We start from the raw sequence: 288,358 nt of genomic DNA on the forward strand, positions 1-288,358 counted from the left end.
CTCTGCTGGTGCCGGTATTTGTCACTACAATCACCTGCCCAGCGTACCCAACTCTTGGAACTGCTCGATCGCTTTCGGCTGTCGTTCGATCATGAGCAATCTTCCTTGGGCCGCACATCCTCCATCGTTCACCACATTGACACCGGCACTCATGCACCCCTACGCCAGCGTCCATACCGAGTTTCTCACGCTGAACGTCGTGTCATTGATGAACAGGTCAACGACATGCTTCATCGTGGCGTAATACAACCCTCGCACAGCCCTTGGGCCTCCCCAGTTGTGCTGGTAAAGAAAAAGGACGGTAGCATTCGATTTTGCGTTGATTATAGGCGCCTTAACAAGATCACACGAAAAGATGTTTATCCGCTGCCCCGAATCGACGACGCTCTCGACTGCTTGCAAGGAGCAGAGTTCTTTTCCTCTTTGGACCTTCGATCTGGGTATTGGCAGGTCCCTATGAATGACACTGACCGTCCGAAGACAGCGTTTGTAACCCCAGACGGGTTATACGAGTTTAATTTGATACCATTCGGCCTTTGTAATGCGCCTGCCACCTTCGAACGCCTCATGGATAACATTCTTAGAGGCCTCAAATGGCACACGTGTCTGTGCTACCTGGACGACGTCGTAGTCTTTTCCAAGGACTTTGACTCCCATCTAAAGCGTCTCGCAAGCGTCCTGACTTGCCTTTCCGACGCTGGACTGCAGCTTAACCTGAACAAGTGCCACTTTGCCGCACGCCAGCTTACTATCTTAGGTCATGTTGTCAGCAAGGACGGTGTCCTTCCCGACCCTGCAAAGCTTCGCGCCGTCGCCGAGTTCCCCAGGCCGTCTACGCTGAAGGAGCTCCGTAGCCTTATAGGCCTGTGTTCATACTTTCGCCGATTCGTGCGTAATTTTGCGTCCATAATCGCCCCCTTAACGCAGCTGCTTGCCAACAGCCAAGGCATCTCGGCATGGTCTACAGCTTGCGAAGACGCGTTTGCCACCTTACGCCATCTTTTGATATCCCCACCTATTCTACGCCACTTTGACCCAGACGCTCCAACAGAAATCCACACAGATGCTAGTGGAGTCGGCCTGGGCGCTATTCTAGCCCAGCGTAAGTCTGGCTTCGAAGAGTACGTCGTCTCTTACGCCAGCCGCACTCTCACCAAAGCGGAAATGAACTATTCGGTCACGGAAAAAGAATGTCTTGCTATCGTTTGGGCAATCACCAAATTTAGACCTTACGTATATGGCCGTCCATTTGATGTCGTGACTGATCAATACGCCCTGTGCTGGCTGTCGTCATTAAAGGACCCATCTAGTCGCTTAGCTCGTTGGGCGCTTCGTCTCCAGGACTATGACATCCGTGTTGTCTACCGGTCAGGCCGTAAGCATTCGGATGCCGACGCTCTTTCGCGCTCACCACTGCCTGATGAGTCTGGTGCTGCGTCTGTCTCAAGTTATGATTCTTCCTCTCTTACATTGGCCGACATGCCATCCGAGCAACGCCGGGATCCTTGGATAGCATCTCTTCTAGAGTATTTATCTCAGCCATCACCCCGCACCACCGACCGCTCGCTTCGGCGCACTGCTCGCCACTTTGCCATCCGCGAAGGGCTCCTGTACCGCCGCAACTACCTCTCTCATGGCCGTAAATGGTTGCTAGTGATTCCTCGCCATCTACGTTCTGACATCTGTGCCTCTTTTCATGCGGATCCTCAATGCGCCCATGCCGGTGTCCTAAAGACGTATGCACGCCTACGGCTTCGATACTACTGGCGCGGAATGTACCGCTTCGTTCGGCAGTACGTGCGCTCGTGCTCCAAGTGTCAACGCCGCAAGAGCCCACCTAACCAGATAACAGGGCCGCTTCAACCATTGCCTTGTCCCTCCCGGCCTTTCGACCGTATCGGCATTGACTTGTACGGCCCTCTACCGTACACCCCAGATGGCAACCGCTGGGTTATCGTCGCCGTGGACCACCTCACGCGCTACGCCGAAACTTCAGCGCTTCCGGCGGCCACAGCACGTGAAGTCGGCTCGTTCATCCTTCGCAACCTTGTTCTTCGACATGGTGCGCCTCGCGAGCTACTGAGTGACCGTGGTCGTTCATTCCTCTCCGAGGCTGTAGAAGCCCTGCTCCGCGAATGCAACATTGTCCATAGAACTACGAGCGCCTATCATCCGCAAACCAATGGTATGACTGAACGCTTCAATCGCACTCTCGGCGACATGCTCGTTATGTACGTTTCCGCTGACCACACTAACTGGGACCGCATCCTTCTCTTTGTTACGTATGCCTATATATATATATATATATATATATATATATATATATATGCATGTAGTTCTAATCCACGTGATCAGTCCGTTACTGAAGTCGACGTAACTGATCTTCGATTGTTGAGTTGAAGTATGGCTGTTACGAATAAAGAAGCTGTGAGTCGAGTCGGCCACGCTAGGTATTTTTTGACTAGTTTACATGTGGGACGCATTATTAACGACTCGACTTGAATCTTTGTTAAAGAGGCTTCAAAACGTTTTTCATCTTCCTGAATTTACATCTATAATTGCAACCTGTATAAGTCGGCAAAGTATTCCGGAAAGCTTTTAACACAACAGAGCTGTTTCAGCTCTTGGATAGGCAGCGTAGTGCGAACAAAAACTGTGGGACGATAATGAAGGATGTGCAGAAAGGATTCAAACGCAATGGCACATACCCCTGTGAACAAGTGAAGCTGTTTAAGGTCGAGGATGGTCCGTCAAGTGTACATCGCAAAACCTCCGCCTGGCGTAGACGTCACCATGCGTCGGCTAGCAACGCTTCGCCCCAGCTGCTCCGACCGCGCCGAGCCTCGCCACAGCTGTGTGAGCCGTGACGTCATCGCGAGCCGCATCGCTTCTCTTTAGCATTGCCCAGCCGTGACGTCACCGTATCGTGAGGAGTCGTTGCCGCGGCTGCGCAGACGCGGAGCTAAGCCGTGACGTGACTGCGCCGAAGCACCGCATATAAAGCTCCGCATCGCCTTCGCGGCGACACCAAAGCCCCGGCGTCTCCGCGCCGAGCACATCGCCATGAAGATGGGGTGGCTGAAGAAGAGCGTCACTCCCGAAAAAGAGGAAGCATGGCGTGAAAGCCGCCGCGCCCCTACTCGATAGCGAGTTCGACGACTTCGGTCCGATCCCCAGTATCGCTCCGCCGAAGCGGCGGCGAAACGTCGGTGATTCTCGGAAAATCCGGAGTTACGAGTCCGCGAAACCAAGCAAAAACATTTGAGCGTCCAGAAGCCTCTAGATACTTTAATAACCGCGTATTCGTTACTCCTTGGGCTATCGATGATTCCGGGGTGACATTGCGTAAAACGTACGTGGCCGAGTCTCGAAGCATAACCTCGGAAAAACTTGGCCGAACCGAGATAAACCAAGGTGGGGTTGCCAGCTTCGCTGTTTGCCCAGTCTTCGCACCCCTAGTGTGAAGCTGCCCCTATTTTTTCATTTCATTATACAATTGTAATAAGTAACAGCCTCGAGAACATCGGAGAAGCCAGCCAATCTCCGTGACGAAGAAGGAGTGAACGGGTGCACGAGAACAGGGGCACGAGGCGCAGTCTCGCAGTGTTCGGACCAGGCGGACAATATTTCAAGGCTCCTTGTGGGACAGCTCTGGGCCATCCAGCGAGCCCACGATGCGGCCAGGGAGCTAAAACTCCCGGTCCCAGCGTGGGAGTAGCCCGCTCTATGGGGCCTTGCGCCCCGTAGCCCGCAGGACCTTACAATAAGGTTATCCCACCACCACCTGGGGTGAACAAGGTCCTGCCGGGAGAGACGTGCATGGCAAATGGCTAAGGAACGTGGAGCCGAGCGCAGACGAGGGTGTCCGAGGAGACCAGGGCTCCAGCTCGAGACGCTGGCTCCGCAATGGAGCTGTGCTGAATAGCATTCCAGTATGGCACAGAGATGGCTGTGATAGCCATCTCTGTGCCGGCCATGTCCAGTCGGGCACCGATGCCGTGCTGGACATGGCGTCTGGAGGTTGCGCTGCTGCTCTTGAGCTTGCCGTGCGTCTCGAGAACCGTGCTGGACGGAGCCTGAACTTGTCGTCGAAGCCTACTCAAGCACGTGTGCCGACTCTACAGTGTCTTGACAACGGAAACTTGAGCCTCTCAGCACGGTACTGCTTCAATCAGTTTATTCTCGTGTACTGTGTGTGCACGTACTGACTGCCGTTACGCACCTCATTAACTTTATGCTCTTTTGAAGGTTATCTTGACAACCTTAAATGTCTATCAAACGACTATCTGTCTCTCTTCCGCATGACTGCGCACTAACAAAAGTGCCGAACGGTCCTAAATCTTACAGCAATAAAGAGTACACATGGCCCAACAAATTGAAGGGCAAAATTTGGTTAGGCCAAATCAGCAATCAGCATTTAGTTCCTTCGCAGAATTTGTGACATGCTAATTGAGAATAGTAACAGCTGTCCTAACAATTCCGGCATAATATGGCAGCAAAAGCAAAAAAGAACTTCAGCACAGACACAGCACGGCGAAATAAATTTTTTTATGAAATATTATTTTTAGGTAAATGTAAAGTTTATTGCATAGTACACTGACTGATGTATACACGCTGGAAACCAACTTATTGTAGAACAGGGACGCTGAGGTTGACTACATAGCAATCTTTACCTCCTCCACCATGCGCTTGGCTTGCAATAACCCTTTTCACACTGATCTGGTGAAAGAGAAAGAATTTATTAAGAATATTTCATGAATGCCTTCCAGCTTTAGGTAAATACAATTCAGAGAAAGCTCAATTGTAAATTTAATTCAAGCACGAGCCATGATTATTTGATTGCACCCAACTGCTAAATTAGTTTCTTTGTGCGAACTAGTCCTTTTGCGTGTAACGATATTTCTGTGTGAGTGTGTGCCGCCCTTGAAGAGTCAATATTTTACTCGACTACAGGCCGTCACATCAGTCCACGTTGCCCTGCTGTTGAATTTTACAGATGCTGCGATTATTTCTTTTTCTTGTCGCAGCCTAGGGAAGAGCTTGAATTCAAGTGATACATCCAATGGCTGCTTGACCTACAAATGCAATGTATTGACACATCTCAACTGACAAGATTTTTAAATATTTTTTTGATGAAGTAGACAATAAACTTTTGATCCCAAGTATTATGGATGAGTTGATGCCATTTTAGAAAAAGTATCACATTTGTTTATTATTTTTCGAGCATAGTATTACATCATGGTTTAAATTCGAGGCAAATCATCAATGCGTTTATCAGGAATAAATTACCGTCCTTTAAGAAATAATTTGCGAAGTTAAGAGCTGTCGGTTGAGCCGGGAACAAAACATAATCGGCGTTTATTGACGCTCGTCGAAGGGTTTTGGGGGCTCAATTAATTGCTTTAAATAGGCGTATTTAGAGGTATAAAAGCAACTTTGTAATAAAGTACGTAACTTAGAGAGGACACTGATTAAGTCTTGGGACAATTAAGGCGTTAGAAGAATTCATAAAAAGAGAACAGCCATAAATACAATAACCCTGGTATTCCCATCAATTTTGAAGTTTTTCACTTGATCAAAGCATGCATATCTCGCGCTAAAACATTAGCCATGGGCTGGCGGAACTCTATACTTACTGTATCATGTGTTTAAGGTGTTTTCTCAATACTCGAAACAATAATAAGGTAGCATAGCCAAGGCATATACACAGTATTTCAACAAGCTTTAACCAGCATTAAAAAATATGCGAAAGGAGTCTCGAAAGGCACGATGAAATCCGCGTTTTTGGATATTGTATGAAACAAGTCAGACAATTTTTGTATTATACTCAATTTCATACATATTCAAGATTAATAGAGCAATTGCGCAAGTATTAACTGTATGGAAAAGAATTTAATGATAATGTTGTAGAGTGCTGTGTAAAACATCAAATTGAACAGCTTCCATCTTTCTGCTTGTTCCGTATTCATTTTTGCTACCTCCTTAACAAAGTCGGCGAAATAAGAAAAAAAAAGACCGTGACATGCCCGCTTGCACGCAGTGATTGCGCTTCTCTCAAATGTCGCCGGAATTTTCTGCGACACTGGGCCCTTGATGCTATCGCGTTAAAACCCTTTCATTTGTATTCATGGAACGTGCGCTCTTACTTTCTGCATAGAGACATCGCTGTATGGCGGTGCGCCCTTGCTAGACTGTTTCTCTATAAATATAATATTATGTCCCTTGGATCCTGCTACAGTTTTTAAGACAGGGATCTGCAATCATGTTCATGGTGTTGGAGTAATTATGCACAAGTATAAAAAAAATACGGATCATGCAACGTGAGTAAGCCCATGCGCATGTTTTTCGGAGTTTCCGAAATTTTAGTCCCCGAAATCCAAATATAGAATTGAAAAGCAGTTGGTTAGATTTTATTGTTGCTTTTATTTCCAAGGTCTAAATTAGGCACTTAAAAACAAACGCCAGAATTAAATGTTTCTAGAAGGGTACACAGGACATTTGTTTTTCGATAAGGAGAGTAGTAAAATGAAATATGAAACATCAAGTTATTCAGCACAAGTGTGCACGTCACATCAGCGCCGACAATCATTCTCAGTTTCAAAGCAACGTTGTTACATTACTCGGCCGAGTGGTAACGATAACAGCTCAGTGTTCTTTCTACCATACGCGAATGCCTCCCGGCGATTATTGCGTACATCACGGATATTCTTGCTCAGATGCTTTGCTTCCTATGATTAAGTTAGTTTTTAGCTTTATTTACCTAAGGTTGATGTGAGGTACTGAAAAAATATTATTGACGCTTTGTTAAAAGGAGTCCGAACAACACTCATTTCGCCTTATTTGCGTTGGACTATCGGAGCTTCGGTCGTGGCAGCCGGGACGTTGCACACTTCAACGGCAACAATATTCATGGCGCAGACATTGATTTAAAAAAAGCAGGCTGGTAATCCTGATAAGCTCGACGCGAAAATATATCCCCAGAAATTCCAGTAACAACTCACCTTGGCCTATATTTTCGCCGTATAAAATACAAAATGTAAGCGTGGAAAGAAAGTCATGAAACACACGTTTTCTTGGGGTTTTTTTTTTTGTTTTCTTTTTGTAATGTAGAAACCTAAAACGCAGTTGCCTACAAATACGCAATGTTATTTATGCGGCACATGCCTAATTGAATGGCAAACTTTAAGCACGTTTCTGTATATATTTATTTATTTGCTTATTTATTATTTACATATGCTGCCAGCCTCCACTTTTGAGGCTGTGGCAGGATTTGGAAATCAATACGGAATTAAGTACATGTATTACTCAAGAATATTCACAAAATATATTTCCAATTTTAAATACGTAGGTGTCATAAATACAGGATAATGCGCGCTAGGCCACCCCTGTTAGATTACAATACAAACTTGGAGCACTTTTTTTTCCAAATAATCCAAAAGACATGCATTCTACGATCTCCTATGGCAAAAGGTTCCTGCCTCGGATTGTGCACGAAAAAAAGAGTAAACATAGGTGTTTCTATGGAATCTGCATTAGTGTTGTGGGTTTATAGCTCGTGTTGTGTTTATGTATAGTTAGTCTAGTTTGTGTGAGTGATACATATTTGTCACGGTCAATTTTGACTAGGTTATTGAAAAGTTGAAAGAGAAATGTGAGGCGTAAGAATTTCACACTCTTATTGATCGCTGGGTATCTAGCCTTAGCTACAAGTTTGGATGGAGAAGTGTAATAATCATTTACTATATAGTAAATAAATCTTATTGTCATATAATGTTGTCGGTAGACCAATTTGGATGAATTTTTCAGGCACCCATAGAATCGTCGTTACGTAGAACTGCAGTTTCCCGAAAGGACACGGACACAAAAAGACACAATAAAATGAAATAAGCCTGAAGCACACCCTCACCCTCTCCCAACAAGCAAGGGCAGTGGTCTACGTATTGCCCTCCTTTAACTTGGTCATTGGAGCATTGCTGTCCAGGATAAGAACGTGCCTGGCAGCTGGCTGCGCCATTCCACTTTCTGCAGCACAGGTGACCTTGGCAGTCATTGCTGTCTCGGCAAGGGTGTCCAACGCCACCTCTCTGCATTTCAAACCAGAAAGGTAAGTACATACTGGCCTGGGAACACAAAACCAAAACTGGATAACATAATGAGTTTCTGAGATCCTAATGTCGGACTAAAGTTCACATAATGAGGTAAGGTTGAGGTTAGGCTTTCCCCTCTTGGAAAGTTTGTGAGCGAGATAAAAAATTGCGACCTCAAGTTCATGCGAGAGTTTCAGTTTGAGTGCAGCCAATCTTCGGTTAGGACGAGTTTTCATGTTTGCTATGTCTGCTTTGCAGGTCTGCTTTGCATTTGTTTTCTTTTGTGTGGCTGCTGTTTGTTGGTTTTTTCTTCTGAAAAGCTAGTTATGTGCGTGTCAGTCCCTCCTAGGACGAGAGATAATATTTCAAAATCAAATACAGATATGTGAATTATCACAGCTCTACAGAGTTCAGTTGGCAACTCTAGTGGCAGCTACCATCTCCAGATGTAGTGGCACTCTCAGTGCTCTCACTCCGTTCTCTATTGTCGTTCCATGAGCACTGTCCCCCTCCGTAGCCTACAAACGAGACGCGAGTTTGGTTGACCTCCCAGCTTTAATTGATCTCCTCTCACTGCTTGAAAATGACTGCGCCAAAAGTACTGCGCAAGTGGCTCCATTATTAAAACGTATCACTTCGCGCGTTTAGTATGCTAAAACGTTCACAAATGAATTTATACGCTGCAGGTTCAACCTTACCTCCACAAATATTTCTTTGTTTCTATTTTTGAGAGCCTCAAAAATTTTTTTACAAGTTACCTGGCCTTTCTTTAAGACTGATAAGCCGTATATGTGATATTACGCGTGATACAGCAAAGCAGGTGGCAATGAGACCTCTATGGAAAATCCTTTTCTAAAACGAACAGCATCCCCGCCACTTCGCCTACGTTCGGCAAGCGTTCCTCGTCGCACCGAATTCGTGGAGGTTGTGTTTACAGTGCCTAAAGTATATTCTAGGCACTGTTGTTGTGTTATAGCCGCATTGATACTGCTGACTGTCTGACGTCTATTGTCGCCCATTGAAATAGCACTACAAGTAGTTTGGTGTTTTATAAAATAAATAATCCTAAACAAAAAAATTGGGAGGACGCTTAAGCTTTGCTTTTAAGATTCGGAACGCGATAGCATTCAAAGATCCCTGACTGCTTCTCACGCTTCCCGACAACTGCAGCTTAAGCAACCGTAATGGTTACCGGGAAACACTGGCGGCGAATCTTATGCACGAAGCCGAGCTTTCTGGTAAAAACACGGCCTCTTCCGTGGGGCGATCCCGGAGATATTGCACAGCCGCGCCAAAAAAAACAAATTGCTTAATTTTGAGGTTCCCGTTTTTGTTTCGCTCTTTGAACATTTCAGTCTGAAAAGACTTAACATAAAAGGCATGCGATGTGGGTGTTTTGTTTCATAACATTTGTTTGTGGATTGTCATTCTCAAAATTTCAAGGAATAGCTTTGCCAAGAATGCAAAACAAGGTATGAGCCACATTAATAGTAGAGTCGTGTGGCATACCGAAATATATTTGGAGGGCCTGCGTGGTTCGGGATTATTTCTCGGCCGCGGGCGCCGCCGACACCGACGGCCAGATTTTCAGCGACATGGGGCATTTAACGCTGTCGCGTTAATAAAGCAGGGAAGAAATTTAGGCTGACCGCACTAACTAGCTTGCGCAGTCCGCTCAGAACTTAACACCATTAAGCAGTGCAGAGACGATGATGGCGGAGCAAAATAATCCGATGCGAGGATAACACATTGAGGATGCAGTTCAGAAAGCAACCTGTTTATATATATATATATATATATATATATATATATATATGCCAGCACAATGTATGTATAGATAGTGTGCTAGTAGAGTTACATTCTCGAGAGAGATCGTCGCAACTCCTGCACACCGGCACTATTATTTAACGTAGAGCAGCCGGGTGGCAAGCACGCTTGTACACGTTACAGAACAACAGTTAATGATCACACCTACCATTACTTTGCAGAGGCGATAAGTTACAACTGCCCCGAATGTAACCGAGCAATTACGAAAACGCAATCGATTACCTTAACGTTAGTTTCCGCATTATTGTGACTAATATTGCACAAGTACAGTAAATGGAATGAGTTTCAGTAATCTTTCTTCGTTTTCTTGTGAAGACATCTGGCAGCAGAACTGTAAGCTCCCTCGATGTGCGCGTGGAGATAAGGGCTGTGCTGTAACATACGAAAGCCTTGCTTGCAAGATTATGCAGAGTTACTCATGGCCGTTGTGCTCGGGTCTGGTCTCTATGAAGCACACCGCGTTATTGTTGCTGGAGTCCGTGGAAGTTGTTCCTATGAAAAATTGAAACATTGTCTATAGGTGATTCACTGGCATCAACGTCCGAAGGGGCAACTGCTAACGAGCCACTTGTCCACCAATATCTGGTGGACATCAGCCCGGCGTCGTTCACTCGTTAGACATACCGTAGCATCCGTGACTAATTGCAACGGATGCCAGCAAACGTTCAGGTTTCTTGAAAAGGTGGCCAAATGTTTTTATCTAATTTCATATATAGTTGCTTAACATTCTAGCCTAATAATACGGCTTGTGCGTTACGATTCAGAAAGTAGATGTGTATGAATTACGTACAGTGTTCAGACAGAAACACATGCTTAGTTTAACAGCCAGAAATTGCTGTCCATATCAGAGAAGTCATTGACTACGCTATGCCAAGGAGGATTAGGCCGAAGTAGCAGCTCTTAGTGCGTATGCAGGCCACTTCAAAGGGCTCCCAGCAAATAGAGAAATTTACATTTATTATACGGGGAAAGCTGAAAGTGCGGATTTCCGAGACAGCTATACAAATCTGCAAGATTTTCAGCTGATCGATGCGTAGCTGCGGTATGCCGATTGTTGAAAGACGGTTGTGCGCATACTTGTTTTCCTAACTTTGGGCACTGTGGTGCCCGCCGAATTTAAGTGCGCAATTCTGAATGGCAGGTTATAGCTTGTTTGGTCAAAATTCGACTTGTTACACGTAATTAATTAACTCAAAACGTTACAGAGCATTACTGAATAAACAAAATTTTGGTACAGTAACAAGTTTCCAAGAAGCGTTATTGATTATACATAATTGATTACATGTAATGTGTTACGTAGAAGTCCGGCTACTAGCTTAATCTGCTCGAGGAAGTCACATTACGTTTTTTGAGCTCCCTACGACACGCAAGTGGGCCGCGTGGTCCAAATAGTGCTGTTCACCGCCAGTCAGTGCACGTGGTTGCATATCAAGAGTTCCACCATTCTTTCCGGGGTGCCATGAAAGCATTGTACCTCAGGAGCAAGTGTTCCCCGTCAAACAAGCTAAAGCTTATGATCACCTCAAAGCGCCAATATCCAGGCGATTACCACTACCATGTTTTTTGTTCGTAAAATCCTTCTACAAATGAACCTATGGCAGTCAGCAAGCTCGAAAACTATTTCCTTTGTACATGCTAATAGCGCCGCTGCCAAAACAGCAACGCCTGTTTAGGCGCCCCAGAAACCTACGGCAATCTTCGTGAAACACTGGTTAAAAATAAGGAAGAAATTGAAACAAAGCTAGGTTACATTATTACCTATTAGTCACAACCAATGCTTCAACACGTTAGCGCATGTCTACTGTAAAGCATGGCAATAAAAAATTAAGCAGTTCAACTTTCAACTTCTTAATGTGTTCGCATTCTTAAGATACATGGCACACTTTCTGGGGTTATGTATGTATGTATACGTGTGTGTATGTATGTATGTATGTATGTATGTATGTATGTATGTACGTACGTGTGTATGTATGTATGTATGTATGTATGTATGTATGTATGTATGTATGTATGTATGTATGTATGTATGTATGTATGTGTGTGTGTGTGCTTGTGTGTGTGTATGCATGATATACGTATATCTAACCATATTTCCGCTTACGTGTGTCACTGGGCATTCCGAGGTCGAAATGCTAGCGCCTGAGGCTGTTGTGCTGAGCTAACAGGGTGCGAAACCCACCATCGCATCAACTAGGGTCACTGAGTACGTGCATTGCAATGTATACATGCACGCCTTTCTTTAACGAAGCTATTTCAGGCCGGCATGGGCCACTGCAGATGAAGGACTGGGTAGGCACTGCTGTTCGAAGAAAAAAAAATGCAGATCCCACGCACTGTGGGAATCGATCTAAGCGAAGCTTTCAGGGCTCCTTGCGTTCATTGACGGTATTAGGCGGTGATGTTGACGGAACACGACAGCCATGATGTGATGTTAAATGTTCCCTTGCCTGCACCACTTCTGCTTGCCAACGCAGTATACAGAACACAGAGAGACGTATCATTCATTCATGCATTCCTTCACTGAAGAGAGCCCGAATGTATGCACGTACGTATGTACACCCGTGAGCAAAAGTATACGGACCACAGGGTCACCGAAAAAAAAACGAATTCCTTCGTAATTACCATGCATAAACTAAAATTGACGAGTTTCTTTCTCCAGTGTCATTTTAGGTGAGCAGCCACGAGCGCAGAGGGCTAAAGTAAATCACCCGTTTCCTGACTGCGCAGGTATGGGATGCGGTTGTACCTATTCCCTGCCTCCTCTCTCTCCCTACTCCTTCTCTAACATTCTCCCTACCTCCTCCTTGGGCTGTACAATTGATGCCGGTACAAGTCATGCTGTACAAGTCAGTCGGTACAAGTCATGCCTAATTACGGCGTCCAGAGGGCTTTGTGACGCCCCCAGGGCGTACCACAGCGCATTGTGGCCCCGCTCTACCAAAACGTCGCTGACGTCACCTATCTCGTCTCCCGCACTACTGCCGTCAGCTCTCAACCACCACCGACGTGGCGTGCAAGACAGCAGCACCAGCAGCAGTGGAAACGTGGAAGGAAGAGGCAAAGAAAGCGTGACATTAAAGATGCTTTGACGCCGACTAGATGCACTGGCTATATCCCACTCGGTATTTGCTGGTGCTCTATGAAACTCTTTGATGCCAGCTTGGGTAAATTGGTAAGTACCACTGTGAATGTGCCGATCTACAATGACGAAAAAAAATCCATTCAATTAATCCGATGCTGAGCGGAATCGAACCCAGGTCACAAAGGTTCCTCAAGGACAGCAACCCGATGCATCAGCAAGTTGTGCCACAAATACACTGGGTAGGTGCCTCTTTTCAATGAACGCCTTTCACGCGAACGCTTCAACGTGCTGCGCCATGCATGCACGGTGTATGTGCCGCTCTTCAATGAACATCTCGCCAACTTGAGTCACTGAGTATGTGCCACTGAGTGTGCGGCCAACGAAGGAACAATTCTCAGCGCTCGCAGGCACCGGCGTGCCTCGCGTGGACATCTTGGCAGCGCCACTAGATGCGCAGCGTGTCCAGGAAGAAGCGCGAGAGCGGAGCCCGGTTGCCGCTTGACGCCTTTCTCAGTGTTCGCACGCACCGGTGCGCCATGCATTTCGGATGCCACCCCAGGCTTCTCGGCGGCGGCGCTAGTTGGCACCGAGTTCTCTATGGCGGCGCGAAAGAGTAGTCCCGTTGCGGTACATGCCTCATACATAACTCGTTAGATAAGTGGCATTACGTTGTGTCCCTATGTTGAATAATTTCCAATGCATTACCGTCGACAGTGATCATGTGATGGATTCTGACGCATGTTTTTTATCTCGTATGGGATGTAGTTTTTGTTTGAGCATGTGCGCAGTACATAAAAATATAAAAATGTTCTGTCTTCAACAGCGTTACAATATATGTACAGTCGGGCGCGATATGAAGGTGATCGCGCGAGCGTCGACCAAGAGCGAGAACAACGCCAAGGCCCAGAATTCAGTTTTGAGGAGAGGGAAGTACTAGGCATGTCTCCCTCACTCTTTTTGCTGTTCCTTAAGCAGCGGTCACTCCCGCCCGAGGAAAGTGCTTTTTCAGTGATTTTTTTTTTCTTTACTGGCTTCAAGCAAAGGCGGGGACCATTTTCTTGCGAAATGAGATTCGGGGTCGCATCAGCATCGCAGCAGTTATACTCTTCAGCGTAAACCCTTTACGAAATTTCATTGGTTGTAGAAATCAGTGAAATGACGCAATGCCTATTTTTTGTAAAACATCGCACATCAAATAAATGAAGCGAAGCCAAGGATCGCCTTTAGTAGAACTTTCCCACCAACGTTGTTATCATCCTGAAAGATAAGAGCCCACCAAGTTATGATTGATCGCAACAACTGGGAAGGTAAAAATAGAGAGAAAGAGCGGTGAGTTCGCCATGGGGGTGATTGTCGCAGCATGGAACAGCTAACGAAGGAGAGAAGAGCGTGAAATCTTGATTTTATATTTCCTAAACGTGCCGCTAGGGCCCTGGTACGCTTGGCCGGTCGACGCTCGCGCGATCACCTTCATATCGCGCCCGACTGTACAAAATGAACTACAGTAAGTTTCTTCTACAGAGAATAATATTTTACGTAAGACTTTAGGCTGCTTTACAAAGCACATTTTGCAGCTGAAATCACGAAAGAATCCATTTTTGCTCCGAGAAGTGTGCCGGAAATCCAGCATGCACGTTTTTTGCATAAAACTCACCAACATTTAAGAGTAAATATTGTCACGAGCCTCGAGGAGTAGCCCAGAAGGTTTAATAGACGTAGAGCAGCTGGCTCTTGGAAGACGCGACCGTCGGGGCTGGCTCGAGCAGAGAAGGGGCGCGCGGTCTTCTTTCTTCTCTTGGGCTCGACCCACTCTTGCCCTCGACCCACTACCTACAGGTGGCAATATCCCCCCTTACAAACAAAAGCATCGCCTCGATGCTAAAAAAAGAATAAGTGTAGAAGACAAAGAAGAAGAAGGCAGGCAAAGCGAAAGTACACAAAAAAAAGTAGCCGTCACGCCGGCACAGTCAATGAACGAAGAAGCAATCTCCCAAAGATAAATGAAAAGTAGAAACAAAGAAGGGAATGAGAGAAAAAAAAAACGAAAACAAAAAAAAGTTACGGACGCGCAATGTACGGCTTCATGCGCACAACATGAACTATGTCTGAGGTCGGTTGTCTTTGTGTCCTATTCCGCGTCTGCGATGTTGTGTCCGGAACAACTTCGTAGTTTACATCACTGACGCGGCGGAGCACTTTATACGGACCGAAATACCGGCTCAGCAGCTTTTCACAGAGGCCACGACGGCGAACGGGGGTCCACACCCAAACTTGGTCCCCGGGGTTGTAGGACACGTCCCTGTGGCGGATGTTGTAGCGTCGTGCGTCTGCCTGCTGCTGCTGGCCGATATGCAGCCGCGCGAGCTGCCGAGCTTCCTCAGCACGCTCTGCAAATTCCTCGGCGTCAGTTGTAAATAGGTCAGCGTCTTGACACGGCAGCATAGCGTCCAGCATCGTCTGGACTTCGCGACCGTAGAGAAGGCGAAAGGGCGTGAAGCGCGTCGTCTCTTGCACGGCGGTGTTATACGCGAAGGTCACGTAAGGCAAGATCCGATCCCAAGTTTTATGTTGAACGTCGATGTACATTGCGAGCATGTCTGTTACCGTCTTATTCAGTCGCTCTGTAAGTCCGTTGGTCTGCGGATGGTACGCGGTCGTCTTGCGATGCCTGGTGTTGCTCAATTCAAAAACTTCGTCCATAAGCTGCGCTGTGAATGCTGTCCCTCTGTCTGTTATTACAGTGGAGGGAGCACCGTGACGCAAGACGATGTGGCGCATGAAGAACTGCGCTACCTCTGAGGCCGTGGCTCGTGGGATCGCCTGCGTCTCAGCATAGCGTGTTAAATAATCAGTCGCGACGATCACCCATTTGTTGCCGTCGGCCGAGAGAGGAAACGGTCCGAGAATGTCCATGCCGACTTGGTCGAAAGGCGTGTGAGGTGCTTCAATTGGCTGAAGTAAGCCAGCCGGTTTAACGGATGGTGTCTTGCGGCGCTGGCATTCACGACAGCCTTTAACGTACTGTTTGACGCTTGCCGAAAGCCCGGGCCAATAGTACATTTCGCTTACTCTAGCGAGTGTTCGCGAAAAGCCTAAATGACCAGATGTTGGTTCGTCATGGCAAGCGAAGAGGATGTCGTCGCGCATGTCCCTTGGAACCACCAGGAGGTAAGCACGGCTGGTCGAACGAGCATTCTTCTTATAAAGCACGTTGTCTCGCAGACAGAAGGACGTCAGCGAGCGGGACAGATGGCGTGGTATGGTTGTGTCGCGGCCCTCTAAATGATCAATGATCGGTCTAATCTCAGCGTCGTCACGCTGCCGTCTGCTCAAGTCCGACGAACTAATGGCGCCCAGGAAGCCGTCATCATCCTCTGTTTCCTGACTGGCAGGATCAATGGGTGCGCGGGACAGCGTGTCAGCGTCTTCATGCTTACGGCCAGACTTATAAACGATGGTGATGTCAAATTCCTGTAGCCGCAAGCTCCACCGTGCCAGTCGTCCTGAAGGGTCGCGCATGCTTGCCAGCCAACAGAGGGCATGGTGGTCCGTCACTACTTTGAAGGGACGACCATAGAGATAGGGTCGAAACTTGATGATCGCCCACACGACCGCGAGGCACTCTTTCTCCGTAGTCGAATAATTCGCCTCGGCACGGGACAGGGAGCGGCTGGCATACGCTACAACTCTTTCCACTCCATCTTGAAGCTGAACGAGCACTGCGCCAAGGCCAATGCTGCTAGCATCGGTATGCACCTCAGTATCAGCATCATCGTCAAAATGTGCAAGAACGGGTGCTGACTGCAGGCGCTGTCGTAATTCAGCAAAAACCGCCTGTTGCTCGTTCTGCTGTCTCCACTACTTCTGACGTGAAACAGTTGTTAACGTTTGCTACTGCGTCTGCAAACGCTAATGAAGTGCCGCGGAAGAGGTGTCGGTGCTCGTAGCTAAAGTTGGTGACAAGCAATTGCGAATGACCAGCACGAATCTGTATAACACTTCGAGCCACGCAAACACCTTGCTTCAGTAGGTGTTCCAAGTTGCTTTCGGCCACCGCTTCGCCATCGCGTAAGCCACAGCATGTAACGTCGACGAGGACACTGGCTCGTGGAGGAAGCGTTACACTGTCTGCCGAAACACGGAGTACGTCGTCGCGCCGTTGGCCGTCTTCCACGTCGACTGCTCGTTCGGAAGAGAAAGTGATACGACGCTCTTGCAGATCGATAATCGCGCCGTACTCCTGCAGGAAGTCAACCCCAAGAATAACGTCGCGGGAGCATTCGCGTAAGACAAGGCAGCTCGCTACGAATGTTGATCCTTGAATCTCAACTCTAGTCGTGCAGGCGCCCAGTGGAGTGACGACGTGGCCTCCAGCCGTCCGAATCTGCGAGTTATGCCAGGGCGTGATAACTTTCTTCAGCTGCGTTGCTATTTTCCCGCTTAGAATCGTGTAGTCTGCTCCGGTGTCCACTAAAGCACTAACGGCATAACCGTCAATAGTCACTGGTATATCGAGCGAAAGCCGGTCGTCCCGTTCAGCTGCAGGTGATGTCGGATCGGTAGGTTTCCGTAACTGCGTCCGTCGGAGGTCTTCAGCGCTTCGACCGTCAGCGACCTCGCCCCCAAAGATCGCCTCAGTTAGTTTTCCCGGCGGGGACTGGTCGACCGCTCGGGAGAATACCGCTGGGACGGAGGTGAAAATCGTCTCGGAGACGGCGATCGCGACTGCCGCCTGGCAGGCGGTGGCAAGCGCTGCTGAGAGAGGTAGTCCTCAATGTCCCGGGGTCGCTGGCCGTATCGGGGCGGCGGCGAGTATGCGGAAAAGCCGCGAATCCCAAGGCGCCGGTATGGGCACTGGCGGTACAGGTGGTCAGCTTCACCGCAGTGGAAGCACAGAGGCCGATGATCGGGTGTGCGCCAAACATCCGACTTCCGAGGGGGCGGGCGTCTGTCGTCGACGTGGTGAACCGCTCGCTCCGAATGGTGGGTAAATGGAGCGGCATGAACAACGGGCGGCGTGGTGTACCCAGCGTCGTAGTACGGTATCGGCTGTGCCGACTGAACTGACACCGTAGGAACAGCACGAACGAACAGCGGCGGAGAGGAAGCAGGGCGCTTCAGGGCTTCCGCGTAGGTCGCACGGGGGTATTCAGCAGGTACTGGCGCGGCGTTAGCAGGAGGCAAGGTGTCACGAAGGGCCTGGTGCAGTTCGTCCTTTATAATGCTTGCTATGGAGCTTACCGTAGGTTGCGGTGTTACAGCGGCCTTTTGCAACTCTTCACGCACTACAGAGCGGATGAGTTCTCGCAGAGTCTCACCGTTGCTGCCTATGGCCGCGAAAATGTCAGCAGTAGACATGCTGTTCGCTTGCCGCTCATATAGGTTCGAGCGGTGCAGAAGCATTTTTTCCATGGTCACGGCCTCGGACAAGAACTCCGCGACCGTCTTCGGAGGGCTCCGTACGAGGCCAGCGAAGAGTTGCTCCTTGACCCCGCGCATCAGATGACGTAACTTCTTCTCCTCCGTCATCCTTGGATCCGCTCGTCGGAAGAGGCGCGTCATGTCTTCAACGTACGTGGTCACAGTTTCGTTTGGCAACTGGACGCGGGCTTGAATCGCTCGTTCCGCTCGTTCGTCGCGATCGGCACTGGTGTAAGTCTCCAAGAGCTGCCGACAAAACTCGCGCCACGACGTCAGTTGCTCCTCGCGGTTCTGAAACCACGTACGCGCGCCATCCTCCAGGTAGAAGTAGACGTGTCGGAGTTTTTCCGTTTCGTTCCATTCGTTCACGGAGGCCACGCGCTCGTATTCGACCATCCAGTCTTCGACGTCTTCGAACACTGTGCCATGAAACGTCTTCGGAATCCGTGGGCTCTCAAGTGTGTACCGGTTCGACATCGTGCTTCCCGTACCGGTTGGGGTGGTTTGAAGGGAAGCGCTGGTCATACCGGTTGATGTGGTGGGAACTGTAGCGTTGACGACTTCTGGAGACAGTCCCCTGATCCTGCGGCTGGCCCGATGCACGGGAGTGTCGACAGGCACTGGATTCGTAGCGCGTATCCTTGGAGGGGTCTGCAACATCCGTGAAGACGCTTACCCAGCACCTCCACCAGTTTGTCACGAGCCTCGAGGAGTAGCCCAGAAGGTTTAATAGACGTAGAGCAGCTGGCTCTTGGAAGACGCGACCGTCGGGGCTGGCTCGAGCAGAGAAGGGGCGCGCGGTCTTCTTTCTTCTCTTGGGCTCGACCCACTCTTGCCCTCGACCCACTACCTACAGATGGCAATATAAACTAATGTAATTCACCATTCAAGAGTAGATAGAATAATAAATAAAACTGATGAATAAGAAAATTGTTAGTTTTGTCCCATTTTCCCTTACATGAACTTTCCTTCATCCCCCTTTGCGGGCCTTCTGCAGCTGCCATTCTCAGTTGCAGTTACGATAAGGCACCGTAATCTGTAGGCACGAACAAGGAATAATAAACATCCAGCGCGGTGCGACACTGAAACAACCTTGTCTTTCAAGAACGCTCAGGTTTCTTGATTTTCGGAGGCCAAAGTAAACTCACGATATCTTGACATTGCGATTTCACTGGAAGAACTACATACAACAAGCTTTATAAAGGCGGATCTTTCTTGCGAGGCGTTTAGGAAAGCGAAAAACAATAATGATGTCACGGACAAGTTTAGTACTCGTCAATCAGCATACCGCAGAAACGCTCGGCAGAACCGATGATAGCGACACAGCGAGAGAAAGACATGAAAAGGTATGGCCTTTAACCAGATTGCACTTGGTTTGTTACCCTACAGTGACGGAGGTGAAGCAGGACAGATTTGTAGCGTAGAAAAGTTGGAACTCTCATGTGCTCTTTTGTGGGCTATCTCGTGCTGATAACATCGCTCATGCAGCGTGATAACCTGCTTGCGTACCAACAAAGACTTCGAAACTGAATCAGCGTTTTTTTTTTTTTTTTGCTGAGATTCTTTCCAGGTGGGCGATTTCAAGCATATGTAAAACCGCAATAAAAAAGCAACAAGCTGAAGATTAGAGTGAGGTTCGGTGACTTCATTAGCTGTGACTGCATATAGAAACGTTCATGGCCTAGAGTTTCAGATGGTACTTTTTTCTTGAATTGCCTTTGTTGCAATGGTGCCAAATTCATACTGTCTAGTTTAAGGAGTTAACGTAGCGTTGTGCTGCGTTTCCTACAGATGGCATTTAGCAAACAGGCCTTGTCACAGGTGACGTCCTGTGCCGACCATGAGTCGTGTTCGTATAGAAAAATAAATATTACACATGTATGTTTCCTTAACAGAAGGGCAAGAGAAATCAGTGGGTACGCCTTCTTGATCAACCTCATTTCAGTAGGAGGGATTGGGACACTTGGCTATAGCGCCAACTTTCGGATGTGGCTGAGGCCACTTTTCTTTACTAAGGATTATGTTTCTAATAATGTAATATGCTTTACGCCACTTCTGTTTGAGGCGCTGCACCTTGTTTATGCACATTTTGGCGTCCAGAATACAAACCACTAGGTACATTTGCTATTGGCTACCCAATCGCAAAATCACGAAATGTGATTTAGTCGGGGGATCCGACCTGAACTTCAACATTGTCGCTATGATTAGGTTCAGGTAAGGTCGTTGACAACCGCTGAATATATCGGGTGGGGAGGTGGGTGGAGTAGTGGGGGTCTCTTTAATCTCAGGGGGTTGTGAAAGCTGAGAAGAGGTAGGAGTAAGGTCTTTCTGAGGTCGATTGGCCACCTTTTCCCAAGATTATGTTCACGGTAACCTTCACCTAATTTTCATTGTTTTTACAGTAAAACAAATCAAGCTCATCCCAAGCGTGGTGGAGAATCGGTGAAGACCAAATACCTGCAACGAGTCCTGTCGCACTCTCAATACCGAGCTGCTTATCTCGCAGTGTACTCAAAATTTTATAAGAAATATTGGTATTAAATACAGGTTCTAAATGAAGGTAGTAAATAGAGGTATTTACTACCTGTATTTAAAACGTCGGCTCAATGGCATCTCTATGAACGCATACCTGTTAACAGAAGAGCACATGACAGCAGACTGCTTCCTTCTAAAGATCGAACATCTAAGTTGCTACAACACATTAGGCATTTCCTACGAAACTTGAGAAAACGCGCTGATATACCCAGTAAACTGTTACACGTCTGAAACAAAACTTCCCATCACCAGTAGTGAGACTCGAACTCATTTTCAACAATGTGAGCACAGCAATGGGCTCAAGGGAGCCCCATGTGCTAACAACGGGATTATCGCGCTACATTCGCTGCTAATGTTTTGTGCAAAGTTTTGGGCTAGTAAAATGCAAGCTATCAAATAATTCAATAATTTTTTTTATTTACCTTCTCAGCGGGAACACAAAAAATGTGCGACTTTCTTACAACGAATATGAAAACATCACTGCAAGCCTAACATCATTTTTCATCCCGAAACGTCTGAAATACAATTTTAGTATTTAAATAAACTTCATCATCACCATCAGCCTATAATTATGGCGACTGCAGGACGAAGGCCTCCCCCTGCGATCTCCAATTACCCCTGTCTTGCGCTAGCTGGTTCCAACTTGCGCCTGCGCCATTGTTAAATGACTCCAACAATTTAAATAAACAATCTGACCTCAAAAACTAGGGCACGGGTGTCTAGAACAAGAAAAGTATCGTTCAACTTTTGAAGCAAATAACGTTAAGCGAATCATTGAATATTTTGAATTCGTTTTCTGATCAAATTTTAAAAGTATCGACCAGTTGCTTGGATTCCTCCAGCGCATGGTGGCACGTCATCTCGCGTAAACGATCGGCTGGAAAGTGGGTGAAAATTGATTGCTAAGGAACACAAGGTGTTACGTAGTAAGTTGGATAATATTTGTTGCATATACGGAGGCAGAATACTCATGTCACTCGTAATGTTAATATTGAAATATAAAGCAGACGTAAGCAAAAAAATGCCTAGCCAATACGTATCACTGCGTTCTTCGTTACTTCGCATAATATATAAAGAATAAATATTTCAGAAAGTTTCCATGCTTCAGTAGCCAATAAACATTCTCAACTATGAGCGCTTTGAGGCTGAGAGCCCGACAGCGTAACATATGTTTCGCAAACAACTGATACAATTATTCTATTGGCAATATTAACACTCACATTTTATTTTAATTAATTATATGGTAAGAAGTCTTGTTTGGAGCAGAAAGAAATCGTTGAAAAAGAGCAGCTTTACTTCAAATGCATTTTCTGCCAATTGTGGTCTGCACTCATTTCCAATAAGCATAGAAATAAAGATGAAAATGCCCTTTACACTAACAATAAATATACGCAGAGCACTTAAACATGACGCATCTATTGCCATGATAGGCTAATTAGTCACTATTAAAAGTGAGTTGTTCTGCACTTGTAAGCATTCCACTAACAGCCATCAATACCTCACGTGAATATTGTTCCTTTCAGTTTTATTTGGATCAAACGAATACCGAGTGTAACCTCCTCAGTCCCGAAGCCCGCATAGGGGCATGATAACTTTGAAGCCGGTTCCTATTACCGACTGGCATATTTTGAACCTTAAAACACAATTTGTCGTTTGAATACCCCGGTTAAATGCTGGAGGCTGCATTTCCGTGTAAATGGAGAAAGTGTCCGTCTCCTTATGATTACTGTCATGAAAACCGTTTTGATTGGCCATAAAACACAGATGAAAATCTAACATCGCCTAGAACGTTACCTTATTTATGCCGTATCTTGGTTTTTTTTTTTTGTCAACTCGCAGTAATTGAGAGGTACTTGATGGTTGCCTTTGGTCGTCTGTGAGGACACAATGGCCTAGACCGAATTGGTAGGAATTTTCACAAAAGCTTACATCAATATTGTGCTTAAATCCCATTCATGCAGTTCCACAGGCTTCACATTTTAAATCGGAGTTGGATATACTACCTTATTGTAGCTGCGCTGATTCTGAAAATGAATTAATACAACGTACCCTATTGGGTACTATGGGACCGAGGAGGGTAAGCAACAACCGAAGTCACATAAAAGGAAATTTACATTCCTATCCCTCTGTCTCCATGCGAAGCTTACGATTCACGGACAGTTCAACCCTGCCTTTCAAATACAAGGACAATCGTGGCAAGCACGCTTCCAGTTATCTAGGAAAATTGCAAGGAATGAAGCGCTGGAGAACTTAATGATGTCAAGAGCACGCGCTGATTTTAGATGCAATTTTCCCCTATAGAAAACACAGTGTTCGGAGACCGCTTCGAGGAAACCGATGTCTCACTATTAGAGAGGACTGCTGGACCAATTGAATATGGATTGTATTGAAAAACATTGGTAATAAATGTACAAAATACAATAAGTCATCGACGACACTCTCATTGTGAGATCCTTAATCTAATATTTAGCCGAAACATTTTGCTTTGCGCAAGTAAATAAGCAGATCACTTACATGGGGGCTAGTTGCTGTCCGTCGGATCCGGCCGTTTCGGTTTGAAAACGGTGGCTCCCATTGGACGCGCCTTTGTTGCATGTCATCTTCATCGTTACTTCCACGCGCTAAAATAATGCTCCCAATTAAAACAAAAAATATGAACAGGGTTCGCATTTTCCTATTGCTCGTATTTGTGGATGTTTAGCCAGAAAGCGGTAAAGATGGTCACTGCGTCCCTTAAAAGCTTTCTGCACACGGGCTACGTTCAAGTGTCTTTATATGACATGTCATGACGAACTTTGTTCTGCCATCGCAATGAGCCTTGCTTGAAGTGAACCTTTTGAAATGAAACTGTAATAAGGTTTGTGAACATGTCCATCATGAAGTAAATGTGAAAGGTGTAATGTTAATACTGTTTCTGCTTGTCCCAAATGCCACATTGCTGCAGGCTTCATGAGGTAGCGGGGGCCGCTTGCCTGTAGCCAGTACAACTTGTTTCTTTTGGAAAAAGAACATGGTTCCCTGACCAAATTCCTTTGCCTTTCACAAATAGTCCATCATGTACCACTTTTTATATTGAGACATGTTCCATTATTTGTGTAATTTAGTAAAACGGATAGACAGAGACTCTTTTGTTAATTAGAATAGCCTTCTTGGCCTAAAACAGCCGTTTGGAGCCTATCTATCTATCACCTATCTATCTGTCGATATAGCGTAAGAGGCTCGCAGTGGCCCGCATTGAAGCTGCAGTGTCAGGCCATGGGCCGAGGAAGGCGTCCTCCGACAGTGGTTGCCTGCTAACGTTGGCTAGGGAACCTTCCAACGTCTTTCGCTCTATCCTGTATGCTGGGCATTCAGACAATATGTGTTCCAGCGTTTCAGGCATCTGGCAGTGTTCACAATCAGGGCTGTTGGACTGGCCGATGAGGTGTCCGCAGCGACGAGGGAAAGAAACGCCCAGCCGAATTATGTGTAGCAATGATGCTTTGCTCCGCGTAACCTTCGGCGGCAAACACAATTTACTGTCTGCCTTTTATGGCAGTTTGATTGATACTGTTGGCGCTGCAGGAAAACTTCCCGTGGAAGTGTGCTGTCCGTTGTTATGTTGTTTAAATCTGTGCTGCTCCGTTTAAGTAGTGCGGATGAATGGATGAGCGTCGCCATAAGGCGGCCACAGGGACGTTCGGCAGACGGCCAGCGTAGAACATCGCGAACAAGCAACATTAAGCGGAAGCGCTCCACCGACGTGGTCAAACATGGTCAACTGCGAACTGAGGCGGGGACGACGGAAGAAGTATTTGATGATGATTTGTGCTTCGATGCATAAAACGGCGTTTTGTCAAGAAAATAACTCGAATGTCAATGCACTTGTCCACAAAGTTCGGGAATTAATATCTAGAACCTGGTGTCATCCTGAGAATTCGTTCCAAGTGGATCTGCCTTGCGAACTCCACGGCTAGAATTCGTAAATTGCAATATGGACCATAAGGTAATTAGTTAAAAACATAATTAGTGATTGTTGTTAATCAGTCGATTATGCATTTGAATTTTTTGTGCAAGTAATGTCCTCCTTTTCTAGTAGACCAGGACATGAACTAGAATTGTGCTGTCTGCCACAGGCAACCTTTGAAAAATTTGGAAGTGTTCGCTGAAACACCTTGTAAAACTGTTATGTTAAACTGTTAAATACACAGTTTCAATCAATCGTTATAACTTTCTTTTGAATGCTAAGGCAAACTATGCCCACTACCCCATCGTGTAATGTAGTAGTTGGCAGTTTGAATGCTCCTTATAAAAACTACCTGCATAAGGAAGAAAGAAAAAAATATTCTGCTGATCCCCCGCACTGTGGGAGTCTATCTTATGCGAACCATTTCGCAGGTACCGGGCTATCCAGCATTGTTGGGGGTTCCGTAAAACGATATCAGGTGGATCAACGTGTTCCTGTTTATTCAGCAGTTGTGTGTGTCGATCGTATGACGGCAATGAAATTATTTATACCCCGGCCGTTCAACGCAAGCCTACGCCATGGCATTCGTTGGGTTCTACATAGGCAGTGAACGAGCGTAAGTGACAGAAACACGGATTTTGACGTCTTCAGTCACCCCGCGTTAAAACATCGTATACGTATACGTATGGCGATTTCATATGGTGTATTCTAAAACGACGATGGTATTTGTACTTTGCCGAAGAATTCTTAAATGGGCTGTCTAACCGTTTTTCTAGGACATTCAATCTGGAAACGCAATAGAAAGCCTGCCATTCCATGTGTCTAAACATGCAGTGATTTCTCTGCAAAGCAAGTAGAAATATTTCAAACAGAATGTTTCAATATGCGTAGGCTCTTCTCAACACTACCTACGAATGCCGACAAAACTGATTGCTGGACGCGATGGCCATCTCGGAGCTCATGCGTGAATGCGCCGCTCCATTCACCGTAGTTTCGTTTGCTTGCAGAAGGTGGCGCCACTTCTCAAAGCACCAGCTGGCCACAAAAAATTACCCTCTCACGCAAACAAAAATTAGCAGAAGCACCCAAAATCCGTATTTTCAGCAATATAATATTGTATCCATGGAAAATAACCCCCCTGCACAGCTTTTTCGTTACATGATTCTACACGGATTGCTTGCACTGTTTTACCGACGAGCGATGCCCCATGACATTCTTGAACCGCTTCCAGAGGTAAATTAAATATATAATTGTATCTTTATGGGATACAAGCACTCTCGTTTCCTCACTATCACACACGATCTTCTCATTTCCATCACCATCCAAAAACAAGTTCCGAGCGGTAGACAGTTTCTTTCAAACTAGGGCGATCATGATGTTTTTGCAACGTCGCACAGTTTTTGCGTAGCGTAAGCTACTACGAGGGAAAGTACAGAAAGAAAGTACTGGGAAATGTGGGCCGGTCGCGGAGATTTTGCCGTCTCGAGTAAACAAGACGACAAAGTGTCACAAGGGGCACACTCAAAGATAGTGCAGTCTAATCCTACGCCTCAAAGTGCGAGCTGTCTCAAGGAAAGCAGACGACTAATATTCCTCTCACACGGGTGTCATGTTGAGAAAAAAGGATCTACACCTACATCTGCAAAGGGCACTTGGCCACTATTGTCATTCGCAGTCTCTGTCTAAGGGGAAGGCTTGGTGACACCAGCTGCTGAACGCACTCTGCATCGAGTGTGTTCGGCGAAGTCACTTCGCTGCGTCGAAGTGTGTAGACACGGTAGCAATGCTTTTAAGATACATACACGAATATTGAAAGCATATTTGGTAGTAATATTAAACCACCTTTTTTGTGATTGGAAATGTTATAAGCTCAGAAAATGTGCTATACTGTAAAAAAAACTAATTTACTATTACCCTAGTCGCACGGGCGCATTTATTGTCACTTTGAGCAAGTGCTTCATTGCACTAAGTGTCACTTTGGCGGCGCGCTGCTACACGCAAAAGGAAAATGTCCTGTGGAATTGACGACACTGGCAATGGGTGAATCAGAAGACACAACATATATTGCTTATTTTGATACCATTCTTATTCTATAAGCATGGTTTTCAAAATAACAGTGTGTTAAAGAGCACTTAGAATTAAGTTGATTGCAAATGAAGGAGTGCATGGCAACCGCAGTAATATTATCGATCATCACGAGGCAGGACAAGAGAATGTCGCATCCAAGGTGAGCAGAGGAAAAAAGTCGCAGTTTTCCCTGAAAGGCGAAGCATCAATTTAAATTCTTCGGAGGCTTCCCAAGAAACAGCGTATTGTCTCGAGCAATGCAGCGAATTTTCTTAGCTGCCTCTCTTCCCCTTCATGGGGTGAGCACAGACTGTTATAATAGGAAGGGGGGGGGGGGGACCAATTGCTTCATGATCAATATGGTTGCCAATAATGCTAGAAGCACCAGGCAGGTAGACGAAAATGATGCCGCGTCCTTTTTCACAGCGTTATTATTATGCCTGATGGCATGGAATTGGTTCTCGTAGCACTGGCCGCGAGCAGAACCATCTTTCATTGCGTGTGCATCATATAACAGTAGCATTTATCTGAGTATCGAAAGCTAACAACCCAGGAGTAAGATTTTCTTGCTTTTATTCCATCTATATTAATGCGTAGCATTCTTCGGCTAAGTGCCCGGGTCATTTTATGCTCCGTTCCGTTCGTCCATCCGTTTCGTGTTCCAAAATGCCCCAACCGTCAGTTAGGCTTCAATAGGTGAATTTCTCTGAATACACAAACTTCTGTATGCTTATTTACCGCCACCTACTTGGGGGTGCACAACCCTCAGACGCGTTATTTTGTCAGCCAGCATGGCAGCATGGAAGTGATAGAATGCTAATGCATATATTTGCCTAAACTTCGTCCTGCTGGCTTCAAACGGCTTCGTGACATTGTAAACTCATTAATATAAACAAAGCACTGTTTCATAAATAGTTAAATAAACACCATTAAGATTGTCCGACGGCAGGATTCGAACATACGGCTTCTAGCACAGAAGCCCGATATCGAAACCATCACGCCACGGGCGGATGCATCGACAACTTGTATCGAATACCCTTATTAATTTCTCGCAGGCACGTAATCCAGGGAAAACACGGGGAATACTGGAGATGGACATTCAAGACGATGAGTATCTCGCGAACAAGGTGAGAGCAGGAGCCAACGTTTCGACAAGTGGACTTGTCTTCTTCAAGGCGACAAATTCTCTGCTCGACACACTGTATATAGGTAGGGTTCTTCTAAAGGGGAGAGAAGGTAAGGCGGGTGGGTGAGGTAACGAGTGATAGTGCGTTAGCGGCGAGGGTGTAGAATTGAAAAGAAAGATAGTGTGCTACTGATAGTCGCAGGCAAGTTAGCGCGCTGAGATGCTTGACGCCTTTCCATTTGGCCTTACGGAGGCGCAGTTCACGTCCGATAGCGCAGTATGGACGTGAGCGGCGCGGTAGGGTTCGAAAGCGGCGTTTCAAACCATTGATAAAATGCTAACCATGCCCAATGGGCGCCGTACGGAAAGAGTTAAAAAAAAAGTTGTCGCAGTTGACTTTACGCATCAACGACAGGCCGTCCAGAGGGCCCGCGACGTCGCCGAGAGTCACCAGCTCCCGGTTCCGTCATGGGCGGAGCCACCAACTTGATTGGGGTGCCTTCGGCTCCCCCAATCTTTTTCCTCAGGACCTTTTAATAAAGTTCTTGTCAACGGTCAACTGTCGCAGTTTCACCTGAAAGGTGAAGCATCAATTGCGATAGCGAATTTGAAGAGAGCTATACGGAGTAATGATAGCAGCTTTATCAGCTGTATAAACTTGGACACACAGCAGCAGCGGCAACACGCAGAACTGTTGTCGACGCCGTCGGCGTTTTGCCCGCGTTCGCTCAAAATGCGTGCGGCGTTGGTGACTGTTGCCGGAGCCTCTGATATAAATAGGCACTTGGTGCCGCAGCTAAACGTCGCCTCCCTTCCCTCCCCCTCCCCCCCCCCCCCCCACGGCCTTTCGTCCGTCGGAAGAAGGCACGTTTGCTCTACATATATGGTGATTGTAGAGGAGGAAAGAGACGCCTACTTCTGCAGCCCTTAAGTAGAGTGTACTAGAATCTAGTACACTCTACCTTAAGGGAGCACAGAGCAGAACGCGCGTTTGTTCTCCGCCGTGCGTTCACTCCCCGTGAAAGCGCGCGTCCCTCGCGCCCTTTCACTCGCACTTACAGCGTTCGGCGCGCGGCGACGATTTCATCTCCATTGACGTCATACGGAACCTCACGGCGACGGCGACGCCGACGGCAGAAATCTGCTTTTGAGTGTCCATATAATTGCTATCGCAATAAAAGTGAGCAGCTTGCACTAGTGTTGCAAGGCTGGAGTAAACAGCGGAGCTGGGGATTGACCTAGCTTCTTCCAGGTTTTACTAGCCTTGGCGTGTTTAGCAGCAGCAACTTCGGCGCGATACTCCGGATTAGCACGCAACTGTCGCATTCATTTTCGGCGGGCGGCAGGACGAGCCTCAGCTGAGCGGCTTCTTCGGAAGTCTTGTACTTCTAAATGTACCCAGGTTACATTTACTCAGTGCGAAGTCTACGAGAGTTGGTTGTGTCACCGTCGCGGCGACATGATCAGTGTGACGACATGGCCGAGCTTCACAAGGTGTTGTCATGACTAAGCAAAGCAATAATTGAGGCGCGAAGAAATCGCATGACTGGGAGAAGCTGGGTAAGCGATTGCTAGGCAACCGCATTGACGGGACGGGTCTGCTTGAACGCAGTGTCGGCATTGGAACGTAGTGTCGGCATTGGAACGTGGTGTCGGTGTTGCAAGCTGCGCTATGCAACGCGCAGTGACGCCATCGCTGGCGCGTCGGCGGAGGAGCGTTGCCGGATCTAGGGGAAGCGAGGCGCAGCTTCGACTCTGCGCCGTCGCTTGGCTAAGGCTTCCTCGGCTCTCTGTGTAGGATCCGATCGACGCCGGCGATTGTATTCTTGTTTGGCCAAGCGGCGTGATTCCCGGAAAGCGGCCTCTTCCTCGGGAGTGCGGTGCTTCCTCGGTCTCCCCATGGCTGCTACTACCGCCCGCACACTAGTAAGCCCGCCTTCACGCCTGCTGCACCGAACGTTTATGGCAAGCAGAGCAGACACGCTCCGCGCAGTGTCTATGCGTGGAGTCTTGCGAAGCTATCGCATAGCTGGTGTTAGGCAATGCAGGGACGTCATGGCTCGGTGAGGTATTGCGGCTCGCGGCACAAATTACGGCCGCCTTAAAAAGCTCCGCTGTTAAAATTTGGAGGACTGTTAAGGTTAGCCTGGAACGCGATTGCATTCAAAGATCTCTGGCTGCTTTTCAGGCTTCCCGGCAATTGCAGCTTTTTAAGCGAAGCTTGATAGGCTCACAAGTATCGGCGGTGGTGGTGGTGTCACGCTGAAAAGTGGGCCTATCCTGCTGACAGTGCAGGAAGGGTCCAAGCTAAATGGCACATACCAGGGACAAAAAAGAAAGAGATAAAGAGAAAGAGAGGGAGAGAGAATCAGAAGAGAGAGAACGAGAAAGGAAGAAAGAAAGAAAGAGAACGACAGAGAGAACCAAAGAGAGCGAAAGAGAAAGAGAGAGAGCGAAACAAAGAAAATCACCACGAAGGTCAGATACACACACGACAAGCTTCGCTTACCCCAATTTTCTCGACAGGGGAAGGACTGGTGATTTTTGTCCAACTTGACCTCCGCGTGCGACTGCCGAGGAGGCTTGCGCCATCTGGATGGTATTTTTGCAAGGAAGCACCCGTGGCGCGCCGCTGTATTAATTGCAGAAATGCTGAAAAAGGTTTTGGGTTTGAGTTTCCGCGTAAAAGAATTATGTTTTCTCGTAAATTCGATTTACAATCCGACGCTATCAAGTCTTTAGGTTGTGGTTGCGTCGTACTTTACGATTTTTGGGACACATTTTACATAGAGAAATTCGATTAGTTCACCAGCGCCTCTGCGCCACACGGAGGGCCTGCGTGGTCGGGGTGGTTGAGGATGATTTTCTTGGCCGCGGACGCCGCACGCCGACACTGCCGCGGGATTTTCCGCTGCCGAGGAGGTTTGCGACGCGGGGCCCTTAACGCTCTCGCGTTAAAATACAGAAGTCTTGGTTTCAAAGGTACAGTATAGGCTTCATCAGTAATTATTACAAAGAATGCTATTACAAAGAATTCCCCAGAGAGCCGTTTCTGCCCTAATTTTTTTTTCTTTTTACGAAAGGTCGGGTCGGCCAGTCCACTTCTCGTTTCGCATGACATGGAAGTCCACATACGACATTTACTGTACGGATTACAGCGAAATTTCCCACATCGAAAAAAAGAAAAATAGCAAAAACCCCATCCACGTGACAAAAGAACTGCAATTCGTGCTAGTTGGTCATGGTTCACATACAAAAGACATTTGAAGACGTGCAATTCATACGTGCTTCTCTGTATTCTTTGTCTTCCTTTGCGCTAAAAAAAATATTTGAAAATGATCGAAGTGTTATGTGTATTGTATCAGGAACAGATGCAGTCTGTCATTACTGGCGACGGACCAAAACTCTCACGAGACACGTTGCAAGCCAAATGGCCATCAGACACCCTGGACAACGGCGAAAAAAATGTTCAATGTCCCTTCTAAGCTTCAGCATACACAAAAGACATATTTACGGTCTTGATGCAGTTTTTCGCTGGTTTATCATTCTTTAGGAGAAGTATTACGCTTCAAACAGACTCTCAAGGATGTGGAGTCTACGCACCCATTTTGCAGGCCACAAGGAGCAGTGCATTGCCAAAGCACAGAACTAAATAAAAAGCAAGCGATGGGACATCAAAGAATGGATGACACCACAATTAGTCATCGTAATATAAATCTGCATTTCTGCGGGCAACAGAATATGCTGCGCATGGAAAGGATGATAACTTTTGGATTCTCTTTCTTACCGAAGTGTTCTTTGTGCAAGCAACACTTTCGGTGACATTAAAGCCAGCTTTAAGAGAGAAATTATGTATTTTATTTCTGTAATAATTGCGAGCAACAAAACATTTTCAATGCGTCTCAACTCGATTGTTTAAACATGAGAGATCACACCTAAATTCTTAACGGTCTATGGACCCTGTGAAAGAACAAGGGGTTAATTTTGCATCTTCTTGCACTTCGTTCAATCTTGCACTTCTTCCATTTTCTTAATATTTTTCTCCTTTTTTGGATATCACTGAAACACGCAATTCTTTCCGCCTACTTTGGCGCTAATACCTCGGACTATTTTGTCCAGATAGTGCTTATTATTAAAACCAGATGCGCTAAAGCGAATTAAATGCTGTCAACCGCCTTTTATCTTTTCATTCTGCTTCCTCAGCAACTCTAAAAATATTGGCTGGTTTTGTTTTCTTCCTCGTCAGTTATCGTTTTTTTTTCATTAGTTGTGGCCCTCCGTTTAATTCCTTTTACAGACCTTATGACATCCATCTACCTTCTAAGTTACTACTCGAAATTGAGCGAACGAGCTAATTAAATTGGCTACGTCCTAGCGGGATATGACAGTTTGACGGAGCGCAACCTCTCACAAAAGGTCCTTTAAAAGCATACGAACAGCTATTTCTTAAGCAGCACAGAAGACAACGGGAATCATAGCTAAAGTGATGGACGCTGGACGCATGGACAAAATTATTGCTGACAGGAAGCTCATGAGGGGTGGGTGAATGACTGAATTAAGTAGACGGGGCTAATCAGAAACCGCCACCGCATACACGCAGATCGGGAACGCGGCATGATCTTCAGGAAAGGAAAGATCAGTCCGTGCGTCAGCTTAATACGCAGTAATACGAAGGCCCGCAGTGCATCGCTGACGCCCTGTTCTTGGAAGCTCGAAAGGGGAAAAGTAAAAACTGAAAAACAAGACAAGAAAAGAATAACAGCTCAAATGTTCGTTACCGTGAAGTAAGTTTCTGTGTCTTTTCTACTAAGTACACGTGTTTTGTAAGGACTTTACGGAGAACCGCAGCTCTGATCGAATGGTTATGACGGCTGTTACGACTCTAATCTATCCTGTCTACACCACTAACTACAGTATGCTCATTTAGGGTGACATATTCTTGACGTATATCTTTACAGGAAACTGAAAACTGTATGTGCGCAAACAAAGACCTATCATGGTGACATTAAAGGAAAGTTCATAACTGCACTCAACCAACTCACACGACCCAAAAGGTCAAGGGGATATGACGCCAAAAGACAGACTTACACAGAGTGTCTCCACCGAACTTCACTAACCAAATCATCATTTTCTCTGTAGAGACCCGGATAGACTCCATTTATCAACTAAAACAACTGCACTACTACAGCGCACTAGGTTCCGCCACATTTTCTTATCAGCCTAGAGCAAGAAGATTGTGGCCTATAACAGAGGAGTAAGTGCCAGCAAGATCTCTGTTCTTCGTCAATCATTTTGGCAGTGTCAGATACCGACTCGTCCGACTTTGTAGGTGGGATGAGTATAGAACAAACGGAGACAGAGTGTACCGAACGGTGCCGAATAGTAGAAAATGAGAAAACCAAACAAAACAAGACAAAATGGATGCACGTAAAACACGCGTCATTATTAATACACAATGAGAAATGAAAGTATACCCAGAAGGAGTAACTTCAAATTCGACGAACCGAAAAAAGATCCACATGTGCCACATGCATACGAAAAGAGGGAACAAAATCTGGTGGTTTACGTTGCCTTGCTTGTCTCGTGCTACCCTCACTAGGGGCGTCGGCACCACTCTAGCGGAACAGAGCGTTCCATCACATTCCTATCCCATGCCGGAGAGCTTAAAACATCGTTCCACGTTCCACTCTTTTTAACTCCACTGAATGGTGAGAGCGGGGACGACTACCACTCCTTAAATGGCTCGGCCGGTCCATTCTATTCCTTCAACTCCGGTATATAAAGAGCTTTCTCTCTTATTCTTTACTACTTGCGCGCGCGTCCCTCTCAGCAATAAAATGAACGAATTGTTTAAGCGTTATAACGTAGCAAATATTGTTGCGTACCATTTTTTTCGCTTAACAACATACAAGCTTCGTGGCTTCTCATCTCTTCAGGGCGTTGTTGCCTGTAATAACTCAAATTATCAGCAAACCAGTAAGCCAAAGTACAAAATATTCCCCCGTAATGGGTGAGCGCAAGTATTTCACCAAAATGCTAGCAAGGAATATTAACACGCTGGTCTCCAAGGAGAATGCTGCTGGCGCAGTAAATCAGTTCAGTGTCAGAGAAATCAGTGAAGTCTGCTGCTTCGTCTTTTTAAGCATGAAATGCTTATAGCTCCCATAGTCGGCGTCCTTCAAGTGACCTTGAGCCAAAAGTGAGAGCCGTTATCCGGGCATCGTTGCGAGAAAAAAACTAGGTCATCCGGGCAACCAGTCAAAAGTTTAGAAAATGCAGTCTCTGGCCCACAACTCTTTGTACAGGACCGCATTACGTACGCTAGTTACTGCCCAAACAAGTTGCAAAGAATATTGCTACGAGTTCTTCCTAATGTTTGTCCGCAATGCCCGTTAAACTGTAAATTTTATTACGCTGAGTTTTATTTGTCATTTTCAATAGCGACGCTCAAGAGGCAGGTAAAGGGCACCATACACTTGATTGTCATCTTTCGGCGCTGAGACAGGGTTGCCTGTGCTCTTTTCAACGCCAGCGGTCCGCGAGTTCCTCGGCGCGGGTTTTCGCGCCGCCTCCTCCGAGAGATGGCGCCAAGCTGCGTGATCAGGTCGGCAGCGTCCGGCGTGCCGCGGATGGTTGTGTAGTGTGGTGGGTCGTGCCCATGCGAACATTTTAAGATTCTAGCTAGTATCATCTCCAACCAATCTGTTTTGCCGGTAGCCATTTCATGCTTACATCTACTCCGAATTACGGGAGAGCCAGCATTTTTTTTAACCTTACTGGCCTAATATGGGGAACCATTTTCCAGCAGCCCTGTCTTACCGCCTTCTGGACACTCGACAACACGCGAAAAAACACGGCGCGCTTTTCTAGTCACCGTGGACTTGCGCCCGTGACAGTTTCCGACGTGGCCGTTCTTGGCCTGCAACACTTTGACGCAGGTCCGCATGTTTTTTGCTAAATCTAAAAATTCTTGCAAGCTTAATCTTCTAACTAAAAGTTAAGGAGTTCACTAAAACTAACAAGATAGTTACGTTAAATCCTTAACTAAAATGCATGGAGTAAACTGTCACAAAGACTTGCTTTCTTTAACTACACTTGTACGTTCCGACAAAAAAAATGTTTCCGGTACATTAGAACATGTAGAATATTGGGCCGTTTATAGTTACCGTGGCAAAAGCGGCAGCATCCCTTATGGGTAGATACAGCCGTATTGAGTAAAAAAATAGAAATATTATGTTTCTCAATACTATAATCATAATAATATAACAATATATGAATTTACTTCAGCCTAATTAATAAATTCACCAGTTTTGGAGTCCTCCCGAAGTCACAACCACTTGGCGCTCTCGGACTATGCGCCCATTCCATTCTGACTTCGTTTCGAAATACTGGCTGCCATTCATTTTTCTTTCCCTCTACCACTCTGGTAACCATCATTGCATTTCAGGTGCCTGAAAATGTGGAATGATTCCGGAATCCCTTCCACAATGGTGTTGCCACTGCGCTACGCTGGTCGGCACTAGGTTTCTGGAGAACGTAACTTTGTTGTAACCTATTTAATACAACCACTCTCGTAATCAAAATCTAATCCTAAATTTCTTACTTGGAAGGAACGATATTAACAGCATCGTTCCTTTAGTGTACTTTCTAAAATTGGCATTGACATACTTCTGAGCGTCAAGATCCTCTGTTATGTCAATTTGTTATCGCACTATTATTAGTCCTTGAATGTATTTTTGAATATCACCGGGAGAGCCCTCTGTTCGGTCGTAGACAAAATTAAAGGTGATCATGATGGTAATGATGCAATCTATTAATGCGATTGACACTCCTCGCATAATTTAAACGTTCTGAGCATATATATATATATATATATATATATATATATATATATATATATATATTGCTCTATCTGCCTCTCTAGCATCTCATGCCGACTTAGCGGCCCAAGTTGTTTACCAGCTTGTGCTGTTAGGTTATGTTCTCATGGTCGTGAAGTTACCGTGGTCTTTCGGTCGTCGTTATGCCGGCTTCCTGATTCGACTCTCGTTATGCCGTCGCCGTCATGCTTTCTATGCCGACCCAGTGCCTCAAGTTGTAAAATAGCTTGGGCCATAGGTACGTGCTAGTGGTCGTGACGCCATCGTGGTCATGGCATCGTAGTCATTCAATCTTTGTCATCCGACTTTCGTCATGCCGTCATCGTCCCGAAAGCGTCGTCACGCAGTCATTGCCATATTATTATTATCGTTTTACCATCGTCATCACTTCAGTAATGTCATCCCGTTGCTGTCGTCCCGTTATCGTCATACCGCATTCGTCAATCTATATAGACGTCATTCTTTCTTCGTCTTTCTATTGTAACCATGCTGTCGTCATTCATTTGTCTTAGTGCACAGGGGTCATGCCGTCGTCGTCAGATAGTCCATATTATGCATCCGCTGTCATACCGTCTATGTCATGCCATCTTCATCTTGCCATCACCGTCATTCTAGCTTGGTCATCCGTTTGTCGTCATACCGTCGCCGTCACGCCATAGTCGTCATCCCTTGTGATCGTGTCGTCGTCTCGTCGTCACGCTGCCTTCGTTATACCATTTGTCATCATTGAACAAATGCCATCTGAGTGTCGTCATGGCGTCTTCGTCATACCACCTTTGTCGTTCCATCGACGTCTCTACATCGGCGTCATACAGTCATCATCCCGCCATGCTCTTGCGCGACCTTGGGCAGCTGAGTGCCGTAGCGATGTGGGGTGATTGCGGAATATGTCGCATATATCCGAAGCAACGGAAGTCTCAGTATGACCACTACAGATGTTCAATAAACGTGACTTTATAAATACAGTGACCCGCCGCAGCGGCTTAGCAGGCTATGGTGTTTCGCTGCTAAGCACGAGGTCGCGGGATCAAATCCCTGCCACGGCGGCCATATTTCGATGGAGGAGATATGAAAAACGCCAGTGTACGTGCCTTGTAGTGCGCGTTAAAAAACCATCATCATCATCATCAGCCTATATTTTTATGTCCACTGCAGGACGAAGGCCTCTCCCTGCGATCTCCAATTACCCCTGTCTTGCGCTAGCGTATTCCAACTTGCGCCTGCAAATTTCTTAACTTCTTCATCTCAACTGGTTTTCTGCAGACCTCGACTGCACTTCCCTTCTCTTGGTATCTATTCTGTAACCTTAATGGTCCACCGGTTATCCATCCTACGCATTACATGGCGTGCCCAGCTCCATTTCTTCCGCTTAATGTCTACTACAATATCGGCAATCCCCGTTTATTCTCTGATCCACACCGCTCTCTTCCTGTCTCTAAACGTTACTCCTAAGATTTTTCGTTCCATCGCTCTTTGTGCGGTCCTTAACTTGTTCTCGAGCTTCTTTGTTAACCTCCAAGTTTCTGCACCATATGTTAGCACCGGTAGAATGCAATGATTGTACACTTTTTCTTTTCAAAGACAGTGGTAAGCTCCCAGTCAGGATTTGGCAATGCCTGTCTTATGTACTCCATCCCAATTTTATGCTTCACTGAATTTCTTTCTCATTATCAGGGTGCCCTGTGAGTAATTTAATTAGATGAACATATACTCCTTTACACACTCTACAGGCTTACTGGCAATCCTGAATTCTTGTTTCCTGGCCAGGCTATTGAGCATTATCTTTGTCTTCTGAATATTCGTCTTCAACCCCACTCTTACACTTTCTTGGTTAAGGTTCTCAATCATTTGTTGTAATTCGTTCCTATTGTTACTGAATAGGACAATGTCATCTTCAAGCCTAACGTTGCTGAGATATTCGCTGTTGATCCTCACTCCTAAGCCTTGTTAGTCTAAGAGCTTGAATACTTCTTCTAAGCATGCAGTGAATAGCATTGGAGAGATTGTGTCTCCTTGCCTGACCCCTTTCTTGATAGGTAACTTTCTACTTTTCTTGTGGAGAACCAAGGTATAGCTGTGGAATCCTTGTAGATGTTTGCTAAGATATTCACGTATGCCTCCTGTACCCTTTGATTACGCAATGCCTCTTTGACTGCTGGTATCTCTACTGAATGAAATGCCTTTTCATAATCTATTAAAGCCATATAGAGAGGTTGATTGTACTCCGCAGATTTCTCGATTTCCTGATTGATGACATGGATATGATCCATCGTAGAATATCCGTTCCTGAAGCCAGCCTGTTCTCTTGGTTGGCTGAAGTCAAGTGTTGCCCTGATTCTATTGGAAATTATCTTGGTGAATATTTATACAATACTGAAAGCAAGCTAATGGGTATATAATTCTTCAATTCTTTAACGTCTCCCTTCTTATGGATTAGTATAATGTTGGCGTTCTTCCAGCTCTCTGGTACACTTGAAGTTGTGAGGCATTGCGTATAAAGGGCCGCAAGCTTTTCAAGCATGATATCTCCTCCATCTTTGATTAAATCGACTGTTATGCCATCTTCTCCAGCAGCTTTTCCCCTGGTCATGTCTTTCAAGGCCCTTCTAACTTCATCGCTAGTTATAGAAGGAGCCTCTTTATCCGGTTCGTCACTATTTCGAATGAAAGTAGCTTGGCCGTTTTGGGCACTGTACAGGTCAGTATAGAATTCTTCCGCTGCTTTTACAATGTCATCGAAATCGCTGATGATATTACCATGCTTATCTTTAGGTGCATACATCTTGCCTTGTCCTATGCCAAGCTTTCTTCTTACTGATTTAATGCTGCGTCCATATTTTAGGACTTTCTCAATCTTTCCCACGTTATAATTTCGAATATCCCTTACTTTCTTCTTGTTGATCAGTTTTGAAAGTTCAGAGAATTCTATCTGATCTCTTGAGTTGGACATTTTCATGTTTTTTTCGTTTCTTTATTATGTCCTTTGTTTCTTGCGAGAGCTTACCTACTGGCTGCCATGGTGCCTTACCTCCCACTTCAATTGCTGCTTCTGCGATCAACCTAGTTATGGTTTCATTCATTACCTCTATGTTGTCTTTAAATTCCTGTTCTAAAGCTGCATATTTGTTTGCGAGCACCAGCCTGAATTGGTCTGCTTTTACCCTTGCTGCCTCTAGGCTGGCCTGTTTCCTCTTGACTAATTTCACTCTTTCTCTCTACCATAGGTACTCAAAATTATTCCGGAGCCCTCCACTACGGCATGCCTCATGTAAGAACTGGTTTTGGCACACATCGATATCGTCACTTCTACTGCCCTGCGGAAGCTATTTTATCTTCGACGTCGCTTGCGGTACACACCGTGGCATACCAGATTGTTAGCCTACACCACGTTCGTGCGCCCAATCTAGAATACGCCAACGTTGTCTGGTTTCCGCACACAATATCTAACGTAAATAAACTAGAAAGGGTCCAAAGAAACGCCATCAGATTCATCTACAACAAATACACCCGTAATGACTCGCCCACTAACTTGTTAGCTCGAGCGGGACTTCCAACACTACTTGCTAGAGCAAAACTAGCGCGCTTGAAATTCCTACACCAGGTACTCCACAATCAGCTGAAAATAGACTCTTCTAAGTATTTATCATTTTCCAAATCTCACCTCTCACGCCACAAACACTCGTACACACTTACAGAATACGAAGTGATATTTAAGGAAATAATGTATATAACGAAGCAAGTGAAATTCCCCTTGAAATCCCCTTTGAGATTCATTTATTTAAACCAATGGATATAACGAACTATATTTGTTGCCAAAACCAAGAGAGACCCGACCATTGCGCGCCGAGTGGATCGCTTTCCCGCGGGGTTCGGCACTCGTCCGCCACGGCAGTTCAAAACTCCCGCGTCCTGCCGTCGAATACATCGTCGAGCAACACTTGTCTTCATCAGAGCCATGCGTAGCTGAGCACCGGCGCACAAGCAGCAGCTCACTATTGCAATTCTCCACTGACATCTCTCTCTCTTGCGCGTGCCTGGGTCCCCAAGACGCGAGGCAGTGCAAAAGATGCGCGGTGGTGTGAAAGTTGCGCATTCAGTTCTAATGCGCTGCGCGCCAGCGCAGGGAGGCGCAGCTGGGTGTCGCCTCCGAGATCTCCCCGACGAAATCTCGGGGGCCACGAGGAAGTTCCGCGCAGCTACGCGCGGCGGTGCGAAATATTAGCGCATTAACTCCTCTCTTTCTCTACGGCGCGCCGCGCAGGCAGCCGCAGCTGGTCCTGCTCTCAGAGATCTCCCCGGCACAATCTCGGAGGTAACGGCTCAAACCGTTCATTCTCTCCTCCCTATCCCTGGGCTGCAGAGCCGTCTTCATGTTTACACGTTTACAATTGTGCACCCCACAGGGCAAATATTGCATTAAATGTCAGTATTGAATATAACGAAGTAACGGATATAACGAAGTAATTTCGGCTCCTCCTTCAACTTCGTTATAACGAGGTTAGAGTGACCTTCTATCAAAATTGGATTCCATTGTATGACTGTCGCTCCGGCGAGCGACCTTACAGCTCACCTAATGTATTTGGTCATTGGCGTTTTGAACATCGCTCTACTTCGGTGCCCCCGGCCCTTATAGGCGTAGCGGGTGTAGCCAACATATCTTAGATAGCAGACCTCTGTACTCTGCATTGTGACATCATACTACTTGGACCGAAATTTCCTGTCAAATCCGCTGTGACGAAAGCTGTGTGGTAAAAATCACCGTGGCTTACTAGGGACATCCCTGCTAGATTACTATGGCAGTCGGGCAAGGTATAATGACGTCATGGATCGAAGTGCACAGGCCTTGCGCTATCTAGGTGGCGTTGCTATAGCTGTGTGCATGACGTATTGGCCTAGCTCAAGTAACGTATTTCGACACATCTATCGCGCCTTGATTGGTCAACGAGTGTGACGATGCTTTTGCGAGGAACAGTAATTGCCCACGGAGCGGTCGTCGCAACAGCAGCACTTTCAAATGAAGCGAGAACCGGAAAGCGGGATTTAATTCACTCGCCTGCTCGACTGATGTGACCGAGTGAATATAGACCTTCATGGCGCTGAAATTATCTCTACTTCCGTTCAGATTCATGCCTATGAACTTGGTTTCAGTTTTCAGAACGTTCTTCTTTCCTCTTCAGTCTTCGCTTTAACCAAGGTATTGTCCAGCGTATATCAATTCAATTTTTATTTCAAGAGTCAAGCATCATAGCCACCTCACAGTCATGTGATGCAGAGCAAGAAATTGTCAAAGTGACATACAATCACCGTTACGTACTTCTTATATCGTCATTATGCCTTCTTATATCACTGAGTCACCTTACGGGGAGCAAGACAGACGTCCTAAATCACTTTTTATGGAAGTGGAGAAAGGCATGTGAAGTTAAAATAGGCTATTTCAGAAATGCTTTAGAGCAAAAAGTACTTCAATGAGTTCAGCAGAAGTGCAGTTATTGGCAATGAAACACGGCCTCCGCTGTGCTCCCGTTCCTTCTTCAATGGATTGCACTGCGAAGGTTACGGCGGAGTGGGGCGGGGTCACAACGCTCCGCCGTCTAAATGTCACCGTGAGGTGCCGTTCAAATTTGATTTTGGATGGTAACGTAGACGCCACTACTACGGATTTCAGGCGCCTACGAACGCGCCAAACGTAAGCCAAACGCGGTTGTCCTCAGCCAGCCGCAGTGCGCTTAGCCAGCGGACTCGTCACGGCACCCCGCGGCGGCCGCGGCATCTACGTTACGTAGCAGACTGCAGCTACATGCAACTGTAGTGCGTATGCGCTGGGTTTGCTTCGTGCACGACAGGGTTTGAGTGCGTGCTCGCGCTCATATGCTGCATTCTCACCGTGGAGCGAGTCGGCTTTGTCCTTCACCAGCTTGACCGACGGATAATAGTCAAATCCAAATTGCGCATTTTTGAAGCGCTATCGATAAGTCTGCCAAGGCTTCTCACAATCAACGGACAGGAGTGCGCGGCGGCTGGCAAGCGTGCGCGTGGTGTGACCTTAAGTTTCGCATGGTTCGAGGCTAGCTGAGCGTTCAAAACTACTCGAAATTAGCGAGACCCGACGGTTACGACACCGATAAGCAGGGTGGCCGCAGTTTAACTCCGCCGATGGCGGCGGCCGAGCGTGAGCAGACGATAGTCGGCTTCTACCAGAAGTACGTAGTTATTATCGAAATTCGAAAGAATATTTTTGCTTACTTTCAGCCTGTTTATCAAACTTCGTCAATGAATACACAACGTAACAGTAGGAAGAAGTGCACTGATCGAAACACACTTCTTAGTGACGTCTACTATTGGCCACTATCAGCCGCGTATGCTAATCCGCTTTATTACTAAATAAAGCCTCCAGAAGAGAGTAAGAAGTAGGCTTCTGTTTAAAAGAGAGCGTTTGAGAGCAAGGGGACTTCGCGCTCCGCTTGCGCCCTCTACGCGCCGTGCACGACCGCAAAACTCGGCTGACATGTTCACAGCAGCGTATGCTATCCGTGGTCTATGTTTTCTTCGCCAAGCCCGAGGGGTGGTTCAGAGGCCGTGGTATTCGCGTACTCACGATACCTTTTGTTCGCAACATGCTAAGATTTTTTCTAGCTTGTGAGAATTAGATTGGGCCAATGCTTTCGGCGTCGTTTTCCGATTCCTACTGCAGGTCTTTATAACCCGCCGTGGTTGCTTACAGTGACGCTGTAGTGCTGCTAAGCATGAGGTCCCGGGTTCGAATCACTGCTTCGGCCACCGTATTTCGATGGGAGCAGAATTTAGGAATGTTCGTGTACTTAAATTTACATGCACGTTAAAAAAATTACGCGTCATTCCACTGATGTGAAGGTGGATTAGCAGCGAAGCTGTTTCACACACGACATGGAGGTGACACAAAATTTCGATCAAAGGTATGAGAAAAGTTTATATCTCTTGAGCAGCGACAGCGGTCATCCCGAAGACAAGCACACACACTTTTATTTTGATCGGCGGTCTTGATCAGCGGCATACATTCGCGTGGAAGACTACCGCCACCTCGGAGGAGCCGGCAGAAACTAGACACGTGCGACGGGACCACCACGCCCGGAGAGCGGAAGAAAACTATGCACGCAACCGCTTGGAATGACGACAAAGAGAGTACCGTGCGAGCGTATACACACGGCAGACGCGGGTCGCACAGCGGCAAATATTTGAGGAAGCCTTATTATCTTATCTACCAGAGGATCTACTGGTTTTGAAAATGGTGCCTATTGATGACTAACCTACTGGAAATACATATCCACGTGATGAGACGTATAAGCATTTGCACATAATGAAGGGATTGTCAATCAAATTCCGGAGCTGAGTTTTCGCACACGCAGATCTGTTGACGGACACAAAAAATGCGGAGAAACCTATAGCCATAGACAGCTTCGCTGTAAAACACATCGTTTAAATTATTCCGGAGTCCCCCACAACGTCGTGCATCCTGATTATATGACAGTTTTGCCGGGTAAAATGCCCGAATTAAGTTAAAATATTTAGTCCATCATAGCGCACATACGGTGCGCATGTTGTGTTGACAATAAGAACAGTCATTAGTGCTGGCACGTGTAATGTTTTGTTCGTTACCTCCGACTAATTATTTACTTACAGCTCACATTGTAGCGTGTTTTTTTCTGTCTCTCTCTAATGCTGTCACGTGGTATAAAGGAACACTACACAGCTACACACCGCTTTTCATGTGCTTTCTTCATGGCTCGCGCACGTCCTCATTATTATCAACATTAAACAAAAAACAAGAACATTCTAAATCAATCCTCCTACATTGCGAGCGCCCGACCTGTTGCTTCATAAAAAACAGAGCAGGCGCATCTGGGGTACAAAGCACCTGTCACCCAGCGTCGCCTCGCACTGTATATTTCGCCCAGTGCCGCTCAAAACGGGGTCGTTTCTGCGGACATTACAAATGATACATCCGCTGCCGGTGTCCTTGACACTGATACCACGTGCACTGTGCGTTCAGTGACTGCGGCTTTACGCAGCAGCAAGACAGGAGCTGCCGCAATTAAGGTTGCGAAATGCAAGAGGTACATGACGTAGACTCGATCTTGCGCTCGGCGCTTGTAGGTGGTCATATGACGCCCAATTTTTCACCGCTACGTTGCATCCACCCCATTTGGCCGATACTCACTCGCGGCGCCAAACTGGTGGACGGTGCACTCCTTGCCGGTGGGACAGCAGACTGGGAGGTGAAAGCCGAGATTGCTTTGCCTGCGGCCATCGCGAACAGCTTTCTTCTCGCCTTTCGTTTGCGCGTTTTCTTTAATGGCTGCACTCCGGAGGCGGACAACAGGGGGCGTTACGGTTCATCTCGCTCGCTTCGCGCCATGACCTGTCCCTCTGGCCTCGGCTCTAGTTTCTGAAACAGGAGGGACGCGGTGGCGAGGTCAGCGGGCAAACATAAACCGCTACTGGGAAAAAAGTGGATCGCTCTCTCCATTCTTTTCTTCTTTTTTTTTTCTTTTTGTAAAGACGACTCCCGTGTCTTCTCGGCGCCGACCTGCTGGACTCTGCCTGGAGGCCGCTACCAGGAAGCTTGCACTCTCGTGCGAACAAGAAGTTGTCACAGCACAAACACGTAATAGATGACAAAAAGGAAACAAACAAGAGGGACTGACGAAATTCGCGAAAGTAAAATGCTGCGGACAAATTGAAACTGTAAAAGACGAATTAATTATGCCGAAACAAGTAGACGGAAGCTTACGAAAAAAGGAAGGAGCGAGCAAGCACAAAAGCCGAAATAAGAAAAGTACGAGAGGAAAGAATTAAAGCAGAAAAGAACAAAAGAACGGACGGACGAATGAAGGAAAGAAGTAACGCTTAAACGTCGCACTTAAGGAAGGATGGAAAATTTAATGAAGAAATATTGAAAAGAGCGAAATGCTTATTGGCGCGAAAGACATCAGCGCAATGGTACTTAAATGCCGAAAATATGTAAGCAAGTACCGAAGAGGACTTCTCTCTTGGAGGAGACCGATACGCCGGAGGAGATAAAAGGAAGACAGAGGGGAGAGGCGGCGTAGGCAGGAGTGGCGCCGGTGATAGCCGCATGTTCGCGGCTGCCGACACAGGCGCCACGGCAGCTGTCCCACCCAGATCTCCATTACCGAAAATTACCGGCGGGCGTTCTCAGTAGTCTGTTGGCTTGCTATGACCGCAAGAGCGAAGCGGCAGTCCTGCTACTGCTTTTGCTTTGCCCGCGAGGGGGCGGAACTATTCACAGAAAACAGAGCGAATACCTAACGTCGTTTGCTACGCGTAGTGCAGTAGTTTGGTACGTGAAGGATACTGACACGGGAGGGCATTGAATTTGTCATAAACGTTTTATGGGATCAGTCGGCGGTTGTGCTGATTACAGTTAAATGTGGCAAGGAAGAAATCAAATACGAGCAGATGGCAAAAAAAGTAACGTGGTCCTGAATGGACAATACAGATGGAAGTAGCTGCAGTGACAGCTGTCACTCGTGGTTATGGCATAAGCGTCCGGCAACCTCCTTTTTTCGGCGGTAGTCTATATTTGTACACTATCCCTGTATGAAGACCGTTTGAAATGATACAACCTCCCCTATAACTGCACGCTTATAAATACTTAATTTTCTACACTGGGAAACATTAAGAGCGAGGATCAATGGGGAACATCTCAGCAGGGTTTGGAGATGTTGTCTTTTTGAACAATGCTGCAGATGACATGCGATATATTTATTGAACGCATTAACTGACAACGTATACTAGTAGGTGTCATGATTATTATGCAGAAAACTAGGTAATGTTCCTTAGCCAAACTAAAAGTTATTAATTCGTGATTTGTATTAGGCCTCTGAAATTTCTCTTGGGTCGATTAGTCGCAGGAGAGCCAGATGATGACAAAAAAATGTACAAGAAAATTGGGTTTAAGGACATACGGAAGGCTGGCCACTTACCGCTGTCCTTGAAAATAAAATTGCGCATTGATTGATGACACCGGCGAACATTATGCCGAATGGGTACCAAGTAAATGTAAGCGTAGTCGAAGAAGGCACAGGATCAGGTAGTGTGATCAAATAAAAAAAATTGCAGGTATAGGATGTTGTAAGCTGGCGCGACAGAGGGATAATTGAACATCTATGGCGGAGGCATTTGTCCTGCAGTTGACATGAAATAGGCTGACTGTGTAAGGAATAGCTACACCTTGCCAAATAGTATTGCTCCAACTTTCATCACGTTCAAGCATTGTGTTCGAGGATATAATTTGATTATTATTTTCTTTATTGCAGCTATTTGTGTTTCTGTGTTCTCTTTCAAATGTGTTCGTATATGCCATTCATTGGCGTCATCAGTCCAGTAATTATAACGCTGATAGAACGAGGGACAAAATACCTACACAAGAATATTTGTACAAAATGAACTGCTCATGAAGACTGGTTTGGCGCGTGTGTGGCCATGTGTGCGATGTGAATGTGAAGCTTAGAAGGCTATAATTTCTTTCTTCTATCGTTGCTTAAAGTATATCCATCTTTTTCTGCACATCCCTCAAATAGAACGACTTGCCGGCACCGTCTGCTTGCCCCAATGGATCACTGAACACACATATAACAACAAAGTTTGGCTGACCATGTAATGTGCAGAGTAGGTAATCGGTTGTCTCTTAGGTTAACAGAACAGCTGTAAAAGCAAGGAGACCACCGTTGAGGACGGAACAGCATTACGGTGCCGGAAAAGTTGGAAAACTTACATGCATGAAACATCTAAGGTTCACTTCATTTTGAATTACCAATGCACAAAGCGGTGATAATTGAAGACTTAGGGCAACGGGATGCTCATTACAAACCATATCATCGTCGAATCGAACGCAGTCCTTATATGCGGCCATGCCACAAATGCTGTGGCCATGCTGCAAGCTGTCATACTGATCGCGCCGAGCATGCAATATGCTCTCAACGGCGCATTTTGCCATGTGGCATTCAAAGTTTAGATCCCGCGTCCTTCTTTGATAATAGTGGAAACATGATACACTAAGAACTCCACAAAACGAAGCCATGAATATTTCTAAAGCAATATACGCTCATTTGATTCTATTCGCTGAACACAGTCCCTTTCAATTTCCCAACATAACATGCGATAACTCCTTTAAGTATGTCAACTTCCATGCATTAATCGCTTTTCCTCTTCGGATGTTGTTTTGTACTTAGGACAAAATAAGTTGTGCCGAGGCATCGCTGCGAGCGGGCTTCACCCCATTGGGAACTACTTGTATACCTCATTTAAAAACATCATAGCGTTCTGCTTTTTGTTCGCTATTGCTGAATGATAAACCGAATCATAGCAGTTTTAACTAGCCAACAAGTTGATTGAGATACAGTGAAGATAGTTAATTAATTGTCCTGATTCGATAATGATAGAGTCTGTGCAGTGGGAAGTTCTGACGAGGTGGCAAACGCCTTATCGGCGGTAATGTTTTCAAATGAAATAACATAATTTTCGCGCTCAGATTGTCGCAACTCCTTTGAGGTGCCTCGTCAATGCTAAACTTGTTTTTATTGCGAATTCTTTAAGATGATGTGACAATACACTTGGACATACCGGTCATACGGCAAGCTTTCAACGAATGTATACATTTCGCTAGCGTCGGAAAATAAATAGAACTCCGTTAAAGCGTGTAAACAATGCAGAGTTGCCCTCAGAAAAAGTGTCGATTCCTTGATGAAAATGCGTTTGTTTGTACTCAGGTTTGTGGTGGTTTTCCTTGGTTTACACTAAGCGTGAGTTGTTTAGAAATTAAACGTTAAGACTCACAAGTCCCGTTTCCCCCTACAATGAGCCTATGGCAGTTGTGCATTGTTTTCTGGTTGTCCAAAGCGAACGCTTCATCAGCTTCTGTCTAGTCTAGCACCGCGCTTAACCACATGTTTACCCCAGAAAGCCTGTGGTTTCTGTTGTACCAAAACCCAATTATAGCTTGCGCACCCAACCATCCACCGCACAGGAGCTTTCTTTCCGCTAATCCACCAGGGTAGTCCTCTGGGCGACAGTATCCTCACTGTGCTGGCGGGCTCGCACTGGGGCGTAATACCAGCGCCTTCCTCCAGTGCAAAAGAAGCGAAGGTAAGAAAAAAAAAGAATAACACCGCCGCCGCGGAGGCATCGAGTCATCCGGGCGCCCGTCGGGGCAATCAGGGCCCGCCTAATCATCCAATCAGCCCCAGCGCCGCAACTGGCTACCTCCGCCGGGTCGCTCGGTCGCCGCCGGCTCGTTTTCTGGCGAATCTGTTGCGCCCTCCTCCTCTTCCTCCCCATCGGCTGAGCATGCAGACAAGGAGACGCCGCCGGACCAAGATCCGGCATCAGTGTGTACGCGGTGCTTCTGCCTCTCTTATACACGTGTGCTATAAGGTTGTGAGGTGCGACAGACTCGGAAACACCTGTCCGTGTAGAGTACGATTTAATCAGAGCCACGCAATCGGTAAAATGAAGCGAGAAAAACGACTCGCGACATCAGTAAGGTTAAGCAATGGCTCGGTAAGGATGACACTGTCTGTCAAAAAACTGTTTATAGTTAGCAATTTTTTAATTTTTTTAAATACTTTTTTCTTTATATCTGAAATAGTTGGTTAGATTGGTTTATTGAGGGTTCGAGAGCGAAGGAATCTTTCGAGTGTCGGATGATTGTGATTCCGTGGAAGTTTCGTTATATTGCTATATCCTTCTCCTTTAATTTTTGTTTCATCCATTGTAGGTTTCGATGTTTATTTCCTTTTTTGTGCCTCGTTCGTTCGTCGCGCAAGGCACCATTTCATGAATTTTTCCTAGCGTGACTCGGTGATTGTAAGCGAGATCAACTTGTTTGACATCTGAATAACCTAAGTATCAAATTTGAGCATGCATGAAATGAAAAACACAGGGAAAGTTATTTTTATGTCCCTTTATTCTTGTTGCTCCGGTTCATGCTTCAAGTAGATTCACCGCGGACAGACCGCGACACTGCTGAAACAGGGCGTTTCTTGCGTATACCGTGGCATAACGACTCAAGATCTGCTTGTCATTTTCTGCTTCGCGGAATTCTCTGACAGCTTGAATCTTCGTTGAAAGAAATTTTCGAGCTTCTTACGTGTCAAAATCACAATTTAGTTAGTGATGCACTGCTGTCTATTAAGGGGTTCTGGAATAATTATGACGAACTGTCGTCATTTAATGTGCCCCCAATGCACAGTACGTGAGTGGCCGGTCTTGCATTCTGTCCCCATGAGAATACTGCCACCGCGCATGGGACTCGAACTCGCGACCTCGTGCTCAGCAGCGCTACGCCATAGTCACTCAGCGCTGCGGTTAAACCGAATCCCTCGTCAGTATTACCTATAATGTATAAAGGTGACAAATACCAACATCTGACATTACTGCTGAAAACAGGCTTTGAGTTCCGTGACAGCCAACTACGACGTGACATTTCCAAAGTGAGGACACACGACATCGGGGCTCTTCGCGCCGATGCTGAAAATCGAGTGCTTTAATCCAATGGCAAATGGAAGGCCACTCCGAGTTACATGAGGATACCATGCACTGAACTTGCAATTTCTGTTTGACCTTTCAACCGCACAATCCGGCCGTATAAAGTAGACAGGCTGTGCGTCGTTCGTTAGTCTTATCACACGCCAATTGGCGGCAAAGTCATTCCGCAAGCCCATCGCATTTCGCACAGCATTTAACATAAGGGAATTGTTCCCCTGTCACCTATCTATTCGACTGCACATCCAAAACATTTACTTACTCAAACAGCAGTAAACTAGAATTATCTATATCCACCGCGATGCCATGTGCATTCCATTCCTGCGCATATAAAGGCATTCTATGAATCACCACTTCTGTGTTGCTACTAACGGACATCGCCTTTGAAAAACCTTTACATGGGCATATGTAGTAGGCTGAATATGTGAGATTGTACTGAATAGTTTATTTTTTTATAGGCAGTCAAATAAATAGTACACAGTGTTCATAAGTATTGATAAGTGTGGAGCTTTATGCTGTGCCCTATCCATTTCATTCTCTGTCATGCGAAAAGACATGACCATCCATAGGTTCGAAACCAGGGCATTCAGCACGACTAAGTCACGAAGAAGTGCAACAGTCACAACTTGTACAAATATTAGGGGCAATTCTAAACATTACCCCGTGAAAAGAACAGAAAATTCCTTTATAATGCTTTTCAAAGCTCTAGCAGATAATTAGAGCGTCCCAGCACATTTCCTCACTTGTACAAGATATTTAGGATGATTTGATTTCTGAACCAAAATGCCTACCGCAGAAGCTGCGGCCGCCGAGCGTCATAATTAACACTCTAAGTAGTGGAATGTGTTTTACCTACCGAAACAGAGCACATTTGGAGAGGGTAGATCAGGAGGCAAGAAATTATTTAGGGGCGGCGAAATAGGGAGGCTAGAAATGGCGCAACTACATTCCCCTTTTTTATTATTATTAAATGTACTTAAGGAGAAGTTGGTCCATATGTGTGGCGCCGGCTACTCCTCTTCTCTTGCATGATGGTTGTCGCCGGAAAGTTGTCAACAATCACAAAACTGGACTAATAAACGCATGGACAGACATTCACGTACTAAGTCTTAGCACTGCAATATAAAAAAATGTTCGAGCAACAGAATACTCACTTAAATACTCACAAACACCAAGTGTTCACACGCAACACATGAGTTCACATAGCATAAGTGTTCACAATACCAAGATGTTCACACAGTAGATGTTGGGCACTTGCGAATTAGCTCCCTCTTGCAGGCCGCACTTTAAATAACTGTTATCTAACTTAGTACAACCTGTTAAACCATCACTTGGGCATGTGCGTGTTTGGGTATATGAAAGCTGCGTAGGGAGAAAGCGCGACGCAGATTCACTACCGAGCACAGCATCTAAACCAAGGTAAATACATCCTTGTGGCGACGCTTCCATAGAAGCCCATACGCTCGAAACATGGCGGATCATCAGTAGTTCATGGGGCTTAGCCCCATCTGCGAGATGAGGGAACACTTCCGGCGGAAGAAAAAATGTGTGATTCCATATCCGTTAAAAAAAACAGAAGTGACGTCATTTTGTTCTTAAAGGCGCGAAATTTGTTTTGGTGGCCTGCCATTAGAGCTGTACATTCAAATGCCCCGAGAGGGAAACAGCGCGAAAAAACACGACAAGAAGACAAGAAGGGAGAAATGCCCCGCCATTCGACTTCATGGGCGTTTCGAGATTTCAGATCGGAAAGTGATGCTGCAAAATGTCAGCCGTAAGGGTCTCGAAATCACACCCTTGCAAAGGGCATACTTTCTTTGGAAGCCGCAAAAAGCTTTGGGTGTAGAGTGCTGGTCCCGTCGTCGAACGGGACCAGCCCGTCGGCCAGCGCAGCCGCACGAAAATAGCTGAAGTAAGCAATTATCTGACAGTCGTAACTTTTGACTGAACAGGTTGACAAACGCTAAAACTACCCGCGCCACCAAATTCAGACAAACGCCGGTAAGCAAAACATCACAACTTGTGAGAGGGGCGTATTGTAACTGGTGAACTTTACGAGTGCGCCTTTCTGCCCACTTTAAGAGCTGCATTACATTGCAGTTTATAGCGGCGTCAACACTCCTCTCTTAGGCTGCATGGGCGCTGAAGCAAGGCATTTGTTGATAATGATTAACTAAAATAGAGTTGTCTTTTATTTTCTCGCCACACATATATAAAATTGATTAGGAATTTTATTTTCGTTGAAGGAATCAAACTGTGTCTCATGTTAATTTAAAAAATGATTTTTCGTTCCCAATGTTTGTTCCCTCATCACATAGTCGACCTTCAATCGCTGCTCCCATAACCACCTTTGCTGATGTCGGTGACAATTTGTTCTGAACCGCTTTTCGCCCGAAGCTTCGCGACCTATTTGGATCGACGTTGATCTAAACCCTCGGGTGACATCATGTCTAGTTCAAAGAGCTATAGTTGAGTTTCGGCGCCGAACGCACTCATTCGAGTTCGAAATCTGGCCAACAGAAACTATGCTCTTTAAAATAGCAGAACAGCCAAATTTGATTTAGTAAGGGAGTTATGTGCTTGAAGACCTGAGTATGTTGCATTAAGGATATTTGAAACGTTGTTTCGTTGCCTAGTACCGTATAAAGCGGCAACCGGCGCATCACAGGAGTAGTACAGATGGCTACGCTTATACGCATGCGCCGACTGGATATATGCATGCTTTATGTTGTTGAGCTACTGCGGGCGATAACCTAGCTGAAACGGAATTTTGCGGGAGGCCTCGCCAAAATCCACTTGTACGATATAAATGAAACTGAATGGAAAGAACAAAAGGAGCAACGGTGCTGTCGGAACCACACTTGCCCGAAATTGCTAGCAAAACATTTGAGCAAACCCTTCACCTTGTTTTATTGGACTGTGCTGATCGGAGGTGTAACGAAGGCAAATATATCACCTGGTATAGCTTCCATAGAGACCCATACATTAAAACATAGTGGTTTATCGTTGGTTCATAGGGCTTAGCGGCATCCGCCTGAAGGCAAAATAATGTCACGCCGTATCCGTTAAAAAAGACGTGACGTTATTTTAGTTGTCAACGGGGCGAAATTTATTTTGGTGGCCTGCCATTACGGTAGTATTTCCAAATGTCCCACAATTCGACCCGATGGCCGTTTCGAGCTTCTATAGCGCCCAAAGCCACCCAGTGAAACGATGCAACGTACGCGTGTGGCAATGACACCCATGTACAGAGCATCTTTTTCTTCGCCGGCCGCAGAAACCTGTCGGCTTTTAGGGCTGCAGCATGAACGCCGCAAACTGAAAAATTATCTGGTGGTCATAATTAACAACTTTTAACTGAACGCACTACCCACGATGCAGTAGCCCTCGCAAGCACAATGACATGAAGAACTCGGGCAAACGTTCACCAGCAAATCCACACAGCATGCAAAGGAGGCGTGCAGTATGTGAACTTTTACGAGCGTGCCCTTGCGCATATTACAAGGGCTTCATTGCGCTGCAATAATAAGGGCGTGAACATCATTTTTTTAGCAGGCGCTGAAGAACAGATATTCAATTTCAATTATGAAGCGAAACAATTCTTTTCTTTCCTCGCCACTACTATAAATCAGATCTGAAGCTATATTTTGTTTGAATAAATTTAAGTTGTAACTTGTTTTTAACTAAAAAACGGTTCTAAATAGCAGCGGTTAAGGCATCGCCACTGGAAACTTTTTTTAAATTAAAATGTAAGGTCTTACATGCCAAAACAACAGATATTATTTGAGGCAGGCCGTAGTTAGCGACTAAGGATTAATTTTGACCACGTGGGGTTCCTTAACCGGCCCCTGAACCTAAATGCACACGGCCATTTTTTTTTTTTTTTTTTTTTGCATTTCGCCCTCTTCGGAATGCAACCGCCGCCCGTGTGAATGAAGCCCGTGACACTGTGCATAGCAGCACAGTGCCGAAGCTGCTAAGCCACCGCGGCAGGTAGGCATCGCTACAAAATCGTGGCCACGACAATCTTAGCTCGCCCCTGACAAAAGAACTTCGCAGACGTGTGCAAATCCTAGAAACTTCATTCACCGCTCTTTTTATCCCCCCCCCCCCTTTTCCCCAGTGTGGAGTAGCAGGCCAGAGCGAACTAACGCTCAAGCCGACCTCTCTGCCTTTCTTCAAATAAACCTCTCTCTCTCTCTCTAGAAACTCTAACATCAAATGCAGCGATACTGTATAAGGGAGTTTTAACATACTCAGGAAACTCCTAAGGGTCTCGTTTACCCCTGGCCGAAATCTACTCATGGCTTCCCAAACACTGCAATACATCCGGTGCCATTCTTTAGCTTACCCGTGTCTCTTCAAGCACTTCGGCTAAATCCGACACTTCTATAGTCGCTCTTGTGTTCAACGCATTGCTGAATCACCTCTACTGACGTCGGCCTATATACAGGGTGTCCCAGCTGTCATGCAGCACGATTTCAAAAAAAGAGGAACGGCGTTACGCGAAGCAAACCTAGTGCGTACTGTTTCCAGTACAGTGGAGTAGCCGCTATAGTAATTATTTCGTTGCTGAGATTTAATTAGCTAATTGTAATTAATTATCTAACTCGAGAAGTGCTGTCCTAATTATCAAAGTGTCAATGAGAAAGTTGTAGAGCAACATGAAAAACTCCCGATACAGCTCTCTGTTGCTCAATACGTGCTACATAAATTCGTTTGTCCGAGGGTGAAAGAAGCCCGGGAATACACGCAGAATTGCCGCCCGACTGGCCGCTCGAAGATTTTTGCGTGCATGTGCGGGCTTCCTTCATGCTCGGAAAAACACTTTTATTTAGCATGTAATGAGCAACAGAGAGCTGTATCGGTAGCTTTTCAAGTTGCTCTACAACTTTCTCATTGGCACTTTAAAAATTAGGACAATACTTCTCGAGTTAGATAATTAATTGCTATTAGCTAATTAACTCTCAACAACGAAAAAATGACTGGCGGCTACTCCACTGTACTGGAAACAATACGCACTAGGTTGGCTTACCGTAACGCCGTTCCTCTTTTTTTTTTTTTAAATCGTGCTGCGTGATAGCTGGGACACCCTGTATAAGCGTGCTCTCACCGACACCTTTATCACACGGTCGCTTGGAGGCTCTAACGCTGGCTATGTGACTGGCGATTCTCTGGCTGACGTTCGACACCGACGACGCCGTCACACGCAGTCACCGCCTGCGTCTGAAAGCGGTTGTGGAATTCGCCATATGTACTCGGGAACAACTTTCTGAGGCAATGAAGGGAAAAGCTACCAGGCAAAGCGCGCACAAGCGAGATCGCTTCTGAAAACAGTCCCACCCGCACTTTCATCCTCGTTGGGTCAGTCTAGGGAAGAGAAAACATAACCACCTCATTTAGAACAGTTAAATAACACAAAATACACCACTGATTGTAAAGGCTTACTTCTTTTGCGGCTTTTCCGTTCCGTGTCTGGGCAAACGCAAAACCGACGCAAGTGGAAGTTGCGTCGGTTCAGCGTCCGTTCCGAGAAACCAAACGCGCTAGCTGGCAAACACTGCCGGACTACTTGGCGCAGTAACACAAGTGTTGATGCTACCCCCACCCCGGCGTAGCTTTCCCTTCATGGGAACGGAGAATATTCCACTAACAGCTTTGTTCCATGGCTGCTCTAAACTGCTTCTAAACGAAACGTCCTTCTAAAAGTGGGGGGTGGCTACACCGCCAAAGTTTGTTCCTAACATTTGCACCAATGTTCTCAAACAAATTTAACTAATACAAAGTAAGTCATAAATTTGAATAAAAGGCTATTGCCCGCTTTCAGAAGTCGTTTTAGTTTTGCGAAAGTACCTCATTATGCATTGATTTTAGAAGTTCTATACAGCAGAACGTACTGAAGATAACAAGAACGACTATGCAGGTAATGTAAGTATACATAAAAACATCATCGTCGAGAACGGTTGTCATTTACAAATCACTAGCCTTGAGATATCTGCACAAAGACTCTTTATAGTTGTTTAACGGCAAGTTCGTCGTGGGCGATGTGTAGAATTTGGGAACCGAAGAGAAAGCTGTAAGGGTGGTGCTTGTGTGCCCCAACCCAAGTACTAGTTGAAGTGTGAAAGCGCTTTCGTTTCTTGGAACAGTTGTTGAATGAGCGTAACTTCCACGTGCGAAGGTTCGCCATTTGCCCGAACGCGGAAGACAAGAACAGAAAAAACTAGCAGTTTCACCCTAAGGAAGAATTGCATTGACAGCGGTAGAAAGATTTAGCGTCGCGCTTGTAATTGTCGGACATTGTTCTTAATATACGAGATGCGACATTTTGACGCGACGTTTCCAAATCCTGCTAGGTCGAACAGCGCAGTGGCGTCTCACAGCTTTGGCGTGATGCGAGCTAATATATTCATGCGTTCGCATCAGGAGTGTGTAAGTTGCAAATATATACAGGGTGTCCCACCTATCACACAGCACGATTAAAAAAAAAAGAGGAACGTCGTTACGCGAAGCCAACCTAGTGCGTATTGTTTACAATACAGTGGAGTAGACGCCAGTTATTTTTCGTTGCTGAGATTTAATTAATTAATTGCAATTGCTTATCTAACTCGAGAAGTACTGTCCTAATTATCAAAGTGTCAATGGGAAAGTTGTAGAGCAATATGAAAAACTACCGATACAGCTTTCTGTTGCTCAATACGTGCTACATAAATGTGTTTTTTCGAGCGTGAAAGAAGCCCGCAAATGCACGCAAAGTGCCTCGAGCGGCCAGTCGCGCGGCAATTCTGCGTGCATTTGCGGGATTCTTTCACGCTCGACAAAACGCACTTATGTAGCACGTATTGAGCAACAGAAAGCTGTATCGGTAGTTTTTCATGTTGCTCTACAACTTTCTCATTGACACTTTGATAATTAGGACAGTGCTTCTCGAGCTAGATAATGAATTACAAATAATTAATTAAATCTCAGTAACCAAAAAATTACTGGCGGCTACTCCACTATACTGGAAACAATACGCACTAGGTTTGCTTCGCGTAACGCCAGTCCTCTTTTTTTTTAATCGTGGTGTGAGAAGCTGGGACACCCTGTATATATATATATATATATATATATATATATATATTGTGCATATAGTTGGCAAAGACAAGGTCTATGCACGTTGCCCTAATGCATATATATATATATATATATATATTTATTATTATTATTTATTTATTTATTTATTTATTTATTTATTTATTTATTTAGGAATACTGTAGCCCTCACTTGAGGGGCATTACAGGAGAGGAATTGTCAAAGAAAACATAAATATAAACATCATCACTGACAATACAACAACATAAAGCACTGTGAAACACAAATTACAGGGAAAATGAACTATAGGTATACACGTGTAAGGACTGTAGATATGCAAGAAATAACAGAAGGCATGATCAATTCTTACGTATCCCGTTGCCTGTAATATAATTCTAGTTGTGTATAAAACTCTTTAACATTTTGAGCTGTTACAGTGCAGTCCGGAAGGCCATTCCATATGTCAATACATGAGGGAAAGAACGAGTGTTGGAAACCATCAAGGCGTGTTTTATAAGGTTGTATACTGGCACTGTGGTTTAAACGCGCACTGTGTTTTAGAGGGGGAAGAATGTACGTTTCTTTGTTTATTTTAATTTGATTTCTGGTTATCTGGAAAAACAATTTCATTCGTTGTTTTTCTCGCCGTGTTTCTAGCAGTTCCAGGTCGCAACATTTCAACATGTCTGTAACAGAATCGGTTCTCCGATAACGCGAACAAACAAAACGCACAGCAGTTCTCTGAATTTTTTCAAGTTTATCTCGCAAGTACAGTTGATGAGGGCTCCAAACGGAGGAGGCGTACTCCAAAACCGGGCGAACAAATGTTTTGTACGCAATTAACTTTAAGCTTTTTGGTGCATGCTGCAACTTTTTTCTCAAGAAGCACAATTTTCGGTAAGCCCTAGAGCAGACCTCATCCACCTGGGGGCGCCAGCACAGATCATGATGAATGATCACCCCTAAATATTTAAAGCTACGTACATTGAGCAAAGGGTTGTCACCAATTTTATAGTCAAAGGAAAGCGCGGTTTTCTTTCTTGTTATATGAGCAAACGTCGATTTCGAGTAATTTATTTCCATTTCCCATTTTATGCACCAGTCATATAAACCTTGGAGGCATCGGTTAATTTTCCTTTGATCGGTTTGATCTGCCACAGTGGAATATATTAAGCAATCGTCAGCAAAAAGTTTTGTTTTAACAGGTGATTCAAAAACACTGGGAATATCATTGATGTAAATCAAGAACAATAGCGGCCCCAATACTGATCCTTGTGGAACCCCAGATAAGACTTCTAGTGAATGAGACAAGCAGTTTTGAATGCGGACGGATTGCACACGACCACTCAAATAGGCTGCAATCCAGTTAACAATGTCTGGAGCAATACCTGCATTCTGAATTTTAAAAAGCAATTTACAATGCGGTACCTTATCAAAGGCCTTCGCAGAATCTATGCAGATGACGTCAATTTGTTCTTGCGCATCCAAAGCTAGATAAAAGTCATGAACCATCTCAATGAGTTGAGAAACAGTGGATAAACCGCTTCGGAATCCATAATGTGACGAAGAGAAGAAGTTATTCGCCTCAAGGAAAAGAATGATATGCTTGGCTATTGCGTGTTCTATAAGCTTACAACTCACAGAAGTGAGCAATATTGGACGATAGTTGTTAACTTGACTTCGACTGCCGGATTTAAAAACTGGAATCACAACAGCGCTGCGCCAATCTTGAGGCAGTGAACTGGTTTCCAACGACTTTCTAAAGATTATTGTTAGATAAAATGAAACCCATTCAGCATATCGCTGCAAAAATTCACTTGGGATCCCGTCTGGTCCGCTTGCTTTTTTGGTGTCAAGCGCAAGCAATTGCTGAAATATACCTGCTTGAGTGATTTCTAGTGGGGTCTATTGCGCAAGCTCCCAATTCACTACGCTCATTGTTTCCTTGCTCTGTTCTCGTCTTCGTAAATACTGACTGGAAGAACACATTGAAACAGTCTGCTATCTGATTCTTTTCCGTGATCATTTCAGAACCCTTTTTTATCTGGTCTATCTCTTCCTTTTTATCGCTTAAGTTCCTCCAAAATTTTTGTGGAGAAGACTTCAGGAACCCAGGAAGCGTTTCGTTAAAGTACTTTTTCTTGGATTCCTTTAACGCTAATTTTAGTTGAGCACACAAATCGGATATTTGGGTTGGGTTTTGTTTATTTTTGCGTAACCGTTTTATTCTACGCTTTGTGTGTATAACTTCCCGAGTTATCCATGGGCTATGCTGCTTTGTTTTTTTCATGCGGGTAGGAATAAATTCATCTACGCAATGGTGGACGATTCCCTTGAAACGTTGCCACAGTTCCTCTACTGACCGTGCGTAGTCTTTTATAGGTTTAAAAACAGGTGATCGCCGACTACTTTGTGTACCGACTGGTATATCGACGGATATCATTTTGTGGTCCGATATTCCTGGTTCAACTGACACCCTACTAGCAGCTACTTTGCAAGATAAGAACACAAGGTCTAACAATGACTGAGAACATGAAGTCTCTCGTGTATTTTCTTCAACAATCTGCCTTAAATTGTGATAAAAAATAATTTCCAGGAGTTTTTCAGCACTCGAGACTTCTGTGTGTCCGGGCGAGCGAGTTTTCCAGTTTATGTGCGTTAAATTAAAATCTCCAGTCATTATTAGCCTCGTACTATTATTCAAATGAGCACACAAAAAAGCGTTTAATTCGTCTAGGAACTCAGGCGTGGTAGCAGGGGCCCTGTAAATGCCTCCCACTAAGAACACAACGCCATTTAATGATATTTTGCACCATACTGCTTCTGAAAAGCCACAGTCTATTCTTTCGGCCCTAACTGATGATTTCACAACTATAGCTACGCCCCCACCTCTTGAGCCCCTATCCCATCTGAACATTTTATACCCTGGAGGAACAACACAGTCATTGGGAACTGAACTATTTAACCACGTTTCTGTAATAATAAGTACGTGTGGGCTATGAGAGAGTAGTATATATTCAAGTTCTGCGATTTTATTTGCAACACTCCGTGCATTCAACAAAAGCAGGCGTAGCTATGAGTGCTGCTCAGAATTAGGAGCCCTCTCCTGCTCAGTAGCTACAGAGAAGCCGTGAAAGTTTGGGGCAGTTTTGTCCCTGCTTTGTGGTATCTCCCGACGCTCTCCTCGAGTTTGGTCCCAAATGTAACATTTGTCTTTTATTTTGAGTTTTTCATGGCTCAGGGAAATCTTCACCCCATTAGCTCTTTCCGAAGCAGCACTTTCCCATAACTGCTTTCGAATTTCCACTGTTTCTGGTGCATAGTCATTGCTGACGGAGTAGGAGGATCCCTTGAGTTTATAGCAGTTTTTCATCACGTGCTCCTTTTCCTTATAGTCGTAGAATCGCATAATAACCGGTCTACTTTTCCCTTTTTTAATCCTGCCCAGGAGATGTATTCTTTATAACGTCTTTATATCAACGCCGAGCTTGTCCTGAAATACCTTTTTCATGACTGCTTCTTTCAAGTCAGTGTCTGTTTCAGAGGCACTTTCTTTTATACCAAACACGATAAGATTGTTGCGTCTGCTTCTGTTTTCGTATTCTTCCAGTTTTTTGGCTTGTAACCGCACAGTGGTCTCAAGAGCATCTATTCTGGTTTTCATTTCCTGGATAACATCTAGTGCACTGGATAGCCTATCTGTCTTTGCATTCAGTTCGCAGATCTGAGCCTCAATGTCATTCAAACCACTATCAGCCTTGGCCTGGTTATCTAGTATCATTTGCAACAGTTGGGCGGTCGTAGGCCCAGGGTTTTCTTTAATATCACCTGACATTATGAGCAGTAACACCATTGACCAACAATCAAGAGCAATCTGGCAAAATCTACGAGGGCACGGCAGGACTAACAGAAAACGGTTGTCGCTATGGAAAGACGGAACTTCATATTGAAAACGAACCTGCAAAAGCAGCAGTAGCGGCTTAGGCATGCTGTCCACAGGCCGAGTGCCGTGCCCTCTGAAGTGGCCCGTGTCTCGATGGTCCTTTAGTACTGTTGGCACCGATGACGTCACTCCACGAGGCAGATGATTCATCAACACGTGGGCAATAATTCTGTCGGCGAGATGATGCGGCAAGTGTGGCGGCCGATCGGTGTCTCTTGAAGAAGCCAGGGCGAAAAAACACGGCAAGACCTGCAAAAGCAGCAGTAGCGGCTTAGGCATGCTGTCCACAGGCCGAGTGCCGTGCCCTCTCATATATATATATATATATATATATATATATATATATATATATATATTGTTTTACTGTAAAATAAGGAGCAGTGGGGCTGTGGCTAGACCATATATATATATATATATATATATATATACGTGCATAGACCTTGTCTTTGCCAATTTCAGGCTAGATCCATCGAAGAGCCATTCGCTCCTCCTTTCACGGACCACAAAGCAGTGATAATGAAGGGGAAACGGAATCCAGAACTCAACACGACATACTAGTTATGACAAATAAAACATTGTATATACTGTACACACGCGTTGTAACTCATTTACATGCGCGAGTGGGCAATGTCACGGGTTATTTACGGTAAGAACAATCCCAGTGCTTCACCCACTCGTCACGATTCGCTTCGTGGAGATGCGTGGATTTTTAGGGGCGAAGCTCCTTAGGGTGTGGGTCTGTCCCTCCTCTGTAGTATGTAGTAGTAGTAGGTAGCCACGTCTACTTTTATGAAAAAAAAATTCCGAAAGTTGTGTCCGTAGCGCGGAATCGAACCAGGGACCCCTCGCTTCCGAACGCGCGGCGCTAACCACTACGCCACGAAGCGCACATGGACACACGCACCACGATGACAATAAATATCCAACATTAACGAAAGACTGCGCGTTTCTTACGCGTTTGTGCTAGCGCGTTACGGCCCGTGTAAGAAGCTGGTGTAAGACGCTGTGGCCTCTCCGCCTTACCCCCGTATTCATAAACGCTCCTCGACTTGAACTTGACTTGCCACCGCCTTGGGCAGCGCGTTCGAAACGCGTTGAAGGCGGTGGCAAGTCAAGTTCAAGTCGAGGAGCGTTTATGAATACGGGGGTTATACTCTCTCAGCAGTCATGTGATGGCGTCGGCAAACGCGGTGCACGTTCCGGCATGCGTGAACGGCTGCGTAAGACGCTTTGGCCTCTCCCCCTTACTAGAGAGTACTGCACGTTTCTAACGCGTTTGTGCTAGCGTCCCCTTAAGCGGGAGATGGTGCAATTATAATGAAGGGCGCTGTTATAAAATAGGAATGACGTCACATGGCGCGTGTCATTGGTGGAAGTCAATCGTTCGATTTAGTGCGGAAAGACTGGGCGAATTACACGGAAGATTCACGGTTTACCGATGATTCCCTCCGGAGCTTCGCCCACTCATCATCATTCACCCCGTGGATATGCGGTGATCTTTTTACATATGTTGTCTCCAAAAAGAATGAAGTCATAATTAAGTAAAAAGAAACATGCTTAATGTTGAACGTCTTAAGAATGTTATTTAAACTTAACAATTGTTGCGGGTGCTAAATAAAACTTTCATCAAAATAGAGAGTATTACTTAGAGCAGGTGAGGGAGTTCTTTGTTATGGCATCCCAGCATTGTTGCCCTTGAGAAATCGGCTCCGAAGCAATGAAGTGGACCCGCAAGTATCCGTATATATTGAAGAATGTTTGAACAGCGAAGCTGTTTAAGCAGGCAGTACTTTGTGGTTCGTGGTGCGTATCAAGGAACTACCAAGAAATTAAAGCCAGCAGAACCAACGCCCTGTGGCAATCGATGTTATGCGAAGCAGTGTGTGGGGAGCCTACCAAGTTAACGAAACGACCATGAGAGCACCAAGACGTAGGCGGCTCTTTTATTGCGATAGCAATTATATGGACACTGCAACCGGATTTCTGCCGGCGTCGCCGTCGCCGTGAGGTTCCGTATAGAGAAAATCATCACCGCGCGCCGTATGCCCGAGCGGAAGCGTGCGGGGACGCGCGCTATCACGGAGAGCGAACGCACTCAATCTCCCACGCGCAAGCAACGAAGCGGGAAGCCAGCGCCGGAGGGAGCGGGGGGGGGGGGGGGGGGGGACACTTCTACTTTTCCAACAACCGCGCTCGTCGCTCGACCGCACCGTCTCTTATCTCTCCCACGTGCAAGCAAGGAAGCGGGAAGCCAGCGCCGTAGGGAGCGGGGGGCTCCACACGGCTCTGACCTTTATGCACTGTGCATTCGCCGCTCAGTTTCTGTTGAAGCGATAGACTGCACGTACCTTCGCCCGCTGCAGCGTATGGGCTTGCTGCCAGCGTTTTGACAGTCGTTGTCTGCAGTCATTCAGTGTGATCTATTCATGTTTGTTTGTGCGCGCTCACACCACGCTTGTTCATTCAGTTAGTGATAGTCGGGCCACATTTTCCAACGCACGCTACACATGTAATGCTGCCCGGATCGGCAGTGCAGCGCTACAGGTGTGTCCCTTCGCACGCGCGCTGCCCACTGGAAGCGATTCTCATCAACACCACCGTTTCACACGCGCCTTCTCGTGGTCATCGAGTCTCTCTTCATGTCGGTCTACTTACGCCGCAGCACACCTGCTTACTTAATCAGCTCATGTTTACTACAATTCATATTGCTACAAAAGCCGCTCACCTTACTTCGTATGACATTGCTGTGTTGCTATCGCATTCATTGCTTCGCTCTTAGGGCGAAACTGTGACATTTTCATGATCTACATGACACACATGTCATCATATTTGCATGAAAACGTACTCTGCGTGCCTGGAGATCCCCTAAACCTCCACGCACGAGCCGAGCATAACATTCAGTTGTCTATTTTGTATTTATTTTTGTATTAAATAGGATGTTTATGTTTTCCTTTCCATAGCGAACGCGGGAGTTTTTTTTTTTTTTTCAGGAGCGTTGCTACTTCGACTTTCAGTTTGAGTTTATTCAACCACATGGTTCATGGAAATGTGCATTTCTGGTTGGGTATGACGGGGAAAAAGCCGCACAGAAGCAGCTGGACGGGCCCCATCACCCCTATAATGAAACCCACCCCTTCTCCCGTATGCAAGAACTTCCCTCCACTCAACAGTCCACGACCCCGCCTCGACTCGAGGAAGTTGGTGGCAGCAGCGCCATGCGACATGAGTGGTCACAGTGCTTGCTTGATTAACTCTCTGCGTCAGTTCTGCAGAAGCGCATAGCGTCTTCAGGTGAGGCGTGGCTCTGTGCTTAACACGGTGTAGTGGAGGAAGAACTTCGAATCGAAAATAATTTGAAAATACGTTTTATTTTTTTCCTCCGTAAGTTTTTTTTTCAGTTTCACAGAATGTTGTTCAACAAGTATAGAGTGCGCCTAACAGTGTCTCTCCACTGTGCATACACTGAACGTAAACCACTTCCTTGTGTATAGAGGTTCGCACTCAGGTGCCCCCAAAACACGCGTAAACAAGCCTAGGGCACCAATCGAAGCGACAGCTAGCTCCCGCCTGGCACCGAATACGAAATGTCCATTTCATCTAACGCCTCCCGATCGTTGGGATACCTGCGGCGCAACTTAAGAAACGTGCCTTCAAATGTTCGCAAGCTAGATTATGTAACTCTCGTTCGGTCCCAGCTGGAGTACGCGTGTGGTCCCCTCACCAAAAATACTTAATTGAACTGCTACAACGGATTCAAAATAGGGCAAGCCGTTTCATCTTAAACGATTACAGCTACCAGTCCAGTGTAGCTCAAATAAAACTTAAACTTTCATTACAATCCCTGAACACTCGCCGAGACATTGCCCTGTTAACACTGTTTCACAAATTCATTCATCCCACTCGAGCACCGGCATGCTTGAAACGACCCTACTCCACGTCACACAGGCTTCATAATCATTTCAGGCATGCCCGCATTTACGGTTTTACACAAGCATTCCAATACTCTGCCCTTCCTCATGCCGTCAGGTTTTGGAATTCTCTCCCGGATACCATCGCATGCCTGTCCAACTATGATTCATTCCGTGACGCCTTGACAGACTATATGTCTAATAAAATGTGAAATTTTATTATCGTCGCACCACGCATTCCTGTATTTACACTACGCTCTTGCACCTTATTGTAGCGATGGTATCGTTAATGTCGCCGTGTTTACCGCTATCTCACTATGTCGCGTTAATACACCGGTTGAGGATGCTTTTGAGTTATGTCAATTGCTGCTGTTTTATGTACGTCAAATATTATATGTATTTGCTGTGTGTTTATATGTACTGCCCCACTTACTCAATGCCTCAATTGAGGCCTGCAAGATATTTTAAATAAATAAAATAATAAATAAAATCATTTCTGAGTTCCTCGTAGGGTTCGTGAAAAACAATCGCTGATAAACGCTATCGCTTTCAGTCATCTCACCTAGATGACGAAGATTGAACGATAAATGGCCGCTATTTTCGGGATCGTTAGTCACAGACCTAATGAAGCCGCATATTTTAGGCTGGCTACCCTAAGTTGGAGAGGCCTTCGTCCTGCAGCGGACGTACAAATAGAAGTGGCTGCTGCTGATGATGATGACTTTAAGATCGATAGCCTTGGCCGGTGTCGGCCGCTTCTCTGCGCTGCTTCCGTGACGAAAACAAAGACTGCGTTTGCGGCAAGCGTCCCAAACATAAGTTATTTTGTCAAGCAGAGCGACTTTGGCAGCTGCAACCTGTCATAAAAAAAAATCACAGCATATCCACGAAGTGAATGATGATGAGTAGGGCGAAGCACCGGGGGATCATTCGGGTAAACCACAGCTACGGACGAGAGAGAAAGAGAGCGCGCGTCGGGAACGAGAGAGAAAGAGAGCACGCGTCGGGAACGAATGCCCTTGTACACCGCAGCACACCTAGCTACGGACGAGAGAGAAAAACGCCGTAAGCGTTCTCTGGAAGTCGGAAGCTGGCTTCCGGAACCGGAAGTGGAACCAGAAGTGGAAACGGAAGCGGAAGTCGGCTTTCAGTTATACTATACATATACATATATATGTATATATGCGTATACACACATAGCGGTCTCCATGCCAACCAGAGCTACGGACTTCTAGTGAACACTTCATAAAACTACATGCGGCGTCTCTTTCACGTACGGACACACAATGCCATCTATTGAGCAATTCATAAACTAGAGGTGGCTACATGCTACTACTACTACTACTACTACAGAGGAGGGAACGACCCACACCCTAAGGAGCTTCGCCCCTAAAAAAAGTTGTCGCAGTTTCACGTGAAAGGCGAAGCATCAATTGCGATAGCAAACTTGTAGAGAGCTATACGGAGTAATGATATTAGCTTTATCAGCTGTATAAACTTGGACATGCAGCAGCACCGGCAACACGCAGAACTGTTGTCGACGCCGTCCGCGTTTTGCCCGCGTTCGCTCAAAATGCGTGCGGCGTTGGTGACTGTTGCCGGAGCCTCTGATATAAATAGGCACTTGGTGCCGCAGCTAAACGTCGCCTCCCTTCCCTCCCCCTCCCCCACGGCCTCTCGCGCGTCGGAAGAAGGCGCGTTTGCTCTACATATATGGTGATTGTAAAGGAGGAAAGAGACGCCTACTTCTGCAGCCCTTAAAGGGACACTAAAGAGAAACCGGAAGTTGAGCTTAAATGGTAGATTATCCTTTCACGATCACAGCCATACCATTCTTACTGCAAACAGATGTTTAATAAGCGAGAAAATAGCGAAAAACTGAAGGATAGGTGCTGACGTCCCTTCGAAATTCCCGCACTAACGTTCATGACGTCGGAGATTACAAACGTGGGCCGGTCGCGATTGGTCGAGAGCGATTTATCGCTCTTAATAAAACGCAAAATGAAATACACCTTAAACGTACATAAACAGCATTTGCCAACTTTTTAAACCATTTCAAGCGAGGAAGTACAAGTTTAGCACAAAATTAAATAAATAAGAAAAAATGGCATGGCGATACATGCGGCCGTGATAGTTTCGTAGTTTCGTTTTTGGTCAATGCAGCGTCGCGCGCGCCTGTTCCGCTCTACGGTGTTTGGTTGCGTGTTGCGTGGCTCGAAAAACGTTGACTTCGCGGGAAACAGCCAGGAAATGCCTCGTGTGTGTAGTGTTGAGGGCTGTATAAATGGCCCAAGGCGCTTGATCAGGGGCAGCGGCAGTGTTGACTCGATTGTGTCCTTTCATGTGGCGTCGCGCGGAGAGCCCCGGCTCCCCGGCGTTCGCAATGGCTCAGTGTATGCCGGTGATAAAACGGCAAAAGAGCCAGAGAAACCCATTGAGTGCTCTCTGCATTTCTCGCCCTCGGATTATGTGTATAATCTTCCCCTCGGAAAGTATCTTGGCGTGCCCCATACGCCAGTCCTTTCTCGAGCAGCTGTTCCCTCAATGCGGCCTTCATCAAACCCCCTACCGATGCCCCTGCAGCAGCAAACTGGCGGCTCGGTGAGTGCTGAATGTCATTAAATAAAGTCACGAAATAACCATACCGAGTGCGTGCACAACTTTCTACGCTTGTTCTGTCGGGAACATCGTCGCCTGGCGGACCGGACGCTTCGCCTTCGTCGACGAAAACGAAGCTCTGCATTCCGCCGGCGCGGCCGGCGGCTCACCGCCATCGCACGCGGAAACACCTACCGCTCGAGCACGAAGGATCATTTCGCGCTCCGTTTCACTGAATATCGCTGAAATGCAGTCCTGCTTCCCTGGCGAGCTCTTCGTTGCAAGGTTCAGCGGCAGCAACGGTATCCATCGCGGCGAACGCAAACGCAGCGACCATGCATGCAGCCATGATGCATCCAGCGCCTCGGCCGTTTACGCAAGCGGTGACGTATCATGGCGCATTCTGATTCGCCGAGAGCAATGCAATCTGTGACGACACTGCTTCAGCGCCAAATCTGGGGTGAGAGAAATTGAGGAAGAGATAATTGGTCTTTGTTTACGAATTTCTCCGCTAATAACTCATATTTTTGCACCCAACAAAAACCGCATGCATTCCTGAAGGTCCCTCTTTTATTCTAGCTGAACTTCCCGTTTCTCTTTAGTGTCCCTTTATTAAGCGAGCACGGCGCAGAACGCGCGTTTGTTCTCCGCCGTGCGTTCACTCCCCGTGAAAGCGAGCGCCCCTCGCGCCCTTTCACTCGCACATACAGCGTTCGGCGCGCGGCGACGATTTCATCTCCATTGACGTCATACGGAACCTCACGGCGACGGCGATGGCGACGACGACGGCGACGCCGACGGCAGAAATCAGCTTTGAGTGTCCATATAATTGCTATCGCAACAAAAGGTGTTTCGCCGAAAGGTGGAACATTGAGAGCGATAGCAAGGTATGTGGATCATTCACACTAGGACATTCGGCGTCTGGGGGTGGAAGTAGTTTCCTAGCTCGGTAATTTCACGTCGTTCCCATTTTCCGACCTTCGCGCCGTCGAAGCTGCCGCCAGCTCTCGAAGTACCGCGGAAACGAAAGAAAGTACCCGACATATTACAACAAGCGCGATCTGCCACGTATGCGCTATTTTTCACGGCCGCGCAACGTTTCCCCTCTTGGAGTCCTTGATGTGCTGGAGGCTCACGCGAATCCTCGAGCCATCAAGGCTCGAGGATTCACGGACCGAGTGGCCGCAAACGTGGGCCTAACTCTAGAACCCAATGACGGCCAACATATGACTGCAACAACAATGTCCCACCAGTAAAGACACACTCATCACATTCCATGAAACTTGAACAAATTACAGACACCAACGACTAATGTATCCACCTCTCTCTGTGCCTACCATGCGCCAGAGAGAAATATTGTGGCGTCCATTGCAAACTCGCGCTCTTCTTACCTCACGCCACTTTGCACTTCCCGTCACATACCCGACACCGAAGTGTCGCTTCCGCCCTGTCCAGACAGCAGATCTCTCCCATATCATGTGGCAATGCCCCACCAAATCTCCCCCTCGCATCCTCTCACCATTGATTAGTAGCGAGGAGCTGTGGGAGACAGCCCTGCGCAGCTCCGATCCCACCCTACAGGACAGAGTCCTGAGGTGGGTCGAGGAGGTAGCGGAGGCTTACCCCGACTTGTAGGCGGACGTATAGCCGCCTAAGGTGGTGACGGACGCCTGCTGGGACTGGGGCACATAAACCTCCCTCTCTCCCACCGGCGCCTCGCTTTTCTTAAAACGGGAAATAAAGTTGATTCATTCATTCCCCTCTTTGCATTTTATTTTTGTTTAGTTTTCTTAGCTCGCGTCCAGGTGGCCGTTTTTTTTTTTCAATTTTTCGCGTAAGGTCCTCTTTCACGACAATATACATGTGTTTCACGTGGTGCTTCCCGTATATATAAAGCCTGGTAATTTCCCACAACCTCTGCTAACATATCCGCTGTCACGAAAGTCGTCTGCAAGATGTCGAGCGCAAACGTGGTGGGCCGCAAGTTGCGTTTGTTTTTTAACAGCGAAGCTGTTTAAGCCAGTCGTAATTTGTGGTGCGTATCAAGAAACTACTAAGAAAGAAAGGAAACTTTCTTGCCGAGGCGGGATTCGAGCCCACGTACCCCTGGTCGGCTCTAATCGAGCGTCGTAACCACTAGACTATACAGCCACGCTTGCAGAGCGTGCGTTTATGCGAACCATAGGATTGCGGTCGATCGTCGTCATCTTCGTCCACAGCTGGCGCGTTCGTACGCTCGTGCTCTGCGAGGTGAATAGGTTTTGCGCGCAATGAGAGGCGAGAGAGAGAGACGCATTCACGGAGCGGGTCTCCTGGAACGTGGTGGCGGCATTGGAACGCGGTGTCGGTGTTGCAAGCTGCGCTATGCAATGCGCAGTGACGGCCGTAAGTCCGAGACGCGCGAAAAGAAATTATCATCATCATGAGTAATAAGATGAAAAGTACGCGGGCACTTCCGGAAAATGCTGGGCTACGATCATCCAGCTTCGCAGTTTCAAGCGTTGCGCGGCCGAGTGCAAGGTTAACCGTTTTCTTTCTTTTTTTTTATTTTTTCGTTCAACCAACTCAGATTGGTGTTCCCAGAACCGAGCGAAACAGCCTCCGAGTAACGTGTCTCAATCACTGAGCACTGTACATTACGTACGTTAAACTCGCCAAAAAACGTCCGTTAATATAGCGCACATAAACCCCAGCAACCTAATATTGTACAGAGCATGCGCAGTGAGGACAACGCTATTTTTTGCATACGTATTGTGTTTACGTTTGCTTGCAAACGGCCTTCTAAAACGCTCTAGTAAAAGGCGGCCGCTTTGGTTAACGCGGAAACGCAAAACGGTAGCTAGTTAGGGCTCCCGGGGCGTGGCGCGGCTATTTTCAAACTCCCTATTGTACGCGAGGTGGTTTAACATCTAGCAGAGTATTAAAGGAAACTGGATGCTGTTTCCAGAGCCTGTGGTTATCTAGCTTATTCTGCAAACTTATTACACGCGCGTTTTCACATCATGGCGCCATCGGAATATTGTCGCTACTGCTGAAACCCTGTGTTTTAAATCTCAACTTCGAAAAGCCTGAGGTGAGACTTGACGCGCTGCGAATTCAACGTGGATTTCCAGATAATGGCACAACGCTATTTCCCTGCATGTGACATTCGCTGTTGACAGTTGGCACCGCCCGCTGTATGACCTTTTATCGCGCTTTTGAGGTGCTAGGAAGCCTAAACGCAGGTAGCTTGAGGAGCAAGCATGTGCCGTCGTCGGTGTTCTAACACCGGCGGATAATTTTGTCTATAAATGAGTTCGTATGTTCTCAAACTGGTGGCCCATATTTTCCGTCTCCGTGGGGCCTGCGCTGGCTCGTAGGCTTGCCTGGGAGGCTGCGGCGTCTTGCAACAAAACTCTCTTCCTGCGTCCCATATAGCACGCTTGTACGTTGCTGGTGATATGCCTGCATCATATATGTATAGTGCTTAAAGAAAAAAAAATATTACACCATCATGCCGTAGGGGAACCCTGAGTAGTATGCGAAGAAGCCATGCGGTCTACTCAAGTTCTCATTACGCGAGCCCTCGTTGCATCAGTAGCAGCTTCTCGGCAGCGTTGACGTTTCCTTTCGGCTTCGCGAGCCCGAAGTTCGGGATCGGCCTGTCGCCGCTGCCGTTTCGTGGCAGCGGCTCGAGCCCTCTTCTCAACACCGCATATCCACGAAGTGAATGATGATGAGTGGGCGAAGAACCGGGGGATCATTCAGGCAAAACGCCGGAAGCGTTCTCCTGAAGCTGGCTTCCGGAAGCGGAACTGGAAGTGCAACCGGAACCAGAAGCGGAAGCCGGCTTCTGGTTCCGGCTTCCGGAAGCCGGAGCTTGCGTACATGCGCAGTAGGGGTGTGGACACCGCACGGCGGAGGGAGGGAGGGAGTGACATAGTCCCGACCATAAGCTGCTTCGCATCTAAAAAATGCTGTAACATTTCGGTCCCTCTATCTCTGTTTAAACCACTGAAGTCTCTTTTTAAAGGTATTGGCCAAGCTTGTAATTTTAGATGTTTCTTTTGACGTTGGTGCATCTATGCGAACCTCATCAGGAGGCAGCAACCGTGGCACGGTATGAAATCCACGACTCCATAATCCGCAGCAGAACACCATAGCTCTTGAACCTCCAAGGCCGGTAGCTCCTCAAGATCACCACCTAATTCGAACAAATGATAGAAAGGAAATAGCCGGTTTACTTCGCTAATCAATTATGTTCCCGTTGTTCCATGAAAAAAAAATAATATCTCTGTTGGAACTACACACACACACGTACTTTACAGATAGTACGCGTGCGTGTTTCTGCGGAAACTGTTTTTAGACACGTTATGTTGATCGTCTGCATTTCTGAATGATCGCAAAAAAAAATGCGCTACAGCATCCCATTGATAATGCGCCACTCATATTGCGATTAAAGGTTAACCTCGAAGTTTATTTTGTTTTTTTTCTATTGGTCAAAACCTCGAAGGATAAAAGGAAAGAAAAAGAAAGAAAAGAAGCACGAAGTTTACAAATCTGTAACTGTGCATCAAAAACCGATATCACAGTTTTGTAATCTGAATCTGTCATAACATCTCAAGCGGACAAATTTGATTTATAAAATGACACCTTAAGTGAAATTATTGCGAGGTTCACGAGGGTTTCGCGAAATTCCTATCGCATTAATAGGTATATTTTGGAGCGGTAAATAATAATGCAATTTTCTTCGCTTTAGGAGTATTATTCAGTGCAGTTTACAGAAAGTTTGTATCATTTTTCTTTGCTAACTTGCACAATTTTCAATTTAATAGTTGAGCTATTAAATGTTTCATATTTGAACAATGTTTCTTTCTTTTTTATAAATGGACGGCTTGTACAAAAATTTGGTTTCTACTGGCACTAGATATTTTTTAACGCAACAAACCTCATAAAAATTGGTCCCTGAGAAAAATTATTTTTCCGGTCTTTTGTATTTAGATGGGTGCTTCCGATCTAAAATGTCATTTGAAACAAAGAAAAGCTGTTTTTTAAGGCAAAGGACAAGAGGAGAACATGAACTTTCTTATGAACATGAAAAAGTGTTATTGTCGCCATGTACATGAAGATGCTGCCTTCCTCATCTGACCGTGGTATTTAAACCAACAGTTTGTTTTCGTGTTTTATAACACACCAGTCAGTAATGAAAACTGACTACACATTAGAAAAGTGTAATGATCACTGCCTCTTCCAACAGTGTGATGCGTCTCACTCGCTTGCATGCAGATATATCGCCATCATTGCCCTCATCCCTACAAGTCGCTTCCCGTCGCTCCTTTTCTAAGTCGATACTGAGCTCACTGCTACACTTTCACCACCAGCAACCGCCCTAAACTTTCCCTCAAGAGTTGACGGCCCGCTGTCGTTACGCAGTTCGACTCGGCGAAGGAGAAGGGTAGTAGCAGGAACAATTAACCGGCAGCCGTTTCTCCGGAGTCAGTGGAAGGTGGAGAGTAGTGGCACCGTAGCTTCGTCGTCCCCCTCCCATCCGGGCCACAAGCGGACCAAAACATCGCGACCACTTCCCGCGGCGCGTACACACACACACCCTCACCGACCGGTGCCAGTAGCAGCATCGACGGCGGCAGCAGCGACGTCGAGCCCGAAAGCGACTCCGGAACGCCCGAGGCCAGACACCGCCGCGTCTCCGGCGGTGGCTCTTTCCAAAAGGAGGAAAGAGACGCGCGCCACCGACGACCCGGATCTTGTCCGCGGCGGCGACGACGCCGCGCTCACCGACTAGCTACTGCTTGCCTCGGCAGCAGCAGCATCGACCGACCTCCCCTGCCCAATCCGCCGCTGAGGCCCTACAGCTATACGGCAACACACACACACACACTCAACGTCCTTGACTCCCCGGAACTGCGGCGCCAAAGACGCCCGCCGCCGCCGCCGCCAGCATCGCGCCTCATCGACGTCGTCGTAACCCCCCCTCCAGCCAACCCTCACCGCGGTGTTCCCTCGTCCAAGCCAACCCTCGTACATGGATGCGCGTCTTTCGACAACGAGGGGTCAATAATCGGTTGTTGTAGCCGGCTGGCAAAAGAAGAGGGGGGGGGGGGGGGGGGGGGCGCTTTTTTTCTCGCGAGCACACGGGGAGTTACTAATACAAGCCGCGCATCAGCCCTCCCCCCCCCCCCCCCTCCAAGCTGACGTTCTCACCGTACACTAACGCACAGACGGCCGCGCACTTTCTTCTCTCGTTGCACTTTCATCCTCCTCGCGCATAGGTGCTCCGTCCGCGCTACCTGGCTTTCCAGCTGTGGTTCTCTCGCCGCCTTGTGTGTGTACGCGCCGAGTTGGCTCCCGGCCGTCTCGTTGTCCGGCTCCGGAGCCTGCGATCGGCCGTAGAAGCAGAAGCTCTTTGGCGGTGGTAAGAAGAAGCGGCTACTTCAAGTTGCCCGGTGGCCAACTGCGCCGCTTGGCCGGGCCAGTGCGACTCTCACGCGTTTGCCCCCCTTCGTCACACGGCCGCTGCTGTGGAGCGATGAAGCAGAGCGCCCCGCAACGACTAAACGCCAATTCTTCTTCGGGAGAGGCTAGCGCCGTTTCTTGATTGCGCGTTTACATCTGTGAGCGAGCGAGCCGATGCGTTTCGTTGTCGTCTGTCTGTCTTCGGGGGGGTCCCGCTGCTTTTCCTTTTCCTCAGATCTCTCCCAGCCTTGTGCCCTGTCAAGCGGCGCGCGCATTAATGTGAGCGTTTTGTTAAGCCGAACTCGTGTGTGCGGCATACCCGAGATGATTTGTTGAGAGGATCTCGAAGTGAGCTTGGGAAGAGGACGCGAGTTCGTTCCCCAGCAAGTGATTCTTCTGCAACACAAGGAACAGTACATTCCTTTATTCCGGGAATGTGAGTCATTTGCCGACGACTACCACCCTCTCACATACATGAACTCTTAATGAGACCCTAATTGATGGAGTCTTGTGACAAGTGATGCAACCCTGTCACCTAGCGTCCATTACAATGCACATTTCAATTTTTACAGCGAAGCTGTATGTGGCTAGCCGATTCGTCCGTCTGTCGCCTGTACGCCGAAAACTATCATCATCAGCAAGGTCTGGAGCGTCGTCGTCTTCTTCCACAGCTGGCTGCGTTGCCGCTAATCATTCCAGCGTAGAATTTCACTTCTCTTCTGTCGTCGTAATGGGGAGGCCGCGTTTACAGGGGTATGAGCCATTGCTTAAGGGTGTATGAGCTATTCCTTGTCTTACGTGATGGACAGATGGAATTTTGAAGGAATTTAATTTCGAAGAATCGCAAGCATGCAGCAATGCGACAACGGCGGACTGCGGGACATATATATATATATATATATATATATATATATATATATATATATATATACCGTCAGTGACGTCGTTCTCTCCGTCGCAGCCGAACGTGTGTGTAACCTCATTAATAAACACAAAGACATAACCACTAACTGAGAAATCCTTTATTTAACCGTCGGGATTCACCCACTGATAAACACCGGGGCCGCACGTTTGAGCTTCGCTGGTTAACCATCTGTACGGAGTGCTTGGGCGGTGAATTTTCGAAGCACCTTATGCGCCCGGGCTGTCGGCGTTTCCTGTCGTAATCGTCGTCGTCGTAGGTAAGCAAGCCGCTCGAGCTCGTGCCACTGCTCCCGCTTTCGTCGTCGTCTTCCACAGCTGGCTGCGTTGCCGCTAATGATTCCAGCGTAGAATTTCACTTCTCTTCTGTCGTCGTAATGGGGAGGCCGCGTTATCGAGGGTTGTGACCCATTACTTAAGGTAGTATGAGCTCATTAGCGGTGCATCACTGCATGATTCACACCTCCCCTGAGTTCACGTTAGTGGAGCTGCATTTCGCTCAATGTTTCTCTGGAAAAGTCGCTTGACTACAACGGTTGCAGTGACGACTATATGGCCGCTAACGATTCATCGCCGTTTTAACGCGATGGAGTTTAGGGCCCCGTGTCGCAGAAAATCCGGCGTCGGCAACCGGCGTGTAATCGCGGGTGGGGGAGAAAATCATCCAGCCACATCGACCGCGCAGGCATTCCACGTGGTGCAAGGTTCTGTGAACAAAAATTGAATTTCTCACAGTGAAATCCGTCAGAAAAATGGTAAAGTATGACTTTACCATTCGGCGTCAGATTCGCCGTCGGATTGTTTACCAATCGGCGTCGGATTGTAATTTAAATGTACGAGAAAACCTCATTCTGCTACGAGGAAACTCAAACATTTCTACCAGACCTGCGCGCGTCGCGACAATAGCAAACAATTCATAAAATAATAAAAAAAGGTGCTAGGGCCTTCACATTTTAATATAAGACAACTTATATAGCCCATGAAAAAACGTCTTTCCAGCAAGCATTTCAGTTTAAAAGTGAAGCCGACTTTAAGGGGATCGGTGTAAGCTTGGTCTTTGTAAGCTGGCTTTCCCACGTTCAGGGTTGCAGTGAATGAAGCCTACTTGCCGTATGCGAACGATGCGATGCGAACGGGTCCCGATAACGCTATCGCGTTCTACTCTTAAAGGCGGAGCGGCGTGTGCCTCGCCTCCTCTCCGTGCCGTGCACATGTTGCCTTGACATGGGACGTTAAGGAGAGGGAAGGAGGTCATGCGCGCGGCGCATGGAATGATCGGGAAAGGGAAAGAGAAAATGAGAGCGAGATAGAGAAAGAAATTGTAGCAGCACCAACGAGGCAACGCGCAGAGCTGCGCCGACGCCGCCCGAGTTGCCTAGCCGCGCATGCGCCGAAGCGGTAGCGTTGACGTCACCTCGCGTTGCCTAGTAACCGCCGGCGCAGGTGCGCGCTCGCTTCGCCCGACACAGACACGGCTCCTGCCTGCCTGCCTGCGTTTGTGGCATGCCAGGAACGCTGTCGCTCGTAGGCGCCGATGCGTCCAGCGCTAGTCACGCGAAATATCGCGAAAGGGAAGGTACCTCCGAAAATGTTCGCTCGAGCATACCTTCCCTACATGCGTAGTTAAGTTAAACCAAGTGAAGACCTAGCAGCAACCAAGTTAATACCTAGCAGTAGAAGCCAGTAAGAGATGAGGATTGCCACTTTCGCTGTGCCTAAGCTTTGTACGACCGAGTGCAAACTTGCCCGCTTTTTTTCTAATCATTCCTGTCACTTAACTAGCTCAATTTGTAACTAAACTTATGCTCTGATGTTAAATCTATCATCAACATTAAGTAGAACCATCAATTGTCATTGTGGTGCTCGGCCAGCACACTGTTGGGCTTTGCGTCAGCATAAAGTGCAGCTCGAGCGCCGTCAGAGAAGCGACATCGCCGCCTTTAACTTTCGTTCGTATTATTATACACATACATCTTTGATAGATTGCCTCCTCTCAAATGAAATGAAGCAACGCTGAACGACCACCCTGTATTATTTGAGCGACGGGATCTAACAACACGCCCGTGTTACAAGGATATGCAAACCCATCCATTACGAACGTCTCTTCTAATTGGTCTATCGTAATCGTGTGTTAGTGATGTGACCCTGATGAACATGAACGCATCGGGGCTTCCGTGCGTATCGCGTTTTGCCACTGCTGCATTATTATTTTTTTTTGTCCAGATTGCTCCATTGATGGAGACTGTGACCCCTGACAACTGAGGAACTTGAGCTCCCCGAGTTCACTCGCACTTCTACATGTAGGTATAGTCGCGCTCTTTAACTCGCATTGAACTTTAAATTCGACATATTCTCGATGCATTATTTTACATTCTTCGCAAAAAAAAGAAAGAAATATCTCTCAGATCGCCAAGGCTGTCTTTTCTTTCCATATGTTCTTAATACTGCAGCAGTCGTACCATCGGCAACGTTTGAGTGAGCCAAAATTCAGTGTATATTACCCTTATACAAGTACACTTAAATACCAACGATGCTACAATGAAACCCAACGAGAAGCAATTCGAAGATACTAGCCTTCTCATCTCCTGCCATTATTTACAGTATAGTCCGTTGCCTACTCACAAAATGTGACAATATACACTTTTATAAAAAAATTGAATCGTTTTAGAGTACGACGCGTGTTCCAGAGAACTACATTCTCGGCGTGCGAGCATCTTGTGGGATGCAGGTTTTACCGTGTAAGCTCTTAAGAGCAACTACAGCGAAATCTTCTGTCCGGTCTCTGTTCACCGTTTTGCTGCAACCATTTGTTGCCCTTTTCCGGTGCATGGTACTTCTTCTTTCTTCTTCTTTCTGGGGTTTTACGTGCCAAAACCAGTTCTGATTATGAGGCATGCCGTAGTGGAGGGCTCCGAATTAATTTGGCCACCTGGGGTTCTTTAACGTGCACTACAACGCAAGCACACGGGTGTTTTTGCATTTCGCCTCCATAGAAATGCGGCCGCCGGGACCGGGATTAGATCCCTCGACCTCGTGCTCAGCAGCGCAACGCCTTAGCTGACTGAGCCACCCCGGCGGGTAGGTAGACAATCAGGTTATAATTGGGCTACCTTAGTGGGTAGCTACATGTTGTGTGTTTCGGAGAAAGCATAAACATTCACCCTCTAAAAATGACCGAAGAAGCAAAGTTACATGTTTGGTGCTTTCTTGCTTCGCTAAACCACTTACTCGTTCTGTGAGAGACCGAACGTACGCAGCTTCGACGGCTGGCTACATTAAATCTGCATCTCCAGTGCATGTTACGTTGCGTATACGGTGGCACAGATGGGAGAGATTGAATTTCATTCACTTAATGTCCCTCGATATTGCAAGGAAAGACAAAACAGGAGGAACCGAGAGGCTCGATTTTTTTTTATGGCGCTAGCACTTAGCGACATTAGGTTTCTCAAGGAGCGCACCGGAAGTCGGCCTCACGCAACCGGAAGTTGAGGTGTCTCCAAACCGTGAGAATAATAAAGACCCTTCTAAAAGGAGGTAATGGTTCCAGTTAAGAGTTGTATATGGATAGATATGATATAGGAGCATAAGTTGGTTAAGGAAAGGGCAAATTAACCGTCAGGTCTTTTCCATCATTGTGATGATTAACTATCATCATCAGTGATGGCTCGAGCATCGTCGTCTTCTTCCACAGCTGGCTCCTTGGCGCCCCTCGGAGCAACCGCGCGAACGCGTTCGTGCCACTGCTCACGCCTTCGTCGTCGTCGTCTTCTTCAACGGCTGGGTCCGTTGCCTCTCATCATTCCAGCGTAGAATTTCACTTCTGTCGTCGTAATGGCTAGGCCGCATTTACGGGGGGGGGGGGGGGGGGGGGTATGAGCCATACCTTGTTCGTGTGTCCTAACGCGCACTGCGCCGACGCGTCAGGACACGCCGTCAGTTGTTCCTCTGGGTGTGGCAGGAAAAGGACGTGCGTTAACCTAAGATCTATTGGCTAGCACCGTTACAGACACTTAAAGGGAGCATTAAGGTCACCTACAGTTCTTTTTTTTTTAATCCTAACGATATGAAGCCACGAAAAGCATGGAAGCAATTACTTGAAAAAATGAATTGCCGCCTGTGCGAGGCGAACCAACAATTTAATTTGCTCATCACGCTTGCGAAACCTTATTAATTGATCTACGGCGACGAATGTTCTCCTGATGTCCTGGAGCTGGCCCTCGAGGACTTAGCCAGCTTCACTCACGATCGCAGGGGTGGATGTGGCACATCCTTTTAACTACAGGGATCTCGTAGTATTTGACCTTAGGAGCTGTCAACTGACCAATAAGCCATACCTTATCTTGAAGGCATCAATCTGTCATACTCTAGACCCTCGCTATATTCATGGAATCAACGGAAGGGACAGAAGAAGCTGAGGGGCCCAATTTCTTCTTAGTTAGACATGTTTTCAAGGCGAAACACACAGAATATTGACATTTCAGTGTGACGGAAGTACAAAATATAATGGATTTTTTTATGCAGCCCAATATTCACGTTGCCTGACTGGCTTTAGTCATTCCAGGACTTGATCAATAAAGAAGTTGGCGACAGTACTGCGGTATTTAGAAAATAATAACCAGATTCTAATACGCTGAATTTAATTGCTGCTTTAAAGGGGCCCTAACAGCTTGATAAGGCTCAAGTCAAGTTTGCGACTCGTCACGATTTATTTTCGCCGGATTAGCAAAGGCCAGTGGTGTGAAAAGAATGTCGGAACCATTTTTGATGAAAGTCGCCGGGTCGCGGATGGAAACACTCTACCTAATGAGAAAGATTGCCAAGTGGTCATGATGATGTTCACTTGCTGGTAATATTTTAACAGGTTTTTGTTAATCCATTTGCAAGTATAACCCGTGTTGGTGAGTCAAAGGTAGATATGCAAAAGCAGAAAACACTCCTCGATTTTACCAAACGCTATCAGGTGTGAATGTGTGCATTTCCAATAAAAATGGCTTTGAGACGCGCACATCACACGACGCACTTATAAGCTCTTCTGTATGTATTTATAAGTAGCGACAAATCGAGGTGCGCACATTCTTGTTGAGACAAAATGCGGTAGAGGTATTAAAGTTGGGCAAATTGCTTTGACAAATTCCGCGAGGCCAATTTAATGGCTGTACGTGTCCGTAAAAGTCTCGCGAAGACTCCAAAAAAGGAAAGGTAGCCGTTAAGGTCACAAAGAAAGCTGGAAACTTTAGCGGGTTTCTCGGTTTGTCACCAACACTGTGTATATACTACATTGAAGTATAGGGTACAGACACCGTCGTCCCCGATGGCGATGTCCCCAAAAATAATGTGTACGGCCGGTGGCGCCACGATGATGTAGGAATGCCAAAAGCAACCCGTACGGAAAGTGGCGCCAGGAAGTACGTCGTCGTTACGGACCTCGACGTCCGCTCCGGAAGGGAGAGGGTATAGGCGAGAGCAGGAGAGAAAAAAATTAAGCGCCTGTTCCGCAGGTGCCAATTCCAGCACACACACTCACACGCGGTGTGCAAGAGCCCTCGGCTGATTACATGTTTTGACACCTCTAATAAGCCGCGGTGTGTGTGTGTGTCTCGTTCTCCTTTGTACCGCCGAGTGTAGCCGAGCGAACCCTGCCGCGTAATGCGCGCACTTGCGGGGGCCCCCTGATGACGCGGCCTTCGCACATGGCTGCCGGTCGGGTCGCAGATCGAATGATTTGTGTGGGACCGTTCTGAGGTCTACTCTGGCATAATCAGAGCTGTCCTGGGTCTCTTGCGCAATGGTCTTTTTGAGCGCTACGATTCTCTATCGCAGAAGCTACTGGAAACAACGGCTGCAAAAAAAAAAAAAAAAGAAAAACGCAGTACCCATACAACGCAAAAATCGACGCAAAAGCGCGGCTTCAGATAGATGCTCGCTGAACAATCTGTTCAGCGAGCATTTTCACCTATGAGTATAAAATAGGAAACGTTGTACACCAACGAAATATGGGAGAGCAAATGCAGCTTTAGGACACATGTATCCTAACAATTCCTGCACTGGACATAAATATAGGCTGGTGATGATGATGATGATGATCCTAACACAGGCTAAGGCAGGAGCTTGCATTCCGCGTGCATGCAAGCTAGGAATCTAGTGTGCAACGCCTAGAATGCCACTTCCGTGCTTAAAAAAAAAAATGCTGACCGCAACAGGAAAGAAACATTATCGAAACAACGTATCAGTTTTAAACTATCAGATGGCGTTTCTTTTTTTTTTAGGTTAAACAGATCTTCTGCAAATTTCCCACTGCACATACCACAACTCCATGTCCTTAGGTTGGACTACTCGAAGAGGCCGAAATTACTCGTCAAAAGACAAAAATTCGCTAATGAAGTTTTTCATGAATTAATCTACAGGATATATTGCCATTTAGGAATTATAACGGGTGAGTTCGAGTTTGCTACGCCTAGAACGGTCAGTTAAAGTTTGCAACGCGTTGCAACGTAAGTGGAGTTTGCCACGCCTCGATTGCGACTTCGGTGCTGAAAACAGCGCTGACTGCATCGGCAAAGAGGCAGTACCTTACAACACATGGCAGTTAGAATATTAGTCTGCAACTGGTCCCCACCCACCAACCTAGTCGTCTACACAGGCATCAGTTGCACCATACCACGTGTCTATATAACCCACAAATTGTATGCAGTACTTGAAGAGCTGATGTAGAGCTGACTCTGAATAAAGCTTGAAGATGACTCTCAATATCTTTTATTTTAAGACAGGGATAATTGTAAATCGCTGGAAGAGGCCTTCGTCTTCGAGTGGGCATAAAATGACCACAGAATGAGGATAGCAATGACACAGACACTGCAGGCGAAGTTCCGCCGTCTGCCTTGCTGTGATGTTCTATATATATAGGTACGAGAGAAGGCAAGCTGTGGGGCTTGAGTTTTGGTAATCCTGACCGTATAAAGCTAACAGACCAAGAAGCCAAGGAAATCAGCAGAGAAATTAGCTGTGGTTGACATGGAAATGTAGAAAATAATAAAAAAGTGAAATGAAAGTGGACGATGAGATGGTGGGAGCCAAACCCACAACCGCCAATGCAAGAAACCTTACCAATTGTGCTACGGCGATGGCTATAAATCCGTCCACTAACTTTAGTATTCACGTTTACTAGATCCAGCCCTGGGAGTGTTAGCCAGCGCCTCTGAGAGCGTTGGTGGGCGGATGTGGAACATCTTTTTTTGCCCGATGAGGTCACGTAACACTGTAACTTAGGAGACCATTTCAACCGCACCTAATTGTCCCCGATGGTTTCCTTGGCTTCATTGTCTGTTGCCTTTATATGGTCATGATATATATGTAACGAATTTCTCGCGTGTAAGCGACATTTCGTATCTGTCAGGGCCGCTGTTCCTTCTACACAGCAAAACTTGCCCCGTGTATAGGCGTGGCGCCAATACGTCACATCCGCGTATATGTTGATGAAGATTTAGATTTATCTACGTAGACTCCTAACGAGTAGTCTTCGTTTGTTGTTACTATTATCCATCGAATTTGTGGCTCAGACCTACGATAGTGGATTGGCCAATGAGTGCAATACTGCAAGTTTATAACCACAAATATGTTATCAGGGCAGCTACTGAGTAAGTGCTGTAGAAAGGTGAAATTTCATGTCAAATTGAAATCCATAATAGTCGGAAGAATCAACAGTCATTACCTTGGCAGCAGGAAAAAAGGAAAATATACAAATTTAACAGGCAATTGGTTGGACTCTGCAAGAAATTTGTGGACTACGGAGCAAACATCCCCTTAGCTAAACGCCGGGTAGAGACCCCACTTGAAAGAACCCACGCGCAAAGCTAGAACTTCCTCTCACTGTAAATGTACCACCCTTCGGGCGAAACTCCCACTTTCTTTAATGGCCAACTTGTTCTAAATATTAGTGAGTTATAAACCTGTGAGTCTGAGCGCACAATTTCGTGATTTTGAGTGAGTCCGAGCCCTTGATCCCACGAGTCTGAACGAATCTGTTATACTCATTGAGCCCGAGTGGATACGAGTCCGTGAATCCAAGTGAGTCAATCTGGATTACATTTTAGTGAATCTGAGCCAAGCGCGTCGGGGTAATTGTGCTTTTGGCAAGTTTGAGGCCACGTGACCCTGTGGTATGGTAGAGTATATGCTAGCCGGCTTGCTTCATCGATAAACTTGTTAAAAGTCTGTTCCGGCTGCGTCTCATATTTTCTGTACGTCAGTGATCCTGATGAGTTTGAGTGAGTCTGACTTGGTGAGTCTCGGTCCCTGTGAGCCCTGAGTTAAATATGAGCGCGAAAAATAGTGGGAACCGAAGACTCATTATTTGTTAGGCACAGTCACAGGAAATTATAGACAACGAGACGTGACAAAGCGTAATGTAAAGTAATTGCTATCAACAGTGTGTGAACTTGGGCCGGTTGGTACACGCTTTTGCGAAGGGAAAGCATTCGCTAAAAGGGCAGCTGAAGCACGTTTGAAAAAAAAAGTGAGCTTTCAACGAATTATTATAGTTTTTCGCCCCCTAAATGCGAAAATCATGGTTTAAGAGGCCAGAAGTCACAGCTAGTTGCTTTAGCAAAAACAAGCCGCAGCGTCTGTGGGAGACGCCGCGAGTCTTTGAACGGGCTCTGACGGCCAGGGCGATCGTGACGTCATCTTAGGTATCGGCGAGGAGCGTGATTCGAATAGAGAGCTCACGTCACCCCCTGTATTGACGTCATCCTCGCGCCCGGTCTTTCGCGGCTACGCTCGGCGCACCAAAGGGGTGGAGCTTCAACGCAAATTTAAACCGCGATTGCTGCGCTGCTGCGTGCATAATCGAGAATATAACTGCAGCTGTTTAATTATACTGTATCAGACTTCGAAACCCCCCGTAAATCTTCCAATTCTAAAACCTCTTCCGCTTCCCTTTAAGAAAGAGTCGAGGGAAGCGACAGAGTCGAGCGCTCACTAGCAGCCATACTGTTCGTGTTGTAAAAGGCTACATATATGCGGTCATCACCAAGTGAACGGGCTTATGGCATGTGACCTTTGGCATGTTATCACATGACCGATCTTCCTCGTTCCCTCACTTCTCAGTCGTGCTTTAGCAAGGAGCACCTGTTGGAGCATGCTTTGTATTGCGTGTTTAACGGTGACAGTGTGTGGTCGAAAAGCACGTTGTTATCGTTACCGGTAGTTTATGCTGTTTCAAAAGCAAGGACAGAGTGACGACGTGACGTACTGTAGTGACGCGTACGTCATAGAGAAGTCTGCGGTGGCGGAGATAGTAGCGGTGGCAAGAAACAACCGCTCACCTTCCTACGAGTTCGAAGTGATTGGAGGCTCTTTAAGCTTGCCTTCAGCTTCTCACCACACGATTTCTTTAAACCGGATTCAATTTTCAAGCGCATTTAGTTGACTGGCACTCCCATGATTCGCTCAACTCATAGAAGGTATGCGAGTCTATGTAATTCTGGGTCCACTCCCGCTTCAATGGCCTGCTTCAGCCCTTATCAGGCTCTCACGACTTTCATAGTGCCGCAACCATCATTAACCCTTTATTGAGCAGTGTTGCCTACATGCAACACACCAGAAAAAAGTTAATTTTTCTTGCCGAGATTCAGTATTGAGTACGAAGTTCACGGCTAAATGTCTTCTGCCAACACTGAATGACAGGCAGCAAGCGTCATTTGTTGCTTTAGAGCAGGAACACTGGACGAGTAAGAAGTTTCCTCGTCGAGTCATCTGGACGAGGAAAAAATATTCTTCATCGAGAAGAAGAATATTTTTTGAAAGCAAGGTCAGAGGAGTCACGCTGATGCCAGATATCCCGCTGCAGTGATGTCAGCGATGTTATCTAAAGCTAATGATATATGCATACCTATGGTTCACATATGATGAGAGCTGTCTATACAAAAGAAAAATAAAGCTTTAGGTCACTTGGGGTGAAGCCCACCTCCAGTTTCCTGCTTCGAGTTTTCCCCCTGTTGCTGAAAGCAATTGCGCGAAATATTTTTAAATGTGTCAGCATTTCTACGTTTACCCAACGAGACAACTGTCCGACTGCCTGTCCGTCCTCCGCGTACGACGATCGCTTTCAAGTTCGCCAGCTGTGGAAAGAAGACCACGAACGCACGAGCACTGGCACGAGCGCGTCTCTGTGACCACGGGACGTGTGCAATCAGGCACGCACTAGGCACGCCTTTAGTGTAAGCCAGAACTGTGTAGCAGCCGTGGCTTCAGGATCGGACCGTCGTCAGCGGACCTGGCGCCGCCACCTGCAGTAGTTTGCTTGCCTTATCAGTTCACGGTGCGCCGCCTTCCGGAGCAGTTCGTGCGGCCGCAGCGCTGTCGCATTTAGCGTAATAGCGCCAAAACGACCGCAGGCGCTAATCACTGCTAGAATAACCAGCAGTGTTGAGTGTGAGCGCTCAATACCGCGTCGTTACTACGAAATACGCATCAATCAGATAACTCCCTGAGGAGATTCTACGTATTCTTTTTCTTTTTGTTAATTATGCTTATTCTTGGTGTTGCAGATTAATAGAAAATAAACAGTTTTTCTTGGTTTTTATATGTCTCGTCATTAAAGGGTTCAGGATCTCTTCGTTGCTCAGCCACTGATGATATGCGCATACGCATTGATGTAACTTCGTGCACTTAACGGCTTTGCAGAAAGATCCCACAATACTCGTTATTCTGCCTGTGTTGCGCTATACGGGCTGTTTCGTGCGTCGTTATAGGAAGCCCCGAACACAGGTTACTGTAGCAGATCACACACCGTGCACACATTGCGGACCATTGGGAAGAGTGCAGGATGAAACCGCACACAAGTGGTCGGCCGAACGAAAGATGCTGCTTCGATACGAAACGTGCACATTGATTCATAGTTCGTTTCACTTCTTCGACAAAGTTCACAAGTAATGCGTAAGCGTTCGCAAGCTGCGAATGAACTCCTAAAATTAGAAAAGAGATTTGCCCGTTTCATGGTTCCTGTTTGGTCGTTTTCTCGTTTTCGACCCTTATGGGCTCTGTGTATTCTCGCCCACCTCGTACCCAGTGGCTTCGTACGACTCCTGTGAATTTTCTAACGGCAGCCTGCAGATCATATCGATCCTTCGTTGTCGTCGCACACTAAGTGTTTTTACCCTGTTGAAGATGGAACTCCCTCTGCATACGAACCGAGCGCGCGCTAGCCGCAGCCACTGCTCCCGCGACCGTCCTCTCAGCGCATGCGAACAAAAAAAAAGAGACAGAAAAATGGCTGTCCTTCTCTTCACTCAGCACCTCCGTGTCTTCCGTTTACGAGTTATTATTCATGCGTACGTAAACAGTCATGCATAAATGGGACCGTGAGTCTGAGTGTGGGTGAGTTTCCGTGAGTCCAAGTCGGTGCGAGTGTGAGCTAAATTTAGTGAGTCCGTGATAGTTCTCGGGGATTTGTGTCCGAATGGTTTTACATAACTCGGCGTGACTGTCAATGTCAGAAGACGTTAGTGAGCGCTCGAGTTAGTGTTAATCCGAGCGTCATTGAGCCAATCTAAGCCCTAACAAATGTCACATTGATTCTAGTTATATCACAGTAGTTATCAGTCTGAGTGAGCCCACCTGAGTCTGAGTGAACATTGCCAATCATTGACTGCACAGCTGTGTTCACCACCTTTTAGTTGTGAATGATGTTTAGCCTTTTAAACAACTTCAGAAAGAAACATTCAAGCCACTGTCTACGAGAAATATTGAATCAGAAGGTGTAGGGCTCGAGCGAAACAGCGAAATAACGAAAGCAGTTTCACGTCTCGATTTGATAGTCTAATTGCGTGATTGACAAGTGCGATCATGCGTGCGTGTGGAGGATTGAAAAAGAAAATAGAACAGTGGCTATGTTGGTGAAGTACATTGAGGACTCGCTTATCCATGGCGGCCCAATGGGGTGGCCCTTAAGCGTTTCATCGAAGCCACCTACGCAGCTTAATGACAATATCCGAATACTGCAAATGCGTGTCCTACAGGCAAGAAGCTTTTTCTTATCGCCCTAACGGAAACAGAGGCGGCAAACAATAGTCCTTTTAGAGCGAATGGGTTACTTTACCTTTTCTTTTTGCTTTTTTTTGGCAGGGACAGACTGGATGCTATGATGCTGGTCTGGCAGTATGAAACTGGTTATATATATATATATATATATATATATATATATATATATATATACGTTTCTATATTCATTTATTTATGCAGTGCGATGATTCAGTGCTAGTACAATTGCACGGATATTTATCGTGCGTGTTTCACGACTACTTGGAAAGTTTCCTACTGGACGAGTATAATGCGGTATGGAGAATTGGTCTAATCCGTGCTGAGTGAAAATCGTTCGTGGTACTAGCAATTTTAAAGCCCGGGCGCCCTGCACGAAACCTCAAGTTCTACCGGCCGATATCCCTAACATCAAATATCATCAAGTAATGGGGCGAATGGTCCTGTTTCGTCTAGAAGACAGGCTAGAGAAGCTAAATTTTTTCCCGGGTGTGACGAGCGGTTTTCGTCGCCGCCGTTGAGCTCTGGAGAGCATTTCAGACCTTGTCTCAGCGCTTGAATGTGCTAAAGGAAACAAGCACTCCGCCTACATGCCCTTCCTAGACGTACAGCAAGGTTTCGACTCGGTTCCGCATCAGGAGATTATTTTCGCTCTTGCAACCGCTTGAATTTCGGGTCGTCTGCTCGGCTTTGTGTGCAATTTCCTATCGGAGCACCGGATGAAATTGCATGTCGGAGCAATAACAAGTGAACCTCGCACTGTTAAATGCGAGGGCAGCGTTTTATCGCCGCTTCTGTTTGACACAGTACTTGCCGCATTTCCAAGTCGCTTGCCTCGAGACAGTGACTTCCCTGTGAGCATAGCTATCTATGTAGATGATATTGCTCTGTGGATACGCGGCCCTTCGCACCTTGGCCCGCGGCTTTGTGCAAGCTAGAAAAGAGATCTGAACGCGACTTCGGAGTACTTGGATGAAGTTGGCCTGCAGATATCACCTGCTAAGTCGGCTGCAATAGCATACCACCCTAAACAACACGCTCAATGAGCCGACTGTACCTTGACGAAACGCCGATAAGCTGGGTGCGACAACACCGTTATTTGGGCTTAATTGTGGATGTTCGCATCTCTTGGCGTCCTGCCGTTAAATTAGTACGACACAAATCGCGACCCATATTTAAGTATGTGGCCGCCTTGACTGCTGGAGGTGCTGGTTGTGACCAAAAAACGGCTCTGCAGGTGTACCAATCATCTGTACTCCCAGGCATGATGTATGTGTTACCATTCCTGAACGTCCCACCTAGTTTGATGGCCCAACTGGAACGTGATCACCGCGTTTCCCTTCGACTAATGCTGGGATTTCCTCGCGAGGCGCAATCAGTTCCATTACTCACTGAAGCACATCATTTACCTCTAAGGCTACAAGCAGACTAGAGAGCTTTATATCATATTGAGCGTCTGCACCGCACGTCGAATGGTCAAATACTCCTTGATCGTCGGATTCACCGCCCGTTTTCTCGCATTAGAAAAATGGCCGCATTATTTATGAACATTACTGACATTTCTGAACATGATGCTTCAGTTACGCCTTCGCGTCCGCAAGATATCACCAAACACGTACTGCCCATTTACCTTACAATCCCTGACATACACAAAAAGTCTGATATGCCTGTTTCGGCCATATTTCAATTGGCTTAGTCACACATGTTCGACAGATTTCTAGATTACCTTCAAGTATTTACAGATGCATCTGTACACAGCGACGGTCAAGGCGCCCCTGCAGCTTTTTTCTGCCCTTCGGCTCAAGTACGACGTATATTTCATATACCCCAACCAGCCTCGTCAACAACTGCGTAGCTAGCAGCAATTAATGTTGCACTGAAATACGTGCAAGAGGAGTTAACCACACCGCCGAAGATTGTCATATTTACGGACTCCCGCGCTGCCCTTAGCAGATTACAACGCAGTCAGGTTGATTGCCCAATTGTGCGCAGCATTACTGACTCTGACAACAAAAGTTTACCACGTGGGGTATCTCTCGTTGCTCAATGGATACCTTCGCACGTAGGGATCGCCGGAATTGAAGAGGCTGATCGACTGGCTTCAATTTGCACTCATAACGACTGTGCTTGCCCTGAAATTTTGTGCAAGCTTGATGACGCTCGTCTTCTGCTTCGTCGCCACCTATACTCAAGCAGCATCCAGACCAGCGCGTCCCAAATGGAACGTTCCCGCCGTACGTTCGCGGTCGAGGCTTGCCTCGTCACGCTAGAGCGCAACTACTCAAGCTAAGGGTTGACTGTGTGAACGTGCGCGAATGTTTATACAGACAAGGACGTGTGACCAGTCCATCGTGTACGTCTTCCGGTGGCTGCGAGACCCTTCAGCACCTGGTATTGGAGTGTCCCGCTTTCAGTGCGCAACGCATATCGCTAGTGATGGACTATCATCTCCTTGGCCTGCGGTGTACAACACTAGACGAATGTTTATACAGCAGTGGTTGTGCGTCTCGACGTGATAAAGCTGATCGCGCTCTTCTTACTTTTCTAGAAGCAACGAACTTAGGCGCACGTTTGTAACCCAGCAACTATTTCTTTTATTTTACATTCTTTAGTAGCGTGACCTGCAGGGACGGGCCCTACTGTATGTTGTACTTGTTTCTTTGAGATTTGTCATCTCGCTCTTTCTTTACTCTTTCCTCCCCTCCTTCCGATCTTTCATTTCAATGTTTGTCGCCTCCTTTCTGAAGAGTGGGCAGGCGTTGTGCCCCTTCTGGTGGCAGTTGCCAGTCTTGCTCTCGCTTTCTCATTCCTGTGTATATGTTTACAAATCAAATATAATAATAAGTTTCTTAGATTGATGAATTACCAGTTGAAGCTTTTCTATACTATACTGAGTCTCTTACTTTTACTATCTTGAGCGCGTAATTACTGGACGCCTTGTACAGTTACGGGTGCATTATTCAGTGTTATAAATTGTGAATTTCGTTTGCTTACAAACCTGTTCGTCGTCTTATATGTGTGCTGTAACACTTCACAGCAAGAACCAGGCGGTTCATAGACAGGTAATGGCTGGTAGATCTTCTAACGCAAAAAAAAATAATGACTTCAACTGAAGATGTTCTTTGTATATGAAATACGTTTCTCTCTGTCTTAATTTTGTGTTAGCTTTCGTTTTCGCTTCACAGCATACTCATGCTTCTGGGTCAGATTCGGTGTCGTTGCTATAACTATGGGACATACGTTAAGACTGTGTTGTGCTTCTAAGTGTGTTCTCGAGTACGAAACTCATTTACCACACGTGCCAGGTTGTTGTGGCAGTTACTGTGGTTTCAAGCTCTCGGCTACTGAATGGAAATAAGGGTGGCTGTTAATTTCTTCTTTTGTTGTGGCTTGCAATTGCTCATCCGCTATGAGCTCATGCGACTATGGTTGGAGGGAAGCACTTAGTGTTTCACAATAAATTCCTAAAAGTTATTTGTTTAGAAAAATGCGATAAATGTCCTGTGTAAGACAAAATACTGAAACTAAAGAAGGTCACAGAGGCGAACACGCGCCTACGGACAAGCGCTGTCTTACCCTACATGTTCGCTTTTGGCTTTTTATGAAGTTCCGCTCTTTTAGTTTATATTACAAATGAACCAGCTAGCTCTCTCCCGGCTGACTGAGTTTCCCCGAGAGGTTGAGCGCGTTTCGCTTTAGGTATGTCTTCAATTCGACAAGAGAAGTTCATTTGTGTCGCTAATAACGGCGAATGTGGTAGAACTATACTTCCTGTTTTTCTTCAGAATTCGTTGTCAGTAAAACATTTATGCCCTCAGTATTGCAGCTCTGTGTCCCTCGGCCGTACCAGCTAAATACGCCCTGCTGAACGCCAGCCACTTCACAGTATCGAGGGTATCATCGATGCTGGGCATCCTCCCAGCATCGAGACCAATCACTTATCTTTGCAGCACCTAAATGCCAAATGTTGAAACGTGTGAGTTTCTTCATATTTGTTTCCAGAGCAAGACAGCATACACAAAAATCACGAGGCGTCGCCTGATTGCATTAGATTCATATTTCTGTGTGTCGTCTCAATTGCGTTAAAAAAATATCGGTCCTAAATAGAAAACCCTGGATTTCTTGTTGTGTACGAAGACAGTGTTGTTCACCGACAGGCTTCTTAAAGTAAGTCCTTTGTGTTCTCGCCCCCAATCCCCGAAGAAAGGACGCAATGACAAGCATTTTTTTCTTCTACGAAACAATAACTTCTTTTGTTTCTTTAATTGCATCCATTGCCACATAATAGACATGTCTCTGTACACAGTGATATTGCGCTCGCTCAAGCGCGGTGACGTGACACAGGAAACGCAACGTGACAGTGCTCCAAACAAAGCAAGGACTCGTACACGCGTAATGTCCACACCGCTCGTAAAAGAGAAAAAAAAAACACCAATAAAGGAGACAGAAACGCAAACAGTAAAGCAGAAAGTGGGAATGAACTATTGCAGGCCCAATTAACACACACTTCAGGCCTACAAGACACTGCCGTAGCTTTGTGTCGATTTAGCAAGGAATTCTGATTTTCAGAAAACGCAGCGAAAACAGCCTTTCGGCGTTTGTGATAAGGTTGGTGGAAAAACAATATTTTAGTACCCTCGTTTGCATCCACGCTAGCCCTGCGGGCTTGCAACATGAGTTTTTATATATGCGCCTAAACATCTCGTCAACCTCAATTTAGCATAAATTTTAGGCGAGCATACCAATTTTAATACTGATGGCCAATGACCTTATTCAGAATTCCTCACATGATGCCAAAAATCGTTTCGCAATGCAGTATTTGGATGAATTATTGCAGCCCCCTCGTCGTTAATTCATATACTCATTAGAATAATTCCCTCCGCCCCACTCCCGCCATCAAGAATACTTCTGTTTGTCACGCATTGTTTGGCGATATCCACCTAATAATTTTTACTTTTCGTCAAAACACGTTTCCATGGTTTCAAGAAAGATGGGCAAGCCACCGTTTTGTGTGGCTGCTTATTCAGACTAGTGCGATTTCACCTCCGAGGAATAAGCAGGGCTGTGAATGCGGGAGCAGTCTTAAATTTGGAGGCATGTCTGCCCCAAGCTGGCATACGCAACCGGTCAAAAGTGCAGGCAACTACGCACTCTCAGAGGCAGAGTGTCGTGCGAAACGGTTTGAAATAAATACGTACTGTCTCGAGTACTGTACGTCTTCCACTACGAAAGAAAGAAAGTCACGGGAAAAAGGGAGTGAGGGTAAATAAAATTCACAGGGATTATCCGTAGCGGTGAGATCTGTATAAGCGTACATTCTGCACATTCACAATACAATAAAAAAACACACAAAACACACGCACACCAGTAAGCACATTAAAATTTGTTTCTTCCTACTCTTGTGTTCGGAAGAGAGCGAGAAGGAAACAAACGCTCAATATAAGCCGGTGCTTCGTGGCACAATAGAGCATATTCGAAAGAAGCAAGATGAACATTTGTTGTCACCTATAGCTTGAAGACAGTGCGCACATTTTTTCTTCGTTTATTTACATATACTTTAGTGAAATGTGGTAATTATATCTTTGATCAAGAAGGTCTCGCGACAGGAATAACTATGGTATGAGAACTCACTCGATATTTTAAGGTTGAAGAAACAGAAACCATACACTTGTATTTACAAGGACTAACTTTCCTCAAAGACACATGACATGAAATGACATCATCGTCGGTAAATAAGGCACTGGGGAACAGCGATGATCATGCATCGTAAATACTTTGTGTGTAATAGGTGTGAAGCAGTGCTTTCTAAGCTTTCAAACGTGAGATGCGATCGGTAGACGTAGAACATGACTTTCACAACATCTAACCTTGCTTGCGAAAAAGGGGCCGGAACTTCATTAGGAAGCACCCGCCTTTTATAGGGCGAAGCCTCCGAGCAACTTGATATGTTTTGGTAGGCGCTACTGAGCAACACTATTTACTCTAAAACGGCCTGCATCTTCTGAAATAACAGACCGACTCAATACCTTGAATAAAGAATTATCAAGCTAGAACATATATAGCAAGATCAGTTTGATATCGCTATCCGCGCTTTTTCAGTTGGCATCTTAAGTTAGTTTCAAGAGTTGTTGACGGCCATTCCGAGTGCTCAATACATTAGTTTTGTACAAAAAACAGTGAGCGCGTTTAACGACACCGTCGCATCTATCAGAGGCAATCAGTTGGACGGACAATAGCGTTACATCAGTATATGGTGCCTCGGGTTCTTCTGTGCTAATCAAATTTGCGGGAGCCACCTCGATTGTGCGTGGTGCGAATTCGGCGATAATATATAACATCTTGCCGCCTATGTGGTGCTCAACATCCTGCTGTCCAAAGCAAGTGTAAATATTGCGCATGATTGCAGCAATAACCACGTAAATATTCCTTTAAATGTCATGATGATTACAAAAATACGCTTCAAGGAGAGGCGCCTCGGGTTGAATATACCCGACCTCAACTGAATTTGCGAGTCGTCACTACGTCGTATGAGGCAAAGCAACAGCCGTTCGCTCAGACACTGAGTGGCACAACTGTCCTGTCGCGACCTAGATAAATCCGGGGAAGTAAGCGTTCATTGAGTGAGCTCGAATGGTGGTCGACAAGATACTGGCTCACATTAGCCCCAAAAAGGCACGAAACACTTCGCCTTGCTCATTTCTACAGAAATTTGGCATTACTCGCTTTTGGTGGCAGATAGTCTGCCTTAACTTGACCCAATCCGCGGTAAGTTCGCTCATTTGGCCAAAGAACTCCTGCAGTTATAATCAAAATCAAAACGTAGTTGATGGTTGTCGTGGCTATTAAACTATTAAACATGCATGTACGATGCTCGCAGTGGAGATGGTTGCTGCTTGGCGAAAAATAGCAACGCTTCTTCATAAATACCCGATAACTGCTGTACGTTCAAGCAAGATGATTTTCATGGTGCCAGATAGGCAGGCTACGTTCAATTAGCCGTCAAAGTTGGCAGCTTGCAATTTAACTGATTGCCAGACACCCAGGCAGCTGCGTATAATACACTGAATGCGGGTGGAATGGCGGACTCTGATGTGTTCGATCTTCATGTGGTGGCCATTTGTTCATTAAGGTAGAAGTGTTTTTCAGAGATAAGAAAATTGAGATTGATCACAGCGTAACGCTTACAGTAATGTACCGGAGGGCAAACACTCATGTCTCCTTCGTGTTTCCCGCCGCTCTCTGACGCTGGTTTTGAGACTCTTAGACACTTTACACGATCGAGCTTGATTCAGCAAACTAGACACCTTAACCTTGGCGCACACTACAAACAAAAAGCCATACAACACGCGTTGGTGCACATCAGAAGCAGCACGGCTCCTTCCAGGTTTGCATGTGCACATTAAATAAGTGACTTCGCGTGCTACAGAAAACAAGGCTGTCAAGTCAGTTGCCAGTTTTCCAAGTTCTACCAAATTTTAATATCCGTGACTTATCACAAAGAGCTCCAAATCAACTTGAGAATTAAGACACCTCGTGAAATGAAGTTGTTCCCTCCGTCAGCACTCCTAAATGGTCAGCAACGTGTAATTATCATACAGTTTTCTGCAAGGCTTCCACGGCTCTAGGAATCGTGAATGATTTGCGCAATATAACTCGTTTTCACGACCGTCTCATTTCAACTCAAAAACGAGTACCGTAAGTGTAAGTGACGACAGTTAATTGCATTCTTCGAGCTCACTAAACTTGCTCTTATTAAGGCACGGTTGTCTGTTAATGTTCAACTGCACAGCTCGCTCTTTGTACATACATTCTTTAGAGCAGCACCACAATCATTCTATTTTCTGTCCCAAAACCCGGGTAGTCATATGAACATTCGCAACGATCAACGTCAACTCCACCCATGCAATCACGTCATGGCGTTGCTACGACACTTATGGGCAAAGAGATGTAACCAGGACGTGGTACTTGTCAGTTCTAAAAAACCGTTTCGAATTGAGTCCTGTTTTCCAATCTTTGGTGTTGCGGTCAAGGAGGAGCACCTCTGGTGACTGCTTTTTTTCTCATCGCACATCGGTGCTTGGAAAGGTGGTGCCGGCTTCTCGAGGCATTGCTTGTCAAAATTGCCAGTTCCGGGTGTTGTCATCCGTCGCCGCGATCACCACGGGTCATTAATCGCTATGACGCGCACTCAAGTACATGCACCTTTCCTTACACTGCCCAACCAAATGTTCGAAATAAATAAAGCAAACACAGGCTTCGTCGCAAGCTGCTCTTGGCTCTCCATCGTTTTCGAAGGAAGACGGCGTTCCACAGTTCTTCGCTAAAGCAGGGGTCCATGTAGCTGGTGGGCTGCCGTGCTTGCAAGTGCAGGTGGCTTCACTTTGCCTGTGTGCTGCTAGAGCGTAATAGTACCCAGCTGCTTCATCCAAGCCGGGAATTCGTGCTCTCTGTGTTGGCAATATGCCATACGGTGGCTCTCTCTGCCTCGTGCGTGGAAAGCCGAAGCTGGACGGAGAAGGTCTCGCAGGTGTCACACAACCGTGACCTGGCCGGCACCAAGCACTGCAGTGACAAAGAAAAAGCAAAATAGTTTTGTCTTGACTAGAGCTACTCCATAGTTGACATAAAAATTGTTCCGTTACATGCTCAAGCAAACGTGTTTGCACTATGTAACGCGATAAACACTTCAGTGTTTGCATCCATGGGCTGACAAATAACTGACACCACAGAAATAATATCTACCGCACTGTTTGCTTCGATGACCACCACTTGTTAAACAGGTCGTCATCGTCATCATCCTCATCATAATTCTATATCTGCCTTCTGCGGCATACAGTTAATATAACCAACTCTAGAAGAAAAGCTCCCAATAGCCCCCATGCATTGAAATCGGTAACCGCAAGGGTGCCGCAATCCTGTTATTCTGTGCAGGCGCGCAGGCGCCGACAACGAGATGCGATTCAGACGAGACGTGCAATAAACGCGATCTTGAGCCTTTCTTAGTATGGTGGCGCCATCTACTTCAGGGGCCTACAAACTCATCCTTTAACACCCATAAAGCTTACATCAAAATGTTATAAATAGCCATCGGATCTTTCTGAAATATATACGGAATGAAATGCTCGTTTTCGCATCATATTCTGAATATGTTTAGCGTTACAATAATGAAAGGTAGCAACAGGTCGACGCCTTTGCGGTTGTCACTTGCTCAATATTTCCTCTAGAATTAGTGCACTAATTCTACGCTCTGCGGACGAAGGCCTCTCTGAAGATAACTGAAGCATGGCGCAGGGAACAGAATGCATTATTTGCGTTTATACGTAACGCATACATATACTGGTTCACTTGAGCTCAATGTGGATGGACTTCAATTTTCTATGAACAGCCAAGGGTGCCTCACCCGGTCAGGACTCGACGGAAGCAGGTTCCTCAGGAATTGCCCGGTGTCCCGGCTGGGGTTGCGGAAGGCACGCTCCAGTTGCCGCGTCAATGCCACCGCCGGTGCCACCTAAACCAGGAGGGCCGGCGCCGCCCACCGGCCGGTGCCAGTAGGGATGCGGATGGTGGTGATGAGCCGCGGCCGCAACAGCTGCCGCGTGAGCCGCAGCCGAGGCGTCCAGAGCGGCCGCGGCTTCCTCTTCGCTGCCAGCTCCGCACGGCGCCGGTAACCGTGGTGGGGCGAAGGCGCCTCGGTGGTAGAGGAACCCTTCTCTGAGGTCCGCCGAGCTCTGCGCCGCAGCCGCCGCTGCAGCTGCCGCGGCCGGCCGCTGCGTACGGTTCCTTGCCGTCGGCGAGTTCGAGCGTTAGGCTTAGCTCCAGGTAACGAGGGTAGTAGGCGGGTGGTTCCAGTGGCGTCGGGTACTGCGCCACGCTTCGAGCAGCCTTCGCCACCTCGGGGTCGTCCAGGGACATGTACGTGGGCCGCAGGTAACCGGATCCACCGCCAGAGATCAGTTGGGACACGTCTTCCGTGTTGGTGGGCGTCAATGACTGTTCCACGTCGGCCAGCCTGTCATCAGGTAGCTTGGTGGGGGCACGAAAGGCCGCCGGAACGGGAGCTGTCGCTGCCAGGACCTGTCCGGGACCACCGTAGTAACCGGAAGGAAGCAGCGGAGCGAGTTCCGTGAACGCGCCGTAGCTTGGCCTCGGGGCCTTGGGAAGGGTCGGACTGTTGGTGCTAATATTGCTACTGCCGCTCACGCTTCCGCCACTGCTGACGCTGATGCTGTGACCGGGTGACGCCGGTCTCTTGAGTCCGCCGGAAGACGAGGAAGACGGTGACATCCACTTCCGGTGGTCGGGCGAAGGGATTGGACTGTTGGTGCTTGCACTTGCGGAAGCTGTCGCCGCTGCAGCACTAGTTGCGACGCTGCTGTAAGGAAGGCCACTGTGGTGCGACGGACCACCGTACTGGAGCACACCGGGGTGGTGTTGTGGATGATGGGGCACCGGTGCTCCGTTGAGGTGGTGGGGCAAAGCGTACGGCGAGTGTGGTAACGGTGCTTGCGGCATTTCCCGCGGTGGTGGAGGTGGTGGAGGCGGTGGATAGGGCATCACGGGCGTAGGGTAGTAGGCCGGCAGGCGCGTGGCTTCGTACGCAAGGCCGTAGTGCATCTTCGAGTGCAGGGAGTAGTACTGGTAGAGCCAAGAGTTCGCTCGCATCACGGCTGCTTCCCGTTCACTGCAAAAAATTAAGCAATGCCGTTATTATATTTCACTTGGAACACCTAACAAGAGCGCTTCCTGAATTAGCATATCAATCAAATTTTCTTCCAGTTCTTCCTTTGCAATTCAGCTCGTTCTTCTTGCCAAAAAGATACTATAAGGTATCATGCTTAGTTGCAAGAATTACATTTTGGTAAGTGCGGTGTTTAATTTCAATCACTGCGCGCATTCAGTTTCACCGTGACCTGGTATCGTTAAACATGTGTGTGTGTGGTATTGAATTTACAAATTTTCATTCCAAAAGTCCCAAGAAGGTGTTTTTCATCAAGAGGTGCGGTGATGCCTTCGTTAGACTAAGCTAGTCCGTCTTAGAGGTCGTCGTGTACCGTAAGGTAGAAAGATGCCCTACATCAAGTTCTCTCTTTTTCATCCATGAGTAGGAACCTGAGAACGAACGCTTAAAGTCGCGTTTTATTATTTTTCCGTTGTAGAGTAATGTCATCGCAATTTTGTATACACACGAGCGAGTGAGGGAATATAAGGACTAGTATCTGATAGCTCACCTGAGAACTTGGTTGGTGCACACAATGACGGGCTGTTGGGAGCTGTCGGAGCCATCCTTCACCTGAAGCACGGCGTGCACCCACAACCAGCCCGAACGACTTGTCTGCAGGCGAACCAGCAGGATGCATGATCGTTCTTGCTCCGACTGCGTTACTGCAATTGTCCAAGGTAACACAGTTGTGTTAAGCAAACTAACTTCCGGCGTTCCACGTGGATGGCTGCATGCAAAGCCACTGATATCTACAACACACTCAATACATTATTCAACAGTGTGCGATCTAATATATTGGGTCCGATGTCTACCTCTTAGCCTACAGCGAAAGAATAGGTCTCCTTCATGAGCATACATGTTCCTCACCATTATTATCAAACAATTTGGTGATCTTGGCAATCTACGGCATTAGAAATTTTCTGCTATTACACGGCACCTTATAACGCATGCTTTATTAAAAGCAAAAAGGAGAGCTTTAGGAACTAAACGGTTTTTCGCAAACTCAGGGCTCTTCTACGTGGTTCTGCATTATCTTATGAAGCTTATAAAGGCAGCCTTGTTGGTCACATAATGTCTGTATACACCTTCAAGACAAACATTAAAATGCGTGCCGTCTGTGACGATGCAAGTGTGAGACAAAAAGCTGCAGTGAAGCGTATTCATATTGAATCCGATAAAAGCTTGGACACAAGTGTTCCATTCTACAAATATTATAGGACAATACCTCCTGCCAAATGCTATGTCTGAACAACATTTCATTGCGAGTGGTCGTGTTAAGCTGAAACATCTGGTAGTCTGAGCGACGCAGCGTTCTCAGGTACGTTACGTCCCCTGTGGATTGGATGAACGTTGTCGCATTTTTGCTTCGTTTTTATATCTGGTCATGTACAGCCTACAGGTAAAATATTCGAAATCTGTAAATACACGCAGATTATCGGATAGTGACTATTCAGTTCAAGGACCGAATCGAATCGGTCATTATTTGACTCGTTATTCGACAGTTTCGAACATTCGCCACTCTCAGACACGTATTTGCATTTAACCACTGTACTAATAGCACGGAATTCAGGATCTTTCAACAAAGGCTGTTTTGGAGGATGGCTGGTTATGAAACGTACACGTGGTACCCCCATTCAGGAGAAATGAACTCTTTTGTTTTATTTGCATACTATACGATGAGGGCCAAACGCAAGAACGCTTGTCTACCGAGCCTTTCGTACACAGTAAAGAACCACAGGTCGGAAAAAAATTATCGGGAGTCCAGCTGAACGGCGCACCTTAAAATGAAACTGTGGTGTTCGCACGTAAGACTCAGATTTCTTTTTTTTATTATCATTATTATTTGAGGAGGACACCCGGATGGAGAATGCGCGAATTCAAAATGCACCCCTTCAACGTGACACCTTACCATATTTTCGATACGTCCTTTGGCATTTAGGCTTAGTGAGGGAAGCACGATTGCTAAGCCTAACAAAGGAGCTTCTCGCTTTACGAGCAACCCACGGGCCACATTGATCCAACAAAAAGGTTTAATTTCTACTGTCAATTGTCTTTTTGTCTGTTCTGGGGATTTCAATAGCTCCTACATCAGGCACCTCGCGAGTACGCACTCAAGCCGCGATCCCAAACAGATGCGCCACAACAACTGTATAACCAAATGCCGCATCGCCTTCGCACGTGCAAGCCGCCACACCAGCGGGGTAGCGTTATAGCAGTCCCAGTTACACACGGCTGCTGTTGACCCCGAGCACGCAAACCGTGGGGCGAGGCAGCGACTACTTATGCGCGCATAAGACGCCCCCCATAAGGACCCTCTTGTTTTTTCACTACGCTAAGGCAAGCAGCAGCACGTGCGACCACCCACTCCCTCACCACCTTTCCTCGCGTGTACATTCTTTTTTGCAGGTCTGCTGCTCCTCGCGTGCGCCTTCGTACGCCTACTTCCACACAGCGTCAGCGCCGGCGCGTACGCCGAGTTCCTGCCTCCGAGGCGGCAACCTCTTTTTTTTTTTTTTTTCTTGGTCTCTTTTCGCATCGCGCCGGATTCGTGATACGGCCGTGCATCTAAGAGGCCAGCTCCCTGAGATGAGAAGAGGGAAATCAAACAAAGAAAAGGCTGGGAAGCCTGAATGAGAGAAAGAAGGGAACCGGTTGCTCGTGCATATTGCCGTTTGTCTGTGCTCGCCACCGCTCGCTATATAGTAGAGAGGCAAATGGCTGGCTGTACGGATACATAGCTGGGCCCAAAGATTGCGCGGGGCTCTATGTATACCGTGGAAGGCGGGGAGGAACAGTCGTTCGTTCAGAACCAGAAACGGAGAAAGAGGGAAGCCGAGAAAAGACCGAGGAGAGAGGGAGGGTAAGATTGGGATCGTGCGTATAATTTCTCGCTTAGATCGCGTCACGCCCATGGCTTCTTCTTCTTCTCTTAGCCAACGCGCACCCCCTTCGTGTGTATTCCTGCCATTTTTTTTTCTTAATCTGTACATTTTTGTTTCTCCGGTCCTCTTGTTCCTGCTTTTCCTGCAGTCTCGTTGCATTGGTAGTCGTTTCTTTTATCCTTCCCCCCTCCTGATTTTCCTCGCCTAAATTTGCACGCGGGGTGTTTGCGCGTGCAAGAGAGCGAGCTCTGGTGGACGAGCCCTTCGTTCTCTTCGGGGCCGACCAGCGTGGCCAATAGGAGAGACGTCTGGCTGGCGACTATGGTCACTTAATAAGGAACCCCCCATGCCCTCCTCTTTTTAAGAAGGAGGCGGGCGGATCTCCAGGGCGGATCTTGCGAGATGCGCGGTCCTTGGCACTGTCTTTCTGTTCTTTTCTTTTGCGTATGTCCCTGCTGCTGCCAGAGCCGGATTCGTCTTGGTCGAGTCGGAGTGTTTAATTTACCCCCCATCTCTCTTCTGCCTCCATGGCAATTCGTATCTCGTTGTTGCTGCCCGCCGGACTGCTGCACCTGTTTGCTTTGAGGCTCTTGAGGCATCGTCAAACCTACACATGTACTCGTATATTTGCTTGCTTTCATGAAATTACGTGAGCTTAATTACATCCGCGATGAAACGGGACATGTAAGTCAAATTGTAAACCGGAGGTTCTTGTCGACATGCTGCATCATATCTAGCAGTGACAAGGTTGGGGAACACGGCGACTCCAACCCATTCTCAATTACATCCTTGATTAAACACAAGCACCGCGAGTCGAATTCTAGACCTCAGGTACATACCAGCCTCCTCCGTGTGATCAAGCAGTGGTAGCGTTATGAATCAGCGACCTCAACCCGTTCCCAGCAATGAGCCTCTCGTCGACAACGCATCGATTTCGGTCCACAACTGGTCATTCACAGCATCTAGATTCGATGTTGTAACTAGTTTTCTGCACGATGAAATTGCGAACATCTTCGCAATGGTATGTCAGAATGCGGTATACTCACTGAGGCGGTGCTTGGACTGTGCTTCCCTCAGGTGCTCCCAGTGTACCAGCTCATACCAGGAGATGCTCTGAAGGCTGGACTTTTGGTAACCCAGATGGAACTCGCCGCTGTAAAAAGGACAACGTAAAATATGTTTAAAATACGGTCCCTTGTCATAATGTTGTTGCCCGTTTTGTGAACGCAATTTTCTGAGAGCTTCCGAACACGCAATGACACAACAGTTGATCTACACGAAACCCTTAGCATTTTTCGGCATATCAGAAGTACGTGTCACGAGAAGCTGCCAAGAAAACCGAAATACGTGTCACTGTTCCAATATCTGTACATGTTAAGATCGGACGTGTTACGTTATCAGGTTAAGCAGATGTTCGAATTGATGGCTTTCAGTATCTCAATGGGTCATTTGAATAGCGAGTACCAATCATCCAAGGGCTCCCCTTTTATATGCCCACCTGGGCACCCCACAGGAGGACTAAAATCTCCGGTTAGCATCGTTTCCAATTCCATTCAATCTCCTTCGCGTTGAGCGTGCGATGGTCCGAAGGTGCGCCTTTCGCCCTCATTGTTATAACAATGAGGGATTAAGGTAAGTAGACAAACAGACAAGAAAGAAAAACGACCGAAATGTGATAATACGAATGCTCATTCGCATTCAACGTTGCTTCCCGGTTTTCTCTAGGTTAGGCGACGGTGATTGCTGCTCACAAAGCGCCAGTGAACGAGTACCGACGCACGTGCACGTATGAGCGCGAAATGCAAGAAGACTACAGATAATTCAGTGAGCTGGCTATAGGAGATCCCAGGCAATCATCAATTTTTCTATCTGCCTATTTTTTCCTTAGCACGAGTCCAATCGGCCACCCGGGAGCCATCGAGCAGGAGCAAAGGCTTCCCCGTGAATGGAGGCGTAAAATTTTCACGCGCTGCTACACGCATACGCGCACAAGGCCTGCCACTCACAGACCTCCGACCGACGAGGCCGATCCATTCATATATCGCCGGAAATCTCGGCCGGCGTATCGAAGCCGCCGCCGCGCATATACTCACTACAACGTATAGTGTGTATACGTAAGCGCGCACGTTTCGGCTTTGATCAAGCGTGCATGCGCGCACGAACTCTGCCTGCCCACGCGCCCCCGAGAAGCGCAGAGTGGCAAGGCCAGTGTCTAATGCACGAACTGCGCACGCGCTTTGCCATCCCCGGCGCGCGATCGTGTCGGTCGCTTCATAGCAGCACGGGAGCAACGTGGCCCCGGCGTCAGCGCATTATATAGTACATCGGCAGGGCGAGAAAACGTTGCAGCATCCGCTACAGTGGCGTGCCAGAAGCAGTCGTCTTCGTCGAGCTGCACGTCGTCACGCTGCTTTGCTTAAGGTTACAAAGGCACCGCAAGGTTACCTGTGGCCCCGTTGAGCGCCATCTCAGCACAGCATAGTCAGAGAAGGTGTCAGAGGTCGCTGCGAGTGAGCGAATGTGTGCCTGGCCACATAATGCTGCTTTTCCGGGCAATGTATGTACTTACGTCCGACTAACTTCTGGTTTCTTGCTGTAGCAGGTTCAGCTTGTTCAATAACTTTATCTTTAGCCTAATAGAGTAAGTAGGAAGACGCATGCAATGTTCCACGGGGCACCACTCTACCCGCTATGTCGGCAAAGTAAAATTTACGCAGAAGTAAAGTGACTTTTGTTCAAAACGGTTTGTCCTGTTGGTCATGTGAAGTACATGGACAGTGCATAGACCGGTCTAACTTTTTAGGTGTAATTACCCTCGGCTACTTGCGGACTTCGCATAGACACAGGTCGAGTATAGTCGGAATTTATATAGAAACATTAAAGCACAGGCTACCCACATTTTCAGGCATATCATTTATAAATATTTAAAAAATATTTGTGAGAGTAGAAATGTGTTTTTGGACCTGTACGTACAGCACTATCTTGGAGAGGATTTATGTTTGTTATTTAGGCTTGCATCTGCTATATAAGCCACACGTTAATGATCACCGAAGTCGGGAAAAGCAGCAACTCAATGGATCTGGCAGTACAAGTTCACCCCTGCCGTCACTTATCATGTGTGATCATATAACGGTTCCAAAAAGTTCAACGCGTAAGAAAAAATCGCGCTTCATGAATCAATGCAACGTATTCCTTTAATCATCCGTTTCGCAGTCATGATGGTCTGCTCAAAATTGAAGTCGGTCTGTACACCAGAAGTGCACTATTCGTTCAGCCGCCACTGTGTTGGAAGAAGAGTGGCTGCGCACCGTCCATTTTCAGAACAGGATGTGCGCATTCATTTGTGAACATTCGTACGCGCGGTTCTTCGTCGTTCAAGGCTCAGTGTTGCTTATAAAAATTGTTGTATCTGGCTTGATTGCATTCTCTGGGCCACGTGTGCTTAAACTACCTTTTTTTCTGCACGTTAATTAGCTGCTGCACCGAGTTTATGCCACGCTTTCATCTGCGATGTAGTGTGACCTCGAGTTCCAACCTTAGTCCTAGATTGAAAGGGCCTTGTACATAAATGAATGAATACGTCACTTTTTATTACGTTGTACATCCTGTTTCTCGTTTCCCTTACAAAAGAAAACAATTGGTCATGTTTATGGCAGCGTACTTTGGATTTGAGCCATTCCTTTCAGCAAATGTGATCACCCGAGAACCCTAGCTATGTTTTCTCGCTCACATCTAGTTAATTTTAAGCCCCCCCCCCCCCCCCCCCCCCCCCGCGGTGTCTTTATGTTCAGAAATTATAACCTCGTTTGTAAGCACAGCAAAGCTTCCCTCATACAATATTAATTGCTGCTCTTTGCAGCGGTTTCCCGCCACAAGTAATTAAGTTAGAGGGGTTGAATTGGCAGTTACCCAACCGCGCTCAGTGTCTTGGAACGCGTAACAGATACCTACTTAACTATTTTGCTTCGGACATACAATTACTCCTCAGAGGAATGAGGAGCAACATTTATACGAAAGAAAGACAAAAGCAAGTGGCAATCTTGACCAAATTGCACATCCGGGTGCGACTCATGATTCTTGGACGCGGGCCTCCGTCTCCGCATTAGCTACTCTCTCTGGCATGCATGCGCACTGCATACGTCAACATCATTATACGTGCATAAAAGGCGCAACGAAACTTCTTCATGGACGCTAATCCGCGTGAAGGATGTTTATATATACTTCGTTAGCCCTGATTCATTCTGCCATTCCTTTTTCAGCTGCCGTCTATGTTCCTGCACGAACCAAAAGTGGCAGAGTAAGATAAGTGTGGTAAACATAAGTTTGGAGATATTCTGGTAGATGAAATTGGAAGCAAAGAAAGTAAATAACGTTAGGCGGTTATTGTTAGCATGCCCAAAATGCAATTTGAAGTATAGTGCTTCACTGACACAGCATGACCTTGACTGGCCACAGCATGAGAGAGATAGAATACCATGGAGATGGAGAAGCATGTTCTGCAGCGAAAAGCCATGAACTTACAACGCATCGAAATGCCGGCTTGCATATCTTGCAGAACTTCAAGACATGATAAACATTGGCCTACAGCACACTTGCACTCGGGCCTCTTATCATCCAATAAACGGCGTAACTATAAGCACCGTGTGTGGTCCACTTATACGTGACCCTATATCACTTATACCAAACGATCAACAGTAGTTGGCTCTCCCAGGATTTCGTGATTCAACTGCGCGCTATTCTTAACAATGAGCAATCATACGTGCTCTCCAAGAGATAATATGTGCGAGAAGCATGGTAGAATCCACTACCGTGCTTTTTGTAGCGATTAAATAGATTTAATCCGTTATCTGCTGTTCGAGCCACATTAGAGCGCATCACAACGCTTTATATCAAAGATGACGCAAGCAGCTTCGTACGGGGTTCTGCGGGGCGCATAGCTATGAGGCCATTCCGCGCCGTTAAAAACTCGGCCACGACCACAACGAGGTTCGATTGCCCCTAATCTGGACGTGAGCGCCGCGAAACGCTCCCGATTGTGAACATCGGATGGTTAGGTCGTTACCGTCGTATATATGGCGAACGCGCCACCGCTATAATGTACTACGTGAGCACATTAGCACAGAATACCGTCTTCGTGCTCTCTAAGTCGTCAGCCAAGTACAAAGGAAAAAGAAAAGAATTCGTGCTCATTTTCACGTATGTGCGAGGCTCTTTAAGTTGCTCGTTCCTTCCCGGCACCCTTAATGGAAGTCACGTCCGAGCTCTTCGAAAGACTGACCGCGAACACACACGTCTCTGGGGATGCTACGCAGCCCAACTGTACGCCGACTGTGGCGGCGTTATACGCTGGCCGAAATTCGCGTGAGCCTTTGCAGCCAGCGAAGGTGCATACGCTCGCATCGCTTCAGGGCGGGTCACTATGGTCAAGCGTTCCGTTTGCCGACCGAGTCGGCGGTGTATATACGTATTATACTGCGTACCTTCCGTTCCTTAGCTTTGGTCGCGGGTTTGCAACCCTTCTTTCTCATTCCTGCCCGGGGGCCATGTTTACTGCCAGGTGCATCACTCGCCGGTTGTTACACGTCCCGTTCTTTTATAAAGGAGGCCCCAGCGGCCGTCCAGATGCGTTGCGCTCATTAGCAGGAGGAAGAACTGGAGGAGGTTGAAGTCTTAGGCTTTCAAAAAAAAAAAAAACAAAAAAAACGGCGGGGTGGCGAGGAGCGTGTCGGGCCCCGACGACGAGATGCGAAACTTCCTCCTTCGTGAGCGCCTCAAAGGGCGGCCGAATCATCCGTGACCGGGGCTTGTTCATTTGTCAATGTCCGCCGCCGAGTGGCTATACGTATACGCATAGCACGCTTCAAGATTCTCCGGCATCGAGCTCCCGCTCTTCAAAGCGTCCCCGCCTTCTTTCATTTTTTTTCCTGGTTCGGACGCCTCTCTGGTTTGCCCGGCGTATCGCGTCCACTAAGTGGCCGAAGCGAAATGGGCATCGCTTACACGCGAGGTTTGCTCGGAGCGGTAGAAATGAAGCTTCGACAGCGCCTCCTGGTGTGCAGCTTGGCAGAAGTATCTGCTTTCCGGTTGGGAGTCATAGATATACGTATGTGCACGGTGTGTATGCCTAACGACAGATTGGCGATGAAGACGCATTTAGAGGCCGGCCGACGACTAGAAGCCTGCTAGCTCGTGCTCCAATTTCAGCTCATCTGTGATCCGCGTTCAGCATGTTAACCGCTGACAGTCGCCGTGTCTTATTTGAGCGAGGCCATCTTTAGCGAGCATTTCGAATGCGAGACTGTATTCCCCGGTTGCTCTGCTATGCCGGTCCTCGCAAGTCAGCAAGCTGTCTTGTTGACGCTCCTTTGATGACATGACGGAGATTTAGACTGACGGCAACCTGACGTTTTGCCTTTGTATCTTTGTTCAAAGCGGAGTGTGAATGGGCAGCTTTCAGAATTCCTCGAAAAAATTATTAATGCTGAATTGTGCTGTGAATTGTAAACGGCAGGCATTTCCCCAAAGGAGAAATGTCGTAGTGCGCATTCGGCTGGACAGCACAGACACATTGTAGAATAACTTTATATCAGAAGAGTTTAATTACTTTGTATTTTTAAATGCCAACCTATTTGCCCCTATTAGCCAATACGGACGGCAAAAGCGAATGACTCCAACAAAACTAGCTTGTAAGAACTCATGACAAGCCAGAGCCCGCATATCAAACTTTCAGTGTGACATATCGGCAACTTAAGCAACCACAGCAGGTTACGGATCGTGGGATCCGAGCAACAAAAAAGGGGGCCCCTTCATTGTAGTCAATGCGTGCGTTCTGAAATATAAGTGTTCATTTAACACTCAAACATGGTACTCAGAATGAAGGACCATTGTGCGGCCACGTTGAAGGCCGCGTGGTGAGGTATCGAGGAAAATAAAGTGCTCCCGATAATTTTTTTTTTCGTCGGCCCTGTGTGGTCACGCTGTTCCCGATTCTGTTCGAGCGAGCTTGAAAAGCTAGAATAATTTCATTCCTCGCACGACCAACTCTTTTCTTGCTTCTACGAAAAGGAGGCCATTGATGCCAAAATGTAAAGACACCCTTCAAATGCGTCATGCCATCCTTTAACAGTCTCCCTCAAATTCAGCTCGTCGCTATCGATCGGCGCACGTCAGGGCTCGCGGCGAGCACCGGCTTTCTTGACGAAACAATTACGCATCTCTAGGAGTAACGACATGCTACTGCTGTCCACGCGCAACGCTTCGCGTATACTGCAGCGTCACGCGGGGTAAAGATCGCGCCCGTCCAGAGGCCTCCATCGCCTTGGAGATCCAGGCACCGCCTTCCAGGGTACCACAGCAAACTCCGTGGTTCGCAGAGGATTAACCGGACACGCTCCAAAACAATGGACGTGCGTCTGATGAAAAAGCGATTCTCATCATCGAGACCGAACACGCTGTAAGAGGCGGCTAGATGCGATACCCGTGGAGGGCTACAGAGGAACGAGGACGAGTGAAAATGGAATAAGAAGAAGAAGATGGCGTGGCTAGTTCGTGGCATGCTCCCGGCGCACGTCTTCTCTCATATCCGGGAGCGCGCTTTCTCGCGGCGCACCGCCAACATGGCAGCCGCGCTCCGTCATGCCGCGTCACGAAAGAACGCGGCCGTTGCAGAGTGCAAGGTGGTGTATTGCACGGTAGTATACGCGTGGCTTAGAAGCCCATGTCAGCCGCAACGCTTCTGTTGAGCCGAAATTAAAGCAGGACAAGTGGGGGAGGGGTTGGAAACTGCGGGATCTGCTCCTGCGGCCTGCAGAAGATTATAAATTGTGCATTCTGGGCAGGCAGCCATTCTGGGCTTGTTTATGTGAATACTTGGAAGGTATTAGTTGTGCAGAGCACGGGCTGGTACATGTGGTCTTCTAACAGCGGACGCTACGGCCTCTTTCTGCATCGTCGAAAGCCACGGGATGTCGCGAAATCCTAGCAAGACTGATGTCCACGGGACCATATAAACTTGATGTAACAGTGATCGACGGAGGAAAGTCTCAAACTGCAGCCACGCTTTCGACTGGAGGACTTGATGCTGTCGTCGAGATGTTAGCCCTGACGAAGACATGTTGGGTTTTCGAAGCTTCGGTTCCAGCCTTGGGCATCCCTTATTCGACCACGTAACGTCGCCAAGATTATTCATGTCACAACCTGTATGTCTGAGAGTGAAACTACAACCATGTCTGCACCATGAGGTCGACAACGAAGTACAGCAACCTTTGTTCCGTCTTACCCGTACGAACGAACAATATTGTTACAGCATTTGAGTAAGTTTGTAAGTTTCGGAACCAGGAAAAAGCATAGTGTTCTTAGCGGCAACTCAAAATAGATTTTTCTTTCTTTGTCAAGTCAGCCAGAGAAAAGTGCAGTGAAGTACCGTAATGCACGTTCCGGGACACGTCATATAGAGCAGAGTAGATTTTCAAGCTATTTATAGCTTCTGCACATTAACAGTATAGGCTCGGTACAGCCAAGACGCTAACATTTCCATCGGTGACATTGACCCTTTGTACATATTGAAGGACACCTGTGACATATTTCTTTGGCACGCACCTTTAGAACACTCTTCTTCGCTGCGAGTTCCCTGCACGAAGAGCTCCGTGGGAGCATAAACGCTGCCCCTTCTGAATGGATAATGACTCTTCGCACTTGAGAGGCTGCGCGAACCGATGAGAGGTGAGCCCGAGATTTCTATCGGGTCAATAAAAGTAGTGCGTCGAAGTATTTAGGGCACATATTCATTCCAGTGTTTTTTGGGGAGACATCTGACACCCAAATACAGCAACGTGAGGGCCCTGCAAGTATATGCGTTGACGCTACTGATACATCAGGGGCCCGCACGCTGGCGCCTTTCCCACGCATTTCCATCTGACGCAGGCGTTAATGAGAACGCTTTAAATGCATCCCTCTTTCTATCCTTCACCGTGATCCAAAAAGCGCACTCATCTACGGGCTCCCATTAGCAAGACCGGCACGGGTCATCGGACACAAGTAGTACGCCACATGTTAACGTGCCAAGGAGAAGTCGAAATGAGTCCATCGCCGGCTCATAGACTCGCGTTCTAATTACGTCACGCCAGACCCTAAGAGTTACTCCCGGCTGGCGCTACAGATACGCGTTGTACAAAGAGCGCGCTCGATAACGGTATCGGGGAGCGTGTAGAGCAGTACACGTGCGCGGAGGTGGTCGCGGTATGATTTACAGCGCGAAGCTCCCCGGCGGCGTTTGGAGCCAAATTCGTGAGCACGCGCTTTTTTCCTGGTGCTACGAGCGCATATATTCGCCTGGTTCGGGATCGATCCTGCGTCGAACAAGTTTGTTCACCGCTGAGCAACGCCCCTCCGGGCGAAGCAGGCCAGGACGACGAGAGTATGGAGTTGATCACGATTTGGAAAAGCAATCGTCACGACGAAGCAGTATACGGGTGCACGGTCAAAGAGCGTGCCCGTCATATACCCGTGCGAAGTAGCCAGTTTAGCAACGAGCTTCTCCTATATGGCGTCGCCAATGCCAGTGCTACCGTTAACTACCGCGTACGCACACGAAGTATATATCTGGCCCGAGAAGGGTGCTTTGGCTCGGCAAGTGTAGTATCAGGCAGTACGGACGAAGCAGGTCTATAGAATGAGGAGTTTAGCCACCGAGAATGCTACTAGTTCGTGCAAGAGGAATCGATCATTGGGCGCACTGGCCACTTTTAATGCGTGAGCATTGGAGTGTCAAAGTGGAAAAGGGTATATATATATATATGAGGAGTGAGCTCCTGAACAATACTTTGCAATCAGGTGAGCCCGGTTAAAATCATGAATCGGGGACCTCAACGAGGTGCGCCGTAATGCCGACCCATATCTCCCACGTTTACCGCTAAATCGCCACTGAATTATTGTGCTGCCGCGCTTATGGTGATATGTGCATGATTAGTTTGTCAGACTGCTGAGATATTGTGGAATAAAGCGAGAATCACCTTTATATCGATCCAAACATGGTTTGCCTCCGTGTACTGGTGTGAAGGACTTAGTTTACTTGCGGCAGCACTGGAACTTCAGAAGAGAAGTGTTTGGCCTCCTCCTAAAGCTTCTTAAATATAGCGACCTAATCGGTGAGTGCTAGCGTTTATCATTACTTATTAAACGGCACCAATAGCTTGATGTCGTTGGTATACGCTCCGTTGGTACGGCGTTCGCTTGGTGGAGCAGTGAAATTTCACCTCTCTTTCGACTTGTTTATCTCTCATGGGATAGCGTTATCGACAAGCGTCACGCTAACGCTGCGTTTAATCTATATGGCTTTAATTCCGCGATAGCGTGAAGGGCCCCGTGTCGCAGATAATCCGGTGTCGGCGTCGGCACCGTAGCCGGCGTTGGCGTGCCGTGAGTGAAAATTGCCCTATACATTTCATGCGGCACTAAAGTTCTTCTGCAATCACTACAGTTGCTCAGACCTTGTATTACATTCGTTACAAACTTATTCCTCGGAATTATGAGAATGACAGTCCACAAACAAATGCCATGAAACAAAACACCGACAGCGCATGTCCTTTATGTTAAATCTTCTGCGACTGAAATACTAAAAGTGTGAAACAATAACAGAAGATCGCCACACGCAAGAGGTCGAGTTTCCACCAGAAAGCTCTCCTTCGTGCATTGCGTTCACCGCCAGCGTTTTTCAGTAAACGTTGCTGTTACATCAGCTGCAGTTGCCGGGAAGCATAAGAAGCAGTCAGGGATATTTGAATGCTATCACGTTCCACTCTTAGAGGCAAAGCTTAAGCTTCCTCCATTTTTTTTTAGTCCCACATAAGTAACGAGTAGATGACTGGCCCGAGCCTGCCTTGCCTTTGCAAGGCCAGTATCATCTTGCTTATTCCCCTCCTCTTCCTCAAACACAGTTTAAATACATGCGTTTTGCAATAAAGTACCGCTTTAAAATTTTCCTTAGGCGAATGACAAGTGCGCAGAATTCTCCGTGATAAACTACGCAATATAATCTGTCGCGTACTTCTTTGATGAACATATGTAGGTCGATGGTTAAAAACTTCTGGTGCCGGGCCAGAAATGACGCACGCACAGGCTGCTGTTAGCAAAGAAGGGTTTCGGTGATGACAAACGCTCGCTGCTCTCGTTAACACCAAGCACAAATCTGGAGGTTCGCAGTTCACAAGCAACGTCAGCGTTGGTCTTTACTGAAACCAACAGATTCATAGGATTCAGACTCCGTCTTTCGTCACACAAGGCGAAATAATTCGTGCCGCGCGTATTCGAACATCCATCACAAAAAAAAAGTGTAGCGTGTTCCTGAAAATAACAACAGCAAACGACACGATGTCTCGAGTGACAGACGGCGTAAGAGGCCTTCATCAGCGAGATCCTGATAAGTACCTTCAGCTTGCTGAACTATAACGCAGAAGATCAGGACAAAACACCCAATGCCACGGGACTTTAGCCCGTCACATACGATTCACGTTCTTTTTACAGTCCTGTGGTTGAATTAAAACAGAGCGAAGAGGCTACAAGGCCAACCAAACATTGTCTCGAAAACTGCCAAAGTCATCGAAGGCATAGTGACCCGCTCCCACTGCACGCCGGTCAATGGATTTGTCGCCTGTCTAGCCTTTCAACACGCATTCGTAACTCCGCAAACCATTCGCAGAATTTCTTGCTCGAGGGGTAAATGGTAAATGAGAGACACCTACATTTGGACACTCCTTGTGGGACGTCAACGCGACAAAACGGTATCCTCCGTTTCTCGAAGTGCCGCGCGCTCAAACTAAACTCCCGGCTATACAAATCTTCTTCTAGCGGCGTCAACTTGGTCCGCACGCCGCTAATTACGTCTCGTAACTCACGGCTCACGTTCTGGCGGTAGCGTCGCGGCGCTATAACGCGAAGCGGACGTGGCGCGTAAATCTTGCCGCCAATGGGGTTGCCCCGTCGGCGACCCTCTTCTCAAATGCAAATCACTTCCTCGTACACACGCACACAGCGGGAGCACAATGGCACGCCACCCACCCAGGCTACTTTTTTTTTTCAGGACGTTGCGCCAGTCGCGCTTTAAAAGAAGCCCTCCTCAAATGTCGGCGTACCCGCGCGACACACTGTAACAGAGCGCAGCTGCCGCTACTCCCGCTTTTTATGGGGTTTCTAGGTGCGCTGCCCTGGGCTGTATGTGAGGCAGCAGAGGTACGTCGTATAAGCGCAGTTGCTCGCTTTTGCAGCTTCTCCGCGGCGATGCGCTCGCAGCCATTATTGCGGCTGCGGGCCACAGAATCACGAGTCGGGTTTCTTAGAAAGCGTGCGAGGGGGTGTAGGCGGTCGTACGCTCCATACAGAGTCAGCTAAAGAAGTGAAGAAGTTTAGAACTAAGAACAACGAAGTAAACGAGGAAATTCTAAATAAATAAAAAAAGAAGACGGGGAAATGCGAGGATAAAGAACGTTCTCATGTTTTATGCCATGAAAACGAAAAGCCTCCAATGAAAACAGCACAAGAATTTGAAATCGGGAACATTAGGCCGGAGTGAACGACGAATGGGCAGTCACGAACGTGAAAAACTAGTGATGACACGGACATATTTGTTTACGTTATTTCTGGTATTACCACTTACACGCACTTTCACTTTTGTGCATGTCGCCAATGAGAAATTTGGAAGAATGCACATGAAGCCAAGTATACTATCTTCTGAAGGAAGTTCTTTACGCATTAATGTACGTTTTGAGGGTATGCGTGGAGTACCAGCCTTACAGATAAAAGGAGAAATGGTGGCCGACGAAAGAACGCCATGAACATGAAGACACGAAAAGCAAGACAGCCTTGCGATTCCTGAAACTGCTATGTTAGGACATGCTGGCATAATGTAAGCCCCACTTTGTGCTAATCTTAAAGTTACGTAAGCAGTGGCCCGACTTTCAAACTAGTGTATTTTAAGCGCTTGTCAAAACCTTTTGCGCGAGCTCGTGCCTAAACGCATGTCTCCATGAGTGGCCATCCAACCGTCCTGTTTATTTCACCACATGTCTGCCGACCGAAACCTCAATGCAGTGCTGTCGTATGGTTAGTTTTTTCCTCGAGATTGTATGTATTCCCGTTATTCCGAAACAAGCACTACAAATGCGCTTCTACATGCTGTAGAATCTACGCAGAAATAGGCATGACACTATCAAAAGGCGAAACGGCCGTACTATTATAGTGTGGCAAAAGAAAATTTTGTAAGGAGGAGCACTCGAGAGTACATGCACTTTCTAGAGCAGGGCGAACCAATAGCAGCACAACACACTTGTGCTTGCATGCAAACACAAGTACGGCTTCGAAGAACGTGCAGTCTACAAAGCGGAGCATATAACTTCTTAATGCACTGAGTGCTGCACACTTGATTTGCTGATTGACTAGTGCTCAATCTCGCAATTATTCAGGAGCCTGAAGTAACTCTTAAGCAACGACAAGTATGAAAACGGGACGAGGGCTTTTTGTATCTCTCACACTATTTGATACTTTTTTTACTTGACTACTTCATGGCATCGCATTCATTCCCGTTTAATTTCATGCGCAAAAGCACGACTGCAGAAACGTAACATCTACTGCGTTTTCGGCGCATTAATCGGGTAGATCATTTCCTGGGCACGTTGCGTTGCCGGGCTAAAGTGCCCAAACCTCCACTTGCGTTGCTCTTTCTTCGGGAACCCTTCGCGATGCTTCTGTAAACGAGATCACCTTTCTTCGCGCTTCCGCAGGCTGCTCCTATTCTACGCCGAATTCCTGCTTTCTTCTGCCTCCGCATTCACCGCAAGCGGAAGCACAGACGCGTGTCGAAAAAACGCAGGACGTCTGCGGTAGTCCGGAAGCGAGCAGGCACTTTGATTCGTTGCAGTTGTAATTGTGTTACGTGGTCGCTCTTCGCTCTCTTTCTTTCTTCTCTAGTTTTCACGAGACCACTCTCACAGTTCTCGAGGAAGCACGCTCCTTCTAACACTTCAGTGACAAGATTGCTTTATCCGACTGGAGAAAATGGTTTGCGTGTTTTTTTTTTTACAACCAGTTATTCTTTAAACGGCCGTTCACCCAGGCATGCGGACGACTGAATCCGAGAACTAAGCGATGCTTCCAGGAGCTGCATATGTAACAATTTTCCTCTTCGGGGCAACAGCGACTGCCAATCCACAGTGAAGAGGACAAAGCTGGTCCCTTACTCTTTCTTCGTTCGAGTTCCCAGTTACGCTCCTTTGTATTTACTGAATATGCGCCAACAAGCCCAGCTACAAGTACCATGACGAAGAATTTGTAGTATACGTATACATGAACAGTACGGAAGATTGCTCTAGCAGAGTTGTCGTTATTCTTTCTCGAAGCTTAATTGTGGCATGAAACTTGGTTGTCACAGATAACCTTTTCCTCGGGATGGTTTACATCCCAAGTCTCTCTCCATCGATGACGCGCATGACATCTCGCAGAAGAGCTTCAATAGTTGCTATCGTTATCCATTATTCGGTTTTACAACACTTCCAGTGGACGATGGCGGGTGCAGCTAGGCAATTGCACATACTTTCTTCTCGAGATTCATGTGTACATTTTCAATTTATGTGGCAATGTTTGATGATGATTTGATGAGCCCAATGGCGCCAAACTGGGCAACGGATACCCCCCCGTTGGCGGGAAAAATTGGCTTACCAAGCTCCCTTTTGGGAAGGCTAGCTTTACAATGAAGAAAAAGAACGTTGACCTCTTGAACCACGTGAACAATTAAAAAAAGTCAGCATTGTTCTTTGTCTCGTGGATCCGTGCTAAACTGTACTAAAATAAAGCTACCGCCAATGGTGCTAGAACAATTTCAGCAACCGGTTTCCCTCTGGTATCCCTATGAAAAAAGAAGTAAGCTCCACACGACACGTGGTTTCACGAGGTCAAGCCCTGATATTTGCCCGCTTTACCTAAGGGAGATCAACCTGGGCCACGTGCGCCACGTCTGCCTTGCCATGGCTAACCTGTCCCTTTGACATGCACTAAAGCGATGACAACAATCGGATGTGTGGGTACTCACTTCCTGTCCAGGTGTAGGAACTTCATGTCCATGGAGTGTATGGAAGTGAACACGGACTGTGGATCCCTGGACGACGCACTCTCGCGTCTCGGGCATGGCGACGGGAGTGCACGTGGCCAGGAACACGGGCTCGTTGCGGCTGCACAGCGGCAGGTAGGACACGAAGTGGCCCTGCACCAGAACCACCTGCGGGAACGTGTGAGAGACCGGGCGTTCAACGAACAACCGCGCAAAACAACCCGAAATACAGCCTGCGTAACACACAGGTTCACCTCGTTTACATATGTACGAAAGTGAGCCTGTTAATTATTCACATGATTCAATGCTAGACGCGCGCACGAGTTACATCGACAACGCTGCTTGTCGGCACAATCGCATCCTACTGAAACGTTCGATTTGTCATTCCAATAATTGTGTATGCCTTCCGCGCATTTGTTTTTGCGAAATATAAGTCGATTCTATATACATTCCGTGCAATCTCCATAAGAATAGTACGGAAAGTATATAAAATTATTGAACTGCATGCGCAACGATTCTGTATATGGGCTTATCATTTGCCGAGACACTTGGAAACGATGCATAAATTTAGGAATAAGCAGTTAAACAGTAGCCGATCCATAGGCAGGCAGTATGGACGTTCTCCCATGGGCTCAAATTCCCGTACAACTCGAAAAGCTATGTGAAAGCGAACTCATTAGCAGCTGGTATGCAACCCGCCCCGCGGACTCAACATGCATCAACAAACACTCCTGTACGAAAGAAAGTGATGCTCGTTGCCTCAAGTAAGTAAAAAAAAAACACCCCATGCGAAAAAAACTTGCAATAAAATGGTGTACGCAATCGCAAAGGAAGCAATCATAAGGGGCCAGTCTCCCCAACAGCGTGTTGCTTACAATCGGGCAGTGGCCGCTAGAAACGTATAGAAACAAGCTTATCAGTGGCCGTCATTCAGCGCGTAGCACAAGCTACAGATGCTTCGAGAAACACTGTTCGCCACGCGAGATTGAAACCACGGCAGTTAAGAAGAAGAAGAAGCATGTACGCAGTTCCGGCGACAAGGGTCATTCGGGGCAGCCGAGCGGAACAGAGGACGATACGCGGAACGCCTCTCCATTTCTCCACTCGCTCGTATGCAGAAGCGAAACGAAACGCGGCTGTGAATAAGAGTGGCCGGCGATGGCCGATGCATCTCAGCCGGTGCAGAAGAGCAGCGCTCCTCTTTCTTCCCCTCTCGAGAACGAGAAATCAATGCCGTCTTAGCCGGAGGGGCGGGGATGACGCGAAGAGAAGAGGCATGCAGACGACGAACACAAGAACAGCAGACGACGAGCAGAAGAGCAGCAGACGACGAGCAGTAGAACAGCAGACGACGAGCAGAAGAACAGCAGAAGGAAGATTGTTTCGTTCCCAGGGATGGAAACGGCTAGACTATAAGGGCCAAGAGAGAAATCCTGGCGTGTACAAAAGAGTTTTCTTCCTTTTCTTCTCATTTTTTAGAAAAGCAAATCGCACGCTGCCTTTTGATTGTCTTTTCTTGTTTTGGGGTGGGGGCAGGGTCATCTGTAGGCCGTTCTCACTACCCTAGTCCGCGTAGACGGCATCGCTCGGCCCGCCCTCCCCTTTGGCCCACAGAACAGGCGTGTGCTACAGGCATTGTTGCTTGTCGTCTGCGGAGAGCCACCGCTGATCGTTTCGTTGGAATCACCTGGTGTTTCTCTCTCGCTGGTATTGAACCACCGTACGGACTCATTTCTCGTACGCGGAATGCGCCGTTGACTGCTCTGAAGTCCGGATGTGAACGCTCTGTCTCTGTTGGCGATGCCTGGTTGTTGTGTATATACCACAAGTGCCTGGGAAGGAAACGCGGCGGCTATCACGTCTCGGTTGAATATTCTCGTAGTATTTTGCGTAGCCGCTGAACATCTGTACCGCGGGAGAGCAGAGGATCCTGTTTTTATTCTGGCCTACCATTGCGCATGCGGTTAAGCTAGCGGTTTTGTTTACTTTACTTTCGCAGGTTCGGCATTCCATAAATGCTTTCAGCGTAACTTGTTGCCGAATTCAGAAAAGTAAAGGCGGGATATTTTTTTACACGAACTCCTATGTTAATCTTTCTTCTAGGTTAACATAATTTCTCTTGGATATATGCTCCACTATTTACGTTTATCCCATGCCTCCCATTTTCCAATTATTAAAACGAAAAATACACATCTCGTTGTTTACTAATGTACACAGTGCCAGATAATATCGCAGTCGTCGTGGTGGATTCAACATTGTTACAGAAGCGCGACAGTGGCGCTAAGCCTTCCGCACATTTTGTAAGCCGGAAAGCTGTGACACGAGTTAGCCCGCTACGATCTGTTGTCGACCTAAACCTTTCAATTGCAGTCCTGGCAGTCTTTCAAGCGCACTCATAGATATGAACTACCTCGACCACAAGTTCCCCGAATCCACCCTATGCTACACGTGTTATGCGATGCGACCGCAGGTTTTGTTCCTCCAGAGAAAACAGTCATTCACCACACGCTTACCGCCTCGTAGCACAGAGTGCACGCGTGGAAGCTTCCGCTTTCCATTTCTTCGCATTGCGAAAGCTTTCGCACTTCGCCTCTACAACGAAAACTCGCCGTGTGTGGGTTGTGACTATCGTAACAAACAAAAAAAAAACAAAAAAAAAAACAAAAACAGTGACGTCAGTCCCAGGTACGCGCTCACATGCCTTCCACTTGAAAGAACGATGACGAGAAGAAGACAAGGCGCTTCTTCCATTGTTGATGCTTGGAGATGGCAGAGGTTGTGGTGGGAAAACGAGCTTTCAATCACCCCTGGATCGCAAGGATCGGTTCATGATGTGCCCGTCTTCTATCGCGTTCGTCTGCCTTGTGTTTTTTCTTGTACTTTTTTTATGGGTGTGTATACCATCAGCGTGCGTGCGGGTGCTTGGAGTTGGAACAGCCCGCGTTATAGCGATAATAGCTGGCTAGTTCATAATACAATATCTACCAGCTCTCTAGAGGCCTACATCGTATGTACATATTGCGCATTTAACCGAAATGTCTCATTTCGCCTAAGCATTGTCAGGATATAGAAATATATGAAGCTTCGTTTCTCTTGGTCCTCTAACGATATCTAGTGAGGCCTCGGCCTGTAGTTTTCTATTTATTTATTTTTTCAATTCCCAGAAATCAAGTATACCATTTTTAATACCCCAGGACCAAGGCTTTTTGGGGCTAGATAAATAAAAACCGCATATTTTATTCGATGTATCAGTTTACACCGCCTCCCACCTGTATTGGCATTTTCGAGTTATCGTCGTCAATAAATGACAGTGCCTTATCATGCATCCCTGATAAATCGTGGTTCTTCGGAACCATAAGCTTGTTAACGTTGGTCGCCAGTGTATACAACGCACACAGTATACTGAAATGTACAACTCTGCTATTCTTACGCGAGCCACTCGGCAAGCGCTGTGATTCTTTAATTTCATCGCTATACTATTCCAATTGCATACAAGCAAGGCAGCAATAAACAAAATGACTGACGGTTGCGCAGTTCGTTTTGCGATTCAAAAATGAAAAAAATAGAATGCGTTCTTCTTTCGAAGCAGGAGAACTCCTGGACAACTCCTATCCCTACAGCATCAGGATTGGTTTGAATTTGCTCTGAACAATTCTAACGTAAGAGCTTATTGTGAATTCCGCCCCGGATGTCTAGCACGTTTCGAAACGCCGAATCCTCGCACACGTTGCCACTGCTTCAGGAAAGCGATAATAGCGAAGCGCCGTGTACAAGCGTCCTGCCACGGGAAATCCCGGCTACCGTGGGGCTTCCGTGAACGGACCTCGGCGGATGGCTTCAATGGAGCTGTCAGTGAACTTGGCACTTCCACGCCGGTGGAGCACCACGCATTCTAGTGGATGAGTACGGGCACTTCACACACCCTTCGTGGAGCTTCCTTGTAGTCCAACCGCGTTTACGCGCTTGGAAAGCGAAACCAAGCAATCGAAGTGGCAATGAAGGTAACGGTGCATGCCTTTACATGGTGGCAGCAGAAAGCATTGCCATAAGCCGATGCAACAGCTTGTGAGCGACAGCGTTTGAACTGCGACGACGCGAAACGCGTAGCTATAGCAGCTCTACAGTTGTGACGTTATTCGAGAATCCAGGAAAGTCGCAAGACGCATGACGTCGAATACCGCTGACTAACAGACGCAATTTTATGCGAACGCGAAGCGCATGACTTAAGGAAGGCGACGAGCCCGCAATTGACATCACAATTATGAGTAAACGAAGCGGATATCAGGTATAATGACTAGCATCTTGACTGAGGCTTGACTAGCATTCTTCTTTAAATCGAGGCGATTTACGTTCGAGTATTTGGTGTCACTCACTCCGCAGGGCTATTCAGATAATTCTGACCGGCGGTACGGTCCTGCACGTCTGCGGTAATCATGTGACGCCTTTTTTTTTTCAATACACATTGTCATATTTAACTGCGTGTGGAAGTGTCCTGCTGCTCTGCAACAAGACCTCGCGTGCCAATAGTAACACTTTATTCAGTCGAGGAGTGCATGCCGCCGTATCCCGGCTACTCATCGCCTGTATCGCGAAGCGCATACAGGCGATGAGTATATACGGTATACAATATCATATATACCGATATATACGGCACACAGTATCAAGTATCAACAGGGACGCACCTTCTGGTCACCGAAGCGCATCTGACGGCGCGCGTTGCGCGACACGTTCATGCGGCACAGGAAGAGCCTCGTGTCCGGCTCGTGGTGCAGGACTCCCAGGGGATTCGGGCTTCGCATCAGCTCCGCCTGGATGGCCTGGTGGTCCTGCTTCTCGATGATGTCGTACACGCTATCGCCGTGGATCAGCAGATCCTCCTGCGAAACGGGACGGCAAAAATATATACATACGGACCCAAATCGCAACTCGACATCGTGTATAAAGTCCATTTTGATTCGTAACGAGCGTGGACTGTTCTGGTGCCACGATAGCAGTGTGTCACCCTGTTTTCGATAAGGACTAACGTTAACGACTTCAATATGTAAATTTTATGCATCTCGGGTTACAGTGTACTTGATTGGCGAGATCTAATTCTTCGACGTCCCAAATATGCGGACGGCTTTATGTATCGCGCCAGTAAATGCGCCCTAAATGCTTTTGCTTCCTATTATAAGCAGACCGGTTGTGACGTCATGGGGAAATCTCCAACAGGCTACATTCCAGGCTCATAGGTCGTAATGTGAGGCGGCGCCTTTGCGTCTCGATAACGCGTTCCACGATAAAGGAACTTGAAGAAACGAAACCTTATACACCTCCCTGACACAGTAGGACGCGACGGCCTTTTTATTACCGGAGAGCGTGGAAAGAATTTCAGCTAGGCAAGAGTCTATGCAGCAATAATGACGTCCGATTAAATCTTGGAATTAAGTACAGGTTCGCTTATTTAGCCGTGCAGTAGCAATACATGTTGGAGAAATCTTCAGGAAAAAGATACAGGTCAGCCAGCACGTTCAAGATAGAATGTGTAACAGGCACCAAGATAACGAGTAGTGGCTGTATCCGTATACTTGAATCTCATTCGGAAAATACAATCAAATCAACCACTAGATGCACAGGTCACCCACTATAATTATGAGAACGTTTAATTAGAGACAGTCGTGCCCAATGAAACATTTAAAAAATAACCGTTCCTTATTCACGGCCAACAATTTCATATAAAGCCTGAATTAGGGTATGTAAAAGTGTTTTAGTAATGTCCCACTGCACGAATTTTTTTTAACAGATTGAATGAGGAAGTGATCCCAATAGCATGACGAAAATGTTTGACGATTTCAGGGTTTCCTGCACTTTGGGCAATCTGACGCATTCTTGCACAATGACCTTTACTTAATTTCTTGTTTCTCTCCTTACATTTTCCCACATGACATGCGGTAATATTACAACAGGTTGGCCTTTTTTCGCATTTTTTAAAATCTTTGTGGTACATTTAGTCGTACTTTGACAGTACTTCCTGCCAAACAATGCCGTTCAACATCAATGGTTTATTTATCTCTTTTTCTCCGTTGTGGCAAAGGCTGTTTTCTTTTTTAAGACAATACACAGAGCACAATTCAGCCGTTCCCATGTGTGTCGTTGACTACTGCGAATCACGCGCGAGCCTCGTTAGCCAAATTAATCGCAACGTCCTTGGCTCCTTCGCCTGCTCATAACCTATGACAAATTGCTAGCGAGTAATGCGACTTATCAGCGAGGAACTGCGTTCTCCGAGCTGATCCAATGCGCGTGTATACACCTGTATACAAAGCAATATGTACACGCACTAAAAACGAGGACGCGTTATCTACACTGCTGCCCGCGTTCATTTTTCGCGCAGAGACAACCGCACCGCTTCACTCGGGGTTGGTTTGTTGTATCTCGGCTGCATCTCGAGTGCGCTAACGATCCCGCGGCCAGCCGCCGCAGCAGCCGCGGTATAGGGGGCGTGCGTGAGCGAACAGAGCGACCTCGGCCGGCACTGCCGTTTACCCCTATGCTTTTCGATGACTGCGGGGCGCTAGCAGAGACGCTGTCGTAGGCAGTAGTACGCGGCGTAGGCAATGCGTACACAAAGGCGTGCACCCATTTCTTTGCGCCTAGAAATTTTGCCGGGAGCGAGGCGTCTAGGCGTCCGACTATGCTGTATAGTATGGCAACATCCCCCGATATGTGTCTACGGCGGCGACAAATTTGGCTCTCTATGGACAAACCTTGTCGTTCGTCGTGTGTACTGCTGGGTTAATGGCGAAGTGACATGAGGCGTGAACGCGGACACGCGCAGGCATGGCAGAGAGGAAGGCAAGAAATCAGCAAGAGGCTGTTTGACGCCGCAATTTGGTAATTCACTCATCGCCAGTGTTTGTTTCCGCCATCCACACGAAACCTGATGCAGTCAAGTCAGCTGCTTCAGGTGATTTCAGTGCTCCCTTAAAGTAAAGGCAGTCTATATTTGAAAAAGCCATTTCGCGGAATGCTTTGATCTACTGTGAGCTACTGCATTCCAACTACTTTTCATTACGCGACAAACGAACGACAGCAGGAATGGCAATACGTGCACGTTTTCTCTTCCAATAAAGTTTTCCATCACCAAATTTACGTTTGAAATTTCAAATGCCCGCCATTGAAGTCCAGCAGTTCACTACAAGAACTCCTCAAAGAATAAATTAGGTGCTGTCATTTATATTACTGAAGCAGTACCCCTATCAATATCGATGTTGCGAAAACGTGCGCTTGCAACATTCAATCGCCCTTCCAAGACAAACGCGGACTTTTGTAGACACTCCGCACCTACTCTGGGCGTATGCAACCAGCTCGGCAGGGGTCATAATTCTTTCTCAAGAACGACTGTCGCCCGATGTTCAACACTGGTCCCCGGAGCTCATGTAGTAGGCCGCTTATCTGCTGCTAACTCAATTACCACTCCTGCGCAGCCGCCCGCCAGCGAGGTGCAGCCCGTTGTTCGCGTGTTGCGCCCGGCTTTCGTGCATGTGAGTGTGTGCCCACCACTTGCGCAACCTTGGCACGCAGCCAGCACTACTAATTAACGCCCCTACACTCATTACAGGCTTTCGTCGTATTGTTTCTCTTCGCGCATGGCAATAGAAATATAAAGAAAAAACTAAAGAGACTGCCTAATTGCTAACCGCGTTTATTTCTCCCGGTTTTTTTTTTCTTCTCCTGACCTATGGCCACTGTAGGCGTAGCCGTCGGCGTGGGCGGGGATGCTTGCCTTGTAACGCGCATTGCCAAGTTAGCCAACAGTACGAGCTGCGACGCGGAAAATCGCGTTTGCAGGGGTTGTAAACGAATGACAAGTAAAAGAAAATGTTCGGAAGGTTCGGCGGCATTCAGCCCGTTTCGATATTTTTTTCGTCGCCTTTAATTAATTGCGGAGTAAGGTTTCGTATTAGCTGGCGTTCTGGCTCAATTTCCTTCGCGTGTCTCCCGGCTATTTCGATTGGCGTCGGAGCAAGGTCGAACCTGCTAACGTCCGGATAGGGAAGCACTGACCAAAATGGCTGAGCGTGATTAACGTGCACTGCTTGTCTGGAGAATGCTATTGAGTATTTTGATACGTGAGATAAAGATGAAATGCTGCGAAAAACTAAGTATGCTTTGAAGTAAACGAAAGGCCACCTATGTCAAGCAGCGCTTCTAAGTAGCGGAAGCTCACGTCTATAAATGATGAGAAGGTAAGCGTAAACTGGAAAAAACGTACTCGCATTGAAGCCTTTGGCGCGAACGTGTGTAATGTTTGACTTACAAACTAGAACGCATTTGTGCGGCAAGGGTCTGCGTAGTGCTTGGCGCCCAGATAACTTTTTATGCATGCGGACATGAGCATTTCCTGCCGTGACCTGAGGCAGTCGTTTGCAAAATGTATGTCGAAGATGCCGGACAACACTAAGCGGCGTCAGACATTTACGCTAATGCAAAAGAAACAGAAAAGCGTAAGGTCTTAAAACTATGCAGTGAACTTCTCAGTCAATTCAGATGCCTGAAACGTGGGATCATAAAAGTATACCAATGAAAAGTTGTACAAAAGAACGCCATGTGTTCCGCAGTCACACGCTTGCATGGGAAGGTTCGGCGATGATTCTTCTCAACCCTATAGCGTACAGGTTACTTGTCGTTCCAACGCGCCCTACATGGCCACCGCGAGAATCAATGTGCGCGGTAGTTGCTCGTATAGGACTTGCACGCGCTCGGCAATATATACGGCGATCCTTTTCGGCGATATTCGCATTAGTATAGCTGCGGGACATCACGCTCCACGACGCCGTGATGAATGTTGTCGCTGCTGCCGTTGTTGTCGTTGCTGTTTGTTTGTATATAGAACGTACCTACAGTCACCGACAGCATTGGTCGCTCCGCGCAAGGCGTGATGTCCCCGAGCTACCGATCCACAGATCACGGCCGCCATCGGAGTGCGATTATCGAAAATGAGTCGTGTGCGGTCTCGCCTTCTCAATCTCAGTCTCACTTCCGAGAACTGACACGCGCTCGCATCGAGTGGCCGACGCGAAGGGGCAAGATAAGAAGAGGAAGAAACGACGACCAGCGAGATTAACTCGGTTCCAGGGGAGAAAGGCTGCTCTTGGAGCGTATAAACCGGCGCTTCCTCACTTCTTCATCTCCCGGCAGCGTTGCACAGGCAGTTAATTGCTGGGCCTCTTCGCCCTTATTTATCGATCATGTCTTCTCCTCCCCAACCTCTTCTCCCGGAGCCACGTCGGCAGTGGCCACCGAAGATGACGCTCTCTCTCGCAGCGAATAGGGCAGTCGTCGTCGTGTCCGGTTCGCGACGCGTCGCCCGAAAAACGCTTCGTCGGCCACGCCCCTCCGATGCCGTAATGAGATCAAGTCTTTCGCGTCGCACGGTGTAATGTGGGCGTGGTTGAGATGTGTCAAGGATCAGCTCGAAACCGCAAATTATAAGAGGGACAGTGCAGCACGGCTTACTACAGACACCGCGAAGAGGGCACTGTGTGTATAGAGCGAGAACGCGTTTTGACTGTGACACAGGTTGAAAATGCTGAGTGGTTGCACACTTTGAAAACTTCTTTTTCTTCAGCCCTTTCTTTATGTCACTCGCATTTACGTGCGACCCTGAGTGCTTTACTATTCGTTTTATTTTTTTCTAATCAATATCTCAGTTCTTTTCTTATTTTAAATAATTTTCAATAATTAATAGCGCCTTATTGCCCACATTCGTTGTATCCGCCTAAATCATCGGTTTTCTCGTTCATTGATATTTCAAACGCCGTAGCAAGATGCATGAAATTTCAAACTGTCCACCTGATTTTTCAGTCACTCCCCCTATCGTACACTGTGTTGAAGAGAGTTTAACTAGCAACTAAATCAGTCAGTCAATCAGTTATATTTTCACCTTTCCAAGACAGGCCAGCAAGCTGAGGGACAGCTTGACAACGGTCCTGCTCCATTAGCATGAACGCTCTTTGAATCATTTTACGATCGTCTGTGCCACGTGCCAGAGAGATAACAACATTGCGGAAGTACATCCAGTTATCCGATGTCAGCAGATGGACCACAGCACATGTTATTCCAGCTTCCCGCCCACATTTTGACTGTGGACGCGTATTTGTCAATTTTCTCTTACATTCCTTTCCGGCAACTATTTCTGCCGAGTCCACTGCTCGTTTGGCTCTATCAATTACCGCAGCCTATCCAAATGTCAAGGTTTCAGGGCGTTTAATTTTGTTCCTGCTGAGGTCGGAACTACTGCTTGGCGACAAGACCTCAATAGTGGTGATTTATGTGTACGCCAAGGCCATCACTGTGGTCGACAAGGTTCTTTATTACTCTTTATTAACTGAGAAAGAGATCGCTTGTCGTTGAAGAACAGCACTGAGTTAACTTCGTGCCAGAAGATATTTCCTGATAACAATCAAACATACACATAGAGCCGAACGAGAATTACCTTGGGGTATATTACTCTGCAGTTTTTTTTTTTAGCTTGTTTCTTACTTTTTTTTTCCTTTTCTTTGCGTACTACAGGTGCATTTGAAAAAGTAATTCTTATCGAGACAGGAGGGACTTTCTGCGCAAATGCTATAAATTTAACTGCCAAGCGCTGTTAGCTTAAGTGTTCAACGACTGAATTAACTGTGTCTGTGATTTGTCAGTATAGTACTGTAAAAAGAAAGAACGTAAAAGCTCACCCATCGTATCGCAAAAACATGCAACAAGGTGCGAAAAATGTTTGTGCAATAGGAACCTTTCCAAGTTAGAGTTTTCACCAAGTGCGTGGTTTCACTAATGGACTCACCATAGAATGACCAAGGTATTCGGCAGCGTTGTCCGAGATGTAGAGCAGCTTGCCGTTCTGCGTCATCATCATCAGGAATCCGCTCATTGCCTGCGACGGGGAAAAAGTGGTTAAATGTGAGATCTTCTGTTTTACACGATAATGTGATGACATACAAGAACTGCTCGGGATAATTCAGGATTTATACTCATATATGTGTGCGACCAAGATTTCGTGAAAAAAATTTGTCTGCCTGAACTGTTGTTCATATAGAATAAATGGTATTCACATCAGTTCACGATGTTTGATTTCTCAATGAACGTTCATCATCCAAGCTAATGAATATACTGCATTTGTAGAGAATATGGTCCAAGAGATGGCATATTGGCAACTCGAAACGTTCGAAACTGCTTTGTCGAAAGAAAAAGAAAACAAACAAAAAAACAAAGAACGAATCTTGCGTCATGTTTATACATGGTCTAAGACGGTTTTGTTTCCGGCTTTTTTTTTTTCTGGGGAGGGGGGGGGGGGGGGATAGTTGTGTCGGTTTCCTTCAAAGATGAAGTACGCCTAAGTTGAGGCTGCCAAACTGTCGAAAGTAAAAAAAAAAGGAAATATGCTAAGGTTTTCGAGCGAAAAATGCGCCAACGGCAATCTGGCACCGTTTCTCATCACAAACCTACACCTTCCGATCGCAAAGCCACGATAATACGTGTGGTATGAAAAACAATCTCTCTTTCCATTACAAACACGCGGATACGTCGGATACGGCTCGCGCTCATCGAAAACCGATCGGCCTCAGCCAGCGATCGCTATCGCCCCTCGCGAAAGAATCGAGAAATGGAAAATTGCCTCGCCGATAGAAGGAGAGCAACACCAGCAAAAGCAAGAGCAAACACGTGCAAAAGAGAATATGTGCGGCTCGTTTATAACGAGTATTCATCCATCTCAAACACCTCACTCCCTCCCATCCCCCCCCCCCCTTTCTCTTCTCCCTTCATCACCACGGACAAAAAAAATACAGCGAAAGCTGTGCAGCTCATGCATGAAGTAGCCTGCTCCGGCAGCAGCAGCAGCGGGTCTACATGTGACTACTCAAGCGCGCGCAGTTATTATTCGTTTCTAAATTTGCTGCCGTTCCGGCAGCACCAGCTCGTGTAAGCGGCTCTCACTCTATACGCGCTTCCATCGCCAGTGCGCGAGCCCTTAAATGAGTTCCGGCACAGACAGACGTACACGCGCGTGCTGTGGCTGTTGTTTCGAGAGCTACACAACCGGACTCGGGAGGAGAGGAATTAGTCACCGCGCAAAACGGCTTCCTCAACGCGGGCGCTTTAGCGGCGAGCGGGCGGGTTGCTTAAGGTGCGAGTTATGCGGTGAGCTGCCGCGGCTGACCGTTGTTTGGCCTGCGGTTTCGGGGCGTGGTCCACGCTCTTTTTGTTTGTGTCTGTTTTGTATTTTTTTTAACGCGCATCTATGTGTGTATTGAGTGTATGCGCTTCGAACGAACGGGGGAGCATGCTACGTCCGTGTGAGTGTGTATTCGGCTGGATGAGTGTGAACTCCCCGCACATTTTCTGGGAAGTAGCTAAATGAGGAAACAACGGCCTCTTGTCCGGGTTTCGCTCAGTTTGGGTGTTTCACGCGTATACGCTCGCCGTATAGTGAGCGTGTAGGGCACCGCATTGCCAGGCTGAATGGTTGCGAAACATCCTGGTGTTCTTGTTTGCGAGTGAGCGGAGAAAACGTTGCGAGACAATTAGCTGGTCGAGACCGTCTCTGTTCATTTCTTCTTGCCCCGTATTTATTGTTTATCGTGCTCGGAGAGCGGATCCTCGAGAGAGCACTTGTTCCAGTCATGGGGATTTCCCTGTTATTCGTATAACGAGAAAATATGATGGCGTTTTATGCGCCGCCATATTCGCATCGGGATATGCACCTGAGCAGGATCTGTATATAGTCCTCGACGGATTCTCGACAAACATTCTCGGTAACATTTAGTATAAATCTGCATTCACGTCTTATCTGTAGAGGATTCTTCTGTATGAGGCAGATACAAGGGGCTCTGCAGACCATGGATCGAGGAAGCAACGAAGGCCGTTCTGCTAATTGTCTGTAAATAAATTAATGCTTGCGCAACTGATCTGACGTCATTCATAGCGCATGCGAGCCTATAGTCCGCCAGCGCCTTAACGCCGGTAGTGCGTGCCACTTTTCTAACTGTACGTGGTTTCAACTTTCAACACAAGTTTGAAGAGAGCTCCAATGCTGGCAGTATTTCGGATTTCTCCAGGGAATTGTATCGGAAGGTGTCTCCTCACCCATTTCGCGTTGTATAACCTCTTTCCTTCTTGCCAGCGGGGTCTTTCATCTCAATTTGTAGCCCGGTTGCTCCCGCTTTGGAAGTGAAAAGCAATAATAAAGAAATGCATCTCATCCAACGAATTGAAATCTACGTGCAGCGAAGCTTCATCTGAGTGCATAAGGAATCGAAACACAAGTTTGCGTTTACTGAATGTGCGCACCGAGTGACACGGATCACTTTGTTCAGGCAATGTGGAGAGGCAATAGCAATACCGCTGCCGCGAATGCGCGACGGCGAGCGCCACCTGGTGGTGGTGCAAGGAACTCAGCGGCGCTGCGTCCTCCGCTGTGATTGGTTGTCCTATTCGGCTAGAGAACAGCCAGGCCGCAGCACCCATGGTCCCGAAACCCGGCGAAGTTTGCAAAGAAAAGATTGGCTTCTTAAAACACCCGCTTCAAACTTAAAAACATGCTTGCCCTTAAGCCCGCTAAAGGCTACCCTACCGGTATCATTTGCGGCAGCAGTGGCGAAGGTGAAACCAGTCGAGATATTTGTCTATTGCACGACTTTGTTACCGCAATCGGAGCAGAACAAAACAAACTCTTCGTGGGACCTAAATGGAGGTTTGTAAACAATAAAAACAAGCACAACAACACAAACGTCGAGTATCAACTGTAAGGTAGTGCGATGGCGGAAAAGAATGAAGGCACCGATCCTACCTGCGCATACTCAAGGGAATGCAGCGTCAACGCGTCAATCAAGGACACGTGCTGGCATTCGTGAAAGATAACGGCTTAGGCATCACTGTTCTTTGCGCAATATAATCGAGGCCATTCCACATCCCATGAATCGCTAACAATTTGCCCAGCCCCCTCTCTGCTGTTCTAAAAACATATCACATCATAGTTCAGCGGAAGCCCGCGAGGGTTTCCTTTGTAGCAATTGCTACGATCGGGTGGATGTCTAATTTCTCCCTTTAAAAACATATCGCCGTCATCATCTTATCTAAGAGCCTATGTCCTGTCGTAAACATCGAAACAAACAAAACCGGTGACTCGCTAATTCCGATGGTGGGAAATGACCAAAGCATACGTCTTTTCTTTGAGAACATATCCTTTGGTCGGCAATGACCAGAGGAACGTTCTTTCTATAAGCAGCAGCCCTCAATGAAAGTACGTTCGAAGCCAGTCAACTTTGCTTTGTGTGCGCTTGTGTGCCGTCGTTCGTTCTATATAAGGGTTCTCAAAGCTTGTGACGATGACTCAACTTGAACGACAGTCGATATACTTGTGAAGCACTTTGATATTACTATAGACTTCATTAAAAGTGGCATGCGCTTATATAGAACATGCCTACAAGCCAAGACAACCTTACTATCAATAGAGACTTGCCAAAAGTATATACCCTTCAAGATAAATAAAGGTTGTCGTAGAGTTGCAGACTGCGTGGGAATGCCTACACCTTTTGACCGCTCTACAGTTTTATATGAAAAGAACGATTGATTACTTGATTAGTTCATTGATCGGCTAGTGGCTTGAATAACCTATTGTTTTAATATTTGCTTGATTGCTTGATTGATTGATTGATTGATTGATTGATTGATTGATTGATTGATTGATTGATTGATGGAGTGAGTGAGTGAGTGAGTGTGAGTGAGTGAGTGAGTGAGTGAGTGAGTGAGTGAGTGAGTGAGTGAGTGAGTGAGTGAGTGAGTGAGTGAGTAAACAGCCGCCATTATAGTTGGTGTATGAGTGCGCTTCCGCGGAAATGCCCCCACATGCAAGAAGAAGCGAGCATTCCTTTCCACGGGAGAAATGAACGCGCTCGTGCAGGCATTTCTTCTTTTCCGTGTCGCGTGAGTCACGAAGGAAAACACTCGCCACCGGTCGCGTGCTCGCGCTGCGCGGGCACGACAGCGACGCCTCGAGTTGTCGTCGCGTGCCGCCAGGTCGTCCGTCATAAAAAATAGAGAGAGTGCACCGAGCGGTACGCCGAGAACCGGATCTCGATCGGCACCTGAGATAAGACGCCCCGGCGAAAACGGCCGAAGTGCCGCTGGACCCCTCGGTATGCGGAGATAGCGCATCGCCGCAATGCAGCGCGGGCGTGCGGGGAAGTGTAACTCTGCCCGCATGTGGGAAACTTAAAGGCCCCGACTGGTATGCACCGCATTTTCGCTGCACTGCGACCGCTGGCGAACGCATTACGACTTTATACTGCCGATACAATCACTTTGTATTATCGACCACGCTTAAAGCAGAAAGCACGTGCAATGAACATTTTTGATCACATTGCTTCCGTGTTCACTTTGCCATATGAATTTCAAAAGTGTCACGCATCTCACGAGAATTGTGAACGATGCTGAGAAGAGCCTGAGAAATTAAGAATGGTCTTCTTGTTTTTCATTCTCAACCATTGCTGTAAGGCTTACCTGACCTGTTAAGTGGAACTAAACGGCGAGTGAAGGAAACGAAGCCTACCGTACTTTAAGTCATGCGTCAAATTGGGACGCCAAACGTCCTCAGTTAGTCAACTAGTCAATCTGCCAATTGATAAATCAATCAATGAACATGTAAATCAATGAGGCTTTTCCACGTCCTTCCTTCTTTTATTTTTTTTTATTTTTATAGCAATACCTTCGAACTCTGTACGCATTTGAACCCATTTATTAAACAATAACTCTCGCACAGTCGTCATCCCTGTTTGTATTAAATTTAAATTTAAAAAATATGAAACACGTCTCACACACCTCACTCCGATGCATTACACCACCTTGGGGTATTGAAATTACACCAGTGGTCATTGGCGTGTGTCACATGCTGCAAGAGAAATCGGCAATGGAACACTCCTAAAACTCTCTGTAACCTCGAAAACCGCACTAGCACGGCTTCGTTCACACCCCAACCCGACGATAACGCAAGCGTTGTGTTAGAGTGAAGCTTTCTTCGCCACTTTCTCCAACACGGCGTGTGCTGTCTGCTGTGTCTTGCCCAGTGTACAACAACTTCGGCCGCCAGCCATGTGCCACTCAGTTATGTGCTCTAATAGACTGGATATGTGCAGATGGTTATGTGAACATTCTTCGCCAATTCCATAGAATGAGTATGTTCCACTGGGGAGGTGTGCGAATACACAAGCATGAACAAGGGACAAGAAGTGGAACAGTTGGCAAGTGAGGAATCTGAGTGCGCAGAAAGAAGTGAAGTGGACAGAGCGGTGATCCGAGCGTGCGTTGAACGAGTAGCGTTGAGCTTGGTAGTAGTGGATGCAGGAGAAATGAAGGCATTCCAGACAGCATGAAATTGCATCGATTATTACCAATTTCCGCTTATATGCTTGGGACCCGCTTACTTTAGTTAGTTTTTCTTCTTTTTTTCCTCTTGGTTCGTCTGTAGGGGCTCTTGAGAAAGTTAAGAGACCGGCCAAAGGATTGCGGTCCATTTCATTTCTCTTTTGCACCAACAATTCACGAAGTATAACGAAGGTCAAGAGAGCGATATTATAGTGTCTAGGATGGTGACCAGCAAGAAGACGTCTTCTTCGTGTTATTATTGCTCGATTTTTTTTAGAATCATAACTCGTCCACACTGACCACGAGAGAAGGCAACACGATGCCGCCAAGCGACGGCATGGTTCACCGACGAGGAAGGAAAGTACTTTTTTTTTGCCGTTTTATAAATGCCCGCTATTTTATTCGTTTTTGTGTGTGTGTGTGTGTTTCTTTCTCCAGGCACGAAGAAACAACGCCCGTACGGCCAGTCCCGCCGCTTGCGCCGAAAGGAACACGCGGCCAACCTGTCCTTTCGCTTTTTCTGCAATCCCCGCGCGAGCTCGCATTAAAACTGCGGGGAGGCGACAATGTACTGCGCAACTTACGGAAAGCAAGAGGCTAATGGGAGAGAGGGGTGCTGGAATGGGGGGATGACTGCCGGGGGTGCCATCGACGACTTAAGCACCTTGGCCGGAAAGTAGGCACGCGTGCTGAGGCCCGCAGCTCGGCACGGTCATCATCGGCGTGCTTATGGTATAGGCACTCTATGGTGGCCACACTCTCCCTCCGTTGCTGCGTCGTTGATGTCCGAGCGCCGTTGCCGGACCCAGCGGCGATCGTTGCTGGGTCTCGAGATCTCTCCTTTTTTTTTTATGAGGCGTAAAAGAACAGCGACACCCCAGAGCCGCGATGACCTGTCCAGAGTGTGGGTCGCATTACGGCGGACGCTTTAAAGTGGAGGTTGCGGTCGTTGAGTTCTGGTGGGGACTCGGTGTGCCCCGCCGAAGGTGACCGCAGTGTTTAAAGGCGGCGGCGTCTTTGTGATCTTCTCTGGCGCGCTGTGGTCACGCGACAGACGCCAGACGTGCATGACGTCGTAGGCAGTCTTGGGCGAGCCTGTAGCTGTCGTTGGCTGTATCATCCCGGACGTTCGGATACAAGAGTGCGTTCCGAGCATTCGGGATTTGCATTTCTTTCGTTCCAGGGCCGGTAAATTCTTACTCTTGCTTCCCTGTCTCCTTTTTTTCTGTTCTTTCTTTTGCTTCCACTTTCCTCTCAGAATGGTGTAGATAATTTTCCGTAGTAATAGTTTCTCTTCTTTCAGAGTGTATTTGTCTTTTCGTGTTAAAATATTTGCTGTTGTCCAGTTTCTATATCTCGGTGCCCAATCGGTATAGTACGACTTGGAAACCTACACGGGCCTTGTGATCAAAGCATATTGGCAACGCAGGCTGATGTATTCGCTCATAATGGTACGTGGCAGGCCACAAGGTTGCTACGCGAACTTGCGCAAGATTGAGCTAAACCATCGGGCAAGACGCTGTGGTCAGCCATGCGCAATGGCTAACGTGCGAACGATGTCAACAATCTAAAGGCGTTGCGGCCCGGACTCGCAAAAGCAAACTCTCGATAGCCTCCCCCCAAACCTCCGCTTTCTTTTCTTCTTGTTTTTCTGTCACATTCCAACCTACACGGCCTAACAAAACGGACGGACAGCGGAAAGGCATGGCTGGACAAAACGCACTCCTTTACACGCTTACACACACAACAACAACACGGGTCAGACAGTTAAACCTGACGCCGCCGCGAGCTCTTGAGAGAGAGCTGAGCACAGTGACGGCTGCTATGAGTGCAGAAAGAAGTGTGTGTTTGTGTTTGTTTGTTAGGGGGGGGGGGGGGTGACCATAGGGGGTAGCAGAGAAAAGCAAGGTTTCGCCTGGGCGAAGTAGCGCGGTGGGGGATACAACCCAGATCGTGACGAACTTTTCGCGCGATAAGCGAGCCGACCGCGGCGGCGAAGTGGACTGCCCCCCCGGCCCGGTACACCACCCCTCCCGTGTGCGCGCGCGTGCGTTTGTGTGTGGGGGGCTTGCGTGCGTGTGTTTGTACGTGCATTCGTGAGTGCGTGTGTGTGCGTTCACACGGCACGACCCCCGCACCGCCCTCGTACGCCGCAGCTTTCCCTCCTTCTCACGGGCTTGCGCCGGCAGCCGTTACCGCATGGAATCACGTACAACTGACGTTCACCGCTCCTTAACTGAGTGATGCCACTTCATCCTCAGACATCCTATATGGAAAGGCAACTGAATGTTCACTGTACGTTCGTGTTTTCTCCAGTACGAGGACACTGCCTGACGTTAGGTTGGGCTTTTCGACATTTGTGATTGCGCGAACAGCCCAAGGGAAATTCGTTCATGTTAACTCGTGCTGGCTTCAGGGTATATATTCGATCATTACATATAACTATTTATGGGTCATGTCCAGCCACCAGAAGCCACGTTTTATCAAAGCTATGCTGACAGGACATTCAACAGAAGTAAAGGTATGCTGCCTTCCCACAGCTCTGGCCAAAACCACAGCCAAGGCATTGAAAAAAAAAAACTGTCTTTAGAACAACTCTTTTCGTTCGGCGTACATCATTAGGCGTTAAGGCTTGTTCAAGTTGGCAGCCACGATATCGCGAACAGAAATCTGCTTAGTATAAGTAATCGATCACTATTACGCCGTAATGGCTTTAGGAGAGCATTGGAGAGGCAAATAGGTACGATCGATCATTGGAAAGAAAGATCACGTAGTATAGGAGGTTTATGATATTCTAAGATGCATTCATGTCCATCGTGACAGTTTGATTGCTTTGTCGTTGTCGGGCTTATGACATTTTTTTATAAGTTTCTAATGTTATTTTGATGTTCTACGACACGTACTTTTGTTCTGCTCACATGACAACGGGTAGCCGACGCTATGTCTTGCTGCCGACATCTCATTTGGGCATGTCATTATGAAGATCCGACAAATTTAGTGCGTAGGGGATTTCCGTAGAATGGTTCGTCATGTAAAAGTGGAGTTGACTCTTCGCAGGTGGTATACCGGCATAACTACCCAAAAGGACAGAGCAATAAAGAAATTTCGCATACAGACTTCTCCACGGCATGCATCTGCGTGCTTACCAAGAAATCTCTGCCCATGCCACGCCCGTACCCACAAGACTTCCGTGATTAACCCTATGAACGCCTACCGCGCAATAACCACAATTATAACCGTTTAACCACGCTAACATCTTCTCCCGCAAGCCTATGGTATACTCGCTATCATTCAGACAACTGAGAACCATATACCGTTGCTAGCAGCAGTGTTCGGAGTACAATGCTCCAGTGGGCATCGATCTTCCCCCGCTCAAGCGGCCATCCACATTCCACGCGGCTGCGCGAAATTTCTCAGACGCCAGGGCCTCGAAGCAGCGCATTATTACGATCTTCCTGCGGCGCCGTCCATCGGGTATTCACCGCTGGGTCGTAGAAGGCGTTTCGTACAAACCCGGGGCCTCTGTCCGCGAGGATATGCACCGCGTGTACGCCTGGTGGTGGTCGGGCAAATTTTGTTCTCTTCTAGCCCTGTTTTTTGTTGTTGTTGGCAGGGCATGAACAGCTCGGGGCTGCTGCGCTCGTTGTCTTTGTGCGGGCGCATAGCAGCGTAATGTGTACGCCCGGGGGCCGGCCCCTTATCGCGACCTCTCGCGCGGGGTAGATCGTCGGCGCGCGGCAAACGTGACCAGAAGATCCTGGTACGGTACGGCGATCACGCCGCCGAGCATGCGCAACGTATCCTGGTCTGCTTCTGGGCACGATGGTTGGTCCGTTCCGTGGCTTCGATGCGGTGTGTACTACACCGGCGGGGCGGGGTCTCGAGCCGTGTATGCGAGGCCTGGTTTGATCGACTGAAGTGGTGGGTTTTTTTTTTAGTTGCCAGGGGAACCTCGAGCTCAAGGCGAGCAGTGTTTTGTGTGAGGTATACGATAAATTTGAGCGCTGCGGTGGTATATAGAGGCAGTAACACGAGATAACCCTTTTCAGACTGGAGCACAACATTACTTTCTCGTAATCAGTCAGCAGATCGAACTTGGATATTTCTAACGGCGAAGGCACTCGATCTGGCGCTCTTGTACTGCTAGACAGAGGAAGATGTTCTGGATATTCTCAACTGGCTCGTATTGGTTGGCGCACGCGTGGACATGGGCGAAGGAAGACAACGGAAATTCCTACTTCCTTACAACGAAGCTACATTTGCGCTTATCAATATCATCTTTTTAGAACTTGCCGGTTTCGCGTTACTCTTCTTAGAGGACACTAGCCTTCTGCATGGGCCACGGCTAGGGTAGAGAAAATGCTGGCAATGTATTGGCAATGTTCGAGCCCGTTGTATATTGAAAGAGGAACGTCTATGGTTCCGCGGCACCTATAGCATGCATCGCCCCTGATACAGCACCGCACTTTATTTAGTATTTCATTTTGGAAAAGGAGCGACAACTTTAAAAAATGGTGAGCAGAAGAACCACGAATATATCTCCCGACCACTTCAATAAGTTTAAAAGGCCCTCTCGAACTTGTTTTCTCTCTGTAAGAAGTTGTCTGCAGCTGCACTAGACGGAAACTCAAGTTTACTTGAACTTCTGGAACCAGTCAACTAAAATTGTTTAAATAACCAATAAAAAAGGATTACTGTGCACGGAAAGTGAGTTCATGTACTCACATGTTTATAGGCTTTTGTTTCAAGCGCTTTTTGAGCACTGTTAAACAGTAATTTTGGTGACAGGGCCCGGAAGTACTAAGAAGCTTGCTAATGTTTACTGATATGCTGCTGCATGCGGTTATTTCGATTATCCATGTTGTTGTTGGACCCGGTATCCGTGTTGGCATTGAGCCCCGACAAGGCTCCCAGCATTCTTTGCATTCTCATTGAACGTTATTAACATTACACTGAATTTGATTGGAGGTGATACCACGCTGGCACTCATGGGGACGTTCAGCACGTAAAAGGACATCCGCTCGATTTGGCGAAATGCACATGCGGTATACTGAATGTGTATGTGTGTAACGTGCAGCACAATTCTACGCAGTCAGCAGACGATCAGGACGTTGGACCCATCTTTTCTCTGAAAACTCTACACAGATACCTTACATGAGGCCTCCGTCATAACCCAGGTCCCCTACTTTTAACGAGAACAGCTTGAGCCGCCACTAGAGGGTTCGCTCCTAGAACATGCGCCGAACTGAAGCCGTACCCTATGCCTCCAAGTATAATGCTGCGGGAAGATCAAGGTCCTCCCGTTCAGCCTGTGCGAGTCGTCTGCTATATCCTCCGCTCTGCATGCCAACTCCCTCCCCTTTTAGCTTCTGCGAACAACGATGGTTGGCTGGCGCAGTCTAATGCCATAATGAACAGCTGCATGCGCGACGATTAGCGGAGATCGGTGCAGGGATAATGACGCCGAGGCCGCGAGTGGCCCTTCCCGCTCGGCATATCAAAAATACCGCCGCACTCTCGTTCGCTCTCTTCTCGTGAATTACGCGGTCGTCTGGACAAAGGTATAAAGAAAAGCAACATGGCGGCGTCCACTGGTGCACGCTATTGGTTGGGAGCAGACGATGCGCTTACGCGTGTATACATACGCACGCACACACAAGAGGAACGCCAATCACCACGCCTCGGGACTCGTGCGTGCTGCGTAGCAGACGACGAGAAGGAAGAGATAATGAAAGAAGAAGCAGAAGATGATAAAATACCGACGCCTATATGGCGATATGGCGGGGGCATGTACATCGCGCGACGAAGAAGCAAACAAAAAGAACGGGCTCGACGAAGCAGACGAAAAAGAACATCATAAGAGACGCAGACGAAACCTGCGTGCATGCGTAACGATAGAGCGCTATACACGTAAGTGCCGCGACGAAGCAGACGGCAAAAAAGGAAAAGAACTAAATACAACGACTGCAGCCATAGAGAGCAAAACCGAAACCAATCACAAAGATGGAGAGAGATGCAAGCTGCGACGGATGCCGCGGGGGCCGACGCCATGTTGTGTGCGATGAGGGGGCGACTCTGCTCCGGTGTCAGAGGTTAATGCGAGCAGCGACGCTCGCGGGGTCCCCATCGGAGGTCAGGGGTCGACTCGGCCTTTAGCTCTGTTTTGCCACAGCCCCTCTTCCTTCCTTACACGGAGTTCGGGGTGGCTGATAAGAATTACCTGCCGGAGGGGGTATAGCAGGGGGGGGGGGGGGGGGGGGGGAGGCTTTAGTTGCGGGGAGAACGATGCAAGCGGAGCAGGAGCTACGGGACGAACCCCGCAAAGATTCAAACAAAGAAAACAGCGCGGAAAAGTGTGTGCAAGCGGCTGCCGAGCTATCCGGGTACGGAGCTCAGAGACCTAACTGTGGGAGAACCCGTGTATCGATGCTCGAGAGAAACTTTTTGTTGAGCCGAGCTTCTTTTCTTTTCTTTTTTTTTCTCTGTTACTGAGGTGCGGTTTAGATATGACGGAGGGTGCTGGACGGCCTTCGCATGATAAAGCCTACGCTGACGCAGTAATTTAGCCACAATTTGGCACCGAGAGTTCCAGGCACCGAGAGCCGATTATGGTCGCGGGTCGAGGCCTACCCTGTTTGTGGTCAAGCGGTTGCCCTGAGCACGGCCCCCTTTCGGACCCTCCTCACACGATATTTCTACATCTTTAAAAAGGAAGAATAGATTGGACTCTACAGTAGTGCGACTTCAGATCTTACAGCCGATAGCAAGCACGAACACGCATGCAGATGTGGCTATGCAGCAACAGTGTTATCTTAGTACGCTCGCTGTTGTGGAAGTTTACGGCTTCTCTCTGAAGTTGCCAAATTGAAGGGAACGCGCAAGCATGCCTGCGGTGGCGCCACTGTTCGTTGTTTCCCATTTTTCACACAGATGCGCCGATTGTGGTCATCCTTGCGGAAGACAAACGAGCTTTCGCGTTGGTGTGATGCAATCCGTGGCGAAGTGATAAGGCCTAATGATCTGAGCGAAGACATGAAGTCCTCGAAGATGAACCTGGAAGAGTGCAGTGCCCTCACAGTTTACGGAACCCCCGCATGCTGGAAAAAGAATCTGCATGCTGCAACGGTACTCGACCACAACCTATTGGAGCTATTTGACACTGCTACTCTTGTTTCGAGCCTATGGTTCATAAGCAGGGATTGCAGTATGAACTATAAATTTTGTACCTTTATGGTGGCATGCTTACACACGTAGAAAGCACAAGTGTGACGGCGGCCATGGGGGGTTGACCGATGGTCACAACTGCTAGTATGTTGCAAGGGTTTTCTTGAGAGGATCATGTTATAGCAAGCGCTCATCTTAAAACCCTCCGTCTAAATTTTCGCCACGTTATATGCGAAAATCTGCAGTTTAGCTTCACCGCACATCTCGTATGACGTCACCCGCGAAGAGGAAATAATGCAGGATCGCACAAGCTGGTGCCCCTATGTATTTGCCACCATACCTTCCGTATTACGTCGTCGCTCCATTCGAGTTTACACCCTAGGCTCAAGAGCGCCGTGAGCGGGGGGGGGGGGGGGGGGGGCATCTTGTGTAGGGCGTCGTAATAGCGTGGCGTTTAAAAAGCGTAATTCCAGTATTTCTCGTATCTCTTACTCTAAGACCCAGAGTGCGGCGCCACGAATACGAGTGTTTCTGGGACATCTCAGTGCAGTCAGGGACAAGACTATATATGTACATATAACGCATCTGGCGAACATCTGTGTTTGCTTCCGCGGAACACATGTTGAATTAATAACACAGCTGTTTCACATTTCAACGGATGCATAAAGGTCGACGGCAGTGTTTAGTGAGCTTCGAGCTCATAAGCTCCTTATACCTATATCAATCATTCCTTCGAAATCGTATACTGCATGATGCATACACCTACAAGAGGCACTTTTAAATATCAGTACGGAACGGGGGGCGTTCAACTTACTTTGGAGAAGCCGAAGTGTATCAGCGGTACCTCCGGCAGAACGTCGTGTTTCCGGAATACTGCAACAATAGAAAACGAAAGAAAGCATGAGTAAGGCACGCCATGTGAAACGTACAGTTATATACAGCGGCCTGGCGAATGCTCCATGTGCAAATGGCTGATTGTCCAGCCTTTGACTAAAAAGTCAAGAAAATAATCACACAATCACACACTCTGAAAAATAGGACATTTGCCGTGCCACACGGTAAGTTTAAGTTCGCAAGTGCTTCCACGGATGGTGGCAACCTTAAGAATAGAAATCGTAGCAGATACGAGTTGTACTTCCAGCGGGCATTTAGAAAGAATGCATATCGCAAAGGAAGCGTCCACATGCTCTGAAGACTGAAAGCAACAACTGTCAATGAATCGTCTTATGACCAATAAAAGAAAATGATTAGGACAAACATTCCTCTTTCAACATTCTATGCACGCTTGCTTGCTATATAGTCACTGCCACGTGGCCTGTCAGACAAGCTGTGAGGGAAATCCCCAATCAAAGTGACACGATGAGTCATGTTTGCAAACTCCGCACTCTGAATTTTCCAGTACAGCAGTGGATACCCCACACCAGGAACAAGCCGAGTTAGCCATATCTACTTTACTGTTGAATGAAATTGCCTACCTATTTAGGATTACTATCAAGCGAACTAATATACAATGCTCAAACTGATCCATAAACGCGTTCATTTATGAACCCTACTCGCCACCGCGACACTTAACAAGTTTTCTCAAATAAAGTTGCTATGCGTCAGCGGGTTACATATTTTCAGTTCCTCTCTATACCGTTTTCTGCCCGACATCCAGCATTTCCATTGTCTGTTTCCAAATTCACCCAAGCGGAAGGAATTGCGTGTGAGCTATATCTGGTTAAAAAGAAAAAAGGGAAAAGTAAAACTCGGGCATGTAAAAGGGGAACCACACCGCCACCGGGTCAACCGCAAGGAAACGCCCACATTCAGAAACGTCGAGTGGGCGGTTCCGGGCTGGGATGGGCGGGGCCACGCTCTTCGATCGAGAGGTCCGAAGCAAAAACAGCGAAACGCATGTTCGAAGGCAACAGGAGAATCTGCATTCAGCGTTCTGCAAGGAAGAGACGCGGGGTTCTGCTCTCAGCAGGCTGCGACCGTGCCGTTTTTTCCTCCGTACAAGCGTCGCCGTGAAGTGTCCGTCGAAGTTGGAGTAGGCAATCTTTCCCTTGGGTTATGTCGCACCCTTTTGTATTGCGGTATATGAGGGCTTGTCTGTGCAACTCCGTGTCACTTGCTCCTTAAAACTCCTGTACTTGAGTGTCTCAACGTTATATTTGCACAGCTCGTATCTTGTGATGTCTGCTTTTGGGCCTGTCATTTAGCACAACAAGATGCATGCAGTCTCACCACCTCCTATCCCACTCGCCGCCTATTTGCTTGCCTGGATCGCATGTGTCGTCCTGTTTTTGTTGCAAAAGGATCCTTGCCGGATTCAGCCGGATCAATTTCACATTAATTCATGCAACGCTACATTCTCAACACTATTCAGCTCAACACCGTCAACTGGTAGAAATGTAGAACGTGCGCATTACAAGCCGGCTGAGTTACTCTCAGCCCGCTACTACTCAAATCGTTTAATAGACACTAGACTTGCGAAAAAAAATCTTAATTCCGGGGAACCTATAACCCACAGACACAAATTTATCCAAAGATTTCAGCGCGCACAAGCCTTTGCGACCTGTACACAGTGTTGATCAAAATTCGAACCACCATGCCTTAATAGAGCTGTCACTTTTTTGTCGTCCGACTCACGTTCCACAAACATTCGTGGCCAGCTGTAGTCTTTCTCAGGCCGCCCCTAAGTCTGCCCAACGGAGCGCTCACAAAGCTCCACGGAATTCCGCGGTGTCCGGTCTCAGTGCGCCGTCCTAATCATTCTCATGCTCGCGAATTTCCGACATGTGTATACATAACGCTACCCGTATACAAGAAACACACCACGGATAGGAACTTGCGTGCAGCCTGTTCTCATGGTACCTGCGGATCACACACACACACACACACGCCAAGCGCGGGCAGTGATTGTGGTTCAATGTGGCCCTCGGGCCGGGTCAGCCCTCCGAAGGGAGGTCAACCCAGCCGGAACTCCACACCGCAGTCCATGCGCCTCTCTCTCTCTTCTCACATCACCGCCCTCTCTCTTCTCCCATCGGCGACTATCGTTCTCATCTCCGCCATTTCTTCTTCTTTCTTCGCCCCCGGCACTGCAAGTAGGCGCCCGCATGTGCCCCGTGGCGCTCGTCGCGTAATTAAATAAGCCGCCGCGCTGACGCCCGACGCGAATATCGACTCCCTCGTATACCGCCACCTCGCCGTCGCCTCGCGCGTCGCCTTGCACTGCCTCCTCTCGCACGTTCTCGCTCTCTATACGCACACACTCGCCCTTTCCCCCCTCTAGATCGTATAAGAAACGCTACTATAGGCTGCAGGACTCGAGACAAATTGACATGGCGCCGAGTGCCAGCCACGACAGGGGCTCAATTTACAAAGCTATATAGCTAAGTTAGAACAATACCAGCCAACACACTATTGACAGCGAACACATGATTAGCGGAGGCTAATGATATAATCAGAAAAAAGTGTTTACGAATAAACAAAGAAAGTTATGCGAAATCGTCCCCTCGTTCGTAGGTGATCTATAGGCCGTCGACAAGCTATATAGCTTCACAAATATTGTCATCATCATCATTATCACCATAATCATCAGCCTATTTTTACGTCCACTGCAGGACCCATGGCCTCTCCCTGCGATCTCGAGTTACTCCTGTCTTGCGCTAGCTCATTTTAATTTCCACCTGCGAATTTCCCAACTTCATCACCCCACCTAATATTCTGCCGTCCTCGACCGCGCTTGCCATCTCTCGGGCACCCATTCTGTAAATCTAATGGTCCACCGGTTATCCTTCCTACGCATCACATGGTCTGCCCAGCTCGATTTCTTTCTCTTAACGTAAACAAATAGTCTACGCCCGCATAAAGATTGGCGAGAATTTCCTCTTACGAGCAATCCCTGCGTCAGAGCTCTTTGTGAATGCGGGCTTTAGACGTTTAATTAGGTGCTCGGAGCTCACGCAATCGTTTGCCGATGTTTGCTTCGCTCTTTTCTGAAGGTAAACCTTTCGATTGCTGATTTCTAAACACCAAGGGAGGCGGCTTTGTTCATCTGTGTTTCGCGACGGCACGCCATACATTCATCGTGCCAAAGCACAGCATCGCCTGCATGCAGAAAGTTCAACGGACCAAGATAAATAACACCAGCGGTGGCAGCGTCAGGCGGATGGCACTCGAAGCGAGAAGAATACTTTGTGATAGCGTTAATTAATCTCGTATAGACCGGGGATTAGATCCGCGAATGACCTGCTGCTAGCGCACCATTATAGGACCTGCCGTGTGATCGCTTTCATTCTTTCTGTCAGCGCTCGAAAGCTTCACCTTCTGCCCAGTCGCAGGCTTTTGGTTTACAAATCAAATAGCGCGAATGTCTTTTTATACAGGGTGGCCCAACTATACGCCACGTAGCTGGACAGAACCAAGGTAATGTTGTTTGCGGTCGCTTGGAGATACTCGGGTTATTTATGGCATTCCGCCTAATTAGATGTCTTAAATATTCAACTTCTCAGATATTATAATTAGATGAAAATTGCCAATGAAAAAATTGTAGAGCCACATCGTGAAAAAACTCCCGATTCAGCTTTCTCTTGCTCAGCACGTGCTATATAAACGTGTTTTTTTCGGAGCGTGACAGAAGCCCGCGAATGCACGCAAAATGCCTCGAGCGGCCAGTCGCGCGGTAATTTTGCGCGTATTCGCGGGCTTCTTTCACGCTCCGAAAAAAAAAAACACGTTTATGTAGCACGTGCTGAGCAAGATAAAGCTGAATCGGGAGTTTTTTCATGATGTGGCTGTACAATTTTTTCATTGGCAATTTTCATCTAATTATAATATTTGAGAAGTTGAATAATTAAGACGTCTAATTAGGCGGAATGCAATAAATAATCTGAGTGTCTCCAAGCGACCGCAAACGACATTACATTGGTTCTGTCCAGCTGGGTCACATTTGCACGTTCTTAACGTTTGGCTTAAGTTACGTGAAACGCCCTGTATACTGGCGAGCGGAGAGGTATGGTGTCGTTGACGTTTCTAAAACTGTACACATGGTTATGAGGACACGGTGGGCGAGCATTTCCGCATTGGGCTACACACTCGAAATGCGCAGGCGTCTGGAATCATAATATATGCAAATCAACCACAGAGAAGATTTATTATATACAAGGTATTTCCTATTATAACGCTGCGAAAGACAACACGTTTTGGAAATGGACGCTAACTACGCTTCAGGGAGCGAATATTGTGCGAAATCGGTACACGTCTTGTAGCGCAGCAAAGCCTTTACATTATCTTTCGTGCCGTAGAAATACCTCTGGCTTTGTCCGCGGCATCTGGCTGACCATCTTCTTCAAGACTTGTGCTGTGCGGAGCGCGCAAATTGATTTTCAGGATTTTCCTCGAGGCGAGATACCTTTTAATATAACGCTTCAAACAAACAGAGGATAAGATGAGGAAATGCGATCATGGGTCGTATTTTATACGCCGATGTCGCTCGGTCGTGTCTGCCATGCGTCCCAAAGAGAAGGTACTCACGACGCAAGACCACGATGGCGTTTCCTCACAAACGTCGTTATTCAACATACGTAGTGGTTCCGTTGACCTTTGTCGCCTTCAGCCCAGTTTCGACTGAAGCTCATTTGAATAAAGCGAATAGTTCTTGCGCGTGCTGGCGTCCTGATATGGGCATGTCGCTGGTAAGTTCATCACGGCGGTTACCTGATAATACCGATAATGAGAAGCAATATTCTCGCTAAATGCAGGTTTAGCACCACTAATGTAAAACACTATAAACACATGACCGTTGAAGTGCCGGTTTGTTTTTACAGTGTACCCGACATTGGACATCTGCTCGTTATCGAATGCGGTGATGACGACGATCTTCAAATCGCACAAACGGCATAAACAAGCATCGCTCACATCAACAAGCGTACAGTAAATCAGTGCCTTCAAAGTCGAAAGCCATAGCGTGCGTTGCACGGTGTTTCTCTTTCTTTTTTTACGTTGGTGATTTCTACATTTGCGCCCTTAAGTTCCGTAACACGCTTCCATGCAAGAGTGACGGACTGTGACTATGTGTGTGCTGTGTTATGTGCTCTCTCTCTCTCCTCCCCATCTTTCATTCCCCATCATCCCGATCCCATGTGTAGGGTAGCAAACCGGTTGTGCTGAACTGGTTAACCTCCCTGCCTTTCCTTCTCCACTCTTTACTTCCTTCCTTCCATGCAATGCAGCCCCATGGAGGATACGTCGGGGCGTTTTCACGAGCCGAGAGACTAACTACATGATTCATCAAAACGTTGCTGGGCGTGATAGCTGGAGTAATCGATAGATATAGATTAGAAGGAAATTTAAAGGCAAGACACGGTTTCACGACGGATCCTCACTTGAAGCATGCATCTGCATCCGATTTTAAGTTTTTCTGTTTGTACGCTTCTTTCTGCCACCTGGTGTACCGGCGCAAACCATTGCACTTGTAAATGCACCCTGCTTAAACCATATAAGTCAGCCTACAAGTTGCCGATGGCCTAAGAAATCGGATAATTACATAAAAGTTAACTTATTTAATCGTGTAAGGCGTAGCAGCGACTTCGACTCTCCAATTCAGTTTAATATAAAGTTCAATTCCTGCTCCGTTCCAGCAAATCTAACAGAGCACGCTAATGCTGCATGGAGAATGTAATAATATAGCCTCGCGAACTTACGATCATTAAGCTCTGCTCTTTCCGTGTTGAATCTTGTGGTCCCTAAGACTCACTTAATGATATTTAGCCTTGGAAACATGGAAAGGTAAGAAGGGAAGCTCATAAGATAATAAACGCGGAGTTGGCTTCTGTCTTCACAGCAGCGCGCATTAGAAGACGTGGGCGCTCAGACTTGGATACAGTATACATATACAGACGCGCGAGCTCTGGCAGACGTGTCCGTAATGCGCGTAAACCTGTAACAAAATTGCGCCGCTCAAGCGCTGTAATTGGTCATAAATAAGAACCGTCGCGTCCTCTCCACCACTTTTTTTCCTTGTAGGGGAATTATGGAAGAATATGTAGCCGCGCTTCTGGCTGTTTTTATTTTCGTGCGTGTTTAGTTGTTCGTCCGCTATAACTTTGTCGCGCCTTTCATGCATGCCCACACCTATAACGCGTGCATATATAATTTTTTTCTCCTTCTCGTATACGCTAACTCTAAACTCCATTCGTCCAGAGAAAAATCACACCTCCGTTTAGGCCTAACCACGATAGCAACGTGGTCAGAAAACAACCGACACACAATATAAACAGCTGTCGTCTGCTAACCGCCTTCTGCAGTCGTTCGTCTGTTCGTCGTGTTTGCTCACGTTTTACCGGTAGCAGGGTCCTTTAACACACAGTGAAGATGGAGTGCCAATGAGCGTAAGTAAAAGGACCGCGAGCACGTCACCGACGTGCACGCAAGGATCTCGTCAACTACACCACGGTTTTAGAGTGGCGCTTGCAAGACTGAAAACAAGCACGCGCCGTAAGCATGTGCTCCGTCTCGTGCCACGTGTTTTAGTGTAGCTATACCGGCGTCGTCTGCTCGCGTGTCCGAGTGAGCAGACGTTGACAGGTATTGATTCAGAAAAACAGATTATCCACGCTCCACAGGCAACGGTTTCTCTCTCCGTGCCACCGTGTCGAATAGAGAAAAACACTTAGCAAAAGAGAGCAAGCGGTACGCACGGTTCTAAACGAGAAACAGGATGTAAGACAAAATGCATTATATAGCCGAGTCCCGTGCCTTCAAGGGGGACGACGCACTATTTGCTATAACGGGCGATCGTTGTTTTTGTTTTTCGTCTGCTACCACACTAAGCAAAAAAGCCCGAATCGTGCAGAAGAAAGACAAAACAACTATGCGACCGCCGCAGCGACTCTGGCTTTTAAAGATCACCTTCGCGTGGCATGGCCACCCTATTCATCTTTTTACCATTCCGCCGCTTCGACCGAACGCACCGACTGCACGCACTCGCGTACAAACAGACGCGCTGATTGAAGGTTACGAAACAGCGGCGGCAGCGTTTTGTTGTCGGCCGCAGGACGTCACCGACAGCGCGAAATGCTGGCAGACAAGAGCAGACGACGCCGGGCTTGTTCGTAGCAGACGCGTTCTTTTCGAGCAGACGGCGCCGCGGAATAGTCCGCGTCGTCTGTTCACGCGCGGCGTCGCGCCAGTGCGATCTCGCGAGACTCGGCACCAATGCCCGTCGTTTTCGAAGTCGCGACGGGGAGACGTATTACAACGACCGGACTCGGAGCCGGATTCCGGGTCGCCCTTCCCTTTCCCTTCGCTCGATCCTCCCCCCCCCCCCCCTCTTTATATACAGGAGGCACATGGACGCCATTTTGTACGTCTCGCGAGCACATTGGCAATAAAGTAAACAGCAGTGGAAAGTGAAAAGCGCCAGCCGTGGATATATGTGCGTATGCATGTCCCAGACGCACGTACGGCGTCTTCTGTTATACAACCTGTCTTTAGCGCTGCCTGGTGGCGTACGCGCCTGCTTCATTTCTGCTTCCCTCCAGGTTCGTTGTTTTTCGTATTTGTTCCCTCGGCTGCGAATGTAACACGTTATATGGAGTCTCTTCGCTTTGTCGAAGACAGACCGGTGCACATAAAAGGAGACGGACCACGGGAGCGCGTGCGAGATGCGTAATGTCGGGTATGGAAAAAGACACCGCTGCCGGCAGTACTGTCCTCTGCCAGCCTTGGCCCGTGGCCACCACCGCTTGCTGGATTAGAGGCCACTAACGCGGCGCCAGCCCACCTCCTTTCTTTTCACTCTTGCTTTTCTTCATCTCAGCTCTTCCCATAACGTACTGTACCCCCCCCCCCCTCTTTTCTTTTCCGAGGTCCGCACCGGTTCCTGTCGCCAAGATGTTATACTACGGAGGGAAAAGCGGCAATTCGGTGAAAACTTGATGACTGGTATTGGGCACTGCAAAGGGGGAGGGGCAGAACGCGGATGTGTGCCTTGTCCCCTGTGGTCAGAGCGCATGCGCCCCCCGGTTCTGCCTTTGGTGGAAGGCTGCGGTTACGTGCCGTACAAACGAAGGGGGCTGTTCTTCTTTTTCGAGAAAACACTTGTCGTCTGGTTCTTTTCTCCGTGTCCTTTCATCCTGTGCGCCTTCCATGCAGGGCTATTGCCATATACGTGCCACGTCAGCGGACCGGTATGGTTCTTCGCTGTGTGGTTACAGGTGATAAAAGGGGAAAGCGAAACGTGGTTTGGTCTGCGGTTAGAGTGTTCGTTCCATTTGTGCACGTCCGGAAACTGCAAGCGCCGCCTTTCGGGGACTCCGAGTAAGGTGTACGATGGCACGTGTTTAAACACGCCTTTGACCACGCTGGTGTTATTAGAACGTGAGGCTAATTTAATCGGAAGGAAACTACGAAAACATGCCGCTAGATGCGCTATTCTCTGATAACGGTAAATCTTAGGCTGTTATACTGCAGTCATATCTATCAGTATCTGGGAGGAATAAGCATATAAATTAAAGTGCGTTGGTGGCAACGTCAGCTATTACCACACCTTCTTTCCTTGGCTTTTTTTTTTTTTTTTTCAAGAGCGCATCTCCACATTGCACAGTGGCACAAATGATGGAGGCACCGGCCTTGATTTCCTTCCTCAGCAATCCCTGCACATTCGTATAGTTTCATCTCGAGACCAACGTCTACATTTTCCATTGAATGGGACAAGCAAAAAAATGTGCTGACACAGTCGGAGATTGCATAATTAAATAACTACGCCGCCGTAACTTTGGCAACAGCTTCGCGAGAGAGCTAAGTTTACAATTACGAAGGGAGTCTTGTTATCTAAAGTCAATTTATTTGAAATACCACGTAGCTGTTTGTATTTGAGGAACCGTGCTTCAAAACGCTGCACTCCCCGAGTTAGTTGGCGGTCCAAAATGTTTTATTCGAATTGAGATTCCAAAAGAATATTCAAGTTTATTTCTTTAATTTATTTCCATAGTTGCCCACTTGAGCTTAGCGCCACTTTATAGTTTTCATTTTCTCAGCTGTACAGAGTGATTCGAGCTGAACTGAAGTGAATGTTGACGCCAAATGCATGCTGGCCAAGCTAAATTTGACTCGGCACCACGTTGAGCTGAACTGATTTAAATATGAGAGCGTCGGTAATCTATGTGTCCCGCGACTGAGAAGGCTACTGCGGTGTAAGCGCTCTGACCTTCTCGCATTTTTCTTCTTTCCTCGACGTGGATAACCGTACATGCGGTAGCCGCGTGAGAACGGCGCCGCAGCTCACGACTCGACGTCACGAAGTGACCGACTGCGCGAGCCAAGGGGGAAGGCGCAGCAAAAGCAGACTACAGGGAGAGAGAGAGAGAGACAGAGCGCCTACAGAACGGGAAAACCAGTCAGAAACAGCAGGTCTTCAGAAACGCTACTCAGAGGAGCTGTAACCGCACATCTAACGAAACGCAGTACCTCCACCGACTTCAGTCCTTTTTGTATTACTTTTTTTTACATATTTTTTTTTTTTGCACTGTGGTTCACTGCTTACGACGACCACCAGCACAGCGCGATTAACATTTCCTGCTTGTCTTAACTTGTACCATTTTTTTTTCAACCTGCGTATACTCATGAATGAAATGGGTCTGGAGTTGTGTCTGTGGCGTGAAAGGGCAGAGAAGTCGGTCACCGGGTATTAGTCTTAATGCGTCCGAAATTTGAGCTGCAGAATTGGCACGTTGGTTAGGGGGCAGGTCCATTTTGGGCAGCGCCTGCAGAGCTAAGCATGCATGCGTGGTATGTCTGGTCTGTACACTCCGTACCTGACGTGGGTGCGTGCACTATTCAAGCCACTGCTTGTGTACACAAACCACCTTTTTGTGTACCCGATTCGATCCATGTGGTCGCACTGAACTTTCTGTGGTGGTCACGTGAACGGCGTTATGGTATATATATATATATATATATATATATATATATATATAGTTTAAAACGCCAAGCACCGCAAACAGCACCGAGCGCTTCGCACGTATATTTATAAGCCAAAAGAAATATAGACACAACGCAGAAGCAACAGGAACATTCTGCCAACTGACGTTCGTCTTTTTCCCGATGACCTCACAGTTTTTACAGGGGTTCTAAGAATGTTTTGCAAGTATTTCAAGGTTCTTGTTTTGTTTTTTTTACCTAGAGATAACACGTATGTTCTCGCCAAATGTGGGACGTCCTCGGAAGGTCCTCTCCCGAGACGCATGACGGGGCATTTCTCTTTTGCACGGGTCGAGCGGGACGCATTTTGTTTTTTCCAACGTTTCGGCTGCAAGTGTGTCTACAAACAGTTGGTCAGGGTCCACCCCCCCCCCCCCCCCCCCCCCCCCGTTTCGCGCACCTTAGCGCCCGCCGGCAAGCCTCACAACGCGCAACGTCCTTGCGGGGTGGCGCAAGCCGTGGCCAGAAGCCTCTATAAGGGTCAACGCGAGCCAACTCGTCGTTTTTTCCAACTCCTCGTAACTCTTGAATGCGCCGAGCGAGGAATGCGCCTTGCGCGAAACTCCGTTGCGGGAAGCCGTTTCAGCGGTTCACTTACGCAAACGCTACGCCATGTAGCGCACCGTTCGCAATGCGAAAGCTTTTCCGCAACACTTCTGCCCACACCACGGTGTGTAATGTAAATCTCACGCATTTCTGCTCGTCATGTAGATGAGGTGCACATCTTTAATCAACCAGACAAAGTGGAGGCAATACCATCGGAGGATTAGGGTTTTGACGCTTTGTCTCCGCTGTCATAAACAATAAGGCCAAAGAGCTTTGTGAATGTCGGCAAAACATATTCTTCTTGGCCCCAGAGAAAAAAGCCTCACCGTTTGATGCCTCAAAATATTTCCAGCCCGCAGAGCATGAAACTGCAGCGCCGCCGCGTCTTCCTAAATACTGAGAATGAAATCTTTCGTGTCACTGGCGGCGAGACGCGCATCTTTCCCAACAAAACATTGGTTTGCTTCGCTGCACATGCAGGGTGAAGTGTATGTGTGCGTGTTCTCGTCCTGTGCCTTTCTCTCACACTGATGTCATCACAGTGACGTCATTCTTTTTAATAAAGGAAATCACTAAAATGCAGAAAAAAAGGCCTTCGCGTGTATAACGCTATATTATAGACCTCCTTGATGACAGGGTCAGCCCAAACAATGGCAACGGAGCCCCAGACGTTCTGTTCTCACTCTGGTCGTTTACAAATGACACGGGCATCCATCGTCGTATGATCCACTTCCCCTCTCCTTTTAGGCCGAAGAGCCTACCCGTTTGTAATAAAGACGTTTCATTCATTCATTTATGATACTTTCTAACGTGGCGCTAATCAGACTCTTCAACTGCTCTAAAAGCTTTGCCGTATTTCCAGTGGCTTCGATGTGCGTGGACAAAGGGGTACAAGTACCACTTTGGCATTTCTCAACAATCTCTTTTGCCTAAGTTCTCGTGAGCATTGCCAGGAAGAGCACGAAGAGGTATAAACCCAAAGCATTAAACTGTTTTGAAAATCTTTTAAGGCAGTTGCCTCCAAGCCTTGCATAACCCCTCAAAAAAAAAAAAACATTCAAAAGAAATTGCCTCCAATATAAGCTTATCGTTAGACCTGGATTGGCCGATAGCTTAAAGCCCCTGAGACAGGATGTATCGATTGGTATAAGGAACATTCGTAAAAAAAATGAGCAACCATTACAGTGTACCAGCTTATGAAGTATACTCCAAACGGTCGCATTGTGTAATCTGTCTACAACATTTCCAACGTTTCTTCTTTGTCTGCTCTTATTGCACCAGCCTACGGTTTGCAGCATGTAATAAATTGAACACCGCATAGGCAACGTGCGTATACTGAATGCCAGATCATTTGTAATCAACAACGACGAAAGTACGTGATAAAGAAACCACGCTTGAGCTCGCTGCTTGAGCGCTAGATTAGAGCGCAAAGTGCAGTCTGAAGTATAGCGGAGGAAGGCTATTTTCTTTTTTTTTTCTTTCAACACCGGTAGAATAATTATGCAATATCTGCGCGTATACACACCAACGGTGAGCGCGAACTCGTCCACATACACGCTTAAACACATATTCCACGGCGAGTCACGTTTTCGCCTTGAACTGGGACTCACTCTTAGTCAGGGCCTTGCGTACACACGCAACACGGCACACCTGTCTTGCGCGTACCCTCCGCGGATTTATATACGGAGGCAACAATGACGACAACTTAAACGCCCAGAGTGAGGCGAGGCATTGCAGTCTAAAACGCAGATACTGGAAACGCAAGAAGCAGCACGACTTTACTCTGCAAAAGCTGGTGCGAGGGAGAGAAGAAATAAATAACGTGAGACAAACACAGTGCATTGTGTTTGTCTCATGCTGCGGAGCCTTCCTGTGTGTATTCGTGCTAGAATATCTGCGTATGTAGTATGTGTGTGTACACAATACGTCATACGTCGAACCCACTGATGGGCAGAAGGCCACATCGCATGTGCATATACGGTATACACGGGGCACAATCTCGAGAGACCATGACGAAGACGGCAGCAGGTGCTGCCGGCGATGCAAGCTGCGGCTGCAGTGAAACGCTGGCAACTGTCGAACAACTCTCTTCCTGGTTCGAGAAAGAAGGCGTACAGGTTAAACAGAGGAGGCTGGGCGAAGACGATGAATCGCGTACAATCGCCTGCCTCCCTCCCTCCTTCGATCGAGGGCCTGTACGGATCGCGGCCTCGAAGCGCCAGGTGTTTAGGCCTAGCTCGTCAGCGAGGTATATAGTACACTGTGTGTACATAGAGTGTACGCGCTGGTGTACACACACACAGACACACACACACACACAACGCCTGCTGCTACACGTGTGTGGTATACGCGGCGACGGGGCCATATCCTCTCGGTTCCGCCGTAATAGAGCGTCACGCGCGCGCTCTATACCGCTTCTTGCGGCGGCGAGCTCGGTATAGGGGTAGGCAACGTTGTGCGAGAACGCTTCAGCAAAAAGCCAAGTTGGCAACGTGTAAACGATACAGGAATAACCGCGGCGTTCGTGTAACTATCGTCAGTGTAGCGAGTTGCCTGGCTGGCCATATAGTGTACACACACGACGCATGCGCTGCAAAGAAAAAGCCAGCCGCTGATTTTTTGGCAGCGGGTGTTTGTGTTTTGGCGAAGGGGAAAAAAAATAAAACGCCGAAGCACAAAGCCAGCCGTCAGACTATAGTTTGCTTTCTTGTTCGTCTGTGCGCTCGCATGCAGCTCGCTTCGCGCGTATACCTTCTGCCTCGAGCGCCCTCTGCCTCACCGAGCGCCCTCTATACTCTCCGCCTCGTAGCTTTTAACCGCGCCCGAGGGGCAGCGTATTACAGCGCTTGCGGGAGGACTTACGAAATCGTGATCTGAAGGAATCGGCGCAATGCAATTACCCGACCGTCTGCGCGGCTGGTGGGGGTATAACGCAGCAGAGCCCGCCCCGTCGCGGTCGCTATGGGTCGCGCGCCTTTTGCTTTTTGCAGATGATTCGGGGCTGCTTTTGCCGCGTGGGGCCCAATGGCGGACGAGAGCGTGCGCGGCATATGGCAGCTGCAACGTCTCGATCACCGCGCGTGCGCAGAGAACGGGATGGGGGGAGGCATAGCTACAGTATTATAAGCGTACAGAGTCCACCCCCCCCCCCCTCCACCCTGCAGCCACACAGCCGGCGCAATTTGCCGCCGGGGATCGTGTTTGAACGGCGCTGATTCTGTTTGCCGAGTGGGGAGGGATCGAGGCTCCAGACGGTGCGTGGCGTTCACGTCTGTTATGCCGCAGTATCGTTCGCTACGTTCTGTAGGGCAGCCGATCGAAGCCAATTGGACGGGAATCTTCGCGTTTCGTATTGGCGCAATTGGTTATCCGCTTTTTTTTTCGTTCAAATGTTATTCGTTGTTTAGCTGATCTGCACCTGCAGTCTTCTTTTTTATTTCTTCTCTTCTCTTTCTCTGCGTATAATCCTCGTAATTTCTTTTATTGATGACCATGGGCGTCGAAGAGTGCTCACGAATTAGATCACGCGGAAATGTTTTAGGTGCGCTTAAACTTCGAGTCTGTACGTGATGCTATTTCGAGTCTGTGTGGCACTCGCAAAAGGTCTCATACGCCGCCTCCTTTCGGCAAGCACGTTTGAAACCGAGGATAAAATGACACTCGGGAAAACAGCTGGCCAGAAGGCGCCGGATGCTTCAGAGCCTACACGCATTTCGTTTTGATTGTTCTTGCAACATTCAAGTTTCGAAACTTCTCGGAGCATTACATGCTTTTGTTGAGATCTGAAAAGCAATTGACATAGCAAAGCCACGTCATTACCTGGAGGCTGTCTCATACTGTAACTGCCAACGCGTGCATATCTGCGAGTTTTTTAAGCCTGCTAAAAACACGGCAGAATATTGAGTAATAAAGAAAAAAAAAGACACCTACGGCTGCATTTATACATGGTATACATTCTACACGTTGCGCAAACGAAGTAGCGAGGTACATTCTACCTCTTTTGAAAGTAATGAGCTCAACTCCTAAGGCACTGAGTCGTGCTCTCCTTAAAGGGTTGCAGAAAATAGCGCCACTTCCTCTTCACAATCGCTCTCTCTTTTTCTCTCAACTCCTACCTGTGCGCACTAGACACACCAATTATTGAACAGGTATCACGAGCGTTTTCCTTCACCGACACAATCAGACGCCACCTATCGTAAGCTTGAAGATGTTAGATCACTGTTGCATCATTTCTGTTTCCCCAATAGTAACGTATATATACAGCCTACAGTGGCAATCACAGCTGTTATAATGGAACAAATGATGCCGATCTCAACGGTGGAGTGCAGTTAGCTCCCAAGGCTTAATTCCAAACATTCCTGCGAAAGTCCGGCAACATTGCTGCCAGCTGAAGGCTTAATTACTCCAGGTGCGTGCCCATCGTGCACATAGCTATAACGCAAATGCGATAGTCAATCGGCAGGTGCAGCTTCGACGAGTACACCCACGCAGAAGCCAACGTTGTGGATCCGCTGCCAGACAACGTGCCTTACTCTCTTTGCCGAACAAGCCTGCTTCGCAAAAGAAAAAAAGGACAGACGATCACGACCGCAGTCCCCTTCGTCGTCTGCTGGCAGACTTCCGCTCACTAGCAGACGGCAGCATATATACGCAGCAGACGATCGAGCGTTTGCCTAAGCCGCGCGCTGCTGATTGAAGACAGGTCGATTTGTGGTGCCTCGAACACAAGCACGCCTGAGCGTTTTGGTCCCGAGCCCGGTGCGTAAGCGCGCTGGGTATAGGGACAGCCTGTACACAACGAGTCGTGCCTTACGCGACCGCAGGTGTTCGACGCCGAAGAATCGAATCCCGCCCTCGTACGCACACACACACACACGTTCCGACGGGTGACGCACGCAAACACACTCGCGTGGGAGCCCTCACTCTCCAGCTCGGGTTAAACGTGACGAGTACACGCGGCCTGTTGTTGCCTGCCTTTCTTGTATTTCTTTACTTGACTCCCGTGAGTGCGTTCGTTCGTTCCGACTTGAGCGCTCGCTGGAACAACGCGATTGAGGGTTTTCGCGGGCTGGCCGGTAGGCGTCGCCGTAGTCGTCGTCGTCGACTACGACGACGTCTAGCGGAGCATGCGTCGGTGGGGCCGCGTGATTGCCAGCTGCGTGAGAAACGCTCGGCGTCGATCTATCCTGCAACTTGAGGGGGGGGGGGGGGGGGGGCTGCTGCCGCAATTTATCCCGACCGGACTGTACGCGTAGTCTTACGCAAAAAGCCGTTAGCGATACACGCGCGCACAGTCCAGCAGGTGCAGCGTCGGAAACGATCTGTCCTTGGAGTGGTTTGCGCATGTGCGAGCGGGGCGACCCACGTGACGCAATATGGGACACTCCCAGTGAAAGTGGTTATCGAACACCCCCCCAATCGCTGTATCTCAGGCGGCCAGAGTATGCGGGCGTATTCGCTGTGAGATCCCTGGAGTGCATCGTATAGAGTTGGTGCCCGCTCGTCCCTGCGCGTGCCTGTAATTTGGCGGGAAATTGCGGAGCACTTTGTCGTCTGCTCGTTTCGCCAGCATTTGTTCGCGCAGCCGTTATTTTCCTTCTTTGCATCGTCCTATTTTATTTTTTTATGTTTTTGCGTAAAGTGACCTTCGGAATGTTTAATAGAGCTAGTTAATCTCTAGACAAACATTCGCCTTATCGCTATAGAGCCAGGCTGCCAACTTCTCGGTTGTGCAGCTTCCGAGACGCAATCAGCCGTCGATATCAACCGGGACGTTATACTATGTTATCCGCACCCTGTAACGGGTTTCTGAGCTCCCATTTTTCACGCATGCGCTCGTTTTCCTTGGTTCGTTTCCTGCACCAATTCAAGCGCGCGTATATGGTTGTCTCGGGTAGGGTGTCTCGGTTACCGTGCAAAGATTACACATCTGCATAAGCTTTTATAAATGGTCTTTATATTTTTTTAGCGTGTGACTTAACACGCGACGTGTGTGATAAACTTCGGAAGGATTTGCGACTTCCAGAATATTTCCACTATTCGTATACTGTATCCGCGAAAACACAGTGTCCGCTATACTACGAAAGAAATGCCTTATCCATGGTGAAGTCACATTACAGGGCATCAGCGTGAAAACCTCCCTTCAGTGACAACACAATACCAATAAGCTATTTTTAATTCAACTGCCGCCATAATTTTTCTTTCTAAAGAGCACTTTCGTGACATCATAATGCATACAGAGTGATACAAAGGAATGTGATGGACGACCAAGCTCCGCTCATGATAACATCGCATGCTTTTCTCTTTGTGACTATCACGACGTTGTCGGCACACACAAACTTATCAAGATGCACCTACACATAAAAGTGGTCCATCCCCTTCGTTTTCTGTTTCGACTATTATGACCTTAAGGCATAAGATATTGTGGTGCCAGAACTGAAAAATCACAAAAGGAGCAAAGGTTTCTCGTGAGAATTGGGCAAACCACAACATTGCAACATTCTAAAAGCCGAACCATCTATTCCATGATAAGTTCAAGCATTAGTGCTAAATCTTTGCAGTAGGTTGAATTGGGGTTGAAGCACATGCAACCGGGACGTACTCTCATCACTGACCTTGTTTTCAGTTGACGGTAAGTTGTTAATATTGCTTCACAACTTCCCGACTCTTAAGACTCAAACATTCGTATGTGGTAAGTTGCAGGTGGTTACATACCAAAGACCAAGAAAAAACACCTTTCCCTAGAAAGTTGTATCATGACATGCAATTTTGTGTATGTCTCTGCATTATCACGTACGGACGGACGGACACACAAACAGACGGATGGACAGACAGACAGACAGACAGACAGACAGACAGACAGACAGACAGACAGACAGACAGACAGACAGACAGACAGACAGACAGACAGACAGACAGACAGACACAGAATTGCTCCATATAACGCATACGCGAACTGCACTCAACTACAAATGGAAAAGCGACGGTAATCGACAACCGCGAATACACGTCCATGTGAAGCCGCGTCGAACGCTGGGCATATGCGGGCCCCAGAAAGCCCCCCCCTCCCCCTCCCCCCCTCCACTTCTGCCCCAAAAGCTTGGCTCGAACTCTCACCTCCCACTGACCACCACCCACAGTATGCCGCAGTGTCGTCCCAAGGTCACTCAGCCGGGGTCAGGTATGGAGAGGCAGCGGCCCCCCTGCGGCCATTAGGACAGGACCATGCGAAGGGGCCAGGGGGCGCGACCTGCGCTGACCCCAGTGGCGACCCCTTGTGGCGGAGAGGAAAAGCAACAAGACCGGCATCCGCTGCTCTTTTTTTTTTTTTTTTTTTGCTATTCCTCGTCGGGTGGGGGCGTATTGGTCTCGCAGAAGGTTTGAAGAAGGCCCGGCGGGAGGGCAAGGCGGAACAGGACCTTCTTCTCCCATAAGCTACGCACCAGAGCTGTTTTGGATCGCGGCATGCCAAGACCTGGCTGCGCATGTGTGGCTGTCGAGATCGCCTTGTTTTCCCCTGTTTGTTTGTTTTTCTGTGGCTTCTTTTTTCCTCTGTGCGCGGAGTCTTTGATCGCGCCTCTTTGAGTATTGCGCAATGACGCGCTTTTTATGATTTCTTTCTTCTTCGTTTTCCTGTAACGCCCGCATGGTATAGACGTAAACATTCGCGTCCTCTATACCTCGCCCGAACGGTTTCGTGGCTAAGCGTGGGAGCTTTGTCGTTATAAGTGCACCGCGATTCGGCCCTCTTCTTTTGAGTCGTGCTAAATGGTGGAATTTTCGCTCGCCGATCGTTTTTTGCGTGGGTGGTTGCATTGAAGTGGTTATTTTTCGGTGTCGTGAACCTGAGTTCTCGGCGTAGGAGGAAGGCAGGCAGCTGTACTTAAAGCGCACCGCCTAGGAAATTGTTTTTGCGTGCATCTCGGATTAGCTTCACTCTTGTACCACGGAGGGACGAGGATGTTGGAAATACATCAGCCTCGGTTCTCTGGCGAGGCAGAGGTAGATGGGGGAGCAGGCTTTGTCGACATGCGCTTGAATTGTTCCGCCCCCGTCAGACTTAGAATGAACAGTATAGATTAGAATTCAAGCGATATGTACTGATGGTTTTCAGCTGCATTGTTGCACAAGAAGAGGTCGGTATTACGCATCCGGCAGTTGCCAATAAGAAAAAAGCAAAATTGCAGGCCCGTATATAATATAGAGCTATATGGTAATGGTATATGGTACTGTTATGCCAACTAAAACACTGATTAGGTGTTGCCTCTAATTTCGACCCGCCAGTCATATTACACGTAGCTCGTGTGTGTGTGTGCGTGTGTCTGTGTGTGTCTAACGCATCAATTCGCATTCAAAGAAAGCGATTTATTGACTGATCCGCACTTTGTTAATTCGTTTGCTCATTAAATGTGCGGGGAAGGGTCTGTAGCAGAAGGAACAGCTTGTTGGTGGTATATTGTTACATGCCTTCCATAAAGAGGTAATCCATGCCTTCCATACGGGTAATCACCGTTCGTAGGCAATTTAGCTAAATAAGTTAATAACAAATTATACATCCTCATGTCACCCTTCAAGTGTGTTATCTTGGTCGTTCGTACTGATACAGTGCAGCCCACACTTAAAGATCCGCTCCTCACTTAATTCTCCAGGAGGCAACGTGAAAACTGCGTCAGTACCAAACAGCACGTTGACGCTCTTTTTTGGGAACACCATTAACTACCGCTTATCAGGACCACTTATCGCGCTTTTCGGCCTAAACGCGGTTGCCGCCGCACTGGCAGTGGAAAGCCTACTGCACGTGGTAAAATTAGTTGATTGTGCACGCCAGACAAGCGAGACGATGAGGTGGAGTTGGCATGCGACTTCATGGCAAATGTGTTAGCAGACGGATTGGAAATTATAACGCCAGTTGTAAATGGACCAACCGACATGGACGATGGATGGATGGATGGATGGATGCTATTAGCGTCCCCTTTGAAACGGGGTGGTGCGTTGCGCCACTAAGCTCTTATTCTACACTGGTGGCGACACCTGCAGGGCCCTGTTGGCCTCACGACGTGTTAAGAAGGAACCAGAGATGTCCCATGATAAGCATCCCGATTTTTCCTTTTATGTTTTTTTTTAATGTGAAGCTTCCCGAGGCTGGTTGCGCTACAGTGTTCACGAAAGATGATCGTCGCGGCATTCTGTACACGGTGCACGCGTTTCCGTAAAATATATAATAAAATGGCAGAAGTGGCGCATGCGCCCTTTAGGTTATCGAATGAAGCGGCAGCTATTATGGTGCACGACAACACTTCATCCACTTCTTGCGCTTCCCCACAATGCACGTAAGGAAGCTCCTGAGTGATGCTTGAATTTTTTATGATCCCTTCATCGCGGTGAAGCGTGGTAAATGCGCTAACCCACCACTTCGACCTTTCCTGAACCACTGGCATTTCACTCTCACCCGTTCATACATTGCGTAAGTTCTCGAAGTTCGTATAAACGATTAGAGAGTCGGCTCATTTATTTTACATTTTAGAACGGCTACCTTTAGGGTCTGTTTATTTTCTATAAATTTTTTTTTCTTCTGCGACAGCCAGAAGTATTTTCTCTCCTCCTTTTAGGCACTGCATGTGGGCGGCGGTGTGCTGTCAGAGGCGTCTCTCACATCCGCGTGCCAGCCGGATTCAGGGCGGGAAGGCGAAAATCTTTTCCCACGGGGTTCGTGGCATGGAAGGCGCGCGTATGTGGCGCAGTTGTTTGCCTCGAGGTATCACGTGATCTTCCAGCTCGTCCATCGCACACCTTAGCCCCATTCCTTGGTGATTGTTGTATACACGCAGTTGTATGCGCGCAGATAAAGCGCATTAAAATACAGCATACCCTAGTTGGAAGATACTTTCTTTTGCTTTGTAAACTACAGTATCAGAGCCGCCCGAATGAAGATGCGCGTAAAGAATTCGAACAATGTCCGTAAAGCAAGAATCCTTACGTGCGCGCTGACAGGCACAGTTGCATAAATAGACTACTTTCGCTGCGATACAGCCGCGCAAGTAGTCTGTTTAGAAAGCATTCTTCAGTCGATGTGTACATCAGCGGAAGGCGCTATCTGCGAGCCTATATTATTCTGATAACAACAACGTAGAGAGGAACGTTCCATGCTCAAAAACCATGCTTAGTAAGCTGTCTATCTGTGTCGATCTCCATCTCTATCTCTGTGCCTGATTCGTGGCATGCTCTTGAGCGGTTCAAACGCTGGCCAAGTTTCACACCTGAAGGTAAGTTGCTGTGAGATTTGACTTCTGCATCGAAACCACTCATGTGACATCTGTGAAATGTTCAACAGTACACACTACAGGCAAACTGCCTGAGCCATCGCTTTCTCGTTTACGATTGGTCGCTATACCTGTCCACCTTCCTGCGAACCTCTGTTTGATTCGGCTTGTGAAATAACGCCGTTGCTTGCTGACTTTCACTTATATACGGCTGTCGCCATCTGGAAGCTCCAATCGGTATTCAAACATTGAACGTACGCTTTGTGTCAAGACGGGTTGGCAAAGGTGGTCGGATACACCCAGCTGGTGACCTATCGCGCACATTCCCAAGAACCTAACTGCCGCTTAAGACGTCTTCTCCTCCATCGGCAACTTTTACGCGCCTATCCGACAAACTTGGATAGGAGTGCAAAAACTCTATAGAACATTACGGGTGAACACGTGCGCATACCACGCACGTGCGTCGACGTTCCTTCCGCCAACCGCGAGAATATTTTCCCACGTATCGCACCTCTCAAGATTTACAACCATGTAACACTTGTTCGCCCCGAGGCTGTCCACAGGCCTATGTAGAGGAATAGAAAAATCAAGAAAAGGGAGAGCCAGGTTCTCCAGTAGCGGATATTCCACCTCCCACAACATCATCTGCGCGCCGCCGCACAAACTCTGGACGACACGGCTCTGATGAAACTTCACGTAGGGAGCGTTGATCCCGCGAGAGGGCGGTGCGCCGAAGGGGGCGGCTGTACGCGCGCATCTTCTCAGGGCGGGACGAACGGACGTCCTCGGATATCGAATTTCACGGAAGCGGCCGCAACTCTCTGCAACCACCCATCCACCCCCCGAGAAAACACAAAAGCTTTCCGCGCTGCTCCTGTATCGCATACTTTGTTTCGCCGTTCTTAATTTTGCCCGTCTTCTTTTTCGGTTAGATTTTTACTTCTTTTCATCATTGTTGCCCCTTACTGTTTCCGATGGTCGAGACAGCTTTCAGCTACGCTAGAATCTGCGGCGGCCGCGCACGGGGCAACAGCTGTGGACAAATTACCGGCGGCGACCCACTGTGCACCCTCCAGGCCTGTGCTCGATTGCCTAATTTCTCTCGTCACAGGGCCTCCTGTCTTATCTTCCCGCAGACTGGCTCGCTTACGAGGCGCTTCTGGGGCTAATAGGCTCTAATGCAATTTCGGCGGGACAGTTATTACGTATCGAGTTACACGCAGAGCGAAGGTTTACTGACCGGGCGCCAGTGAAGCTGCAGCATGCGTAGTCACAGTAGAGTCGAGCTTGTTGCGAAGGAAGACGGGAAGAGTACTTTTTTCCAGCGGAGTAGCTTAAAAAAAAAAAGTCGGGTATGACCAAGCTGTCATGTAACTACAGCTACCGTAAACGAGAGGCACGACTCGGGAGCATCGATATTTCACGTTTCTTAGCACCTTTGTGTAAACATTGCGAGCCTTTCTCGTGATGTACGCTTTGAGACATGGAAGGATATGGAGCGAGTGTAACGTTACGCATGCTCCAATTGCCAATTCTTCCAGGAGCAATCTATTTGTTCTGAACCCTAAGGTATTCGCGAGCTTAAACATGATAATTTCGTTTGGAGTATTTGAGAAGTGCGTATGCCAGTTCCTTTCAATCAGTTTTCGTCCTCGAAGTTGTGCGCGTCAAGGCCATTCTAAAAAACGTTCTTAAGCCTTTCTTGAACTGATCTAACTAGAAAGGTTGGAGGTCTGAGAAAACGTGTGGCAATGATATCCACGGAATGTCAAACAGAAAATCTGGGTAATAGACTGGAAGGCGTAAAAGGTGCAAAAAGAAGCGTGAGACAGAAACACCACGTACATGCGCATGTACGTGGTATATTCTGTTGTGCAGCATATATTTTTTTTTTCTTCACTTGCGTTGGAAACTTCTTTTATATTTTGCAATTTACTCTGTTGTGTTGCGTTTTGATGTTCACTTGCATTGTAACCCTGTTCTATACTAGTTTGCGTGTGCTTTCATTGTATGAAGTAACCCCCCCCCCCCTTACTCAATGCCCTTTGGGCCTGTAAGGTATATTTAAATAAATAAATAAATAAATAAATAAATAAATAAATAAATAAATAAATAAATAAATAACATCCATCGACCCAAGTTAACACTATTGACCACAAGTGTCGTCTATATAAATCAGTTGCTTTTTACAAATTGTAACATTGATGACTTCTATAAAGTGCTTCGCAAGGGTCGCAGACGTCCGAAGTGGAGTGTAACGAACGTTGAATGGGGCCGTAACATTAAGAACTTCAAAATCTTACCCCGCACACAAGGCTGAGTGTGATGGCGCGACCAAAGTTTCTCTAATCATCCTTTACATTGATGTATTTGTTTCAGCTAATGGCGCGCAACATAATCTACTTTTTTTTCGGTAGCCGTTATTAGCCGGCCTCTTCTGTCAGGGCGATGACTTCTAACGATAACGCCCCGAAAGATATCAGGTTTTACCGAGAAAGACTTGGAAAAGAGGGCGTAACCACCAAAAATACGCTTAAGTGCAAAAAGAAGTAGTAACAAATTGCTTGTGCAGTTACGTGATGGCCTAACTGTTCTCACGGTGTAAAACACAAGAACATTAAGTTAGAAAATAGGAAAACCAGGTTTCTCAATTCTTAAATTGAGGAGGTCGTACCCCTACTAAACAAACTAGCTGCAGAGCTTGCACAACAAAGAGGCAAATGAAAAAAAAAAAAAAGCAGAAAGACAATCTAGCCAGGGGTTGGGAAGATGAAGCCTAAGGTGCTGTAGTTTAGCCGAAAACGAAGGTGTTCGAGGAGACGCGGAGCGGAGGGGAGGCTGTAAAATTAATTAATTTCCGAACACCCGCGGGCGGTCGCACAGCTTTCCAGAAAGGCAAGCAAATGTTCTCGAAGGGCACAGCAAGTTGCTTCGGGGTGGATCCACCGCGATTCGGGCGAGGTTCCCTGGTATATATATATATATATATATATATATATATATATATATATATATATAGGAGGACGCGCACACGTGTATGTACAAACTTGTTCGCTTTTTATTATTATTCTTACGTGCTGTTACCGTCGCGTACAGTCTTGGAGCCTCGGTGCTTGGGAAGAGTACTCAATCGCGAAAGTCGTTTATCCACGTCGCAGCCTGTCTGGATGGGAGGGAAGGTCGCGTCGACCACCGGTGAGGAGGCGGTATGTACGGCATGCGTGCAATGGGGGGCGCTCGAACGGCTTCGTTTGGCCCCGTAAGGTTTTCAAACAGACGGGCGCACTAACAGGGAATGTAAATTTAGATACACCGTAGTACCTATCGAACAGGGTTATGGATATGACGTGGTGCAACCGAGAGCTGAGCATCCGGTAAGGTTTCCGCTTCTCAACGTGACTTCGAAACACATCGAATATCCGAACCGCTTTTGAGGTTACAGTCTCGGCAATTACATTTTACCTCCTTGACTGGCATCTTCTTCTCCTGTCGCTTTTGATAAAGTGTGTCGGGAACAATTAATAGATTCTCCAGCTAGAGCCATTTGCGGAAGGCGTTCAAAGGTGTAAAGAGAGCACGCGTGAGCCGATCAAAAATAGGATATCCTGACCGCGAGGAAAGGTCACAGTTATCTGCGCGAGAAAGAACCATCCGCGGCCAAATAGATCGTGTACGACAAGAAAAGGCCGAAAGGAACCGTTTCCTGAGACCTTTGACCCCCACAAATGAGCGCCTCCTGTGAAATGGATGAGGTGCTGCGTGCCGAATGAAGGAAGCGAGGGTGTGCGATAAGGTTGAATCGTTTGCGGGGTTCGAGTCTGTTCGACGAGGGTATATATACTCGTGAGCTACAGAACACCGCCTGAATTTTAGCACTACAACGTCTTTGTTCATTGTACGCGTGTTATCATTTCTGTAATTTCCGACATGCAGGAGGTTCAGAAGTAATGCTCCTGGTGACATCCTGTAATGCTGTGTTGAAGCAAAGCTCGATAAAGAATTACTGTAAAGAGCCCGGTGCTACACTAATCTACAGCATGAAGCCAGCGCAATCTACCGCAACACCATCTCCAATTATTTTAGGTTTTCTTTTACTTTCGACTACAAGAGCTTGTTTAATAAATTCAAACAAATGGGAAGATAGGCAATACATTAGAGCCAGCTATATACCAAGCAGTTGTGCAATACGTCAAACTTTCTATCAGGTTATGGTTGAACACTGTGGCAAAAGATGCCGCCACATACGCTGCCATTCTCGGCTTAAGAGTCGGCATGCCGGTAATCTGTAATCGGTAACACGTATCAGGCCACCTAGAACCCCGCTAACGATAGCAACACCACCCTTCCTGCTCACTATCTTTAATCTCAGCGTGATAGTTAGTGCTACCAGATAATTTCATATACACCCGAGGATATATTTTCATTTCCGACTTTCTAAACGAAAGCAGCCCTTCAGAAAGAAAGAAAACCGAGAATTCGCGTTCGCTCCGCTACAATCTCTCTAGTTTGTAGCACCACTCTGAAACATAAATCCTCACATCCCAGATTGATCGAGATTAGGAAAAAGCGCAACTTTCACGCATGGCTGGCTTTTCAGGACCCCCCAACCGCGCGTGGGAAACTATTGAAAACCGAAATGCTATCTAGGACACATGCACACTTATTTCTCGCCAATGTCCTGCACCTACTTCTCGCCTCGCACGCAGTACGCACACAATGATTTTTTTTTTTGTCATGACACTATCGCTAAAGCAACAGGTGTACACAACACGTCTCCGCTGTGCGGCCCGCCGAGATATCAGAAAACGAGACCGACACGATAGAACGCAGGTTGAATTACGCTCATGATCTCTCGAGTTTCAACATTCGTGCCACCGCCTCGAAAATTGTTCGACGCGGCATCAGAGCGAGCCGGTTTCTTTGTGCGCGCTGGCTCATCGACACTTATCCGATCGACGATCGAACAGGAACCATCGCCCCAGAAAGAAGAAAAAAAAAAAGAAAGAACGGCCAGTGCGCGAAACCAATCGCGCCAGAGGAAAAACGCTTAACAAAATAACATCAACTAGAAAAGAAAGTAGTGTATATAACTATGTACAACTGGAACGAAGCCAGTGCTAGAAAACGCCAGAAAAAGATTCCAATTGACTGTATATGCGTGGCAGAGCCATGAGAAAGCGCGAGTGGAACCACGCCTGTAATTAGAATCCGGTTCGGACTCGATTTGTTGGCGCAGTGAAAATCGTCAGCACCAACCATCATCACTGTAGCAGGCAACATGAAACAGGCAGAACACGGATGGTATAACAAACGGGAGTTCGCGGAAATTGCAGGAAAACGGACCAATTACAACGAATTGAGGCTCAGCAACAACATCTACACACACACTCACGCGCTCAAACGCGGACCTCCCCCTGCAGTTCGAACTGCATTCGAAACGGAACACGTTGCAGTCGGGAAAAAGAATCGCAAGCGAAAGCAGCGCTCATACAACGCATGGCGGAGGGAGGCCACGACACGCCCCCAATTAGACCTGCAGACCCAGCATTTGGAAACACTTCTGGCGGCTTGGCGTTCGCGGAAAGCGAAATGGCACGGAGATCGACTGTTCCGGAGCAGTCATTGAGCAGGCGATTTATATGTATGAGACTGAAGCAGCGCCAAGCAGAAGACGGGCGCTGCTGATTAAAGATGGCGGCGTCGGCCGGTGCGGGAGCAGACGACGGCGAGGCTTCGCAGCTGGGTTGGAGACGGCGTGTCAAACAAAACGCAATGCAGTATCGACAAACACCGGGGCCTTATTTAGCTTTGGTGGAGCCGAGAAAGAAGAAAATGATTGCGTCAGTAACTCGGTAATGCCGCGTTCTGAGAGAATGAAGAGAGGGGAGGCAAGTGGGCAGACCAACTATGGCAGACGATCTGTACGCGTGTGAGTGCGGACGAAAAGTGACCTCTTCGATCTAATGAAAAGACAGTAGGGTCTGTTCCCCTTACGGTGAGCCGGGGCGGGAGTGCCCGACTGTTTATTAGAGGTAAAGACTAAAAGGGGTCAAGCAGGGGTCACAATCGCCCAAAGCAGTTCCCTCTGTTTCGCAGACAAGCCTGCACATACACACGTACATGCACTGCAAACGAAACTTAGGCTGGTCAAGCACTCGGCGTCTTTTTCGGCTGCTTTCTTTGAAGCGTAATGGTGCCTTCGCGCTATGTCATACGCACTATAAGCTGTTGCGAGTATACGCACTGCTATGGAAAAGTGGGCGTTTCTCCGAAACAAAAAAAAAATAACTAAAGACAAGACAGCAGCGCGAGACAAGGGGGGATAAACACCGACACGGCAAAAAAAAAAAAAACGCGGTAAACTGGAGTAGCCTCTGGAAGTTGGCCGAAGAATAAATGGGGGGAGTTACCGAGGTGGCAGCTCATCTCGGTAGTCAAAAGAAAAAAAAAGAATAGTAAGAGCGCTGATCAGCTTAGAGGGAGTCCTGTGGGCTGCTGCTGCTGCTGTTTTCATTAAATAAAAGAAAAGTACGGCGAAAGCTACCAAGTTGGCAACAAGGTGAACACGGGGATGGGACGTACCATACAGCGATCGTTTCGAAAGGCTGCAATTTACCGGGAGTTGGGCGCTTCTGCGCTCACGGCAGCGGGCCCTCCCCCACTTTCGGCCCCTGACAAAAACTTTGCCCTTAGGGTAAGAGTCTTTCTTGCTGCTATCTGTAGAATGAAACGGCAGTTTAGATGGCAACTTCAGGAGGCTATACAGGTGATAACTACATGGCGGCTTTACTTGTTTTCCTCGGTACGGTTGCCCGCCGCGGCAGCCTAATTTTGATGGGGCCGGAATGCAAAAATGCGCTTAGATTGTATACGTAAGCGTTAGGGAAACTTCCAGAGCCCAGTTCTTGTTTCCAGGGCTACGAAACCAATCAATACTATTACTCCACACTGTTTTCTTCAAGGCTTTTCATTACCTTGAGGTTTGTGTAGACGTCTTGTTTTCTATGCCTTCTGTTCATGCATTGTATAGTATGATTTCGTAAATAAGTATACAAGCACAGCTCCGAATCCCGGTGATCGTGATGGCGTATAGATGGGGGAGGGGGGGGGGGGGTGGAACCTTGTGTTACCATGTTCAGGAGTCCGACAGTGGTCGAAATTTATTCACGCCACTCTCCAATAATACGCAAATGCAAAACCGCAGTGCAGGTGTTGCTTTGATACCACGAAGATCCGGAAAAGAAGACAGTATGTCAGATAAGCGGCCTCTAAGTTAAACTACATAGGTGTCATTGAGGACCTAATGCTTAGCACAGTTAAAGCACGTCTTTCACAGAGATGATTACAAAGTCACGATTACTTGATTGACAGACTGGTACATATTTTTGTATACCGTCAATTGTGGGAAATTTATAATGTTATGGTGAAGTGAAGAAGAAAAATAGCGTCGACTGCTCCGTATAGATGACCAAAACTCACGACACTCTGACTGGGCTCGCTCCCGTCTTCGTCAACGTTTTCTCCCTCTCTGTTTAAATATAGATCCTGTAAATAGATTTATGCGCGGAACAATATCCTGCCTGCTTAGTAAAAAAAAATCTTAAAAGTGAAATAAATCGCATACTGCAAAAACACAAGCGCCAAGGAAATCTCGATAAAAAAAAAACACAACTCCAATCAATTGAACAAGCAACTTTTATGCAGTTTTTCATGTTGCTTTGTGTATAATGCGACGATGAGCAGAAACGAAGCGCACGCAATTGAACCACAGGAGTTGGAGAATTTTCCGTCGTTCGCCTTAATTTACCCCGACATGCTCAATCGCGCCAATGACCCGAATTTTCGCGCTGCCTTATACGCGTGCTTAGCGTTCCCACAACAAAAAGCGCGACGGTGCTGCCTCCACAAAAGATGGTCCTTCAAGCTGCGTAGTATGTCAGCTCACTATAGAACATCCGTATTCTGCATATTATAAAGTAAAATGTTAAGCGAACGTAACGTGGCCAGCATGCCGAGAAAGTGGCGTGAGCTCAGATAATGTGCGCTCTTTCAAGGGAAAGTGAAACGAAATGAGTTGAGAGAAGTAAGGAAAGGGGAGGGGGAGGTGTAAATAGACGGGAGGTGGTATCAAGCAGCCCGATCGTTCTGGGGCCGAGACGTGTTTACGTGCCAAAACGGCTTCGCTACACAACTCGCGAGGTTTCGGGTACATACTTTTGTTAATTCTCTCCCCGCGCTATTCGCCAAGGAAAGCCCTCAGCTCCCTTTCCGAGCTAAGAACACCGATGCCGTGTACGAACACGTTGACGAGAGAGAACGGGATAATTGCCCGTGTCCGCTCCTCCCCCCGTTTATTTTTTCCGAGCAGCCAGGCGGCAGTTCGCTTTCCGGGTGGAAAACGACATGCTTTACCGACTCGGCCCGCTGAGCAGCAGCAACAGATGCTTTCGCGTTCGGTCCTGTCGGGCTATAATCTATATAGACCGTCTGGCGTTAGGTTGTGTCATGTAGAACATCGGCTATCCCGTAGTTCCGACGCACCTCAGCACTTTAGGCAGCGAGGAATTCATTGATTTATTGATTTCCTACATGTGTCTTTCTTGCGGAGACGCAACGTGGTCTTTTATTTCCCACGAGGATCAGATATTTGCACGCCTGCAATGAATGGCCCAACTATAATTATTACCGAAGCCACGGCCCTTCGCAGCAAGGTCTTTGGTCTCGCTAATGTCTATATGGTAATCACCTTTTACGTTGCCTGCATCTCAACGGCCACTTGTCCGCCAACCAGACGGAGTGCAGCACTAGTTTGCTAAGTGAAATGCTTCAAAGCGACCGCTCGAACTGCATTACGTAGTATAGTAGTGGTGGACACGCGAACTATCAATTTCAGCCTCGCATCCTTATTGATCGACTGATTATATGATTTGTTGATTATGACTGACTGAGTGGCTGACTGACGGAGTGATTGGGTTCAACGCACGAAATCAAGACGTGGGCTACGACAGAGCGCTGTCGAAATGGGCGCCCGAATTATTTCGGTTGCTTAAATACGTTTATTATTTGACGAATTATAAGTGAGCGTTTGTAACACCTTATTATGATCAGACTGCGGCAGCTACAGCTGGGACTTAAACCCACAATTTCAGGCTCACCCTCCGAGTGCCAAACTCAGTGATCCACCGATTGGCCGGTGCTTATAATGAATAGGCGACACAAGCTGTCTGCATGATACACGCAAAGCCCTGCATAACGCCGCTGAGTTAATCTTGTAACGCTCCCTGCTGCAGCGTTTCGGAAACTTCGTGTTTCAATATATCTTGGGTGGTCGGTGAGTTAGGGGGTACGAACGCCCTATAGATTCCCTTTTCTTCCAGCAATTTAAATGCCGCACCCAGAAGACAACCCCAACGATTCGCCCAAAGAAGCCTCAAGTTAGACCGCGTTGCGTCACTCTTAATGCTCAATTTAATTTCCTTCCCGGAGTGATACACGCCCGCACAAGTATGCGACGCCCCGAGCGAGCCCGCTTCTGCGGAGGACCGTCAATCACTAAAGAAAAAGAGAACAGGTCCTCGTTGCGGCGCCGACACTCAGCTTCGGGCGTCTGAAAGAATCGCCGTCTCGTACGACACCGCGGGGACCATTAAACGTCCCGTCAACTCAGGCCCTGAAAAAACGCGGCGGTAATCACGGAGGCCTGCAAGACCGCGGTACGGGAGGTGCGATAATTCCCCTGCCGGGGTCGTGGGAAACGCGTTGTTAGGTTACGGAGACGCCCCGCGGCCTAACTGCGCATGCGCGACTCCGCCATTCCGGCATTCGTCGTTACGTGTGTGGAGAGAAAGCGCCCCCTGCGAGTGGTGGCATTGTCCGAAGATAAGTAATAATTGTGTTCGCGAAGAAATAAAAAAAAAATTTAAAAATGCAACTAGTCTAACGTGGTCGGACCGTAACGGATTTGACAAATTGCCGTTTAATCGCTGTGGCGTTAGACGGCAAGGAAATGCTTACGTGGACAACTGAATCAATAAGGTGACATCACAACGCACGGTATCGTGTGCCTGCTTGTGAGCGACTTGTTTATCGCTCTGTGACCATAATTCTGAAATTGTTGTCGATATTATTTTCTTAAACTTGACCGTACACACTTGCGATCACGAACTCGGTGTCAATGATGAGAGTTGACTTGAAACCTTTGAAATGTTTGCCATGTATAATAGCAACGAATCGCTACACAGACGCAGAATACCGCTATATGCAGGGCGTAAAAACGACATTACCCTTTCAAAGTTATACTTTGCCAATAAAACTGCGCATATCTTTTGCCACAAAGTCTAAACAATTTCCTCACAAGTTTTTGTCATCAAATATGTACGGACTGATTCACATAGAGCCCGTCTCGAAATATAAGGGCTTCGGTTAACAATACGAAGGTGGTTGAAATCTATGAATTGTCTAAGTTCGTTTCTTTTTAAGGAAAGATGGAATATAGCAAACTCAGTTCAATTCAATTTATTTTTTGTCCAACTATATAAGCTCATCAATAAAGTTTACCCGTCGAACATTATGACTCGGAAAGGTTATACGCTATTGCCTGCCAAGAACCACAGACACGAAAGCTCGTACTCAAAACAGCATGTGCGACCAATCTCTGACAAAATAAAGAAAAGAAGAAGAAAAAATAGGTTTTTATTGAGATGAATCAAGCACGCAATGGAAGTATCACACGCGGAGCAATAAAACACGCCCTCAAAGCTGCCGCTTTCTATGAATATACGAGGAAGATCAAAGTACGACGCCGCCTTGGTGATTTGCTTTCCTACCCTGCGCTGCAGCAAAAATAAGGCCCGTATACCCAACACAGACCACAGCCGAACACGAAGGCCGCGTGTGCAGCGATTTAGGCTTTGTAAGCGGTCAGCGGGGTCGTAGTAAAGTGATAATGTCTTCGCTATCACAAGCTGCTAGTTGAGACGGGAAAGGTCTTGCGAATACCAGAAGTCACCGTGTACGAGCTGCAGGCTTCCAAGCGCTATGCCTGCAACCATTTTCTCACCATGAGTTTGGCTTTTGAACATCATCAGAACAGGAAGCTATACTGCAGTTCAAAAGGTCGGACTGATGGGCCGCAGTTGTATGGCATTATGTACAGTGTAGCACAAGCTACACTGCACGCGTAATGTACCTAATTTTGACCGTCGGGAATCTAAGCTCGCTAACATTCTTTTACGTATAGCCTCCACACTAGCAAGCTAACATTTTCTTAGCGTATAAGAACAGCAAACTGACTGGGCCAGTTTTTGGTATTCACGGATTAAAAGGCAAACAGAACGCGGGATGTTTAACGGAGACACGAAGGAGCGCTTTTATTCTGTCTTGACTTGTCTAGAGTGGAGTGGTTCTGTGAGTGGAGTGGACCGGACGCGTGCCCTTCGCCACCCCCCCCCCCCCCCCCCCCCCCACACACACAAAAAATTTGTATGCTTCGATGCCTGGCATAGAACGACCGGCGACAACACACGCCTGCCGAACCCCTTTCTCTCCCCGATCAAATGCGTAGCGCCCCACCCCCCTCGAAAGGAGTTCCTGGCTACGCCACCTGACTTATAGTCACCGAAAGGTGCAAAGTGACATCAACGCCGTGATCGCGTGTAATCGCCATCGACCCGGTGGCCTTTCGGTGGTTTCACGCCTAATGCCCCATTTGGGGGGGGGGGGGGGGGGGCATTAGGCGTGAAACATTATACGCGTCCATGTGTAAGCATGTGCGACTACAAGCGTGGCTCAAGTGTGGTCCAATTAGGGCCCCGCCCCTATATGCCGCGCGCACATTAGGGCCGCACCCATAGAGGTGCTGGCTGAGTCGAGCAAGTACAGGACGAAGGTGCGGCGCCATTACACATACAGAGGCGTGCATGTTTTATCGGCCTACGCGCGTCTACACACGCGGGCAGCGCGACGCACTTATGCGACAAGCGACAGACTGCTTCTTAAAGACGCACGCCGGTCGACTATGAAACGGGTGTAATGACAGCCTGTCCTCAATTAGCGGGCGACGACGATTAAATTAGCGGCCACTTGTGCCGCTGCGAGGTATCGGGGGAGGGGCTGCGAAGCAGGCGTGCTTTAGAGATTTGAAGCGTTTTGCGTCGTGTAAATACAGAAAATTAGTTTTAATATAGACACGACGACAATTTTTTTAACGCAGTAGTATTCGTGCATTTAAAAGTGTTGAGAATCTCTCTTTCCGTAAGCTTGTATCAAGCGGGGAGCTTTCCCAAATATTTTCAAACGAAATACTTATTTACAGTTATTGGTTAGACCGCTTGCTTGCCGCTTGAGAGCCCTCGCAAAATGGCAGGCACTGGCGTAAAGTATAAACAAAAAAATACATTGAATATTAAGAGGGTCTGCGTGGTTGGTGATGATCTTCTCCGCCACCCGCCGACATCGCATGCCGACGCCGGTTGCCGACGCCGGATTTTCTGCGACACGGGGCCCTTTACGCTGTCGCGTTAATATACCTGACGTAGCTCTTTAAACGAGAGCTCGCGAACTACAGATATCCTGACGACAGCATCACAATTTAACCGCAAACAACTTTCAAACATGGTTCAACGCTCTGTCTCAAACAATAGATACTAAATCGTATATATATATATATATATATATATATATTGAAATGAGGTTTATTGATGCAGGCGTAGATGTGGGTCCTTCGGGTAGACTGGCACAGAACGGGCGGCTAAACAGTTACGTCGGGCAGCGCTCTTAGCGGTAACTTCGGCGTCGTCTTTTGCGGAGCGATCACGATGCTGCTACTGCTGGTGGTGTGCATCATCTGCAGAACATATTGCACGTCTTCTTCATCACAATCACCCCCGGGATAAAAAGCAGCCATCCTGGCGACTCAAACAGTAGTGATCACGAGCGGCTCACGGTAGGGCTTAAGGCGATCGACGTGAACAATGTCACGTCCACGACAACGGAGGTCAGAGGGGGGTGTCAGTGGTTCGATTAGGTAATTCACCGCAGACGTGCGCTGGACAATGCGATAAGGTCCATCGAAGCGGGGAAGAAGTTTTGAAGAGAGCCCAGGAGCATGCGCAGGTACTGACAGCCAGACGAGGTCGCCGGGAGAGAAGACAGGTTGCTCACAGTGAGCGTCATGGAGCCTTTTCTGGCGCTGTTGCTCGGCGGTGGTGAAGTGGCGCGCTAACTTGCGACACTCCTCGGCATGACGTGCTGCAGTCGAAACGGGCACACACTCAGAAGCATCGGGCTGGTAGGGTAGCAGGGTGTCCATGGTGTGGGATGGGTGACGGCCATAAAGCAAAAAGTAGGGAGAAAAGCCAGTGGTAGTCTGGGTTGCACTGTTGTAGGCGAACGTAACAAATGGTAGGATAAGGTCCCAATCTGTGTGGTCAGATGCGACGTACATGGCCAGCATGTCACCCAGGGTCCGGTTGAAACGTTCCGTGAGTCCATTCGTCTGGGGGTGGTAGGCAGTGGTTGTCCTATGAATAACGTGGCACTGAGCCAGAAGAGCTTCGACAACCTCAGACAAAAAGACGCGCCCTCTGTCGCTGAGAAGTTCACGAGGTGGGCCGTGACGGAGGATGAAACAGCGGAGCAGGAAGGAGGCGACGTCGCGCGCAGTGGCGGAAGGTAGTGCCGCAGTTTCAGCATATCGCGTAAGATGGTCGACGGCGACGATGATCCAGCGGTTACCGGCGGGTGTCATAGGAAGCGGACCATAGAGATCAATGCCCACTCTATCAAATGGTCGGGCGGGACAGGGAAGGGGCTGCAAAGCTCCAGCTGAACGGCAAGGCGCAGATTTCCGACGTTGGCAGTCCGTACATGAACGAACGAATTTGCGGACGTATGTAAACATTCCGCGCCAGTAGTAGCGCTGACGAAGTCGTTCATATGTTTTGAAGACTCCAGCGTGGGCGCACTGCGGGTCAACGTGAAAGGATGCGCAGATAGTGGAGCGCAGGCTGCGCGGTATGACGAGTAGCCATTTACGGCCGTCAGATGCGTAGTTGCGTCGGTGCAGAAGGTCGTCGCGAATGGTGAAGTGAACAGCTTGGCGGCGGAGTGCGCGAGAGGCTGGCAGCGTGGGCGTCTCAGAAAGTAGGTCACGGAGGGCCGCTATCCAGGGGTCGTGGCGCTGCTCTGAAGCAATTCTGTCGATGGTGAGAGGCAGGACGATGGGTGTTAATGTTGACAGGCAACTAAGGTCGGTAGGCAGAGGAGACCGTGACAGAGCATCAGCATCCGAGTGCTTGCGGCCAGAGCGGTAGACGACGTTGATGTCGAACTCTTGAAGTCGAAGAGCCCATCGGGCAAGACGTCCACATGGGTCTTTCAAATTTGATAGCCAACAAAGGGCGTGATGATCTGTGACGACGTCAAACGGGCGGCCGTACAAGTAAGGGCGGAACTTGCTAAGGGCCCATACGATGGCTAAGCATTCTTTTTCAGTCACAGTATAGTTGGTCTCAGCTTTGGTGAGGGTACGGCTGGCATAAGCAACAACGCATTCAGGGTGCCCGGGTTTTCGTTGTGCTAGCACGGCGCCGAGACCTATTCCGCTGGCGTCTGTGTGTACCTCCGTCGAAGCTTCAGGATCGAAGTGACGCAGAATAGGAGGTGAAGCGAGAAGACGTCGTAAAGTAGTGAACGCCTCGTCGCAGGCTGGAGACCATGATGACAGGTCGCCGGAGCTACCCAGAAGCTGTGTCAGAGGGCGTATTATGGACGCGAAGTTGCGAATGAAACGTCGAAAGTATGAACATAAGCCGACGAAACTGCGAAGTTCTTTGAGATTTGTCGGCCTAGGAAAGTCAGTAACGGCACGCAATTTCGCGGGATCAGGTTGGACGCCGTGCTTAGACACGACGTGGCCAAGAATGGTTAGCGTTCGAGCGGCAAAGTGGCATTTTTTGAGATTAAGTTGGAGCCCAGCGTTGGTAAGACACGTCAGAACGCACTTGAGGCGGTGAAGATGTGTCGTAAAATCCGGAGCGAAGACGACAATATCGTCGAGGTAACACAGACACGTTTGCCATTTCAATCCACGCAAAACAGTGTCCATCATTCGCTCGAACGTTGCGGGGGCATTACAGAGGCCGAAGGGCATCACGTTGAACTCATAAAGTCCATCAGGGGTAACAAATGCAGTTTTGGGCTTGTCAGCGGCGGCCATGGGAACCTGCCAATACCCTGAGCGCAAGTCGAGTGAGGAGAAGAATTCAGACCCTTGTAAACAGTCAAGGGCATCATCTATTCTCGGTAGAGGGTACACGTCCTTGCGGGTGATCTTATTTAGGCGGCGAAAGTCAACACAGAAGCGGACAGAGTCGTCCTTCTTCTTAACGAGAACGACCGGCGAGGCCCACGGACTGTGAGAGGGCTGAACGATGTTGCGGCGAAGCATGTCGTCGACATGCTCACTAATGACACGGCGCTCCGTAGGAGACACACGGTATGGGCGTTGCCGCAGTGGTGAATGGGAGCCCGTGTCGATGTGGTGCGTGACAGTTGACGTGCGTCCAAGGGAAGGCTGAATAGCGTCGAAAGAAGAACGAAAATGGTACAGGACGGCGAGAAGCTCCGAACGCTGCTCTGGTGTAAGGCCGTCAGCGATGGATGGGCTAAAGATGTCGGTGCAGGACTTGTCGGAAGCAGAAAGAGTGCAGATGTCAGTAAGGTCGTCGCGAGAAGTAGCATCGGGCACGTCGACGATGTACAGGGACTGAATGGCTTGGACATGGCCGAGACACTGGCCACGGAGCAATGTGAGCGGAGCGGACAAAAGGTTGCATACGAAAATATGGCTGAAACCAGCCGAAAAATCGAGGGTCGCGAAGGGAAGCAGTACAGTATTTTTTGCGATGAAGGTCTCAGAAGGGGCGAACAAGACAGTGGCGTCAGAGATGCTTCCACAAGACACAGGTAACACAACAGCGGCGTGCGGAGGAATGTCGGTCTCCTCAGCGACGACTAATTTAGGGGGATGTTCGGGAGAATCGTCGGAATGGAGGTCGCACAAAGGAGAAAGTTCGACTTCAGCCCGCTCGCAGTCGATGATGGCTTTGTGTCGCGAGAGAAAATCCCATCCAAGAATGACGTCATGAGAGCAGGATGGCAGCACAATGAACTCAATAATGTACATCATGTCCTCAATTACAACTCGGGCCGTACAAGCTGCTAACGGCTGAACATGCTGCGCTGTTGCGGTACGGAGGGCTACACCCGCAACTGGCGTCGTAACTTTCCGGATGGAGCGACAGAGTCTTTCATTTATTACAGAAACGGCGGCACCAGTGTCCACAAGGGCAAGAGTTGACACTCCCTCAACAGAAACAGCAAGTACATTCGACGGAGAATTGTGAGGACTTGGACGTTGTGACGGCGACGCAGTTCTTGCCTCATGAACTGCGGCGTTTAGTTTTCCTCTTCTGAAGGCATGGGACGACGACGCATTGGGGAGAGAGAGCGCCGACGTGGTGATGGAGATCGTCGGTCGAAGGACGCTTGACGATCAGGAGCTCTTGGAGGTGATCCTGGAGTGTAGCGGAGCGGTGGCTGGTCGGCATAGCGAGTCGTTGGTTCATAGCCATATGAGACGGCCAACGGCATGCGGCGGCGACAGTAGCGAGCGATATGTCCGGGGCGGCCACAGGCAAAGCAAATTGGTTTGTCGTCAGGAGTACGCCAAGGGTTTGTGGCCATGGGGCCAGCGCCAGGGGCGCGGGGTGGGGTCGGCGCGTGCAGTGGTTGACGCGGTGTGAAAGCAGGGTGCGTTCGAGGCCGTGCGACGACGTCGGCGTACGTGAGAGGAGCAGCTACCGGATGGGACTGAGGGGACACTGGCACAGCGTCGGCAATTTCTGCTTCGATCGCCTGCCGAATAGCGGGTGACAGGTAAGGAGCAGGACGGGGCTGGGGCTGTTGCTGAGCAAACTGCACCAGTGAGAGCTGCCGAGCAACTTCCTCGCGTATGAACGCCTGGAGCTGTGGCAGCAGTGTTGACTGGTCCGAGTGGACGGCCAGGCCTGCGAGGCTGTCGTCGTTAGTAACCAGGCGACGAGTCAAGGCCCGCTGTTTCCGGAGTTCATCGTAGCTCTGACACAGTTTGATGAGTTCCGCTACGCTGGTCGGGTTTTTTGCAAGAAGCATCTGAAAGACGTCATCGTCAATGCCTTTCAAGATGTGCTTGATTCTGTCAGACTCGGGCATCGAGGCATTGACGCGCTTCGAGAGGTCAAGAACGTCCTCAATGTAGCTTGTGAACGACTCGCCCGGCTGCTGGGCGCGCTGGCGCAAACGCTGTTCAGCGCGTAACTGGCGCACGGCGGGGCGTCCGAACACATCTATGAGGGCGGCCTTGAATGCAGACCAGGTGGTAAAATCTTTCTCGTGGTTTTTAAACCACAGATGAGCCACATTTGAAAGATAGAAGATGACATTGTTCAGTTTAGCGGTGTCATCCCATCGGTTGGGGACGCTTACCCTATCATAAGTCGATAGCCAGTCCTCCACATCACTGTCGTCGGTGCCGCTGAAGACCACCGGATCCCTCAGGTAAGGCACCCCGGAGCAGATGACGGGCGGAGGGGCCGTGAACGGAGGGGCCGTGGACGGCGGGGCCGTGGATGGCGGGGCCGTAGATGGCGGGGCCGTGGATGGCAGGGCCGTGGACGGTGGGGGCGTGGTTGCGTCTTCGGGCATAGCGGGACGAAGCGTACGGGTGCGGAGTTCCAGGATGGAAGCTTGGCAGGTCGTACCCAGCACCTCCACCAATTGAAATGAGGTTTATTGATGCAGGCGTAGATGTGGGTCCTTCGGGTAGACTGGCACAGAACGGGCGGCTAAACAGTTACGTCGGGCAGCGCTCTTAGCGGTAACTTCGGCGTCGTCTTTTGCGGAGCGATCACGATGCTGCTACTGCTGGTGGTGTGCATCATCTGCAGAACATATTGCACGTCTTCTTCATCACAATATATATATATATATATATATATATGCACACGATATACTCTCAATTCCTAGAGCGTGTGAAGTTTGAACGACTGCAGCGCCAGTCTTCCCCCTAGCGACTTCAGTGCGAAGCTCCCCCGCAAAGTCAGCGACGTGTCCGTGGAGAGCGGCGGTATACATTTGCGGTCGCAAGACGGGTGCCATAAATGCCACTGCCCGATCGGCGTTTACCATCAAGAGCGCAAAAAAAAAAAAGAGAGCCTAATAAAAGTCTGACGGACACTCCCTAAGCCTCGGTGGCACCGCTCCCCGTATTTCTCGCTAATGGCCTAATTGAAGTATCTCGGCCACTTCACCAGGGCGAGGTGGGAAGAAGGCCCGGGGAGGAGAGAAGGCCGCGTCCGCGTGGTGCCGCATACAGATGCAGTTCGAAGGCCGCACCCACCGACGTGCTCCAGCGCGTGTGTGTATATGTATACACATCTACGTGGCATGGTGCGTAACAGTAGCGCCACCGTGGCTCTGCGGCGTGTTATTAGAGCGCTCCAATCCATTACGCAGGCGCCCGACATGAATCACGCGATATGTGGGTGTGTGTGCGCACTGAGTAGAAGCAACAAAGAAACTTGATACAGATGTATACGTATACTCGAAGAAGCTGAAAGACGGGACGAATGACTGTTTTGCCCTTCTTGCGCGTGCGATCACGCAAATGCTTGGCATAAGTACTTCCAGAGACGTTCGGATGAGTCACGATATTTCTTGTCTATACGTCTCCTGAGCACTCTGTCGGGCATTTTTGCTGTTTCGAAGTGCGGAGGGAGAAGGAAAATTACAAGTAACCGCTGAGTCAATACGTAGAAGTAGTTTGATTGGAATTAGCACCAACAAGGACTTGGGCTTTCCACTTTGCTGAATTAATACACCACCATCGCCAACGGTCCTAATAGTAGATTGATGCTGAAGCTGGAAGGCAGCGCGCTGCCCTAAGGTATTGCTCTTTAGTTAAACGTCAAAATAAACATTATTTACATCACGAAAGTTAACATTACTCGCGATAACGGTAATAAACGTAATATAAACATAATGTAAAGAAAAGTACTAATCATGACTAGCCACTCATACTTGAAGAACTCCAGCAATTCAACAGAGGTATATAATAGCCCTGTGCTGATGGAATGTAACATGGCTCTTTAATTAATTGAAAATAGGAAAGAAAAAAAAAACATTGGAACTGTCGAGCACTATAGGCTCGACGCCACGAATCAAGATAGCACATTGCGCTTGTGCTCTCTTTGCGGGATAGTGTATACAGTCTAACCCGGATATCTCGAACCGACATATAACGATTATTGTGTATAACTAACAACAGTAAAATCTCCTTGAAAATTTTGTATAACAGTTTCATTTCATACATACAATTACCTATATATCGAACTTCTTTTTGATCCCCTTCAGGTTCGATATATCCGGGTTCTACTGTATAGCAAGCGCAACGTTATTCCACTCTACATCGATCAACTCCACTTTATCTTCCATGTTCCTACCCTCTTCTAGTAACTACGTTTAGAACACTTATTCTTTGTCGTTGAGATCACACGCGGCTGGAGACAGGCACCATCAGCATTCTAACTTACAGCAGAAAAACAAAAGCCAGATATTATTTGGTGGCATGAAGCTGGTGGAGACACTGCAGAATGAAAAGTCTGCCATGCCATAGTTTGCGTTGTTCTGTTGATCTAAGCAACGAAATAAAAAAAAAGAAAATGATTGAAATTTCACTGTTTCGTGTAGAAAGTTTTAAAAGCCGAATTTCGTTATTCCGAGGTTGCGTTGGGAAGCAAACTAAACCAAAACAAAACAACAAATGAAACCCATCTACCGCTCTCCGATCAGCCGCCTTAAATTCTAAAACTTCGCTACATTTGTAATCTCTACCTTTCACCTCTTATCTCGTCGCAAGATTGAAAAAAGAAGCGAGAAGGGTCATGCTCGAGATTATCGTCACACGATCTGCTCCAAACGACCGTGACGAAACTCGGGACAATCTTCTCGCTTCTCAGATGCCCTGCAGCAGCGCTGGGCGTTCGCTCGGCTCGACACTCTGCAGCATGTCGTAAGCTGTTGTAAAAAAAAAAAAAAGAAAACACCAAGAAACTCGTCCCCGTTACACATTTCTCGGTTGCTCGCCGGAGAATGCAAATTGATGGACCGGGAGGAGGGAGCCGCAATTTCCTCGCTAGTTTTATGGCTCCAACTTACGCGACGAGCCAACTGAGGCCGCCTGGGCGGTTTGAGGAAGGCAGCAGCTTATTCCATACACATACACGCAGGTATATATGGATGCACCGGTTCCCACCGGCATCTGATGAATATAGATAGGCTGCTCCTCCAGAACTGGCAACTGGGGGGCGGGAGGGTCTGTGGTCAAGAGCTGGGTGTTCGTTATGGCGGGGCCTGGGAACCTGACCGGAATATATCGTCGACCATACACTCCGACCGAGTTTGGTATGGCGCCGTGCATTCCCAAACGGTTATAGGCTTCAGCGTATTTGAGCGAGTTGCCATCTTTTCATAACTGGTTCGTGGTTTTTTTGGTTGGTGACCTCAAAGGGTTAGGCTTGCTCGAGTAGCTTTGTCGTGAGCGTATAGCCATGGGCCGAATTACGGGCACGTGTTTGTGAAACTCCTCAATGGCAATGACTTTATTAGAATCAACCACAACATAGCTACAATAGAATGACATAGGGTACACAAAGGTCACTGCCTATATAGACAATTTTACAGAGGCGTAAGGCGTGGTCTGTTACCATTTGTATTTTCTAGCTCTTATGTACTAGTGCATGCTATACTATAAGGTCCAACCGTGTGCCTCAATATGGTTGAGTGAACGCACTTCGTGTTTCGGGGTCATGCTATAATCCAACGTCATTGTACCGCAAATGATAGAACTTGCACGTATAACTGCTGAAGATGGCGACGACCATGTACCGAAGATAATATTGTCTCTACGGTTTGATTCTAGAAGGGCGACACTTTTTCCGTTTTTAACAGGTTTTAACAGTTTACCAGTGTTTGATGTCAAATTTCCTTTCCAATGTCAAGCTGTACCGTCTAACGTAATTACGTGGTTTCTGACGGTTGACTTCTACTTTCAACATGTCCAATTTGCTTTCTATGAGAAATTTGCATCGGCTGACTTACCACATGCATGGGTTAGCTCATTAACTTCACCTTCCAACTTGTAAAGCTTTCTTTCAATGGGAAGCTACACCAGCTGTCGTGTTTCTGATTGGTAGCCTCTGCTTTCAACATGTACAACTTGCTTTCCAAGAGAAATCTGTACTTGGTGAAGGGATAAAATTTTTTCTGAGAATTAACTTCTACTTTCAACAAGTACAATTTGTACTTATACTTTCTTTCAACGTGTGCGATTAGGTTTTCAATAGAGGTATGTACCAGGGGGCAAAATCCCACGGTTTCTTATCATGAACTTCTTCTTTCAACATGTACAACACGCTTTCAAAGAGAAACTTGACTTCAAATAGAAATATGTACTGCGTGTCCTGATAACATCATTTTTGATCAATAACCTCTGCTTGCGATATATACAATTTGGTTTCAAACAGAAATCTGTACCGGGAGACGTGATTACGTGGGTTTAATCTATAACTTCTGCTTTGAACATGTACAACTTGCTTTCTAATAGATATGTGTACCCAGTGACGTGATTTGAAGCGTTTGTCAATCGTCACGGAACCACCTGTAAGGCCTGATTATGGCCTTGTGCAAAAAATAATGCGTTTCTCTCAATTCCCCAGACATTGATACAGACGCCACTCGTAAGTTCGTAACTTCCCTCGATATCAAAGCGCAAGAGATGAAAAAAATTTAATGTTTGGTATACCAACCAGACGTACGTCCAAGTTTCTTACTCTAAGTAGGGAAAGAGTGCTACGGGGGCTAAAAAGCACCTGTAACATGCCACAGTAGCAGACCTTGTCCCTTCAAACATGACTTGAATGCTTTGCAACGGTACCGTAAGCTAAATTAAATATGTAGATTACATCGACAAGTAGTCCGAAACTCACGTATTTAAATTCGCCGCGTACTTGGACGCTTAAGACCACTATTGCCATCTGGGTCTTCAAAAAGAGGAGAACTAGTATCAGGAAATTAATGCATTCTGCTCCGTACACCCGAAAGCCGCCTCGCCATAAATTCCTGGAATTCCGAGCCACGCGTTCCCCGTTATCGCATACGGTCGAGCCTTGACCTGTCTTGTATAGTCATGTACTGGCGAGGCAAGAAAAAGAGAAGCGGCAATCAAGCATTTTATCGCTTCTGTTCTGGTTTACTGCCTTTTTTTTTCACGAACAACGCTGTCTTCGCATAACGACGGTGATTCATGGTATATACCACGACGTCGGACACGCAAGTACCGTTTGTACGGCCGTAATGCACCGACCACAACACACGAGCAAAATATGAGCCCGTAAGGTGAGCGCATCGGGGCAAAGTCACATGGTCGCGATCGTGGGAAATGCTGTATAGCGGGAAGGCTTCGCTGCCCGAATAGGTATAAGCGCTGCGGCGTGAAGGGTTACGGTGACGTCAAAATGCAGCCTAGCCTGATGGTACCCTTCCTGACCTCACCTCCGGATTCGCGGTAAGTAGCAGGGAGGCGCGTGCGGTAAGGACACGACGATAAATGGGAGTGAGCAAAATGTACGGTGCATATCAAGTGGGAAAAAGAAACGAGACGCGTCGAAGTGTATACGGAGAGCAGGAAGCAGCGGTATCGTATACGGGCGTTTACAACAATCGCGCTCGCCGCAATTAAACAAACCTCTGAGATGTAGCCTAACCTCGGCGAGCTTGTTCACTATTTGCACACCAGCATTTTCTTGTTCGAAAGAGAAGAATTAACGTAGACAAAGGGAATAACAGTGACCGTGAGTGTTTAGCTTCGTGTTTTAGTTTCCTGCGCTGAAAAACAGCTCCTGTTTCAAATGCTTTCTTCCACAAAGTATATACTAGAGGAAGCGATGCTGTCCACCGTTTGTCGTCAGAGACGATGCATTTCTTAGGTAAAATATTATATCGTAAGTTCCTTGGTTTTTCTGTACCGGCGTCGAAATAGAGGAGTCGAATCAGATGTCGGATATAGTACTGATAGCGTGAAACCTTGTGGCGTATTAATGACGCAACTAACAGACAAGGGTGGGTCCATAAAAACAGTAGGCACAGTAGGAACAATAATTTTAAAAAATAACTGAAAGAAGTAGTGCTTAAGTGACAACAGAGCTAGGTAGAAGGAAGCCCCAAGAATCCGAAACTAAGGCTTCGCTCGGTACACGATCATCTCGGGTCTGAGTACACCGCAATAAAGCGCATGGTTTTGAGCACATCGTAAGCAGCATCGTGTTTCGGATGGTGCCCCTTAACACCGCTGAAGTATGGTATTCTGCGTGGTTCTCTTCACGCTTACATGGGGAAATTTTGCCAGAGAAAGATTGTTCGCGCGCACAGGGAATTCCCAATTGGCGTTGGGAACATGAGAGTCAAGCACTCTGATAGGCGAATCCTAAAGCAGGATCCGCACCTGGAGCCGTTGCCGCTGAAGGGTGATGAAGGATCGACTTGAAGAGGGAAAAATGTGTAATCTATTTGAAGCGACGAACAAGCACAACAATTCCTGGGAGGCAGGCAGGCACCTGTGCATGGGCGAATGTGCAGCTTGGCTTGTCTATAGCCATAGGTCGCGTGGCGGCCGTCTGAAAAATGGCGCGCTCCGGTATTTATCTTCAGCAAAACACGGAGTCGTTCCTGACATTCGTTTGGTCTTTTCGCTTGCGCCCTTTATACGAACACGGTTTCGCGACCCTTCTCCCATGTTCCCGGACATCGCGTCTGTCGGGTGGTCCGTTCTGTATACATGCAGCGCCGAGGACCCCTTTTTGGCGGCGACGCGCCTCTAATGTCTCTCCTCTTTTCCTCATTTATTTTTGCTCCGCCACCACAAAAGATAAATGTGGCGCGGCATGCATAAACATGGCATGCACGGGTATATGCCGGTGCATGTGGTGCGGAAGGCTCTCTCGGCGGTAGGGGTCGCTTGCCTTGCGCAGAAGGCAACCGCAGTTTTGGGCAACGGCATAGCACCGATATAGAAGACGCATACACACCACCGGGCCAGTTCTTTTTCTGGGGTTGTGTGCGGGCCGCAGTGGACGGAAAGAAACTTAATGATACCGCGGTTCGACAGGCGACCGAGGTTGTTGCACGTGAGGAGAGATTAAACATGCGGGGTATACGACGCGCAATTAGCATGCACGTGCGCACGCGACTATAGTGAATACACTTCCGTCAGTGAAGTTCACCGGTGATGACAAATGGCCGTGCATCAATGCGTCGCTTTTCTCGGTATATTTCTTGGTTTCCTGAATGTTTAAGAAATACGCCGTGTATAAGAGGTCAGGGCTTCTTGTTTCCGTGCTATTTTTGGCGGCGCGAAGTAGCCTTAAAACAGAAGGCTTCTGAGCCAAGACGATTTTGGACCATAGTCTCTATCAAAGGTCACCACATCTTAACATCAGTCGTATAAGTTGTTGTCTTACACGCATGCGTGTGTATGTGTCTTTGTGCGTGTTTGTGTGCGTGCGTTTGTGCATGTTGGTGTGTGTGTGTGTGTGTGCGTGTGTGTGTGCGTGTGTGTGCGTGCGTGTGCGTGTGTGTGTGTGTGTGTGTGTGTGTGTGGCTGTGTGTGTGTGTGTGTGTGTGTGTGTGCGTGTGTGTGCGTGCGTGTGCGTGTGTGTGTGTGTGTGTGTGTGTGTGTGTGTGTGTGTGTGTGTGTGTGTGTGTGTGTGTGTGTGTGTGTGTGTGTGTGTGTGTGTGTGTGTGTGTGTGTGTGTGTGTGTGTGTGTGTGTGTGTGTGTGTGTGTGTGCGAGTGGGTTGAGTGCATGCGTGAATGTTTGCGCGTGCGATCGCTAACCACAGCCGACTGCCACGCTAACAATACAAGTGCCACAAATGCCTGTTTTTGTCCTTTCTTGACTGCAGTAGAGAACCAACACTATAACCGCTGCCAGAATTTCACGCTAAGAAGCCACGTGCAAGTCGGACTGAGGTTGAAGCTCGAACCAAACTCGGTGCCTGGTTGCGTAAGACGCGGGCTGTGAATAGTGCAACGGGACAAATGGAGCACCACTGACATGCTACTTTTTCTTTTTACACTCAGAGGGACGAACTTGAATAATCAAGATACGAGCAAAAATAGAAGAAAACGCAGAAATATCGCCAACGGAGGCTATCACCGCCGGCGGTCATCTGGGTAAAGAAAGGCACGCCGTCATTAGCCGCCACCGTCAGTGACGGTTTCAGTCCAGGTATTATGCTTCCCCGCGAACACTCCTTTTCTTGGGCGTGGTGGCCAGGCCTCCGTATTTAGAGCTACCGCTCATCGGGACTTTCAGTGACAGCTCAGTGTACGTCGCACCATCAGTTGCGTACAGGGTTGTGCGTGGTGCATATGCAACCACCGTGCATTTCACATTTAAGGCACAAGCAATCAAACAATGAAAGAGAGAACACAAGGCAAGCGCTGCACGTCGTTCCACAGAGCCAAGCTGACAGTGAGAAACTTAATGACACCGCTTTGTGACAGGCGAAGTGGTTTCCTGCCTTTTTTGGCAAGCGACGATCTCCCGTGCCTTCAAAAGCGCACAGCGTTCTTACGGCTTTTAGTAACCGTCAGGCCTTACTGGGACCGTCCATCGCTAGATGCTGGCAGCAGCAGTCAATTTGTACATGCGGAGTGCTGAAGTAGGACTATCACTGGATAGATATTCCTGCGCTGCCGAATAGATTAGGCGGCGAACTTCTACGTTTGCGAGCTCGGGCGCAACGACTTTTGACGAATGTGACTCTCCTTCTCGAAAGTTGGGCCAAGATCTAAAAGAAGCATTTTGATGTCTAACAGGGGCGCAAATTAAAAGTAAATATAGGCGATGACAAATGGGCAGTATGGTGCACGTCCATAAAACAAGCGAGCGAGCAACTTTACACTCGTGAAAGACATTATTTGAACGATATCTTTGAGCGTAAAGTGACCTAATTTTCTGAGCGATTTCAGAGCGTCCTTCAAGAGCCTGTTCGTGGCGCAGGCGTCCATTACTTCGTGGCCGAGAAAACACAGTCATGTTTGGTGATGTGCACAAGGACACGAAGGGTGTAGCCCATGGCCGAACTGTTGCTTTACTTTGGCGTGAACCTGGCTTTCGTAACTCGTATTGGGAGCACCTTCGGGCACAAAGGTAGTTTGATGGCTTCAGCTAAGTTTAGCTGTTTCATCACGGGAGTGTTCATCATACGGTTTCGACGCTTAACGCATGCAACATTTCAAAACAAAGAAATTTCCGAGGCCTTAAATAGAAGAAGGTGTCTTCCATTAAAGCTACGTTACATCTAAGACATGTAGACCATGGCGGGGAAAAGTGTCTCGCATGGCTCGTCAAAACGAAAGCAATGTTCTTAAGACGCGACACTTTTTTTTTCTGTAACTGCTGTCCATACTCTGTTTGAAACTGCATTGCTGTGATCTCCATATACGGGTCCGCAGCTTGTCCCATTATCACGTCCGCTGAAGGGCGCTGGTGCTGGGCAGGGGGCCCCGTTGCAAAGGAGATGCCAATACACCATCATCATCGTCTTCATCATTTGCGGGAGAGTCGAGGGCACCGTTTTGATCTCTGGTTTCCACACTACTGCAGGGAACTACGCAACTGCCCTCCAGTCTTGCGGCCAGTAGACGTCGCCGGGCCTTTTTTGTCCCCGCGCTGATGCCAGCGTCGGCCGTTGCGGAACCGAGGCCCGAGTAGAAAAATAAGATATACCCTCGTCCTCTCTGTGGCCGTCGTTGTCTTCGGGATGCAGAAACGGCAGGGCGCGCGCTGGACGGCGTTTGCGGAAGACTCTGACCGCCAGATGCACCATGCAACCACGCCCGGATGAAAGAGACACCGTGGGGCGGCGGGCACAGAAGCGAGGCCGCTTTTCGGCCACAATGAGAACCTTCTTCCCTGGGAGCTATACACCGCCCGCCGTTTGGCTAAACGCCTCCGCCCTTACTTTGGAAAAGGTATGCACGCGTATAAAATGCGCGTTTTTCTCTCGTTCATTTGCTCGCGTCTGCCATGCCTGCGTACGGCGGAGAATTCGAGAAACGAACCGCAACGCGGGGCAACGGTATTCTGAAGAGAGGGCTATTTCGAAGTTAGGACGTCTTGGTGGGCTGTGAGGCCTACTTCTGTTAACTGCGATGTACAGTGGGTTATAAAATTCGTCGGGGTAAAGTATTCGCCAGCGTATTGTCAAATTCTCCTCCGAATCTCCATGCGTAGTTTCTATCTGTCTGCGCGAGTTGACCGTGTTCGCTTACGAGCCGCGTTACCACCTTGTATCCTATGAAACCCGCAGGTCAAGCTGTCTTGAACAACGACATGCGTAGAGTGTTTTGGGCTTTGTGCAAGGCAGCAATGTTGAACGTACCATCCAAAGTATCGAACATGAACTTATATACCTGTGAGGTACAAAAACTACACCTTGATCATCTTTTTTTCAGGCCCTGGTGCTGAACTGCACCTGCCGGAGCCAATTTCGCACCTGGCTCCGTCCTCAATTTCCTTGCTTCGTAAGAGCGATATAAATCGCTTCTTCACAACGGAAGGCGGTCACTCCTGCAGTCAATATATGATGAAGATTGTCGTTGTTGGACAAAGGTTTTTTTTTTTCATCGTTAGCACTTCGTTTCGAAATCGGTTCATCTCCAGCTATCTCTTTCGGCGGTTTTTGCAGCTACAACTATACAACATCTAAACTCAATCTAAACTCAACTACAAGTGTTGTCGAACCAGATGATAAAACTACAACACGACATCTACGACGAAATATCGATAACTCCCTTTACGCATTGTTTGTGAGGGTATCCACCAAAGCCAAGCTGAAGAATTCAGGACCTGTGCCGAAAAAAAAGCTTTTATTGATATAAAAAATGTTTTATCGATGCCCTGCGTTCTGGCTTCTGCTACTCTCGATATAGAGTTCTGCGTGATATCACCAGACAATCGTATAACTGCCACGCGGCAAGTCGCCGACGACACTCACCCAACAGAAGTTACGCGAATAACTCGCCCAATTCACTCTCACAATCCACGAAGCTGATCGAAGTTTCGTCCTATAGGCTCTCGCCGCGCCAGTAAGTACCCTCGAGTGCGTTGCACTAGAACGAATGCAACCATGCAGAGTGGCAGGCAAACTGCAGCGCGACGTCCCCGCAAAAATATACACACAAAGCCGGCATGGGGCACACAGCCAAACTGCAGCCGAGCGGATATATATGTACCCCTTCGGCGGCCTCTTATCCGTAGTCGCAGAGAAAGAGAATGTCTCCCGCCCACAGACAGAGCCGATGAATTTGAAAGACGCGCACCGCGTGGCAGCTTGCCGCCGCCAAAGCATGCAGCGGCGGCACAGGCACGTGCATGCTGTATGTATTCGGCGAGCGCGCGTGTCTTCGGAACGGCACACGTCGTTCGTCAGGACGACAAATTACGGGCCTACGCGAGCCGATCGCCACGGGACGGCCGATTAAGCACCCGACTCACCTCGTCGATCGGAGAGCACGCGCGAGAGGACGATTCCCTTTCCCAACGCAAACGAAAAAAAAAAAATCCTCGCCGACTTAACCGCCAGCCGAAACACGCTCTCTTTGCACTCTCCTCGGCGCTATCTATATAAACGGTCTTAAAGCTGTGTTTTGGTGTCTTTCGTGTTTTTTTTTTTTTTTTGTGTGTGAGGTATTTTCTTTCTTTCGAGGTTGTGGGCGGAGGGCGAAGGGAGAGGCGAGCTTTTTCGAACCGTTTTTTTTTTTCTTCTTCTTCTTCAAGCTGAATTTAGCCGTCTTTTAGTCGAAACCCGCCTCATCACCGTCGACCTCGCCTTCGCGCGAGGATGGCGCGGCTGTTTCCGCGACTCCTTCTTCTACATACCTCACTCGTTCGGGCTGTTCTCATCCGGGATGTAGATTTTCGTTCTTGCTCATCGCCCCCCCCCCCCCCCCCCCTCTTGTATTCCTAACTCTTTAGCAGCTGCACGGAGTCAAGAACCGTGTGCTTTTGGCACATGCGCGTACATACACAGACCAGCAATGCCTTTGACTTGCCCCTGCACTTTTTTTTAACCTGCTTTCTCTTTCTCGGACTTTCTTTTTCGTTAGTTAGGCGCTTGTAACAACGAGAACGCAAAAAAAAGAAAACACGCAGCGAAGCTTCTGAGGCGCGCGCTCGGGCGCACGTGTTCGGGAGAAGAAGGCAAGCAACCCCCGCGACGACCCCTGACGGCGAGGATTAGCGTCGTGAAGAGAAAAACGCGTCCTCCATTATTCACCCTTCCGATGGCCCGTGATCCTAGCTCGTGGATGAAGGTGGAAAAGGTAGGGGGAGGGGGGGGGGGGAGAGACAGGACGCTCTAGTGCCTGCATTGCGCGAGCGTGACGTGCATACGGAGATGGCGAATGGCGGCAATTATTTAATAGTCGGAAGAGAAAACATGACAATTTGCGACCCGGCCGTTCGTTACCCGCGGGAATGTATTACACGCGAGGCGGGGACACAGACGTCAGGCCGGATGCTGAACGCTCGCGACGCCTCTGGGACTCGCAACTGCTGCGCTTTGCTTTGTTTTACGGAGAGTGTACAGTCAAACCCGGGTATAGCGAACCCACATACAATGAATTATTGTCTATAACGAACAGCCGTAAAATCCCCCTGAAAATGTTTCTATACAATTTTTGTTATTATACGTATCGAAGTACCTATATATCGAACTTTTTGGCGATACCCTTCAGATTCGATATATCCCGGTTCAACTGTATACGAGCACCAAATACTTCCAAAGGGGATGTTTTCAGACCTTAATTGGCAAAGTGTGAAGGGCCATCACGTTCACAGTCGAAGTATATAAGCAATCTAAAAACTTCGCAGAATGACGCCTGTAATCGTATTATAGTCCAAGTACATTTTATTTGTTGTTGATGTTCTTGTGCTGATGAAACCAGTCGAAGTGTCTGAACGCATAAGTAACTGCACGTAGCCGAGCATATTTTTGCACCTAGGGGATTTAGAAACGACTGTGCTGTAGCCGAACGTACTCGATTCAGAAGCAGCGGAGAGCTCACGAAGACAACACCTGCGCAGGGCACACACCACGATCTTCATTTCCCGCTTTCTGCCTGGCGCGAGAGAGGGAGGGAGGGCCACGCGGCATTATAGTTCACCCGCTGAGCGATTGCTCAAATACTTTTCCCGTTCCAGCGGCGCATATGTCGAATAATGAAAGAACAAACAAATAGATAGATGCGAGAAAAGCGAGAACGCCAGATCGTGTGCGTGTGTGGTGTTCGCGGCAAACTAAATGAGGCTACCGCAAGAGCATTTGCAAGCCACGAACTGCTCTCATATTACCTTTTTTCTTTTTCTTTTTTCTTTTTCGGTTGCGAAGCTTAAGCGCCGTCTCGCGGAAGCACCGTTGAAACTGGAGCGCAGAAATGCGGCTAGAATTAAAGGAACGCGTTGCGAAAGTCAGGCGAGAAAAAGAAAAGAACCAGAAAGAGAAGGAAATGAAGCTAGAATGCGAAGCGCCCAGGGCTGGTCTACTGTGGCTTCGCGGCAACGAAAACGTAAAAGAACTCTAGATGCGAAAAAGCTCACCCCGGAAAAAAAAAATGGACGGAGAGGAGGACGCCGGCCCGAAGGAGGTCTTGCATGAAGATAAGGAGCTGGGCAACGAACTGTTCGAGTGAAACTGAAAATGCCCGAAAATTTAAGCGCACTCGGATATAGGGGGGGAGGGGGAGGGGGGAGGAATGAACGACTCGCAAGACTTATGCGCGAGCAAAGGTCTGTCTATACAGGCCTCCCGATAACGCCGACTGTTTCCCGTCACCGTTAGACAGTGCCCAGTCCAATATCAGATAGCGTTAGTTTGATGTTTACAGCTCATACCAGAATATACACACATCAGCCCAGCAGGAACGCTAGTGCATAGGGGTTGAGTGTACGTGCGCACAACGCCCATATATGAATGCAAGCAGCGCAAGGCAGAACGCTGTCCTTGATCCCAGGCGATTGAGCGTATAGCATTCACGGCGCATCCACTGCACTTTGTCGTTTTTGCAGCCAGACGCATCCCCAGGGTCTCCCGCGAAGTTTGCAACAGGGAACTCCTGGCTTCGCGTTCGTTCCATTACTGTGGGATATTCGTGTCTGTGGTTTCACGCGTTCTGCGACGTTATTGATTACGCGTTGTCCTGCTAAATTTCTAATACCTCTTAATTTGCTGAGTACCTCGAGGCAATTAGTATCCGTCCACGCGCGTAATTATTACGAATTGTTAAATTTGTAGCGTCACATTTTTGTTGAACATTATCCACTTGCAAAGTCGTCAAACTGTCTGAAGCGAAAATGTCGATCAGGTTAAGCAAATCGAAGCATTGCCCACCACTCCCAATACGATTGCACCGCCAGGCTCGCAGATTCCGTCGACATTAGCGTCACAGTTCCATCTAGTAATTTTTAGGGGAAAGTGTATGCTGTGGTGATAGGCGGCAGAGAAAATGAATCATGCACATTGTTTCTCAGCTTTTCGCGTGTAGCGAAGCAGAAGACTGTATACCAGCTGACACCACTCATGCGCATAAGGCACAGAACCAGCACGCCTGATAACATTAGCCGCCGATGAGTGTCCCAGCAGCGTATCTCAGCAGGCCCAGATATACCGGGTATACAGATACCCCTTGAATTAGACAATCGTACACCGACAGCTTCTACTCAATACTTCGCGCTTCATCACACTCACTGTAAGCCCCACGAACGAAATGTACCAAATGATTCCAGCGAGAAAAAGTGGGACTGAGTTCTGTGTCTCTCACTCCCTGTTTCTTCTTTATCTCTTTTGCTTTTTCCCTCGCAAGACTTCACAGCGTTGCGGTGTGGCGCTGTGGTTACATGTGACGAAACTCTGGGCGACTGTTTTTCAATCGAGTTTTTTTTTTTTTTTTTTCGCAGCGTCAAATTCGCGCGCAAGCACCGACATAAGACTGGCGACTCGACGTCATTTCCCCGCGCCTTCAACATCGCCGCGACCACGCAGCTAGGCGGACGAAGATTATTGCGAAGCAGCGGCGGCGGCAAGCGGGACGCGAACACATACGACGCGTATATACAGCGTGTGCCGTATGGAAGGATCGCGCGTACACCACGCGGCGTATAAGAATGCACCATGCCGGCACCCAACGCTGAACCGGCCCCCTCGACGTCTTCGCCCCCATCTCCCCCGTGATGTTGCAGTCGACGACACGGGAGACCATTAAGGTGGCGAAGAAGCGAGCGCTTCTTCGCACCCTCCTTAGGCCTAACGATCGGTCGGACGTCGTCTGCTACGCGCGCGGCGGCGGCGTGGTCGTCTGCAATCCGACGCCTCCGCGACGCCGCCATTGTTGTCCGGGGGGCGCTGCTCTCTCTGAAGAGGTGTGAGAAGGCAGCGGCTCGTATTAACGCCTCGGGAGGAGGCGAATCTTTCGCAGGACCTCCCAAGGAATGCGGCGGACCATTCTTTTGCCAAATCTAGCATCTGCCACCTGCTTGCTTGTGTTTTCTGCTTTTCCACTCGTATTTCGTCATTTTCTTCCCTTTCTTCCTTTTACAATTTTTGTCTTTGTTCTGCATCACATTGGAGGGAGGGGGGGGGGGGGGGGGGGCTATAAAGGAGCTTGACTTGCGCATTGCCATTTCTTGTTTTTTGTACGCTTTTCTTGCGCATCTGACTTTGTCTGTTTCTGTCAATTTGTTTATATCTTTCTTCAGTTTCTCGCACAACACGGACAGTACGTCGTTGAAGCCTTGCGAGCGATCTGCTTGCTTGCGTTTTGTAGATTTTTTTTTCTTTATAGACAACGAACACTGTGGTGATAACTGGATTCGGCGTTGTCTTTCCCCAGGGATTTTGCCTTTGTCGTAGGGAATGCGTATACGGTCTGTTCTTTTCTACCGTGCCAGACTGCCTTTATTTCCTATATACTTTCGATGCGGCGGGGACACAGTGCGACGGTACGGTTTTGTTTTTCTTTGCTGGAAGTTCGTCCAAGGCATAGAAGGACGCGAAGCGGTTTTACGAGCTCACATCAAACGGGAAAAGAAAGAAATCAAAAGCAACCTGGACGTATCTTACGACATGGCCCATTGTTTCTTCAGGGTTAACGATCGGCGAGCTCTTCATTGCCAGCTTCAGCAGAGACGTATGTCTGCTTTATTCCCATGCTTTATGAGCTCGAAAAGGGGCTCGAAAAGTTCCGCTGAGCCGACAGTCTCACAGGAATGAGAATAAACCCCATCCGAGTGCATATAGGCGGCCCTGAGTGAGACTCTCCGACAGCTAATCTGCGCCCTTTTCTTAGCCTCTTTCCTTTTTTGCCCGTGTTGCACTGTTGAATCGCGTTCTGAGTGACTCGACTGGATATAGGCTTAACAGTGAAGAAGCTCGAACTATACGCTTACACACAAGACGTAGCCATGAGCGTCTGCACAGAGCTCTGTTTATTGAAGAGCACCTATCGGTGCGGCAGGACAAAACACGTGGCACGCTCAAGTTACCTTGAGCGCTTCTTTTGGATGACCAAGTCTCCGATTTATTGTGGTCGTTTTTTTATTGCAACGACGGGCGCTGCATCGCAGAGGTCCAGGTTAATTCGACCACGAGTACAACACTTTAACAGACACCCAAAATTATGTCCTAAGAAATCTTGATTTTGGCTGCACTGCCGGAAGCTGAAGCACAAAGAAAGCGTACTGTTGCGCCAACAAAAAGATCTTCGCAGCCATCTTTCGTTACACAACAACATTTACATCTTATCCGGCAAAACGATTTGCTTGCACCACATTCGACCAGAATACTCGTATAGCCGACAACGAGATCAGTGGAAAGCACAGTTCGGTCATAGTGCACTGATGAATGTAAGTTGTTTGTGTAACTCTGTACACGGTCCTTTTTAATAACCACCTTCTGTATATACCTAACGGCTCGTGAACATTTGAGTAAGCGAGCCGTCAAATCAGACAATTAGATGCACTGCATGATACGCCGACGAGAGAACAGTCGGGCAGGCTTCATTATGTCTCCGTACCCATTTTCTTACGAATATCTTTCGTGGGTCTCACGCCCGAGGGATCGCGTTCCCGCATAGCAGGCGTAATCCGCTCGTAGCAGACGATTTCCTTTTGCACACAGCCGCCGTGACAGACGAAAAACTGATCGAAGCTGGTGTGTATACGAACGGCGAGACAGCGCTAATGAAACCAGCGCACTCGACGAATGGAAATCGCTCTATCGCCCTTGCTGTAGGGTTGTTGCAATACCTATACGTCAGGGAGAGAAACTGGGAAGCAGAAAAAAAAAAAAAACGAAGAATAGAAAAGGCTTATCAACGGCGATTACAGCCAATCGTCTGCTTCTTGCAGCAGAGGGCGCGCTCGCGCATAACACACGCCCATGCGTGAAACAGGTGCCTCCCACCGGTTCTCACGGTTCCCTGGCGCATGCGCGCTCGTGCTCTACTTTTTTTTTTCTTTCTTTTCTACTCGGACGAATTCGTCGTCTTGGCGTTGCAGCAGTATAGTGCTCACAAAACGAAGGCAAACTGCGTCATCAATCACACGTTGCCAACGAGAAACACGGGCCGGCTCAACTGTGGGACGACCATGCGGCCGCGGTGCTTGTCTCGAGGGCTGTGTAATGTTCTCGCCGCCGTTCCAGCATTAGTTTTTGCCAGCCTTTCGACATTGTTCCGTATCTCTCGCGAAGAAGTAGGTTGATTGTGAAGTCTGTGTGTATACGGCCTCCGAGCTGCTCGCTTGTTGTCCGTACTCTGGCAGACAACAGGTGTTCTATGGACAGCTGCCGTTGGCACAGGAATGCGAGCACGGTAAAGTCGTCTGGGCTGACCGCTGGCGTAACAGACAACAACGAACGTTGTTTCTGAGGAAGCAGACTTCAGCATCTGTGGTTCTAAACACAAGAGAAGCAACGTTCCCTTTCTTTTGCACAGAAGGCAATAAATGTATCAACAAAAGAAGTCGTGCTATAAAAGAAGCTGTGAGAAACGAGGCAGAGGACGCGGATAAATGAAGGGCGCCTTGTTCGCGCCGAAATCGATGCGTCTATGTCAACCTTGGTGGCGATGTATTCGTGGGACTAATTTCACGCGCCACGTTGGAACTTGCCTACGTGATCGCTTATTTTGAATCAATCTAGATGGGGGCTGAAGGAAGGCTGCACCATTTCCGTTGATTTATAGGCGACCTTATAAGTGGCAGTGCCCGAACTCGAGCACCGCTTCGCAATTCTGTGATAGGCTGCACTGCCTTTCTATGACTTTGTTGTTGTTTCAAGGACTGCGCGTTATATTACGCGCCAACGCGACGTCTGCTCTGGGTGATGGTTTGGCAATACCGACAGAAGGTTGCAGGGCCACAGATAGCGCTCACCTCGGAGCGTTTAATAAGTTCAGTTTGAACCCTTTGTTCGTGAAAACATTACCTGAGTTGTACAGTGTTACAGCGTCGCCACTTCGTGGTGCTCACTTTGAACACGCATTAATGTCAATGACTTTGGTGAATTCTTCCTCGGATGACCACGTTCCTGCAGCACAGAGTTGCTCAAAGTTTTCGTGGTGTGGTGAGAGGAATTAGCTTTTTCATTTGAAGCTGGCTATCAATGATTGACTTCGCAATATGAAGTTACCAGAGCAGAGGAATAATTGACCAAAGCTGAGAACGCTATCGCTTGGCTCGTCGAGAAGCACCACGCCAACATCCACCCAAGTTCTTTGATCAATATCTTTGTTCTTTGACACACGCACAAACGCACCCATAAACAGACGCACAGACACACACACACAAATACACACAGATAAAAACACGAACACAAATCTATTGGAATGGGAAGGGGAGGTAAGTCATCGCAAGTAGGCAAATTACTAAAGTCAGAATTGTCACGTCATAAATTCTAGCTGAGGGGAAGACACAAAGCAAAGAGCAGCGGCAGAAGGGTTGCCACTATACGTACAACTCTTAAGCGTTCTATATATAAACACGTTATGTAGACAGTGGAAGCAAGGCCCTCATCACGTGCCCAACGGGTTTACTGTCGGTGGCATCGAGCATACGTCAACTTTGTACTTTGCCTTGGGCTTCCTTATTACAAACAAAACGGGGCCATATGCATATATAATTTATATATATATATATATATATATATATATATATAATTTTGGCCCGCTGTTATACTTCCTGAAAATCATTTATGATAATAATTCGCAGTGTTCTTGCCCTTGTTGCTGAGTGGGTCTCGGCGTGTGCCGAGAAAGCTGTTTTGAGGAGCTGCGATCTAGACGCAGCTGTGGCGAGCCTCGCAGGCAAATGTTCCGCTCAGAGGAGCAGCTGTTTTTCGCGCGCAAATTTTCCCAAACGGCTTTGCGGCAGGTCCACACCGCTCGAGCAAAAGCCCTGCGTTTGTTTCTATTTGTGTGCAGTACTGAACGATCGGGAGACGCGTTGTCTTACGCCAGCTTTACAAACCGACTTAAGAAAATAATGCAGTTACATTGAAGCAAGAATAACTCGTGAGATATGCATGAGCTCCTGATAAGTGACAGGGCCCTGACAAGCAATTTCGCAGCCAAACGTTGATTTCGTAAAGAAGCCTTACATTTTTTAGATCTTTTAAGTTGCTCGGACTGCTATCAGCCTCTGGACTGTGCAAACCAGTAACTTCATATTGCGAAGTCAATCATTGATAGCCAGCTTCAAATGAAAAAGCTAATTCCTCCCACCACACCACGAAAACTTTGAGCAACTCTGTGCTGCAGGAACGTGGTCATCCGAGGAAGAATTGACCAAAGTTTTCTTTCATAAGTTCTGTTATCGATTGGCCAGTCGTCTACGCTAAAGACATGTCGAACATCGCGATTGGCTAGCGTTGGCCTCTTACGAACAGTTCCTGCTTAAAAACTTTTCTGTGAATACAGGTCCTGCTTCAGAACTAGCCATACCGGACTGAACGTATAAAGCATATTAAGTTGATTGAAAACAAGCAGCCCCTGTTTACAGAACGTTCATTATTTCGCAATCATATTTTCTTGACACCCGCTAATTGCGTCTGGTGATAGCAACACGTTCAATTACAGCGCAATAGGCTGGGTTAGCCAAGTTGGTATTTCATTATTGGAGGGAAAAAAAAAAAAACTTGGGCGCAGGAACGAATATACACACGAAGATGATGACACAAATAAACGCTCATCAAGATGAGCTAAAATTAAACAAACATCAAAGGCCCGTGCGTAACTGTGATCAATGTACGTTGTTCTACTCTCCGTCATGAAATGAGAAGGACGATTGGCTTACTCACAGAGCAGCATTCTTAGCGATATGATATGCCTCTCGGATTTCTCGACTTAGGGTGCCGCATCAAAATGATTGTTTTTCAACAAAGGTTGCCACCGGCGCACTTGGTCACGTGAAGCCAAACGGGCACGTTGATCGGGTCATCTTTTCCGTGCGCTATCGTTCCATGCGCTCTATTTCTTTTCTTTTTTTCAACGATCAATTACAGCTCTGCGGATGCCATGCAAAACGAGAACATAGTGTCACAGAATGACCGATTCGTGCAGAGTGCGCGAATTCTATCAGGCTCCTCCTCTTGTCACAACTGACCACGGCTGCAGTCTGGCATAGAACTCGCTGCACGGAAGTGCGCGCAACACAATCAACCCTAGCCGCATTTTTTCAACCCTTCGCATTGGGCGGCTATGTCGAGCTTTTCGCTGCTGCTGCGTTGCCCTGTTCTGTTCGTCCTCTCTCGTTCGCCGGCGCGCCAGCACATAACTCAAATCCTGTTTACGCCGCCGACCACAGCAGCGGCAGCAGCGCCCGTGAGAGTGCCGCGCGAAGGCAGCACCTGTGAGCAACTCCGGTTCGTGGAAACCATGGCACGTCGCGTGCAAGCACACACACACACACACACACACACACACACACACACACACACACACACACACACACACACACACACACACACACACACACACACACACACACACACACACACACACACACACACACACACACACACACACACACACACACACACACACACACACACACACACACACACACACACACACATATATATATATAGGTTCAGACGCAATATGTACAGACAAGCTGTAATATCAGGTGACGCGCTAATCTATTCTGGCGTTGACTGGCGTCGATGCTCGTTTTCATTTGGCAATTCAGTGGGTGAAACTAACTGTACAATAAAATTTTGGAGAGCTATTTATCAACACAGCTAGGACCGAGTGTGCTACCGCCGCGCTCTTAGGTCCTGCCTGTCACCGCTCTCTCAAGTATCCTTCTCTGCCTCGAACGGACCGCAGTTGTTTCATGACGCGGTGAATCTCGCGGTTTAGTAAACTCACATTCCTAGTGTTATCCGTTAAATCAAAGTTTCCAGGCGTATCGGCCTTGTACCAGCCAACTGGGCCGCAGTTATTGCATAATGCCGTCGACCTATAGCCTTCGCGTAGTTACCCGCTAAAATAATGTTTCGCGGTGTTACCGCCATTGCGATATCAGTTATTACATCCTTATAGAGGTTATTATGAATGGGGACGGGGTAATCTTCAAAAATGTTAGCAAGTGAGTTATTACATAAATTGATACATATAATAAACGAGCTAATACTGGCCTATACTACATCCGCTCCTCCTACCAGATTTCTTTTCACTGACTTACGACTTCGCGGTTCCACGCTGTATATACATGCTAGACTTTTCGAAAGCACTCTATAGCTTACTTTCGCACGGGAGTAAACCACAAGAAAGGTGCGCCAGCTTCTTCACACAATCCAGAAGCCAGGACAGATGGCCGTTTCGGGTATGTTTCGGGTAGAAACCGTGACATGCACAGCTGTGGCGGATATAGGGTAAGCGACGGGCGTGGACAGAAAAACAAACAAACAAAACGTGCGGATGACGACGACTTACTGTGCTGGAAGTAGTTGGCCTTTCGCACGTACACACACACCAGCGCCATGAGCTGCAGCTGCGACAACCGCTGCCGCGTTGACGACGGCAGGGGCAGCAGGTCGCGCAGGTTCGAGATCTCCGCGTTGATCAGGTCCCGGCGAAGCTTGGACGCTCCCTTCGTGGACTTGTTCGCCTCGAAGCTGCTGCACCAGACAGAGGAGAGGACCCCCAAGACTCGGTTAGGTTTGACGCACCAGAGTGCTCGCAGCCGCCGACGTGACCTCTCAACCGACGGTCGCGAGTCGGACGCAACGATTTTCCCCGAATATGTAGGCCGACAGGGTGAAACGTGTCCAACACCAAAAACGAAATAGTTTATAGAGTTGACGAATTAGTCGCGATCATCATAATCATCAGCACACTTTCGCGACCATCTCCCTTCTCAGCCAATTTGTACTTCGCTCTATACATTATACCAGAAATGGGTTTTGCTGGAGACAAGGATGTAAGCATAGAGAAACCTTATCGCTACAAGCGTACGATTTGCCGAATTTCTCAGTGAAGCATATCACTACTGCATGGAGACGACCAAGTTCACCTGGTACTTTTCACCTAACACTCAGGTAGTGTTCGTAAAGTCAGCTCTAAAATACTTTCCTGAAGTATATGTCAAGTAGTTCCGACTAAGTTCTGTAATGCTATAACCACGTATACGTTATCCCTCAAATCACGTAGTCGGCTCCGCGTACAAAGTTTCGTCTGGGATATTTTCGACAAAACGTGCGGGCTAAAATTCGAGGATATGCGGTGTATACATACAGTGCTACAAACTTGGAGGCGTCACTTCCTTGTGTATAGAAAATGGATCGCTACCTTGCGTGTCTGTGTCCTCTCGATTACTCGCAAGTGTAACTGGACGAAGTAGAACTGCGTGTGCTTAAGGGACCAAGCTTTCGATCGCGTTCTCACTTGATGAATGATTACTTTCATGCCCGAGGGTTATAAACGAGCTTGTTGCACTTCATCTGCCACGTTGTTATGCCCTTAGGGCTATTAGAACATTATGAACTACGGACAGTAAAACGTTCCTTGTTCGTTTCTTCTTTTTTTGCTGCTCTTTTGATAAATGAGAACTTTGTCCTGGTCATGTCGTCGCAGGAAAACACGTCTCATATTTGACAAATTACTACTGTGGTAAGAATGCCTTCGTGATCGTGCAGATGTATGGTTCAGTAGTTTTACTCGTTTTATGTGATATGTTTGTGTCTGTGCGTGTAGGAGTCGCCTGTGTGCTTTTCTGATTACTGTCTTTTTTTGCCACCACAGTTCCACATCGCTTGCTGTAGCATGCTAAGATGTGAGCGATGTCACTATCTTTATACAGAACAAGCAAACTTCGACTGTGAAATAATCAAATTTCACTGTGCAACTTATCAAACCAACCCACATGGTCCACGACTTCTATATCCCGTCATCCCACATGGTGAGATGGTATCCCGAACCAAAACCTTTTCCAATGACCTGTTGTCGCAAGAGATTGCTGGGCAGAATGGAGTAGGTTGGGTATGGTATTTTCATACGGACATTGCAAGTGTTTTTGTTTTATCCGTTAGCTGAAGAACATGTTTTATTCACTGATTAAGGGAGACACATTAGGGTTGTATTCAAGATTTGAAGCACTTCGCTGAAAAATTCGGATCGAGACAGGTGATTTTATTCGTAATGTGTCAAACATGAATTTGCGCAAAGTTGGCATACACTTTCTTGACCCCATCAGAAGAGTCGGATTAAGAGTTTATCATCGACGCTGGCTGCGCAGAGTTAGCGTTTAAGCTAAGAGTGAGCAAAAAAAAAAGTACTGCTATGAATGGTGTGTGGCGAAGTGCGTCTCTTATCAATAAGAAGTGCGCTACCCACCAGAACTGGCACATCTCTACAGAGTGCATTGACCGACACAATATAACTCTCTAGAAGAAAACAGGTTTTCCACATACTATGGCCATTGTATCATATGTAACAGCCATAAATAATTTCTGAAACGATAATTGGTTAATGCGATTTTACATCCCAGATCAACCGATGGTCTTAGAACGATACCCCAGGCACGAGACAATCGTCTGGTTGGTACACGCCAGTACGTTAAGCACATCTATATGCATAACGTAACATTAAATTTATTCACGTGTCAATCTGTCATTGTGCTCCGATCTACGTTTCAGCAAAACTGGGTAATAAGTAACACTGCAAAGGACTGCTGATGCACGCCTCATGGTGAGCCTGGAGTTATTTAACGTGCATAAAAGTGCACTGGTGCTTTTGTACTTTGATCCCGCTGCTATACGGCCGGGAATCTAACTGACGACAAAATCGTCACCAGCACAATGCCATGGCTACGGAGTGACCGCAGCGGATTATGCACGTGACGATGTCTATGACGTTTCCGAACAGACCAACTGCACAGCAGTTCCTTAGCTCTTCACGTTTCCTTTTGAACAGGACGGCAAAGTTAGTTCTTCCCTAAATGACTGCTTTAGTTGTCAAGTAACTCTTAAGTTCCGCGCCACTAGTGACTGCTGTATTTGTCAATTCAACTTTTCGTTCTCTTCCAGCTAACACGGTAAACGTTATGCTACTTGAGCGAGTCCCTACGCACGTGCGTAATGTACATCGATGGAATGCAGCGTGCGCCGAATTGCACTTTACATGCGTTCCGACAGCAATGTTCTGACATCACACCATTAAGGAAAGTACGGCACTGCCATGGCCTCCGTAGGCAACATCCGGTTGCAGCGCCGGTCGAATTGCCTCCATTAGCCGTTTCTTTGTCGCGTTAGCGTCTTGAACCTTCTTTTGAGCACTTCGCATCCAATTCACAGACAAGACTGAAAAAAAAGAAAAAAAAATTCAGGCTAGAGGCGGAACTGACCACAGCCGCGATACGCGTGTACGACTACGACGTACCACAAAAGACTCGCGAACCCGATGAAAGAGTGGGGCGTCTCGGAGCGACCTGCTACAAAATGGACGTCTCGCTTCCGTTGGACTCCCACCTCCTCTGAACTTTTTTCTCCATTTTTTTAGGGGGGGGGGGGGGGGGGTGCAGTCACACTTTACATCGTTCCGTTAAAACCCTCTCTTGAACATCTCAGAGTACAACTTCCTCTCTCTCCTCCTAGCGATGAATTCAAAGATTCCGTCGCCTCCGAGGGCGAAGAAAATTAAGATACACAAAAGAAGAAACGATTGGCGAAGACGTAACGCCGCACACGTGACCGACGTAATGCGCGTAGTGCACGAACTCGCCAACCGTTATCACTTCGTCGTGAACAACGACAGCTCGCTATATCGTCTGCTCTGAGCGAGTGTGCGCCTGCGCGTACGCGTGGTAGCAACAGCATAAACAGCCGCGGCGGTGCGAGCATTTATACGGGAGAGAGAGAGCGAGGCCTATCTTGTGCAGACGACGCGCGAGGCGCGAACAGTCCCGACACACACGACGAGGACGAATGCGGTGCATCGTTTTGTTCTGCATTCGCTCCTCGCTTCGCTTCTGAATGTCTTCTGCTACACACCTCTTCGTTTTTTCTGTTTTTCGTCGGCTACCTTTTTCTTATCATGCTTTTTTTTTCCCGGGCTCGCTCATACACGACACCGTAGCCAGACTTCTGCTCGAGCGGGGAAGACCGATGCCACCATCATCCGGATCACGAACGCGTGAGCGTGCCTCTCACCCCAGTTTATTCATTTCTTTTTTCTATTTCTGGCTATCTTATTTTTTTTTTCTTTCGCGCACGACGCGATAAACGTTTCCGAAACCAAAAGAAGGTGCGCTCAGCGCGCGTCGTCTGCTACGCACGCTATATCTTCTGCTCCCTCCTCCTTGTTCTTCTGTTCTTTCCGTCGCGAGCGACGAAATGCGATTGTGTTTTCCTGTATTCAGGGTTGCTGTACATCGTCTGCCAGATGGAGCGTGAAGAAGAGGTGCCGCAGTCGACTGGACTGAGGTGTGATGGTATTCCGAAACAACAGAAAGGGGAAAATGCACAGTGAAGCCGTCTTTCTGAAATATAATCGAAAAGTGTGCGAAGGAAAGGTTGTGAACATCAATGGTTCGATAGATACACGAAGGTTACGGTCACCGTATTGTGTGGAGCAACCGCGATCTGGCGTACGCGTGGCATGTATACGCTGCGATTTCCTTCTGAGTTCAACGGAGCGGAAACGAGCGGACCTCCATGTTGCGAACAACAAAATACATCAACAAAACAATAGAACTAAAGCCGGAGGAAGACAAAACACGCATGAATGGAAGGACATTAGGGTTCGAACATCACGCTCTTCTGCTTTTGCACGTGACACGCTATCTTGCCCACAGAGCATACCCACATTCTGCAGGCGGTGTGTACTATGTCGTCTGCTGCGCTTATTTATCGTCAGCTTCGTCGTCTGTTCTACACTGCAGGTCTGAAAACAGGATACGGCGGTTCGATCAGCTGCATAGACTTCGAGCTCGAAACGAACCACAGAGAGCGGTACAGCGAAAAAAAAAAAAGACATTTGAAAACGACCGAGGAATGAGCAAAAAATAAGGGGGATAGAAAGGTGGGGGAGGATGGCCGCGTCGGCACATCCTCAAAGCAGAGGCGGTGTGCGGTGTGGTGCATTGGCGCATGCTCGCTACACCGACTCGCACCCTGGCAAGGTTACGGCCGCTCGCGCGCGCGTCGGTCATTTTCTTGAATGGACGCCGCAGGTGCCCTCGGACATCCCGTCGCGAGAGGGCGCTCCGACGAGAGGTCGAGGAATGTCGTCTGCTTTGCTTATCTGCAGACGGAATCTCAGTGGCCGCTCGGATCATTACTCGTTTTCTGCTTTCTTTCTTCTTTTTTTGTTGTGCTGACCGCCTTTTCTTCGCTGCCAACCGCTTTAGTAAAAACGAAAACACGCTACGGAGAGACTGTTGCTGGTACGATCTCGCCGAAGAGTTCCGGAATACGGCTTTGAATGGAGGCTCCATTAAGCTTCCACGCGGCACTTGGTGTTCCATCCTGTATGCTACTTCATTCGTCCTTTTCTCTGTCTGTTTTCAGTTCTATAGAAGACTGCTATATGACTACTATGGGAGCGGCGTTTTCGATTAAACTGTAGCTGACGACACTGCTACAGAATAAATGTGACGTCACGGCGGCGGTACATATGTGAACAAAATCGAACAGCTGCTTAGTTATACGTTAGCTGTAAAATGACTTAGACATGTTGACTCCCGACCTATAGTTTGCAAATACTTGTAAATGATAAAAAAGGGTGTGGTGTGTTCGTTTGTGGTTATAAATCTGTTTCTCGCAATTTTCGCCTGAGCGCTGAAGTGATGTATGCTCATTATACGACTTCTTCCCAGCCTGAATAAATATTACGTTTTTATTTGTCAGAAACTCGGGAGTTTTTAAACCTATTCTTTTTGAATTTATCATGTTACATAGATGCCGAATATCTTAGTCGTTGTTTTCTTGTTCGTTATACATAGCAAAGTTCAAAGTATCAGCTTGCGTATGCATTCACCTTTCTGGCCTAATTACAGTTAAACCGGAAATGTTTGAAAATTCCTTAATATAGAATGGGCTCTCTCTGAGAGAGCCCATTCTATATTAATGATCGAGAAGAAAGGGAACCGAGGGGCCGGATTTTTTATTAATCATATCATAAGAAGCCAACAAACAATGATACCAAGGACAACATAGGGGAAATCACTTGTACTTACTAATTGAATGAAAGAAAATGATAAATTAAGAGAAATTAAAGTGGATGAAAAAACAACTGTCCGCAGGTGGGGTACGAACCCACGTCTTCGCATTACGCGTGCGATGCTCGCACCATTGAGCTACCGCGGAGCCGTCATCCCATCCACTTTCTGGGGTATTTATGTTCTTTACAACTAGAACTAACCCTGGGAGTGTTAGCCAGCGCCACCACTCATAAACCTAGGGGCGAGTTCTAGTTGTAAACACATAAATACTCCAGAAAGTGGATGGGAAAACGGTTCCGCGGTAGCTCAATGGCGAGAGCATCGCACGCGTAATGCGAAGACGTGGGTTCGTTCCCCACCTGCGGCCAGTTGTTTTTTCATCCACTTTAATTTCTGTTAATTTATCATTTTCTTTAATTCAATTAGTAAGTAGAAGTGATTTCCCCTATGTTGTCCTTGGTGTGATTGTTTGTTGGCTTCTTATGACATTCTATATTAAGGAATTTTCAACACGCACCCGCGATATTGCAGCCTCTTCACATTTCGTTTTCACCATAATCGCAATCACGAACAGACAAATTGAGCTGGCTTTGAAAAGGTACTCTAGAGCTAAGCTTAGCAGACCGATTTAGTCCTAAAATGATGTAGTCCGCTTTCACAACATAGGTGCCAAAATCAGACAACATTAAGGCCCATGCCTTTGACCTCCTCTTTCTCCAGGCTACCACAAACAGGTTGACAAACACATCCGGATCACTGTATCCGGCAGCGCAATAAGACGTGACCTGTGGTCAAGCCTCTTGGCTCTGTACATTGCCTTCCTTGGTGGAAGCGGAGATAATGACCCCAGCTGCGACTCGGAAAGCGCACCAAGCGCCGGCACCCGCCGAAAGACCAAAAAAAAAAAAAAAGGAACGCAGAAAGCTACATGCGCGGTGCACATTAAATAAGAACTATGGCGCGAAACATTCTGAATAAAAGCAGAAAAGAAGAACAGGACAGTAACATTAAAAATATGAGGCAGAACGAGCTTACGCGAAATATAAGAAAGCTGCGGAGCAGACGAAAAAAACACTTGAGTCGGAAAAGTGCACCGCTTCGGTGATGAAAATTCCTGAGGCGGTTCATACACCACCTCAAGCGGAGCGCGGAATCTCCGTACGGTATCATCAGCGACATAAAAAAAAAGCTACCTGCAAGAAAAGAGAGGAGGCATATCGTTCTCGAAACACCCCTGCCTAGAGCGTGGGCGCATACACCACGCACATTCTTTGTTGTTGAGCGGCAAAGCCGACGACAATGCGCGAAGTCTTTCTTTTCTTTTTTGTACTTCTGCTGAGCGCGGTGCATGCGAAGGAAGCGGCGCTAGCAGACGGCGATCACCGTTCGGTGCAGACGACAAGCTCCCTTTGCAGACGACGATCAGCGGTGCGCGCGCAGTTTTTTGCAGACGAACTAGGGAGCCCTACACTTGCAAGCACTTGCGTGTAGGCTCCCTAAGACGAACAACGATCGGTTTGCGAGGAGTATATATATGTGGAGGGGGGCTGTGAATGACCGGCTATGCGCGAGTGTTTTTCGAGACGCTCGAGTCGGCGACTCACTCCGCCGAGCGTTATGTAACGAAGCGAAAGCGAACAAAAAGGACGAGCATGTTTTCTAGGTCTCCGCGACTCGGTTGTGGGCGGAGCTGCGGTTGGGTCGTTTGGGTGCCCGCCATGTTATGAGCGCCTATACTTACACACGCACAAAACAGAAGTGGGTATATACGTCTGCAAGGAGCGGCGACGGCTGCAGTTCTACAGACGCCTCGACTGCGAAGGTTTTGTCTTTTGTTCGAGCTTTTTTTTTCCATTACCGTCAGCGAACAAAAGTCGTTGGCTTCTCTGCCATTCAAAAAACCTTTCTCAGCCTTGCGAAGAACAGGACCTTGAGACCGTGGCTCTTTCGCTTGCCAACGCTAATGCAGAACAGTGGGTGTCCTTGAACCCATATTGCTTTCAAACGACTACGTGATGACGCAAGTCTTCTGCTTGTGGTGAAACAAAAACACACGCGCCGACAAGATTGGTACGGTTTCAAGCTCATGCAGATCGTTCGGCAAGCTAATCTATTTTGCGCCAGCTAGTGCTCTGATCACGTGATAGAGTACACAATATATGCGATTGTTCCCTTCCGAATACAATTAGCGAAAAATGCGCGCATTAGACGAACAATGTATAAGTTTCAAAGCCCTAATTAAAAATGTCTTTCAGTGTGGGATAAATAATCGCCATCCAGATTGCTTACAAGGCGCCAGTCAGTTTACAGCGATTGATTTTTAAGCGTCGAAATGTTGTTAGCTTCTATAAATATTGTCTAATAAATTTTGCCTCTTTAGGTGACAGAGAAATTTTCTTACAGAACGAACTGGTCCAATCCTTCGCATTAAATACAATGCAAACCAATCACGCGCCTCCAGGCGGCTGGACAATCCAGCTTTCGCTTTTCACCGCAAACGTGTCTAAGAGAGGAGGATCAGAAATAGTGTCTCGACATTCAAAAATAGACAATAAGTCTCCCTACCAGCTCCGACACTCCATATTTTCAGAAAACAAAACAAGTGCTGCATGGCGCCTCTCTTTCTTCTCTGCAATCCACTTCACTGGTATCCCCTTTTCAACGAAACTGATTCATGTGGCATCGGGAAACCCACTGCCAATCGAACGCGTGAGTTCTTTGACACAGTCCCGGAGATGGCCATAACAAAATAACGACCGCATAAACGGCGACGAAAAGAGACGTCTGCACCATGCATGTCGAATGAAAGGGAAACGCAGCGTAGCAGACGATCGAATAAGACCGCTAAAGTAGACGTGTAGCAACAATGATCACAGCAGACGAAAAACAAGCAACGAAGCATGCAGACGAAAACAAAAGGACGAGGCCTGCAAACACCGCCAGACGGCGCGGACAGGGCGGGTGCTTCGACTCGATAATGGATCCGCGTATAACTCTAGCTTTCGCATACGCGAGGTGGTCGTTACGTCTATGCCTGAACACACGGCATGTCGGCCGAGTAGTGCCTGCCTGTACACCTTTCGCAACCGTCAGCGAACGGGGTTTTTTCTCTTTCTCCGACCGTCCTGTACGCCAACGGCAGCAATAGACGTTCGATTTCAAAGGCCATTGTCTCAATAACGGCCCAGTACCCGTAACAACGAGAAAGGCACGTGACCATGCCGGAGGTATGGACGGATATCCTGTGGGTCTCTCGCTTGGCAACTAGGCTTAGCGGCGTCTTGAATTTGTGACGGCATTTCAAGTCCATGGCAGCGACCGAGAGCTGAGAATTCGCGTTGATTGTTGGTGTTCGACCGCACGTATTTTCATCGTATGGCCACTATAGCCCTTTGAGAGTACACGGTTGCTATTTACTGCTCGATAATGCTTGTGTTATTTTATACTTATACGTTCTTTCGCATTGAACCTGCAAATAGTGCGCAATTTTATACGCGAGATTGATTTGAGCGCTGGATAACATTTCTGTGAAGAAAACGTTCGACAGGCAATCCATGTTAAAAAAAAAACATGCATAAATGCTTTTTTGACTACTTTATGTCGAGACGCCTTACTTCCCAGTGCGAACTACAGTCAAAACACTAAATTTACACTGCCATATTATTACACTATATTACACTGCCACTGCCAATTGTTGCTGTCAGTATAAGGTTTCCCCTCTCGACATTTTGGTGAAGAAAGGCGCACACAAAGAAATGCTTGACAGAAGATCTTCCGCGCGGTTTCTTAATAGATACATGGTGATGTCGAAAGAAAAAAAAGGTAACATGGCAAATTGAAAGATTAAAAATTAAATTATGGGGTTTTACGTGCCAAAACCACGATCTGATTATGAGGCGCGCCGTATAGTGGTGGGCTCCGGAAATTTGGACCACCTGGGGTTCTTTAACGTCCACCTAAATCTAAGTACACGGGTGTTTTCACATTTCGCACCCATCGAAGTGCGGCCGCCATGGCCGGGATTCGATCCCGCGACCTCGTGCTCAGCAGCCCAACAGAAATCGAAAGATCATGTTGTTTACTATGTACAAGAAAAGAAAGATAAATGCATATACACAAACAAGAGCGAGTAAGGTTCCCCGAACATGCACACGCGTGCGCTAGAAAAAAAGTTATAAGGTGAAAAGACTTCACATTTGAAATTCATAGCGTTACGCGGAGACAATTGCTATCCACTGCATTGTCGCGATTTGGCGACCTGCATATATGGTCAACGTAAAGATCCAATCTCGGCATTCTCCAACGCTTATAAGGCTGCGAAGGCTACATTTATGTGTTCTATAAGACGAGCGCTTTCGATATTCAACATGACTACTGCCAGCCGAAACAGAGAGATGGAACGGAGGAAATTAGAAGCGTGTATACGAGAACGGTCCGCGGTGAGAGAGTATACACAGAGAGATCCGCCTTTGGCGGCACCGCGGCGTCTGCCAGCCGCAGCTGCGATCGGCCGTTCGGCGATGAAGCCGTCAAAGGGGCGAGCAGCTGGAACCAAAAGAGGCGCCTACGCGCCTGTTTCACGCCGACCACTGCCGCTTCCTCACGACGCGTGGACGCGCCTTCACGCGCGCGCGAGCGCTTGGCGACGCAGCCGAGCGCAACCAGCAACGCTTCGTTGCCTCGCGAGCGCTCACGCGCTGTTGGGGGGCGCGAAAGGCGTCTTGTAGCCAGTAAGCTACGGTGCCTCACGCATTGGCCGGAGCTTCGCATAATTTCACCCAAAACAGGCGCGTAATTTACGCGATGTGAAAGCCCACGTAGTATAAGCTTACGTGCACGTCAAAGCAAGTGTGGCCGCTTATAATAAGCGTCGTGCAGTCTTGTCATTTAATTGTCGGAAAGGAGGCGTCCGGGAGGGGGGGGGGGGGGGGTCGCCTAACTCACTAATGAACGGGGACGTCGTGCTTTCGTAAGACGGCGCTTTTCTTCACCTCGGATGTATCGTTGGAAAAAAACGGCGATACTGGTATATGGTATAGCCGGCAGCCCTTTTGTGCTCGAAAGTGTGAGCATTTCGTGGTACCGGTACTGAAATATGTTCGCGGTTATTGACCCGCTGTGGCCAGGGAGAGAGAGAGAGAGAGAAAAGAAGAGCGAAAGGTAGGGAGGTGAACCTAGGACGTGCCCGGTTTGCTACCCATAAACTCCGTAAGAGCCTGTAGCAGCCAAAAAGCCACCTTCAAATGCTGCGGCCGAGGCAAGTTGAGCGTCGTAGAAAGTGTAGCCTAAATAGTAATGAACACCGGGCCTGTATACAAACAAAGCAAAAAAACTCTTACACCATAAATAAACTGTTCGTAAGTACGAATTCCAGTCAATCCTGGTGTTCGACATATCATTAGCGAATGACAAGCAGCACTTGCGAAGGAAAAGCTTTGGGAACTGAAGCCTACTGGGGATCATGATAGTTAGAATTGGCTCAGGCTTGGCCTCAATACGGCTTTCGTTAGCACACGGGTTATTGGCACTTAGTTATATATATAGCTTCTCTCAATTCATGCTAGGGATTGAGTTTATGAACTTGCGCAATGAATTACATCGAAATTTTAATTTATAGACTGCCGTATTACGAGGGACGAATTCACAAAGCTTTCTTTCGTAAATGCTCTTTTACATTGGTTGGCCGGCTGCACTAATAATGTGTTCAGGATTCACTAGAAAATGGACCACCAATAAAGTTCTTGGTCTGTCTGCCCTTACCGACAATTATAGTGTAAGAGCTTAGTGTGAATATGGGCCCAGGCGACGTAGATCGAGAGAGCGCAGCTAGAGTTGACGTCTTGCGAGACGGCCTGGAAACACACTCCGTTAGAGTCGTTCCCATCTTGCGCAACCCAACTTGAGAAGAAAAAAAAAAGGCATGAATGGCGCCATACGACAAAGATGCCCACTGCAAAAAGTGCTCTGGGAGTTTTAGTTCATTACAACCGCATAAGATGACGCGACGACCCCTGCGGTTTCCGTTGATTCATTCCGCAACATCATGGTGTACGGCAGGCAACAACGCTTCATTAGCAGCCTATTATTTCTCACGGAAATCTACTGATACTGCACGCTCCACTATTCACGAGGTTTTAGACCTGATCGAAATACTAACCCGTCACGCTGGCGTCTGCGTCCAAAGGAAAAGAGTGTCGGGATTTCAAAGACGAGAACAAAAGAAAGGAGGCCGAAATATCGTGTTCTACTTAATTGTTGTAATGGCGTATAGCGAAGAAAAAAAAGGAAGAAATAAACAGCACTTTTTATATTCTAGTTGACACATTACAAGGCTGCCCAAGGTGCCTGGTTCATGTGGATTACTCAACCGTCATCGTGTAAGATAAGCTAACCTACGTAGAAAGAAACACTGGAACATTTCTATTACATTAGTGGACAAAAGTAAATCCCACGTAGCATTTGCGTTGAAAGCGTTTCGCTCCTGTGAACTTAGTTCATGAACACACGTGCAGTTATCTACAGCGAGTCTGAAAGCAGACTAAGCTCATCGTTGCTTGCTGATCTTCTCACCAGCTTGTATAAGTCAACGTTGCTGCGCTGGACACCTAGCAGACGCCTTCGTTATAACAGCCAATATTTTCAATGCGACATCATCCAGGCGCGTCTATTACAATTGCTAACAGCCCCGTAGGTTTTCGTACAACGGTATTTTTCGCCGTTGGCTCGGCTTTCTTACGCTGCGTGCCGCTTGCGGTCCCTCATTTGTGCCACACGCCTCACTCGTGCAGACAACGTCTCTATACTCTCGCGCCGTCGTCTGTTTGCTCTGGCGTCCGCGACGAAAACGAGTTAGCAAACAGACGTCAGGAAAAAAAAAAAAACACACGCGACAGAAGTGAGTGGACGGAAGGACTACATTCGAGGGACGCTCGTACAACGCACATATGCGTCAACGCTTTGAGCGATTTACGCGACAACGCCATCTGGCGACGACCGCAGCGGCTGTCGGAAGAGCAGGCGGCGGCGGCGCGAATACGAACGCCGCCTGGCGGACAACGAGCGCGCGTTAAGCACGTTGCGGCGTGGGATGAGACAGCGAGAAGCAAAAGGAACGGTCACGTGGGCGCGCAGCCGCAAAAAGGGTCGCGCTGCGCACATGCGTCGGGCTCCGCTGCGACGTCTTTGTTGTGACGTCAAACGCTTGAGCGATTATGACGTAGTACGCGGGCGTCGGAAGGAACGAGCGGGAATGGAGGGAGTAAAAAATAGTTACGCTGACGCTATTCCGTTCCGCTCTGGCGCGCATGGAGCGCGCATACGTTCGGTCGTTCTGTGGTGCATGCAGTACTCCCCTTTGACTCCGTTTTTTTTTTTTGTTTGTTCTTTTCTCGCGGGAGAAACTCAACGATTACAGTTCGGGTGCAATTTCAAGCTTCTGAAGGATTTTAATGCATCCCGTAGTTGGTGACAGGTCGCGAGTTTACACTCGAAGCGGTTGCTTTGCCTTGCTTCAAGTCCGCTATCTCCCGGAGTTTTCGCAGCGTTCTTTAGAGGTTTTCTAAACACCTGTCACGGACCCGAAAGCATCTATAGAGTAGCATGAGAGTTAGGAACGTATATACCAGTACAACATCTTTACACCGGGAAAGTGGCTCAGCGCTTAATGAGCAAGATCTGTCTTGCACTTCTTAGAGCAGTACAACTGCTCCGTTCGTTACTTACGTGGTGTTTTCTATCAGTCATAAGAAAAAAAAAGACATAACTTCTTGGGTTGGCTTATACACGAAATAAACGGTCCCCAACTACGACATTTCTTTCGTGGAGAAATCTATTGCAATTTCTACGTAGGCCGGAGCGTTAATCGAATCTGATTCCCTACATAGACGAAGAGAAGCTGCTAAACGCTATTGATTAAGTGAACACTCTTCAGAATGCTCGCACACCGTACTGCCCGCGTACTCGCATACTATGTGTTCTACCCATGCGCGGCTCAGTACTCGCGCAGCGTTCTTCATTTTTTGCCGCAACGTATTTGTCATCTCAGCCCATGGCAAAGTGAGTAGTGTTGGTATACACGGAAAAGTCTTGCATGTGTCCTAGCTACTCTCATTTGCTTGCGGCATGAGGCAGCGACTTCCCTGGATATTTTGAAAAGGCTTCGCATCTGGAGTGAACTTTCAAACGGATATAAACTGAAGACCGAGCGTTTTGCGTTTTCCTTGTGGTATTTCCGATCGCGATGCCTCATCGATGCCACTAGTCATCTAAGGCGAGTTCGCATATTGTCATGATTAAATCCTTATAAAGGAAGTTGCGCGTCTTTAGCGTACACTGCAGCAACCGACAGCAGGCTCACTGTAGTGCCGTGCTGCCCTGTCGAACTCTCAGTCAGCCTTAGCAAGGAGCGAGAGCAGCGTCACTCGGAGATAGAACGCGTGACGTCAGTGCGCCTGAGGCGCTGCAGCGGTTCGACAGCGCAGGTAGTAGTACTAGTAATACGAGGCACAGAGACACGCGGATTGCCCGCAGCCGAGCGCGCCGAGTCAGATCACTTTCAACTGTCTGCGCACACAGCGTGAGATTCTCGAGCCACAAAAGAAGCCGCTCGTACTCCGTACATTTGACCTCAAAGCGGCCCCCAACTACCACTCCTCCCTTTGCGCATCTCGCAGCATAGGCAAGATCTGCTGGGGGTGGGGGGTCTGAAGTTCTGTGCAGTACAGCCTACACTATGCAACGTGAGAAACGCCATAGCGTTTCTTACAGAAATTATCAGCGGGAAACTCAGATAGTGTCTACGGGAGATGCAACTGGCCACGGTTCACTCAGCAGGACAAGGGCGTGCAGTAAAATGGATTTGCAGAAAACTTACTCCAACTCGTTCCTCAAATGGGTTTGTGGATTTGCTAATTGATAATTTTAAGCAAGATTTCGCGTTCAAATCAAACTGTTCGTAACTGGTGTGCACGTGCGCAGGAACTATTGCCTTTATGCATATGAAAGAAATAAGACGCCGTGTAAATTTGAGAAGATAAGGCATAAAAGTAACACCACAAGAACGTCTCAAGCAACAAGCATGGGTTAGACAGACCCCATTACTCCTATACGGCAGCGTAACAATCTACGCAAGAGCTTCCAGTGGCCATTTTCGCAGAAACCTCTACGGAAGACTTAAGTGTGCAGACACATCATAACCCAACTACAGTAGTGACATATTACAGTTCTGCTCTTCCGCTCTGCCCTAAGCTCTAGTTACTGATTTCGACACACGCGTACATGCAGAAATAAAGAGGGTCGACAAGAGTGGCGATGCGGGCTTGTTGTTACAACTTGACTGTCCTTGCGAAATGTTTTCGAAGACGGTTGTAACATATTACGTACCGCAGTGTGAATACACTTAAACGCAGCTTTCGCTTTGCCTTCTCTCAGTGAAGCGCTTGCTTTTATTTTTCTCTCTTCCGTGACAAATCCACACGTCTCGAAGGCAAGCAGCGGGAGCCGTCTGTTTCGAGCTTCGCCCTCCAGCGGCTGTCGTCTGCGCGGCCGCGAGCAGCCATCTTCTTTCTGGCTGTCGTCTGCAAAGTCAGCGGGAGTAGCAGACGACGCGTCCCCCCCCCCCCCCCCCCCACTCCCGATGACCACGTCCGTATCCGCAGTACGGCCGTTTAGAGCCGAGTCCGCGCGTGTATACATTTGTGTGCGCCTTCGCTGTAAGCGAGCCGATCGCCAAATTGAATCTTTTATTTTTTACGCGTTCGGTAGTGGCGCCTTCGGAAAGAGAGAAGAAAGAGGGTAGGAGGGAGAAGGGCACTCATCTCTCTAGAAGTCGCGCGATCACACAGCACCGCCTGTTCCCTCTCCCATACCTCGCGGTGTGCACCTCAAGCGGTCTCTCCATAGGGTTCCGCGGCGATCTATACCGCTGCTATGGCGCAGCTGTTGAATATGAATGAGAGTCCAAAGACTGCGCAGCGACGGCGCGAAAAAAGGGACTGCGACTGCGGATAAGCAGTACATAGAAAGACATAGGGGGCGTCGCAGTAGACGCTGCGGCGAAGACGCGGCTTGCTGCCGTGCATGGAGCGTCCTTTATGGACGCCATACGTCTTTCGGGCCAAAAAAGAGCAACCGGGCTGCAGGCCAAGCCACGCGCGTAGAGGCACGCACAAACACCGCTGTTAGGGTTCTACGTATATGTGAATGCGCACAGCTCGGAAACTGCGGGCTTTGCAGCGGGGGCCGCGATCAATTCGACTTGTTCGCGAGATTACATGGCTCGCCGATCGCTCGGCGTGGTGGCGGGTCGCCTGTGCAAACACAATTATTACCAGCGATCGTCTGCAACGATACGATGCGAGAGAGAGAGAGAGAGGAAAATGGATGTCGGCAGGGGTCGCCTGCGACGTTGCGCAGTGGCACGAGTGGCTTAGGCTTAATGCGGCGTAAAGAAAAAGAAGAGCGCTGCGGAGTAGACAGTGCAGCATGTATTTAGAAGCACGGCTGTGGTGTGTGTTTGGAAACGGTCAAGCTATTTCCTCCCCTTTCTCACTGTTTTTGTCATTGCCCGTACCTGAGGATGGCATCATGAAGTAATAACTCATTGATTGATTTACCTAATATTATTAGAAACTGGGTGGAAACATGCACAGTGGAAAAATTCAAAGCCCTTTCACTACTGTTAAGATGGAAGCCAGCGAAGCTGTGACTATGGTATGTCTGCTATAGTGAATATTGCTATAGTGCATTTATATATTATCATTATTGATTATATTTAGCGTCTTGGGCACATTAGTCAAAGAGCAAGGACACTGCCGCCTCGTTTTCGCCCGGCGCGATGGCCAAGTAGTGCGTTTGCTGCGCCAAGTCGGCCCCATCGTCATAGGCTAGCGTGCGAGCCACAGCATTCATAGCCGCGGCACACTGCACGGCATCATCAGGATCCTGACGTCAGGATCCTGGAAGATGTGGTTAAACGAGCGTCCGTCCCATAGCGAGTCCAAAGAGCAGCTGCTGATAACAGTGCTAGCGAGATCTCTACGTCACGAGACAAAGGGGCACAACGATTGGTGGGATGTGCCGCCGCCAAGTATCGCGACACTTGTGAAAGAAGCATCGGCCGTGGAGAGGGTTATAACAACGGGCCATCTATCGTCCGTTGTGACACCTGTGCTAAGGCACAACTGGCGAGAAACCGACAGGCACATGGAGCCTAAACCACCACGCACATGGAGCCAAGCAAATGCTGATGATGACAGCTTTTTCTACACGCGGACACGATCCTGGGGAGCCTAGCCCTTAACAGCTTCGCTGTAAAAATCACGCAGAAACTCCACTGGGAGCTGTCTAAGTGTGCGTTAGCATTGTGCCACCTGCTCATCTGCACGCAGCCCGGAGTTTTTGTCGATGTTATGAAATCCAACCAGTATAAACACTTATAAACCGTTATCTGTCCTTATCAACCTTATCGCACATGATTCTACCTTTATCAACCCTTATCGGTGCTTGGTGCTTATCAATCTTATGAGTATTGTTCCGACCATTACAAGCCCCCTATCGCTCTTTAGCACCTTATCCATCCGCGTCGAGCCATTTTCATCCGCGATGAGACCCATATAACACCTCACCACTGCTTATGATCCTTACCAAGTAACTGACTGCTTATCTGTCTGCGGGGCGCGACGTGAAGCGCGTGATCCCTCAGAGATCGCCGACATTCCGGTCAGTGAAGGAATGCCCCAACGGAAGGCGGATCCAGCGACCACCGAAACGCACCGTGTATGTGGCGTGTTTGGCAACAACTTTTCGCAAAATCGAAATTTTCCTGATATCTCTACATGTGGTCCTGGAGATGGCTTATATTCCACCATCACCAAATCTTTCAACAAAGCCTTCATAGAACCTGTTCTCTATAGAATTTTCTTACCCAGCGAAAGGGTCACTCATCACATGTTATGTGACAGAGGGACAGACGATTTTTCTGGGCGAGTCGACATAGACATACTTAGGCATTTAAAAATTATTTGGGGTGTTTACCGTCTCGAACTTGCACGATGTGTTACGTGGTATGTCATATACTATAATTTAGGGCTCCGAAATAATATGTACCACCCGTTTTTCTTAACGTGCACTGAAAGCCAGCCGGTAAAATGTGCGGTACATGTCGCCGGCTTGTGTGCAGCGTTACATTTTTAATGAAAATAAAGATGATGAATGATGGTGACAGCTAAAGTGGAACATTTCATCCGTTTATGCGTTCGCTATTAAACGTCGGGCCGGCACGCACGGAAAAGACACTGTAGAAAATAAAACGTAAATAAAGGAACTACTCTACATTATATATATATATATATATATATATATATATATATTGTGGGAAGACGTGTGGTTTATGATCTCCCACATATTTATTGCCTCGTCGGTTGAGCAAAGACAAAAGCAATGAACGCGGCAGGCGCGATCGTTCCTTGTTCAAGCTGTGGCTCTAGCGCGCGGCGTGCGGAGCTGCGTGCCTTGGTGCCACTTCGTTATCGACGGTGAAACGCCGATGGCTCGCCATAATATATATATATATATATATATCTTGGTAGAATGAAAGCAGCAACACGCTTCGTGAAGGGGCATTGCATACCGATATACCTACTTGAGCATCTTCCGCTGAAAGGGCTCGACAGAGTGGCTGTAAGTGTTCATTATGCAGGTATTTTAACGGTAAAGCCATTACGTAGAGCTATGTATAGACAAATTGGTATAGGCAACAGCTTTAGGTGGTAGAGCCACTCAACCGCAATCATTCACATACATACGCACTTGCACCCCCACTCACCGTCATTTTCTTTTGTTCACACTCACGTTAACTGTCACTCACTCGCCGTTCATACTCGCGTCCACTCACTAACGCTCACTAACGCTCTATCTCACGCCTGTAAAATGAGCGTCCACTCACTAACGCTCTATCTCACGCCTTTGAAATGAGTGTGGCAGCGAGTATACGAGTGCGGTAAGTTAGTGAGGAGAGTATGCTGACCCATATTCGACAGAAACGCTGTCACGAGAAGCGTAAAAAGACGCGTGTGATACGGTCCGTGGCGTCCGCATAAAAGGTGGGCAGCGTCGGCCGCCGCTGAGGCTGGCCGGAAAGCAATGGCGCGCGCAGCTGCTGCCGCCGCCCGCCGTTGGGGGGAGAGAGAGCGCGCGCGCCCACCTCTGCTGCGGCGGGATACGCGGCCGATTGCCGTAACCGACGTTGGCCCCTCGCGAAAGGAAGGGGGCCGATTTACGAGCCGATGGCCAGCTTTCGCGCAGGTCTGCGTCGCGCGCTCTTGACAGCTCTATCGCAGCGCGTATAGCAAGCGAAGCCAGGCCTATCGGCGCAGCCGGCCGCGGATGGCGATGCGGATGGGACCTGCCGTTGCTGCTGCTGCAGCCCAAAACACTGCCGCCGCTCGCATCATGCGCTGCGAGCAATAAATTCCAGCGCGACCGATTCCGAAACTACTGATATGCGTTTATAAAATTTCTGGTTCACTTTTCACGTTGCGATAGTGGACTCGTTCAGATTCCAAAACGAACACTTCAGGCTACGGCGTGCTCAGAAAATAGCGAAAAGTGCAATTGTGTGCATCGCACACCTATGCAATTGAGCGTAACACGCGCTCTGCAGGCTGATTGCCTCTCCGCGTTTCAATTGATGCCTCGGGTATACGTTAAGCGACACAAGCGACCGCGGTACCTTGCTTATATGGATGGCACATGCATAGAACCGTCATGATTTCATTGTACTGCTCGGACTGCTCCAACCGACTGTTCCAAATGATTCTGTTGGGAAGGTGACAGTGTCTATAGGACACCAAAGTGATGCCTATACGAAGAAAAGGCGTTGGTGTCAGAACAACGAGAGAATTCAATGCATGGGATATTACAAGACACGGCCAACAGATGAGAAGCGAGAGAAACTTGCGATGCACGCGAAACGTCGGTTCCACTCGAAGGATTACCGCGGCCGACCTCTAAACGAGAGCCACTTATTTGGTTCAGGGACTACGCCAAAAAAAAATAAAATAAAGACGAACGGCGAGAACCCTGTGTACACAAAATAACGTCAAAACACACTCACAAACACGCACAGCGCTGCCTATCGACCGTGTCTCCCGCGCCGTTCAGCACCTCGCCCCCCCTGCCCGTAGCTTCGAGCAAACGCCAAGAGGCGCGCGCGTGTGCGTGTGTGTGGATATAGCCCGCTGCGAAGCCGGCCCAAAGTTGGTGGCCACAGCGGTGGCGAGAAAGCGTGCAATTACGGCGCGACGGGGGCCGGACGCGCGTCTCTCGGGAGCCGGCTTGAGTCATCATCAATTCCAGGTACACCCGCGGTCTCGGTCGCCGCCACTACATCTATAGTTGTAGTTTGGCCAGCGAGCGAACTAAGGGAAGAGCACTCGGAGGGCCACTGTGCCCCGGCCACGAGGCGAGGTATACAGAGAAACGCGTTCGATGCTCCTGGACCTGCGGAGTTGATGGGATAATTGAAACCAAGGGGTCATGTAGTTTATCGCATTTGTTTAGACGGTGTTGCGCGCTTCGAGATTCTGCGGCTCCGGAGAATCGGAGCCTAGGGAAGCAGCGCTCAGAGTGCCGCTGTGACCGGCAGAAGGCACTACTGTCGAACCCGGATATATCGAATCCACACATAACGAATTACTCTGTATACCGAACAGCTGTAAAATGCCTTTGAAAAAAATTTTCGTACAATTTTTATTTTATATATCAAATTACCTCTATATCGAACTTTTTTTTGTGATCCCTTTCAGATTCGATACGCCCGGGTTGGCGTGTGCATATAACGAAGCGGGTGGAAGTCTAGTGGAGTTGTGTAGTTGATTGCGTAATCGAAAAAGTGTATTATATGTCGTATTGGCCTAAACGTCGTTGAATAGTTTGTTTGTGCCGGCGCCGATGACGAGTACAGGAACCAAGAACTGGCTCACAGGGCAATCAAGTCTTCATGACATGGCCAGAGGCAACAAAAAGCAGGTAGCTAGGTGCTCCTTGTGGCATCGTTGCGATGTATTCGTTGTCTGCCCAAGAAATGACGATACTCGTGGCGACGCCAGTTAAGTGTTTACTGTTTCCCTGTCTATATTTGAAGATATGAAGTTCACATGAACACAACAATTAAAGCAGTGGTTTGTTCCGAGGGATGGAGTAGAAATCGAGATGGCATTTGTATATTTTTGGTGGAAAACAAATGTTATTTATTCGATGAGACGTTGGAGGCCGACCATGACTTTTCGCAGTTTTACTCTGATACATTTGAAAAGCTATTAGAGGACAGAGATCATATGCGCTCTTTGCAAAAGTGGATCATGGCTGCGTTAAAATCGCTGTACTGTTCCAGAAAGTACGGAACTGATTGGAGGCCCCTGAAATTTTACGTAATCATCGAAGGGAGAAGCAATCTTCTCTCCGAGCCTCATGACGAGTTCACTTTCACGCATACACTAAATCTCTAAACCATCTTAATTCTTTAACTGGCAGGATACAAACGACTTCGCGTACAATTTTTTGTTGCTTCAAATCTTCTTCATATTGCACAAATACGCACCAAATGAAATATGTAAACTTTCCTTAAGAAAATGAAAACGCTATAAGCGAATTACAGTAGGTAAGAAATATTGTTGAGCTGACGGTTAAATGTATAAATGCATTGTCCGAGACTTGTGTTTGACACTTGCTTTGACACGGTCAACGTGTGTTGTAAAGATGCATCTCTATGGAGCAAAAAAAAAAAAAAGCAGAGCTTGCTTAAGCAAACGAAATAAAATTCGCCGTTGTGAGCCAATGACCAGCACGTGTGCGAAGAAGAGGATGACGAAGCCTGCAGGTTTTGTCACTAAGATATTTTGCGCTAGTCACAATGGACATGTTCGTCAAAACCACTGTTGAGCATGCAGATATAAAGGCAAACTGAAAGATACGCAAAATAATATTTTGATGTGTGTAAATTTTGCAGGCGCTCTTGTTAATTGAACGATATTGTTCGGATGCCAGTTTAAGGTTTAATACACGGTTAATACATTTAATCGCTGCAGCTATAGAACACATCCGAACACCCTCATTGCAATTTTATTTCTGGCTGCAGTTTGCTCCGTAATGCCGAAAAGCTGCGTATATATACGCGTTTGCTGATGGTGTGTGTTGTGAACGTTTCAGCTCGGGTTCGACGAACCCGAGCCCACAACACACAGCTTTCGTTGTATCCGGAACCGCAGTCGGTGCGAGACAGGGCAGCTCGACATCCAGAAACCGTCCGTCCCGGAATCGTGACTGGCGGCGCGTGGCCCGAGGCTTAAATAGAACCACGCTACCGGCTGGCTGTTCACGCGTCACGATCGCTTGGAAAGCAAACGTGCTCTCAGTCAGCTTATCTTTTCTCCACCGCTAACGGTTATACCAAGGAAAAGCTTGCTTCCGTTAACACCCGAAACTGTGTTATAACAGTCCGCAGACGAACGCAGCACGTTGTGTTCCCCAGTACGACGACTCTGTTTCGTTAGTCACAAACGTCTAATAAACACATTACATAGCGTTGAATACGTAGATACAGTATTTAAAAGAGTTATAACCACGTGAGGCGAGCCATGCTGTATTTAAAGTACCGTCGGCGCTTTGCCGGAAAGCTGTTGAAGTTAGCTGTAGAAATCTAAAGACAGCAATGCTCAGAGTGAATTAGGACTGACAGAGGCCTCAAGCTTAAAGGGCCGGCATGCTCTTTGTCCCCGTATGATTGAGATTTAAGCCGGAGTTTCTGCTTTGAGTACGGTCGAATGTGCATGGTGTTCTCGACACGAAGTGTCTACCATTAAGTCACGTGACATCAGTAGTGGAAAATCAGGCTGTTGGCGATCATGAACGGGCCCTACACCTCGCGACGTGTCACACCATGGTTTTCTACTTGGTGCCGAATCCAACTATATCAACTATATACTGCTCTCAGTTACGTATAGTCGAACAGCTAAGCCTTCTTCTGACCAGGCAGTGGACACGGCGTTCGACTGAGGAGTTCCTAAAGCGTACGTTCGATCGGTACACTGGGGGACGCAATGCAATAACCCTCATGCCGTACCTTGTCAGCTGGCACAAGTAAGAAATGTTCAATGTGGCCCACATTTATTCTAATCCTTCCCCCAACCCAGCATTCTCCAGCGCCTGTGTTGCTAACGGTTGTAAAAGCGCATCAAATAATTATTCAATCAATCAATCGGTTAAGAGCATGCGTGCCACTCGCACTGATTTAACTGCGAAATGGTTGCACAATGCGCATCTGCCCGGTTATTGTCAGCTATTCGATGGTTGACCTGATTGGCTTCCCGTTCATAAAGCGAACAGGGAACGGTGCCGTGGTGTATGCCACTTGCGACATCGATGACGTCAAGCGGTCTTCACTGCATGACATACACATACCGATTCTGTGCACTAGACTTCGATGACACGCACGTTTTTTTCTTACGCGAGCATTCGAGCGTAGCCGTATTCGGGGCACCCGATGCCGTGAATGGATGGGACGCTGCTGCGAGAAGAAGTGAGGAAGGGAGAGAGAGAGAGAGAGAGCACACGGAGGAGAACAAGACGCGGTGTGTGTATATAAGAAGTGGCGGGTGCGTGCTTTTCCAGGTCTTGCAGGAGCCGCGCTCGCGCTCGTGACGATGCCAAAGTCGTCGGTCACGCCTGCTTGAACAAGATCGCTCCCTTGTGGCACGGTCGCTTGTCGTCGCGGTCGAGGAGGTCGTGACGACGCCTTCCGTCACCGAAGCGACGACGACGTCGACGCCGCCTCTGCAGCTCGTGCCGTCGCGGGAGCTCCTCCGGGACGTGTATATTAATATACACACACACCGTCGCGTTGTGGGCCGGGATCGAGATGACGACGTCCTTTGAGCGACCGCGGGTACAAATGCGAGCCTGATCGAAACGCGTCGTGGTCGTAATATAGATCGTTTCAGTCTTGCCGGTTCAGCATGTACTACCTATCTGATTCCCTCCTCCACTGCCGCTATAGAAGACGGAATTTCTTTCAATTTTGCAGTCATTGACAATTTCTTGATGCAGCTGTAATAAGTGCTGTAACGCTTTGCCAGCCATTAGGCTGTAATAATATATACAGATGACTACACAAACAATAAATAATAAATAAATACGTAAACACATAAGCAAATAAATAAAAGTCCATCACGTTAGCCTGACAATGTAGTCCGACGAGGCGTCAAGCGGTACGCACTGCCTCGTCTCGTCAGTAATGGCGGCGTCACTGTGACCGGATCCGACGGGGACAGTCTCACTCATTTTTCAGGTTTCGCGGTTTGCCCAAACATCACAATGGGTGATGGCTGTGCACACACGCCCGGGAGAACACTGAAGACGACGTCTAATACGGTAAGCAAGAAAGGCCGATGGAAGGACGGAGGGGCACTCGACGTATAGCCCAGCCCGTTCCCACGATGCTTCTCTTCCGTTCTTCCCCAAGGCGCAGGCAGCAGCGCGGTGCTAAGCCTCTTTCGAAAGAAAGCGCGCGCGAACGACTGCGCCGGGCGTAATTGCTTTGTCTTGCGGGGTGGATCCACTCTCCGTTCTGGCCCGAAAGACAGGCGAACGCTTTCAAGAAAAAAAAAAAAAACGAAAAAGAAGAGCAGAAGATACGCGGCCTTTTTTTTTTTTCTGCTCCCTTTTGTCCAAAGTACACTTATGCATATACGAAGCTTCTCGGAGAACGGGTGCATCTGTCCAGTCGCTCGGAACGACCGCTTTCATAACGCGAGCCAAGTCCACCGCTGCGCCCGCTTGCTTCAAAAACCGTCGCGAGCACCGTTGAACGTCTGCAATCGCTTGCGGGGTGTTCCTTCTCGAAAACAAGGCGTCGCATTCAGGGCCGCCCTCGAACAAGAGGGCGTCGTTGCCGGCGTCAGCTTCTCCGCGTCTTCTCTCCGCAGCATGAACTTTTCTTTTCCTTCGCAAGACCTCAGTCTTGCCTTCCCATCCCGCCCTTCTTTCAGCGGCCATTTTTAAAACACTCCCGATCCCGATACAACGGGGTACAACAGAGCAGGAAAGAAAACGACGACTATTAAAACGAAGGCCACGGGTAGGATGGCGGGCGACGTGAGAAGTAAAAAAAAGAAAGTGATAGCAGGCGACGCCTTCCGTCGTCGTCTGCATCTCTCTCTCGCGCTTTCTCGCGCTTTCACTCTCGCTTCTGAAACGCCTCCGAAGAAGACAACCGCTTACAAAGCTTAAGAAGTCACTTATAAAAAAGTTAAAACTAACGCTGGGGCAAGGCGGAACAAGAAAATTCAGCCAGACTAAAACAAAGGCCAGTGACTGAACAACTAACAAGACCACTCTCGCGAGAACTAGGGGTCCCGTCTGTGCACGCTGTCTTCTGCTCGGCTCAATTTTCGTCTGCTTCGCGCCTTCCCGCAGCGAACAACGCCACCACGCTGTCCTATACCGCGACAAAGCTACGTAAATGTTGGCTTTCTTCCGCAAACACTTTTCTACTTCTGCTTTGTACATCTTGCTTTTTGTTTCAACTTGTCGTTGTTGGCGTTCTGTAGGCCGTATATAGTGTCGTTCTTCGCACGTGCAGGCGACAAAACGAGGCCTAACTCAGCCCGGGGACGTGCATATATGCTCTCATTGTTTTTTTTTTTCTAAATCACCCTTCGCGGGTGTTAAGTTTCCGGAGACGCATACAGAAGAGGGAGCTAGCCCACCGAGCGAGTCGAGAAATTTGTCGACCCTCTGCAAGCTAACTGTGCGCGCCAAGAAGCACGTTCGCGGAATCTTCATCTGGCTGCCGAGCGAGTCGTTTCTTGTTTCTTGCATTTCGTCCACTGTAACACGCAACGTCTTCTGCATGGAGCGCTATGTGGCTTCCCCCTCCACTGCAGGATTAATGAACATTCCCACCCGGTGCCCTCGGAAGCGGATGGTTGCACCCTTTCAGCGCAGGGGCTATTAATAGCGACCATCTTGGACTGCCATGACTACGTGTAAAACGGAGCCAAGCGAGCTCGACGAATTCGCTTTTATATTGCTGCATTCTTTAAGACTTTGAGAAGGCTAAGAGAGGCTCTTGTATGAAGGTGGCGAGAGACGCTTCGTTGAACGTGGCGCCGGGGTGTCGCTATTACGGTTCTTTAATCATACCGAGCTGCGAAACATCGCTTGAAGGACTGGCCGTCTTCAGTGTGCACGTTTAGAAGCTGCGTGACTTGCGTGTTCACTGTGAAGAAACTTTATCGGACGCATTTGCCAGCAAGTGGAAGAAATGCTCCGAGGACGTTTTTTTTTTTTCCTGTTTGTTCATGTCTTGCTCTTTTTCATTTCTGGCACAAATGACATAATTATGCGCTGAAGGTTAACTTTTGGGGACGATTGCACTACTCGTGTAAACACGATGCCATTAGTAACCCTTGTGACAGGTATAAGCGATGAGTTACAGAAAATAGGCACGGTCCAAATACTTGAAAGTCGCTTTCATCAGTTTTCTACTTGAGCATAAATGCGGCACTTCAGTAAAGGGAAATTCTTATCTTATTCGTTGACATCACTAAATAGGAATGTGTTTGCCCTCGCCAATATGGTGCCGACCAATTCTCGTCACACGATAAATGCATGAATATATCGCAAGTGACAATACATCACAAAAGAAAACAAACCCCAGAATAATAATAACGAAAAGGCAACAAACACGCCGAGCTCAAAATGACATGAAAGAGAAATCTTGACGAGCATCACTGGTTCGAAACGAAAATTAAATAAACCAAACATTATCATTATCGCCAAACAAACAAAAAAAAACTTTACAATTCATTCACATCCAACGCTATATTTATAGAGCTCGTCTCTAAAAATAAAATTGCAGCGATCAACGCAATCAAATGGTTTCATCTATAAAACGGGTTGTAAAAAAATTCACTTAGCGACCACATCGATACACTTATCATTCGCCTACTTGCGGAAAGACCAACTAATGATCTTCCACGAAAAACGCCATGCTCAAACACACTATCTTGTATGACACCTGTTTAGGCGGTAGTTAACACGGGGTAAACAGGCGTTTAAGCTGTATATTGGCCTACAGGTTCATAAAGAAAGCGGAAGCAATAACCCCTCCCAGAGATTCAAAGCGACACGTACTCTACCTGCAAGCTATAGGTAGCTCACGTGTTATCCAACAAAAGGAAGCAATAAACAGCACGTAACCACCTGCAGACGCAACGTAATATTTATGGTTCTGCTATACGCTTTGGCGCTAAGAAGCCATACTTATCCCCTCTTAATGAACGGACAAAAAAATCGTATTCGGAGTTCGCTGCTAAATTTAGTCGAACATCGTGCATCCAAGTAGGTTAGAGCAAGTGTTATCAACTGGCGTGTTGGACTGCAGTATCACTATTGTCATTATTATAAATGTTATACAGAGAACTCGTAGGTGGTATCGATATATACCTCATAAATAGACAAGGATCTTTGTTCATAATAACGCAACAATTATATGCAAGTTGAGATTATACATTTTTTAAGGAGAAGCCCGGAGGTATAAGAAAGGACCCGCACCGGAAAGAGGAAAAAAAATAATCTATACCGCATGGCAGCGGCCTTAGAAGTTTCTAAATAAACATCCGTACATGTTGATTACTGACACTTCCAAGACTGTTTGTGCCACTCTCCGACAAGTTATCGGCATAACAACTTTGGGTTCTTACGTAAGGACGTGTAGCTGTCGTGACCAATATGAAAGGAAGCAGCGAATTTTTCTAAAAAGAACGATAACGTTCGCGATAACGTCTATAGTGCATTTACAAGCGAGGTGAATTTCTGTTGTAAGGAAAAAGTTGCCAATTCTACTGCGCAGTAAGGTATTGCAGCAACAGCGCGCCGAATCATGCGATGCGTATAAAGCACCTTCAAAATTTCAGCCTAAGCTAACGCAGCCACGTAAACTGTTGGCTACCTTGTATGAGATAGCCGTGGTTGAAAAGAACACCGCACTGGCTAAGCAGCTCACAGCCGAGCTGGCAGATGCGAGCGATAGATATGCATGGTGCAACCACGTCGGAGAAAAGTTAACGTTTCCGAGGAAATTACAATAACAAAACGAAGAAAAAAAGTCCACGTCGCGGACTGAAGTGACCAGCTTAAACTATATTCAAAACATATTCCGCGCTCTACGCGCACTTATATATACATCCGTGCACGCGAGATCAGTCTTGAAAATTGAGAAAAAGAAAACAGCCGGCAGATCCACCGCAGCTTTAGCGTCAGATTGAAACGCATACACGGCACAGTTCCTTTAGTTTTCAGCCGCCCACGAGCTGACACAGCATACGCATAACATGTGTGCACACATAATGCGACGGGACTCGATGTAAAGAACGTTGCCGACGTACGTATTTCGCTCGTAGAAGAGTCAGAATAATAAAAAAAGAAAGTAGGGATCGACAGCGTCGTGAATGCATAAATGCGCTGGGACATCGTCCACCCGTGTGCACGTGTGTTTCGTTCCTGTCTCCGGAAGCGAGCATGGAATACCGGGGCAACAACCTATGGGACGCCGCGTTGCACGCATTGTTGTATAGCCCGAGGTGGCACATTGCATCACGACAGATCAGCGTCGAGCGCCGAGGCGTACTGCGGTATACACTGCTACACTGTGCAGGGCGAAACATGCATGTACGTAGATAATAGAGAGAGCGAAACAGCGAAGCGAGCGAACGAACGAATAGGAGAGAGCGTGTTAAGGCCAGAGTGGGAAGTGAACCAGATGGACGGAACGGAAAGAAGGGAACGCCATAAGTGCGAATACAATGGCCGGTGACGGTGACGGCCTTACACGGTGGTGAGCTTTGCGCTGTTACAATGCCTGCCCTCTCTCTCGGCCGTTTCCTAGATGCAGGAATCGTGCTATACGACCCACTTCACTTGCATACGTGCCGATATGAACTGCGTATACGTTGAAAGGAAGCGTGAACCTTACAAGCTCTGATGCGCACGTAGGGGGACTGCATTTGTTGCCTTGCACCGAGCTCAGACATGCCGAAAACATACTGGAGAATTGAGGAGGATTGAACTTTGTCCTTGGTTAGGCGTGCTACCGAGAGGTGGCAAGCTTTTTTTTTTTCATAGAATGATTGAGCGAATACGTATATACAGAGTAAGACAGTGTGTATCGCAGCTGAAGAAGTCGTCTACTTCATAAGTTTGTGTTATCTGTTAGAAATCGCAATATCTATAAAGGAAAGTGTACTAACGCGCACGCACACATACACAAATTATGTAACAAACAAAAAAGCATTCTGAAGTTCGAAGAACGGTTGTCTGTTGAGGTTGGCTTCAGTAAATTACGGTGGCACAGGAAACAATACTTTTTTTTAATTTGTGACGAGCTGAGCAATGTGTCCAACGGCCTTTTGGTAGTCCCGGATGACACCGGACAGGAAGACACTGTCATGGCCCCGCAGTTGGTCCCAAAGAATGTGTTGACACATTTTCATATCCGATGAAAACGCATGGGTTTCAGCAACCGTTAACTAAACGCAGGGAGCAATATACCATATGTAAGGTGAACTTCTACGCGTGTTTTCTTGAAGTTTGCATACAGATATCGAGGATCCGAAACAAAGTTTGATAGTTCAACCAGTCGTTTCTATTCAACCGAACCTGAGAACATGGTCTCGAAGGCTAAGCAAAGATGAAGTACGAACCGAAACATGTCTGCGAGATTTCTTCCGGTGTCCATAAGTATTTCTCCGTGCGAAATCTTTTCACTCAATGTCAGTAACCACAGCATAAGACGAAGATCTCTCATTTACACGACTGAATAAACATCCGGTTCAGTTCGGTGAAAAGAGACATGCAACATTTTTTTCTTTTTAGTTCCCCTCTTGATTACTACTTGCGTGGCACTTTGCAAGCTGCCCCTAGACGAAACTTTCTTCGCCTTGTACGATACATAACACCTGCAGAAGCACATACATTTCTTTAGACATTATGCTTTTATATATATGTATATAGAAAGTTGCTTTCTCTCGCACGTCATCAAGGAACCTTTTTCTAGGGCTATCTTTGGAAGCGAGAGCACGGTCTCAGGACATCGCCGCACGTAAGATCGCCGACGTCCCAGGGCCGCCTGGAGAGCAAACACGGGATACCTGTCCTGTCTCAGTCATTGTTTTATGCTACCGCTATAGCGGTGTTGGCATTGCGCTGGTTCCGCAGCAACAGAAAAAAAAATGCGGTAGCGACTCGCGAAGAAGACATCTATCTGCAAGGCACTCGCTTCGCGTCCGCGCGGTCGCACGAATCAAAGCCGACAGCGATGGCGGCTTCGTGAGGACGAAGGCAGACGGCACTCCCCCGAAGCAGACGACACCGAAGAAGTCGCGGTCGAGTCGCGAAATAGAAGCGTCGCTCTATCTGACAACCGTGGCCAAATCCCATAATCCAGAACGTTTAAAGCGTACCGCTCATGCCTCCGAAAGAAAGCCACAGGAAAGCGGTTGCAACGAAAGGCTATCCAAGAACAAAAGAGAAAAAGAAAAAAAAAAGCAAGAAAGGCCTAGCTAGCTCTCGTTCCCACCGCCGCCGCGTTGGAGCGAAAGCGCTCCGAGCAGCCATACGGCACCGCCTGCGTTGCGTCCGCAAGAAAGGCAGTCGCGAAAGAAAACAAAACAGACAACAAGGACAGACGAAGCAAATCGTCTGCAGGGGAAGAGCAGACGGAGCGAAAACCGACACTCGGTGTCATTTCCCCGGTGCATTTACCCGAGCTGCGGCACACGTCGAAAACCGTCTTCAATCGGCGTCCTCCGACAGGCGCTACAAGAATCCGCAGACAAATTTGACATGGGAGAAAAAAGAAAGGAAAAAGCATCACACACATACAAAAAAAGCAAGATCTGGTGCTGGCCGTGCGAGCAGCGGCGAGCAGACGACCAGTTCCGCGTTCGCGTGTATGCCGTAGCGTGGCACTGGCTACTCCCCCGCTTCCGACGCTCCCCTGCTGAGCCTGTTCTCTACCCATGGTGAAACCTCTTTGGAAGCGTTGCAGCTCCCTTCTCAGGCAAACATACACGTACAGTCGCGGTTTCATTTTGTATCATTCTCGATTCTTTTCTTTTTTTTTTTGTACCAATGCACCGACGCCGTTTGGGCGCGGACTTTAGCTGCGGCTACGTTTAATCTCCATCTCATGTGCCAGCAGCACCGCCCTTTACGGGGCCGGCTAATATGTCTACTTCGGCTAAAAGAAGAACAGCTCCAATATCCCTAGTTGCTAGTGCAGTTATAGGTACGAAATTGCTCTACCAAACTTCGGCTTAACGGTGTCATCTAAGCAAACAGTACCGCCTGCCTGTCAGATTCGTAAAACGACCAAACGGAACGTAGAGTTCAGAGAAGTGCATGCGGTACACTCGTACTCTCATGGCGGCGACATTAGAAAGCCGTAACTTTAAATGCCCAGCGTGCTATAGAAGTGAAAGCCGCCTTAATGTTTGCCATTCGCACTCTCACCCTCCTGGAACTACGCCACTGAGAAGAACGTACGAGAGTTAGAGAAGTTCCGCTTTTTCACCTTGTTTTGCAAGCGCAGTTAGCCCTGGACAACCAACCACCTGTGGCTGCCTGAGTGTTAGGTCGCATCGCCATTCCCCCTGCGACTCCCGTATACTGTCGTATGGTACATACCGCGACGCAGACTCGACACCGCTTGCAGACGTCTTCTGCAAGAAAACAGACGAACCCCCATGGGCTGTGCACCTTACAGTCGCGCATAAATGTACATAAACGAGCGAAGGCTGCCGTCTCTGACAGCGTGAGAATAACAAGAAACAAAGAGACGCTCCCAGTCTCCGCAGTACGTGTCTCTCAAAGCCCTCTCTGTGCGCTCCTTCCTTCTTTTTCTCTCCTACTCCGTATTCGATTATTAATCCTGTCATTCGCTGAGCGGGAGCTTGTCTTCGACCGGAGCTACGCATCCGATCCGGCTTGGCTATGCCGCGCCATACTGGCGCCTTGTTAGCGGGATGTACGTATACACCCACCAGTGGCGCCGACGCCTGCTACGGCAGACGGCAGGCGCAATAATTAAAAAGAGCAAAGCACACAGCGCCGCCGTCCAGACGTGGATGAGCCCTCTAGCGCGGTTTGACCGTTCAGAAGCGTCAAACGCAGCTGGAAAGGCAGGCTACGAGTTGTCAGTCGCCGGAAGCCCGCGCCGACTAGTCGTCGAAGACAGTTGGCTCGCAGGTCTGAGACAAGCGGTATTGGCTTCAGCGAGCGAGAGGGTATAACATTCGAAGCGTTCCAAGACGACAGGGGCGCCCTGCGCGGCGTCCGGTTGCGAAGCTCCTCCTCGCGGCATTCCCCCTTTCTACGTCCTTCTATATATACGCGCAACCACAATGATCCTTATGGTATAGACTGCTGACTGACAGGAGCCCGCAGGTCTTCGACGCGCACCGTCATAGATAAAGAAAAAGAATGACAAAAAAACCAAGAGAACACCTGCAGCACCGCAGGGGGACGACAACATCGCTTCGCAAGGCCCTTCTTCTGCTTGGCGACGCCACGTTAGGCCTAGCTGACAAGCGCGAGGCCACCGGTTGAAAGGTGGAAGCGCAGGAAGTAGCTCCCGCAACGCATGCGCGTGTCTGCAAGAGAGGCGCCGTTTCTGTTCGCCATGAGCCGGGACTCGGTACGGCGTTGATGCCTAAGCTCCGGATGAGTCCTGTCCCATAGGGCCCTGTTATACCTCTACATCCTGGTTCGTACGTGTGCGCATGCATATACGGCAAACAACCGCAGCGCGCCATGTTGATTGAAACGGTCGTCTGCCTTCTTGTCCCACTGCATGTGTCTGTGTACACACACGCGCACGCGCGGGCAGTGTATAGTATGATCGTGCAGACGACATCGGCAACGACGCAAGCTGTTGCGAGAGTTCGTGACGTGTATACAGTAGCAGACGATGCGTGAGAGGACGCATAAGCAGACGACAAGGACGACCGGGAGTTTCCCGAAGCGGTAATGCAACGGAACAACGCATCTTGGAGGAAGTGCTCGAGTTTTCGAACACGGGCACGCGCTCATAGACGAACGGACAGCTCTTTAGAAACGTGCTTGTCCACGCCGCTCTGCCGAGTTTAGAAACGTGCAACGGTTGTCTCAGGTGCCGCGTGGTGACCACTTCGTGTACGAGAACCGGATGACAGTCATGCGGTGAATGACGGTGCTAGATCAGTGGCTGGTGATTTCCGGGAGACGATATATACACTATATATACATATGCGAAGGCCAGTTCACGGCAGGGAGACATTGCTCGTCGCTGCTTTCTGTATCTTGTGTGCTTTCGTGGCGACACACGTGGATGACTTCTTTACATCCCCAATGTGGCCCGTTGTTAGAGTTCTCGTGCTTTCTACGCAATGCGTGCCACGTCATGGGGTGGTCGCTGAGTGACGTGTCCGTTACGTGTTCAGGCGTGACCAGTGTCCGCCGGATCGACTGCGATAGATGTGCTTGCAAAGAAGTCGTTGCTAAGGAAGTTTCCCAGTGTCCATTACTTTTTATGTCCACACGGAGAGCTACACGGGGTCTTTGGACGGGAACGTCCCGATATTCCTTCGCGACAATAATTTTTGCAAATCATCTGCATCAGGCGCCAAGCAAACATTCAAAAGTGCAGAACGTTATTCACCACTGTTATGAAGGATACCTGTTTTCGAGAAAAAAGAAAGAAAAAAACGCCATATTTTCCGTGTGATCTTAGAGCGATACGTATGGCCACAATACATTTAAAAGCTAACTGCCAGAGCAGTATTTTAATACTTCTGCAAGGAAATGAACAAACGAATATGGTTAATGAAATCACTAACGCGACGCAACTCAACTCTATAAGCGCTTTTAGAGATGTATTCTCGCAAATTCCTTGATACTTTCTAGATTGTCATATCTTCAGCCAAGGATTGTACGGCAAAAGTAATCAGCTCCGGCCATTCGAATATCCGCTATACGACTCTCTAGCGACATCGGTCAACAGCTGCATAATCATCCATTACATCAGCTTGTACAAGTTTTGCTAAACTGATACAGCGCATTCCAAACACGACTCTCTCTGGACCAGGCCTTATTCTGATTCTTTTGTAAATACAGGAGTTGTGTAGGTTGTACAGTCCGCCACACATGGGTGTTACTTTTCCACAACACGAAATACAAGGTCCATGTGCAAAAGTCTAAAGCATGTGGTCAGAGGCGTAGCGTCATCTATGTATGTCGGTGCCAAGTGACAACGCAAAGATTGTTCAGGAGTCGATCACCACTCCGTACACTAAGAACTTTTCTATATTTACAGTTTGAGTGTGTAGAGTGCATGCAAACTACGCATGGACAAGCATCATAAGGTTTCACTCTACATAACCTTATGAATGCGTATTGCGATGTTATGCAGAGTGATTCAATTCAATTCACAAATAAGCTGCACAACATTAAAAACTTCAGCGGCTGTGAGACGGTAACCAAGGAACTATACAATATAAACGTAAGGCTTAGCTCTAGCCCATAACACACGCAGGCGCCGGATGGCGGCTTCAAGTGTCAAACATGTGCTCGAGGCTTATGTTCGCCGCACATGCGACGGCTACGCAGCTGCACAACGTCGTAAATCCGAGACTGTATATAGGAACGAAACAAAACAGAAAAGAAAACGGAAATTGCACGCTCGGCCGGTCAACCCCCGGTTGCCAACTAACTCCTTTTCTTTCCTCTTTATGGTATACACCCCTTGCTGTACCTCTCTCTCAATCACGCCCTTCCTCTCAAAAGAAAACTATAGAAAAGCTTTCTCCTCTTTTGACACGCTCACAACGAACTATATATATTCGCTCCGGAACCGCTCGTCCACCTTTGAGGAAGACGCTCCTTTAGCCGTTTGCTTTAGTTTGTTAGGTTGCCCGTAGTTTGTTTCGCAATCTATTTCCTGGCACTACCTCCTCGCCCCCATGCGTGGCAGCATGATAGTATAAAGGAACCTTCGAAGCAGAAGCAGCAACAGATGGTTCGTTCGCACACGATGGATAGAGGGAGAGAAGCGCGTGATTACTGGGGGAAGAATCATGGCTGTGTATATACACAAACGAAAACGAAGATTTCCGCAATGAACAGATTTTCAGCGTTTCTTAAGTCACGGCTCACACTATTGTGCACGCTGAGAACATGGTCTCCTAATCATCTTTGCCTCAAACTGTTCGTTGTACGGTATACCGCCATTGATGTGTAGGAGGGGCGTGCGATATATGTGAAATAAAAAAAACTCTTTCTCCGCCACGTCTATCCTGTTTTATGTTGGGATAAGTTTTCGGCGAACAAAGCCAACTCTTTCTGAAAAGGTGTTGAGGTTATAGGCTTCGCTAACGTGTGAGTATGAGACCCAGGACGTTCACTTCATGGCTAAATGCACAATATGCGTTCAGGTTATCAGCAAACTAACGAGAGCAAAGAAAATAGGTACTTCACTGCGTCGATATATATATATATATATATATATATATATATTATATATGAGCATCCCAATTTATTCACACTGCCGATTGCCGGAAGAGTATGATTGTTACAACTTGGTTTCCACATTGCGCGAAATGTTTAGGCAATGTCTGCATGTATAACACTATGTTTTACTTTTCACAGACCGCACGAAACAATTAAGGCAGCGGCTCGTGTAACACAACAACGTATAGCCCTGTAATGCCAAACGTTTCATATTTATGCTAGACTGTGTTTAATTCCTCTAAATACTGATTTAGGGGCGGTATATTATTTGCGCAAATACCATGCATAGTAGTGCTTTTGATATGCTGGTGTGAAATTTCAGCACCAAGAATGTTTGATCTGGTACATTTCACATGGAAGCCACGCTAGCAGGTTAAGGACGTTCGTGCGCAAGGAAAATGATCGTTCTCACAAACACAGCAAGATGTTCAAGATAGATGTGCATGGGTAAATATTCGGGCATATAGTAGATAATGGCGGTTCACCTCAACGCACACTCGCCTTATGGAATATTTTGAAACGACTCATAACAACTGTTTAAGCTGTATCAAGCTAAAATGAAGATTACTGTGCGAAAAAATGTATGAATGCATTTTTTTCTAATGTTACTGCCCTACATCCATTTCGTCGTGCCTGGCGCTAAACAAATGGTCCGCTCATGGCGAAAGTGCTCGAAACTCAAATTCATGGCACAGTAAAAAAGAAAGAAAACTTTCAGCAATAGGCACACTCGTTGCTCACAGAATCGATCAACGTTTTTAGGTTCTAATAAGGGAGGATGTCACATAATTAGGCGTCCAGCCAACGGCGGCCTGTTTGTGTCCATTGATGTGTGCTGTGCCTCACACCACGGTGGTGCAGCGATCATGCCATATTTTCGCGCAATGCGTGCGAAGTTTTCACTCTCAAGATATAGTTGAGACTGCATCGCTGCGAATTTACACTTGGCTGCGTTACTCGTTAACTGATTATATGACATTGAACGAAATGTTATTCTCCAGTCCTGCAACACAAGGTCCAAAAACACATAGACATGCAGTATACCAACAAAATCACGAAGAAAAACAAGAGGCAAGACTCGATCAAAATTTCTTGCTCTAGACGACGAACCACTGCCCTACTATTCGCATACGCATCTAGCCGCAGCACCGCGTAAAGCCTCATATTCAAATCTCTTTGCACCCTTAAAGGAATGCTAACAATTTCAGCTGTATTTTTCTTCCCTTACTCCATCCGATCCCTGTGCAGAGTAGCCAATCGGTCACTTAATTAGGTTAACCTCTCCGCTTTCACCTCTTGTTTGCCTCCTCCTCCTTGAGCTGTATTGGTAAATTACCATTCCACAACGCACAAAAATAATTTTATGGCAGAAATCATCGAAGAAGGTTTTCAACTTCAGCGACAGCTTTCATGTGTAACTTGCGGCATATCCCCAGGTTATCCTTGGATCACGAAACCTTATGGTTACAGCAGCAGACACACGGAGTGGCAATCTAAGTGACAACCACAATGCCGAATGACTCTGCGACATGGCGCTTTATATATATATATATATATATATATATATATATATATATATTCATCCCATTCTGCCATTCCATCCCAACCACATCACTAGTATCCTGGCTGTAACTTCGTTGCAATGGCTATCGGTCAAACGACTATGCTCGACGTAAGTTTCAGTCACACTTGCTGAGGCACAACGAGCCAAAAAGCAAGAAAAAAAGACTTAGAAATACATGACGTCACCCTGACGTACCGGGGCTGTGGTTTAGGCACAACATTTCAAAATTGATGGTACTTTCACTTACATTTCCTCTTCTGATAATCGGCATATAACCGTGAAATTTACGGGAAAAAAAATGCCGACGCAAGTCAATGTGGCATCGCGAAGTGCGATGCTACGTGAATAGACACGAATAAGGCGCAGAGTCACTGCTCCTTTGTAATATATAGCCGGGTAATTAGGGAGTGTTGCCAAGTAGCACTTGCTGCGGCGACATTGTCGATTCCGCTGATATACATGGCCGATAAAGTCGCACTTGTAACGCGGCATGTTAAGGTTGATATAAAACTGTACAAATGGAACAAATGTCACCAGGAGAATACATTTGTTCATGGATATTTTTTACATAGCGACCAGTTTAATTTTGTCTACAACTGTGGTGAACAAACACTCAGTTTCCATTGAATCGGTAGGTAGGAAGGAATACGAGAGCCGAGAAAAGCAGGTTTTAGTGATACGACTTCCATAGGCTGTAACATAGTGAAGGTTGAGGGTCTTTTCTGAGGTGACCTGTGAACTAGTTGGTTTATTATCCAATGAAACTTAGATCCAGTCCAGAACCAACGTTTGAAAGCATGAAAGGGTAAGTTTTTTCTCATCTTGTGTTTCCGCAATATCGTAAATTGGAATGCTGACATGATAAAAGGGTTAAAAAATTAGCAGAGATCATGAAAAATCTGCATTTGGTTCTGAAAAGATGTTCATAGCTTTCATTATTTGTGAAATTCCACTCACAATCTTTGTGCCAAAATATTTGTGCGATGTGGCATTGCAAATTATGGTAGTATTATTCGAATAGTGAAAGACCGAGTTGGTGCGTTTACGGTTAAACGAAATTAACTTGCATTTAGAGGCATTAAGGGACATCTACCACGTTTTGCACCGAATGTAAGTAAGGTCAAGGTCAATTCGGAGAGTAGATTGGTCATCGAAACATTTAATGATGCGGTAGATGATGCAATCATCGGCAAACAACCTAATTGAAGATGACATATTACAGGGTAAGTCATTATTGTATATTAAATAGAGTAATGGTTCGAGGACACTATACCTTGACGGACACCTGACGTTACGTCGCATAGTTTAGAGGGAAAGTTATTTGAATGCAAAAAGATGCATTGCTAATCTAATATAAGTTTCTAAATATGCCCTAACGTGACATCAAGTTATGCATAGATTTACCGCACGGTAGCAGAGACGCCTACGAGTTTCCATTGAACACCCCTCTGAGTTTAAGCTTTAGGCTCTGAAGGTACTTGATGCCCATTGTTCCGCAAGGTATGGTACTCTATGTATGAACATCGGTCATGTTATATGTTGATGGTGAAGCAGCATATCTGCTTCGATTTCGGATGATTGCCACGTGTTGAGGAGTACCTCAAGATATGTGGGGCGCGTTTCGTTCACGCCAATATTCAGCGAAGTCTTTATGATGCTCGGACAGCAGCTTCACTATAGAGTTAGCCAAAATATCCTACACAATTTAGCAACCAACGACAAACGTCCACAAGTTGTGTAGTGAAGCACTATAATTTGTCTATTTACACTTGCATACTCTTGGCGTGGCAATTTAAATAACTGAAGCATCATGTCCTTGGCATTCATAGAACAGACCTGCGCAAGCCCAGTATTGATATTTAGTTCCTTGTTATGACTTCCAACCGCTTGTGAAGTTACAAAGGACAAGGCAGAACTGATGCTGCATTGAAATGACACTCGAACAAGGGCTTGCACATATGCAAACTAATTACTACATCAGAATGTTGTGGGCATTGACCTGATATTGAAATTCTTGTTCTTTTATGAGTTATATGCAGTTAAAAGCGCATTCATATATGCCCTCCTGGTTCAATTTTGCATGGGCATAATTTTTATGACAAAAATCCTAATCAAGAATTCTCACTGTTGTTGCCTTTCTCACGCGATTCAAACAATTGCTTGACAACTGGGTATATTGAAGAGAGCAAGGACAAATTCTGAAATGACATACACTCGCATCAACGAGTTAATAATTACACTGACCACATATATTGATTGGTTCACTTCACTGGCTTGCTCCGCTGTCACACAATTATCGTGTGAGCTAACCAGGTAAGTTATGACACTTTTTTCAGAGTAGCAAAATCTATTAGTAAATAAGCAAGCGTCTGTTCCTGCTCAGATGGTAGCAAAACAAGTAAGATGTCACGCCAGGGTGACTGCTTGAAAGTTTTTTTTTCTCCTTTGCCGAACATACCGAGATCACCTTCATGCGCGCGATTACTTTGCCGCTTGATAACATAGTGTGTGTAAATGTTTCCCTGTTCCGGCTCCCGACCGAAAGTGCTATATGTCAGTATCCGCTTTTTACAACTGTTTATTAAGATAATCGTGCAGGTTCCAGGCTCTGCAGCGCATACGTGCAAATAAAAATTATGAAAATTGGCTATCGTCTCTATAATCTGCGGCTGATATAAAAAATGATGTGCGCGTTAGCCAGCGTTTTAGTACTTATTATCATAAAACAAACAGGTGATCTGAAGCTCGAGGGAAATTTTTGGAGTTACGTGGAAATTTTTGGAGTTATGCGTAAGTTTTCCACTTGTTTGCCCACACAAGGTTGGAAACGACTGACTGGATCACTGGTTTCACTGCCGACCTGTTCTTGCTCTAAAAGCACGAATATCTATATGCCTTTCTTCTGCATATAATGAATCAATATTTGAGCCTCAAATATGCGTGATGCGCAGACAAAAAACAAAAAAAATTAATAAATGGCAACGTTTATCTAAAATATTGCATGTTTTTTTAATAAATCTCCAAATACCAAAATCTCCAAAATGGTACGTGTACTATTAATCACAAACGCACTCTGGGATTATTGTAGGCATTTCAGGCAGATGGGCTCCCAATCAACGAATGAATTTTGAGAAATAAGTTTTATTTCGATACAAAATATAGTGTTAGAAAAATATAATTCGTCTTTATAGAATGGCGCACATCTCAACTTTTTTGTTTAGGTTGCGGTGTGAGGGTCTGCAAAGACAGTTCTATGTGAAGAAAGAAAATGAAGGCGAAAAAATCGTCGCTGTACCTCTGTCTTCACTCAACAGACACTGACGGAGTTATTGTTTTTTGGTGCTTATAGTGTATTTGGGTTGGCAAACACAATGTTAAAAACGAGCAGAGGGAACTGCTTCGCAATTTTGTCAAAATGGAGATAGAATCACCAGGATGTCATGGATATCGAAAATTGCCAGCCTGAGCCACTGGACCACCCAAACTTGCGGAATAATTAAAATACCCATGCCAACGGGCCTATTTTCTGGCAAATGGGCGCAAATATGCGCATGAAAGAATGACACACAGCAACTATATATAGATGTCGCCAAGCCGCGGATACCGAAATAAGTGTTACATAAGAAAGCGTAAATGCTCAAAGTGCATTCCATAGTGATCCGTATATGCCAGCTATTGCTCAAGATGTTCTTGCACAGTGTTGATAGCGTAAAGTTTCAAGAACTCGTGCTGTTATCTTTCAAACTTTATTTAAGTGTGTCTGTGCCTGTAACTTGGAAATCTGGCTGATGCTGGCTACTGCGTTCCATCTAGCCATACAAAACTGGGCAAAGAAAGGGTGATAAAAAGAACGCAATAATCATGTCCAACGCATATGCATCCAAGCTTAGCCTAAAGATGCGGCTGATCCTCTAATGAGTTGCAGAACAATGTACAGCGGATTGTGTATTTCACGCATCATAAGTCACGTCAGAAATAAAGTTCCTCCTTGCAAGCGAAACTACCCTTCTTCCAAGTGTAAGCGTAAAGCACACTGGTGGATATTCGAAGTTAGCAGTTTTATTATGCTGTCACTGATATGGAGACGGTAAGCTAAATTAATAAGTCATGCTTGTGTTTCTTTCACAGACTCATGATGTTCCTTCTTTTAAGCTGCGTACTAAAGAAGAAAACACCAATGAAGAAAACAACCGTAACTAAAGGCGGACGTAATCACGTACACGGCACAGCGTTCGCAATCAGGTTGACGGTGGCGGAAAAAAAAAGAAGAAACAACGAAGATTGACAGCTCACCTGCACATCTGCAGGATGTTGGGACCGCCGGCCAGCATGGACGACATGGTTGCAGCGGGGTCGCCGCAGGCCGCGAACGCGCGCGGCCGGTCCTCACGGAAATCCACGAGTGGTCACCGTGGCGCACGCCCGCCGTGCGCGCCGGTACACAGAGGAGAGCAATCACAAAATCCGAAACGTCGCCGTACCACCCGCCGCAGCGCGCGCGTAGCGTGGCGAGCAGACGACACACAACGGGGACGTTACAGCAAGAAGCAGACGACACAGCACGGGGCGGACGATCGATCGATGGGGGGACGTCCCGCGTGACACGCTCGTTTTCAACGCGTAGCCAAATCCAGCGCGTTGCCGGCGGCACTCGTGGTAGCAGACGACGCACGCTTCTTCATGGCAGCAGACGAGAACACGGGGCACTCAAAGCCGCTACCGGCACCGCACTGACCGGCTGCTGCGGCCGCGCAGCAGACGACGAGGGGGCGGAGCTGCGCGCTCGCCCCGTGGGCGGAGCGTGCCAGAAAAGGCGGTGCTCGCACTTGTGACGTCACACGATGCACGCCCGCTCTCCCGGATGCCGTTTGGCGAGAGCGCGCGCCGCTGTGGCGTCTGCGGCGTTGCGTCGTCTGCTCGCGTCCAATAGCAGACGAACGTTGCTTCTGTTTTGTCTTCTTTTTCTTGTCGCGCGTGCGCGGTACGCGACAGGGAGCAGACGAAACTGACACGTGGTCCGCCGCTGCGTATTCGCTGGGGGTGTCCAACCGTGTCTCGCTCTGGCCAAATCGGAAGCGGGAACGAGTAACAGAGGACTGCCGTGCGGCGCGCCGGACGAAGCGAGAAAGTATACAAAAAAGAAAAGAAAGGAAAAAAAATGAGGAAAGCTAAGTGAACAAAATGGAGGGGAGTAAAAGCGCGCTTGTACAAGGAGAAGGCGCGCCTATATTTTTGCCGCCCTGGCGCCGGAGGTGAAAAGTATTACGGCTTGGGAGGAAGCCAAAGAAAGAAAAGTAAGAAGAGCGCCTTCTGCTCGCCGTGCTTTTTTTTTTTTTTTTGTAATGTCGTCTGCATCATGAAGCCGGCACAGAGCGAGGGCGTTTGCCTTTGCGCTTCTGTGCGCCACCATTCTACAAACCACGAGAAGGGAGTGCTAGCTCGGGTAACGCAAGTCAGGCGAACGAAAGAAAAAGACCGTGAAGAAATAAGCAAGCAGAAAAAGAAAAGTTAGGCTCGGGTGATGTTGTGTGGGCGGTGACGGCGGCCATCAACTACCGCGCTCCACCGCCCACGCCGAAGTGAAATGTCCTCATTTGCTTCGGCTCGGTAAGAGTTGCTCTTGTAGTAGACCGCACAGGAAGGAGCTCTCTGATCGTTAACTTTTTGCTGCGCAAAAACATTTGGGTCGAAATTATGACGAAAATCCTACCTGCGGTATGCCGAGGCTTTTTAAAGCATTTTTATACACTTCATATTTTCTTTCTTATACACTTTAGGTACGAAGTCACTGAGGAATATTGTAGTCGTATATCATGTGCGGCAACATATAGCAGGGCTCCTTTGCAGATAGCGCAGTGTAAGGTCCTATTCATACAACTCCTACTGTGCGTTAAAGAAAAAGAAGAAAGGTAGGCAGTATACAGATGACTGAAATATACACCTATGGGATCTCTTTACCGCTAATGAGTCTATATACAAACACCAGCATATCAGTGCATCGCCACTTTATATTCCTAACTTACTGTTGGTCTTGGATTACCAATGATTTAAGCCGCCACACTCGAAGACAACACTTATTATTAAGTATAGCCGGAAAAGTAAAATAAGTAATCACGTAATGTGTATGTCTACATGGTCCGAAATATTTACTTTCAGCCGCCCATATATGGTAAATTTGTGAGAACACTCCACCCTATCCCCGTGATGTGTGGTCATGAGTCTTTGTACAATATCGTGTGCTCGTGCGTTTTATGCAAATTCCAAGCTATATCAAGTTTTCTTGGGTGGAAGTACTTCCTCAATTTTTTTTCTTTACCTAGATGGAGGTTGAATTAAGCCTTCAAGCTTCAGTTTAACGTAACACCCATGAGACGCTGACGAAAGACAAGTTTCATTGCACACGTTGACTCCAAGCTGTAAGCTTTCGCTTGTTCAGTTTTAATCAATCGATGAGGTGAAGACAGACATGGATAAAGGTAACAGATTACATTACTTCCGAGCTCACAGGTCCTGTGCCTCTAAAGATTACGTGTCTAAGCAAAGGTCTGACTTGGCTATTATACTGAGTCTATAGTCAGTCTTGGGTAAAATACCCAAGTCAGACTTGGGTATTATTCAGCGAGACTTGGGTATTAAGTCAGACCTGGGTATTATACCCAAGGTCTGACTTGGGTATTATACTCAAGACTGACCCGGCCAAGTCAGACCCTGCCAATATACCCGGCCAATAATACCCGGCCAAGTCAGACCTTTGATCAGACACGTGATCTACTTTCAATACCCAAGTCAGACGTGGGTATTGTCAGACTTGGGTATTATTCAGTCAGACTTGGGAATTAAGTCAGACCTGGGTATTATACTCAAGTGGCGCGTCTGAGTTGGGTATTATACCCAAGGTCTGACTTGGGTAGTATATCCAAATGGCTCGTCTGAGTTGGGTATTATACCCAAGGTCTGACTTGGGTACTATACCCAAGTGGCGCGTCTGACTTGGGTACTATACCAAAGCCAGACGAGCCAATATAGTGTCACTTCCAGCGAGTGCGCTTCGGCTCGCCCAGTGTCACTTCGGCGGCGTGGCGCTATAGATGGCAAAACGAAATGTCATTCGGGATTGATGACAACGATTATTTATGAAGCCCCAAGGGTTGACATGATTCTCGGCGTATTGAGTTTTAGAAACAATTACTATTTTATTACGAAAGAAAGCTAATGTAATATTACAAATATTGTAATCCCATAACACATCTACTTGTTTTGAGCCAATACAAGAAAGGGACGTATCCAAAATCCACAGGGTCAAACTCGCAGAATCTGTTAAAATGAACATTTCAAGCTTTTTTTCCGCTTCACCATGCTGTCAGAAAGACGCTTATAACATTTATAATGTAGAAAAAGTGGTTTTAGAAATTAGTGCAGACTCTGCTGTGAGCATTCACCTAATTATTCTTGAAGCACTGCTATCGAGGCTATATACACACTTCAACGCAGCGGAGTTCCACGAACACGTGTACTCGCTGGCAAATGCACTCCACAACAAGTGTCTGACAGCCTGCGAGTGACACTAACGCCGAAGTGCACTTGCTCCAAGCGTCGCTAAATCTGCCCGTCTAACTGCGGTATAACTAGACTGAAAAATGGAACACTATACTGAACTTTAACGTTCGCAACTTCTTCTCACGCAGTGTATATATTAAACACTGAACAAAAAACGAGTGCATTAACACTGAACAAGACGAAGTATATTGTAAGGCTGCAGTTGTGCGTGCATTTGTGAATGCACGGTTGCGAGTATGTAACAACTATATAGGCTGACAAGGGAGAGATAGACTGATAAAACATTGATTGCGTTAAGTCACCAAGACATGCGCCCGCAGGAAAGCGAGACTTTTGTGCATGCATCGCAGCTTTGATTTCCTCAAGTGAAGGTAAGACATCCGGAGTTTACACATTTCACGACGGCAGCGCTTGATATATTGCCAAGAGCTATATGGCAAGTCCAAATGACAGTGACTGCTGGATTCTCGATAATTGCAAACACATGTAGGGACCCGAAGGCAACAACTGCAAACGCCTTCAAGACAGCATATATATATATATATATATATATATAAACAAGATTTCCGACACACTTCATTGTTATGGATTGACTATAGCGTTCTACTGCTGCACACCATATCGAGGGTTTTATCACCGGTCGCGGTTGCCGCATTTTCCTGGGGGCCGCAAAGTGCAAACGGTTATGTACTTAGGCAGGCTCTCGTCAAAGAACACTACAGGATTAGGAATGCTGACGCTAGCGCAGTTAACAGTACCCAACGAAAGAAACAGGAAGAGTTGGTAATTGTGGGAAACTGAGCGAGATGTTAGTGATTCGATTTCAAAAAAGGCGCTTAAAACGAAGACAAGACGGAAGACAGGACACACGCGTGTCCTGTCTCGCTCGCCATATACCTAATATGGCGAGCGGGTATACGAGTAAGGCTCGATGTGACGCTCCCCGGGGGTGTTGTCACCGCTGACACTGGTGGCACAATTTCCGCGCGACGAACGGCCGCTCTCGTCGTTGGTGAAAGGAAAACGTGCGAAGAAAAGTGTATGTTCCGCGCAAGACTGGCGGTGCGGCGATGAAGGCTATTGACCCTTTTCGCGGCAATCCCGTGGGCGCTGCCATGTTTGATCACGTGGTGGCGCGTCCATTCCTTGCCTCAACTGCCTCCGTTGCCTCCTTGTTTACAATGGAAGTGTATGACGCTGGCGCGGCTTAGAAAACCTCTGTTTTCGGCGGTGTCGTAGACGGTGACTAGGTGGACGACACGAGGCTTTGATCACAGCTTCAGAGAACATGCAAAAGCGCTTTCGGAGCTGATTAAGCTATGTGCAAACGGCGCAAGCAGCGTAATATGGTGCTTGTTCTAAAAGCGGGGCTAAATATGTATTCCAAGCAATCCTAACACTCCGCTCATGAATTCAGTCAGGATTAGTGTGTTTTGCTCTTTGTTCTTTATTTGGCAAGTATTTTGAAGCAGTGGCTTGCCAGTTTCTGACTCAGTGAAGTTCTGACTCAGTGAATATATATTACAGCTAGTAACTCGCTTACTCTAGTGGACCGTCACGAAACGTTCAGCTTCGACCATTCGTGTGCCATCGGTGTAGTCCGTCATTTATTGTGCTGATACAGTGCGCATATATTCAAGTGTGCGCCCATTGACTTATTCTTGATACGTCGGCGATAGAGTGGGCGTAAGTTTTCCTGCCATTTGTGACAGATGTGTATAGATAACGTGCGCGAAACTTACTATGACAGGAAGCGGCGCTACTCCCTTTGTATTGTTTAACGAGTGGTACTCACTCTTGCCGACGTTCTGGGGATGAAGCCCTTTCTTTGAAGGTTTGCGATACAAGGCTGGCGGATGAGCAAATTTCTGTATCCTCGAGGAAAGTCGTACATCTTGAAGTGCCGGTAACACGTTCGGCCAGTTGCAGCAGCGGTCCGCGATTTTGGCCACACAGATTCATTGTATTCCTTAACATGCCAGTCACTATTTTTGCAGCTAACTACTGCACACGTCATCAATCCAATTGATTCAATTTAGCATGATTGGAGCACAGTGTGTTTGCGAAAACTCAGTTGCATTTCCGACAGCTGATCGCACAGAAGCAAGGTAGAAGCAGTAATGGTTTCGTATTCGTGCGCGGTCGCTGAGGACGCGTATGGCGCGCCGCCGTGAGTGCCATCTCGTTTCTCTAAAACAAACTGCTCCGCGAAAAGGGTCTATACGATATGGCGCCAGGGTAGCGCGCGTCGTCGGTATGGAAACAAAGCGCTGCATTAGCGGAGGTCTGCCTGCGGCGGCTGCTGTGAATCGCGCACGGGCGTCACCCACGCGCTGCCTCTCGCGATCTGCCGATAAGCGAGGCAGTCGCATCATACTTCGCCCTCTGTTCGGAATGTGCGGCGTGAGACAGATTGTCCGCGCCAGCCATGCTACTCACAGCGTTCTATTCCTAATATAAAGCGTGTACATGTATAATCATAATATAAAATATTGACAAGCGAAATGAAAACACGTGTAGAGCTGCGTTAAAATTTTGCATTAGGGGATGTCGTAACCGCCGGTGAATCTTATTTCTGCTTTTCTTTGTTTCTGTTCGACGTTTACCTCATCTTTTTAGTATCTAAGGTCTTCCTATATTATTTACATTGTTGACTTTGCACTTACGCTTGGCTTCTCCCCCCTCACCTTAATCCCCTAATGGGTTCTTAGGGTACTCAGACGAACAAATAAAATAAAATAAATAATAAATAAATATCCAGCGTCATTTGCGCGCCGGTTCGTCTGCGTCTTCGCCTGCCAGCGGCGGCTTCTCCGCGATACATCGTGTAGTGCGCACAGAGACAAGAACCACCGACCAGCAATGGCAGAGGCATTTCTTAAAAGACAGGGTTCAAGCAAACATACCAACAAAATGTATCCAGCCACTAAATTTTTTTAGAAATCTTTTACAAATTACTGTGTTCCGCGTTGCGGCATTGCACATACAGCTGTCGGCACCTGTGAAGAAAAGTCAACCAGAATTTGTCATTCGTAGCGAGAACAGAGCTTTTCTAAGCGAGAAAATTCGGGAAATGAAAAACTGTAGTGGCTCCACCTGTTTTAAAGTATGGTACCTCTCACGCGGCGTCAGCAGTGGCTGATCCACAGAGAGTGGCACAAAGGGAGGTCACGTGTAGATTACGTCAGGCCGTCCGCGTTGACGCGGGTGTTTCAAATTGAGGAGCGGCAGCGGAAACTTCGGCAGCAATTTTAGAAACAGGAAACGTTAATAGACTTTACGAATGTTCGACTGATTTAGATCGACCTAATATTTTCCTTGAGTGCCTTTTTAAACAGGATGGAGCTTGATGGCCGTTTCTTCAGGCCGAGAGTTGCTTGCTGGTATAAGAATTTAGAGATCGGAGATAGAAGGGACGGCAAGGGGTTTATTTATTCCTTTACAGAAATAGGGAGCGCTCCTATTCACGGGTTTATTCCAGGGCACTCGTGATTCCAGTTCATGAGTCTCACTGTTATAGTTACATATTACATCATCGGAGCACGCGCGAAACATAAAACACGTCCTGTCTATACCAACCATTAATTTTGTCTTCCGCACATCCCTACACTACCCTAACCCGTCATGTATAGGTGCAATCAGGTGGTTCGAAAAGGGGAAATGTTCTGCACAACAGCGCATGCGCCGTGCCATAAGTATAAGCGTACAGAAACGTAGAAACAGGAAGCTATATATATATCAGATGGAAAGAGGTAAAAGGCACGACAGTTTCGCTAAAGGGGGCCCTCACCACACCCCTCACCCTTATATTTCACCCTTATATTTCATAAGGGTGAGGGGTGTGATAACATCATCAGGACGCAGAGTGATATAGATGCAGTGATACGAGCCCTTTGTCATACGAGGTCGACGCCAGCTTCGACTGAGCCCTGAAACGCGGGTGGTAACACTTATAACCATAGAAAGGCCGGACGGAAGCCTGAAAAGTACACCCGGTGGGCAACCATACAGTAAGCTTGCAGAGACACTCCTGCAGCTCCTGCATTGTTTAGTGGTACAAGCTGTCATTTGATCATCCATGATTCTCCATGTGTTTCGCACGAAACCCGTCCGAAAAAAAAGGTTTGTCATGTTGCATGCAGCATATTGCGGCATGGTATAGGTAATTCGCGTACACTATATATATATATATATATATATATATATATACCCACACGTGTGTGTGTATATGTGTGTCTGTTTGTGTGTGTACTTTCCCGGAATAGATATTCTGCCCTTTGAAGAGCCAAAAAGTGTTTCTATAAAGTACAGCAACAGCAAAGAAAAACGGTTTATACAGTTTGAAAGCTTCTGCTAGCATGTATCCACGCATTTCAGCTTCACTATACATACGCCACCCACGGAAGATGGCGCGCACTAGACAGTGTGATAAACATTCGCATGCGCTTCAGGATGCTTCCGTTTTCTGTATTCAATAATCCATGACCTCCGCACGCCGTATGCCACTCAGAATACTTCTGTTTTTGCACTCTTCCTGCATACTCGAGAAACCTCCATTGTATACAACGGGTATAGCAGATCCGTCATACAGCGATGGGCAACGAGACGTGACGTATAGTTCGAGTTCTAAATTGTTTTCCGGCAACCAGCCACCTTCGCAGACATGATGTATAGCTATATAGTTTGCAAGAGCGCTGGGTGATTTGATGGGGGCATCCGTTAACTCCAGATGCTCCATCCATCTTATAATTACGGAGTCAGGTATAGTCTGTGGGTGCTAGATGGGAGTTGCGATAAGGTCAACATCATTATCACTATTACGGGGTCATATCGGCCTTCCGTGGGTAGGTATATATATATATATATATATATATATATATATATATATAGGAATAAATACTATTTTATTATTAAAATAATAATACGTCATTAAATAATGACGTATTAATGACGAAATAATAATAAATAAATATATTATTAAATAATAATACGTCAGGTCGTCCGCGTCAACGCGGACGGCCTGACGTAATCTACACGTGACCTCCCTTTGTGCCACTCTCTGTGGATCAGCCACTGCTGACGCCGCGTGAGAGGTACCATACTTTAAAACAGGTGGAGCCACTACAGTTTTTCATTTCCCGAATTTTCTCGCTTAGAAAAGCTCTGTTCTCGCTACGAATGACAAACGAAATAATATAGGAAATAATATACGAACAAGGAAGTGGACGGCTTTCGTTTCTACACACGCCGGCTCACGCAAACGCGCATCGAAGAACAGAGAAAGCATGGATAGGTAACAGTGCGAGGGTAATGATTCAGTTGTCTTGCCGGAAGGTGGCATATATATATATATATATATATATATATATATATATATATATATATATATATATGCCACCTTCCGGCAAGAAAACTGAATCATTACCCTCGCACTGTTAACTATCAATGCTTTCTCTGTTCTTCGATGCGCGTTTGCGTGAGCCGGCGTGTGTAGAAACGAAAGCCGTCCACTTCCTTGTCGGCGTCATCTGCAACGAATCTGCATATTCGTTCATGTGTGCTCTATGAGTGTATAGCATACACACTATACACGGGGGCCGTACACGTAGATATACCTTACATGTTGGCCACGCTTCGCTGGAGAACAGGAAGACATAGTACACGGAGGAAAAATAAACGTCCGTAGCAAACGAAAGCCAGCGAAACACGCGAAAAACGAGCCTGACGCGCAGGTGTTCGTCAATTATGCGTATCCGCGCATATCTTCTCGCGGGTTCCGCCCCCGAACCACGGCGAAAGCGTCGTGTTTATATATGCGCGCCTGCAGCAACTAGCGAAGGCGCATATCCGCCTGTGTGCGTGTTTGTGTGGGATGTACGTGTAGCTATGTGTGTGTACTTGCAGGCGTGTGTTTAGCAAGTGTACGGAACACAGACGCCACGGTGTCTGCTGCGACGCTGTGCGGGACGCCATATCACAGCGCCGCGTTGCGTCGCGCCACGCCCAACGCGGCCCCTTCTTCGCGCCAATCGCTTAGTCACGCCTTGGTGCTGGACTGTCCGGACATGGCGCCGGTGCGAATGGTTGGAGTTACGTATCCTTAGGGTCCTTCGTTTTCGGCTTTTATATCTTTGAAATTCGGAGGGGTAACAAATCGGGTGTTATTCTTTACAGAAGAAAACAGGGGTAAATTTAGGGTCTTGTTGGCGGGCAGCAAAACCAGGGAGAAATCGAGGATTTCGTTGTTTGGAAGCGCGAAGTTCAGGATTTTTCATGTAACTTTTACAAACTATTCATGAAGGCATCATTTACGTACAAGCTCATGGGACCAGTTCATTGGATCCACTCGCGGCTCCGGAAGCGAGAGCAAGGAGTAAGACTTTTAACGATGGCGTACACCGTGATGCGCACCCTACGTCGTAATTAAAAGCCACAGACTCATTGCAATTGAAAAATCAATTCAGCACATGTAAAATTGTGGTATCTCCTGGTATGACATACTCAGCTGTGTACAACTGCCGGGTATTTGAGATTTTTATGAGGGCGTCTAAACCTACTTGCCAGCCAAGTTTGCAAGTGGAGGAAGGGATGTATTCAATGCAAAGAACTGTGAGAGCATCAGCGTGGAACACTTGCTTAGCAATTGGTGAATGTGAACACACAGATAGAATCGAGCAAAAACGAAGTCCCCTAACATTGATGGGTTCTGCGGGCAGCATTTTTGTGGGGCAAAAAAAAACATCAAGGCATTTTGTACATAGTAAATTTCTGGACATAAGATAGAGTGCAGAGTGAGGTGAGAAACAGTGGAAGGGGTGTTCTCAGTATGTTAGAGAGCAGTGGTGCTCATATTCTCATTCAATTATTTCCAAGTCTTATGCACTCCAACTCGCCTGGCTGTTGAAATCATTTATGGTCTCGTGACTTCTGAGGCTTACATTTGCATGATTGAACCAAAAACATTTAGAAGTTGTGGTTGTGCATTTTAGAAATATTTAATGAAAGTTAGAAGAATTGATTGTGCCACTGTAGAGTATAATTCTACACCCGCTGAACACTTTCTGTGTTCTTATGAAGCTATGCAAGGCTTAAAACTTATGCTCTTAGTGTCTCACGAAAGAAGAAAAAACGAGCTGAAGGGAAAAAGTGTAATGCCTGCTTTAAGTTCTTGTTAAAAAAAGAGGTATCCAGTACACAAATTGAAAGTTAGTGCGGCGTGTGACACCTTCCTCATTGTGATCTTAGTCATTGCTAAAATAGTCCCGAGATAAACGTTATTGACAGATGCAAAATCCTAGTAGCTATGTAAGCAAGCACCAATTTCTCTGTACCTCAATAATTACATTTCCTAGTGTGACAAAGTAATATTAGTTCATATCTGCACAAAGGGCACCACTGTTACAGATGGGATGCATGGTGCCATTTGCATCACCAAAATTCATTGTGATTGCCATACATACCTGATTCTCATACAACAGTATTGTCAGAAACCAACACCATGCACCAGAAATATGAAAATTGGTCCGCGTAGTGCTGTGGACACTTCGGCGATGACGCAACCGTGCTACCAAAACAAACTGCATTCCGCATTTAAGACAATACAAAGAGAGTGTGAGAAAGGCATTCTTTGTTCCGAGATAAATGTCAATAGAGCCAATAGACAATGTCAATAAATGTCAATAGGTTTATGGCTTGTCGAAGAAAAGAAATTGCACAAAGTACAACCTTATCACTGATTTGCGAGTTAGCACCCTTCTTTTGACAACAGATATGGTGTGGCATCGGGCACTGTCACAAATATATTGCAGCAGAACTGATAGTTGGGCGAGTTGGTATGAATTCATAGTGATATATTTAGCGCGCAGAATCAACAAGGACACAGTGAAGAGGGTCACACGAGCGCTCGTGTGTCCCCCTTCACTGTGTCCTTGTCGATTCTGCGCGCTTAATATTTCACAACAAATATATTGTTTTAAGAGGGAGACAAGATTCTATAAAACGCGATGCTTTTTCTTGCTTTAGTGTACCTTAACCACTTCAGTAGGAAAATAAGCTTTGGTTTTAGGTAGTTTGTCCATTTAGCGAGTCAAGACATAGCCGCATGCAAAATCCACGTGCATAGAAGGGATGTGTAAAAAAGCATGGTGCCCTTCCTGATTTATGATTCCTTCTTTGTCTGTCTTTTTTGTGCAGTGCCCTGCCTTTCCTTGTGTTTCAGTAGCCTTTGATGCAACCTACTCAACACATTCGATTTTTTTACGTCTGAAGCCACGCTACACTATAGAACGCATTTTAAACTGGTCACAATAAATGATCATGTAATTATGCAGGCTGATCCTGAGAAGTGTAGCGTTCATACCATAATATGGAGCAAAAAGCTACCAAATAAGTGAAGAAATCTGATGGGCAAGATTTAAATGCCGGTGCTCCTTGCAATTTTACACTCATTTTGACGCCATAAACTAATATTGTAGATTTAATTTTACTTATTTACACCGTCAAGGTATAAATATAAAGACAAGTGTGGGCCAGCAATCCAAAAATATGTAGGAAAATTGGTAAACTGGTTCACAGAAAAATTGGTTCACAAATAGGAATAGGAAAATTGGTTCACAAATTTATTAAACTGAAGTAATTAGTAAAGGTTTATAACTAACGACAGTGCAATAAAGGTACTGAGAAAGACAACGTCAGCAACATGGCACTGACTATCAACTTACGAGTTTGTTTATGTTGCTGTCCAATTTTACAGTTATAGTTTATAGTTCATGGTGCGCATTTGTTGTCAAACAAAAAGAAGCAATACACAAGATAATCTAAACGAAAACATTCAAACAAGCAAGATAACACTTCTGCACACAGCTATATTCATTTCCGAAGCACCGTTTTGATATGAATTAGGCTAACGTATGACTGTATGTTGCAATTTAATTCTTTTTTTATGATGAATGCTTCCATACTTTGTCCTGTCAAGAGGTCACGGTGCCAGTACAGGACCTGCACCTTCTTGGTCAGTGGCTGGCATTTACAGGCCGGGAAGTGCTCTGCTAAATAGGAGCACATTGCTGCCTTAATATTGTACTGGTGTTTGCTAAGCCAATTATTAATACGGCTCCCAGTCAGCCCGATTTAGATACACCTGCAGGAGAAAAGAATCCCTTAGATGGCAGAGCATCTGCATGTAACAAAGGTGGTGGCTATCATCGTTGTGCAATATGTCTTTGCGAAGTGCCGTATGCCGGAATGCCGCTCTCAACTTCTGCAAAGTGTGACCCAAATCGTTCCGTGGTGAGAACATCAAGCCATTTCTGTACCTTGCACAATGTTAAAAAATAAAGAGGCCATGAACATTGTGCACCGCTGTCTTTTCACGTGTAGTAACCATAATGTTGGACTGAGCACTCTCATGTCCACCTGATGGAATTCAGTATCGTGTAGCAGATTCCGAAACTTAAGGAACCCACATATCCAGATGGGCTAATAAGCACAAGTTTGGAGACGCTTTCACAACAGTTGAGAGTGGTATGTGCCAGTACTCATCCCAACACAATGGTTTTCATGCGTGAAAAAGACGGTAATGGTGCGTACATTCATGGCCTTTCTAATTATTTAAGAATAGTCGTGGCCAGTACAGAATAGATTTGCTGTTCTTAGCAAGAAAAAATTTATTTGACTTTGTGAAGAGCTTGACAAGTGCATTCACACGGAAGCACCTCACGAAAACTATGCACAATGAGGCAGGCCACCATGTTTTTTACATGCACATGAAACTTTGCATTTCTCCTGCACACAAATGGGCAGACTTGGGCAGACCAGAAAATATTTTAACAAGTGCCGCAGTGAACATCCATACCAATATTTCGCATTATACCAGCACTCGCATTTGGCAGTGCACTGATGTAGCTGTAGACGGTGCGTTTACTTTACCCGCACCACGACCAAGTAGCTGAAGAAATTATGGAAGCATCCATCAGAAAAAAACAAGCAGCATGTATCAGCCAGCTTGCATTGCCCTAATTCATACCAAAATGACGCTGCTAGAATGAGTATAAATGTGTAAGGTGGTGTTGTTTGCTGGTAGGACTTTCTTCCTGTCTTTTTGTCCTTACATTACTCTTTTGTGTTTCGCTACGAACATGTGCCATGAAGTAGCATACAGGAGAATAAAAAAACGGTCCAGCAAAAGATTTATGTTTGCCTGTTGATAGTTAGCACCACGTTCCTCTCAGTTCTGTCTTTTTCTCAATCCTTCTTTTTTGTGCTGTCATGAAATAAGCATCAAGCATTTAGATATACAAGAGAGCTTCATATTTAGATGGCCCTCAAAAGAACAAGAGAATGTGAAATTAATGCTTCATCGTAAGTCTGTGACATACCAATGGCAGAATGAACCAGCGAAACATCTTAAATTGTGGGAAGAGTTCACGGAAGTTAGTTCTGATCATGGCATATGCGTGAAAATAACGAAACGTAAAAGAAAGTTGTTTTACAATCTATAATCTGCACTTATATGATCACATAATTAGACCATGTATCTATGCGAAAAGAAAAAGCTATAACGTAATTTCTGATGAGAAAAACATTTATGCAACAGACAAGACATACAAATTAAATAGCCGTGCAATAGTGCCTTTACGCTTATGTTATAGTTTATATTTCTTACGCCAGCCGTACATTGACAAGATTCTGCAGCTGTTGTTGACAGTCTCTGTTATTTATTCTGGGCATTGACACTTTGAATCCTGGAAATTACTCTGCTGATGCGAGTGTCCTAGGTGATATTGAATGATATATTGGGGTGTCTCCTTGGCGATCAGCATGCGGGCGTTGCTTATTAAAATCCTGCTTGAGGCCAAGGCACTCCATGCGCACAGTTGTGTTATGAGCCCCGTGGTTGCACTTCTACAGAGCTGTAGGTCACAACTAATGCTGTACATTTTTATGTCCTCTTCAGAAACATAATTTGACAACTTACATTTGCGGTAGCCTTTTTTGTCTGCTGTTTATGCAGCTGGGTTTTATTAATATACCCATGTTAGCAGTATTTTGTCTTCACTGTTACTCACGCTGTCATTGTCGGAAGGTTGTTGGAAAAGTACGCTTGCGTTTTTCTTTCCTTCTATTTCAATGTCGCATAAATGTCACATGTTTCGTCTAGGAACATGGGTGGTGATGCTTCCGCGCCACATGTGTTCTCTTACAATTGTCTTCCATTTTACATCTGGTGTTGAGCTTTAATTACTTTATGCTCTTTAATTTATAGTGTTCACAATGATTCAACTGCGCTGTATTCTCAATATAGGAAGGTACTTCAATATATATATATATATATATATATATATATATATATATAGAGAGAGAGAGAGAGAGAAAGCGAAACCTTCACAGATTTCCATTTGGAGCCACTACATTTATTGACTGGAAATAGTGTCATTGTTCGGTACTAGCTAGCAAAGCAACTTCTGTCAAGTGTTATTCAAACTGCGCTGTATTCTCAATATAGGAAGGTACTTCAATATATATATATATATATATATATATCTATATATATATATATAGAGAGAGAGAGAGAGAGAGAGAGCGACCCTTTCACAGATTTCCATTTGGAGCCATACTTTTATTGACTAGAAATAGTGTCATTGTTCGGTACTAGCTAGCAAAGCAACTTCTGTCAAGTGTTATTTAATGTTATATGAAAGACCCAGTATATATTTAGCGTTCATACTATGCAAGACTCTGTCAGCCACTGGAATAATGTATTATTGTGAGACCTATTGCACAATTTGTATTACTTGTTCAATTCTGTATATTTGTTGGACAGTTAGCTTATGTTGATGTGGTTTTTGTATACTACAGTTTCACTGTGACCTGTTTGTCCTAAACTATTCTATGTCGTTGTTTTTGGCCCATGAGAATTTCACCAGAGCCACGAGATATCTCAGTATACAAAACAGAAACATAGAAAAATATGTATTTAAATTTAGGTGCATGTTAAAGAACCCAAGGCGGTAAAACTTAATCCAGAGCCCTCCACTATATATACTGCATGCAGTTTTGTGCATTGTGCACTTTCGGAATGTCAAAAACCCACAATTTAAAAATGCCAAAAAAAAGAGAGCAGCTGCTCAAATGCTATCTTCATTTTCACATGTGCTGTACCGTTCTGCTTTTATCTAAAGTGAAATATTATGAATAGTAGTACTTGCTGAAGGAATGGAGGCGTAAACGGACAGAGAAAGACAGCATGAACTGCTGTATATGCCCATTTGAGGGCGTAAACTGTTTCACAAATCTGGGCCCGTATTTCTTGGACTCGGCACATACACACGTACCAACTAGACAGATTTTTACTTGCAAAAGTATGGACAGCTGGCTAAGTTGGTGTGGTAACATAATCACCTGCTCTTCAAACCGCTAAATTTTTACCTGTTTTGAAGAACAAAGTGCTTTCTGCCGTATGTGACAACCTTAGGAAACCTTCATTTTAGCATTGTTTGCTTCTTCATTTATCCTTCATTTATCCTTCGGTCTTCATTTACACTTTTGTGCTTCAATGCATGAAACGACGTTTTGTTAAGAAAGTAATTGTAACGCCAATGCATTTCTCCGGGAAGTTCAGGAAATGATATCTCGAAACTGGTGTCCTCGTGAGAATTCGTTCCAAGTGGATCCGCCTTGCGAACTCCACGGCTAGAACTTGTAAATTGAAATATGGGCCATAAATTTCTTTTGCTAAAATCTTAATTAGTTATCTTTTCCTAATTAGTCGATTATGTATTTCAATTTTTTGTGCAAGTAATGTACGCCTCATCGCGTAGACCAGCTCTTGAACTAGACAATATGTGCCACAGGCAACCTTTCAAAATTTTTGAAAGTGTTCGCTGAAACACCCTGTATATATAGGCGGCTTGGCAGACTTCTCTTCATATTTAGCTATTGCGCAAAATGCGCAATTTGGATGTGGCCATTATCCTTCGGTCAAGCTGGTGCAGGACAAAGCCGGTCCGCACCACCTAGCACGGCCAGATTGGAGAACACGAGCGCGAGCGTGCTCTCAAGCCCTGTCGTGCACATAGTTAGCTACTATAGTTACGTGCATAGCAGCGTATGCAGCGTGGATACCGTGCTACGACTAGTTGACTCGCTGAGCTCGCTGCGGTTCGCTGATCGAGTCGCTGAGGACAACAGCGACCTCTGCTTGGTAAATACGTGTCACGGGACTGAATGCCCAAGTTCCAACATCTGACGAACAGGTCGTCTGCTTAACGAGTGGCGCACCCTCGAAATGTGTCGGCATCATGCATGTTCGAAGCATGTTACGTTGCATTGGAATCTATTCAACACGACTCCAGAATGCTACATCCATCGCTTAGTCGATGGGACACTGCTGACGTACTTGCACGAGCCAACATGAAGATGAAGTTTTCTCGACCTTAGAAAGTTGTGTGATTGTCGAAGAGATAAGCGCGAAAGTCAATGTGCTACTCAAATCACGCGGTGTGATAACAGCCGCGCGTAAGTATCGAGCAGACTGTAGCACAGCATAAGGATGAGACCCAGTAAACTCAAACGTAAGCAGAGGGATAGCCTCTGAGTTTGGCGTGTTGAAGGAGCTAAATTCGGTAGTGACGTCTACGGTCTATGACAATATATAAAATTAAATTTCAACTGCGCGCCACGGTCACATTCAGTAGAGGCCGCGTTGTAGGCACCCCCCTGCACCGCCTCAGCCTTTGCAGTGCAAGGCATGAGAGGGTTTTAAAGTGTCCGGTATTTCGGTAAACGCGAAAGGACTGGCCGTTTTACCGGATGAGGGGAGGCGAAAACGTGCACGGCCTGCACGGTGCCGTCACTTGACGGCGCAGAGCTCAAGCAGACCAAGACGGAGCTAAAATTGCAGCAACCAACTGTATTTCACTTTGCGGCCATGGTGTAAATTGTCGGCAGAAATATGTTTACCCCGCTGCCACACATTCACACGAGCAGCGAAGCAGCAAACACTTGGTTACTGCAATATGAGCTATATATGTCTGGTTGTGATTTGCGCCACCATGTAGCTGGGCACAGTGCAGGCTGTTCACGTTTTCGGCTCCGCTCATCCGATAAAACGTCCAGTCCTTTTGCGTTTATGCCGGAATAGTGGACACGTTAAAGCTTTCTATTGAAAAGAGACTGGGGATACCGCGAAGAGGTTCACAGGCGATCTTTGATTGCAAATAACTCAGCTTCTGCTGAACGCATTGAAGTAGTTTTGCCGCAAAGTATTTCGGAAATTTAACGTCAAGCGCACTTCTGGACTTCGATAAAAGGTGGTTCCCGACCATCTAATTGGCTACCAAATTGAGTGGTTAACAAATTGATTAAAATTTCAATAACTTGGAAATACGCTTATATCGAACCCTCCAACTTGTACCACTGTTCCCTCGCAGTGAAGACGTTGCATAAAGACGAATTTCGCAGTTACGAATTTATACAACCATGTACACGACCTCGATGCATGCGTCGCGCGTTTCTTATATTTGGACGCGTATATATACCTAGTGCACTAGTTTCCTGCGGGATTCAATGCTTATTTTTTCCTGGTAAACCAGGATGCAAGCAATGCGAGACCGTAAGTTCTCTGGAGCCATGAACATGCTGCTACCACAGCACGGATGGACTCAGGGTCAAGATTCCATTCCATTGCTACACCTTTTCGTGGTTTGTTTTTGATTGCAGTTAGTGGCCGACCCGGATATTACCCAAGTCGGCCGGTCATGAAGGGTGGATAATAAGGAACGAACACACTCGAGCGATAAGAATACTTAGACTAACCGGCTCTGGTTTTGAGCGTCGTGTGTCTAATAATAATAATAAGGAACGAACACACTCGAGCGATAAGAATACTTAGACTAACCGGCACTGGTTTTGAGCGTCGTGTGTCTAATAATAATAATAAGGAACGAACACACTCGAGCGATAAGAATACTTAGACTAACCGGCACTGGTTTTGAGCGTCGTGTGTGGAAGAAGACACGTTTAGGTTGAGTAATGCGTTTCTAGGTGAACACGGGACACAGCTGACCGTGTGCTCAGATTGCAAATTATCTCTAAACAAGAACAGCTTTTGCAAACGCCTGATGAAAACTTCGCCAACTTACTTCCGAAAGTGCACAGAATCGGTACAATATTTTTCACCTCAGAAAAATTGGAGCTTCTGTTTAAAAGTCGTAATGGTTAAGATTTTCGTAACGCAGGAGGCGCACCCGCACCTCAGAGCATGCCCCCTCCCCCTCCCCCAAATGAAGTATTCCTTGCAGTATCATAAACGTGTGTGCCTAATGTTTGTGCCCTTATCGAATTTGTTGTAATAAGCTTCAGTTTTGTCTACGGCCAACCTCTAAATAACCTTAAAAGCCGGTTTCACCGACCCATAGCTGAATGTACGTCTCTGCCAGTCACAATGCCGCTGAGAAAGAAAAAAACAGTTTCACCTTCAGAAACTCACTGGTTCACATGTGTGCCAGTGCGAGCAACTCGTACATAAAATATCGCGAAGCGTTATAAATGTATTCTCATGTCTGTTTTGTCAATGGCCAAAGTCTACCAGAGACTTCTTGCGTTCACTTATATCCCGTGCTATTCCATCGCCATTCTCAAACATTCTGAAATGTTGCAATACATCCGAGCTCAGTGACGCTACCCTATACTATATACCCGGAACTGCTCCCGCATCTTACGCCAGCTCTAACAATGACGGCATCTGGCGGCTATTGGTGGATCTTATATAGTGACAGCTCATCATCGGCTCCGGTGCCTGGCTGCACGTATACGCTACGAAACACTGGTCATGCGACCGCTCCGGGGCAACGCCGCAGGTTCTTCTAAATTTGATACTATTTGATACCAACTATACGCTGCGTACATGCCATCGTCAGCTGTCATCGGCGCCGGTACACCGCCTGATTTCATCGCCGCTGCACAAAAAGCATTGTGCAAGACCCCTTAATAATTGCTTAATTCGCTGTAAAATGAGTTCAATGAAGAACTGAACACACGGCCTTCGGTTTGATATCACTCACCTAGAAGACGCCGACTGAGTGGGATACCCTGCCTTTATAACCAGATACGCGTAGAATAATCTCTAACCGGAACTTCAATGGTTCGCGAATACATTGCGAATAGTAGCGATTTTATGATGACCTCGGACTGATTTTATTGAGGAGAAGCCCCAAAAGCTTCGAAATAGTGGACAAACATCGTGTTATACGGGGTGAATGAAAAAAAAAAACGCTCATTCTCGTTTGAGTAACACATGGTACAAGTTTGCAGAGTGTTACTCTAACGGTTGCGCTTGCACCATTCACTTTCATGTACGGGGTGTGAACACGAGATGCACGTTGCTGCATAAATCGTAGTGCGTAACCCGGAATACATTATGCATGGTCCCAAGTGTGCCATGCCGTTTCAATTCGGTTGACCATATAAATTTATTGATTTTGTTTGCGGAAATAACTGCTTTATGAGCGAAATTTTACCGATGTTCTGGACGAACTTGTCTGCCAATGCATGGATTAGCAATATATCAAATCACCGTGAATAGTTTTCTTCCTGCGCTATACCTCCACGCGAAGTCATAAAATTAAACCTGCATGAATTTTTTATTTCTACAAACATTACTTTATTAATACATACATGTTGCTATGCTTTGGTCTTACGGGATCGTTAAAACGAAACGTATAATCTATAGAAAGTATTTCACAACTGGGCGAAACCTTTTTACTTGTTCACGTAGCTAGTCTTCGTGGCAACCATGTTCACCTATACCCACAAATTCAGTGGTATATTTCACTGGAATTCAAAGCGTCCAACTAACCTCTTTTATCTCTTGCCCTGCATATAGCTTTCATATATCTTGCGTCCAATAAAGTGCGACATCGAGGACAGCTCATACGACAAAAAAGTAATTAAAAATCTGCAGGTAATATTGCTGGCCCCGAAGGAGGCCCAGCCCTGCCTTTGCCACCGAAAAACGGGCTATGCTACTGAAGGCCCGCATTCACACACACGCAAAAAAAAAAAACTACCAGCGCTACAACTGTATTCAAGCAAGTAAACTTCTAGCAAAATTCTTGTAAACTTCTTGTAAATATTAATTTGCAACCTTATGAAAATTTCCAGAATATTCCAGAAAAAGCTAGAGTCCAGAAATTCATACGCAAACAACTGTGTAAGGGCAAAGATGTACGGTAAGCACAAACCGGGAGAAAGAAAGTTTATGATTTTACAAAAGCATAAGCAAGTTGTGAGCGTCGTCATCGCAACAATGCTTCAGGTAACGAGCCGCTCGAGCGAGTGCCGCTGTTGCACTGCAGCCCTCAGCGACTAATCTCCCGAGAGGCGACGGCCACCGATGAGGGTCCGTGGGCAACCAGGAGCGCGCGCTCCTCCCTAGGTGTGAGCGAGGCGGGCTGAAGGGGTCGTGACGTGGGGGTCATCCGGAGCAGATCCGGCTCTGCGCCCGAGAAGAGAGCGCAGCCCCATGAAATATGACAGGCCCGCGCAGAAGCCGCTTCTGCTGTTGCTGATACTGCTTCTGAAGCTTGTAGCTGCAGGAATAGGAGACTGCGTTGCTCGCGGGCTAGCGTGGGGCTCGCGCCGCCACTTAAGCGCCGTGCTCAGCGGGCACTGAACGCGTTTTTACGGCGGCACGAGCATAGGATGCGTCTATTATAAGCGCAAGCGCGGATCGGTGTATACACACACACACACACACACGTTGTACGCACAAACGCATCTGGATCGCATCTCAGGTACGAGAGTGGAGGTACTTGCGGAAGAAGGACTTGGGAAGGGAAGGGAGAAGGAGAGAGAGAGACAGTGGTTCATGATCAGTGCGAAAGCGGGAAAGAGGAACGGAACCGTAGCACCTTGCGGATCTTCGCCGCAGTTTTCGTGACCGACGCGACGCCGATCCTTGCGAGAGAGCACCATCGGCTTTGAGTTCACTGCACGTAGTAGAAGCTGGTACGCGTGTCTGTTATAAAACGTGACCAGCTTGCTAAAGGAGGCTAGTTACGGCGAGTAAAAAACGAAAACGTTTATAATTAGGAAATGGACTTCTACATGTTTGAGTTGGCTCGCAGTCTCCTGCATGAAAGTATGTGGCAATACAACTTCCTGTTTTTTTTTTTACTTCTAATTGAAACTACCGTGAAAATTGCGAAGAGTGGTACATAGAACACTGGAAAAGTGCTTCTAGAGAAGGCTTCCGAAATCGCGCTGCACTGCTACTTTTCGACCAGAGCACCAAATGTGAAATCCCGTATAGCAGGACTTCACTTTCTTCTCCGCGTGAATAATACTTTCAGGACTCAATATACGTGAAGATTGCCTTTCACTTTTTATTGCCGCTTTATGTTTGTTTTCTGATTAAGGGTACACATAGCTACGCCGAAGAATAAAAATGGATTGGATTGCATACAGCAGGCATTAACAAATCTTGGCTGGAAGCCAAGATTTGCACTGTACACTTTTGTTTTGCACTGTCGTGTAAAGAAAAAGTGTACAATCATTGCATTCAACTGGTGCTAACATATGGCGCAGTAAGTTAGAGGTTAACAAAGAAGCTCGTGTACAAGTAAGGACCACGCAAACAGCGATGGGACGAGAAATGTAAAGGTACGTCCACACTAGCGACAAAAACGCGCGCGACACGCCGCACGCGGCAAACGCCCGCGCGGCAGGCTCGCGCGGGCAAGTCCACACTCGCGTTTTGCGGCACGCGGCAACGGCGCGTTTAGTGCCGCGTTGTCTCGTTCCATTCGATACTTCTCGTGACAACGCGCTCTCCGTTCTGCCGGTTTCGTGTTCCATTGGAAGTGTCTGTGTTTCTTTGCGCCACTGCCGGCCACGCTCAGCATGCATGTCGGATACGGACGAGGAGGTACTGGTGGGTGTGAAGACTATAATACTTATTTGTTCTTTACTTGTGCAACGTCGACGTGCCAGAAAGCGGACGAGAAAGTTTTGGGTGCGCCCTATATGGCGGTACAGGGACACTGAGAGCCAGGCGCACACTCTGCTTTCCTGTATGTGCCAGCGGTTGGCACGCAGCTCCTTGTCCTTAAAATCGACGTTCGATTTGTCATAGAGGCACGCATATCCGCGAACGGCTTCCAAAAACGCCTCCATTGCGAGGCGAATTCTTCGTTGACGTTTCGGTGGCGGTGTGGGAAGGCTTAGCAAAAACAGCCCCCTTGACTGGACATGGCCTCTGAGATTTTACGGTGTGCGCGTCACTGCTCGATCTCAGAGCCCATGCATTATGATTCTTTGCTTGTGCGGCAGGTGGCGCCACAACTGCTCAGCTCGCTTCTGATTGGTGCTCGTTTTGCGGCTGCCGCAAAAAATGGGTCTCGCACCCATTCGAGCGTTTGCCGCGCGTTGCTGCCGCTTTTCGTGAATCTTGTCGCGCGCGACAGCATCGCTCGCCGCGCGCGGCGTGTCGCGCGCGTTTTTGTCGCTAGTGTGGACGTACCTTTAGGCGTAACGTTAAGAGACACAGAGAAAGCGGTGGGGATCAAAGTGCAAACGGGGATAGCCGATGTTCTAGTTGACATTAAGCGAAAAAAATAGAGCTGGGTCGTCCACGTATTGCGTAGGGCAGATAACCGGTGGACCATTGAAGATACAGAATTGATACCATGGGAAGAGAAGCGCAGTCGAGGACGGCAGAAAATCAGGTGGGGGGATGAAATTAGGAAACTTGCAGGGGCAATGTTGGAATCAGCTAGCGCAAGACAGGAGTAACTGGAGATCACTGGGAGAGACATTCGTCCTGCAGTAGACATAAAAATAGGCTGAATGATTATGATGATTACGATAACAATAATGAAGAGGATGGCGACCCAGCTTCTCTTTTCAGCGTATTTCTCACCAGCGGATTAGCTTGCTTCTCCCGGAAAAGCAAGAACCCTTTAAGAGACGTCATGCGCCCAGAAATAAAAGTCGAATGCGTTCCTGCAAAGTAATGTTCGGTGGAACTGCCACGATTTTAGCTAGAACGGCTGCTCCTTTGCAGCGAAGATACGATTAGATGATTTGCACAATGAAGTATTCGTCCTCGAGACATTACGCTCCGACTTTCTTTAATCATCGTTCCCACTTGCGCTGAACTGCGACGCTGTTTAAAACAATACTATAAAAGAACAAATGTGCCGGTTTAACAAGTGGCTCATGCATGGTTGTCCCGATAATGGGACAGCTACTGGGGAAAAAAATAGGCGGGTGCTTCAGCCAAAATTTGATGAGCAGCCATCTACCACAAAACTCAAAACAGCGCAAAGTCCGCTTCAAAGAATGCTCTCACCTGTCGTCCGCCCATTTAAAAGAAAAACCGTTCCATGAAGCTAGAAAGGCACACGAATTAACCACAGGCATGCAGATATGCAATTATACCAAAGTAATGAGGGCAAATTCGCCCCAAAAAATACGGGATAATGTCCATTTGTGGATATGAACTCATTTTTTCATATATTAGGCGGGACGGGTGTTTCAGTTAGTAAAGGTTCCGGAGATGAGCATCTACTTAGATGTTGTTGCAATGCATGGATTTTAAAGCAGTTACATGCACGGTGGTGCCTGCATGTACTTGTGACAATATCGAACAAGGCTTGCGTTGAATGGGGTGTTGGACCCGTTCAGATAGTACATGATCCAACGCCAGACGCACACAAATGAACAATAGAACTGTGCAAACCATGCTGATGGATCAGTTAGTGGCAGCTAGTTAGTGAATGATGCTTGAATTATAGCGCTGACCTGCGAAACTGAACAAACAAAGAAAACATTGCTGCAACCTTCTCATCCTTTGCTCTTAAGTTCGAACTCACTACGCCCAATTTAAAGTGTTCAAAAAAGGAACGTTTGGCTGGAGGCCTGATAGGTTGGGTTGAGTCTCACTGAGCTCTACCCTGTTACTCCACTAAGAGCCAAAGGAGGATGTATGGCAAATCAGAGAGTGAAACTAGAGGGTAAGGGGTGTTGAGGCTAGGAAAGCTATCAGTGATGTGTACTCCTCGTCCAGTATGAACAGCACCGTTTAATCTGTGTTCCCAGAGCGATTCCAAGATAACCAGAATCTCAGCGAGTAAACTTTTCTGACTGACATGATTTTAAAGGAGGGGTTGGCTACTCCTGGCTGTGCGGCAAACGAAATGAGATCACAAAATGTACAAAATAACATTGAATATATTCTGAAAGCCTGAACACGTACAAAATCCTGCACTCGAGTAAAGGAAGCAACACAAGATGGTACATCAACACGCACTAAGATGTAAAAACTAAGAGTGGGCTTGGTGGCACTACGACAATGCGGTTGACTGACATCCGGCGCCTTTTCGCCTTACAGGTGCTCACAGTTTTCTGCTTTCCCATTGGCACCTGCTGTTCTCCTGGAGGCACCACGAAGTCTTCGGGCACGCCCGCCTTACGGTGTGTTGGCTTACGGGATACACCTGCCTGGCGGAGCTTGCTGAATCGTGTGCCAGCAAATACCAATCCTGACCACCACTACATACCGCCTCACGTCTACAGCCTGCCGTACGCCGTCGCTGGAGGTGTAGGCTCATCCTTCCTTCAACGCGCTAGCGTTACAGCTGGACCAACTTCGTCTACCCACCAGTGCCCCGAAACCGAAACAAGCGACGGCTACTGCGCCGCACCGCCCTTGACCGGAAATCTACCGCATTTATCGACTTCATGCTGCTGTGTATCAGCCGACGCATCGTCACAGACATCAACCCTCACGCATAGAACACGTCACGCCCTCGCTCTCATCAGTGGGCTTGGTGGCACTACGACAATGCGGTTCACTGACGTCTGGCGCCTTTTCGCCTTACAGGTAACAAATCATTGCACTATTTGTGCGCGTCGTTCCCGCTATTCCGCTTTGCTAGTGCTGCCAAGCCCAGGCTACTGCGTTACAATTGTTCGCGACTGCACGTCTATCATCCTACAACTTCTCGCACTTTCTGGCGACGTAGAATCGAATCCCGGCCCCAGCACCCGTTCCAGTTCGACGCAGGCATCCTGCGACTTAATTGCAGCATTGGAGGAGATAAGGTCAGGTCAGGCGTCTCTCTTAAGCGAAATGAAATTAATCCGAGCCAAACTATCGCAGAACGAGAAAAGTTTTGACGACATAAAGAGGCGACTGACAAAAATTGAAGACGATGTTTCCTCTATAACTGCACTGAAGGCCGAGGTTAGTTGCGCCAAGACAGTTGTAGATAAGAACACAAAATCCATTTCCGACATATCGTCGCGACTTGAGGATTCAGAAGATCGGGCTCGTCGGTCTAACCTTATGTTTTTTGGCGTTGCTGACAGTGAGCGGGAAACATGGCAAGAATCGGAAAGCAAGATTGAGGAACTTTGCAATTCTAAACTTAATATCAAGTTGAGCCCCTTAGATGTCGGGCGTGCCCACAGAATTGGCAAGTACAACATGAATAGAAATAGACCTATAATTGTCAAATTAGCACATTTCAAAGTGAAACAAAATATTCTTTCAAATGCTAAACAACTAAGGGTCCAACCATAGCATATCAGAAGACTACTCATCTAACACTCGGCATGCACGTAAACAAACTAATCGAAGCCGGCAAGTCCCAGCAGAAACCTTTTAAACTTCGGTATGATAAGCTAATCACGGAAAACAGAGCTTACAAGTACGATAACGCTGCAAACAGAGTCATATCAACTTCATAGCTACCATCGCGCACTACTGCAAAGCCAAATAGCATCCCTGCATCATTTATTTATACTAACATAGGAAGCTTGCTGCCCAAGTGCGAAACACTTCGTAGCCTCATTGATTCTTCAGATTGTAAGCTTCTAGTACTAATAGAAACATGGCTGAATTCAGCCGTCGATAACACAGAACTTAACTCATTCCTCCAAGATTTTGGTATTTTCAGGCGGGATCGTATAGGCAAACGCGGGGGAGGTGTCCTGATAGCTGCCCATCGCAGCCTATGTTGCTCGGCAGTTGATATCACTTCACCTCTAGAAATTTGATTCATTTTTGCAGTTCTTCATACCAACCAATTCTTATCGGTGTATGCTATCGACCCGCCGACGCAGATGCTTCCTTCACTGTTCACTTCCACGAGGCACTGCAATCTTTTACGACATCATTCAGTCATGCGCAACTACTCCTCTTAGGCGACTTTAACCTTCCCGGTATAAAATGGTATGAACCAGCCATAACTCTGTCTAAAAATAACCCCGAAAGCAATTTCCTCAACACATGCCTCACCTTTGGTCTGACGCAGCTAGTATCTACCCCAACGCAAAAAAACGAACGGTGCTCTAACATACTTAAGCTTACCTTAGCATCCCATCCCGAGAGTGTTTCTTCCATAACATATCTACCAGAATTAAGTGATCACTCAGTACGGCATGCAGAATTATCTTGTCAACTACCTCAGAATAAAAAAAAGAAAAAAATAACACTTTACGATAAAGGTGATTACGTCCGTATTAACAATGAAGTAACCGAGTTTTACAGCTGGTATATTATAGATTTCCCGAAGGCGCACAGTTGACACCAACTTCACGCTTTTTAAAAATAAAATGCTCGAACTGGTTGAGACTTACATACCAAATATCACCTTAACCGAGCCACCTTCGTCCCCATGGTTCAACAACTCATTAAAACCACTAAACAATAAAAGTAAAAGACTATTTCGCACAGCCAAACATTCTAACACCGCTCCTGCTTGGGAAAAATATCCCGCCAGTGAAACGGCGTTTAATTCTTTGGCCGCAACAGCGAAACGATCCTTTTTCTCATCAACGCTCCCTAGCATGCTGCAAAATAATCCCAAACAATTATGGAAATACATTAACCCAAATAACTATAAACCATTATCATTGTATGATGACGACAATAACCGTGTTCCTGACCATAAAGCATGTGAAATACTAAACTCTGTGTGCTCTTCCGTTTTCACTTCTGAGCCTAACACTGACCTCCGAGACTGTCCTTGCCTGAACCACCCAACCATGCCAGACATAACATTTGACGCATACGGCATCACCAAGCTAATCGAATCCCTCAAATTAACATCGTCAGCCGGCATCGATGGACTCATTTCCAAAATGCTTAAGAACACTGCGCACATCTCTAGTGTAATTTTGTGTCACATCTTTCAGCAATCATTATCATCTGGAGGGGTGCCGCAGGACTGGAAAATAGGTAAGATAATTCCAGTGCCAAAAAAGCACCATCGTCATCGTGCCACAATTAACGTCCAATTTCCCTCACCAGTGTTTGTTCCAAACTAATGGAGCATATAATCTGCTCTCATATTGTAAAGTTCCTAACATCCGCTAATTTTTTCAATCATAATCAACACGGCTTTCAGAAAGGCATGTCCTGCGAGACTCAACTAGCTCTGTTTGTTAATGACATAAGCTCACATCTTGATCAAAACGTACCTGTAGATGCCCTCTTTATAGATTTCCAAAAGGCATTCGACTAGGTTCCTCATGAACGACCCTTCCTAAAGCTATCCCGTCTAAATCTTAATCCTTTTGTTCTCCAATGCGTACGCAACTTTGTGACTAACCGTCAACAGTTCGTTTTCGCTAACCAATGCTCGTCTAATCTATCACCCGTTATATCCGGTGTGCCGCAAGCCACTGTCCTAGGACCGCTACTCTTCTTAATATACATTAACGACTTACCGAAAGGTTGTTCTTCGAAAATTCGTTTGTTCGCTGATGATTGCGTAATCCATCGTCCTATTACTAACGACGCTGATTCTCGTTCTCTCCAGTCCGACCTTAACATCATTGAAACATGGTGTAATAACTGGCTAATGTCTCTCAACGTCAAGAAAACGTCACTACTTACTTTCCACCGTCAGCAATAACTTATTTCAGCTAAATACGTCATCGCTGGTGCCGAAATATGTGCCGTCCCTTCTTATAAGTACCTAGGTATTAACCTATCCAGTAACCTCGGTTGGTCTGCACCCATTTGGAACGTTAGCAATGATGCCAATCGTGTTCTATGTTACCTGCGCCGTAATCTTCGTCTTGTTCCCCCTTCAGTAAAACTACCAGCACATTTAACATTTGTTCAACCCAAACTTGAATACGAATGCTCAGTGTGGGACCCATACCAATCTAACCTGGCAACAGCACTAAAATCTATACAGAATCGCGCAGCAAGGTTCATTCACTCCGACTACTCTTACCACACTAGCATCACTAAACTTAAGTCATCTCTGAACCTTCCAACCCTCGAGCACCGCCGCAAAACAGCAAGGCTATGTCTCTTTTACAAGTTTTATCACTCGTTGCCTCACCAGACCGACATCATACCTGCGCATCGAACTTCATCGCGTCATAGCCATTCAAAGGCTGTTTATCCCCCCCCAGCTCGCACCGCCGCTCATCTTAACTCTTTCTTCGTACAGACAGCGAAGGACTGGAATCGACTACCTGCCGAAGCGGTGCACCAATCCAATCATTCATCGTTCAAGGCATTCATCGAAAATGTAACCTACGAGATGTGCCCACCCCTCATGTAAAACCCCGAAAGGGGTATTTGAGGTACTAATAAATAAATAAATAATAAATAAATAAATAAATAAATAAATAAATAAATAAATAAATAAATAAATAAGCACGTTCAGTTGTGTAAATATATCAAATAAGTTTTAATGGTATTACCACAGATGCAAGGTTTACTGTTTTGCAGACCAGTGGATGAACGCAAGTATCGATGCATAACATACCACGTAGGTACTTAACATGTTGCAAGCTTAGACTTAAATGACACGTAGATCATCTGTAGTATCACTGTATCATTGCTACTTCGTTTATAGTTTTCGTGTACAAAAATCACGCCGATAAAATGTTTTTATTCTCTTTATTTAAGTGCATAAACGTGGAAATTACTGCTTTAATCTCAAATCTATGCATAGTTTCGGTGTGATATTGGGGCAGGCTATCCGTTAAGTTGATTGACAGTTTCGAAAGCGACACGGACTCACAATCACACGGATGACGAACGCACTGACACAGGTCCATCCATGGCGCTGACACAATATGTCCATACGAAAAGTTGGTGAGTAAGTCGTATAAAGCGCCCTACCCAAATTTGTACAACTGTAGAACTGGGATGGACACTTCACCATCACTGACCGCTTGTGAAGGTCATTATAGTGCAAAGCTGCAGGCAGATACACCGCACATCTTCGTGTCCGTAGAAACGACGCTGGCGGCTTGAGGATTCTCAATTGAAACGATGGGTGGTTGACGAAACTTGGTGACTCAATTTCTGCACCGCCATATTTCTTATTTTGCGCCAGTTTGGGCTGCGCAGAGCAATCTCACAGGTAGTCTTACTTGCAGCATATATTGCCAAGACGGTCCAAGTTCCATTTAGCAATATTTACACCACTTCTAGGTGTATGACAACATTGATGCTTGTGCTTTGCCATTATCAAAGCGCTAACCTCCAGCTACGATAGACTGCAATGGTCATGAGCCCGAAAGCATCGTATCGTAGCAATGAAAATATTTGACATCGAACACCAGAAGCTGCGCTCGCATGCATCCCACACATCCGCTCGCGGACACAAAGGTCAGCGCAGCTAAGAAGACGAGCCCTAACGAAGCCGAGGAACAAACAGGAAACCAAAAGTCAAAGGTAAGACGCAAGAACAACAGAGCCAGCCCAAAATCGCTTCGAACAGTTTCGCGATCCCCGACGATCGACGTTTTTGGCTCGGCAGCGTCCACGCGTAGGTATGCTTTCTCGCGGACGATGCTGCTGCCTGCGAGCGTTTAATTGGAGACGTTCCATCATAGGGTCGGGCGCTTTTTCTCTTCAACTCATCCCCCCTCCACATAAAAGGGCGCGTAATAAATGGCCCCGGTTGGCTCCGGGCTCGGCTGCAGTTCCGGATTGGGCGCGATCGTGAGCGCTGCGGATTGGGGCCGCGTGGGGCGGGCGTATGCGGCGCGTCAGTATATTCCTCAACGCACGCGCTAGCAGTAAACACACTGCCAGACGACCTCTCTCGAAGACTCCTCCGCTCTGACGCTCTTACCCTCTCCCTCTATCTCCGGCCCTCATCTGAAGATGCGGACTCCGTAGAAAGGGATGACCACTCTCTTCAGCTCTTATGCTGCTTTTGTTGCCAGCTCTGCGGCCATACCTCTTGAAGCACACGGCTACAGCCAGGACTACCGCGTTTTGCGTGCGCGAGATTTATTCGGGCGGACCTGGCTGGGACCGCTTTCGGAGGGGGGCGCTGGCGTCGCGGATAGCGGCGTTTCGAACGTAGTTCCTCCCTTGGCTTTGCGCGTGGAGGGCGGAGTCGTCTTCTGTTCCCCTTCCCTACCTCCACCACGGCGCCTTTGGCTCCTGCCCGGGAACGTGAACGTCGCTTTAATACCGGAGTACCGCACGTTGAACTCGTGATCAACGCGCGCGATAACGCTTTGTCCGTGCCCGCCCGTAACGCCATATTGCAACGTGGCTACTCTGTATAAGCACTCGCGCTGACGACGCAGGAGCCTCGTTGGGCAGACGACGGCGCTCGAAGGAGTAGTCATCCCGGAGATGCTGCTCAAAGCTATAGTGCAGACGAAATGATCCAGTCTGCTCGACTTGGCAGTCGTCTGCAACGGTCGAAGTGGGTCGCCATTTTGTTTTGCGAGTTCGTAGTGGAATCATACGTGAATGAAAGGGCGGCATCGGCCCATGCTCGTGTGTCCCTTCGATGCATGGTAGGAAGGTTAGTACGTTGTACAATTACGGACCGAAGCGCAAGCGTTGGTCTGTGAGAATGCTGCATCGTTTCTAGAAGACAAAAGCGCGGCTGGGTGCCGCTTTTAGAGCGTAGTTAAACGTCCGTCGAGAAGCTTGCGCGCATAGTTGGGAGCGCTCTCCTTATCTCGAGAAAGGTGTGCAAGGAAAGGCGCGGGTTATCTTCGGGCTTCTCGAATACCTTTTCGAAGGCGGACCTGGGAGTCACGAAGAGCGTGTTAGGTTCCAAATGCGGCTCCTTCAAAAGAGGGCTTCTCCTAACGGCACAAGTGTTCAGGCAGGAAGCCATAAGGTAGCGTAGCAGAAAACAAGCGACTCTTCGAAGCTAATCGTTTCGGCTATTGTGTGTGGGTAGAATTTTAATGGGACTGAAGTAGTGAAGAAGATGGCAAGGATGCGTACGGACAATTCGTCCTAAGCTAGAACTTAACGGTGGTCTGAAGACCTTTTTCGGAAGGACATGTACCACGTGTTAGAACTTGCAAGCTTTGAACCATGTCACGTCTTCGAAGTTTGCATGCACCGCATGCTTTAGATAAGTATATAAGGCCCGTCTATAGTTTACGATGAGCTCGCAGCTGGCTGTTTCCTCATAGTGCTCACGCTCACTGCTTTTCAGCGGTGCGGCAGAACCTTCCTGAAATTGACCCCCTATCACACGAACTCAAGATCAACGCAAAGGGTAGGGATATGAATGTCTCAGCTTTTAATATTTCTTCCCTTTTTAGTATGGCGCAATTATGATTACTATCGGTAAATGTAGTTGCTGTACTGTATTTGGGCTTATAAATGGCGAGCGCCTAGAATAGCATCAGACGGAGGCGGTAGCTTGTTATATTGTGCATGAATCGTCATGGTCACCACCACCACTAGTACCTTCCTCACGTTCAAAATTGTCATGAGCGATGAGATGAGTTAATTTTACTACAAAGACCGTTCCAGAAGGTGTCCTTATTATCTTTGTAATTTAGTGAACAACCCGCACTCTACGCCACCGTTGATGTCTAGCTAAAGATGACAGCCGTGAAGCAATGCTTGATCTGCCTGGCTTCCGATTCAAGCCAGAAAGCACAATCGAAACACCAATTTGATTGCGTTTTTGCTAGGGTTTCTGTTCTATGCAGCCGCAAATTCAACTCTGGGGTCGCTGTAATGGCCGCATACTGTATGTCGCTGCTGCTCTTACTGATGTAGGGAGCTGACCAGGGCAATTTGCAGAAGACACCACATCCTTGATTGCCAAGTTTGGGACATCAGTATGCGGGAAATGCCCTTCTTTCGTTCTTTCTTTCTTTTTGCTCACCGTAGCTCCGGTTTGGGCATACCATCATTGATACATGCTGAGTGATCCTGAAGCAATGCAAAAGCGCTAAAAACAGGCGCTTTGATAGAGAGCGCGAATTTGTACCGTACATTGTGCAAGTCCTGGTTTTTCGTGATCTGTAAAGTGACCTTGTTCAATATACTTAATTTCATACTTTTCATGACTACGGTGAGTGAATTCGAACCCTCAAGAAAATCTTGGGCAGATTTTCCGTAGGTTTTAATTCTTAAGTGGTTCTGCGCATCGACCAGCGATTCTCGGCAGTAGTATTTCCAGCATGACCCTTGGTCGACATCTCGTTTTACGAGAAATTCTACCGTAAGAAGGCGTGAACGCGGGCACCGGTGTCCTAAAAGAAACTACGTTTTTATAGCAGCATTTGCAAATTTATCGAAAGTATTTTTGTTTTAACAGGTGGGCAGGACCTAAAGGGGAATAGAGCGTTAGTTAGAAGTGTCCTCGTAATTGCCCTACGCTGAGAAAGAAGCTCAGCATGTTCATGTTGATAAAACAAATCGATCATTTCAATTTGGAAGTCAATGCAACGTGATGTTACTTAGTATTTGAACGTATGGATTTAGCTGCCAGCATTTATACAATCAATTAAACGTATGAATAGGTTACATGTTTAACTGTGCCTAATTTTTTAAAATAAGAAATGTTTGTTTTTGTTTTCTATACTGCTCCCTATTTATGTAATGCCCCTAAAGGTGAAATAAATGTTGATAACAATGATGACGATCTTCAGTAGAACTTAGGATGCCTTTATCAGGGAGCAGACATTTCGCATCGTCCATCTAGATGAAGAAATAAAACAGCAGTGACGATGCCGTCTCGAATATTAGAAGTTGACGGCGTGACATCAGATAGTATTGCAGCTATCTCCAATGACCGCTCGTTCTTGTCAATTTGAAAGGCTAAGTGAAATCTAAATGAAAGGCAGGGCAACTGTTACTAAATATTTCGTCTTGCTTTTATCCGTTTTGTTCTCCGTGATTCATTCACACAAAGCCACGACCAAGCAGCAGCTAACACGGGTGAATAAGACAGACGGACGACAGAAATTGAAGCAGAATTTATTTATTTATTTATTTATTTATTTATTTATTTATTTATTTATTTACTTATTTATCTACAAATACCTCACAGGCTCCACATAGGAGTATTATGTGAGCGGGACTATACAATAAACTTTTAGCAAGAACACAAAAACAAAGGAATTCAAAAACGAAGTGTTATACAATGGAAAAATGTGAGAGATAACATAGGTGTAACACTGTAATAATAAGACACTTAGTATGTATTATACATATTTGAACGGGCCAACATGCTGTTATTATATAATGTATAAACATGATTGCAAGAGTTCATATGGTTAACAAACACAGTCATACATGGTTAGTATTTTATTTCTAAATGCCGCGTGATCATGAATGCACACTACATCATCAGGGAGGTCATTTCATTGAATAATGGCACGTGCTAGCGCAGATGTGTTAAAGGCTTGGGTGCGGCCAAAAACACGAACAAAACTATGCTGATTTTGAAGCCTGCGAGATATGCGATGAGGCTTTGATAGTGGCAAGGTATTTACGTGCGCGCTGTAGATTACTTTATGGAATAAACATATAATGGCTATCTTCCTGCGTAATTCCAGGGATGGTAATTATAACGAAGCCTTCATGTTAGTCACACTGGAGTAGCGGTTATAGTCACGGGTGATGAAACGTGCAGCGCGGTTTTACACAGATTCTAGTAAGTCGATTAGACATAATTGGTGAGGTGACCAGATAGAGGATGCCTATTCGAGTTGTGGACGAACAAATGTATGATATGCTAGCTTTTGTGTTATAGATGGCGCCGCGTGAAGCTTACGTTTCAGGTATCCGAGTGTGCGCGATGCTGTAGAGGTAATTTTTTCAATGTGTGTTCTCGAGGATAGCTTAGAAGTGAAGTTAATGCCAAGGTACTTGTAGTGGTCCGTTGCCAATAAAGGTTTATTGTTAACATAGTATGTGTAAGTCGAGTTTGACTGCTTTCGGCTGAAGGTCATTAGTTTGCATTTCTCAACGTTAACCGTCATCTGCCACTAACCATCGTCTGCAAATCAAATACGATACATGGCCCCAGGATTAACTACGGGCAATTCAACACAGTTTCTGTGTGACGGTATTTCTGGGGTGTGTGACCTGTAACGTCACGGTTTCGGTGCGAGAGGAAAAGCTATGCAGACATTTATTTGACAATATTCATCAAGCATCTTCGTTCTGTATATATAAGCAAATGGCGGGGTTGAAAGGAGAGATGTCCCGGCGTTTCTTGATTCACAAAGGCATTGATTATCCGGTTGAGCTCTCGCGTCTGTTTTGGAAGCGTCGTGAATACTGGCCTCATCATGGATTTAGGGGCCCCACAACAGGTTTGAGAAGTGCCAACAGCAAAAAGCGTGGTGTGTAGATCACAATCTGACGATCGCGTGCTGCGAAGTTTTAAACGTAGCCCGCCTGTTGTGGTTAAGTGGCTGTGATGTTGTGTTGCTTGCTGAGCTGCTGTGCACGAGTTCGGCGATTTCAATTCCTGGCTGAAATGGCCACGTTCCACTGGACATAAGGAGTGCAAAAAATGCTGATGTACCGTGCTTCGGGCGCCCGTTACCGGGCTCCGGGCGGCAAAAAGTAATCGGGAGTCTTCCCCTACGGCGTCCCTCATAACCCACTACACAGTTTAGAGACGTTAAATCCCCAATTCACCTCTTGCATTACGCTTGTGTTAGCTGGGGAAAACAGCAGAATGTTTAAACGAGAGCCCGTAGGCTCTGCTCGCAAGAGCCACCTCCGCACAACGTCACCTATAAATATCACAAGCCCGGTGCACTGTGCTGTGAGACGTCATGTTACTAGGGTCGAAATTTCCATCGCCAAGTCCAGCGTGACGAAAGCGGTGACGTCCAAATCACAGCGGCTTACTCCGTTGGTTCCAGCAGTATGACATCATCAAGCAAAGTGTACAGGCCTTGCGCTACCTGGGTGGTTTGGCTTCACACCAGCACCGACGTCACAGCCGCTTCACCGGATAACGAGAGTCACTGCTGCAGGGAGGATAACACACCTGCTCAGACCACTGCTTCACGAAATAATATTTTCTTCTATCTTCGCCGTTACTAAAACCCATTTCAAAAACGTTTCAATGGAACGTACCCGGATGGCACTCTACGACTTCTAGAGTGCAATCATAATTTACGACGGGGTCTGCTGAGGGGCCCTCCTAACGCACTGGGTTAATCAACGTGTGATGTCGTGCGTTTCACACATGCAGTTGGCACAGCCGATCAGTCCACCTTCAAAACCTCGCGCAGGAAATCACAGGCCTTCTCCTATTGAGCACGAAGCCGTAGGCCTGTTTCCGCACCTTGGTGGCCCCATTGGGATAGCTAACGTCCCTTCTATTTTGAACCGTCAGTTAAAGTTTACCCCACCGGTTACCAGGCTGCAAGTGAGCTCGTTCAGTGAAACTAACACAAAGGGCTTGCCAAAGAAAACAAGCAACAAGGCGACCGCTTAACGAGCCCTAATGTTTGTTACTACATTGGTAATAACTGGTGGTTGCTAAAAAAGTTGCAGTGGCATAGCTCGGCTATGCCAGGATATACGTAGCGTTAGCAAAGGTTCAGCTGATTATTCTTAGCTTTCCTGGTTGTCTCCTACGCTCAACCGCTAATTGCCAGGCAACTACTTCGGGATCCGATGAGTCAAGCTTCTCCGTTCTTCTGCGCTGTTGAGCAGCATTTGCGCTCTCCTTCTCCATGGCTATACCACACTGGCAAACGCCAGTCAGAAGCCCAGCGGCTCCAGCGCAGTGTCAGACGGCGACTGCACAGCGAGCGCGCGCCGGCGCCAGTGCGTCTACCACGGCTACGACGTCATTCCTCTGGAATGCGCAGATCGGCGGTGGTGAGTCGCGCGCGGCGGCGGCGGAGTGCGCGAGAGGTGCCGGCTGCGGTGGCTCCGGTGCGCAAGCCGTGTGACATCACTGATCCTTGCGCATGCGCAGCACGGCTCTTGATGTGCCGCGCGAAACGGGCTTGGCTAGGCCAGTGTAGCTAACGCTACAAAACATTACTCCATCTCCAGCTAAAGGGAACCATGTGTGGATGCGAAGCAGCGGGGAGATGCGTGAGACGTCGAATGCTCATGAACGGCAGACGCGGCGCGATGAGCCGTTCTTCGACCGGGTTCAGCTCGGGCAGATGCTCGGGTTTCGCCGGGTAGCGGTAGCCATTGGTCACGCTCATCACGGGCACCTTGCCCGACGTTAACGCCTCCTTGCAAGTTGAGCACACCATGAATTCACCGTGGTTCGCCGGTCCGAATTCTTGTCGCAGCACGCCGAAGACCGCGTTCCATCGCGGCGCTGCAGAGGAGTGAGAATGAGGAGCGCGCGCTCCGTCATTTTCATACCGCGGAACTACCGTGGCGCCCCCAGCGGAGTATGCAGCTGTCGCACCACCTGTCGTGCGCGGCGCTCCGTAGAGGATTCCTAGAGGCGAGAAAGGGAGCGTAGGAGGGGAGAGAGAGGGTGAGGGGACGTGCATGCGCTGTGGGGGTGTGGGACGCCGCGGGACGGAAGGAGGTACGGACAAAGCCCCCGCCATAAGCTGCTTCGCATCTAAAAAACATTCAAGAAGAGGCCCCGTTGGGTGTCTTGAGCTTATAATAATAATTGTACCTATATTGATAATCATAAGATATAATCACAAATAACAAATTGCAAACAGGTTCCTTTAAACACACTGCATTCACACAGATAGCGCTTGCAACGATTGCTGCTTTGTGGAGGAGTTTCTTTTCTACTCACGTCTCGGGATAACATCTGCGGCTTTGTAATAGTCCTGTCCGGTGCGTCTGTCCCGTCAAGGAGGGTCGAGCGAAGAGCGTCATTCGTCGTGTCGATTCGTGTCGCTGCCCTGGCGCGCTCTTAGAGCGAGGATTTTCTCGGTTCAATTAGGTCCCTTGTTGGTGCCACATTCCAAAGAAACCGCTAACGAACAAGCACACGCGAGTCCCACGGAAGCATGGAAACAAATGGAGCCCGGAAATACGAATATGCGTGAACGAAAAGAATTATATCTCGAATTACAACGTTTTACCGCGTTCGATATAACAATAATCGGGGCCCGCATTTTCAAGAAAAAGTACATGTGCGAGAATTGTTTGTAAGAACAGATGCCAGCCTATCGCGATGTTTGCGATATCTTTAGCGAAGACCGCCGGCCAGTGGCTACGGAAGCTAAAGCAGAAAAAGCATTAAGAACTTGCCCCCAGACCTCTCACTCAGAAGTTCAGTTGTTTACAGCGTAAGAATAGAAAACAGTGCACTAAAATACAATACAAAACAAAAAAGACCAGGGACACTTAACAAGCGCACAGCACGACTACATCGTTAGTTAACCCGTCTTTTTTTTTTTAGTTCTCGCTCTATAAGCTTACGCAGGTATCAATAGGAACTGCTAAATTTCAACTTTTCTCGAGCTGTTAGGACGGAGAGACAACGCACGTATAGCTGATAAACTGAAACGTAAAGCGAGAAATCGTGATGCCTGAAGTTTTCTTTTACGCATTCTACTTTCCCCCGATAAGGTCACAATGGTCTTTGTATTCTAGTCCACTGCTGTTTGGCGCATTTGCTGTTCAGATGGAAAAAGCAAGAAAGAACAAAAAATTCCTCGGCTAGAATTTGTTCTTTGCAATATGAGCCATAAGGTAATTATTAAAAACTTAGTGAATTTTTTAGTTATACGATTGCGCATTTCAATTTTTTGTGCAATGTCCGCCTCTTAAAGTAGACCAGCTCATGAATTAGAATTGTGCTGTCTGCCGAAAGCAAGCTTAAAAAACATGTAAAAGTGTTCGCTGAACACCCGGTATATAGAACGCGCACGTCGCTCTTGAAAGACTGATTCCTAGAAGTGCAAAAAAACAAACAAACAAAAAAAGCATGTTTGCTGAAGCTTTTACGGTTGCCACAAAACATCAGCGAAGTACGTATAGCAAGGCGCCATAAAACATCAAAACTCGGTGTTGATCCCTCTGTAGCCTCTATGAAAGTTACTTATATCACTTGTGGCAGGCGAAAGCAGCACGACTTGCGTTTTCCTCATAATGCACATAGTGTACGATACCGACAAAGGTCTTGATAAAGAATGTATCATAGAAGTCAGTCCTTTTCTTTTCTTCAGTCAATTTTATTAACTTTCACAACTAAGGTTTGGAAATAGTGTTTAGGGCGCAGCTCTTAGCCGCCCGTTCCTGCGGCTACCGTTAGCAGTTGTCCCAGTGAACGAACGCAGCGAATGATGAAAGCGAACGCCTAGCGCAGCCGGGGATGAAAGACGCGAGGAGGAAAGCGGAGGAGGAGGTTATGGTGATAGCGTGAAAAGAAAAGCATAATGCGGTGACTATGACTACGAGATGGCGCAAGAGTAGCGCGCGTCGTCGACTGTAGGTCTGCTTGCGGCGGCTACTGTGAATCGCGCCCGCTCGTACCCCACGAGCTCCGCGCGTACCACAATCGCCATCTCCAGATTAGCAAGGCAGTCGCGCCACACTTCCACTCTGTTCGCAACGTGCCGTATGAAATAGTTTGTTCGCGCTAGCCAATATATCGCCTAATGAAAACACGTACACAGAGCTGCGCTCAAATTTCGCATTAGGGAGTATCGTAATCATCGGGCAATTTGTTCCTGACCAAAATAAACTGACCACCTGTACACATGTTATTCAGATTTTAAGTGTTGTATTTTGGCCAAGCAGACAAGGAAAGCCTGCGAAAGTACGCAATGCTACTCGCTTTGAAATCAAACAAAAGTGACTTCCTATAAACGAACACAGCCTTTTCGAGGGGTTCAAACAAAGCTGTGGGTCACCTCACGATGCTTACGCCAGAGATGACGTAAATTTGACGCCAGGATGTCGGAATAAACACCTATTGGGAATAGTTTGACGTTATAGGGCCCTAGGGGACTGTCCATCACAGTGCGGGCTTTTCACACAGTAAAAATGGTCATAGAATATTTATTCCTGGAATTACGTCACTAACCATTGTCTACAACAACATCTACCCATCTGCCTCGAAATGGCTGGAATATTTGCATCTCTAGCGACGTTTCTGAAACCCCTTCGCAATGTCTTTCCTGAATACACATCCCCAAAGAGCTCGATAATTGCTAAGAAATAATCAGGGCCCCATGTTGACGCTTAGTTATAAAATATTTATAATAAAGAGGTCATCCTGACACAATAACCTCCTTTTCCCCTAGTACCTACTTTCGACATTTGCAGATATGAGGAGAGAATGTTGCTTTCCTGTATATTTTAATTTTTTCCACAGTTTCGAATTACTCTCGAGAAGAAATTAAAGTAATATTCACAGAAAAACGCGTGGCAAACGTAGGCGCTTTAATAATGTTTAAATTACGTGTAAACAAACAAAATAACTTTTCGCAAACAAATGTATATATATATATATATATATATATATATATAGAAAGAGAGAGAGAGAAAAAGAGAGAGAGAGTGAGATAGACAGACAGGTAGACAGATACACATACCAAGGTTTGATCAACTGTTGCGACATTTCAGCCGAAACAGCGCTCCATTTCAAATGGTACAATCACACACTTCTTCGCCTTGCAAGGCTGAGTGGGAAGCCGGTGTTAGTACTATACGTACTGATCTTGGGCGCGTTGTCGTTTAGGGAGTTTTAGGTGGTGTTGTTTGTTTGTATTCACTTCAAGCGTTGGTTGAAAATGTTTGCTCCATGTTAATTTCTTCAGTAGGTATAAAAGCTAACATCGGAGTCTGCTTGCTCGCTCTAGCGCATTAAAGTGTAGTGATCGCTTTTGTGATTTTGAGCGCGAATGACGGAGTCAGGAATTATTGCTTCGAATACTGTGATGCCGGGATGTCATACAGGCATGAAATGAAAATGAAGATCATGTGAACTTCCTTAAGACGGATCACGTCAGGGTTTACATACTCGCGAGTGAGGGATCAATAATAAGTGTGCGGCCTCGTTTTTTAAGACGTGTTTGATTTCAGAAGCATCGCAGCCAACGAACGTAGATAACAAATGTTTTTGCTTGGTGCTGGGTACTCTGTCTTGACTTGTAGGAAAGTCGCTTTTATTATATGATGCTACTGCACAACCGTGTTCTAGGAAAGGGCGAACGGGGAAAGAACATAAACAAAGAAATGGTAGAACGCGTTTCTTAGATCCTAGGTGTGACAGTGAAACCACATTTCCGACGTTAAGTTTTAGGGCATCCAAAAGTTCTACGAACCTGCAAAGTGCAAAACACGCCAAGTACTGAATTTGTTAGGTGCCATCATTCATTCCCATCAGCATTCAATTCCAAACTGATACTAATGTCGAGTCTTCCTTTTGAATATGCATGATGCGCTCGCACCACGTCCCGTAACGGGGTGCATATCTGCAAGACGCACTGTAATTATTGCGAAGACAACAGTTTGGAAGTCCGCAGGCTAATTTTTCAATAGGTGTTAGGTAATAAATGGTTGGCCTACTTGGTTTCATCTTATATGCTGAAGTGAAGCAACTGCTGTTTCCTTTGCAGGGATTTTCGGAAACTGTTTGGATGTCTGGAGGATCCCATGTTTGGTGCCAATTTTCCTCTCCTGGAATAGTCTCTGACTGTACTTAAAAGGGCTAGGACCTCTTTAAATTAGTTTCGCTAATGATATAACATGTTTGCCTGCATGCAGTTTGGTAAAAGCACTTGTGAGTAGTTTATAAAATGCTTGCAAAAAACTATGTGCACGATTTAAGCGCTGTAGAGGCATTCAATATGTTTGGTTGACTCTGCTTTCTCAATTTTAGAGGTGCAACTATCGCAAGAATCGTGAAATTTAAAGAATTGGTGCTGTGTTGTTGGAGCTGAAGGTAGGTTGGTAGGTAGGTAGGTAGTAAACTTTAATGAAATCCTGAAGAAGTCACCCCCCCCCCCCCCCTGTTTTTATGAATGGAGGACCGCGGGCCGCTCCCACGTCGGGACGGGAAGGTCAAGCCTCACCGCCACATCGTGCGCCTTCTGGACTGCCTGGAGTTGATGGGACCAGTCGTGAGATAAAAAAATAGTGCTAATTGCGCTGCTGTTCGCTCAACTATTTGGCTTGACTTCCTGTTGCTCCTTCCCCTTTCACTCTTAGCATTTAAGGCCAGCTCTCTCAAAAACCTTCATCTCGTGAATATTGCTGTGCTGTTGATGGGTGAAATAACAACACTATTGGTCCTGGTCAACATGAGTGAAATCACAATTCTGATGCTCGTGAATGCTTTCCAAGAGGGGTTCCTGCTTTGGTAACTTATTTAAAGCTCCCAACTAACAGTTTGTACGAGCCAGCTATCCGCATTATATACTTAGCACGTTCCTTCTGCCGTATGTAATGCTTATTGGGCGCCGTGTAAAATTCACCCTGTGCTATCTTTATCATTGGAAACCTCGGTGGTAGTGCTACAGAGTGCTTTTAATTGTACTTAAACACACTCGAGCCATTTCACCTTATTTAAGCTGTCGAGTAAGTTTTCACTTTGAATAGCTTGCGGCCAGTTTCCGTTTTTCTCAACAAGTTACACAGACTAGATCTTCACTAACTCCACTCAGGTTTAGCAACCTCTGGCAGCCATTGTCCTTCCACGGGGCCACCATAAACCACGACTACTTGAAGGCTGCGTTCATTCGCGTATGATAAGGTGTCATCAGAATTGAATTTTGGGGCTTTTTACATGGCAAAACCACGATTTGATTATGAGGCACGCCAAAGTGGGGGACTCCGGATTATTTTGACCACCACGAGATCTTTAAAGCGCCCACAATGCATGAGACACGGGCGTTCTTGCATTTCGCCCCCATCGAAATACGATGGCGGTGGTCGGGACTTGATCCCGCTACCTCTTGCTTAGCAGCGCAACAACATAGCCGCTAAGCCACCGCCGCGGGTGTCATCAGAATTTTGCACATGAAAGTGGCTGATTTGCTTCAGACTTTCAGTAGAGTTTGGCGTTGTTACTATCATTACCAAGATGCCTGCCTGGCTGCCGATATCAGATACATACCTGATATTATAAAATAACTCTTTGGAGGTATACATAAGAACATGTCATGTATCATCATGCAGCAGCATGACAGCAGTGGACATGTCCCCAAGTAATGAAAAGTAATGCTTGTTTCTTGGAGCCATCCATCAGGGACAAAATTGTAAATTTTGATCTCTGTTAACATTCTATTATTTTTTTTACACGATGGATAGTTTTAAGAAACTGGAGAGCAAATGGAGCGACAGCGGAAACAGTTGCTCAAATCAGGAATGGTTCTGACAGATCCCCTTAATCATTTTCACGAACCCTTTTTTCTTTCACCTCTGTACAGTTAGAAAACCTTCGATGTTTGTTTGTTGTTGATTAAGAAAACCAGTAAAAGAAGCAAAGAAAAATGATGACCAACTGCTGAGAGAGAGAGAGATAAGTACATTAATTATATTAACAATTATGGGGTTCTACGTGCCAAAACTACGATCTCATTATGAGGCACGCCGCAGTGGGGGACTCGGGAATAATTTGGACCACCTGGGGTTTTTCAACGTGCACTTGCATTTAAGTACAGGGGCGTTATCGCATTTGGCCCCCATCAAAATGTGGCCACCTTGGCCGATATTTGATTCCGCGACCTCGTGCTTAGCAGCCCAACACCATAGCCACTAAGCAACCCCGGCGGGTGTTTAATGATATGCTGTAGCTCATGCAAAAAGCTATATTCAAGGTTTCCGAAGCTTGTAGGTGATACCATCATGTTTTGTTATGCTCTTGGTTTTTTGCTCATAAGAGGTTCAAGAATCACAGTACAAGCAAGGACTAAAGCGTGGTTGCTGTGTTATCGGAGCTGCAATGCACAAAGCGTGCCTTCCTAGAAGTAGAGAGGCAAGAAAAAAAAATAGCTTCGGCTGCTGACACCTAAACTGCGGTCACCAGTGCGTGATAAGAGTAGGCGAGCAAAATGACTGTCAGAGAGGACATGATCATCATCATCATCATCATCATCCAGCCTATATTTTATGTCCACTGCAGGACGAAGGCCTCTCCCTGCGATCTCCAATTACCCCTGTCTTGCGCTAGCTTATTCTAACTTGCGCCTGCAAATTTCCTAACTTCACCCCACCTAGTTTCCTGCCGTCCTCGACTGCCCTTCCCTTCTATTGGTAGCCATTCTGTAACTCTAATTGTCCACCGGTGCTCCATCCTATGCATTAGATGACCTGCCAAGCTCCATTTTCCCCTCTTAATGTCAATTAGAATATCGGCTATCCCCGTTTGCTCTCTGATCCACACCGCTCTCTTCCTGTCTATTAACGTTACGCCTAACATTTTTCGTTGCGTCGCTCTTTGTGCGGTCCTTAACTTGTTTCCGAGCTTCTTTGTTAAACTCCATACCGGCATAGTTCACATTAATCCTCCGGATTGCGAAGCCCGATTGCACAATGTTGTTGAGCTGTCTCCCACACGCGAGAAGGACCGCGTGACCATAGGAGGAACTGGGGGCTGTAGGCCTGCGGCAAGTGCGTGTGGCAACCGCTCAAGAGTTACCCCTGCGGCGCAACAAAGACACCGCTTTGCTGGGCAAATATCCATTGGTCATCAGTGCACCACAGTTATTGCAATTGGCCCGTAGCGACAATACCGAGTTGTAGATTGGGCGCTGGCATCCACAGGCACATAACGCGCAATTGCAGCCCTGCCCGCGTTGCTGTCGCAAAATGTTCCGCGCGTTGATTGAGTGTGGCTTCTATGCGCGCACGATACGCGGGGCGGGGGGCTGTTGGAGGTGGCATCGGATGGTGAGCCGCATGTCCTCGCTACTCAGGGTAACGTTGGTACGTGGCAGCCGGTGGCCACTTATCAACAGCTGCCGTGGTTTCATTGCTGGCCACACCGAATCGAATTGGCACATACAGCAATCCGAACCTGACCCTTCTCTGCGAAAGTGAATCGAGCTGACCTCGTCACCTGTGCACTAGAGGGCCGCCGCAGACTTTCCCTTGCATGTGGCTAAGCGGCACTTGCAAGTCGCACAGCATCGTTCTTTACGGTGGCGCTTGCGTCACCTGCAGTGGAAATCCGAATGCCATGCAGAGGCCCCAAAGCTCCGCTCTCATCAACGACACATCCACGACACCCCAGGAGTCATTCTTTGAGATTTACCGCGCTGGAGCGTTAGGATGATTACTGCTGCGTTCAGTGAGCCCCTGTCTTGTAACCGGTGCGGACTGGAAGTGCGTGCAGCGCGCATTATTTGTGGCGCTCTTCATTTTTCGCAAATGCTGGAGATGTGAAACCCCCGCGTGGGGTCTTTGAGGAAATAAAGAAAGAAAGATGTCCCCGCGCACTTGAACGTCTTGTGGGCCTGACCAGGGTTCGTGGCACCGTAAGAGGACGCGGGCTTGTTCAGCTGTTCGAGAAGAGCTGCAGTGGACAGACCTTGATAATGGCAGCGTGGGGGCGCACTGCGACGTCACGTTTGTAGTCCTACCGAGACCTGCCATGTTAGTCCAGTGCAGGTCCTGAGGGCATTTCTGTGCGGGACCTCAGTCCGTTTCCACTGCCGTTTGCCGATAGCGACGAGAGACAGCGTCTACAGCGTCGCCGAAACCGCAAGGTCACTGTGTGCATTCCCAGTGTCGTGTTTTGCGAGGTGTCTTGCCCGCGCGCCGTGAGCTTATTAACGGCCATCATGCCGCACCCGCCATCATGCCGCATTCTCCCGACCTCGAAGATGAACTTGCCAACGAGTGTTTCAACGGAAGGTTCGTGCCGGTCATTCCCTGAGCCATGTGTTTGACGCTCCTGCGAGCGCTACACGCCAAGGCGACGGACTTCTCCGCGCACTGCCACGCGTTGACATCTAGAGCCGTCTACAGTCAATCCCGCATGCAAGCCATCTCTCCCGATGGTTTGCAGCACCCCAGGGCAATGTCCTTTACCGGGCTAACTTCCTTGTATGCGGCATTATTTTATAGAAAGGTGCGCATGCAGGTAGGCAGGCAGGAAGTTTTTATCAACATGCACTGTCATTATTCAATTCAGTTCCTTCATTTGACATCATTTCATGATGTCAGGCGCACAGACAAAAGCAACAATAATGCGGCTTGACGAGGGTCTGTACACCCCTGACATGTCAAGTACATTTCCAGTAGGAATACAGCATAAATATTTCTAAAAATGAGAAAATGACAACTTATGGCTGGCATAAAGGTATAAAACAGATTCAATAACATGTACTATCAGCGGTGACATTGTGTAGCATAACCAGTAATCACTTATCATCATGTGTACGGACAGAAACAATCGGCAAGGCTAACCGACTCATTCAAGGCTGATCAATTAGTACTTGCAGAAAGCGGCTCCTCATATTGAACCAGGGCCGACAAATCAAAAGCGCTTAGATATAATTATTTGTTAGAAAGTGCAGGTTGCAAGAATGTTCCTGGGACATTTATCGATTTATTCTACTGGTCATTGGGATGACCAAAATGTCCTAGAGGAGCATATATATGGGACATTGCTTCGAGTTTTGTGGTTTGCTAAGATGGAAATTATTATCTAGTTATGAGCGTTACGGCGTGAGACATATAGCCCATGGCAACTTTGGGCGGGAATCCGAAAGGAAATTTTATGGCGGGCACCCTCTTGGATAAGAATAGAAAGTTATATTTGCTGCGGAGGCGTGAGGTGTCAGCCGGATGGTAATATTGGAGCTTCTGACTGGAAATAAATTTTCCTGAAACGTGATAGTAATTTACACACGCATTGCAGAGACGAGCATTTCCACGTGCGTTCGCGGAACATTCCATGTTACCGTGAGGTACGTGAGAAGTCGAAAGCGAGGTCTGATTCTCGCCTTCATTTCATTATCAGTGTGACCTTGTTCTTATTGATCAGTGCTTTGATTTGAAAAAGTCTGTTGTGGCGATTGCAATATTTGTATAGATCAAATGGTCAAAAATCTCAAATAAAACACGCATCCCCATCTGGTTAGCCTCCTTGCCTTTCCATGTTTCTCACTATCCCCACCAGTTGGTTAAATGAGAGTAAGATGCACTTAAACAGCAATAAGTAGTATGACAACTCCCGTAGCCACTCTGGTGCATGTCTTGCGCATTCCATCTATCTGTACAAATAATATCTAAATTGCACTGGTCGTATTTCTTTAAAAAGCGAAGTTGTGGCAACGTGGTTCGGTGGCGCTGTGTAGGCTTGGTTTGTTCAAATGCGATCACGTCGGACTCAGAGAGTAGAGGCGCCACGGCAGGTATGCTATCTTCGTGGCCAGAGCTACGTCGCAGCCACATGGAGAGCCGCAGCAGCGTTGTGCAAGTAATGCCAGGTCCCTCGGTAACGTGGCCTCGGGCACTGAAGCTGCGCACTACAATATGATACTCAATATCGTATGAACCAACGTTACTAGATTACCTCTTTCAAAGTAATCTAGTAACGGTGGTATGAACGGCCACCAACACTGCAACGGAAGTTCGGAGTTTTGGACAACGCGGATGAGTGGCGCCATCTGCTTTTCCTTCGCTCTACTACAGCTGCTCGCTAGCAATCTCAGAGGCCATAGTTCTGGCGGCGGTGAACGCTCTGTCGGCAACCATTGTAAATTACGAGACGATGGGCGGGTGGCGCCATCTATTTGACCTGCACCTAGGTGTGACTACACACTTTCAATCTCCGAGGCTCCTTTTGGCGGCAGTGCACGCGAAGTGCGTAACAATAGGTATTTTGTGCAAGATGGGTGTGTGGGGACAACTCTTTATGACTCCGCCAAATGCGGCCGCTCCACCGCAATTTCTGTCGCTACGGTTTGGCAGCAGACATGTGTTGCGCACGTGATCTGGGTGTAGAGTGTACTAGAAAATACTTGAAGAGTGGCCAAAGGTGGCGCGCAAAGAAATGGGGGAGCGTGAGGCTGTTTCTTCCAGCAGCTGCCAGAGGCGCTGTGATACCAAACCCGACCTTTCTTCGCTCGTGTAAGCGGCGGGCGTCTGCTAC

General features: G+C 47.3%; 1 protein-coding gene across 1 annotated transcript; it reads right to left on the reverse strand.

Annotated features, from left to right (window-relative positions):
* Positions 1-90,677: 90,677 nt before the first annotated feature.
* LOC119458340 (neuronal PAS domain-containing protein 4-like) lies at positions 90,678-241,240 on the reverse strand. The gene is given in 11 exon segments (XM_037720174.2): positions 90,678-95,008; positions 95,847-97,127; positions 97,675-97,828; positions 101,095-101,201; positions 115,125-115,180; positions 115,182-115,310; positions 119,825-120,019; positions 125,968-126,057; positions 139,522-139,580; positions 199,636-199,820; positions 240,819-241,240. Coding segments are annotated over 10 exon segments (2,217 nt in total). The 5' UTR covers positions 240,866-241,240; the 3' UTR covers positions 90,678-95,008; positions 95,847-95,932.
* Between the last annotated feature and the right edge of the window lie 47,118 nt (positions 241,241-288,358).

Source organism: Dermacentor silvarum, chromosome 7, assembly GCF_013339745.2.
Source record: "Dermacentor silvarum isolate Dsil-2018 chromosome 7, BIME_Dsil_1.4, whole genome shotgun sequence".
NCBI classification, from domain to species: Eukaryota; Metazoa; Arthropoda; class Arachnida; order Ixodida; family Ixodidae; genus Dermacentor; species Dermacentor silvarum.